This window comes from Rana temporaria, chromosome 7, assembly GCF_905171775.1.
Source record: "Rana temporaria chromosome 7, aRanTem1.1, whole genome shotgun sequence".
Taxonomy (NCBI): Eukaryota; Metazoa; Chordata; class Amphibia; order Anura; family Ranidae; genus Rana; species Rana temporaria.
Window position 1 is genome coordinate 190,087,909 of NC_053495.1, and position 234,601 is coordinate 190,322,509.

Here is a 234,601-nt window from a genome sequence, read left to right on the forward strand (position 1 = left end):
AGTTAAACAAATCGCGGCAAAATACGCTGCATACGCTGCGTTACAATGTGAATGCAGCCTGAAGGAGGACATGGAATGCATAGCTCCCAACTGTCCCTGATTTGGAACAATGTCCCTCTGTCCCTCGTTCCTCCTCATTTGTCCCTCATTTTGGTCTGATCTATATAGTTGTATATAAAATGCACTTTTTATCTATCAAAAAGTGTTTCCCAGAGCTAAACCTTTCATCTGATTTCTAAATTGCTGCATTTGTAAATTCCAAAAAAACAATATAAAGGAATAGTAGTGGTTAAACCCACAAGTGCTTTTTTTATTTTTATTAATCTTGTTTTTTTTTTTTTTGTACAATTCTCCTTTAAGGGGCGTGACAAGGGGTGTGTCCTATGCCTGCATACTTTTTCTGATAGGTGTCCCTCATTCCCATTTCAGAAAGTTGTGAGGTAGGTTACTGTATCCTTCTTTTAGTCTTACCTAAAGGTAGACCTGCCAAAAAAAAGAGTTTACTTTGACTTAAACTACTGGTCATGAAAGGGTTAAATTACCCACTTGCCGACCGCCGCACGACTATTTACGTCGTCAAAATGGCACGGGCAGGCGGATTGGCGTACAGGTACGCCCATTCACATCTGCCGCCCAGCGGGCACGCGATGTTCCCGGGGAGTCTTGCAATTTCGGTCGGCAAGGGCAGAACAGGGGAATGCCTTTGTAAACAAGGCATTACCCTATTCTGCCTAGTGACACTGGGCCAGATTCTCAAAAGAGTTACGCCGGTGTATCTACTGATACACCGGCGTAATTCGAAATTCCCGCCGGCGTATCATTGTTTTGTATTCATAAAACAAGATACGCCGGAAATTAGGCTAGGATCCGACTGGTGTAAGTCACTTACACCGTCGGATCCTAAATGCAATACAGCGCTGCCCGCTAGGTGGCGTTTACGTTCAGGTCTCATTTGAATATGCAAATGAGCCTGATACGCCGATTCCCGAACGAATTTGCGTCGCGTACTCGTTGCGTACGTCGTTTCCGTAAGCGTAAGGTTACCCCTGCTATATGAGGGGTAACCTTACGCCAGTCCGCCGTATGCCATGTTAAGTATAGCGTCGGGTCCGCGTCGGCTTTTTCCGTCGGTTACGTTGTTTTCCTACGTCGTTCTTGAATACGACTTTACGTCAATGACGCTCACGTCGGCGTCATTGACGTTTTCCGTCGTGAGCTGAAGCATGCGCACTGGGCTATTTTTCAGCCTGGCGCATGCGCAGTTCAATCGGCGCTGGGGCGCGCTTAATTTGAATACTAGCCGTCCCCCTTTGAATTACGCGGCCATACGACAGGCCATTTACACTACGCCGCCGCAAATTACGGAGCAAGTGTTTGGGGAATACGGCACTTGCTCCTGTAAGTTGTGGCGGCGTAGTGTAAATAGCTTACGCGATGCCGCCGCAGGATGTACGAGAATCTGGCCCACTGTCACTGATGACCGTTCCGTGTGACCCCATGCAAATGAATGCCCAAACGAACGGAGCATGCGCGCGCATGCTCAGAATCACGTCGCATATACTCCCTAGGATACGACGGCTCAATGCCTGCGACATGAACGTAACCTACGCCCAGCCCCATTCACGTACGACTTACGTCAACAATGTAAAATACGACTGCTGTTTCGTCGTCCATACCTTTGCATGGTTTGCGCCTCCTAAATGGTGTTTTAACTTTACGCCGGACGTACGCCTTACGTAAAAGGCGTATATTACTGCGACGGGCGCAAGTACGTTCGTGAATCGGTGTTTCTAAGTCAATTACATGTTCGACGCGTAAATCAATGGAAGCGCCCCTTGCGACCAGCGTAAATATGCGCCCAAGATACGACGGCGTAGGAGACTTACGTCGGTCGTATGAAGCCACAATTCAGGTGTATCTTGTTTGCAGAATAAGGCGCATAGATACGATGGCGCATTTGTGGACTTACGCGGCGTATCAGTTGGCGTAAGTCTTTCTGAATCCAGGCCAATAACTTTTGTGCAAACCAATCAATAAACGCTTTTTTTTTTATCTAAAAATATGTAGAAGAATACGTATCGGCCTAAACTGTGTAAAAAAAAAAAAAAAGATTTTTTTTTATATATTTTTTGGAGATATTTATTATAGCAAAAAGTAAAAAATATTGTTTTTTTTTCAAAATTGTTGCTCTATTTTTGTTTATAACACAAAAAATAAAAATCGCAGAGGTGGTCAAATACCACCAAAAGAAATCTCTCTTTGTGGGGGGAAAAAAATCTTGTTTGGGAGCCACGTCGCACGACCGCGCAATTGTCAGTTAAAGCGACACAAAATGGTCCGGGGCTGAAGCGGTTAAAGAGGAAGCAATAGAAAGACAAATATACCAATTTTTTTATTGCATGTTTATTAAAGTTTTACGGCTCTATGAACATCTGTTCCTTTTTCAACTTTTTCCATGCACTCTGATTAAACCAAGAGTCCTTTAGTGAAATCAATTGGCCAGAAGTGAAGCTCTAGTGATCCTCTCTTCCGTTCTCCGACACACTTTTTACCAAGAGATTCTAAGCCTGCCCACCACGGCAAGGTAGACTCTTCTAGGGCAGGACCTACACTAACTACACTAAGCTACCCTCGATGCTAGTCATCGTTTTTCTAATGTTGGGTGTATGTTTGTAGTACGGCCTCATCCTATAATCTGTGTGTGCGATCTACTCTCTCCTAATTTGGTTGTGTGTGTGTGTGGGCATCTATCTAACGTATGTACCAGTCAGTTTATGTACATCTGGACGTCCTCTGTTCGTATAGGTCAGTGCATGCCAGTCATTGTATGTTGAACAGTGTGTGTCAGTAAATAAATGTTAGTCCTGTTTGGGTTATTGTAGGGGGGGGGGGCGATCAGGGGCTTAACCACTTACGGACCGCCCGCCGCAGTTTTACGTTTACGTTTTTACGCGTGCATTCAATTTAATGTACACCATCACTTCTATCATCCCCCCACTTCTACTATTTCTTCCCTCACGGACTCACTCCCCATTCCCTCATCTCGCTTCTCTCCCTCACCTTTTTTTCCCCCCTCTTCCCGCCTAGCCCTCTCCTCCTCATGCCCTTTTTTTTGGTCCTCTTTTCCAATCTTCTGTCCTACCTTCTTCTTGCTTTCTCCTCTCTTTATCTTACCTCTGTATTTTACCCCCCTCTTTTTTCCCCTATGTCCTCCCCCTTCTTGCTTTCTCCTCTCTTTATCTGACCTCTTTATTTTACCCCCCCCCCAGGGCAGGACTTAGGGTGGTGGGGGCCCCTGGGCTTGAGTGTTGAAGGGGCCCCCTGGAGCCGAGAATTGGGGGGGATCGAAGTTGTTGAGCGGGGGGGGGGGGCGAATTGAAGTTGTTGAGCGGGGGGGGGGGCATTAAAGTTGTTGAGGGGGGGGGGGGATTTTGCAGTTGTTGAGGGGGGGAGTGCCTCTCACCTGTGCCAACAGCCGGGGCCACAGACTGTCATTAGCCCGGCTCTCGGCTATCTTCCCTTCAGCAGCCACAGTCCTCCACACACCACTCCGGTTCCTCCTGCTTCCGTGCTGCCTCCTCTTGCAGTGCGGGAAAATTAACCCTTTTGCGGGACTGCGGGAAGAAGCTGTCTGTGCGGGAAAGTCCCACAGAATCCGTGCGTGTTGGGAGGTATGCGCAGGGCCGCCATCAGGAATTTTGGGGCCCCTTGCACAGCTTAAGGCATGGGCCCCCTGAAGCAGAGAACCTAGGGGGGGTGGGGGTGCTGCCGCCTGAAATTGAGAAGCGTGGGGGCTGCCGCAAATTGAGAAGCGGGGGGGCCTTTACAAAAAAAAGAAGAAATAAAGAAGAAAACAAATATATATAAATATATGTAGCCATCCGGGGGCCCTGGGGACCTCTGGGCCTTTTAATAAAAATAAAAAATAAACCTCTGGGCCCTTTAATAAAAAAAAAAAAACATTTATAAAAAATACATAAAAAAAGGGAGGTTGCCAAACCCGGGGGCCCTGGGGACCTCTGGGCCCCTGGGAACCTCTGGGCCTTTTAATAAAAAAAAAAAAAATAAACATTTATAAAAAAATAAACATTTATAAAAAAAATAAAAAAGGGGGGGTTGCCACATGGGGCCCTGGGGACCTCGGAGCCCTTTAATAAAAAAAAAATATATATATATAAAAAAAATGTAATTTTTTTTATAAAAAAATAAAAAAGGTGGGTTGCCATCAGGGGGGCCCTGGAGACCCCTGGGCCCTTTAATAATAATAATAAAATATATATATATATATATATATATATATATATATATACATATATATATATATATATATATATATATATATACATATATATATATATATTATATATATAAAAATAAAAATATATAAAAAAAACATTTTTTTACAAAAAATAAATAAAAAAAAGGGGGGTTGCCATCCGGGGCCCTGGAGACCCCTGGGCCCTTTAATAATAATAATAAAAAATATATATATATATATATATATATATAATATTATATATATAAAAATAAAAAATATATAAAAAAAAAACATTTTTTTACAAAAAATAAATAAAAAAAAGGGGTGTTGCCGTCAGGGGCCCTGGGGGCCTCCGGGCCCCTGGGGACCTCCGGACCCCTAAAAAAAAAAAAAAAAAAAAAAAAAAAAAAAATTTTTTTTTTTTTTCTTTTAAAGGGGGCCCCCTATTGGGTGGGGCCCCTGGGCTTGAGCCCAGTCAAGGCCAATGGTAAGTCTGGCCCTGCCCCCCCCCTCTTTTTCCCCTGTGTCCTCCCCCTCTTGCTTTTATCCTACTTCCTTCTCCCCTTCCCCCCTCCTTTCTTTTTTCTCCCCCCCCCCCCCCCCCAGTTTAATGCACACCATCACTTCTATGGCCCCCCCCCCCCCACTTCTACCTATTTCTTCCCTCACGGACTCACTCCCCATTCCCTCATCTCGCTTCTCTCCCTCCCCTTTTTTTCCCCCTCTTCCCGCCTAGCCCTCTCCTCCTCATGCCCTTTTTTTGGTCCTCTTTTCCAATCTTCTGTCCTACCTTCTTCTTGCTTTCTCCTCTCTTTATCTTACCTCTTTATTTTACCCCCCCTCTTTTTCCCCTGTGTCCTCCCCCTTCTTGCTTTTCTCCTACTTCCTTCTTCCCTTCCCCCTCCTTTCTTTTTTCCCCCCCCCCCCCCCCCCCCAGTTTAATGCACACCATCACTTCTATCGCGCCCCCCCACTTCTACCTATTTCTTCCCTCACGGACTCACTCCCCATTCCCTCTTCTCACTCCCCCCCTCCCCCCCTCTTTCCTCCTAACCCTCTCCCCCTCCTGTCCTTTTTACCAATTTTTATGTAATACCCCCTTCTTGCTTTCTCCTCTCTTTATTTTCCCCCCCCCCCTCTTTTTCCCCTGTGTCCTCCCCCTTCTTGCTTTTTTCCTACTCCCTTTTTCCCTTCCTTCCCTCATTTATTTTTTTTCCCTCTTCTACCCCTCCCCACCCCAATTTAATGCACATTATCACTTCTATCACCCCCTACTTCTACCATTTCTTCCCCCACAGACTCACTCCCCATTCCCTCATCTCACTCCCCCCCCCTTTCCCCCTCTTCCCTCCTAACCCTCTCCCACTCCCCGTCTTTCTTTGGTCCTCCTCTTTTCCAATTTTCCCATCCTACCCCCTTCTTGCTTTCTCCTCTCTTTATCTTACCTCTTTATTTTCCCCCCCCCCTCTTTTTCCCCTGTGTCCTCCCCCTTCTTGCTTTCTCCTCTCTTTATCTTACCTCTTTATTTTACCCCCCCATCTTTTTCCCCTGTGTCCTCCCCCTTCTTGCTTTCTCCTCTCTTTATCTTACCTCTTTATTTTACCCCCCCCCCTCTTTTTCCCCTGTGTCCTCCCCCTTCTTGCTTTTTTCCTACTCCCTTCTTCCCTTCCTGCCCTCTTTTTTTTCTCCCCCCCCCCCCCAATTTAATGCACACCATCACTTTTATCGCCCCCCCCCCCCCACTTCTACCTATTTCTTCCCTCATGGACTCACTCCCCATTCCCTCATCTCACTTCCCCCCCCCCTTTTTTCCCCCATCTTTCCTCCTAACCCTCTCCCCCTCCCGTCCTTTTTCTGGTCCCCTTTGCCAATTTCTCATTCCTACCCCCTTCTTAATTTCTTCTCTCTTTATTTTACCTCTTTATTTTACCCCCCTCTTTTTTCCCCTGCGCAGGAAGCGTCTGTCATAAGTTCACTTGTCTATCATGTCACACTGCTACTCCCCGGCGGCCCCTCCTCTCTTCTTCTCGTCCATCCCCATTTGCTTGTGACATAATCTGAGATGGACGAGAAGAGAGGGGGGGGCGCCGGGGAGTAGCAGCGTGACATGAGAGACAAGTGAACTTATGACAGACACTTCCTGCGCTACTCTGCCTTTGAAGAAAACAACAAGTAAATGCTGACCTGTGCCCTGATGTGCTCTCATGTGCCCTGATGTGCCCTGATGTGCTCTCATGTGCCCTGATGTGATCCCATGTGCCCTGATGTGATCCCATGTGCCCTGATGTGATCCCATGTGCCCTGATGTGCCCTAATGTGCCCTGATGTGCTCCCATGTGCCCTGATTGTGCCCTCATGTGCCCTGGTGTGCCCTCATGTGCTCTCATGTGCCCTGATTGTGCCCCATGTACCCTCATGTGCCCCAATGTGCCATGTGCCCTCATGTGCCTCATGTACCCTTATGTGCTGGGCTCTGTACATCAGGGTACCCTGTGCCCTGATGTGCCATGTGCCCTGTCCTGATGTGCTGTGCCCCATGTGCCCTGATGTGCTCTCATGTGCCCCATGTTCCCTGATTATGCCCTGATGTGCCCCATGTGCCCTGATGTGCTGTACCCTGATGGTGAGTGGTCAGTGTGTAGTGTAGTGGTCAGTGTGCAGTGTAGTGGTCAGGGTTAATAATGCGTTCGCTGACACCAGTACTGTTTTTGAAGTTTGAAAGTTTGCATGCGGCCCCCCATGGGATATGGAAACTTGTCTTGTGGCCCACAGGTAATTTGAGTTTGAGACCCCCTGCTCTAACGTATGTACCAGTCAGTTTATGTACATCTGGACGTCCTCTGTTCGTATAGGTCAGTGCATGCCAGTCATTGTATGTTGAACAGTGTGTGTCAGTAAATAAATGTTAGTCCTGTTTGGGTTATTGTGGGGGGGGGGGGGCGATCAGGGGCTTATCACCCCCTACTTCTACCATTTCTTCCCACACTGACTCACTCCCCATTCCCTCATCTCGCTTCTCTCCCTCCCCTTTTTTCCCCCCTCTTCCCGCCTAGCCCTCTCCTCCTCATGCCCTTTTTTTTGGTCCTCTTTTCCAATCTTCTGTCCTACCTTCTTCTTGCTTTTTCCTCTCTTTATCTTACCTCTGTATTTTACCCCCCTCTTTTTCCCCTATGTCCTCCCCCTTCTTGCTTTACTCCTACTTCCTTCTTCCCTTCCCCCCTCCTTTTTTTCCCTCCCCTCCCCCCCAATTTAATGCACACCATGACTTCTATCGCCCCCCCCCCCCCACTTCTACCTATTTCTTCCCTCACAGACTCACTCCCCATTCCCTCTTCTCCCCCCCCCCCCCCCTCTTTCCTCCTAACCCTCTCCCCCTCCTGTCCTTTTTCTGGTCCTCTTTACCAATTTTTATGTCCTACCCCCTTCTTGCTTTCTCCTCTCTTTTTTTTACCTCTTTATTTTACCCCCCCCCTCTTTTTCCCCTGAGTCCTCCCCCTTCTTGCTTTTTTCCTACTCCCTTTTTCCCTTCCTTCCCTCATTTATTTTTTCTCCCCCTTCTACCCCCTCCCCACCCCAATTTAATGCACATTATCACTTCTATCACCCCCTACTTCTACCATTTCTTCCCCCACAGACTCACTCCCCATTCCCTCATCTCACCCCCCCTTTTTCCCCTCTTCCCTCCTAACCCTCTCCCCCTCCCCGTCTTTCTTTGGTCCTCCTCTTTTCCAATTTTCCCATCCTACCCCCTTCTTGCTTTCTCCTCACTTTATCTTACCTCTTTATTTTACCCCCCCCCTCTTTTTCCCTTGTGTCCTCCCCCTTCTTGCTTTTTTCCTACTCCCTTCTTCCCTTCCTGCCCTCTTCCCCCCCCCCCCAATTTAATGCACACCATCATTTTTACCCCCCCCCCCCCCCCACTTCTACCATTTCTTCCCTCACAGACTCACTCCCCATTCCCTCATCTCACTCCCCCCCTTCCCCCCCCCTCTTTCCTCCTAACCCTCTCACCCTCCCATCCTTTTTCTGGTCCCCTTTGCCAATTTATCTGTCCTACCCCCTTCTTAATTTCTTCTCTCTTTATTTTACCTCTTTATTCCCCCCCCCCCCTTTTTCCCCTGTGTCCTCCCCCTTCTTGCTTTTTTCCTACTCCCTTCTTCCCTTCCTGCCCTCATTTTTTTGTTCTCCCCCTTCTACCCCCCCCCCAATTTAATGCACACCATCACTTCTATCACCCCCCCCCCCCACTTCTACTATTTCTTCCCACACTGACTCACTCCCCATTCCCTCATCTCGCTTCTCTCCCTCCCCCTTTTTTCCCCCTCTTCCCGCCTAGCCCTCTCCTCCTCATGCCCTTTTTTTTGGTCCTCTTTTCCAATCTTCTGTCCTACCTTCTTCTTGCTTTCTCCTCTCTTTATCTTACCTCTGTATTTCTGTATTTTACCCCCCTCTTTTTCGCCTATGTCCTCCCCCTTCTTGCTTTACTCCTACTTCCTTCTTCCCTTCCCCCCTCCTTTTTTTTCCCTCCCCTCCCCCCCCAATTTAATGCACACCATCACTTCTATCCCCCCCCCCCCCCACTTCTACCTATTTCTTCCCTCATGGACTCACTCCCCATTCCCTCTTCTCACTCCCCTCCCCTCTTTCCTCCTAACCCTCTCCCCCTCCTGTCCTTTTTCTGGTCCTCTTTACCAATTTTTATGTCCTACCCCCTTCTTGCTTTCTCCTCTCTTTATTTTACCTCTTTATTTTACCCCCCCCCCCTCTTTTTCCCCTGTGTCCTCCCCCTTCTTGCTTTTTTCCTACTCCCTTTTTCCCTTCCTTCCCTCATTTATTTTTTCTCCCCCTTCTACCCCCTCCCCACCCCAATTTAATGCACATTATCACTTCTATCACCCCCTACTTCTACCATTTCTTCCCCCACAGACTCACTCCCCATTCCCTCATCTCACCCCCCCCTTTTCCCCCTCTTCCCTCCTAACCCTCTCCCCCTCCCCGTCTTTCTTTGGTCCTCCTCTTTTCCAATTTTCCCATCCTACCCCCTTCTTGCTTTCTCCTCACTTTATCTTACCTCTTTATTTTACCCCCCCCCCCTCTTTTTCCCCTGTGTCCTTCCCCTTCTTGCTTTTTTCCTACTCCCTTCTTCCCTTCCTGCCCTCTTTTTTTTCTCCCCCCCCCCCAATTCAATGCACACCATCATTTTTATCCCCCCCCCCCCCCACTTCTACCATTTCTTCCCTCAGACTCACTCCCCATTCCCTCATCTCACTCCCCCCCTTTCCCCCCCCTCTTTCCTCCTAACCCTCTCACCCTCCCGTCCTTTTTCTGGTCCCCTTTGCCAATTTATCTGTCCTACCCCCTTCTTAATTTCTTCTCTCTTTATTTTACCTCTTTCCCCCCCCCCCCTCTTTTTCCCCTGTGTCCTCCCCCTTCTTGCTTTTTTCCTACTCCCTTCTTCCCTTCCTGCCCTCATTTTTTTGTTCTCCCCCTTCTACCCCCCCCCCCCCAATTTAATGCACACCATCACTTCTATCACCCCCCCCCCCCACTTCTACCATTTCTTCCCTCACAGACTCAATCCCCATTACCTCATCTCGCTTCTCTCCCTCCCCTTTTTTTCCCCCTCTTCCCGCCTAGCCCTCTCCTCCTCATGCCCTTTTTTTTGGTCCTCTTTTCCAATCTTCTGTCCTACCTTCTTCTTGCTTTCTCCTCTCTTTATCTTACCTCTGTATTTTACCCCCCTCTTTTTCGCCTATGTCCTCCCCCTTCTTGCTTTACTCCTACTTCCTTCTTCCCTTCCCCCCTCCTTTTTTTTCCCTCCCCCCCCCCCCCCAATTTAATGCACACCATCACTTCTATCGCCCCCCCACTTCTACCTATTTCTTCCCTCACAGACTCACTCCCCATTCCCTCTTCTCACCCCCCCCCCTCTTTCCTCCTAACCCTCTCCCCCTCCTGTCCTTTTTCTGGCCTCTTTACCAATTTTTATGTCCTACCCCCTTCTTGCTTTCTCCTCTCTTTATTTTACCTCTTTATTTTCCCCCCCCCCCTCTTTTTCCCCTGTGTCCTCCCCCTTCTTGCTTTTTTCCTACTCCCTTTTTCCCTTCCTTTCCTCATTTATTTTTTCTCCCCCTTCTACCCCTCCCCACCCCAATTTAATGCACATTATCACTTCTATCACCCCCTACTTCTACCATTTCTTCCCCCACAGACTCACTCCCCATTCCCTCATCTCACCCCCCCCCCTTTTCCCCCTCTTCCCTCCTAACCCTCTCCCCCTCCCCGTCTTTCTTTGGTCCTCCTCTTTTCCAATTTTCCCATCCTACCCCCTTCTTGCTTTCTCCTCACTTTATCTTACCTCTTTATTTTACCCCCCCCCCCCTCTTTTTCCCCTGTGTCCTCCCCCTTCTTGCTTTTTTCCTACTCCCTTCTTCCCTTCCTGCCCTCTTTTTTTCTCCCCCCCCCCAATTTAATGCACACCATCACTTTTATCCCCCCCCCCCCACTTCTACCATTTCTTCCCTCACAGACTCACTCCCCATTCCCTCATCTCCCCCCCCCCTTTTCCCCCTCTTCCCTCCTAACCCTCTCCCCCTCCCCGTCTTTCTTTGGTCCTCCTCTTTTCCAATTTTCCCATCCTACCCCCTTCTTGCTTTCTCCTCACTTTATCTTACCTCTTTATTTTACCCCCCCCCCCTCTTTTTCCCCTGTGTCCTCCCCCTTCTTGCTTTTTTCCTACTCCCTTCTTCCCTTCCTGCCCTCTTTTTTTCTACCCCCCCCCCCCCAATTTAATGCACACCATCACTTTTATCACCCCCCCCACTTCTACCATTTCTTCCCTCACAGACTCACTCCCCATTCCCTCATCTCCCCCCCCCCCCCTTTTCCCCCCCTCTTTCCTCCTAACCCTCTCACCCTCCCGTCCTTTTTCTGGTCCCCTTTGCCAATTTTTCTGTCCTACCCCTTTCTTAATTTCTTCTCTCTTTATTTTACCTCTTTATTTTGCCCCCCTCTTTTTTCCCCTGTGTCCTCCCCCTTCTTGCTTTTTTCCTACTCCCTTCTTCCCTTCCTGCCCTCATTTTTTTGTTCTCCCCCTTCTACCCCCCCCCCCCAATTTAATGCACACCATCACTTCTATCACCCCCCCCCCCACTTCTACTATTTCTTCCCACACTGACTCACTCCCCATTCCCTCATCTCGCTTCTCTCCCTCCCCCTTTTTTCCCCCTCTTCCCGCCTAGCCCTCTCCTCCTCATGCCCTTTTTTTTGGTCCTCTTTTCCAATCTTCTGTCCTACCTTCTTCTTGCTTTCTCCTCTCTTTATCTTACCTCTGTATTTCTGTATTTTACCCCCCTCTTTTTCCCCTATGTCCTCCCCCTTCTTGCTTTACTCCTACTTCCTTCTTCCCTTCCCCCCTCCTTTTTTTTCCCTCCCCCCCCCCCCCAATTTAATGCACACCATCACTTCTACCCCCCCCCCCCCCCCACTTCTACCTATTTCTTCCCTCATGGACTCACTCCCCATTCCCTCTTCTCACTCCCCTCCCCTCTTTCCTCCTAACCCTCTCCCCCTCCTGTCCTTTTTCTGGTCCTCTTTACCAATTTTTATGTCCTACCCCCTTCTTGCTTTCTCCTCTCTTTATTTTACCTCTTTATTTTACCCCCCCCCCTCTTTTTCCCCTGTGTCCTCCCCCTTCTTGCTTTTTTCCTACTCCCTTTTTCCCTTCCTTCCCTCATTTATTTTTTCTCCCCCTTCTACCCCCTCCCCACCCCAATTTAATGCACATTATCACTTCCATCACCCCCTACTTCTACCATTTCTTCCCCCACAGACTCACTCCCCATTCCCTCATCTCACTCCCCCCCCCTTTTCCCCCCCTTCCCTCCTAACCCTCTCCCCCTCCCCGTCTTTCTTTGGTCCTCCTCTTTTCCAATTTTCCCATCCTACCCCCTTCTTGCTTTCTCCTCACTTTATCTTACCTCTTTATTTTACCCCCCCCTCTTTTTCCCCTGTGTCCTCCCCCTTCTTGCTTTTTTCCTACTCCCTTCTTCCCTTCCTGCCCTCTTTTTTTTCTCCCCCCCCCCCAATTCAATGCACACCATCATTTTTATCACCCCCCCCCCCACTTCTACCATTTCTTCCCTCAGACTCACTCCCCATTCCCTCATCTCACCCCCCCCCCCTTTTCCCCCCCTCTTTCCTCCTAACCCTCTCACCCTCCCGTCCTTTTTCTGGTCCCCTTTGCCAATTTTTCTGTCCTACCCCTTTCTTAATTTCTTCTCTCTTTATTTTACCTCTTTATTTTGCCCCCCCTCTTTTTTCCCCTGTGTCCTCCCCCTTCTTGCTTTTTTCCTACTCCCTTCTTCCCTTCCTGCCCTCATTTTTTTGTTCTCCCCCTTCTACCCCCCCCCCCCCCAATTTAATGCACACCATCACTTCTATCACCCCCCCCCCCCACTTCTACTATTTCTTCCCACACTGACTCACTCCCCATTCCCTCATCTCGCTTCTCTCCCTCCCCCTTTTTTCCCCCTCTTCCCGCCTAGCCCTCTCCTCCTCATGCCCTTTTTTTTGGTCCTCTTTTCCAATCTTCTGTCCTACCTTCTTCTTGCTTTCTCCTCTCTTTATCTTACCTCTGTATTTCTGTATTTTACCCCCCTCTTTTTCCCCTATGTCCTCCCCCTTCTTGCTTTACTCCTACTTCCTTCTTCCCTTCCCCCCTCCTTTTTTTTCCCTCCCCTCCCCCCCCAATTTAATGCACACCATCACTTCTATCGCCCCCCCCCCACTTCTACCTATTTCTTCCCTCATGGACTCACTCCCCATTCCCTCTTCTCACTCCCCTCCCCTCTTTCCTCCTAACCCTCTCCCCTCCTGTCCTTTTTCTGGTCCTCTTTACCAATTTTTATGTCCTACCCCCTTCTTGCTTTCTCCTCTCTTTATTTTACCTCTTTATTTTACCCCCCCCCCCTCTTTTTCCCCTGTGTCCTCCCCCTTCTTGCTTTTTTCCTACTCCCTTTTTCCCTTCCTTCCCTCATTTATTTTTTCTCCCCCTTCTACCCCCTCCCCACCCCAATTTAATGCACATTATCACTTCCATCACCCCCTACTTCTACCATTTCTTCCCCCACAGACTCACTCCCCATTCCCTCATCTCACTCCCCCCCCCTTTTCCCCCCCTTCCCTCCTAACCCTCTCCCCCTCCCCGTCTTTCTTTGGTCCTCCTCTTTTCCAATTTTCCCATCCTACCCCCTTCTTGCTTTCTCCTCACTTTATCTTACCTCTTTATTTTACCCCCCCCTCTTTTTCCCCTGTGTCCTCCCCCTTCTTGCTTTTTTCCTACTCCCTTCTTCCCTTCCTGCCCTCTTTTTTTTCTCCCCCCCCCCAATTCAATGCACACCATCATTTTTATCCCCCCCCCCCCCACTTCTACCATTTCTTCCCTCAGACTCACTCCCCATTCCCTCATCTCACTCCCCCCCCTTTTCCCCCCCTCTTTCCTCCTAACCCTCTCACCCTCCCGTCCTTTTTCTGGTCCCCTTTGCCAATTTATCTGTCCTACCCCCTTCTTAATTTCTTCTCTCTTTATTTTACCTCTTTATCCCCCCCCTCTTTTTCCCCTGTGTCCTCCCCCTTCTTGCTTTTTTCCTACTCCCTTCTTCCCTTCCTGCCCTCATTTTTTTGTTCTCCCCCTTCTACCCCCCCCCCCAATTTAATGCACACCATCACTTCTATCACCCCCCTCCCCCCCACTTCTACCATTTCTTCCCTCACAGACTCAATCCCCATTACCTCATCTAGCTTCTCTCCCTCCCCTTTTTTTCCCCCTCTTCCCGCCTAGCCCTCTCCTCCTCATGCCCTTTTTTTTGGTCCTCTTTTCCAATCTTCTGTCCTACCTTCTTCTTGCTTTCTCCTCTCTTTATCTTACCTCTGTATTTTACCCCCCTCTTTTTCGCCTATGTCCTCCCCCTTCTTGCTTTACTCCTACTTCCTTCTTCCCTTCCCCCCTCCTTTTTTTTCCCTCCCCTCCCCCCCCCAATTTAATGCACACCATCACTTCTATCGCCCCCCCACTTCTACCTATTTCTTCCCTCACAGACTCACTCCCCATTCCCTCTTCTCACTCCCCCCCCCCCCCTCTTTCCTCCTAACCCTCTCCCCCTCCTGTCCTTTTTCTGGCCTCTTTACCAATTTTTATGTCCTACCCCCTTCTTGCTTTCTCCTCTCTTTATTTTACCTCTTTATTTTACCCCCCCCCCCCCTCTTTTTCCCCTGTGTCCTCCCCCTTCTTGCTTTTTTCCTACTCCCTTTTTCCCTTCCTTCCCTCATTTATTTTTTCTCCCCCCTTCTACCCCTCCCCACCCCAATTTAATGCACATTATCACTTCTATCACCCCCTACTTCTACCATTTCTTCCCCCACAGACTCACTCCCCATTCCCTCATCTCCCCCCCCCCCCTTTTCCCCCTCTTCCCTCCTAACCCTCTCCCCCTCCCCGTCTTTCTTTGGTCCTCCTCTTTTCCAATTTTCCCATCCTACCCCCTTCTTGCTTTCTCCTCACTTTATCTTACCTCTTTATTTTACCCCCCCCCCTCTTTTTCCCCTGTGTCCTCCCCCTTCTTGCTTTTTTCCTACTCCCTTCTTCCCTTCCTGCCCTCTTTCCCCCCCCCCCCAATTTAATGCACACCATCACTTTTATCACCCCCCCCCCCACTTCTACCATTTCTTCCCTCAGACTCACTCCCCATTCCCTCATCTCACCCCCCCCTTTTCCCCCTCTTCCCTCCTAACCCTCTCCCCCTCCCCGTCTTTCTTTGGTCCTCCTCTTTTCCAATTTTCCCATCCTACCCCCTTCTTGCTTTCTCCTCACTTTATCTTACCTCTTTATTTTACTCCCCCCCCCCTCTTTTTCCCCTGTGTCCTCCCCCTTCTTGCTTTTTTCCTACTCCCTTCTTCCCTTCCTGCCCTCTTTTTTTCTACCCCCCCCCCAATTTAATGCACACCATCACTTTTATCACCCCCCCCCCACTTCTACCATTTCTTCCCTCACAGACTCACTCCCCATTCCCTCATCTCACCCCCCCCCCCTTTCCCCCCCCTCTTTCCTCCTAACCCTCTCACCCTCCCGTCCTTTTTCTGGTCCCCTTTGCCAATTTTTCTGTCCTACCCCTTTCTTAATTTCTTCTCTCTTTATTTTACCTCTTTATTTTACCCCCCTCTTTTTTCCCCTGTGTCCTCCCCCTTCTTGCTTTTTTCCTACTCCCTTCTTCCCTTCCTGCCCTCATTTTTTTGTTCTCCCCTTTCTACCCCCCCCCCAATTTAATGCACACCATTACTTCTATAACCCCCCCCCCCCCCCCACACTTCTACCATTTCTTCCCTCAGACTCAATCCCCATTACCTCATCCCCCCCCCCCCCCTTTTTCCCCCCTCTTCCCTCCTAACTCTCTCCCCCTCCCACTCTTTCTTTGGTCCTCCTCTTTTCCAATTTTCCCATCCTATCCCCCTTCTTGCTTTCTCCTCTCTTTATTTTATCTCTTTATTTTAATAATAATAGCAATTATAATAATAACAATAGTAATAACTACAATACTAATACCAGTAAGAATAAGAATAGTAATAATAACTAGGGTTGTCCCGATACCACTTTTTTAGGACTGAGTACAAGTACCGATACTTTTTTTTTAAGTACTCGCCGATACCGAAACTTTTTTTTAAATGTGTCCCCAAATGCAGCCATGTCCCCCCACAAATGCAGTCATGTCCCCCCACAGATGCAGCCATGTCCCCCCACAGATGCAGCCATGTCCCCCCACAGATGCAGCCATGTCCCCCCACAGATGCAGCCATGTCCCCCCACAGATGCAGCCATGTCCCCCCACAGATGCAGCCATGTCCCCCCCCATATGCAGCCATGTCCCCTCCATATGCAGCCATGTCCCCCCATAGATGCAGCCATGTCCCCCCATAGATGCAGCCATGTCCCCCCCACAGATGCAGCCATGTCCCCCCCACAGATGCAGCCATGTCCCCCCACAGATGCAGCCATGTCCCCCATATATGCAGCCATGTCCCCCATATATGCAGCCATGTCCCCCACAGATGCAGCCATGTCCCCCCACACATGCAGCCATGTCCCCCCACAGATGCAGCCATGTCCCCCATATATGCAGCCATGTCCCCCATATATGCAGCCATGTCCCCCCCATACATGCAGCCATGTCCCCCCCACACATGCAGCCATGTCCCCCCCACACATGCAGCCATGTCCCCCACACATGCAGCCATGTCCCCCATATATGCAGCCATGTCCCCCACACATGCAGCCATGTCCCCCATATATGCAGCCATGTCCCCACACATGCAGCCATGTCCCCCACATATCCAGCCATGTCCCCACACATGCAGCCATGTTCCCACACATACTAGTATCGGTATCGGGACAACCCTAATAATAACAATAGTAATAATAATAACAGTAATAACAATAGTAATACTAATAACAGTAATATTATCAATAACAATAGCAACAACAGCAATAATAATAATAATAATTAAAGGGGTTGTAAAGGTACAATTTTTCCCCCTAAATAGCTTCCTTTACCTTAGTGCAGTCCTCCTTCACTTACCTCATCTTTCCATTTTGCTTTTAAATGTCCTTATTTCTTCTGAGAAATCCTCACTTCCTGTTCTTCTGTCTAACTCCACACAGTAATGCAAGGCTTTCTCCCTGGTGTGGAGTGTCGTGCTCACCCCCTCCCTTGGACTACAGGAGAGTCAGGACGCTCTTTACATTGCAGATAGAGAAAGGAGCTGTGTGTTAATGGGCGTCCTGACTCTCCTGTAGTCCAAGGGAGGGGACGAGCATGACACTCCACACCAGGAAGAAAGCCTCGCATTACTGTGTGGAGTTACAGACAGAAGAACAGGAAGTGAGGATTTCTCAGAAGAAATAAGGACATTTAAAAGCAAAATGGAAGGATGAGGTAAGTGAAGGAGGACTGCACTAAGGTAAAGGAAGATATTTAGGAAAAAAAAATTGTACCTTTACAACCCCTTTAATTAATTTGATCATGTATGGCCGGCTGAAGGCTGTAGGCTATTCTGAAGATTAGCCAGCCCTGATAGCTGCGGTATAGAAACCAGCTCCAGCAGTTAATTGGAGTTGCAGATTGAAGATAGAAAATTCACGAGGAATGGTGGTTAGGGGTGAGGTTATAGGGCCTGCCCATTACTCATTCCACCACCACAACCTTAAATTCATATACAGTGCCTCTATATTCTAATGGTCCCGTTTCTCCATCCTGCCGAGGTTCATCCTGCACCAATCTTTCTTCTTTGATTTTTGACCCCATCCGTGTTTCGAATTTGTTCTTTCGACTGTAAAGATAAGAAAAAGTGTAAGAACGATATAAGCAGTGTCTACAAACTAACAGAAATTAGCAGCAATAATGGCTGACGCCACCTAAAATCTGCCCTCTCCGGGGGCCGTAACCAGTGTGCCACTTTGGTTAAAATTCTACGTTACTTCGCTCTGCCACTAGAATATTGGAAGAGCGAGTCTCTGGGCCATATTCTCGTATAATTCCGGCGGGCGGCGCGTAAGCCATTTACACTCCGCCGCCCCAACCTACAGGAGCAAGTGCTGTATTCCCCAAACACTTGCTCCATAGTTTGGGGCGGCGGAGTGTATTTGGCCCGGCGTATCCCCGCGTATCTCCAAGGGGGGCGGCTTCTATTTAAATTAAGCGCGCCCCCGATTCTAACGAACTGCGCATGCGCCGGGCTTAAAATAGCCCAGTGCGCATGCTCCAGTTCTCGGCGTAAAACGTCAATGACGCCGACGTGTGCGTCATTGACGTAAAGTCGTATTCAAGAACGACTTAGTAAAACGACGTACCCGACGGGAAAACACGACGCGGACCCGACGCCATACTTAACATGGCCTACGTGGGACTGGCGTAAGGTTACCCCTCATATAGCAGGGGTAACCTTACGCCTACGCAAACGACGTTAGCGACGGTTACGCGACGCAAATTTGTTCGGGAATCGGCGTATCAGGCTCATTTGCATAAACAAATGAGACCTGAACGTAAACGCCACCTAGCGGCCGGCGGAGTAATTACATTTAAGATCCGACAGTGTAAGTGACTTACACATGTCGGATCTACAGCGTATCAATGCGAAAATGATTCTAAGAATCAGTCGCATAAATACACGGGTCAAAAAAGAGAGATACGATGGAGTATCCTGAGATACTCCATCGTAACTTTACTCAGAATATGGCCCACTATAATTATAGAAAAAATAAAATCAACTTACTATATGTGCACTGCTCTTCCCAAGCAGTATATGCCGATGATTAAGAATAATACGGCGGAGATGACTATAGCAACATTGGTGACATATTTTCTCGGAAACTGGACAATGTACCACCATAAGATGACATACTGTAATATGTTATTCTCCCTTGATCTGATTGGTTCTTTATCAACAGTTGCTGTTTGTTCTTTGGCCACAGGCGTTTTCTGGATGGTGGTAGTCATTGGATGGTGAGCCACTGGCATACGCCTTGCGTCTAATTTCTTGCCAGTGGTCTGTCCATGGTTTTTTGGTTCTTTGTCAACCTTTGCTGTTTGTTCTTTGGCCACAGGCGTTTTCTGGATGGTGGTAGTCATTGGACGGTCAGCCACTGGCTTACGCCTTGCGTCTAATTTCTTGCCAGTGGTCTGTCCATGGTTTTTTGGTTCTTTGTCAACCTTTGCTGTTTGTTCTTCGGCCACAGGCGTTTTCTGGATAGTGGTAGTCATTGGACGGTCAGCCACTGGCTTACGCCTTGCGTCTAATTTCTTGCCAGTGGTCTGTCCATGGTTTTTTGGTTCTTTGTCAACCGTTGCTGTTTGTTCTTTGGCCACAGGCGTTTTCTGGATGGTGGTAGTCATTGGACGGTCAGCCACTGGCTTACGCCTTGCGTCTAATTTCTTGCCAGTGGTCTGTCCATGGTTTTTTGGTTCTTTGTCAACCGTTGCTGTTTGTTCTTTGGCCACAGGCGTTTTCTGGATGGTGGTAGTCATTGGACGGTCAGCCACTGGCTTACGCTTTGCGTCTAATTTCTTGCCAGTGGTCTGTCCATGGTTTTTTGGTTCTTTGTCAACCTTTGCTGTTTGTTCTTTGGCCACAGGCGTTTTATGGATAGTGGTAGTCATTGGACGGTCAGCCACTGGATTACGCCTTGCGTCTAATTTCTTGCCAGTGGTCTGTCCATGGTTCCTTGGTTCTTTGTCAACCGTTGCTGTTTGTTCTTTGGCCACAGGCGTTTTCTGGATGGTGGTAGTCATTGGACGGTCAGCCACTGGCTTACGCCTTGCGTCTAATTTCTTGCCAGTGTTCTGTCCATGGTTTTTTGGTTCTTTGTCAACCTTTGCTGTTTGTTCTTCAGCCGCGATGGCTGTCTGGATGGTGGCAGTGACTGGACCGTGAACCATGGGCTTACGCTTTGCGTTTAATTTCTTGCCCGTGGTCTGTCCTTCTACCACAGGCCTTGCTTGTCCTTCCTCCATACCCGCTGTTTGTTCTTCTTCTGCAGTCGTTATTGGTTCTAGAAACTGAACCATGGCCGTACGCCTTGCACTGAATTTTTTGCCAGCGGTCATGAGTGGAGAATCTGCATAAAACAAATGAAAAGAGAGGTCATACGAATGTATTGTGAAGCAGCAGACCAAACATTTTCTTGCTCAGGTGTGCATTCAGTGTGGGAGGATCAAAAACTTGTATTGCTCTTTTAGGTAGATTCAGGTAGGGGCGCGCAAATATAGGTCGGCGTAGCCTAGCGTGTTTACACTACGCCGCCTTAAGTAAGAGAGGCAAGTACTGTATTCTCAAAGTACTTGCCTCCTTACTTAGGCTGGCTTCACACTGAAGCGTCAGCCGCGGTGACGGTATAGCCGCGCTATTTGTAGCGCGGCTATACCATCGTGTTTACCGCGATATTCGGGCGCTAGCGGTGAGTTTTTAACCCCCGCTAGCGGCCGAAAAAGGGTTAATACCGCCCGCGTTGCGGCGGTATTACCGCGGTATTACAGCGGTATTACCGCGCTTTCCCATTGATTTCAATGGGAAGGCGCGGTATAGGAGCGGTGAACACACCGCTCCTATACCGCGGTAAAGATGCGGCTAGCAGGACTTTTGGAGCGTTCCTGCTAACGCATCGCTTCAATGTGAAAGCCTTCGGGCTTTCACATTGAAGAGTACAGGGCATGATTTTTCATGCGGTATAGCAGCGCTATTTTTAGCGCTGTACTGCATGAAAAACGTCCCAATGTGAAAAGGGCCTTAGGGCGGCGTAGTGTAAATGCGGCGGGCGTAAGGGCGCCTAATTCAAATGGGTTGGGGGGGGGGGGGCCGTGTTTAATGGTAATGAGGCTTGACCTCACGTTTTTGACGTTTTTTTTTACACTGCGCATGCGCCGAGCGACTACATTTCCCAGTGTGCATTGCGGTTACGTACGCCACGGCCTATTGATTTTGCCGTGGACGTAAATGACGTAAATCCCGATTCGCGGACGACTTACGCAAACGACGTTAAAAATTCGAATCTCGCGGCGGGAACGGCGGCCATACTTTAACATTGTTATTCCACCTAATAGGTGGAATAACTTTAGGCCTCCTAAGCCCTTACGGAAACGGCGTAAATCGACTGCGGCGGCCGGGCGTACGTTCGTGAATCGGCGTACAAACTCATTTACATAATCTACGCCGACCGCAATGGGAGCGCCACCTAGCGGACATCCGAAAAATTGCAATCTAAGATAGGACGGCGCAAGCCATCCTATCTTAGATATGTTTAAGCGTATCTCTGTTTAAGCATACGCTTAAACATACGTCGGCGTAGATTCTGAGTTAGGCCGGCTTATCTACTGATAAGCCGGCCTAACTCTACCTGAATCTACTGTAATAGTCAGGGTCCCGGTCACCATAAAAACGCAGGAAAAACGGACACAGAGTCTGCATGTCAGTGGACAGCAGAACTTCACGGCATAACTTTAAAACGGAGAAAACTGTTTTGGCAGCTTTCTCCGGGTTTTGCTAAGTTTGAATGGGGCTGTGTGGTTTGGAGATCCTGCAGAGACTTGGGCGGGATGGGATCTCCGGCCCTGTGTCCAGGTCTTGGGAATAGCCAGCAGGTTGGGTGCTCAGGTGAAAACAGCCAATATAATCAGGTACTGGTGATAAAAAGAGTGGAGAGGAAGGTGGAGTGTGTGCAGCTGTCTGTTGCTGCAAGGCAGACCTGTGTGTGGGGAGCTGTCTGTCTACCCTGCAAGACTACATCCCTTGTGTGGGGGGGACTTTGTGCCGATGGACTGAGAGGCTAGTAGACCTGGGGTGGCTAGTGAGTCCAAGAGGGGCTGAAGGAAGTCCTGAAGTCGGGGAGACAACAGACTGGAGAATCCTGTTGAGGCCAGGAGTGGGCCAAGGTTTAACAGGTACAGCCAGGCTGAAGTAAGCCTAGGAGCCAGCAAGCTTGGCATTTTGTGTTTGTGAACTGTATTGGAGAAGAACCCCTGCGTGGGAATCCTATGAATGGACTTTTTATTTTGTTTCCCTTTAATAAAAATGGGCTGCCATGCCCTTAAATCTTACAACTGGCTGCTGTGGACTCGCTAACAATCGCATTTACCACTTAAGCTAAACCCCCAATGTTTACAGTGGTGGATTCAGCGGGCATCTAGAACGGTTGAATCCGGGTCCCTGCTCCTGTGGTGAGTCGCATCGGGAACTGCTGCTAGCTTTGTGGGGCAGCCAGGCAAACAGCATTGCACAAAAATTGACGGACTGTGTTGCATGCAGGTTGTGTACCTGTGAAAAGAAAATTGCATTTTTTCTTTCCTCTCTCTGCGTGAACTGTGTTACTGGTTGCTGTGTGCAACACCGCAAGGATGGGGCGGTCAAAACAGAAAAAAAAGGCGATTCTTGCTGAAGCCAGAGATAGAGCTCTGTGGCTGGAGGGGTTGTTACCGCCTGATAGAACCCCATACATGCTTGAACAAATTTTTTCAAGGGAAAAGAGGGCTGCTGTTGTCCCTAACAACACTGCTGCAATGAGTGCATATGTGACTGCTAGTGTGGAGCATCCACCAGCGTTTGAATCTGCAGTGGATTGGTGCAAGCGGCACCTGGCAGGAATGGACCAAGCTAAAGTGGAAGGCAAGCCAACCTTCGCTACAAAGAGAGAGCTGCCGGATGTCCATACCTGGGAGAGAGGTGTTGTTGCCCCTGGCAACCCTGCTGCAGTTAAACCAGCAGCTGTTGCAAAAAGTGTGAAAGCGACACAGCTTAAGACAGGATCCAGCGGAGGGAAGCCTGTGTTCTGTGCCAGAAGAGAGGCTGACCAAAGGCCAGGATGGAGAGTGGTTGCCCATAGCAACACAGATGAGGGGCCAGTGGTGTATAAGACTGTGAATGAGTGGTCCAAGTGGAACCAGACTAAAGAGTCGGATGTGGTGCAAAGGGCTGAGATAGTGGCCTCTGATTACATGCAACCCATGCTACCTACAGAGGAGGTTGGAGACTTCCTAGAAAGATTTGAAAAAGTCGCTGTAAGGAGGAAATGGCCTAGAGATCAGTGGCCAAAGTTGCTGCAAACTTTATTACGGGTAGAGTACCGATCGGTTTACCATTTGATGGACGGTGACCAGGATGACTACTGCCAGTTTAAAGAGGAAATCCTTCTTAGAGGAGAGTTCCATCGCATCATGGGCCGCCAGCAATGCCCCAGCAAAGGGAGGTCATCACCCATAGCAACGAGAGAGGCGTCCCTGCGACAGCAAAGCACCAATCAAGTAATGGCTCAGGAGAGCATGAGTGGGCATCGGTGTAGCCAACCATCTTTGGAGTGCTGGTCTGCTGTTACCTTTAGCAACAGGGATCCTGTGTTACATGCAGGGGGTGTTGGTGGGTCTGAAAAGGCTGCAGTGTTTTTCCATGACCACATGAAAGATGCAGCCTATGGAGACACCGCAGATAAGAGACAGCGCACTCAAGTGAAGACTATGATGCCAGCCACTGAAAATGGTAAGACTGTTTCAGTTTATTATTCTGATCCCAGTGAAGTGGGAGTATGTCCAGTGGGGAGATCCGCAGTACAAATGGACATAGACTTGCTGCAGTGTGCTACCCAGAGCAGTGGTATGGCATATGGTGAAGCCCAGCTGACGGCAAGGTTAAAGACTCAAATGGACATGGGGACTGTGCATGCGCCTGCTATAATCCAGCAGAGTGCTGGGAAAGTTGAGCTAGGGGTGACCAAAAGTGTCTTTGTGCCATGTTCCCTAGTGACAGGTGCTGCAGAGTTGCCCAGGGAAACCTCCAATGAGCTTGCAGTGATGAAGCAGAGCGTTTCCCAGGTCAGCTATGGAGCTGCGCAAAGAGCAAAATATTCCCCTTTAAATATAGAGGGTTCTGTGAGGAGAGGCTCACAGGCTGTGGTGGGTAATGGACAATCCACAAAAGTAGAAATTATGTCTAAACGTAATGAAAATGCTGATGGTTATACTGACAAAAGTGTTAATGTTGGAAATGTGTTTGCTACCAATGATGGAAGTAGGATATCTCCCATGACAACCAGAAGCGCAGGATTGTCCAGGAAAGTCTCATGGGGTCTCCCTGTGTTGGAACTGGAGGTTGTCCAGGAACGCTCTGGTACTACTCTGGGGGAACAAGGAGGGACTGCACCACACAATGAGAGTGTGTGGGGGCAGACCACCCGCCTGGTGTGTGACCAATTTGGTGAAAAATGTATTCATACTGTAAAAGCTAGTAGTGTAAAGCAGGATGTGCTGGTAGCGCCACCAGAACAATATGGTCAAAATGGGGTATTGCACCCTGTGGTTTGCGACGAAGCATCGTCCCAATGTGACATAAGTGAAACTGTGCTTGTACAATGTGATGCGTATAGCGATGACAAATGTACTGTATTGGGTAATGAGACCCAGGTTCCTTTGGTGCCTCTTGGAACAGGGGGTGCAGCGCTGCAGAATGCCTGTCAGGGAAGTACCACTAACTGGGACAGCTGGGCTAAACAATTGCTAGCCATGCTGGATAAGGCTAGGTTGGGTAACACAGATGTGGACATAACACCTGCTATGCCCAACGGAGGGACTACAGGCTGGCCTGTGACCAAGGGCATGTTGGCCCCTGCAGAGATTGATCCCCTCCAGTCTGAAGGACCGGTTAAGGGCGCATGCATGGCAGTTGTGTTATCCGCAGCTCAACCGCTGGAAAATAGTGAGTGCAAAAATGGCAATATAACTTATGACCTGCAGCGGCTCCCTGATGCTGTGACAGAAGGGCTAAATGTTATATGTACGTCTGACGGCGCTCCAGTTGAGCACCAGGCTGTGAAGAGCGATACCGTCAGTGAGGTGGAGGTCGCTATAAATGTCTCTACCTTTCCAGCTTCAGTGGATGAGCCCCTCCACGTCATTGATAATGGAAAAGTCCCTAGAAAGGTCTTGTATGTAGACGTGGGTCGCATTAAGTTGACTAATGTATTGTTGAAAATGCTTGAAGTCCAAAAAGGCAATTTGCTGTACACTTGGGTGTCTCCACCGTGGTCGGACAAGGTGGTGCTGCGTAGTACCACTAGGTGGAGCCAAGTAGTACAGGCTATGTTTGATGTTATTCACAAGAGAAACTTGTTGGTACCATATTTGTTAGCAGTGTGGCAGATGGTCTCAAGGTTCTCTGAGAGGGTGCTTCCGGTTACCGGTTTGGATGGAAGGCGCTCAGAACGCTTGAAAACATCAGAAGTCTCTCCGCCTGATGCGGTGACTATGGAAATTTCTGCTGATGCAGTCCAAAGTGCGGCTGAGCGGTGGTTAGTAGAGGGCACGGACACTGCCTCACCCGCTAGACTTCACATGAAGGAAGGGACAGAAATGGACGTGGCAATAGCAGAGATTTTTCCTGTCAGTCGCACCAAGGTACAAATTCAAGTACCCGGAGACGCTGTGAGAGAAAGTACTAATGTTGGTTTCTGCAACAATGTAATGTGTACATCAGAAAGAAGTAGTTGTGTGGATCAGTGTCATTTGTTTGATCAGTTACCCATGGAGTGTCAGACAACAGGTAAGATGGAGCTGTGCTATGGACCCGTGGGTTGTAGTCACTTACCTGTGAGTGGTCCCTCCTCTGGTCTAGTTCTGCCAAGCACTAAGATGGATGGCACTGATTGTGTTAGACTGGCTGACATTGAAATGTCTGATCTGCTAATGAGTGGTGCTTTTAAAAGTGATGTGGTTGCCGTGGGTAACCAAAGAGGGGTTCTTGAACCTGAAAGTCCTGTGGTGAAAGGTAAAACTTACTTCCGTAAGCTGAAAGGTAGGATCAGAGAAGGCAGAGTTTCCCCAGGAGAGGAGAGTATGCCCAGGAACCCCAGAAGAGGGAGAAAGCGTAGGATAGAAAAAAGTGGGATCCCATGGAGAGTCAGGGTAGGACTTACCTGGAAGCGCACCCGGAAAAAGGGTTGGGCCTACGCGGCTGACAGCCAGCACAGAGGTGTCCCAACCCTAATGACGTGTGCTGGTGTTCCGCCCCCTTCGGGTTCGAAACAAAGGGGGGGGATATGTAATAGTCAGGGTCCCGGTCACCATAAAAACGCAGGAAAAACGGACACAGAGTCTGCATGTCAGTGGACAGCAGAACTTCACGGCATAACTTTAAAACGGAGAAAACTGTTTTGGCAGCTTTCTCCGGGTTTTGCTAAGTTTGAATGGGGCTGTGTGGTTTGGAGATCCTGCAGAGACTTGGGCGGGATGGGATCTCCGGCCCTGTGTCCAGGTCTTGGGAATAGCCAGCAGGTTGGGTGCTCAGGTGAAAACAGCCAATATAATCAGGTACTGGTGAGAACAGAGTGGAGAGGAAGGTGGAGTGTGTGCAGCTGTCTGTTGCTGCAAGGCAGACCTGTGTGTGGGGAGCTGTCTGTCTACCCTGCAAGACTACATCCCTGGTGTGGGGGGGACTTCGTGCCGATGGACTGAGAGGCTAGTAGACCTGGGGTGGCTAGTGAGTCCAAGAGGGGCTGAAGGAAGTCCTGAAGTCGGGGAGACAACAGACTGGAGAATCCTGTTGAGGCCAGGAGTGGGCCAAGGTTTAACAGGTACAGCCAGGCTGAAGTAAGCCTAGGAGCCAGCAAGCTTGGCATTTTGTGTTTGTGAACTGTATTGGAGAAGAACCCCTGCGTGGGAATCCTATGAATGGACTTTTTATTTTGTTTCCCTTTAATAAAAATGGGCTGCCATGCCCTTAAATCTTACAACTGGCTGCTGTGGACTCGCTAACAATCGCATTTACCACTTAAGCTAAACCCCCAATGTTTACACTACCTATTTGTGTCTTTTTTAGGCCTCATGTACACGGACACACAAAAAAAAGCCACTTTCCGTGGAATTTCGATTTTTTTTTTTTACACCTCTGAATGCATCTGCATGTTAGTCAATGTGCCCATGCAGGCATTGTAACACATTTTTATGTGCAATGTTCAGGGGTGGAAAGAAAAACATGTCAGTCATGCATTCGGGTTATTGAGTTTAGATCGGGGTGGATAAATTAATATGAAATGCGGAAGCCAGAATGGCCAATCCAAGATCCAGCAGGATTTCTTTTTAGGAGCCAACTTCATTGACAACAGCTATAGAAAACGTCAGAAGATCTGGCTACTTGGTCCCTGGGATTTGTCCAGGCCTGGTTTGCATATCATTTAACCACTTAAGGACCGCTTCCTGCACATATACATCGGCAGAATGGCACGGCTGGGCCACAAGCACGTACAGGTATGTCCTCTTTAAGTGCCCAGCCGCGGGCGCGCTCCCGCGACCCGGTCCGAAGCTCCGTGACCGTGGGACCCGCGGACGCGATCACCGCTGGAGTCCCGCGATCGGTCCCCGGAGCTAAAGAACGGGGAGAGCTGTGTGTAAACACAGCTTCCCCGTTCTTCACTGTGGCGCCGTCATCGATCGTGTGTTCTCTTATATAGGGAATCACAATCAATGACGTCACACCTACAGCCACACCCCCCTACAGTTAGAAACACAGATGAGGTCATACATAACCCCTTCAGCGCCCCCTTGTGGTTAACTCCCAAACTGCAATTGTCATTTTCACAGTAAGCAATGCATTTTAAATGTATTTTTTGCTGTGAAAAAGACAATGGTACCAAAAATGTGTCAAAATTGTCCGAAGTGTCCGCCATAATGTCGCAGTCTCGAAAAAAAAAATCGCTGATCATCGCCCTTAGTAGTAAAAACAATAAATTAATAAAAATGCAAGAAAACTATCCCCTATTTTGTAAACGCTATAAATTTTGCGCAAACCAACCGATAAACGCTTATTGCGATATTTTTTTACCAAAAATAGGTAGAAGAATACGTATCGGCCTAAACTGAGGAATGTTTTTTTTTTATATATTTTTGGGGGATATTTATTATAGCAAAAAGTAAAAAATATTGAATTTATTTTTAAATTGTCGCTCTATTTTTGTTTATAGCGCAAAAAAGAAATACCGCATAGGTGATCAAATACCACCAAAAGAAAGCTCTATTTGTGGAGAAAAAAAGGACGCCAATTTTGTTAAAGCGACGCAGTGCCGAATCGCACAAACTGGCCGGGTCCTTTAGCTGCCTAAAGGTCCGGGTCTTAAAGCGGGGGTTCACCCTATTAACCACTTAAGCCCCGGACCAATATGCAGCCTAAAGACCCAAGGTGTTTTTACAGTTCGGGACTGCGTCGCTTTAACAGACAATTGCGCGGTCGTGCGACGTGGCTCCCAAACAAAATTGGCGTCCTTTTTTCCCCACAAATAGAGCTTTCTTTTGGTGGTATTTGATCACATCTGCGGTTTTTAGTTTTTGCGCTATAAACAAAAATAGAGCGACAATTTTGAAAAAAAAGCAATATTTTTTACTTTTTGCTGTAATAAATATCCCCCAAAAACATATATAAAAACATTTTTTTTCCTCAGTTTAGGCCGATACGTATTCTTCTACCTATTTTTAGTAAAAAAAATCGCAATAAGCGTTTATCGGTTGGTTTGCGCAAAATTTATAGTGTTTACAAAATAGGGGATAGTTTTATTGCATTTTAATTTTTTATTTTTTTTTTACTACTAATGGCGGCGATCAGCAATTTTTTTCGTGACTGCGACATTATGGCGGACACTTCGGACAATTTTGACACATTTTTGGGACCATTGTCATTTTCACAGCAAAAAATGCATTTAAATTGCATTCTTTATTGTGAAAATGACAGTTGCAGTTTGGGAGTTAACCACAGGTGGCGCTGTAGGAGTTAGGGTGCACCTAGTATGTGTTTACAACTGTTTGGGGGTGTGGCTGTAGGAATGACGTCATCGATCGTGTCTTCCCTATAAAGGGAATGACGCGATCGATGCGCCGCCACAGTGAAGGACGGGGAAGCCGTGTTTACACACGGCTCTCCTCGTTCTTCAGCTCCGGGGAGCGATCGCGACGGAGCGGCTATAAACAAATAGCCGCGCCGTGGTCCCGGATCGCTCCCCGAGCGGACCCGACCGCCGCATGTAGCGGGGGGGGTCCCGATCGGACCCCCCACCCGCTAATAGGCGAGGACGTACCCATACGCCCATGTGCCTGTACGTGCCATATTGTGGACGTATATGTACATGGGCTGGTCCTTAAGTGGTTAAAAAAAAAAAAAAAATTTTTTTTTTTTTTTATTCTAGCATAAAATTCGGCATCGTAGCGCGAGCTACAGTATGCCGGTCTTACATTTTTTATCCCCGTACTCACTGTGCTATGGATCATTGAAGATTCCGGGGAATGGGCGATCCTATGGTGAGAGAAGGTGATTGACGGCCGGCCCTGGCACGTCACGCTTCTCCGGAAATAGCCGAAATAGGCTTGGCTCTTCACGGCGCCTGCGCATAGCCTGTGCGCAGGCGCCGTGAAGAGCCGAGGCCTACTCCGGCTGTCTTCGGGGAGAGTGACGTGCCAGGGCCGGCCGTCAATCATCCTCCCTCTCCATAGGCACGCCCATTCCCCGCGGGAGTCGGAATCTTCAATGTGCAATAGCACAGTGAGTACGGGGATAAAAAATGTAAAACCGGCATACTGTAACTCGCGCTACGATGCCGAATGTAATGCTAGACTGATGTTAAGGAGGGTGAACCACCGCTTTAAGTGGTTAAATCAAACATAAGGGCTCTAAAAATTTCATAGCCATTTGTTCAGCTATATTCATGTATATTCCTTCTGTGCAGAAAAAACTACCGTTCTTAAAGCGGGAGTTCACCCATTTAAAAAAAAAAAAAAAATCTCCCCTTAGCTTCCTGCTCGTTCGGTCTAGGGGAATCGGCTATTTATATTAAAATATGTGCAGTACTTACCCGTTTTCGAGCTGCATCTTCTTCCGTCGCTTCCGGGTATGGGTCTTCGGGAGCCGGCGTTCCTTCTTGAGTGACAGCCTTCCGAGAGGCTTCCGACGGTCGCATCCATCGCGTCACTCGTAGCCGAAAGAAGCCGAACGTCGGCGCGGCTCTATACTGCGCCTGCGCACCGACGTTCGGCTTCTTTCGGAAAATCGTGACGCGATGGATGCGACCGTCGGAAGCCTCTCGGAAACCTGTCAATCAAGAAGGAACGCCCATTCCCGAAGCCCATACCCGGAAGCGACGGAGAGGATGCGTCTCGTAAACGGGTAAGTACTGCACATATTTTAAAATAAATAGCCGATTCCCCTAGTAATAACGAGCAGGAATCTAAGGGGGAAAAGTGCCCTCTAAGGGTGAACCCCCGCTTTAAGGTTATTTCCTCTACTGAACGAATGTTCTTTTATTATGGGTAGTATTAAAATACTTCATTATGGCCACTAGATGTGTTGCGCCTACTACGCAGACTTATTCCATTTATCCCCAAAGAAGACGTAGCAGTCGTGGTGGGAACAATCGTGAATTCCAGACTGGACTATGCAAATGCCCTTTACCTCGGACTCCCAAAGTACCAAATCTCTCGTCTGCAAGTCGTACAGAATACGGCCGCCAGACTTGTGACTGGGAAAAAAAAATGGGAATCAATCTCACCTTCGTTGAGAACCCTTCACTGGCTGCCAGTAAAAGACAGAATTGCATTTAAAGCACTCTGCCTGACACATAAGTGCATCCATGGGAAGGCTCCGCAATATCTTTGCGACAAGATAGAACCTCACAATTCGAATCGCGTTCTGCGATCCACCGACCAAAATCTGGTCAGGGTACCAAAAACTAAATACAAATCCAAAGGAGAAAGAAGGTTTGCTTTTCAGGGTCCTAGACTATGGAACGCTTTACCAACCAGCATTCGGTTGGAGGAAAACCACCTGACTTTCAGAAGACGAATCAAAACTCTGCTCTTTTTATGACATGAGACACGAACAACTAGCGCCCAGAAGCGATTCAGTTCGCATGCGCCGCGCTTTATAAGTTTTTCATTCATTCATTCATTCATTCAGATGTAACTGAGAAGCATGACAGTTATACGTCTTTGTAACAAGAGATACAATTAATTAATTTAACAATTCTAGAGAACGCTAGATGGAATTAGCAAATGAATGTAACCAGTAAGTTACCTGCCCATAATGTTATTCTAGTCCTGGGCTATAGAAGATAACAATATAGATAACCAATGGACCTCCTGGATCCAACACTTACCTGTCACGTGAACTTTGGTTTTTCGAATCGGTCCTCTCTGTGCACTATTCACAATGACCTTGATCTCATATGTCCCACTGTCCTCCATGAGGATGGGATTGATGACCAGAGAGCAGTCCTCTTGGATGGGATGGGTGGGATATAGGTGCACTCCTAGTTCGGGGGGCACCTCAGGATGCAGCTTGACGTCACTCCGCCGCATGATGGTCCTGTATCTGTCGGATCCATCTGGTGTGAATCCCCATTCAAAATCGATCTTCTCATTGCCAGTCACTCCGTCGGTGGTGAGGTCACATGGAATGACCAATTTGGAGCCGGCTCTAACCTCCACATTTTCATATGGAAGGTTAGCATGAGGAAGTGCTGCAGAAAGAAGGAAAAATGCATTTAATAAAGAAACATTTTAAAAACTGGATATTATTACATCACAATACAATGAAAAAAAAAGTGTTGTGGCGATCTCAGGGGGACATGAAATTCTTCTTGGGTTTAGATATCCTTTAACAATTTTTGTGTTTTTTGCACACACTTAAAAATTATTTTAGACCTGAAGATTACTTAAAACCCCCAACTATATATTTTCACAAAGCAGACTCCCTATAGTATAAAATGGTGGTAATTCTAATAGACCCTCGATGTCTCATCTGCCCTCCATTGAAGATAATGGAGCGCGGATTGCACTGAAAGTAACACCCAAAACCTCCACCCAGCGACTATCCCCATACAGGTCCTGGGATCTCTAGTTGGACAGCGGAGCCCAGGAAGCATTGGGGGGGGGGGGCACTCACAGGGGCGGACTGACCATTGAGTCACTCGGGCACTGCCCGAGGGCCCCATGCCACTAGGGGGCCCCATCAGGGATGCCAGGCTCAGTAAAACCAGGGACAGTGGGCCAGATTCATCAATAGATACGCCGGCGGGTTTCTCCTAATCCGCCGTCGTATCTGTGAGACCCGACGGTCGGATCTGTGAGGCCCCACGGTCGGAGCTATGCGACTGATTCATAAGAATCAGATTCCGCATAGATCTCCCTTAGATCCGACTGGTGTAAGTGACTTACACCAGTCGAATCTTAGGCTGTAATCTCCCGCCGCCCGCTAGGTGTCGTCGCTTTTTTTTACACGTCGCATATGCAAATGAGGAGAACCGCCGATTCACGTCCGTACGCCCGCACGACGCTCTTTTTCAACGTCGCTTGCGTTCGGCTTTTTCCGGCGGATAGCTACCCCTGCTAATATGAGGGGTAGCTAATGTTAAGTATGGCCGACGTTCCCGCGCCGAGTTTTACATTTTTTACGTCGTTTGCGTAAGTCGATCGGGAATCCCGATGGCCGCAATTGACGTACCCGCCGCTAACAATGACGTCCTAGCGACGTCATTTGGAGCATGCGCACTGGGCTTTTTCGCCGGCGGCGCATGCGCAGTTAAATCGGCGCGGGAACTCGCCTGATTTAAATTGTACACTCCCCCTAGCCGCGGAATTTGCATTCCGCCGGGGGGAGTTACGATCCAACGGTGCTTTTTGCGAGGTGAGTGCTTTGTGAATCATGCACTAGCCTCGCTAAATTGCACCGGCGGATCGTAAACCAGGTAGATCTAGCGGATCTAAAGATCCGCTGAGCTACATGAATCCGGCCCTGTATGTAAAAATCGATGTTTTTTTTACATCTGTCCCTGATATGTCCGAAATCGACATGCTTTTGAGGTGAAAATCCCACGATTTTAGCTGCCCCGCCTCTGCACTGCCTCCTGGCGTGGTGGCCATCTGTAAGCCCAGGGGCCCCATAATCTTCTATTGCCCGGGGGCCCCATGAGATTTCAGTCTGCCCCTGGGCACTCATATATGGGTGGCAGTAAAAGGGTTAATAAGGCGCCAATGGATAGTAACGTTTATGTCGTTTGTCACTGTTGCACAGGTGTGCGCAAGAACTCAGCGCAACACAAAAAAAAAATGTGGGTTATGTATTGTCTTTTTTTGCATTATAACTAAAAAAAAAGTGTATTCCCCCCCCCCCCCCCCCCCAAAAAAAAATGCTGTGCAAATACTGTGTGACATAAAAATGTACAACACCCACCAATTTATTTTCCAGGGTTTCTGCTTAAAAAATATATATAATGTTCTAACTAATTTACTAACAAAAAAAAAACTGTAAACAAAATTCCTGATAACATTGAAGGAATAGGATCTCCCCCCCCCCCCCCCCCCCCTGGGCTCCCCACTACTACCAACCATTGCCAGCCGTTATTTACACTTATTTTTCTACCCAAAAAAAGGTGAAGAAAAAAAAAAAGTGTTTTGGTGTCACTATGGGCCAGATTCACAAAAGAGATACGACGGCGTTTTTCCTGATACGCCATCGTATCTCTGTTTCTATCTATGCCACTGATCCATAGAATCAGTTACGCATAGATAGCCAGAAGATCCGACAGGTGTAATTGTTTTACACTGTCGGATCTTAGGATGCAGTACCGCGGCCGCCGCTGGGGGGAGTTTGCGTCGTAAACCAGCGTCGGGTATGCAAATTAGGAGTTACGGCGGATCCACGACGGATTTTCTAGTCTAGTTTCCCGTCGCAAAGTTAGTATTTTTTTTTGGTGCCTTAACTTTAGTCAGCAAGCGTATTGCTGTCTAAAGTATGGCCGTCGTTCCCGCGTCGAAATTCAAAATTTAACGTCGTTTGCGTAAGCCGTCGGAAGTACGCTACGCGCGTCGCCGTTCGAAAAAATGACGTCACTTCGCGCAAAGCACGGCGGGAGTTAGGAAACGGAGCATGCGCAGTAGGTCCGGCGCGGGCGCGCGCCTAATTTAAATGTTAGCCGCCCATTCGATTTGGCCCGCCTTGCCCCGGACGCATTTACGATACACCGCCGCAAGTTTCCAGGTAAGTGCTTTGTGGATCGAGCACTAAACCTGAAAACTTACGGCGGTGTAACTTAAATGGCTTAAGTTTCCAAAGGCGCAATTGTACGTGAATCTGGCCCTTTGTGCTGTAAGGTGAGATCACAGAATGAACCCTCCAGGACATGGATGGCTGTTTTCAAACCAACTGCCGTTATGACAGTTAACTGCAGCTGTGTCCAGTGAGATTTGAAAAAAAAAGTGTTGTGTTTCTAAAAATAGAATCCCCCCTCCCCCCAGACAACAAAACAGATCCAAGCCAACATACAATTCAGACATTTCCCCAAATAAGAGCTGAGATTAGAAATGGAGAGATAAACTTACCAACTGCCACTTGCAGAAAGCACAGAGAGATGAGCACTCCTATGAAAAGGCTCATTTTACACTTAATCACAAAAAAATTAAAAATAATAAATACAGATAAATGAAATCGCTTTTATATCGCTTTGTCTGCACACAAAAATGCCAAATGTGACAAAGATAATAATCTAGAGATATGTAATCGCAGAGCAGATCACACAAGTACTGTACTGCTCGAGTCCAAAGCTGTACTGACACTCCTCTCCCAGACGGGGGCTCTTTTATAACATCTCCACTGTGACATCACCAGAATCCCTGATCACTGATTGGCTGACAAGAGTTCTATTGGCAGTGCTGCATTTTCAGTGCATTGAGAAGGATTCAGATCCCAACAATAGGGATAAATCTATGAGTTTAACCTTAAAAAACTCAGAAGGTTCAATTCTTAAAGATTTAGCAGAAGGATGAGGATCTTTTATTGATCCATGTGACTGTAATTTATAAATAGAAATCCACTCAAAGCTTCCACATCAGGACACAAGGCTCCCTGTTTCCAGAAGACTGGCAGTTATATCCCAAAAGGAGAAAAAAAAAACTTGTCTTAATTGTTTAAAAATTGTGTGGCTTTGAAACTGTATTAAATGGAAAATTTAATATATTGCAGCTTACCAATCATTAAAGTGGAAGTAAACCCATTGATTTAACAGTTTCAAAAAACAGTTACATTTCCGGCATGCTGGGAATGTAACTGTCGCATTGGTTGGGCTCCCAACCAAACTGTCAAACCATCCAAGGGCTGGTGTCGTAACTGATCACATGTGCAGCATCATGGCAGTTGAAGATTAAACAGATTACTGGTAGTTGGCTGAAAACAATAACAGCATTTACTTCTGCTTAAAGCGGGGGTTCACCCCTAGAGGGCACTTTTTCCCCTTAGCTTCCTGCTCGTTTTCTCTAGGGGAATCGGCTATTTGTATTAAAATATGTGCAGTACTTACCCGTTTTCGAGCTGCATCTTCTTCCGTCGCTTCCGGGTATGGGCTTCGGGAATGGGCGTTCCTTCTTGAGTGACAGTCTTCCGAGAGGCTTCCGACGGTCGCATCCATTGCGTCACGATTTTCCGAAAGAAGCCGAACGTCGGTGCGCAGGCGCAGTATAGAGCCGCACCGACGTTCGGCTTCTTTCGGCTACGAGTGACGCGATGGATGCGACCGTCGGAAGCCTCTCGGAAGACTGTCAATCAAGAAGGAACGCCCGCTCCCGAAGACCCATACCCGGGAGCGACGGAAGAAGATGCAGCTCGAAAACAGGTAAGTACGGCTCATATTTTAATACAAATAGCCGATTCCCCTAGACCGAACGAGCAGGAATCTAGGGGAAGAAAAAAATTTTTTTTAGAAATGGGTGAACTCCCGCTTTAACCCCTTTCCGACCGCCGCATGTATATGTACGTCCACAGTATGGCACGTACAGGCAAATGGGCGCACAGGTACGTCCTTGCCTTCTAGCGGGTGGGGGGTCCGATCGGGACCCCCCCCCCGCTACACGCGGCGGTCGGATTCCCGCGGGGAGTGATCCGGGACGACGGCGCGGCTATTCGTTTATAGCCGCTCCGTCGCGATCGCTCCCTGGAGCTGAAGAACGAGGAGAGCCGTATGTAAACACGGCTTCCCCGTGCTTCACTATGGCGCTGCATCGATCGAGTGATCCCTTTTATAAGGGAGACTCGATCGATGACGTCAGTCCTACAGCCACACCCCCTACAGTTGTAAACACACACTAGGTGAACCCTAACTCCTACTGCGCCCCCTGTGGTTAACTCCCAAACGGCAACTATCATTTTCACAATAAACAATGCAATTTAAATGCATTTTTTGCTGTGAAAATTACAATGGTCCCAAAAATGTGTCAAAATTGTCCGAAGTGTCCGCCATAATGTCGCAGTCACGAAAAAAATCGCTGATCGCCGCCATTAGTAGTAAAAAAAAAATAATTAATAAAAATGCAATAATACTATCCCCTATTTTGTAAACGCTATAAATTTTGCGCAAACCAATCGATAAACGCCTATTGCGATTTTTTTTACCAAAAATAGGTAGAAGAATACGTATCGGCCTAAACTGAGGAAAAAAAAAAATTATATATGTTTTTGGGGGATATTTATTATAGCAAAAAGTAAAAAATATTGCATTTTTTTCAAAATTGTCGCTCTATTTTTGTTTATAGCGCAAAAAATAAAAACCGCAGAGGTGATCAAATACCACCAAAAGAAAGCTCTATTTGTGGGGAAAAAAGGACGCCAATTTTGTTTGGGAGCCACGTCGCACGACCGCGCAATTGTCTGTTAAAGCGACGCAGTGCCGAATCGCAAAACCTGGCCTGGGCATTTAGCTGCCTAAAGGTCCGGGGCTTAAGTGGTTAAGGCTTCATTTCCATGGACGTTTTTACAGCCACTTTGTTTAGCCTTTTTTACAGCTTAAAAACGCATGTCCATGTTTTTATTTATTTATTATTTTTTTTGAGCTGGAGCTCAAAAAGGATGCGGTAGCGTTTTTTCAAGTTTTTTGAGCGTTTTTTAACGTTTTTGCGCGTTTTTGAGCGTTTTTTAACGTCTGTCGTTTTTATAGCTCTAAAGCTGGAGCTTCAGAACGCACTGGTCCTGGGTTTTTTTTGCAGCTTAAAAACGGCTCAGCCATCTACAGCTCAAAAACGTCATGGTGGGCATGAGGCCATAGACTAACATGGAGAGCCGTTTTTAAGCTGCAAAAAACGCTCAGAAAAGTGGCTGTAAAAACGTCCATGGAAATGAAGCCTTAAATGTGGTGGCTGCATTTGTTTTCTCTTTTTATTCACCTGGTCATCTGGCCAGTAACATACCTCCTGTATTAGAGTGCCCCACTCTGGGTGAAGGAGCACAGGGGGCACAGCAGACAGCAGCATTATCAGTCTGGGAGGGGGGGGGGGGGGCTAACACATTGAAGCAAAACTTCAGCTAGTATTTGATAATATTTCATAATACATATATATACATTTTATAAGCAGTTACAACAACGTTTTTTTTTTTCTTTTGGGGGAAAAAGGTTTTATATAAATAAATAAAAGCTGATCCTTGCAAGCACCCCTGTCAAGGGTAAATGGTTTGTCTCAACCCTGTAAATGCTACATCTGCAGCACGGCTTGTCTTGCTGAAAAACAACAGACTTACTAGTGAGATCACCAGGAGAATACAAAGGAAATAAAAAGGGGATTGGTGCTGGGAGTGGGGGATTTTGAGGAGGAGGGGGAGAGGATTTATATTCTGAGGAGAAATTTGAGGGGTAGAGGATTTATGCTAGGGGGGTGATTTGGGGAGGGGAAGGATTGATTTGAGATGAGAAGAGGGATTTGTACTGTAAGAGGGGAAATTTTTGTTTGGGGAGAATTTTGGCTTGCAAATGGAATATATGGGCTAGGAGTCCTGAATTTATTTAGGGAGGGGAATTTTGCTGGCACATAATGCTCTTACATTGGGGGGGGGGGGGGGGGGGGGGGGGGGGGATGTGGCGTTTGGCATCTGTCTTTGCCCTGGGCACTAGATGAACTTGCCCTGGCACTGACTTCCAGGTTCACATGAACTATGCAGAGGCAAGCGAGGCAGCAACTAGGAGTGGGATCCTAGCTGCAGAAAATGATTGAGCATAGACAATAAGGAGGAAGTGGGCACAGCTTGGCAACTCCACACTAGGCACTGGATGACCTTGTCCTGGCACTGAGCTTATGGGTCTTTTTTTTTTTTTTGCAAGGAATGGCATAGCTATGAAGTAGTCCCTGGAGGGATTTTTAGGTCTCAGTTCTTCCCTTATGGGGCATGAAGGTCATAGAGGACCCCTAATATTAATTGCTTTTATTATGATTTGAGGGGGTTTTGTTACCTGCAAGGAATGCTCCCCACCTGACCTCTATCCCTTTTGGAAATGCCCCCACCTACTCCATCTGTTGGATTTCTGTTATGGTCTTGTGGATTTCCTGTATATCAATAGTGGACAGAGCTCTTGTTCCACAGCTTCCAACTGTCCCTAAATTTCTGCATTTGTAAATTCCAAAAGCCAATATAAAGGAATAGTAGTGGTAAAAAAAGCACTTGCAGGTTTAAGCAATCTTGTTTTTTTGTACAATTCTCCTTTAAGGGGGCGTGGCACGGGTGTGTCCTATGCCTGCATACTTTTGCTGATAGGTGTCCCTCATTTCCACCTCAAAAAGTTGGGAGGTATGGTATAGTGTAGGTGCGATGGTCAGGTCTTCACATACTTTAGGCCGTATAGTGGTCACATACTTTAGGCTGTATAATACAGATATGAAAGTTGGGTTTTTACACTCTTTAGGCTGTATAGTGTAGGTGTGATGGTCCGGTCTTCACATACTTTAGGCTGTATAGTGTAGGTGTGATGGTCCAGTCTTCACATACTTTAGGCCGTATAGTGTAGGTGTGGTGGTCAGGTCTTCACATACTTTAGGCTGTATAGTGTAGGTGTGATGGTCCGGTCTTCACATACTTTAGGCTGTATAGTGTAGGTGTGGTGGTCAGGTCTTCACATACTTTAGGCTGTATAGTGTAGGTGTGATGGTCAGGTCTTCACATACTTTTGGCCGTATAGTGTAGGTGTGATGGTCCGGTCTTCACATACTTTTGGCTGTATAGTGTAGGTGTGATGGTCAGGTCTTCACATACTTTTGGCTGTATAGTGTAGGTGTGATGGTCCGGTCTTCACATACTTTTGGCTGTATAGTGTAGGTGTGATGGTCAGGTCTTCACATACTTTTGGCTGTATAGTGTAGGTGTGATGGTCCGGTCTTCACATACTTTTGGCTGTATAGTGTAGGTGTGATGGTCAGGTCTTCACATACTTTTGGCTGTATAGTGTAGGTGTGATGGTCAGGTCTTCACATACTTTTGGCCGTATAGTGTAGGTGTGATGGTCAGGTCTTCACATACTTTAGGCCGTATAGTGTAGATGTGATGGTCCGGTCTTCACATACTTTAGGCCGTATAGTTACGGTGTGATGGTCAGGTCTTTACATACTTTTGGCCGTATAGTGTAGATGTGATGGTCCGGTCTTCACATACTTTAGGCCGTATAGTGTAGGTGTGATGGTCAGGTCTTCACATACTTTAGGCCAGTGGTTCTCAACCTGGGGGTCGGGACCCCCTCGGGGGTCAAATGATGATTTGCCAGGGGTCACCAAATCCTGGGCTGCTCCTGAAGCCAGCACCGCTCTGCCCAGCTGTTCCTGGAGCCCACGGCCACCCACTCAGCCTCTTCGCAGCCACCCCGTTCAGTTCACTGCATGGCTAGGGGCAGAGACTAGAGGTCCGCTGACTAGTGAGGATTGTGAGTTGGGAGGGTCTGGAGGAGACCCTATCTCCTAATTTCAGCACTGTGTCACAAAGTCGGAGACACAGACCCAGATTCTCAAAGGAGATACAACGGCGTATCTCCAGATACGCCGTCGTATCTCTGAGTCTGAGCGGTCGTATCTATGCGCCTAATTCTTAGAATCAGTTACGCATAGATTTGTATTAGATCCGACCGGCGTAAGTCTCTTACGCCGCCGGATCTTAACTGCATATTTACGCTGGCCGCTAGGGGCGTGTGCGCTGATTTACGCCTAGAAATATGTAAATCAGCTAGATACGCAAATTCACGAACGTACGCCCGGCCGACGCAGTACAGATACGCCGTTTACGTTAGGCTTTTCCCGGGGTAAAGTTACCCCTGCTATATGAGGCGTACATGAGGCGTACCAATGTTAAGTATGGACGTCATTCCTGCGTCGAATTTTGAAATGTTTACGTCGTTTGCGTAAGTCGTTTGCGAATAAGGCGGGGCGTCATTTACGTTCACGTCGAAAGCATTGGCTTCTTGCGGGTTAATTTGGAGCATGCGCACTGGGATACTTTCACGGACGGCGCATGCGCCGTTCGTAAAAAGCGTAATTTACGTGGGGTCAAATTAAATTAACATAACACACGCCCACATCTACCACATTTGAATTAGGCGGGCCTACGCCGGCCTATTTACGTTACGCCGCTGCAACTTTCGTTTGAGAATACGGCACTTGCCTGTAAAAGTTGCGGAGGCGTAACGTAAATAGGATACGTTACGCCCGCACAAAGATACGCCGTTGTACGTGAATCTGGGCCACAGTGAGTAACCCTACCTGTGATTAGAGTTGCCATTAAAAGTCTCCACTACAGTTCTCAGATCAGCAGATGATCTTGATCAAGAGCACCCAAGGGTGATCAGAACACCAACCAGCATTGCCACTCATCCCATTCCCCCACCAAGGAGTAAGAGAAGGAATAAAAATAGAGAATGCATGGAAGGGAGAGAAAAAGAGGGGGAGGAAGAAAGAAAAAGGAAGAGAAAGAATAAGAGAAAAAAAAAAGAAAGATGGCTAGAGATGGGGGTGGGGAAAAAAAATTAGGATAGCGAGAGATAAAAGGGAAAGAAAGGAGAAGAGAAAGAATGGTACATCCTAAAATGTACCATATGAGGTTTTAATACTGTACGAGTGGAAGGGACTCAGGGAGAGCTTTCCGTGGGTTAGGGGCGCAAATTACTTGTTTTGCCTTGGGTGCTGACAACCCATGCTACAAAAATGATTTTACTGTTAGGGGTCCCCACAACTTGGCAAATTTTATCAAGGGGTCACGGCACTAAAGGGTTGAGAACCACTGCTTTAGGCTGTATAGTTTAGGTGTGATGGTCAGGTCTTCACATACTTTAGGCCGTATAGTGTAGGTGTGATGGTCAGGTCTTCACATACTTTAGGCCGTATAGTGTAGGTGTGATGGTCAGGTCTTCACATACTTTAGGCCATATAGTGTAGGTGTGATGGTCAGGTCTTCACATACTTTTGGCCGTATAGCGTAGGTATGGTGGTCAGGTCTTCACATACTTTTGGCTGTATAGTGTAGGTATGGTGGTCAGGTCTTCACATACTTTAGGCTGTATAGTGTAGGTGTGATGGTCTGGTCTTCACATACTTTAGGCTGTATAGTGTAGGTGTGATGGTCAGGTCTTCACATACTTTAGGCCGTATAGTGTAGATGTGATGGTCTGGTCTTCACATACTTTAGGCCGTATAGTGTAGGTGTGATGGTCAGGTCTTCGCATACTTTAGGCCGTATAGTGTAGGTGTGATGGTCAGGTCTTCACATACTTTAGGCTGTATAGTGTAGGTGTGATGGTCCGGTCTTCACATACTGTACTTTAGGCCGTATAGTGTGGGTGTGATGGTCAGGTCTTTACATACTTTTGGCCGTATAGTGTAGGTGTGATGGTCCGGTCTTCGCATACTTTAGGCCGTATAGTGTAGGTGTGATGGTCAGGTCTTCACATACTTTTGGCCGTATAGTGTAGATGTGAAGGTCTGGTCTTCACATACTTTAGGCTGTATAGTGTAGGTGTGATGGTCTGGTCTTCACATACTTTAGGCTGTATAGTGTAGGTGTGATGGTCCGGTCTTCACATACTTTAGGCCGTATAGTGTAGATGTGATGGTCAGGTCTTCACATACTTTAGGCCGTATAGTGTAGATGTGATGGTCTGGTCTTCACATACTTTAGGCCGTATAGTGTAGGTGTGATGGTCAGGTCTTCACATACTTTAGGCTGTATAGTGTAGGTGTGATGGTCAGGTCTTCACATACTTTTGGCCGTATAGTGTAGGTGTGATGGTCAGGTCTTCACATACTTTTGGCTGTATAGTGTAGGTGTGATGGTCAGGTCTTCATATACTTTAGGCCGTATAGTGTAGATGTGATGGTCAGGTCTTCACATACTTTTGGCCGTATAGTGTGGGTGTGATGGTCAGGTCTTCACATACTTTAGGCCGTTTAGTGTAGCTGTGGTGGTCAGGTCTTCACATACTTTTGGCCGTATAGTGTAGGTGTGATGGTCAGGTCTTCACATACTTTAGGCCGTATAGTGTAGATGTGATGGTCAGGTCTTCACATACTTTTGGCCGTATAGTGTAGGTGTGGTGGTCAGGTCTTCACATACTTTTGGCCGTATAGTGTAGGTGTGATGGTCAGGTCTTCACATACTTTAGGCCGTATAGTGTAGGTGTGATGGTCAGGTCTTCACATACTTTTGGCCGTATAGTGTAGGTGTGGTGGTCAGGTCTTCACATACTTTTTGCCGTATAGTGTAGGTGTGATGGTCAGGTCTTCACATACTTTTGGCCGTATAGTGTAGGTGTGATGGTCGGGTCTTCACGTACTTTTGGCCGTATAGTGTAGGTGTGATGGTCAGGTCTTCACATACTTTTGGCCGTATAGTGTAGGTGTGATGGTCAGGTCTTCACATACTTTTGGCCGTATAGTGTAGGTGTGATGGTCAGGTCTTCACATACTTTTGGCCGTATAGTGTAGGTGTGATGGTCAGGTCTTCACATACTTTAGGCCGTATAGTGTAGGTGTGATGGTCAGGTCTTCACATATTTTAGGCCGTATAGTGTGGGTGTGATGGTCAGGTCTTCACATACTTTAGGCCGTATAGTGTAGGTGTGATGGTCAGGTCTTCACATACTTTAGGCCGTATAGTGTAGGTGTGATGGTCAGGTCTTCACATACTTTTGGCTGTATAGTGTAGGTGTGATGGTCCGGTCTTCACATACTTTTGGCCGTATAGTGTAGATGTAATGGTCAGGTCTTCACATACTTTAGGCTGTATAGTGTAGGTGTGATGGTCAGGTCTTCACATACTTTAGGCTGTATAGTGTAGATGTAATGGTCAGGTCTTCACATACTTTTGGCCGTATAGTGTAGGTGTGATGGTCTGGTCTTCACATACTTTAGGCCGTATAGTGTAGGTGTGATGGTCAGCCATCTCCGTACTTTTCCCCATATATATTATGACTAGTCAGCGGTGACTGGCAGACACCTGTCAATCACAATCTTTTGATTTACTTAAAAGCCTCAGAAGCAGATCAAGTTGCTGATATGAGTATCCCCAGTCCAGCCAGCTCCGACCCCCGTCTCCTGACACCCGAGTCCCCCAGCCCTGCAGGTAATAGCAGAGCCAGACGGAGTGCAGCCTGTTAGCATTGCATTGTTGTGAGTGACTAAACAGCTCCTAGGGAACAGCATACATATATCAGTGACACAAGCAGTAGCAGCCTCTGTGCTGGGGGGGAGTGACTGCTGATTGAAGTGAGAGGCTGGATTTCACCGCCATTGGCTCCACAATTTCCTGCCTACCTTGTGCTAAAGCATCATTATCTGTCTCACCCTAGCAACCAGTGTGCCCTGAGTCCAGGGACAGGACGGGGAGACAGGACTGGCATACTGGGGGATCCTGGGAGTGGGATCACACCGGTGACAAAGCTGCTCTTCTCACATTTTATTATTTTTGTTGTCTTCTTTTTGCACACTGCAGCTTTCTGGTGCCTTTTCTCTTTGCATGCTTCAGCGTAAGACCAGAGGCCAGCCTCCAACATGAGTCACCCATACATCGGGTAAGTGGCTACCAAGTTGTGTAGGAAATTCTGCGTCCGCCAAAAGCCGCTCTCATCAATGCACGACGCCTCGTTTTAACCCTCTCGCTGCCTGTCCCTTTCCACTCCAGAGTACCCGGTACTTGTTGGAGGCAGTGGACTTTACATCCACCGGTTCAAAATTCAATCAGTGGGTTTAAAAGAAAAAAATAATAATTGCAATGCCAAGGTTGTCAAGGAGTATCGATCAATGCAATTATATCGGCGGCTGTAGATTTATGGTGACATTGTGCAAAATGTTGGCTGTAATTTGTAACTGATTGTAAGGGAGAGTTTTATATTTCCTGACAATTCTATTCCCTTTATTGAGGTGCAAACATAGAGTTATATAGAACTACTAGCTGAATACCCGGCGTTGCCCGGTCTTCCTATCTTAACCTTTTGGGGAGGAAAATCATAGTAATATAAATATACCCATCTTTTATATAAGGGTGTAGGTAAGGGTTAATTTAACTGTCATATATTTTTATTTGGCATATAAGTAATATGTGTACCAGGTATTATTGAAATATCTCCAGGCGTACAGAAGTTATGTGGGAACATACATTTCCCATTGATTTGCATGGGACTTTAAACAAAAACCCCGACCCTCACAAATGGGGGTAGTTAAGGGATAAATTAACTATCCTATAGTTTAAGTGGACATATAAGTAACATGTGACCAAGTGTTATCGAAATATCTACAGCCGTTTGGAAGTTATGCAGTAACATGTATTTCCCATAGAGTTGAATGGGACTTTAAAGGAAAACCCCGACCATGGCAAATGGGGGTGGGTAAGGGTTAAACCACCTATCCTATGTTTGTTGCTGACATATAAGTAACATGTGTGCCAAGTTTCATGTTAATATCTTTAGCCGTTTGGACGTGATGCTGGAACATACATACATACATACACACGTTGAGTTTTATATATATAGATTAGGGACAGTTCCCACCATAGAAACGCGGTCTAAATGCGTTCCAGATGCTTTTCTGCATGCGCGTTTATGACGCATTTTTGGTGCGTTTTTTGATGCTGTCCAGTGCATTTTTCCTCCCCTCTTTTCTCTTAATCTTAAATAAGGTCATGTGTGTTCCAGTGTGTTTTTGGTGTGTTTAGGTGCGTTCCAGTGCGTTTTTAATGCGTTTTACAGCAGTCCAGTGCAGGCAAAATGCAGCATGTTCTACTTTTTTCTCTGGAACTGAAAGCACTGGTGTGAACTATGCCATTGAAAACCATATAACCTACTTTCCATGCGTTTTTGATGCAGAAAAAAAAAACGCACTGGACTGCATGTGGTGTAAACTGGCCCTAAATAAGGTCATGTGTGTTCCAGTGCGTTTTTGGTGCATTTAAGTGCGTTCCAGAGCATTTTTGGTGCGTTTAACAGCGTTCCAGTGCAGGAAAAATGCAGCATGTTCTACTTTTTAACTGGAACTGGAACACACTGGAACAGCAAGTATTGGTGTGAACCATGCCATTGAAAACCACACAGTATAACCAACTTTCTATGCGTTTTTGATGCAGAAAAAAAACGCATACATATAACAGTATATACATTTTTATATATATATATATATATATATATATATATATATATATATATATATATATATATATATATATATATATATATATATATATATATATATATATATATATATATATATATAAATAGCTAGTAACACATAGAACAGTATATGAATCTAGATGATAACATATAGCCGTATATACATATAGCTCATATAGAAAAAAATATATATACACACACATAAAGCTTATAGTAATAATAACAGTATATACATATATAGATTAATACATAGCAGTATATACACACAGTATGGTTAATAAGACATAACAGTATATACTGTACATATAGGTAATAACGCATAGTATATACATTCATTGTATATTACATATAACAGTATATACATATAGATAATAGCACACAGTAGTGTATATACTAGTACATATATATCGTATAATACATATGGGAAGTAAGAGATAGTAGTATATTCATATACTATCTTAAAACACATACAACAATATATATATATATATATATATATATATATATATATATATATATATATATATATATATATATATATATATATATATACATACATATAGCTAGTAACACATAGTAGTATATATATATATATATATATTACATGGTTGTATGCTTAAAGTTGTAGTATGTTTAAATACATATCTATACACATATAGGGCCAGATTCTCAGAGCAAGTACGCCGGCGTATCTACTGATACACCGGCGTACTTTCAAATTTGCCGCGTCGTATCTTTAGTTTGAATCCTCAAACCAAGATACGACGGCTTCTGGCTTCGATCCGACAGGCGTACGGCTTCGTACGCCTTCGGATCGTAGGTGCAATACTTCGGCGCCCGCTGGGTGGAGTTTGCGTCGTTTTCCGCGTCGGGTATGCAAATTAGCTTTTTCCGCTGATCCACGAAGGTACGCGTGGCCGTCGCATTCTCTTACGTCGTCGCTAGTCTGCTTTTCCCGGCGTATAGTTAAAGCTGCTATTTTGTGGCGTATAGATAGACTTGCCATGTTAAAGTATGGCCGTCGTTCCCGCGTCTAATTAATTAATTTTTTTTTTTTGCGCAAGTCGTCCGTGAATAGGAAAGGACGTAACTCACGTCGAAGTTCAAAAAATGACGTTGGTGCGACGTCATTTCACGCAAAGCACGGCGGGAAATTTCAAAACGGAGCATGCGCAGTTCAATCGGCGCGGGGACGCGCTTCATTTAAATGAATCACGCCCCCTACCCGCCCAATTTGAAATACGCGCCGAGAGAAACACTACGCCGCCGTAACTTACGGCGTGAAATCTTCCTGGATTAAAAAATGCGCCAGGTAAGATACGGTGGCGTAGCGTATCTCTGATATGCTGCGCCAGGGCAATTCTATGTGAATCTGGCCCATAGATAGTAACACACAGTATGTTTTAGAAAACATATAACAGTATATAGATAATAATACATAGTAGTGTATACATATATCTTACAATACACATAACAGTATATACATAGATATAGTAGCATGTAGCAGTATATATATATATATATATATATATATATATATATATATATATATACTGCTACATGTTACTATCTCTATGTATATACTGTTATGTGTATTGTGTGCATCATGTAGCAGTATATACATATAACGTATAATACATAAAGCAGTATATATACAGTATATATAGCTAGTAACTTGTTCAGATGACTCAAACTCTTCCTGGGTTGAATTCACTGCCATTGCAAAGTGACCCCCCCCCCCCCCTTTAATTAGGAAGAAATTAAAGCTTGACTTTTTTCTATTAAGGGTCACTCCTCCACCCAACCTTTTTGGTAGAATTTGTTGAGTTGAAGCCATTGGCCCAGATTCAAGAAGCACTTGCGCCCGCGCAACCATAGGTTACGCAGCGCAAGTGCTTACTTGCTCCGGTGTAACGAGTGCTCCTGATTCAGGAACCTCGTTACACCGACTGCAGGCTAAAATCTGCGCGGCATAAGGCTCTTATGCCTCGCAGATTTTAGGCTGCATTCTTGCGGGGGCCGCTAGGGGGCGCTCCCATTGTGTATCAGCGTGTAGTATGCAAATTGCATACTACCACTGATTCACAAGCTTGCGCGGAAGCCAGCGCAAGGCTGCCCCTTCTAATAGTAGGGGCATCCAATGCTAAAGTATAGCCGGCCTTCCCGCGCCGTGAAATTTGAATTTCACGGCGTTTGCGTAAGTGAAACGTGAATGGCGCTGGACGCCATTCACGTTCACTTAGAAGCAAATGACGTCCTTGCGACATCATTTGCCGCAATGCACGTCGGGAAAGTTTCCCGACGGAGCATGCGCTGTACGTTCGGCGCGGGAGCGCGCCTAATTTAAATGATTCCCGCCCCCGGCAGGATCATTTAACTTGCGCGCGCTTACGCCGGGCAAATTTGCTGGCGCGTCCTCGCAATTCACGGAGCTACTGCTCCGTGAATCGAGGGCAGCGCAAAATATTTGCGGGGGTGCAGGACAAAATCGTTGCCCTGCTCCCCCGCAAATATCGCGTAATTCTACTTGAATCTGGGCCATTGTCTCTTTTATCCCAGGGACCCCACTGGTGAGCTACCTGCATGGAGTTTACTGGCTGTGACCATTATGAGGGGTTTCCACCATCCCTGCTGGATTTTGAAATGTATTTTACATTGTAGAGAATGGAACAGGCTGGGTTTACACTGCGGCATGGGGCGGCTCACAGCAGGAGTCCAGTGCGTCCCCGTTCATCGTTTCATGTCCGATATCGGCACCTATTTTGGGCTGAATTCGTACCTGAAAACGGAGCAGAAAACACACCGGACTCCTGTGCAGTTCACACCGGAACCGCTCCGGAAATATGTGAACCGGCTCCATAGAGAGCCGATCACAATCTCCTGACATGCGAATTGGATGCAGATTTAAAACTCGCACTGGTGTGAACCCGGCCTTATTCTGGATGTTACAGAAATCTGACCATCATCATTACCCAATCAAACACTTTTCTTCCATTAGAAGGGTCACTCGTCCCAAACATTATATTCTGGTTAGCAGAGCCTGGTTGAGCCAGTCCCTGTCTTCTTATACTGTATATCTCTGATTCTCTAAATCAGGGGTCTTCAAACTATGGCCCTCCAGTTTTTCAGGAACTACAATTCCCATCATGCCTAGTCATGTCTGTGAATGTCAGAGTTTTACAATGCCTCATGGGATGTGTAGTTTAAGGACCCCTGCTCTAAAGCCTCGTACACACGATCGGATTTCCATCGGACAAATCCGTGGAATTTTGTCCGAAGGGCGTTGGCCGTGAACTTGTTCTGCATACAGATGCCAAAACTTTGTCAGCAAACAAAACTATGGGGTTTTTCTGCTCTTTAGCGCCACCCTTTTGGCAACTTCTGTTAAACGAACATCAACACGTTTCATGGCTACTTCATCAGGAAAAGGTGTATGAAATATATAAAAAAATATGACAAAAACATTTTCAATGAGGATCCAAGGGGTTAAGGATATATACAGTATGCTCCGCCCTAAGGATCCACATTGAAAATGTTTTTGTCACATATTTTTTATGTATTTCATACACCTTTTCCCGATGAAGTAGCCACGAAACGTGTTGATGGTGTTTTAACTTGTTTTTGTCATATTTTTATGCATTTCATCCAGTGTACTGTACACCCTTTTGTAATGAATCGGCCACTAAAGAGCCATGACATGCATTGATGGTGTTTTAACTTGTTTTCATGATTAACTAATACCAACCTTCCCGAAGAATCCACTTGGAAGCACCTTTTTAATGAATGGGCGTCTGCTGACCACACACTGGTTCCATTTTGGGGCCTTATTCTATCTACCATTGTTCGCCCGATCTGATCGCAATCTAGCGTGGTGCAAGAATTTCCGTAAAACCCTGACGAACATCGAGTGTGACCGCCCACTCTCTGCGTGGAGACAGTCATATTCTCCACATGTGCTAAAACAGGTCGCTTGACCCTAAGGATGGGTATCCAGCAACCTTGGGAATGTGAGGATATGCCTACTACATATTTCGACTTACTTTTCCCATATTTTCAACTGAATGCTACCCTTTAAGGATCTCTCTCTTGGATTTTAACCCCCCTCCCTTTTTTTTTCTCTTCCTTTTTGTCTCTGCTCATCTGGAGCACCAATGATGTATCTAGATGGAGACTGTGCCCACCACACTCCCCCCTAGAACTGAAATTACATTTCTGGGTGGAGTGGTCCTTTAACCGCTTGCCGACCGAGCCACGGACATATACGTCGGCAGAATGGCACGGCTGCGCAAAGCAATGTATATATACATTGCTTTGAATTTCACGCAGCGCCCCTGCCGTAAGCCCAGTGCCCGCGGGACCCGCGGACTCGATGTCCGTCGGTGTCCCGCGATCGTGTCACGGAGTTCCAGAATGGGGAGAGGCAGTGTAAACAAGGCATCTCATCTTCCTGTTCTGCCTAGTGACATGACACTGATCGTCTGCTCCCTGTGATCGGGAACAGTGATCAGTGTCGTGTCACAGTAAGCCACGCCCCCACACAGTTAGAATCACTCCCTAAGATATACGAGGTCAGTGATTTGTCATTTGATAAATGCGGCAAAAAAATGCATTGCAATAAAATGGAAAGAGTCCGAAGTACCTCCAATCTCCATGTGGCTTAAAAAAGTTAGGAAAATAGGAATAATGGAGAAACTTCTGCCGAGGACGATAGACAAGAAAGAGCAGATTAAAATGATATGGGCACCCTGGGAATTATTCGTACAATCAGAGGAAGGTAAAAAGTTATTAGGGGAGTAAGAATAATAATTAGAGGTGGAGGAAAGAAAAGGAAAATAGGAAGGATGTCTGGATATCGTATTTTTTTCCTCTCTTCCGATCCGTAGTTTTGCACAGACGGAGGAGGTGAAGTAGTGGAGATGGGGGTCTTGTGGAGGGGATAAGGGGGAGGGAAAGAAATGGGGAAGGAAGGGGGACGGAGACAAAGAGGGAATTAGTTTAATCAAAAAAATAAAAAGAAAATAAAAATTATATATGGAATATGCAAATTGGGTAGTTACGCCGATTCAGAAACGTACGTTGTTTACGTTAGGCTTTTTCCGGCGTAAAGTTACCCCTGCTCTATGAGGCGTATCCTATGTTAAGTATGGACGTTGTTCCCACATCGAATTTTGAACATTTTACGTCGTTTGCGTAAGTCATTCGCGAATAGGGCTGTACGTAAGTTACATTCACGTCTAAAGCATTGACGATTTGCGGCATAATTTCGAGCATGCGCACTGGGATTCTTTCACGAACGGCGCATGCGCCGTTCGTAAAAACGTCAAATACGTGGGGTCACACTAAATTTAGATCAAACACGCCCACATCATCCACATTTGAATTAGGCGGGCTTACGCCGGACCACATACGTTACACAGCCACAACATAGGGCGCAAGTTCTTTCTGAATACGGAACTTGCGCCCTAATTTACTGTGGCGTAACGTTTCTGGCCTGGTCATTTGGCAGCCAAATCCTCCGGGGCTGAAGTGGTTAAATGGGGTATCTACACCTTTAGATGTATCCAATTTTTAAATCTCTTGCTGAATTAGGAACTTTTCTTTAGTGACATTTGAGAGATAAGCGAGGCTAATGACCTGGGTGATAGTGGAAAGCATATGGCTGCTGATAAGAGATGAAGACAATACGGTACAAGAGTCGCCGCTCTGAAATGAGCATGTTTCTTTCATCTGAGCCTCATATGTTCTTCTCTATGGCAGAGTCCCTATAAGAGGACTTTTCTAAAACGTTTTACTTTGGACAAGCACTGCACCCTCGGCCTGCACTTTACTTATTTTTTTGCGTGTTAGATAAGGTCCTTCCTTATATGAACAGATCTACTCACACCAGTCACGTTGGGTCTCAAGTATCTTGTAAATATTGATTGACTTTGTAACCGTGTCTTGTGTGATAGCTATTTAACCAGTTAATGACCGCCCTATAGCAGATGTACTACTACAAGTGATGTTCTGTGTAGTCACGTATATATACAGTGGGGATCGAAAGTTTGGGCACCCCAGGTAAAAATGTGTTTTAAAGCGGGAGTTCACCCATAAATACTGTTTTTGCTCTTTTACCCTTAGGCCTAGTACACACGAGAGGATCGATCCGCAGAAACGGTCCGGGGGACCGGATAAATCCTCTGGCGGATTTTGATCTCATGGTTGTACCCTGGTTGTACCCTAACCATGAGATCAAAATCCCCGCAGAATTCCCTCCGTGGTGACGTGTTGCGCCGTCGCCGCGATGATGACGCGGCGACGTGCGCGATGCTGTCATATAAGGAATTCCACGCATGCGTCGAATCATTACGACGCATGCGAGGGATGGATTCAGAAGGATTGATCCGGTGAGTCTGTACAGACCAGCGGATCAATCCGTTGGACTGGATTCCAGCTGATCGATTTCTTAGCATGTTAAGAGATTTTGATCCGCTGGAAATCCATCCCCGGGGGAAAAAATATCCGCTGGATTGTACACACCAGGGGATCTATCCGCTGAAACCGGTCCGCGGATCAATTCCAGCGGATCGATCCTCTCGTGTGTACGGGGCCTAAGATGTACCGTTGTAGAGGGCGATCTTCTCCGCCACTTCCGGGTATGGGTCTTCGGGAGTGGGCATTCCTTCTTGATTGACAGTCTTCCGACAGGCTTCCGACGGTCGCATCCATCGCGTCACGAGTAGCCGAAAGAAGCCGAACGTCGGTGCGGCTCTATACTGCGCCTGCGCACCGACGTTCGGCTACTTTCGGAAAATCGTGACTCGCGATGGATGCGACCGTCGGAAACCTTTCGGAAGCCTGTCGGAAGACTGTCAATCAAGAAGGAACGCCCAGTCCCGCAGCCCATACCCGGAAGTGGCGGAGAAGATCGCCCTCTACAACGGTAAGTAATGCTCGGATTTTAAAACAACTAGCCGATTCCCCTAGACTAAATGAGCATACATCTAAGGGTAAAAATAGCATTTCACCGGCGAACCTCCGCTTTAATGTGCATAACGAAGCCAAGGAAAGATGGAAAAATCTCCAAAAGGCATCAAATTACAGATTAGACATTCTTATAATATGTCAAAAAAAGTTAGATTTTATTTCCATCATTTACACTTTCAAAATGACAGAAAACTAAAAAATGGCGGCTGCAAGAGTTTGGGCACCCTGCAGAATTTATAGCATGCACTGCCCCCTTTGCAAAGCTGAGACCTGCCAGTGTCATGGATTGACATCACCTGGTCTTCCCAGACGATGATTGAGAACAATCTCAAAGGTTTTAAATGCCCAGACTCATCTGACCTTGCCCCAACAATCGGCACCATGGGTTCTTCTAATTGATTGACATGCTTCCGACCGGCGCATACATCGCGTCACGAGTTGCCGAAAGAAGCCGAACATCGGTGCGCAGGCGCCGTATAGAGCCGACTCGCAATCCGGCTTTTTTCGGCAACTCGTGACGCGCTGTATGCGCCGGTAAACAGCATTGTTTCTGCATAAGAAGTCCTTGTCAGGAAAGTAATATCAGCACTAGGCATACTGCACAATCCTCAAGAGCGATGAAGGGGAATCTGTAGTGATTTGTATATCGTTTCTTTCTTTGTTGTGGTAAGGAACTTTTCAAAAAATTTGTTTTTTTCCAGTTAGGAAAATATAATATATGTTGTATATAAAGATTTTGTATTCTCTTTTTACACTAGTAGATGGTGTTGTTGCCTCCTTTTCATGTGCAGCACTAAATGATTTCAGATAGGAATCGACATTAGATAGCTCTGGACCGAATCATGCAGGTGCACCAAATTCTGCCTGTTTTACAGTTGATGGTTCACATGAAGCCCACACTATAAGTGTTTTGGATGGATCTGAGTTGAGTGGTTCCAGGCCTGGTGCCTGGTCCTGAGTTGAGTGGTTCCAGGCCTGGTGCCTGGTCCTGAGTTGAGTGGTTCCAAGCCTGGTGCCTGGTCCTGAGTTGAGTGGTTCCAAGCCTGGTGCCTGGTCCTGAGTTGAGTGGTTCCAGGCCTGGTGCCTGGTCCTGAGTTGAGTGGTTCCAAGCCTGGTGCTGAGTTGAGTGGTTCCAAGCCTGGTGCCTGGTCCTGAGTTGAGTGGTTCCAAGCCTGGTTCCTGGTCCTCCATTGAGTGGTTCCAAGCCTGATGCCTGGTCCTGAGTTGAGTGGTTCCAGGCCTGGTGCCTGGTCCTGAGTTGAGTGGTTCCAAGCCTGGTGCCTGGTCCTCCATTGAGTGGTTCCAAGCCTGGTGCCTGGTCCTGAGATAAGTGGTTTCAGGCCTGGTCCCTGGTCCTGGGTTGGGTGGTTTCAGGCCTGGCCCTGAGCTGAGTGGTTCCAGACCTGGTGCCTGGTCCCTGGTCCTGAGCTGAGTGGTTCCAGGCCTGGTGCCTGGTCCTCCGTTGAGTTGTTCCAAGCCTGGTTCTGAGTTGAGTGGTTTCAGGCCAGGTGCCTGGTCCTGAGCTGAGTGGTTCCAGGCCTGGTCCTCCATTGAGTGGTTCCAAGCCTGGTGCCTGGATCTTGAGTTGAGTGGTTCCAGGCCTGGTGCCTGGTCCTCCGTTGAGTGGCTCCAAGTCTGGTGCCTGTTCCTGAGTTGAGTGGTTTCAGGCCTGGTGCTTGGCCCTGAGCTAAGTGGTTCCAGGCCTGGTGCCTGGTCCTGAGCTGAGTGGTTCCAGGCCTGGTGCCTGGTCCTCCATTGAGTGGTTCCAGGCCTGGTGCCTGGTCCTCCATTGAGTGGTTCCACGTCTGGTGCCTGGTCCTGAGTTGAGTGGTTCCAGGCCTGGTGCCTGGTCCTGAGCTGAGTGGTTCCAGGCCTGGTGCCTAGTCCTGAGCTGAGTGGTTCCAGGCCTGGTGCCTGGTTCATCCAATTTCTAAATTGCTGCATTTTTAAATAATAAAAAAAAAACTGTATAAAGGAATAGTAGTGGTAAAAAAAAGCACTTTTGGGGTTAACTGATCCTTTATTTGTATAATTCTTCTTTAACCACTTAAGGACCCGCTCACGTATATTTACGTCGGCATTTTAAAGATGGATATCTCGGTAACGGCAGCAGCTGCTGCCACAACCGAGATATCGATCTTTCCTGTGAGCGATCCTGTTAACGATAACGGTGGTCTCTGCGGCAGATTCGCCGCAAGATCACCATTATCGGTGGCGGGAGAGGCTAACTTTACTGTTGTCTTATTTTTTAATTAAAAAAAGTGTTTTTTTTTTCAAAAAAAGTGTGCTTGTAAGACCGCTGCGCAAATACGGTGTGACAAAAAGTATTGCAATGACCGCCATTTTATTCTCTAGGGTGTTAGAAAAAAATATATATAATGTTTGGGGGTTCTAAGTAATCTGTTTTAATCTTGTAAACACCAAGTCCGAAAAACAGGCAAGGTCCTTAAAGCGGTAGTTCACCCTCACTGACATGATTTTTCCATCGAGACAGGCATTGTAGCGCGAGCTACAGTATGCCTGTCCCGATTTTTTTACCCCCGTACTCACTGTGTACTCGTACATTAAAGATTTCGGCTCCCGCGGGGAATGGGCGTGCCTATGGAGAGGGAGGATGATTGACGGCCGGCCCTGGCACGTCACTCTCCCCGAAGACAGCCGGAGTAGGTCTCGGCTCTTCACGGCGCCTGCGCACAGGCTATGCGCAGGCGCCGTGAAGAGCCAAGCCTATTTCGGCTATTTCCGGAGAAGCGTGACGCGCCAGAGCCGGCCGTCAATCATCCTCCGTCTCCATAGGCAAGCCCATTCCCCGAGGGGAGTCGGTATCTTCGATGTACGAGTACAAGGTGAGTACGGGGATAAAAAAATCGGGACAGGCATACTGTAGCTCGCGCTACAATGCCTGATTTTACGGTAGAAGAATTTTTTTTTTTTTTTTTTTCGTTTATAGGGTGAACCCCCGCTTTAAGTGGTTAAGGGGGTGTGGCAGGGGGTGTGTCCTATGCCTATGTACGTTTGCTTATAGGTGTCCCTCATTCCCATCTCAAAAAGTTGGGAGGTACGCCACTGTGACAGCCAATCACAGTGGTCAAGTGATCGGTAAGTCTTAAAATGAAATGAAATGCATATAAGTGAGATGTTTTACACAGTTCTACCACATAGTACTACCCCATCTGACATAGCAGGAGACCTCATTTTTCCCTACTACAGTTCACTGACACTTACAGGTCTTGTCTCTCTCCCAGCCTGTGACTGGACAGTAAAAGGAAAAGCAGCACACTCACAAGCTCATCTCTCTGCCACCCCGCTCTCGCCTCCTATCAGCATGCCCCATACGCTGCAGCAAAACTGACTGCTTGTGCTGCTTTTGCCTCAGTCCCTCTGAGCTTTGATATATAAGGACAAGAGGATGATACCTGGCCAAATCAGATACTTACACAGCTTGCATTAAAAAATAAACTACATTTTTGGATGTATTTGTGAATACCGAGCTGCTTTTATTTGTGTCCTTTATATCTGTGCAAAGTTCAGTTGTAGGCCCCTTTCACATGGGGCGGAACCCGGCTGCAAATCGCTTGTTTGGATCTGTCCGCTGATCCCCCACTAAGCAGGCAGATAACATGGTCCAGACACAGACATGGCCCACTATCCTCTATGGGTAATCACCCAACTGCTTTCCGATCCGGTCAGGTGGAGGGGAACAGATCTCCCCTCTATTTGTTTTTGCCAGATCAGATTGGAGGTAGCCGGGCGTAAACAGACACAAATCTGTTTAAATCCATCTACCTAAAGAGGAGAATAGAGGGTCCGCCTGAAAGGCCTCTGTGAAAGGAACCTTAGAAAACAAACTGACCAAGTTCCATCATCTGAAGACCCATAGGTGTGCGCAGCCTTTTACATTAGGGTGTGCACCCCTAATACACACACACGCATACAGGCACACACACTCTTTAAAAAAAATATAAACACATATGTTTTTTTAATGAGAGGGGGTGAGAGAGACAGGGGGGTGAGAGAGAGAGGGGGTGAGAGAGATGGGGTGAGAGAAATATAGAGGAGGGGGGTGTGAAAGAAAGGGGGTGAGAGAAATATAGAGGAGGGAGGTGTGAAAGAAAGGGGGTGAGAGAAATATAGAGGAGGGAGGGGTGAGGGAGTAAGAGCAGGGCCGGATTAACAATGGGGCTGATGGAGCTGCAGCTCCAGGCCCCTTTCTCAAGATAGGCCCATTTGCCCCAAAAAAAAAAAAAAAAAATTTTTTTTTTTTTTAAGATTTTTTTTTTTTTTTAAGATCGAATTTGGGGGGTTGTAGCTCGATGACCAGAGGTCACAGAAACCCCACATTTGGGGGTAGGCATGGGAAGAGCTACCCAACAACTGGTTAAAATATGGGACGGCTATCATTTATGGTTTCCGGAGATACGGGCCTGCTTGCACAGCCTGTCAGAAGCTACATTCAGAGCGGCCAATATAAATACAAGCTGACACACTGCAGCAAACTGATAGGATCACACGGCTTATAATAATTATTTGTATATTACTTATGGTAATTAACCCCTTGCCACCCAGGCCAATTCTGACACTTCTCTACTACATGTAAAAATCATCATTTGTTTTTTGCTAGAAAATGACTCTATGGTGGTCTTTGCACTTTTTATGTTGCACGGTATAGAGCTGCACGATTCTGGCTAAAATGAGAATTGCAATTTTTTTGCTTAGAAGATAGATCACGATTCTCTCACGATTGTTGCGGCGTAACATCATCTTTCACATTAAAACAAAAAAAAAAAAAATGGGCTAACTTCACTGTTTTGTTTTTATGGTTTTTATTATTCATTGAAGTGGGCAAATGCAGTGTGACATAACATATTGCAGCAATTGCCATTGTATTCCCTGGAGTCTCTGCTAAAATATATATAATGTTTGGCATTTCCAAGTAATTTTCTAGCAAATAATATTGCTTTTTAACTTAAGAAACAAGTGTTGGACTTTAAGTGGTTAAATTTAGTTACAATGTTAGTTAGTTACAATGTTTCATTTTGTTTACAAACTTTGCAGACTGCCCAGATTTGTTCTTTACACACAGAAGTGTATCCCTTTAATCTAAGAAGGAAGTGTCAGTTACAATGTTTCCTGTTAAAAACTTGGCAGACTGCCCAGATATTTTCTTTTGATAGCTGAACGTCTCTCCACTTGTTATATGAAAGAATCAGCAAACTCTGCATTGAAGATCGTCAGGGGGGTTGAATCGAGATCACAATTTTTTTAACGATTAATTGTGCAGCTCTAGCACGGTATTTGCGCAGCAATTTTTCAAACATGTTTTTTTGGAAAAAAATGTTTCATTCATTAAAAAAACAGTTAGTTAGTTAAGTTAGCACAATTTTTTTTGGTATCCTAAGCGATGCTTTACATTTTTTTAGGTTACATGTTTAGAGTTACAGAGGAGGTCTAGTACTAGAATTATTGTTCTCGCTCTAACGATCGTGGCGTATGTAACCTGTGTGTATCTGGCTCTGATACTACCGGTGCCTACCCAGCCACTGACTAGTATCTCTCCCCAGCCTGTCCCCACACACCCTCTCACCTGCTGACCTGTGGATGGGGGAATCACTCCTGCAGTGTTATCATGTTCTGCCAGTGCGTACAATGATCAGTGTTGCTAACTTTAGCTGGCAGCACTGATTGTTTTAAGAAAAAAAAAAACAGGCTGGTTGTACTCAAGTTGATTAATAGATTGACTTGTGTAAAACCAGCTAGCTCATACATAGATTGACTATGGCTGGTCTCTGCATAATTGGCGTAATTTCAATCCATGTATGACCCGCTTAACCACTACTCAGTCCCTAAATATCCTTCCACTCCTGTACATAGTGCACACTGTCATACTCTCCACACTCCTCTCCTGTACATAGTGCCCACTGTCATACTCTCCACACTTCTCTCCTATACATAGTACCCACTGTCATACCCTACACACTCCTCTCCTGTACATAGTGCCCACTGTCATACCCTCCACACTCCTCTCCTATACATGGCGCCCACTGTCATACCCTTCACACTCCTCTCCTGTACATAGTGCCTGCTGTCATACACTTCTCTCCTGTACTTAGTGCCCACTGTCGCACCCTCCACACTCCTCTCCTGTACATACTGCTCACTGTCATACCCTCCACACTCCTCTCCTATACATAGTGTTCACTGTCATACCCTCCACACTCCTCTCCTATACATAGAGCCCACTATCATACCGTCTACATTCCTCTCCTGTACATACTGCCCACTGTCATACCCTCCACACTCCTCTCCTGTACATACTGCCCCATCATACCCTCCACACTTCTCTCTGGTACGTACTACCCTCTGTCATACCCCCTCACTCTTCCTGTACATACTGCCCATTGTCATACCCTTCACACTCCTCTCCTGTACATAGTGCTTTTTTCCGTACCCTTTGTACTCCTCTCCTGTACATAGTGCCCACTGTTAGACCCTCCACATTCCTCTCCCTCACCTGCACATACTTTCCACTTATATACCGTCCATACTCCTTCCCTATGTCGCTTACCCACAAAAACAGTTCTTTAAAATTATACTGAATATCCTCAATGTTACCAGCTCTAGAATGGACACACTTTTGTTAGTTCAACTAAAGGAAATATCAGTTCTCATATTTGTTCTGCCCCATTATTAGTACTCATTTAATTTTGTGATTACTACTATGATGTAGTAGATGAGGAACATCGGGGATCTCAGCTACTCTAAATATAGCACTTATATAAAAAAGTGGCCCTGAAAATATTTTTTAAATGTTGGCAATTGTGCACTTAGGCACTGCCCAAGGGCCACCGTCCACCGGGTCAGTAGGGGGCCCCATGAGAGGCTCCTGGGATCCTGTGATAATAAAGCGGTAGTAAACTTTCCTGACATTACTACTTTTTAGAGGCCCTGGGGTAGGTTATGCCACAACGTACAAGTATGCACAGCATATTAGCACATTAGGGTACACTTACATTTTCAGACAGCCCTCCAGTGCTGCGATGAATCAGGCGGGGCCCGGGCGCTTCCATCTTCACCCGGTCTGCCTTCTGGGTTCTGTGCCTTTGGTCACTTGCCTTGGCTGGGCTGCGTTCATGTCATTCCCACGCATTTATTTATTATTTATTACACCCCATTCACACCTCCGCGACAAAACTCCCGACGCCGGCCGCTCGTGCCGCTGGAGGGGAGAATTCCCATTGCTGTCTATGAGATGGTTCACATCTCATAGACGCCGTACACCTGCGGCATGAAAAAAAGTCCCGGACCCTTTTTTTCAGGCAGCATTGGCGTTCGGCCATACAAAGCAATAGGAAGGATTTGTAAAAAAAAAGTTACACTATTCGCGGCAAAATACGCCGCGTACGCGGCGTTACTTGTCGCGGAGGTGTGAATGCAGCCTAAAAGGCCCCACCAAAATCCTCAGAACCAGGCCCATGATGTTCTTAATCTGGCCCTGAGTAAGAGAGATCGAAAGAGGGAGAGAGAGGGCAAGAGAGAAGGGGCGAGAGAGTGAGGAGGGGTGAGAGGGGGGCATGAGAAAGATAGAAAGGTATTAGAGAGAGGGGGGTGAGAGGGTGCGTGTTAGAGAGAGAGGGGTGAAAGATAGGTGAGAGAGGGGGGTGAGGGGGGCATGAGAGCGATAGAAAGGGATGAGAGAGAGGGGGGGTAAGAGGGTGTGTGTGTGTGGGGGGAGGTGGGGTGAAAGAGAGGTGAGAGAGGGGGGTAGAGAGAAAGGGGGTGAGAGAGAAGGGGTAGTTCAGAATGCCTGCTACTTACAATCAGGGCCTCAGACTGGTCTCTCTGAGGCTTACACTTCTGTACACTGGTGCCCAGGGGGATTAGGCTGTGCCCAGGCACACCTGGCACACCCCATGCACACGCCTATGTGAAGACCAACATACCTCCCAACGTTTTGAGATGGGAATGAGGGACACCTATCAGCAAACGCCCCCTGTCACGCCCCCTTAAAGGAGAATAGTACACAAAAAACAAGATTGGTTAAACCCACAAGTGCTTTTTTACCACTACTATTCCTTTATATTGACTTTTGGTATTTTTACAAATGCAGCAATTTAGAAATCGGATGAAAGGTTTAGTGCTGGAAAACACTTTTGAGGGACAAATGAGGAGGAATGAGGGACAGAGGGACATTGCTCCAAATTAGGGACAGTCCCTCGAAATCAGGGACAGTTGGGAGCCATGGACCAATGTAGTGCTTGGTGAACCCTTTATATAGCTAGTAGTATATGATATATAGGCCAAGTCAGGCAAGTGGAAAAAAATTATAATGTGGAGCCACAAATCTTCATTTCTTTTGTGTTCTATTTCCGGATTTAGTTTTTAAAGTACGTAGTTGACATTTAGATCCAGATCTTGTTTACAGAAGATTATAATTTATAATGAGCAAATAACCTTTGTCTTTGGGGAGCGGACTAGATGACAATCTCGGTAGTTCTTCGAGTCCCCAATGAGGATTTGCATCCGTGGTGATACTTTGTTCTATCTGGAAAAGGTACATATTGCAATCATTATCGTTTTATATATAGAGTCAGCCCACACCCATGTAAGAGGATTATGGCTTGGTGAGGATCCAAGGTTGGTTGGGACAACAAAAGATGATACAATGGTGCTGGTCAAAGTTAAACACAATCTCAAATACACCGATGTTTACATTTTGTGAGGTGAGTAAACTTAAAGTAGATGTAAAGCCTTAAGTTGGCAAACAAGTCACTGGTAGGTCATGACCAAGGTAGATCAAGACCAAGGTAGATCATGACCAAGGTAGATCAAGACCAAGGTAGATCATGACCAAGGTAGATCATGACCAAGGTAGATCAAGACCAAGGTAGATCAAGGTAGATCATGACCAAGGTAGATCAAGGTAGATCATGACCAAGGTAGATCAAGGTAGATCAAGACCAAGGTAGATCAAGACCAAGGTAGATCAAGGTAGATCAGAAGTCACTTTCATTTTAATTCATATTTGAACACCATCCCAACTCCATCTTCTCAGAGCCCTCCAAAGAAGACACAATACTCTAAAGTGGAATTAAAGTGGTTCTAAAGGCCAAAGGTTTTTTACCTTAATGCATCAAATCTTAGAAACTTCTGAGTGCAGCCCCCACCCAGCCCCCCTTATACTTACCTTAAAGGGGTTGTAAAGGTAATTTTTGTCCCCTAAATAGCTTCCTTTACCTTAGTGCAGTCCACCTTCACTTACCTCATCCTTCGATTTTGCTTTTAAATGTCCTTATTTCTTCTGAGAAATCCTCACTTCCCGTTCTTCTGTCTGTAACTCAACACCGTAATGCAAGGCTTTCTTCCTGGTGTGGAGAAAGCCTCTTAAGGTGGGAGGGGGAGAGCAGAAGGGTCAGGACGCTATCTACTTTGCAGATAGAGAAAGGAGCTGTATGTTAGTGGGCGTCCTCACACTCCTGCTTGCCCCCTCCCCCTCAAGAGGCTTTCTTCACACCAGGGAGAAAGTGTCGCATTACTGTGTGTAGTTACAGACAGAAGAACAGGAAGTGAGGATTTCTCAGAAGAAATAAGGACATTTAAAAGCAAAATGGAAGGATGAGGTAAGTGAAGGAGGACTGCACTAAGGTAAAGGAAGCTATTTAGGATTTTTTTTTTTTACCTTTACAACCCCTTTAAAGAGGTGGAGATCTACCTGAACAACATGGGAGAAGTCAAAGATCTCGAGGTACAGTGTCGCCCGGTGTCACCTCCTCACACCCGATTTAAACCTCGAATTGCCGTACTTTCTTGTCCCAATCGCATGCATTGTACGACAATCATGTGTTTAAATCAGGTTTGATTAGGCAACATATCGCCAGCACTACAGAGGAGGCTTCGGTTTATGTGGCTCTTCCTCCCTTCTACAGCTCCAACTTTACAAGTAGTCCCTCTGCATTGCACTCTGATGCTCTAGGATGGTGGGTCAGCAAGCCCAGACTGCGATCTGCCAGTCACCTGGCCATGATCTACTGGTTGCTGACCTTCCGCACTAAAGTGATATATCAACATGTTTCAACCCTGCTCAGCCACATATTTTTTCAATTGTGACAGTTAGCGGTGAGTGAGAAGGTCCCCGCTATCTGTCTATTGTTGTAGATATAGGCTTCACGTAGAAGAGCGCATCTTTGTGCGGGCGTAACGTATCCTATTTACGTTACACCTCCGCAACTTTGACAGGCAAGTGCAGTATTCACAAACCAAAGTTGCGGCGGCGTTGCGTAAATAGGCCGGCGTAAGCCCGCCTAATTCAAATGTGGAAGATGTGGGCGTGTGTTATGTAAATTTATTGTGACCCCACGTAAATTACGCTTTTTACGAACGGCGCATGCGCCGTCCGTGAAAGTATCCCAGTGCGCATGCTCCATATTAACCCGCAAGAAGCCAATTCTTTTGATGTGAACGTAAATGACGCCCAGCCCTATTCGCGAACGACTTACGCAAACGACGTAAAACGTGAAAAGTTTGACGCTGGCCCGACGTCCATACCTAACATTGGTATGCCTCATATAGCAGGGGTAACTTTAGGCCGGAAAAAGCCTAACGTAAACGGCGTATCTGTAATGCGACAGCCGGGCGTACGATCGTGAATTGGCGTATCTAGCTGATTTACATATTTCTAGGCATAAATCAGCGTACACGCCCCTAGCGGCCAGCGTAAATATGCAGTTTAGATACGACGGCGTAGGAGACTTACGCTGGTCGTATCTTATACTAATTCTTGCGTATCTGATTCTTTGAATCAGGCGCCAAGATGCGACGCCTCAGACTCAGAGATACGACGTTGTATCTGGAGATACGCCGTCGTATCTCCTACGAGAATCTGGGCCATAGTTATTTTTTGCAGGGTTCCCTAAAACCACAAAGGTATTTCAAGGATTCCTCTTTGGCAGGCATGTCCAAAGTCCGGCCCGTGGGCCAGTTTTGAATGGCCCGCCTGGTTATCTACACATATATATCTTTTGTGGCCCCCAACGATCTCCCAGCGCCGGGGCCACAAAAGATATACCGTATTTATCGGCGTATAACACGCACTATTGTGCGTGTTATACACCGATCCATGCTGCTTTTAGGTGAAGAGGAGCGAGCGCCGCCGAAATAGCCCGAGCCGAGTGTACTGTGTACTCGGCTAGGCTCGGCTCCGCTCGCAGTCACGCCCAGTTCTGCCATTGGACATGTGTTATGTCCATCATAGAAGCTGGGCCAAGGGGTGGGACTGCGAGAGGAGCCGAGTACAGCCGAATACACAGGACATCCAGCTCTATCTCGGCGGCAAAATTTAAAACGAATAAAGCTTAATTTTTGGGGACGGCTGGCTGCAGATGGACACTTGGGCACGGCTGGCTGCAGATGGATACTTGGGCATGGCTGGCTGCAGATGGATACTTGGGCATGGCTGGCTGCAGATGGACACTTGGGCATGGCTTTGCTGCAGATGGACACTGTTTATTCCTGGCAATGGTGAGTGCATTCCTGGCAATGATAGGTGCACTGTTCATTCCTGGCAATGGTGAGTGCATTCCTGGCAATGATAGGTGCTGCATTCCTGGCAATGTTAGGTGCTGAATTCCTGGCAATGATAGGTGCTGAATTCCTGGCAATGATAGGTGCTGAATTCCTGGCAATGATAGGTGCTGAATTCCTGGCAATGGTAGGTGCTGAATTCCTGGCAATGGTGAGTGCATTTTTGGAAATGATAGGTGCTGAATTCCTGGCAATGGTGAGTGCATTCCTGGCAATGATAGCTGCTTGTCACGTACTTGATGGTTGTGAGCCCGAATTGCAGAGGACCGCCTCCCTTACGGCTCCCACTCGTGGCCCCCTGATAGGGTAACAGTAGTCACAGGAGTATGGAGTGGCACGGGTGCCTGGCAGGATCAACAAGAAGAGGAAGTGGATCAGTCTAGCAGAAGCTTCCTGGCAGGAACTGGAATACCGGAACTGGATCAGCTTAGCAGACTGGATCGGCTCAGCAGACTGGATCAGCTCAGCAGACTGGATCAGCTCAGCAGACTGGATCAGCTCAGCAAACTGGATTGGAACTAGGAACAGACTGGAATCGTTCAGCTAGACTGGAACTAGGAACAGACTGTAACCGTTCAGCTGGACTGGAACTAGGAACAGACTGGAGCAGACTGAATGGTCAGACAGGCCGGGTCGGTTATCGGGCGGACGGTGAGGTACAGAGATGCAGACAGAAGGGTAGTCAGAACAGGCCAAGGATCAGGTGCAGGCAGGTGGCTGGAATAGTCACAGGTAAGCCAGGGTCTTTCACAGGTTAAGTCTCAGATCAGGTTTCAGATACACAACGCTGTAGAGCAGACAGCGGGGATGGTATGTGAGAGGCCGGCTTAAATACCCTGCCTGGCTCCAACAGAGGTGTGCACACGTGCACGCACACGCATGCACGGTTGCAGCCGCGATCGGGAACCGCAAAGTCTGAGTCGCCTGTTTCTGGCAGGATCTTCATGACAGTGCTGCATTCCTGGAAATAATAGGTGCTGCATTCCTGGCAATGATGGGTGCTGCATTCCTGGTAATTATAGGTACTGCATTCCTGGTAATGATAGATGCTGCATTCCTGGCAATGGTGAGTGCATTCCTGGCAATGGTGAGTTTATTCCCAGCAATAATAGGTGCTGCATTCCTGGCAATGGTAAGTGCATTCCTGGCAATGGTGAGTGCATTCCTGGCAATGATAGGTGCTGCATTCCTGGCAATGGTGAGTTTATTCCTGGCAATAATAGGTGCTGCATTCCTGGCAATGGTGAGTGCATTCCTGGCAATGATAGGTGCTGCATTCCTGGCAATGCTGGGTGCTGCATTCCTGGCAATGGTGAGTGCTGCATTTCTGGCAATGGTGAGTGCTGCATTTCTGGAAATGGTGGGTGCTGCATTTCTGGAAATGGTGGGTGCTGCATTCCTGGTAATAGTGTGTGCTGCATTCCTAGCAATGATGTGTGCCACATTCCTGGCAATTGGGGGTCTGCAGATGGGCACTGACCTTTATTTTGCTTCACAGTTCTTTATTTAAAAATGTTATGTGTTTTCCTGAAAGTGAAGGTGTGTGTTATATGCCAATAAATACGGTATATCCAAATAATACGCCTGAGCTCATCTATTCACCACACACAGCCACGAAAGCAAGAGAATTCTTGTTGGGCAGTGTATTAGTTGCTCGAACGAACACACTTAGACCGAATTTTAATGGTTCAAAGAATGTCGGGCAAAATGGTCGGCTCTCGAGCATATTCACTTCATCAAATCTTTGAAAACATTTTGGACACCCCTGCTCTATGGTTTCCTGGGTCCGATTGAATGCTGTCCCCCCATGTGACTCTGGTGACCATCTTGGCCAACCATCTTCTCTACCCTGGTCTTTCGGCCACCACCAACACCTTCCAGAACTTCTAATAGAGAGTTGTCTTGGGGATTTCAATTTTGAGACTGTGCTTGTTTACCTCAATGATATTATCATCTTCTCCAAGATATTCGAGGAACACGTGAAGCATCTGGACCGGGTGTTAGTCAAAAACACCAAGCACATAGATGGGAGCAAGCTGGAGGCCAAGTGGGAGCACACCCTGTACCAGGTGGTGGGACAGCCTTTCCCACCAACCTCGGTCTATGACTCAGGGGCCAGACCCTGTGAAAAGGAGACTGCATTGGAACATGCTGAGATCTTGTGTGTTGGGGGGTGATTGCTCCAGAAGGCCCGCTGAATACTGGGGGGCGTTTGACCTTCTTACGGTGCATGAAGCTCCAACTGACTGGTCCCTACCACCCATCATGCTCGAGTCTCCAGCCTTCCAAGACTTACAACCTGACAGCCTGGAGGGCTCGTCTACCCCATCCAGTACCACAGACTGTACAGACTTATCCAAGTATTCCCTCAAAGGCTCAGGTGAAAACAAAGTAGAAGACACTCTGGTCCCTTGCCACCTGAGGCCCCTGAGTCACTAGTACTAACTAAGGATGGCCTTTTGCCAAATGACTCAGCTGAAAGCTAAAAGAATTTTCATCCTTTGCGGCCCAATTACAGGCAAATCTCTGCAAGATATTCTGATTAGGGAAACTGTTTATTGCTCTGCCTTAACTATAGTCAATTGTTTTTATATTGCTAGTATTATTGTTGTTTCCATGTTGTTGCGATACAGAGGACAGCATCTGTTAAAGAGGGGTGGTGGCAGGTGCAGTCTACTTTCTCCACTGCAGGTGGTGCTAGCCAGTTGGAGAGGAAGTGAGGAGGAACACACGTTCCTCCATAGATTCCTGGGTCACTGGGGAAGCAATCCAATAGGATGCTGCCACCCCATGTGACTCTGACGACCATCTTGGGCAGACAGAGCCTTTTTAAGGTTTGGCGGACGTTGGCAAGTTGGTAGAGTAGGGACAGGTAATCAGCCTGTAACGGACAGTACTAGCATCAGGGAAAGGTTCCTGATGATGAGGTAAAGCATAGGGTTGCATCTGTCTCTTCTGGACATCTTCACGATTGGGCTTAAGACAGCCAGGCCGCATTCTGCTCCTCTCAAAAGATGCTGTCATTCCGGCCGGAATCTGTTACATTATTTCAATACAAGTTTTTCATTGCACCCGACTGTGTTAAAGGGGTTGTAAAGGTTTATTTTTTATATAACAAACATACCATACTTACCTCCACTGTGGAGTTTGTTTTGCACAGAGTGGACCCGATCCTTGTCTTCTGGGGTCTCTCGCGGCTGTCTCGGTTCCTCCCCACAAGATCTAACCCCCCGCTGGGAAGCGCTCTCCCAAGGGGGTTAGCCTGCGGGCGCGCTCCCGAGTGATACACTCGTCCCAGCCCCCGGCACGGCACTTTATTGATTTGATTGACAGCAGCGGGAGGGGGAAAGCATTGCGGGATCGCACCCACGGAGATTCGGGGCTCATTACGTAAAAGGGGGGGGCTGGGGGGCCCGAGAGTGCAAGGAGTTTTTTCACCTTAATGCATAGGATGCATTAAATGGAAAAAAAACCACAAAGCTTTACAACCCCTTTAATTATGGTTGCAGGACAGGCTGCACCTCACCTACAAGTTCATTGGGTGCCATCCTTGTACAAACATCATCCAGAGTCATCATCTATTTCCTGGATTGATATGTCAGCTCAGAGGTGGCACAGTCATGTAAATCCGGGTGCCTGTACAGTTCTTGGTTGTGTTCATAATGACTGACACCGATGAGCCACAGCTACAGTGAGACCTTTTAAAGTTACAATATTAAAGTCTGATCACTGAAGGGGAATAGACTGAGTAAATGCTTCCTTCTGCCTGAAGCAGACTGATGACACTAGACTGGAGCTTATATGGGAGGCCTGCCCCCTGCCAATACCAAGTGCCAGTTACTCCAACCCTGGTCCTGCCCCTCTTCCAGAACAATCCACTGAAAGCAGGGGAGGCGCCCATACACTGAAGCACAGGCGGTCACACCACCTGCTACACTAACTACTTCCTGCCCCCAGATCAAAACAAGCAGGCCTAGTTTGAAGCATAGGCCTGCCTAAATTTTACCTGCGCTGGCAGCCTTCCTCACAAAAAAATCCTACCTAGCACCTACCTAGAGTAGAGGGTGCTACAATTCATAATGGTGTTGACCTAGTAATGTAAAAAACTATTCACTTAAATGTAAAGCACTTGCAACACCCAATCATTTGCAAGACATTTCGAAAAATGTAAAATAGGATTTTTTTTTTTAGTCCGCAGCTAGATGATTGAAGTGAGCACATTTAACCTTTTAGGTGAAAATATATTTAGAAAATCATCCTCAGTTAGCTAGATTCAAGTAGAGCGCCTTAACTTTGCGGCGGCGTAGTGTATCGTGTTTACACTACACCGCTGTAAGTTAGTGAGGCAAGTACATTATTCACAAAGTACTTGCCTGCTAAGTTACGGCAGCGTAAAACGGGCGGGCGTAAGGGCGCCTAATTCAAATTCGGCTGAGGGGGCGTGTTTTATGTTAATGGGGGCTGACCTGACGTGATTGACGTATTTTACGAACGGCGCATGCGCCGTCCGTGTACATATCCCAGTGTGCATTGCGGCAAAGTATGCCGCACGGTCCTATTGGTTTCGACGTGGACGTAAATGACGTAAATCCCTATTCACGGACGACTTACGCAAACAATGTAAAATTTTCAAATTTCGACGCAGGAACGACGGCCATACTTAACATTACTATTCCAGCTATTTGATGGAATAACTTTAGGCCTGAAAGTGCGTTACGTAAACGGCGTATCTTTACTGCGTCGGGCAAGCGTACGTTCGTGAATCGGCGTATCTACTCATTTACATATTCTAGGCCGACCGCAATGGAAGCGCCACCTAGCGGTCAGCCTAAAAAGTACACTTTAGGATACTTACGCCGCTCGTATCTGAGCCTAATTTAAGCGTATCTGGTTACCAGAATACGCTTAAATTAGCGTCGGCGCAGATTCAGACTTAGGCTGGCGTATCTACTTATACGCCAGCCTAAGTCTTTCTGAATCCACCTAAATGTGTACAGTATATAGTGTATAGGCCTTTTTCCTTCTGTGCAGACTAATCAGCGCTTCTGTCAAGCCGCAGCGCCCATCTTGCCAGTTTGCCAGCCCAGGCCTGGATGGAACCATGTACTTTAGTTATCTGCTGAAAATTCAGAATTTGGGGATTTTTTCACCTGTCATCTTGGAGCTTTTAATATTGATATGTTACCTGAGTCAAGTGACACCTCATTACTTTGTGTGCTTTGTAAATAAATTACTCTGGTGTCACTTACCTATGCAACAGGTTAAAACAGCGCACAAACAGTGGGATGATAGGATCAGAGATAGAGGCATGTTGCTGGCATCAATGTGGGGAGAGGTGTCGCAAGGACTAGTAAAGGGCCGCAAACGCCAGTTTGTGTGAGGAAAGATAGTCTTGGACAGTCTTTTTAGCTGATACAGAAACCATAAAGAATTCTTTGTACCTCAGATATGTTAAATGAAACCCATTACTGCAGTTTATCAATGCAGAAAAAAAGTTTGAGTGGATTTGGTGACTGACACATGCCCAGGGTCATTCGTGAACACGGTTGCGCTCTACAGTATTTCCAAATGTTGCACCAAAGTTAGTTCTCCTTGCCAGTGGTAAGGTAAGGGCCCCCTCATTGGTGATCAGTGCTCTTCATTGGTGATCAGTGTCCCTCACTGGTGACCAGTGGCCCTCAATGGTGACCAGTGGCCCTCAATGGTGGTCAGAGCTTTTTAGTAGTGGTCAGTGTCCCTCACTGGTGAACAGTGGCCCTCAATGGTGGTCAGAGCTTTTTAGTAGTGGTCAGTGGCCCTCAATGGTGACCAGTGGCCCTCAATGGTGGTCAGAGCTTTTTAGTAGTGGTCAGTGTCCCTCACTGGTGACCAGTGGCCCTCAATGGTGGTCAGAGCTTCTTAGTAGTGGTCAGTGCCCCTCAGTGGTGATCAGTGCCTCTCACTAGTGATTTGTGCCTCTCATTGGTAATCAGTGCCCTTCATTGGTGAGCAGTGCTTCTTAGTGGTTGCCAGTAACACTCAATGGGTAACCTTTATTGATGATCAGTGCTCTTCATTGGTAGTGAGTGCCCCTCATTGGTAATCAGTACCCTTCATTTGTGGTCAGAGCTTCTCAGTGGTTTTCAATTCCCCTCGCTGAATAAATGAATGAGTACCTTTATATAGCGCTACACATGTGAACTGAATCGCCTCTAGGTGCTTTTTGCAGCCAGTGTCTTCATGGCTGTTGTGGTCACTTACCCCGTAGGATCTTGACACGCCTGGGAGACACAGTCGTACACACATATATACATATATACTGGGCCAATTTGGACAGGATCTAATTAACCTACCAGCATGTCTTTGGCGTGATCAGTGCCCCTCAGTGGCAAGTGCCCTTCATTGGAGGTCAGTGCCCTTTATTGGTGATTGGTGCTATTCGTTAGTGGTTAGTCAGTGGTGGTCAATGTATCTCATTGGTGATCAGTATCCTTAAATGGTTATCAGTGCCCTTCATTGGAGGTCAGTGATCCTCATTGGTGATCAGTACCCTCCATTGGAGGTAAGCACTCCTCATTGGTAACCATTGCCCTTCACTGGTGATCAGTACCTTTTATGGAGGCCAGTGCCCCTCATTGCTGATCAGTGTCCTTCGTTAGTGGTCAGTGCTCCTCAGTGGGGGTCAGTTCCCCTCACTGGGGATCAGTGTCCCTAACTGGTAATCATTGCCCTTTATTGGTGGCGAATGACCCCCCCCTATTTATATTCAGAACCATTCATTGGAGGTCAGTTCCCCTCATAAGTGATCAGTGCCCTTCATTGGTGATCAGTGCCCCTCAGTGGTGATTTGCACCCTTCATTGGTGGTCAGTGTCCCTTGTTAGTGATTGGTGTCTTTCATAAGTGGTCAGTGCTTCTCAGTGGTGATAAGTGTCCCTTATTGGTGATCAGTATTCTTCATTGAGAATCATTGCCCTTTATTGGTAAATGCCCCTCACTGATATTCAGTACCCTTCATTGGTGATCAGTGCCCCTAACTTGTAATCATTGCCCTTTATTGGTGGTGAATGCCCCCCCCCCCCCATTGATATTCAGAACCCTTTATTGGTGATCAGTGCCCCTGAGTGGTAATTGGCACCCTTCATTGGAGGTCAGTGCCCCTTATTGGTGATCGGTGTCGTTCATTAGTGGTCAGTGCTTCTCAGTGGTGATCAGTGTCCCTTACTGGTGATCAGTATTCTTCATTGATAATCATTGCCCTTTATTGGTGGTAAATGCCCCTCATTGATATTCAGTACCCTTCATTGGTGATCAGTGCCCCTAACTGGTAATCATTGCCCTTTATTGGTGGTGAATGCCCCCCCCCGATTGATATTCAGAACCCTTTACTGGAGGTCAGTGCCCCTCATTGGTGTTCAGTGCCTCTCAGTGGTGATCAGCATCCATTATCGGAGGTCAGTGCCCTTAATTGGTGATCAGTGTCCTTCATTGATAATCATTGCCCTTTATTGGTGGTGAATGCCCCTCATTGATATTCAGTACCCTTCATTGGAGATCAGTGCCCCTAACTGGTAATCATTGCCCTTTATTGGTGGTGAATGCCTCCCCGATTGATATTCAGAACCCTTTATTGGAGGTCAGTGCCCCTCATTGGTGTTCAGTGCCTCTCAGTGGTGATCAACATCCATTATCGGAGGTCAGTGCCCTTCATTGGTGATCAGTGTCCTTCATTGATAATCATTGCCCTTTATTGGTGGTGAATGCCCCTCATTGATATTCAGTACCCTTCATTGGAGGTCAGTGCTCCTCACTGGTGATCAGTGCCCTTCATTGGTAATCATGTGCATTGCCCTCCCTTTGATTGCTAGTTAGTGGGAGTAGTTACCTGATAATCTCTGCAAAAGCCCTGCGCCGTTTCCTCTCGGCTCATGGGTCTCCGGAGAGCAATGACAGACCAGAACAATGGAGACAGCACCACGCTGGATATCCCTCCATCCATCACTAAGTGCAAAGAACAGAGCAGCTCACTTTAATAGTCAGGGTAATTTGCGCAGTTAGGTCTCGCTAGACCTGAAGAGCTGATGCCTATTGCACGTGCGCCCTTCAAAAGAAATTTGGATTTGGTAGCTCACATATATCAATCTCACGTATCATTTTAACAAACCAAATTTTTATTTTTAGCTAGTTACAGAAATACAATAGCTGAAATTTGTATGGTTGCTGAGAGCAACTCCTTTATTTCTTCTGTGTTGTGTTTTTTTTTTTTTTTGCGCATAAAGCTCCATTGTTTAAAAAATTATGCAGCCAAGAACATGACCACCAGGAAGACTAAGCTCGGCTGACAAGGGGCCATCTCCCAGGGACATTCAATTAGCCCATTTAAATAGAAAGGTGACACCAGCTCTGCCAGGACTTTAATTATACAATCTTTTCACAAACTGCTATTGGACACTTTCCAGGAGGCTCATTAAACCTGTAGCAGACTGAGCTATTGTTTCAGCAAGCGGGAATCTATAATGGGAATTTAAAATGTAAGTATTAGAAAACCATTTTTTTTTCCCTTTTGGAAAGAGTGAAGCGTTAAAACTCCTTATGAGGTTATTTTTTGCTGTCTGTGTACCAGTGGCAGGGCCGATCCTAGGCAGGGTGCACAGGGTGCATTGCACCCAGGCACCTGCAGAGGTGGGGGCGCCGAACATCTAACAGACTCTCTAACAGAAGCCCTCTCTGTGTCCATCAGAGAGGCCCCCCTTCAGGCCCCAATAAAGCACTCTGCTTCTCTTCCTGTATTTTGTGTATTGTTAAAGCGGGAGTTCACCCGAAAATGTTTTTTTAACAGTAGATTGGGCCTAATTACGGGAAGCAGAATCGGGTGTTTTGATTAAAATCAATGCAGTACTTACCTTTTTTGAGATAGATGTTCTCCGCCGCTTCCGGGTATGGTCTTCGGGACTGGGCGTTCCTATTTGATTGACAGCCTTCCGACGGTCGCATACATCGCGTCACGAGTTGCCGAGCGTCGGTGCGGCGCTATACGGCGCCTGCGCACCGACGTTCGGCTACTTTCGGAAACTGGTGACGCGCTGTATGCGACGGTCGGAAGGCTGTTGATCAAATAGGAACGCCCAGTCCCGCAGTCCATACCCGGAAGCGGGGGGAGAACATCTATCTCAAAAAAGGTAAGTACTGCATTGATTTTAATCAAAACACCCGATTCTGCTTCCCGTAATTAGGCCCAATCTAATGTTAAAAATAGATTTTTTGGGTGAACCTCCACTTTAAGAGATCATGTAAGGATCCCAGGGTAATGAAGACTTCGTGGGGGAGCATCTCTGTGGTTGAGTCATTGCCATAGAAACATTTGTAAAGGGGAGGAGTTGGTAAAACGATAACGCCCATGTGGGGGTGCCAGAAATATTTCTGCACCCAGGTGCCTGTGACCCTAGGATCGGCCCTGACCAGTGGAGAGATTTCCCTTCACCCCCCGTCTTGGAAATGCAGCAGGGGGTAAAAGGAAATCTCCCAAGGTCAAGGCAATGCCCCTCTTAGGCCTCGTACAGACGAGAGGATATCCGCTGGAAACGGTCCGCCGGACCGTTTCCAGCGGATAAATCCTCTGTCGGATTTGGATCTGATGGCTGTACACACCATCAGATCGAAATCCCCGCGGAATACATCCGCGGTGACGTGGCCGCGCCGTCGCCGCGACGATGATGTGGCGACGTGCACGACCCTGGAAGGTAAATACTTCCACGCATGCGTCGAATCATTACGACGCATGTGAGGGATGGGAGCGGACAAACTGATCCGGTGAGTCTGTACAGACGACCGGATCAGTCCGCTGGACTGGATTCCAGCGGATAGATTTCTTAGCATGCTAAGAAATTTTTATCCGCTGGGAATCCGTCGGCTGGATTTTTATCTGCCTGAAAATGTCCGCTAGGCCGTACACACGACCGGATCTATCTGCTGGAACTGATCCGCGGATCAATCCCAGCGGATAGATCCGGTCGTGTGTACGGGGCCTTAGACAGCTGTCCTCAGAACAGGTGTCCCCATTGGAAGCTTTACTCCTACCTCCTGTTCTGGGGACAGCTTTTGGGGACAAACCCTTTTCAGGTTTTTGTTTTGAGATTTACATGTGTAGATTTATCAAATTATCCCCAATTGACCCTAACAGGGCCGGTGCTACCACTAGGCAAACTAGGCAGCCGTCTAGGGCGCACTGCTGCCTAGGGCGCACGGCTACTGGTGTTCCTACTCTTGTCTCTCTGCAGCAAGCAACTAAGTCTCAGCATCAGCAGGCAGCCGCCACTCCCTTCATACATGTTGCTGGATTCAGAGAGACCGGCTTAATGTTTACAAAGCACTTGCCTCCTAAGTTACGGCGGCATATCGTAAATGGGCCGGCCTAAGCGCGCCTAATTCAAATGAGGAACAGGGGGGCGTGTTTTATGTAAATGATTAGTGACCTGACGTGATTGACGTTTTTTACGAACGCCGCATGCGCCATCTGTGGACATATCCCAGTGTGCATTGCTCCAAAGTACGCCGTTTCGACGTGAACGTAAATTACGTCCAGCCCTATTCGCGTACGACTTACGCAAACAACGTAAAAAGATAGGCCTGTTCTGACGTCCATACCTAGCATGGGCTGCGCCACCTAGGGAGCAGCTTTATCTTTACGCCGACGTATCTCTAACGTAAACGGCGTAACTAATTGCGACGGGCGCACGTACGTTTCTGAATCGGCGTATCTAGTCATTTGCATATTCTACGCCGAACTCAACGGAAGCGCCACCTAGCGGCCAGCGTAAATATACACCCTAAGATACGACGGCGTAGGAGACTTACGCCGCTCGTATCTTAGCCTAATTTAAGCGTGTCTGGTTTCCAGAATACGCTTAAATTTACGACGGCGTAGATTCAGAGTTACGACGGCATATCTACTGATACGCCGCCGTAACTCTCTGTGAATCTAGCTAATGGTGTCAGAAGCACAGCGGCGGCGGAGGACTGTGTCTGTGTCCCGACTCCCGAATGAATGGAAGCAAGCAAACATTCATTCATGGGCACTGATAGGCTGCATTGATGGGCGCTGCTGAGGCTGCATTTGATGGGCGCTGGAGGGGTGAATTTGATGAGTGCTTCATTAAAAAGATGGGGTATACATGGGCAGGGCAAATAGGGTGGAGTCAAGGGACGACCCAAGGGACGGGAAAATTAGGTTTCGCCTGGAGCAGTGATGGCGAACCTTGGCACCCCAGATGTTTTAGAACTACTATTCCCATGATGCTCCACTACACTGCAGAGTGCATGAGCATCATGGGAAATGTAGTTCCAAAACATCTGGGGTGCCAGGGTACCATCACTGGCCTAGGGTGTCAAAAATCCTTGCACCAGCCCTGCACCCTAAACAGCATGGATAGATGAATCTCCCACTGCTTGCTATTGTATTCTGACAGTGGAAGGTGATTGGCTAAAATCACTGTTCTGCCAACTTTTTTCTGCTCTGCTTCTTTTGATTTCCCAGATGAAGTTTGTCAAGCCAGGTGATATTGTTAGGGTCACCCATGGCTCAAATTTCGAGATGTGTCTGGCCAACCTTAGACAGTTATCATTGGCACAGATAGCGGGGGTAGAAAAATCAGCGGGTATGGAAAGAGTATATTGACACATTCTGAGCTGATCCCTAGGAGCCCCTAATGGAGCACAGCTGGTTAGAGGATGGCAATCCCCCCCCCCCAACCATTATTATAAAAACGCCACGCTAGCGGCGGAAAAGGGCAGCTAAAACTAGTGCCGCTTTACGGCTAACGTGGACATGCTGTCAGTGTGAAAGGGCTCTTAAATCAGTGGCCTGGATTCAAGAAGCAATTGCGCCTGTGTAACCATAAGTTACACAGCGCAATTGCTTACTTGCCCCGGCGTAACGAATGCTCCTGATTCAGGAACCTCGTTACGCCGACTGCAGCCTAAGAAATGCGCGGCATAAGGCTCTTATGCCCGCATATCTTAGGCTGCATTCTTGCGATGGCCGCTAGGTGGCGTTCCCGTTGTGCTCAGCGTATAGTATGCAAATTGCATACTAACGCCGATTCACAACGTTGCGTGAGCCCTGCGTACGCAGTTTCCGTACGGCGGTTTTCGCGTAAGGCTGCCCCTGCTATTAGCAGGCGCAGCCAATGTTACGTATACCCGTCGTTCCCGCGTCGCGAAATTTGAAATTTACGTACTTTGCGTAAGTGATTCGTGAATGGCGCTGGACGCCATTCACGTTCACTTTGAAGCAAATGACGACCTTGCGACGTCATTTGCCGCAATGCACGTTGGGAAAGTTTCCAGACAGAGCATGCGCTCTACGATCGGCGCGGGAACGCGCCTAATTTAAATGATTCCTACGGGATCATTTAAATTGCACGTGCTTACGCCGGGCATTTTGCCGGCGCGCCCGCGCAATTTACGGAGCTTCTGCTCCGTGAATCGAGGGCAGCGCAAAAAATTGCGGGGGCGCAGCGCAAAAACGTTGCCCTGCATCTCCGTAAAAAAAACGCAATTGTTACTGAATCCGGGCATCCAGTGTGTATATGCAGTAAAGCATGTTTGTTATGCTCACTGTGGAACCCAAGGGTTTAATCCCCTGCATTGTGTAAAAAGGCTGTTTGATCCTGTCTTCTCTGATCCTCCCATTCTTCCACTGTCCCCAATTCATCTCCTGATAGAACAGAGCCTTGGTGTCACTCTGCATATGCTCAGTTTGGTGCGTATTGCTAGATCGTTTTTCTTCTTGGGAGAGTGCATGTGATTAAGACAGGGCCTATCAGCACTGTCTAGACAGAGGGTCAGGGGTCCTGCAGACTCATAGGAAGAGAATGAAAACTCCTCCTACAAGCTTTAACCAGACACTGATAGAAGTCACAAGACTGCTATATACTGCTGATAAGAAAAAGTATTTAGCAGTTTATATTTACTAAAATAATTGCATTTCCATGTTCTGTGTACTTCACTTACCTCATCCTTCCATTTTGCTTTTAAATGTCCTTATTTCTTCTGAGAAATCCTCACTTCCTGTTCTTCTGTCTGTAACTCCACACAGTAATGCGAGGCTTTCTCCCTGGTGTGGAGTGTCGTGCTCACCCCCTCCCTTGGACTACAGGAGAGTCAGGACTCTCTCTACATTGCAGATAGAGAAAGGAGCTGTGTGTTAGTGGGCGTCCTGACTCTCCTGTAGTCCAAGGGATGCTTTGAGTGACAGGTTATTTACATATCTAGCTTGGACATGTTTATCATATGTTATGTTATGTTATGTTTATCATAATATGAGGTGATCCACAGTATAAAAAGTGAGAAATCCACCCCTCCCCCACATAACACGTCCTGGTAATATACAATAAACTGTGGATCACCTCATATTATGACAAACATAACATAACATATGATAAACATGCCCAAGCTAGATATGTAAATAACCTGTCACTCAAAGCAAGGAGAGAGGAATGGACTTTGTATTTACACAGGGTTTTATCTGGAAGTCTGTTAATTTTCACTGAACAATAAAAGAGGATTGCTCAGAGCTGGATTAACTCTGTGTGGCAAGACTGGGCACAGATTATAGGAAATCTTATACTCTACATTGTGACATCAAAAATAAATAAACATTTTGGGCCAGATCCACGTACAGCGGCGCATCTCTCCGCCGGGCGCAGCGTATCTAAGATACACTACGCCGCCGTAACTTATATATATTTTTTCGAATCCCCAAAGAATTTGCGCCGTAAGTTACGGCGGCGTAGTGTATCTTTGGCGGCGTAATGGCGCGGCATTCAAATCTCTGTGATGGGGGCGTGTTTTATGTAAATACGTCGTGACCCGACGTAAACAACGTTTTTTTTTTAACTGCGCATGCGCCGTCCGTGGGGGTATCCCAGTGCGCATGCTTGAAATTAACCCGGAACAAGCCAATGCTCACGACGGTGACGTCATTCTACGAAAATCCCTATTCGCGAACCACTTACGCAAACGACGTAAAAAATTCAAAATGCGAGGCGGGAACGACGGCCATACTTAACATTGAGTGCGCCACCATATAGTAGCTTTAAAGCGGATGTGCCATGGGAACAAAATATTAAAAGCCAGCAGATACAAATCCTGCAGCTGCTGACTTTTAATATTAGGACACTTACCTGTCCTGGAGTCCAGCGCCGATCGCAGCAGAGCACGAGCGATCGCTCGTCACTCTGCTGCTCCCCCCGCCATCCACGCTGAGGGAACCAGGAAGTGAAGCGCTGCGGCTTCACTGCCCGGTTCCCTACGGCGCATGCGCGAGTCGCGCTGCGCCCGCCGATTGGCTCACACGTTGTGTGCTGGGAGCCGAGTGTTCCCAGCACACAACGGGCGACAGACGGGATGTGACGGAATGCCCGTCTTTCGCCCGTAGCGTGTGGCCGGAAGTGGGTGCAAATACCTGTCTTTAGACAGGTGTCTGCACCCCCCTCCCCCCTGAAAGGTGTCAAATGTGACACCGGAGGGGGGGCGGGTTCCGATCAGCGGGACTCCACTTTAGGGTGGAGGACCGCTTTAACTATACGCCGGAAAAAGCCAAACGCAAACGACGTAAAAAAAATGCGCCGGCCGGACGTACGTTCGTGGATCGCCGTAACTAGATAATTTGCATACTTGACGCGGAATTCGACGGAAACGCCACCTAGCGGCCGCCGAAAAATTACATCTAAGATCCGACGGCGTACTAAGATGTACGCCTGTCGGATCGATCCGAGATGCCGTTGTATCTTGTTTTGTAGATACAAAACAAACATACGACGCGCAAAATTTGAAATTACGCCGCGTATCAAGAGATACGCCGGCGTAATTCTTTTGTGGATCTGCCCCTTTGGGTTTACATCCACTTCAAAAGCAAAATGGAAGGATGAGGTAAGTGAAGGAGGACTGCACTAAGGTAAAGGAAGCTATTTAGGGAAACAAATTGTACCTTTACAACCCCTTTAACCACTTGCTTACTGGGCACATATACCCCCCTCCTGCCCAGGTGAAATTTCAGCTTCCGGCACTGCGTCGGTTTAACTGACAATTGCGTGGTCGTGCGACGTGGCTCCCAAACAAAATTGACGTCCTTTTTTCCCCACAAGTAGAGCTTTCTTTCGGGGGTATTTGATCGCCTGTGCGGTCTTTATTTTTTGCGCTTTAAACAAAAAAGAGCGTCAATTTTGAAAAAAAAATACAATATTTTTTACTTGTTGCTATAATAAATAGGCCAATTAAAAAAAAAAAAAAAAAAATCTCAGTTTAGGCCGATACTTATTCTACATATCTTTGGTAAAAAAAAAAAAAAAAATCGCAATAAGCGACTGGTTTGCGCAAAAGTTATAGCGCCTATAAAATAGGGGACAGAATAGTTTTTATTTTTATTTTTATTTTTTTACTAGTAATGGCGGCGATCTGCGATTTTTATTGGGACGGCGACATTATGGCGGACACATCGGACACATTTTTGGCGCCATTCACATTTTTACTGCGATCAGTGCTATAAATATGCACTAATTACTGTATAAATGTGACTGGCAGGGAAGGGGTTAACACTAGGGGGTGAGGAAGGGGTTAAATATGTTCCCTGTACAGTGTTCTAACTGTAGGTGGGTGGGGGTGACTGGGGGGGGGGGGTGACCGATCTGTGTCCCTATGTACAAGGGACACAGATCGGTCTCCTCTCCAGAGACAGGACGCTGTCTCTGTGTGAGTCGGTGATCTGCCGTGCTGGTTCCAGGTGTCCTGGAAGTTCCAGCGCATGCGCAAACTGATGCGCTGAGCTGGTTCCAGCTATCGGGAAAGTTCCTTCAAGCACTGCGCAGGTGCAAACTTGATGACGGAAATCCCCAGACGGCGGCCGGCATCCAGGGCGACGTGGATTGTGAGGTAAGTGGCCAGTCGTCCTCGCTTCGCTCGCTCGGCCTCCTGGCTCTTTTTTTAACATCCTCCAATCCACGGGGATGTTAAAGAATGAGCCTGGATGCCGGGCGAGGTTCGGGGATTTCCGTCGGGAAGTTTGCGCCTGCGCAGTCAGTGAAGGAACTTCCCCCACAGTGGAACATTGAGGACAATACACCGGCAATGAGAGATGATCTCAAATGTTTACATTTGAGATCATCTCTCATTGGCCGCACAGATCGCATAGCAAACGGACACTCTGATTGGCCGTTCGCCGCGATCTGTGATTGGTTGTGTCCAAGGGACACGGCCGAAACAAAGAGTTTCCCCGCTGCGCGCTCGGGAGCGCGCGCCGGGAACGCCAAAAGGGGCGGACTTCAATTGACGTCCACTTGGATTTTCAGGTCCGCGCTGTAGCCGTCATTCGGCTATAGCGCGGGCCCCAGGCGGTTAAGGGAGGGGGCAGTAAGAACATGGCTTGACCACCTGGTTTTACTGCCCCCCCAAGTGTAGGTCTAAATGAGCCTTTAATGGGTATGACTACTAAGCATGAAGCTTTTACCTGCTCTCACAGGGACACAATCACTGACCATAGAAACAACACTTTTTTTTTTGCACGTTGACAGTATTTGCTGATCACATTCCTGTTCAGAACTCACTCTTTAGAAACTCTGGAGACTCCCCTAAGCAGGAAATTATTTGTGGGTTACAAAAGCCCCCACCCCCACCCAATACTATTAGTTACTGATAAAGCTCTCAGGACTTTTTCAAAGGAAGCTGAGCATGTTATTGATAGTGGCATAGAATACCTCAAGCCGTCTCCCAGATTTATAGGCGCTGCAGTGTAAACACATCGGTGCATTTCCTGGTAGCGTGCAAACAACAAGTGCCAAGGTAACATTAGACTGTTGCTATAGAGCCATTGTAATCCTACACAGTGCAGAGTAAACTTTGTATCATTAATAGGAGAAGGCTACAATCACTTGTACACTATGGCCCCTATCGGCTCCCCTCCCCCGGGCTTCTCTTAGGGCTCATTCTGACTTGCAGTTGAGGGGCATTTATCACCCCCTTCTAAAGTAGAACTAAAGGCAAAAATCTTTTTTCCCCCCAATTTGGATAGAGTCAGGCCCCATACACACAAGAGAATTTATCCGCGGATACGGTCCAGCGGACTGTTTCCACGGATAAATCCTCTCAAAGATTTCCGCAGATTTCTATGCGATGGAGTGTACACACCATCGCATTGAAATCCGCGCGGAAATCCTCTGGCGATGACGTGTCGCGCCGTCGCCGCGATTATGACGCGGCGACGGGCGCGACGCTGTCATATAAGGAATTCCACGCATGCGTCAAATCATTACGACGCGTGCGGGGAATCCCTTTGGACGGATGGATCCGGTGAGTCTGTACAGACGAGCGGATCCATCTGTTGGAATGGATTCCAGCAGATGGATTTGTTGTGCATGTCAGCAAATATCCGATCTGCTGGAATCCATCCCAGAGGAGATTTCTCCGCGGAAACAGATCCGCTGGCGTGTACACACCATAGGATCTATCCGCACAAACCCATTTGCTGGGATTTATCTGCGGATGGATTCTATCGTGTGTATGGGGCCTAAGAGAGGGTTATAACCCCTGTCAGTTTTTTTTATTTTTGCCTTCTGTGACCCATTGGAGATATTTCCCTTCACTTCCTGTCCCATAGCCACAACAGGAAGTGGGAGGAAATCCCTCCAAAGTGAGGGAATCTGGTTGTCACCAGAATTTGTGTCCTCATTGGAAGATTTCTCCTTTATTCCTGTTCTGGGGAGAACCCAAAATATGGGAGTTGCTTATTTTTTGACTCTTTGCAATAATGGTAAACAGGACGAATAGAGTGGGGAATTGGATTTTTTAAAAATTTATTCTGCACTGACTCTTTGAAATTGCCTTAGCCCCTGTACAAATCCAATCCGGGGACAAAACCGGGGAGAGACTTGGTCCGGGGACAGTGTCCTCAATCCGGGGACTGTCCCCAGAAACCGTCGATGTCTGGTCACTAGGGTGACCACATGTCCCGGATTGCCCTGGACAGTCCCGCATTCTGCAGGTCTGTCCCGGGCACCTTTACTCTGGGACAATACAGTGTCCCGGAATGAAACTGACATGAACCCCTCAGAGCTTAAGATGTGACAACCCCCCCAAACTAGTGAAGAACTACAGGTCCCAGCATAGATCTGTGAAATCTATGGGGTCACACCCTTAGATCTCACGGGTTCATGCTGGGAGTTTCAAATTTGGGGGGGGGGGGGGGGTCACATCTTTAGATATCACTCTTTGTGAATCTACCTACAGATACTCAATTCACTATTATCTTTGTTTGGTTCACTTTTTTTGATACGCAGCTTTTATCATTTGTTGTTTTTTGCTGGGTTTTTTCCTATTTTGGTTTTATTTGGTAGCGCATTAGTACCACTCTTTTTATACCTACAGATACGCTTAAATTAGGCTAAGATACGAGCGGCGTAAGTCTCCTACGCCGTCGTACCTTAAAGTGTAATTTTTAGGCTGGCCGCTAGGTGGCGCTTCCGTTGAGTTCAGCGTAGAATATGTAAATGACTAGATACGCCGATTCACGAACGTACGTGCGCCCGTCACAGTAGAGATACGCCGTTTCCGTAAGAGATACGCCGCGTAAAGATAAAGCTGCCCCCTAGGAGGCGTAGTCAATGTTAAGTATGGCCGTCGTTCCCGCGCCGAAATTTGAAAATTTTACATCGTTTGCGTAAGTCCTCTGTGAATAGGGCTGGACGTAATTTACGTTCACGTCGATACCAATATGTCCTTGCGGCGTACTTTGGCGCAATGCACACTGGGATATGTACACGGACGGCGCATGCGCCGTTCGTAAAAAACGTCAATCACGTCAGGTCACCCTCCATTAGCATAAAACACGCCCCCTCAGCCTAATTTGAATTAGGCGCGCTTACGCCGGACCCATTTACGCTACGCCGCCGTAAGTTAGGAGGCAAGTACTTTGTGAATACAGTACTTGCCTCTCTGACTTAAGGCGGCGTAGCGTGAAATACGATACGCTACGCCGCCTTAAAGTTGCGCGCATCTATCTGAATCCAGCTATATATGTTTTTTTGTGACCCCCATAGATTTCACTGGTTCATCCTGGGACTGTAGTTCTTCACTGGTTGGGGGGTCACATCTTCAGCTCTGAGGGGGTCATGGTGGGGCCTGTAATCCTTCACTTTTGGGGGTCACATCCCCCCAAAAGTGAAGGACTACAAGTCCCAGCATAAACTCCTAGGCCCAGATTCACGAAGCAGATACGACGGTGTATCTCAGATACACCATCGTATCTCGGATTTTTTCTGGTCCTATCTATGCACCTGATTCATAGAATCAGATACGCATAGATAGGGCTGAGATCCGACAGTGTCACACTGTGTTACACTGTCGGATCTTTTTTTTGAATTAAAAATGGCGCCGGGGGCGTTCCCGCTGATTTACACTGAATAATATGTAAATCAGCGAGATACGCGAAATTCACGACCGTACGCGGACCCGACGCGGTGTTCTTACGTCGTTTCCGTAGCGCGGTACCCGTCGTATACTTACCCCTGCTAAAAGCAGGGGTAAGTATTGTTAAGTATGGCCGTCGTTCCCGCGTCGATTTTGAAATTTCCTACGTCGTTTGCCTACGCCGATTCACGAACACGCGCGTCGCAAGTCTAGATCACGTCGCAACCACTGACGTCCTATTGACGTCAGTGGGAGCAATGCACGCCGGGAAATTCCCCGGACGACGCATGCGTATTTAAATCGGCGCGGGAGCGCGCCTGATTTAAATATGACACTCCCCTAGCCGCGGAATTTGAATTCCGCTGGGGGATTTAGGATCCGCCGTCGCAAGTTTGGAGGTAAGTGGTTTGTGAATTAGCCACTTGCCTCCTAAACTTGCGGGAGCGGATCTTAATTCACGTAGAACGAGCGGATCTATAGATCCGCTGATCTACGTGAATCTGGCCCCTAATATCTAAAGATGTGACCCCCCCCCCCCAAATTTTAAGGACTACAACACCCAGCATGAACCCCCTGAGATCTAAGGGTGTGATCCCATAGTATTCTCAGGTTTATGCTGTGACCTGTAGTTCTTCACTATTTGGGGGGGTCTCGCATCTTCAGCTTTGGGGGGTCATGCTGGGACCTGTAGTCCTTAACTTTAGGGAGGTCACACCCCCCCCCCCTCAAAGAAAAGGACTACCAGTCTCTGCAGATGAGCCGACCTAACTCTGAATCTACGCCGGCGTTTGTTTAAGTGTATTCTCAAACAGAGTTACACTTAAACAAAGCTAAGATAGGCCGGCTTGCGCCGTTCTATCTTAGCTTGCAATGTTTCTGGTGGCCGCTAGATGGCGCTTCCATTGCGGCCGGTGTAGATTATGTAAATGAGGGGATACGCCGATTCCTGGCGATTTACGAGCGTACACCGGGCCTACACCGTCGAGTTACGTTGTTTCCGTACGCGATAGGCCGCCTAAAGTTATTCCACCTATGAGGTGGAATAACAATGTTAAGTATGGCCGCCGTTCCCGCCGCGAGGTTCGAATTTTTTACGTCGTTTGCGCAAGTCGTCCGCGAATCGGGATTTACGTCGTTTACGTACGCGTCAAAATCAATAGGCCCGTACGGCCTACTTAGCCGCAATGCGCACTGGGAAATGTAGTCGCCCGGCGCATGCACAGTGTAAAAAACGTCAAAAAACGTGAGGTCAAGCCTCATTACCATACTACACGCCCCCCTCCCAGTCATTTGAATTAGGCGCGCTTACGCCCGCTCGTTTTAGGCTATGCCGCCGAAAATTTGAAGGTAAGTGGTTTGAGAATCACTAATAGCCTAAATAATTTACGGCGGTGTAGCCTAAAAAGACTAGGCTAGGCCGTCCTAAATTTAGGCAATTGTATGTAAATCTACCCACTGGTTTCCAGAATACGCTTAAATTAACGCCGGCGTAGATTCAGAGTTACGCCGGCGTATATACTGATACGCGGGCGTAACTCTCTATGAATCCGGCTAATAAAAATGGGGGGGGGGGTGTCCCTGAATGGCAGTTTGGAAATGTGGTCACCCTAACATAGATAACCTTGGCCCAGATTCAAGTAGAATTGCGCGATATTTGCGGGGGAGCAGGGCAACGATTTTGCCCTGCGCCCCCGCAAATATTTTGCGCTGCCCTCGATTCACGGAGCAGTAGCTCCGTGAATTGCGAGGGCACGCCGGCAAATTTTGCCCAGCGTAAGCGCGCGCAAGTTAAATGATCCCGCCGGGGGCGGGAATCATTTAAATTAGGCGCGCTCCCGCGCCGAGCGTACAGCGCATGCTCCGTCGGGAAACTTTCCCGACGTGCATTGCGGCAAATGACGTCGCAAGGACGTCATTTGCTTCTAAGTGAACGTGAATGGCGTCCAGCGCCATTCACGTTTCACTTACGCAAACGCCGTGAAATTCATACTTCACGGCGCGGGAAGGCCGGCTATACTTTAGCATTGGCTGCCCCTACTATTAGAAGGGGCAGCCTTGCGCTAAAAGTAGCCGTACGGAAACTCTGTACCTGGCTTGCGCGGGGCCCGCGCAAGCTTGTGAATCAGTGGTAGTATGCAATTTGCATACTACACGCTGATACACAATGGGAGCGCCCCCTAGCGGCCCCCGCAAGAATGCAGCCTAAAATCTGCGAGGCATAAGAGCCTTATGCCGCGCAGATTTTAGCCTGCAGTCGGTGTAACGAGGTTCCTGAATCAGGAGCACTCGTTACACCGGAGCAAGTAAGCACTTGCGCTGCGTAACCTATGGTCGCGCGGGCGCAAGTGCTTCTTAAATCTGGGCCCTTGTCCATGCCTCTTGGGAACCAGTTGTCCTCTCTCTCTATAACTCTCTATATATTAACCTTTTGCCGACCGCGCCATAGCAGAAATACTGCTACAGCGCGGTCGAGTTATTGTGACAGGACGTCCCTGGGACGTCCTCGTGCACTTCCGCGTTTGCGCGTCCCCTGGGGCGCGCTCGCGGAAGTGTCCGTGCTCGCCGGGTCTAGAAGACCCGGCGCATCACGGATCACAGTAAATTGCCGCGAATCGCGGCTGTTTACCACGTGATCGCTCCGTCAAATGACGGAGCGATCACTTGTAAACAAACCGGCGTCATTTGATGACGCCGGTTCCTCCCTCTCCTCTCTGTACCGTTCGGTACAGTGCGAGAGGAGGAGGGGGGGGAGCGCGGGGTGTCAGCAGTGCTGTGGCTGGATCTGTGACAACTGCAGTCACAGATCCAGCCATCCCTCCCAGCTCAGCAATACTCTGCAATACCCCCCCATACTCTGCCATACCCCCCCATACTCTGCCATACCCCCCCATACTCTGCCATACCCCCCCATACTCTGCCATACCCCCCCATACTCTGCCATACCCCCCCATACTCTGCCATACCCCCGCCATACCCCCCCATACTCTGCCATACCCCCGCCATACCCCGCCATACTCTGCATACCCCGCCATACCCCCCCATACTCTGCATACCCCCGCCATACCCCGCCATACCCCCCCATACTCTGCATACCCCCGCCATACCCCGCCATACCCCCCCATACTCTGCATACCCCCGCCATACCCCGCCATACCCCCCCATACTCTGCATACCCCCCCATACTCTGCATACCCCCCCATACTCTGCATACCCCCCCCCCATACCCCCATACCCCGCCATACCCCCATACCCCGCCATACCCCCATACCCCGCCATACCCCGCCATACCCCCATACCCCGCCATACCCCCATACCCCGCCATACCCCCATACCCCCATACTCCGCCATACCCCCATACTCCGCCATACCCCCATACTCCGCCATACCCCCATACTCTGCAAAACCCCCATACTCTGCAAAACCCCCATACTCTGCAATACCCTGCGCGATACTCTGCAATACCCAAATACTCTGCAATACTCCGCAATACCCCAATACTCTGCAATACCCCCAATACCCCAATACTCTGCAATACCCAAATACTCCGCAATACCCCAATACTCCGCATATATAATGTTTTGGGGTTCTATGTAGTTTTCTAGCAAATAAATTGTGATTTTTCCATGTAGGAGAGAAATGTCAGAATTGGCCTGGGTGCTCCAGAACGCCTGATGGCGCTCCCTGCATGTTGGGCCTCTCTATGTGGCCATGCCGTGTAAAAGTTGCACACATGGGGTATCGCCATACTCGGGAGGAATAGCAGAATGTGTTTTGGGGTGTCATTCGTGGTATGCATATGCTGTGTGTGAGAAATAACCTGCGAATATGACAGAAACAAGTTTGTTTGTTTTTTTTTTACAGAATTTTCGGTCGTTTTTCTTTTATAGCGCAAAAAATAAAAAACCCAGAGGTGATCTAATACCACCAAAAGAAAGCTCTATTTGTGTGAAAAAAAGGACAAAAATTTCAAATGGGTACAATGTTGTATGACGGAGTAATTGTCATTCAAATTGTGAGAGCACCGAAAGCTGAAAATTGGTCTGGTCAGGAAGGGGATTTAAGTGCCCAGTGGTCAAGAGGTTAATAGGTAAAATTGTCAGAACCTGATAATTTCCAGTAAAAAAATGATATCAGGTTTGAGCTATAGAATGAAGCCCCTCAGTTCTGTTCTAGAAGTCATGGCTGAGATTCTTAAATTCTTCTGACTGGCTGAAGAGCACTTTGTCCCCTTGCATGTCGTACATCTTCCCTGTAGGCGTAATTCCCGAATATAACCCTTAATGTGTCAATAACAGAGATAAAATGAGGCAGGTTACATCCCGCCCCCACATTCCCCTCCATTCACCGGCTCCTCCGCAAGACGTCACTCCAACCAAGAATTTCCATTATAATTGGAGGAACAATGACAGTTTGATGCACCATTGTGATGTGCGCCGTTCTTCTGATAATGCCGGCGTTCTCTGAATGTAAAACACACAGAAGTAGATGAGAATAAAGCTTCCAAAAAAATCCACTCCTATCTACTGCAGATCCGACTGCCTAAAGATTTACTAAAGATTTGCAACAGTTTTTGGATGTTCTTGCAACCCCTGTTCATGCAATCAGTGTTGGGACAAGGTGCATTAGCACCAGGGGCGTTGCTAGGTGGCAAAAAAAACAGGGGATTCAGCCCCAAGTCCTAAGCCGGAACCGGTGGGGGGGGGGGCTTGGGGCGTGGCGGCGGGTTTCAGGGTGGCGGAATTAGAAGTGTTGTATGTGGAGTAGCGTTTTTTTGGGGCTGGGCGGTGGGGTTGTGTGACTTACCAGTGCCCATCAATGCTGACCACTGACCTACCTGCACTGACCTACCTGCACTTACCTACCTGCACTGACCTACCTACATTGACCTACCTGCACTGACCTATCTGACCTACATACACTGACCAGTCACCTGCATGATCTAACACACACTGACCTGACAATGGCATATATACACACACACTGACTTACCTGAGCTCAGCCGTGGTGTCAGTCACTCGTCACTGTCAGAGGAGAGGAGCTGCCATGCCGAGGAGGAGGAGAGGAACTGCCGAGCCGAGGAACAGAGGGAGGAGAGCCACCAACCCGAGCAGGGATATTGTTCGGCGGCTGCATTTTGAAATTCCTGCCTTCTGGAGACTCTGCAGGCTATGATGGACACACCACGTCACACGTCCCATGGTCCTCCTGGATTGGCGCTGCAGGCTCCAGAAGGCAGGGCCGATGGCACTCGGCCCCAGCCGCACTCGGTCCCGGCCTCACTCGGCCCCGGCCTCACTCGGTCAAACTCGGCCGATCTCGGCCCCAGCCTCTCTCGGCCCCGGCCTCACTCGGTCGAACTCGGCCGAACTCGGCCCCAGCCGCACTCGGCCGAACTCGGCCCCAGCCGCACTCGGCCGAACTCGGCCCCAGCCGCACTCGGCCATCAGATCGGTCCTGGGCCCCGGCGCTCGGGGCCAACAATACAAATCATTGGTAAATAGATTCAGGGCTTTTCGAGGGCCCATTTGGGGCTCCAGCCCCCCAAGCCCGGGCCTAACGAAGCCGATAATTAGCACCCAAGGTAAAAAGGCCAAAGTGTTCCCTATGAGCTCTGAGCTGCTTTTGCAGGGTAGGTTGCAAGTCCTGCCCTTTTTGTACACCCCCCTGAAGAAGTGTCCAACCTCCTCTTCTGCCTACCCCCTGGCCCACCCCGCCATTCATAACAGTGGACTGTAATGCCGCGTACACACGATCGGATTTTCCCGATGAAAAAAGTCAGATGGACTTGTTTCATCAGAAATTCCGATCGTGTGTGGGCCCTATCTGACTTTTTTCCATCGGAGTAAAAAAATAGAACATGTTTTAAATACTTCTGATGGAAAAAAATCCGATGGGAAATTCCGATCGTCTGTGTGGAATTCCGTCTAAAAAAAATCCACGCATGCTCAGAATCAAGTCGACACATGCTCGGAAACATTGAACTTCATTTTTTTTGACTCGTCGTTGTGTATTACGTCATCACGTTTTGGACGGTTGGCATTTAGTCTGACAGTGTGTATGCGAGACAGCTTGAATGGAATTCCGATGAAAAAATCTATAATCTATACTCCGATCGTGTGTACACGGCATAAGAGTCAGTTCACATACCTCCCAACATTTTGAGATGGGAATGAGAGACACCTACTTGCAAACGTATGCAGCATAGGACACGCCTCTGAGTCCTGCCACACCCCCTTAAAGGAGAGTTAACCAAAAAAAAAAAGGTTAATTAAATCCACAAGGGCTTTTTTTACCACTACTATTCCTTTATATTGGCTTTTAAAATTTACAAATGTAGCAATTTAGAATTTGGATGAAAGTTTTAGTACTGGGAAACACTTTTTGAAAGATAAAAAGTGCATTTTATATACAACTATATAGATCAGACCAAAATGAGGGACACGTGAGGAGAAAAGAGGGACAGAGGGAAATTGCTCTAAATCAGGGACAGTCCCTCGAAATCAGGGACAGTTGGGAGCTATGCTGTTTACATGTGTGTTGGCCTGCACCACTGGGCGGCAACATTGCTTCAAAGCCCTACTCCACTTCACATTCAGGCCAGTAGAGGTGCTGCACAATCATTCATAGGTGTAAGGTATGTGATCACAATGCGGTGTAGATCTAGTTGTTTGTCTTGGATCGCAGATGCAGAGGCTTGTCAGGTCTAACCACCAGCTACTCTCTATGTATTCAGAAAGTTCGGGGTTAAATCATCATATCCTCAAACCGAAACCAACATGACCTATAGCTTATTAACTCATAAGCTAATGTGTGGAGATAATAATGAGAAGTCTCACAAACTATAAGGAACACTCATGTGAGAATAATAAATGATGATGATGAACAATTTGAGTACTATATGATTCCTCCTTTGGTAAATGGTAATCTATAATGTTACTTCACATTGATAGAGATAACTTAGATATAGACACAGTCCGATACAGTCTGATGGGACACAAAGTAACCAGAACCTACTGCAGCCAACAATGTAAGCAGTAAATATGTAGACAGATATTTAGTATCAGGTACAAAGATACTTGCGGTTCTGCTGGGGTTTGTGGTCCTTGTGGAGCGGGTTCCTGGTTGTAATGAGACTGTCTCTGGAAGAGGAGGCTGTAAGGGCCAGTACAAGTCAGGCACAGATGATCAGAGGTCTCTGTGGTCCAAGGGTTGGAAGCGGCAGGGATGAGGAGGTCTGTGGAAGATCCTGAGGTTCTGGGTGCAGGCAGGGTGTTCCCAGGTGACGGCAGGTATCCGACAAAATAACGGAACACCCTGCCGTCATCTCTGGGGTTTTAAATAGCTCCGATTTCGCGGGGAAATCGGAGAGGAGCGCTGGTCGCACTTCCGCGTTCCAGCGTGGAACGCAGACGCCCGCGCACAGGAAGTGACGCGGACGTCTTACAGAACGGAGCGCAGCTGGCTGGATGAGATACAGCGGCGCTCGTTCTGCATAACTAACATCAGAGATGTTACATACTCCCCTCCTCAAGGGGGCACCTCTAGTGCTCCCAGATAGAGAGGGTCGGTTAGGGTACCTTTGGTGAAATAATCTGATCAGGCGAGGGGCATGTATGTCTGAGGAATTTTCCCAAGAGTCATCGAGTTGGTCATAACCTTTCCATCGTACCAAGTATTGAAGGGTGGAAGCACGTCTCCTGGAATTTAAAATCTTTTCAACCTCGTATTCAGTCTGACCAAGCACTTCCACAGGTGGAGGCGGGCATGGTTTCCTGTTAGGGAATGGGTTAGGAATATAAGGTTTAATGAGAGATACATGGAATGATGAATGTATTTTCCAATCCGTTGGTAGAAGTAGTCTAACAGCATTAGGATTAATCAGATGGGAGATTTGGAAAGGTCCAGTGAATTGGGTGCCTAATTTTTTTGATGGTATCTTAAGGTGAAGATTTCGGGTGGATAGCCAAACCAAATCCCCGACCTTGTATGTAGGAGGTGCTGATCTGTGGGCATCATAATTTTTTTTTTGTCTTTGTTGAGCAATATTCAAGTTGGAACGTTGGAGTACTTAATGTATTTTTAAGAGTAGAAAGGTAATTATCAACTGCTGGAACACTATTTGGGGTGTAGGTAGTTGGCAGACTGTTAGGGTGGAAACCATAGTTGGCAAAGAATGGTGTGAATCTGGATGAAGAACTGGTAGAGTTGTTATAAGAAAATTCAGCTAGTGGAAGCAATTGAAACCAATCGTCTTGTAGATGAGTACAGTAACATCTTAAGTACTGTTCAAGGATCTGATTGATACGTTCTGTTTGACCGTTTGTCTGAGGGTGGTAAGCAGTGGACATTCGGTGGTCAATATGTAGACTTATACACAGGGACTTCCAAAATCTAGAAATAAATTGAGAACCACGATCCGAGATTATTTGAGAAGGAAGTCCATGTATTTTGAGAATATTGGAAATGAAGGCTTTCGCTGTCTCAAGGGAAGTTGGTAACTTCTTTAGAGGGATAAAGTGTGCCATCTTGGTGAGAAGATCAACCGTCATCATGATGGTATTGGCACCATTTGATCTAGGGAGATCAACTATAAAGTCCATTGACACAACATCCCATGGTCTGTTAGGTATTGGAATAGAGGCGAGTAGTCCAAAAGGGGGTTTCTTAGAATGTTTGTTGCGAGCACAGATTTCACATGACTTAACATATTCATGGATGGTCTTAGATAGATTGGGCCACCAATAGTCTCTTTTAACAAGAAGAGTAGTCTTGCTGATTCCGGGGTGGCCTGCTAATGGTGAATCATGAAGATGTTTAAGTAGTAGAAGTTGTAGATTGGGAGGAACATAGATCTTGTTGTTGTGGGTGTAAACACCATCTGATGATTTGGTAAGATCCTTTGGTAGAGGGGAGATATCTCTAGTGAGTGATTGAGAAATTAACTGCCTGAAAGAGGTGGAAACACCAATGAATCTATTAGATGGGATAATAGAGAGAGGCGGAATGTCAGTGTGTTGGTCCTCATGCATTCGTGAGAGGGAGTCAGCCTTGATGTTTTGTGAACCAGGCCTATAGGAGATGTAGAAATCAAACCTGTCGAAGAATAGACTCCACCTGACCTGGCGGGCTGAGAGTGTCTTACATGCTTTTAGATGTTGCAAATTACGGTGATCCGTGAGAGTGGTAATTGGGTGTGTAGAACCCTCCAGCAAATGTCTCCAATTCTCTAAGGCATCTTTGATTGCAAGAAGTTCTTTTTCTCCAATAGGATAATTCTTTTCTGCTGGTGATAGGGTTCTGGAGTAAAAAGCTACGGGATGTAATGGTTCAGAAAGGGTTGGGCGTTGTGAAAGTACGGCACCTAAGGCATAATGTGAAGCATCCACTTCTACAGTGAAATGATATTGAGGGTTAGGCAGTTGTAGAATGGGTGCTGTAGTGTAACACAGTTTAAGAGAGTCAAAGGATCTCTGGGCTTCCTTAGACCAGGAAAAAGGTGTCTTCGTGCTGGTGAGGGCACTCAATGGTTTGACAATAGCTGAGAAATTTTTAATAAATTTCCGGTAGTAGTTGGAGAAACCGAGGAAGCGTTGGAGAGCTTTCCTTGATTGGGGAATTGGCCAGGAAATAACACAATCCACCTTAGAGCGATCCATCTGGATACCATCAGGTGTAATTTGGTAGCCTAGGAAAGAAATGCTAGACTGGGTGAATACACATTTTTCAAGCTTGGCATATAAAGAATGTGTTCTGAGCCTAGCCAGAACCCAACGAACATGTTTAGTGTGTTCCTCAATTGTATAAGAATAAATCAATATGTCATCCAGGTATACTACCACACAGATGTCAAGCAAGTCTCGGAAAATGTCATTTATGAACCACTGGAATGTCGCGGGTGCATTGCATAACCCAAAAGGCATTACAGTGTATTCATAGAGTCCATAGCGAGTTTTAAAAGCGGTCTTCCACTCATCTCCTGGTCGAATTCTGATTAAGTTATAGGCTCCCCTGAGGTCTAATTTTGTGAAGACTTTTGAAGTTTGAAGACGTTCGATGAGTTCTGGAATGAGAGGCAGTGGGTAGCGGTTCTTTACGGTGATACTGTTTAAAGCTCGGTAATCAATGATAGGGCGTAGGGATCCATCCTTGTTTTTGACAAAAAACATGGCGGCACTTGCTGGAGATGTGGAAGGTCGGATAAAGCCTTTTTTCAAATTTTCATCTAGGTAGACCTTCAGATGTACAAGCTCTGGTTGTGAGAGCGGATAGATACGAGCAGTAGGGATTGGACTATCTGGAATTAAATCAATAGGGCAGTCGTATATACGATGAGGGGGAAGAATGTCAGCGTTAGTCTTACTGAAAACATCTAAGAAATCTTGTAAGTAAGTAGGTAGATCATTACAGTAAATTTCTGTGGAGAGGATCGTATGTATGGGATAACAAGTATTCTGGCAGAAGGTGGAATTTAAATTGAGAGAGTGGTTAGACCAAAGAAAAGTTGGTTGATGAAGTAGTAACCAGGGTAGCCCTAGGACAATCGGGAATATTGGAGATGGAATAACGTCAAAGACAAGAGTCTCTGTATGGTTATTCGCGCAAGTGACCAGTAGGGGTGAGGTTTGAGAGGAAATTGGGCCAGAAGAAGAACTAGAACCGTCAATAAAAGTGACAGAGAGAGGATTTTGTTTAACCACACACGGAATTTTATTTGCATTCACAATTTTTAAATCAATAAAGTTGCCACAGGCACCGGTGTCGACCATTGCGTCAATGGTAATTCTATCTTGGTCCCACTGTAAGGTAAGAGTGACATAAATGAAACGATTAGTGGTAGTACGAGGTGGAATAATCTTACATATGTTAGCTATGTTACCTTCAGAATTCCTCTTAAGGAGTGGACAGGTGGAGACAATGTGATCTGGAGCTGAACAATAAAGGCAGAGGTTATGAGCTCTGCGGCGTTGTTTCTCAGCTTGTGACAAGGGGCCTTTGACAGCACCAAGTTTCATGGGGACATCTTTTGGTGGTGACTTAGACCTTCTGAATTGTGGAGGAAGATAAGTGTTGACACGTTCGGCCTTCCTTTCTCTGAGGCGACGATCCATGGTGAGTGAAAGATGCATAAGATCTTCTAAAGTGGGAGGAAGTTCTACACGTGCAATCTCATCCTTCATTGGTTCAGATAAACCAAGTCTGAATTGGTTTCTCAAGGCAATATCAGTCCACTGGGTCTCCCGGCTCCAACATTTAAATTCTGATATGAAATCCTCTACTGGTCTTTTCCCTTGTTTAAGGCTTCTAATAGTATTTTCAGCAGTAAGCTGCTTATTAGGATCTTCATATAGAAGTGACATTTCATCCAAAAAAGTATCAAATGCACCAAGTAAATCACCATGTTCTTGTACATAAGCATCAGCCCAGACTCTAGGTTCTCCTTTTAAATAGGAAATAAGGGTGAGAATTTGAACCCTGTCTGAATAATAGGTGCGGGGGCGCAATTCAAACATGAGACGGCAAGAACTGATGAACTGACGAAAAATCTTTCGGTCTCCTGAAAAGGGTTCTGGGGGGCAAACCTTAGGTTCAGGTCTGTCCCTAGCTTGGACAAAATTTTGGTTGCGTAAAGCATCATTTTCTACACGAAGTTCGTTCATAGTAGTAGTGAGGTTGTCGACTCTTTGTGAGAGTCCAACAAGGTGGTTTGTAAGCTCTGCTGGATCCATTACAATTTCTTTTTAAGGGGTTCCGTTATTATGTAAGGTATGTGATCACAATGCGGTGTAGATCTAGTTGTTTGTCTTGGATCGCAGATGCAGAGGCTTGTCAGGTCTAACCACCAGCTACTCTCTATGTATTCAGAAAGTTCGGGGTTAAATCATCATATCCTCAAACCGAAACCAACATGACCTATAGCTTATTAACTCATAAGCTAATGTGTGGAGATAATAATGAGAAGTCTCACAAACTATAAGGAACACTCATGTGAGAATAATAAATGATGATGATGAACAATTTGAGTACTATATGATTCCTCCTTTGGTAAATGGTAATCTATAATGTTACTTCACATTGATAGAGATAACTTAGATATAGGCACAGTCCGATACAGTCTGATGGGACACAAAGTAACCAGAACCTACTGCAGCCAACAATGTAAGCAGTAAATATGTAGACAGATATTTAGTATCAGGTACAAAGATACTTGCGGTTCTGCTGGGGTTTGTGGTCCTTGTGGAGCGGGTTCCTGGTTGTAATGAGACTGTCTCTGGAAGAGGAGGCTGTAAGGGCCAGTACAAGTCAGGCACAGATGATCAGAGGTCTCTGTGGTCCAAGGGTTGGAAGCGGCAGGGATGAGGAGGTCTGTGGAAGATCCTGAGGTTCTGGGTGCAGGCAGGGTGTTCCCAGGTGACGGCAGGTATCCGACAAAATAACGGAACACCCTGCCGTCATCTCTGGGGCTTTAATTAGCTCCGATTTCGCGGGGAAATCGGAGAGGAGCGCTGGTCGCACTTCCGCGTTTCAGCGTGGAACGCAGACGCCCGCGCACAGGAAGTGACGCGGACGTCTTACAGAACGGAGCGCAGCTGGCTGGATGAGATACAGCGGCGCTCGTTCTGCATAACTAACATCAGAGATGTTACAATAGGTGAGAACGACTGTACAGTACCTCTGCTGGTATGATGGGGGTCTTGAGGTGCCTTCCCGATAGGTGTGGAAACTAAAAGAGCGCGGTAGGGTATAGATCAGGCAGAGAACCCCGGGTGTCTGTGCCCCCTGGGAGTGGTGCCCCAAGGGTGCTCTTAGTATCACTATGAGTTTGAGGATGAGGAAAGGGGTCTGCTAGGCCTTTTGGCTTTTGGCTGCCTTTTGACTAAGTTGAGTCTTGCTCCTGTCAGGAGCCTTGCAACCTGGGGGGTCAGGGTAAGGTCCTACTTCTTCAGGGGGGAAGACATGAGACACACCCTTAAAGGGGTTGTAAAAAATATAGAAAAAATGTTTTGCATATCCTCTATTCCACCAATAGTGCTTCCAATTAAATTATCTTAGCAACTCAGTACTGCTGCCCACATTCATGTCTTCACACAAGTATAGAGATTGGCACTTCTTGAAGTCTCTTTAGCCTCTCGAGGACTCTGTTGGTGAGATCTTTGTACTGGGGGCCCCCACCACCCCTGCTGAACTTAAATTGATTGCATTTCTCGGAGAACATCACACCAATGATGGGGCGCTATTCCTCCCACTGACACCAGTGATGGGGGATGAATCCTTTCACTGATACCAATGATGGGGCACTATTCTTCCCACTGGCACAAATGATGGGTCACTATTCCTCCCACTGACACCAATGATGGGGCATTATTACAGCACAGAGCTGTTTATCCGATGGACAAATGGTGAGTCTAAACAATACAGATGCCTCTGACTGATGCCTTTTTGGGCAACTTCCCTCCTGAGGTCCTTGTGTATGCAACTCTGTTTCCATCTGACACCCCTACCGGTTCGTTCACTGGGGGGGGGGGGGGGGTCCATATGTGTATTGCCTCCTCCAGCAGAGATCACTATATTTCACCCAGAAATGATGTGCACTATGTTCACTTGAATTATAAAAAATATTACCCATTTTGACAAAACCTCTGAAGAAGGACGTACAATAGTTCGAAACATGTCAGGTGTCTACGCAAGTGTGCATGGCAGCAAGCCCAACAGTTCTCTAAGGGTTGCCTCATGTTTGCCACACTCCTGTGTCATCAAGGGTATTCAGATGTTATGATTTTCAAATATTTGTATATCATGCATATTTTTGTACTTCCTTTTATGCTTTTTAAACTTTGATGTATAATAAAAACACGTTTTTACGGTATATACTGGTCTGTCTGAAAAGTCCATGAGGGGTTTACCATGCATTCATGCACTAGGTTTTCTTTCTTTATTTGGTGTCAGTAACGAGAATAGTTCCCCATTGTTGGTGTCAGTGGGAGGAATAGTGCCCCACCCATCATTGGAGCACAGGTGTGTGAGGAGGAAGGTGTGTCTGGAGCTGCTGTGTGAGAAGGGAGTTGCCTGGAAATCTCTCCCAGCTCTCCTGGCCCCTTTCTGGGGAAGCCATGGAGGGCAGCGGGGCCTCCCCTGCTGGAGGCTCTCAGCCATCTCCTGGGCCATCTGCTGGCATGTCTGCCCCTCTACAAGCCTCAGCTGGTGATCTCTCTGCCCCTGGTGTGGATGAAGGCTCGGAGGCCATTCGGGAGCGAGTGGTGGCCGGCATAAAAGTCCTAAACCGGGAGAGGGACAAGCTGTACAAGCTACGTGCGGAGCTGAAGCGCCTGCGAAGGCAACGTGAAGGCTTACATAGCCAGAAACGCGGATCCATGGATCCAGAGATCCAACTGGCCAAGGTCCGTGTGGACCACCAGGAGACCATCGTGGCCATAATGGAGGGAAGGGATGGTCCTTTCAAGGAAAAGTTCTCCAACGAAAGGAGGTTTGCAAAGGTGACAAAGATGGAGGTGGAGGAGGAGGAGACCCCCAGTTCTGACCCCCTGCCCCCCCAGGGAGAGGTAAGCACCCCAATGCCTTCCCAGGACTCAGGAGGCATGCTGAGGGTGATCCAGGTAATGGAGTCTCCTGTGCGGGGGGATCAGATGGTTTTCAATGAGGAAGAAATAACAGATGATGTGCCTGATAAAGTGAAGCCAGCTAAGCCCCATGTTGTGGATAAGACTGTGTATGTACCATCAATGACTGATAATGTGCCTAATAATAAGACTGCCAGTCCTGTATGCAGTGATAATGTGCCTGCTGAGGCTGCAATGCAGCAGGAGATCCGTTTAAAAAATGACATTCCTGTGAAGGAACTGCAAGTCCCAGCAGAACCCATTAACCCCACTGCTGCTGAGACCAGAGCTGATTGCCCCACTGCTGCTCAGGACTCCACAGTGCAGCATCAGGCGACGGCCGGTACTGCAACAGAAACTATAATTATACCTGATGGGAATGTGTGTGTGGCTGATAATAATCATCCCAGTTCAGGTGGCATGGACAATGGTCCCATTTCAGGTGGCATGGACAATGGTCCCATTTCAGGTGGGATGGACAATGGTCCCAGTTCAGGTGGGATGGACAATGGTCCCATTTCAGGTGGCATGGACAATACTAACTCTGTTCATGCAGATAAAGTGACTTCAGTGTGGGGTCTTGGCCCCAATAAACCCACTTTTGCTCAGGTGTTGCGCTCTGCCCCTGGTAGCTCCACCCCCAAGCAGGGTTTTCCTCTAAGAGCTACTACCTGGAGCCCCCCGGGATATGGTCTTGGGTCTCTGGCTTCTGCTGGGGGCCCAAGACGTAATGTTGTCATCTTGAAATGGGAAGGTGGTGCAATCCCCCCTGCAAGGCGTGCAGTGGTGGATTTAATTCTAGAAATGGGTTTTGGGGTTAACGATCTCTACGCTTTTATTCATGTGTCAGGGACGCGGGATTATACAGTCAGTTTCACCAAGCCAGAGGGTCTTGACCTGTTCTGGGAACGATATGAGGCCCGGTGCAGGTCAAGACCCGAATGGGAAAGTCTGGCCCCAGTTGCGATTTCGCAGCAGTCAACAGTAAAAAAGATCACTATCATCCTCACCAATGAGAGCGTCCCTGCCAGGGATCTGGAGGTCTGGTTGAGGAACTACGGGGAGGTTTTGACCAAACCCAGTAAAATATTAGATGAGCGTAACATCTGGACTGGGGGATGGTCGGTAACGGTCAGGCTGGCCAGGGATGGAAATGTTGTCCGTCACCTGCCCTCCTCGGCTTTCATAGGGAGGGATAGGATGACTGTGTTCTACCCTGGTCAGCCGAAGCTGTGCCACCGCTGTGGAGAGAGGGGGCACCTTAGCTCCTCCTGTTCGGCCTTGATATGCTCAGTGTGTCGGGGTCAGGGTCATATGGCCAAGGACTGCACCCAGAAGATCAGGTGCAACCTGTGCCTGCGACTTGGCCACCCTTATAGCAGATGCCCTGAGGCCTGGCACAATATGGAGAAGGAGGTAGTGGATGAGATGTCGAGGCTGGACAGGATGGAGGGGGAGGCCCCTGGTGTACCATCCTCCGCTGCGGTGACCGACCCCCCTGGTCCTGCTCAGGATCCCTCCCCAGTTTCCTCCCCAGTTCCCTCCCCAGTTCCTGTGACCACCCCTTCTGTGTCTGTAAGTACTCCTTCTGTATCTGTATCTGTGTCCCCCCAGCCTACTGTACACGCTCCTCTTGTGTCAGAACCTTCCAAGTCTGTGCCCCCTGAGTCAGTTACCCCCCAGAAGTCTATCCCTGTTAAGTCGGATTTACCCCCCCCACCAGGAGTGGTAGCGGGTACTAAAAAGGTCGCTTCAAAGAAAAAAACAAGGGATGAGGGCATCTCTGAGGCTGACCTCAAGTACCTGGAGGAGAGAAGGAAGGTTGGGCGGCGGAAGAAGCAGGCGGTGAGGACGGAACGGGGGCGGGAAGCTCTGGTGCCTGTCTCCACGCGTCGTAGGTCCACTAGGTGGGACATTTCCTCATCTGGAGCTTCTTCAGAGCTGAGCTCTGATTCAGAGATGGAGTTGGAGGCGGCCTCAAGAAAGAGGGAGGCTTCTGGTGATGAGCAGCAGAGGGGAGCTAAGAAGCAATCCACCCAATAACCCAAATGGCGGTTCCCCCTCTGTTAAAAGTGGCGACAATAAATGTCGCCAGCATTAAGTCAGTGAGAGCTCGTTCTATGGCCTTCTTTTTGTTCAGCCAATTAGATGCTGAAATTTTATTTTTGCAAGAGACTAGGCTCACCTCCTTGGCAGATATTCATATGGCCAAGAGAGAGTGGAGGTATGGTCCATCTTACTGGTCTCTTGCGGCCGAGCCTTACGGCGGTGTGGCGGTGTTGTTTAAAACCGGCATGGTAACTGTCCGGCGGGTTATTGAGGTGGAGATTGGGAGATGTATGGTCTTAGACGTCCTTGTGGGAGGGCAGGACCTGCGCCTAATTAATATCTATGGGCCGCACACAAAGTGGGACAGGAAATGCCTTTTTACAAGGATCAAGCCATTTCTTTTTACATCCCGGCAAGTGGTCTTTGGAGGTGACTTTAATACAGTAACTAGGCCCAAGGACAGGAAGGACTTCAAGGACAGGCTGGGATATGATAGCGTTTTTTTAAATAGTATGGTTAGGGATGCTGGTCTTGTGGATGTGCACATTGCGCACCTCCCGGATGACACCGGGTTCACCTTTCATCGTGGTAATAGTCAGAGTAGGATAGACAGGTTTTTTTTGAAGGAGGCCTCTGCTTTCTCACCCCCAGTGGTGCAGGCAGTAGAGTTCTCTGATCACTGTATGCTATCTGTGGCCCTGAATGCTTCAGACGCCCCTCAGAGGGGAAAGGGCATCTGGAGATTGAATTCGACTCTACTCAAGGAAGAACATGTTAGACAATCCTTTGAGGAATTCTTTCAGGCACAGGTGACCCTCCTGGACTTTTGTAGCAGCAAGGCTGAGTGGTGGGAGCTGACCAAAAAGAGGATCGCTGGATTCTTCAGGGGCCTAGCCAATAGAACACAGTTTAATAAATACATGACCTACCAACGTTTGCGGAGGAAGCTGGATATTCTTGTCTCGAGAGGAGGAGATCCTGGGGCAATCTCTGAAGTGAAACTCCTTCTCAGGAAGTGTCAATATGACCGGCATGCCTCTTTGGTTCTGGAGAGGGACTATGGGAAGTACCACTCGCCTGACCCTTACCAGAACTGCAAACAAGGTGTAGCTGTTAAAGCGGTCGTTGGCCTTAAGGACAGTACAGGTTCCGTGACAAAGTCCAGGTCAGGGATTCTGGAGGTCGTGAGGTCCTTTTATGCCGACCTTCTTGGAAGGAAAGAGCTTGACCGTGACAAGATGGAAAGCTTTTTGGACTCTACTCCAGGTCTAAATGGTGGAGATGTTCCATTGATGAATTTGACAGAGGAGATCACAGTTGAAGAGGTGATGAGGGCAATTGAACAGCTTGCCATCAAAAAGTCACCCGGACCGGATGGCTTGACGGCTGAGTTCTACAAAGCCTTTAAGTCTATTCTGGCCCCACATTTGGTAGAGGTTTTTAACAGTTGTCTTGCTGAGGGGGTGCTTTCCCCTTCCATGAGGCACTCGGCTGTGATTCTTCTGTCAAAGGGTAAAGATCCTTCGATGATTGAGAATTGGCGCCCCATCAGCCTTCTTAATGTCGAAAGAAAGATACTGGCGAAGATATTTTTCTGGCGCCTGTCGTCAGTAGCAGAGTCTTTGCTTTCTCGCCATCAGCACTGTTCGGTCCAGGGTAGGAGCACCTTCACAGCGGTGTTAGCTGTCCGGGAGGCCTTGGAGCGGTGCAGGGCTGCAGGCTGGGGAAAGTACTTGCTGACATTGGATCAGGCAAAGGCTTTTGATCGTGTTAACCATGAGTACCTGTGGTTGCTCCTTAGTAAGTACGGTCTGCCGGGTGGTTTTGTTGATTGGCTGAAAGTCTTGTATAAGGGGGCAGAAAGCTTCCCTCTTGTTAATGGTTGGGTTGGGCAGTCCTTTGAGGTTGGCTCCGGGGTGCGCCAGGGTTGTCCCCTGAGTCCCCTGCTCTATGTGTTTGCAATCGACCCCTTCATCAGGAGGCTAGAGAGCGGCATGTTGTGTGGGGTACCAGTGGGGCTCCCGGGTGAGCCGCCATTGAGGGTTGTTGCTTATGCGGACGACGTATCGGTGATTGTCACTGGGACGGATGAGGCGGAGGAGGTGGTCTCTCTGACATCACGGTATTCTGAAGCATCAGGCTCCAAGATCAATCAGGAAAAGAGTGAAGTTTTCTGGATGGGAAAGGAAGGTGAGGGGTTTGATCTCCCGGACACCTTTCCAGTGCCCCGAGAAAGAATTAAGATACTAGGCATTGAATTTGGTCCCGGCGATTATGGCCTCAAAAACTGGGAAGGCAGACTGGAAATTGCCAATGCTAAGGTGGTCAACTGGAAGAGATGGAAGTTATCTATGAGGGAAAGGGTTGATCTGATTAAGACCTACCTGATTCCGATCTTCTTGTATGTCAGCTTTGTCTGCATCTTGCCAGTGTCTCTCTATGCTAGGATCAGTAGTGTGTTCTTCCAGATGCTGTGGGGGAACAGACTGAACCCCATCAAGAGGAATGTCACCTACCTATCCAGGAGGGAGGGTGGCTTAGGTATGGTCAACCCAATTCTTTTCTTTTCACTGCTATTTCTCAAGTTTAACATTGGTAGTATGCTTGCAGTGGAACCTCCTGGATGGGCAGGCATATTTAGATCTTGGTTTAGGCCTTTTCTGCGACTTTGGGAAGAAGGTGGCCAAGTGAAGAATCGCAGGGGTCATCGTGGTCAGCTACCAGCCTATGTAGCTCCGTGCCTGAAGTTACTGCGGCAGTGGCGATTGTCGGCTGAAGATCTCAGATCGGTTCCGAGGAAAGACCTTATGAGTCGAGTCTTGAGCGAAGTCTTTCATGACCCACTGGCCTTAAGGGATTGCCCAGGCCCAGTTTTGAGGGCGGGGTTGAGACTGATTAATTTGGATAGAATACCTCCTAAATTTAGGGATCTGGCCTGGTTGTGCTTCCACGGGAGGCTCTATGTTCGGGGCAATTTGAAATTCCGCAGTGGGGTGGATCGTAGCTGTCCTCGGGAGGAGTGTGCAGGTGAGGAGGAGACTATGGACCATTTTCTGCTTCGTTGCCCTTTTAACATAGAAGTGTACAAACAGGTGGGGCGGGCGCTCGGTGTTCCTTTCCTCTCCAGGCTGGGTTATGCCGAGTGGGTGTACGGAGCATTCAGTACCGGTGGAGGTTTTTGTTTGGATACACTTTTTTTAGTTAGCCTAGTGGTCCGTTATTTCACCTGGAACGCACGGTGTCAGGTCAGCATTCGGCAAAAAATCCTTCCTGTTGAGGTGGTGGTGTATGACATTGTGCATGAGGTGGGGAAGATTCGGGGGCTTGAGAGAGACAAGCGGGGTCAGGGGGCTTGGCTGAAGGCGTGGAGGGGTTTCAAGCCTCCCTGACTGCCAGGAGTCTCTTTCCCGGGTGTGGCTGTCTGTCTCTTATCACCCTAGATTATTATTTTTCATACATTTTTGATAAATGGCTGCGTACATAGGTGACGGGTTGTGCCTCTTAGGCCCTTTCTGCTGCTTTGTGTAAATAGTTTTGTAGTAATGTTTTGGTAGTGGTGTATAGTGTATATATTGTATATATTCTGAACCTGGATGTGTATTCCTTGGATTTATGTTTGAAGTTTTGTACTATAGTTATGTTTTTTACTTTTGTATAAAATTGGTTGCTTGATTCTTTTCAATAAAAGATCAAAAGATCAATAGTGCCCCACCCATCATTGGAGCACAGGTGTGTGAGGAGGAAGGTGTGTCTGGAGCTGCTGTGTGAGAAGGGAGTTGCCTGGAAATCTCTCCCAGCTCTCCTGGCCCCTTTCTGGGGAAGCCATGGAGGGCAGCGGGGCCTCCCCTGCTGGAGGCTCTCAGCCATCTCCTGGGCCATCTGCTGGCATGTCTGCCCCTCTACAAGCCTCAGCTGGTGATCTCTCTGCCCCTGGTGTGGATGAAGGCTCGGAGGCCATTCGGGAGCGAGTGGTGGCCGGCATAAAAGTCCTAAACCGGGAGAGGGACAAGCTGTACAAGCTACGTGCGGAGCTGAAGCGCCTGCGAAGGCAACGTGAAGGCTTACATAGCCAGAAACGCGGATCCATGGATCCAGAGATCCAACTGGCCAAGGTCCGTGTGGACCACCAGGAGACCATCGTGGCCATAATGGAGGGAAGGGATGGTCCTTTCAAGGAAAAGTTCTCCAACGAAAGGAGGTTTGCAAAGGTGACAAAGATGGAGGTGGAGGAGGAGGAGACCCCCAGTTCTGACCCCCTGCCCCCCCAGGGAGAGGTAAGCACCCCAATGCCTTCCCAGGACTCAGGAGGCATGCTGAGGGTGATCCAGGTAATGGAGTCTCCTGTGCGGGGGGATCAGATGGTTTTCAATGAGGAAGAAATAACAGATGATGTGCCTGATAAAGTGAAGCCAGCTAAGCCCCATGTTGTGGATAAGACTGTGTATGTACCATCAATGACTGATAATGTGCCTAATAATAAGACTGCCAGTCCTGTATGCAGTGATAATGTGCCTGCTGAGGCTGCAATGCAGCAGGAGATCCGTTTAAAAAATGACATTCCTGTGAAGGAACTGCAAGTCCCAGCAGAACCCATTAACCCCACTGCTGCTGAGACCAGAGCTGATTGCCCCACTGCTGCTCAGGACTCCACAGTGCAGCATCAGGCGACGGCCGGTACTGCAACAGAAACTATAATTATACCTGATGGGAATGTGTGTGTGGCTGATAATAATCATCCCAGTTCAGGTGGCATGGACAATGGTCCCATTTCAGGTGGCATGGACAATGGTCCCATTTCAGGTGGGATGGACAATGGTCCCAGTTCAGGTGGGATGGACAATGGTCCCATTTCAGGTGGCATGGACAATACTAACTCTGTTCATGCAGATAAAGTGACTTCAGTGTGGGGTCTTGGCCCCAATAAACCCACTTTTGCTCAGGTGTTGCGCTCTGCCCCTGGTAGCTCCACCCCCAAGCAGGGTTTTCCTCTAAGAGCTACTACCTGGAGCCCCCCGGGATATGGTCTTGGGTCTCTGGCTTCTGCTGGGGGCCCAAGACGTAATGTTGTCATCTTGAAATGGGAAGGTGGTGCAATCCCCCCTGCAAGGCGTGCAGTGGTGGATTTAATTCTAGAAATGGGTTTTGGGGTTAACGATCTCTACGCTTTTATTCATGTGTCAGGGACGCGGGATTATACAGTCAGTTTCACCAAGCCAGAGGGTCTTGACCTGTTCTGGGAACGATATGAGGCCCGGTGCAGGTCAAGACCCGAATGGGAAAGTCTGGCCCCAGTTGCGATTTCGCAGCAGTCAACAGTAAAAAAGATCACTATCATCCTCACCAATGAGAGCGTCCCTGCCAGGGATCTGGAGGTCTGGTTGAGGAACTACGGGGAAGTTTTGACCAAACCCGTTAAAATATTAGATGAGCGTAACATCTGGACTGGGGGATGGTCGGTAACAGTCAGGCTGGCCAGGGATGGAAATGTTGTCCGTCACCTGCCCTCCTCGGCTTTCATAGGGAGGGATAGGATGACCGTGTTCTACCCTGGTCAGCCGAAGCTGTGCCACCGCTGTGGAGAGAGGGGGCACCTTAGCTCCTCCTGTTCGGCCTTGATATGCTCAGTGTGTCGGGGTCAGGGTCATATGGCCAAGGACTGCACCCAGAAGATCAGGTGCAACCTGTGCCTGCGACTTGGCCACCCTTATAGCAGATGCCCTGAGGCCTGGCACAATATGGAGAAGGAGGTAGTGGATGAGATGTCAAGGCTGGACAGGATGGAGGGGGAGGCCCCTGGTGTACCATCCTCCGCTGCGGTGACCGACCCCCCTGGTCCTGCTCAGGATCCCTCCCCAGTTTCCTCCCCAGTTCCTGTGACCACCCCTTCTGTGTCTGTAAGTACTCCTTCTGTATCTGTGTCCCCCCAGCCTACTGTACCCGCTCCTCTTGTGTCAGAACCTTCCAAGTCTGTGCCCCCTGAGTCAGTTACCCCCCAGAAGTCTATCCCTGTTAAGTCGGATTTACCCCCCCCATCAGGAGTGGTTGCGGGTACTAAAAAGGTTGCTTCAAAGAAAAAAACAAGGGATGAGGGCATCTCTGAGGCTGACCTCAAGTACCTGGAAGAGAGAAGGAAGGTTGGGCGGCGGAAGAAGCAGGCGGTGAGGACGGAACGGGGGCGGGAAGCTCTGGTGCCTGTCTCCACCCGTCGTAGGTCCGCTAGGTGGGACATTTCCTCATCTGGCGCTTCTTCAGAGCTGAGCTCTGATTCAGAGATGGAGTTGGAGGCGGCCTCAAGAAAGAGGGAGGCTTCTGGTGATGAGCAGCAGAGGGGAGCTAAGAAGCAATCCACCCAATAACCCAAATGGCGGTTCCCCCTCCGTTAAAAGTGGCGACAATAAATGTCGCCAGCATTAAGTCAGTGAGAGCTCGTTCTATGGCCTTCTTTTTGTTCAGCCAATTAGATGCTGAAATTTTATTTTTGCAAGAGACTAGGCTCACCTCCTTGGCAGATATTCATATGGCCAAGAGAGAGTGGAGGTATGGTCCATCTTACTGGTCTCTTGCGGCCGAGCCTTACGGCGGTGTGGCGGTGTTGTTTAAAACCGGCATGGTAACTGTCCGGCGGGTTATTGAGGTGGAGATTGGGAGATGTATGGTCTTAGACGTCCTTGTGGGAGGGCAGGACCTGCGCCTAATTAATATCTATGGGCCGCACACAAAGTGGGACAGGAAATGCCTTTTTACAAGGATCAAGCCATTTCTTTTTACATCCCGGCAAGTGGTCTTTGGAGGTGACTTTAATACAGTAACTAGGCCCAAGGACAGGAAGGACTTCAAGGACAGGCTGGGATATGATAGCGTTTTTTTAAATAGTATGGTTAGGGATGCTGGTCTTGTGGATGTGCACATTGCGCACCTCCCGGATGACACCGGGTTCACCTTTCATCGTGGTAATAGTCAGAGTAGGATAGACAGGTTTTTTTTGAAGGAGGCCTCTGCTTTCTCACCCCCAGTGGTGCAGGCAGTAGAGTTCTCTGATCACTGTATGCTATCTGTGGCCCTGAATGCTTCAGACGCCCCTCAGAGAGGAAAGGGCATCTGGAGATTGAATTCGACTCTACTCAAGGAAGAACATGTTAGACAATCCTTTGAGGAATTCTTTCAGGCACAGGTGACCCTCCTGGACTTTTGTAGCAGCAAGGCTGAGTGGTGGGAGCTGACCAAAAAGAGGATCGCTGGATTCTTCAGGGGCCTAGCCAATAGAACACAGTTTAATAAATACATGACCTACCAACGTTTGCGGAGGAAGCTGGATATTCTTGTCTCGAGAGGAGGAGATCCTGGGGCAATCTCTGAAGTGAAACTCCTTCTCAGGAAGTGTCAATATGACCGGCATGCCTCTTTGGTTCTGGAGAGGGACTATGGGAAGTACCACTCGCCTGACCCTTACCAGAACTGCAAACAAGGTGTAGCTGTTAAAGCGGTCGTTGGCCTTAAGGACAGTACAGGTTCCGTGACAAAGTCCAGGTCAGGGATTCTGGAGGTCGTGAGGTCCTTTTATGCCGACCTTCTTGGAAGGAAAGAGCTTGACCGTGACAAGATGGAAAGCTTTTTGGACTCTACTCCAGGTCTAAATGGTGGAGATGTTCCATTGATGAATTTGACAGAGGAGATCACAGTTGAAGAGGTGATGAGGGCAATTGAACAGCTTGCCATCAAAAAGTCACCCGGACCGGATGGCTTGACGGCTGAGTTCTACAAAGCCTTTAAGTCTATTCTGGCCCCACATTTGGTAGAGGTTTTTAACAGTTGTCTTGCTGAGGGGGTGCTATCCCCTTCCATGAGGCACTCGGCTGTGATTCTTCTGTCAAAGGGTAAAGATCCTTCGATGATTGAGAATTGGCGCCCCATCAGCCTTCTTAATGTCGATAGAAAGATACTGGCGAAGATATTTTTCTGGCGCCTGTCGTCAGTAGCAGAGTCTTTGCTTTCTCGCCATCAGCACTGTTCGGTCCAGGGTAGGAGCACCTTCACAGCGGTGTTAGCTGTCCGGGAGGCCTTGGAGCGGTGCAGGGCTGCAGGCTGGGGAAAGTACTTGCTGACATTGGATCAGGCAAAGGCTTTTGATCGTGTTAACCATGAGTACCTGTGGTTGCTCCTTAGTAAGTACGGTCTGCCGGGTGGTTTTGTTGATTGGCTGAAAGTCTTGTATAAGGGGGCAGAAAGCTTCCCTCTTGTTAATGGTTGGGTTGGGCAGTCCTTTGAGGTTGGCTCCGGGGTGCGCCAGGGTTGTCCCCTGAGTCCCCTGCTCTATGTGTTTGCAATCGACCCCTTCATCAGGAGGCTAGAGAGCGGCATGTTGTGTGGGGTACCAGTGGGTCTCCCGGGTGAGCCGCCATTGAGGGTTGTTGCTTATGCGGACGATGTATCGGTGATTGTCACTGGGACGGATGAGGCGGAGGAGGTGGTCTCTCTGACATCACGGTATTCTGAAGCATCAGGCTCCAAGATCAATCAGGAAAAGAGCGAAGTTTTCTGGATGGGAAAGGAAGGTGAGGGGTTTGATCTCCCGGACACCTTTCCAGTGCCCCGGGAAAGAATTAAGATACTAGGCATTGAATTTGGACCCGGCGATTATGGCCTCAAAAACTGGGAAGGCAGACTGGAAATTGCCAATGCTAAGGTGGTCAACTGGAAGAGATGGAAGTTATCTATGAGGGAAAGGGTTGATCTGATTAAGACCTACCTGATTCCGATCTTCTTGTATGTCAGCTTTGTCTGCATCTTGCCAGTGTCTCTCTATGCTAGGGTCAGTAGTGTGTTCTTCCAGATGCTGTGGGGGAACAGACTGAACCCCATCAAGAGGAATGTCACCTACCTATCCAGGAGGGAGGGTGGCTTAGGTATGGTCAACCCAGTTCTTTTCTTTTCACTGCTTTTTCTCAAGTTTAACATTGGTAGTATGCTTGCAGTGGAACCTCCTGGATGGGCAGGCATATTTAGATCTTGGTTTAGTCCTTTTCTGCGACTTTGGGAAGAAGGTGGCCAAGTGAAGAATCGCAGGGGTCATCGTGGTCAGCTACCAGCCTATGTAGCTCCGTGCCTGAAGTTACTGCGGCAGTGGCGATTGTCGGCTGAAGATCTCAGATCGGTTCCGAGGAAAGACCTTATGAGTCGAGTCTTGAGCGAAGTCTTTCATGACCCACTGGCCTTAAGGGATTGCCCAGGCCCAGTTTTGAGGGCGGGGTTGAGACTAATTAATTTGGATAGAATACCTCCTAAATTTAGGGATCTGGCCTGGTTGTGCTTCCATGGGAGGCTCTATGTTCGGGGCAATTTGAAATTCCGCAGTGGGGTGGATCGTAGCTGTCCTCGGGAGGAGTGTGCAGGTGAGGAGGAGACTATGGACCATTTTCTGCTTCGTTGCCCTTTTAACATAGAAGTGTACAAACAGGTGGGGCGGGCGCTCGGTGTTCCTTTCCTCTCCAGGCTGGGTTATGCCGAGTGGGTGTACGGAGCATTCAGTACCGGTGGAGGTTTTTGTTTGGATACACTTTTTTTAGTTAGCCTAGTGGTCCGTTATTTCACCTGGAACGCACGGTGTCAGGTCAGCATTCGGCAAAAAATCCTTCCTGTTGAGGTGGTGGTGTATGACATTGTGCATGAGGTGGGGAAGATTCGGGGGCTTGAGAGAGACAAGCGGGGTCAGGGGGCTTGGCTGAAGGCGTGGAGGGGTTTCAAGCCTCCCTGACTGCCAGGAGTCTCTTTCCCGGGTGTGGCTGTCTGTCTCTTATCACCCTAGATTATTATTTTTGATACATTTTTGATAAATGGCTGCGTACATAGGTGACGGGTTGTGCCTCTTAGGCCCTCTCTGCTGCTTTGTGTAAATAGTAGTAATGTTTTGGTAGTGGTGTATAGTGTATATATTGTATATATTCTGAACCTGGATGTGTATTCCTTGGATTTATGTTTGAAGTTTTGTACTATAGTTTTGTTTTTTACTTTTGTATAAAATTGGTTGCTTGATTCTTTTCAATAAAAGATCAATAGTGTCCCTTGTCAGTAAATAAAATTGTGTCCATTGTCAGTAAAAAAAATAGTGCCCCAAGGGCTGGATAAAGGCAAGCAAAGGGGGCCACCGTTCAGAGACCACGGCTCTACATCCATCTGATGCTGTTTATTCTGCAGGCTTCTGTACCAGTTTTAGACTGCTGCAACTGATCAGCAAATAATAAACTGTTATGCATTTTAGTAGCACCCAAAGATGAGTTATATAATATTTCTAACAAATTAGTAAAATATGTGGCTGAGTTGGACTTGGTGGAACTTTATGTCAGAAGAGGTTTGACAACTGTCACTAACAATCTTATGTTTGTCTTGCAGGCCACTGTCCGCCTACAACAGCCTCACCGACAAACACCTAACGGGCTACTTCAACAACACCCGGATCAAACGACATCTTCAGAGGGCCGGTCTGGTAGGATAACCTTGCCGTTTTATCCAGTTATTCTCAATAATTAGATCGTCGCTCTCTTGCAGATTCCTTTTGCTTCTCTAGAAAAATATGCATTGTTTGGGGGGTTTGCACTGTTTCCATGGGCTAATTGACTAACCTGTAAATTTGTATTAAAAAAAACGATCATTAGATCAAGAGATATAAGCACTAGAAGTTAAAATCATGGCCAACCTTGACTTTTACAGGAAAAGTCAAGCTTTGCTTTTAACATCCAAAGCATTCCTATTGGTCATTGAGACTGTGGATCACATTATATGGCCAGGAGGAAGGTAATGTGAGGCAGGAATGGTGGGGCCAGCTTGATTTTGCAAATCTTATGCCCAGTACACACAACTGGTTTTCCCATCGGAAAAAGTCAGATGAGAGCTTTTGGCCGTGAATCCCGACCGTGAATCCCGACCGTGTGTATGCTCCATCTGATTTTTTCCAACGGAAAAACTGCTGGAAAAAGATCGAGAGCAGGATCTCTTTTTTCCAGTCAGGATAAAAACTGATTGGAATCTCCGATCGTGAGTACAAATCCCAACGCGCAAAATTCCGATGCATGCTCAGAAGCATAGAACTTAATTTTCTCGGCTCTTCATAGTCACCGCGTTCTTGGCAGTCAAAAGTTCACTAACATTTTTAGTGACCGTGTGTATGCAAGGCAGGCTTGAGCGTAATTCCGTTGGACAAAACATAAGTTTTTTTTCCGACGGGAAAACCGCTCGTGTGTACGGGGCATTAGCTTTTCTTGCAAAAGTTGAGCCTGGCCCTCCCTACCTTTTGAGTCATTCTCTGGTTGATGAGGTGCTACCTTCAGATGTTTTCTAGCTTGCTCCAGGAGCGTACAATCCTAGATGTAGACACTCTTTTCCTGGGATTGTATGCTCATGCTTGAGTTTAAAGCGGGGGTTCACCCAAAACATTTTTTTTTACATCTAGCATACTAAGGGCATTTACTTTCGGCAGGTCATTTTTTTTTTCTCCGTACATACCTTTATATTCTGATTTTGTCCAGGGCTTCCGGGTTCCGATGACTGCGGGATTGGGCGTTCCTATCCTTCGGTTCGATGATTGACGGCTTGTGAAACAGGTCCCCTGTCGCACAACGCACGTCACCAGATTTCCGGAAATAGCCGAGCTGCGAGTCGGCACTATACGGCGCCTGCGCAGTCAGCTCTACACAGCGGGCGCAGGCGCCGTATAGTGCCGACTCGCAGCTCGGCTATTTCTGGAAATGTGGTGACGCGCGTTGTGCGACAGGGGACAAGCCGTTTCACAAGCCGTCAATCATCGAACCGAAGGATAGGAACGCCCAGTCCCGCAGTCATCGGAACCCTGAGGCAGGGATAGGAACGCCCAGTCCCGCAGTCATCAAAACGCGGAAGCCCTGGACCAAATCAGAATATAAAAGGTATGTACAGAGAAAAAAAAAAAATTGACCTGCCGAAAGTAAATGCCCTTAGTATGCTGGCTCTAATGTTAAAAATTTGTTTTTAGGGTGAACCCCCGCTTTAAGTAAGTGCCGGTATAAACCCTCATATAAAGTGCATCCAGAAAGTATTCACAGGGCTTCACTTTTTCAACATTATGTTATGTCACAGCCTTATTCTAAAATGGATTCAATTAATTATTTTCCTCTACAAACAATACCCCATAATGACAACGTGAAAGAAGGTTGTTTAAATTTTTTGTAAATTTATTAAAAATAAAAACCGAAAAAAAAGCTAGCTCTTGCATAAACCCATGCTTGTGCCTGGTGCACAACCCTGGATGCAGACTATTTACATCTAGGATTGAATACTCCTGCGCATGCTCATATTTAAGCAAGAGCTGGCATAATTACCCATCTAGCAGCTTACAGCCATTCATTGCAATGGGAGGCTGTACCCTGTACCTGTGGATGTCAAACAACGCCCATCAATGTGTCCTAGAAGTATTAGCTGGAGTTGGGCTTTAAGTCCATTTTAAACTACATGTCCATCCAAGATTATCTTAAGACATTTGGCTTCAGTGGGCGTACAGCGTACAGGGACTGTAAGGGAGCCAAAGGTGCAACATACAGCCCCCCATTTCAATGAATGGCTAAACGCTGCTATATGAGGGTTACGCCAATGCTTATGCTGCACAAACTCATGCAAGCACACAGGTGTACTACCCTGGATGCAGACCGTCTGCGTTTAGGATTGTACGCCCATGTGCATGCACTTGAGAATGTAGCATTGGGCTACAAAGCTCACTCCTAAGAGGTCCTATTTAAAGAACTAAACCACTCTGCTGTTAGAAACTATTAGGTGGATTCACAGAGAGTTAGGCCGGCGTATCAGTAGATACGCCGACCTAACTCGGAATCTGCACTGTCCTAAGTTTAAGTGTATTCTCAAACTGATATACACTTAAACCTATCTAAGATACGACGGCTTGCGCTGTCGTATCTTAGGGTGCAATATTTAGGCTGGCCGCTAGGTGGCGCTTCCATTGCGTTCGGCGTAGTATATGTAAATGCATAGATACGCCGATTCACGAACGTACGTCCGCCCGTCGCAGTAAAGATACGCCGTTTTCGTAAGAGATACGCCGCCTAAAGATAAACATGCCCCCTAGGTGGCGTAGCCAATGTTAAGTATGGCCGTCGTTCCCGCGTCGAAATTTGAAAATTTAACGTCGTTTGCGTAAGTCGTCCGTGAATAGGGCTGGACGTAATTTACGTCCACGTCGAAACCAATACGTCCTTGCGGCGTACTTTGCCGCAATGCACACTGGGAAATGTACACGGACGGCGCATGCGCCGTTCGTAAAAAACGTCAATCACGTCGGGTCACAGTTAATCTACAATCTACTCTACGGCGGCGTAGTGCAAATACAATACGCTACGCCGCCACAAAGATCTATTGAATCTAGCTATATATAACATTTCTGGTTAGGCTGGAGGGCTATAATAATCTCAATGGGTTATGTTTCAGGTCACAAGAAGTGGTCGGATCTTGACCGAAAAAGAATACAGAATAAATGCCATGAGACGGGACCATCAGAAGTACATCCGGGAATGTCTGGCTCAGGCCATATTTCACAAAGTCCTCGACATGGAGGTGAGCAATACAGCACGTTTGTCACAGCCAAAACTGGTTATGGGGCACTCATGGGTCTTGCACAGGAGGAAGATCAAAAACAGCATTGTTTTTATTGTCAACGTTTCAATGAAGCTCAGTCCATCTTTCTCAAGGCGAGTCTTTGAGAAAGATGGACTGAGCTTAATCGAAACGTTGACATAAAAATCAATGCTGTTTTTGATCTTCCTCCTGTGCAAGACCCATGAGTACCCCAAAACCAGTTTTGGATTTATATAGATTTCTTTGTAGGTGAGCACCTGGGCATTTACGCCAAGCATAGAGTGCCATGGCTACCCTTGGAACTACATATATATGTATTAATATGTGTGCTGGTCAGTTAAGCTCTGAGGAAGGGAGTACACTCTCGAAACACGTCACCCAGCCTTGTGGTATTGCAGGTCAAGTCACATGATTCCTCCCACTTGACTGTGCTCATGCATCTTCCACCTTGTGAGTATTCATTTTGTCATTATTTATGCTTTAATACAATAAATCTCCAGTAATACACCACGCATTTCTGCCCTCCGGTGTGTTTTCTTTATAGTTGTCTACTGGATTCCCTAATCTCAGGAAGGGCTTCATCAGCTGAGTATTTCTGACAGATGTCCGCCTGTTGCTACTTATGGCTTGTTGTATACTCAGGCCCAGATTCACAAACGAGATACGACGGCGTATCTCCAGATACGCCGTCCTATCTCTGAGTCTGACCCGTCGTATCTATGCGCCTGATTCTTAGAATCCGTTACGCATTGATTTATATTAGATCCGACCGGCGTAAGTCTCTTACGCCATCGGATCATAACTGCATATTTACACTGGCCGCTAGTTGCGTGTACGCTGATTTACGTGTCGAAATATGTAAATCAGCTAGATACATGAATTCACGAACGTACGCCCGGCCGACGCAGTACAGATACGCCGTTTACGTTAGGCTTTTCCCGGCGTAAAGTTACCCCTGCTATATATGGCGTACATGAGGCGTACCAATGTTAAGTATGGCTGTCGTTCCCACGTCGAAATTTGAAAATTTGACGTCGTTTGCGTAAGTCGTCTGTGAATGGGGCTGGACGTAATTTACGTTCACGTCGAAACCTTGCGGCGTATTTGGAGTAATGCACACTGGGATATGGCCACGGACGGCGCATGCGCCGTTCGTGAAAAACGTCAATCACGTCGGGTCACATAACATTTACATTAAACACGCCCCCCTGTTCCACATTTGAATTAGGCGGGCTTACGCCGGCCGATTTACGCTACACCGCCGCAACTTACGGAGCAAGTGCTTTGAGAATACTGCACTTGCCCGTCTAAGTTGCAGAGGCGTAATGTAAATCGGATACGTTACGCCCGCACAAAGATACGCCGCTGTACGAGAATCTGGCCCTAAGACTTTTTGGAAATACTTTAAGTGTTGGGAGTGATCGTGTGTTTTGTGCTTGTTGATCGAATTAGATAGGTGACTTTCCCTCACTGGTCCCTCACTGGCCACATTAATAAAGTATCGCTCTGTTATTGCTACCTTGCTGGATGCCGTTGACTCTGCAAAAATTTGGCCTGGTAATTAGGCCAGGTAGAGACTGAAGTTGAAGGAGAAGGTAAGGACTTTCTTTGGTGATCCTGTTGCTGGGAGTTGCCCATTCCATGCTCCCTTGGTGGTCAAATAAGCAAGGTGTCACTCCGTCACTGTACCATTACTGTTCAGATTAATCAAGTGTTACTCCATCATCGCTACCTTGCTGATGGATTGCATTTAATTCTTTGACATTTCGGCCAGAGAGGGAGTGAAGTTGAGGGAGCAGGTGCGACCTCTCTTTGGTGATCCTGTTGCTGGGGGTTGCCCATTACATGCTCCCTTCGTGGCCAAATTAGCAAGGTGTCACTTCATCACTGCTCCCTCGCTGTTGGAATTTGCGAGGTTTCGCTTTGTCACCACGTCCTTATTGGCCAAATTAGCAAGGTGTTGGACCCTCACTGCCAAAATGAATTAAGTGTTGCTTTGTCACTGTTATCTCAATGGCCAAATTAGAAAAGTGTTGCTCTGTCACTGTTCCCTTGATGGCCAAATTGTCAAGGTGTCACCCTATCACTGGCCCCTCGCTGGCCAAATTAGTGGCATGTTACGCTCTTTTATTTCCCAATGTACAATCTAGTGAGGGGGTCCCTCCCTTGCTTCCTCCTCCTTGGCCAAATAACAATGTTTTGTACAACACTATTCCCTTGCTAGAAAAATTAATTAGCAGGCTACTGCTCCCTTGCTGGCTGAATTAGCAAGACGTCACTCCTTTGCATGCACGCTAGTTGCAGTTCTCTGTTTGTGGCTGTGTGGTGAAGAGATGAGCTTGGGCGTGTTATTTGGATATATATATATATAGCTTGTGTGGCCCCAACGAATCTCAGAGCACCATTCAGGACTAAGGATGAGCTTTAAGGGTCACTAAAGGAATTTTTTTTTTTTTTTTGCTGAAATGACTGTTTATTGGGTATAGAGACATAAAAGTTAACTGATTCCTTTTAAAAATGATTAAAAATTGAATTTAATCTATCATATAATGTGCCTCTAGTTTCACTTTCGGCTTTAAAGGTACATACATGAAGTTCCGGGTGAGAGGTGAGTCGGGAAGACTCACAGAACAAAAACAAACTCATCCAGGGCAGTGTTTTGTTTTTAAAATGAATCTGATTGGTTCTGAGGAGTTTTAGACACACAGTAATGACAGCTTAGACCACCGTGAGAAAGCTCCCAGTATGATGGTTATAAGGAAACAGGCAACCAGGAAGTGTGGAGATCACAGCAGAATTACAGCTACTTCAAAGCAAAAACGAACAATGAGGACATGAAACCAGTACTGCAGTAAGGTAGAGAAAGCTATTTAGCTGAAATTTTTTTTTCCTTTAGTGACCCTTTAACAACCATGGTGCCGTGATGATTGAAGCGCCAACACCAGCCATTGCCCCAAAATGTTGCCCCCAAAAAACCTGAGTCTTGGCATAATATTCTTCCATGCAGCCGGTCCCTGGTGCCAAGGTTGGGGACGCTGTAGTACTTTGCTTTCTCTCTATTTCTCCAATAACAGGTCCACTTTATTGAATGCAGAAGTGTCCAGTACACAGTTGCTTTCTCTGTTATTCTCTAATGACAGGTCCTCCGTATTGAATACATAAAAGACTGGACCAGTACACAGTTGCTTTCTCTGTATTTCCCCGATGACAGGTCCTCTTTATTGGATACCGAAGTGTCTAGTACACAGTTGCCTGCTTATTAAATAAATGCCCTCTTGGCGCTTCTTCCCCGGGGATGTTGTATTTTAGGGGTCTGGTTCTCCGGAGACACGGCCTGATCACCTTCTGAATTCCCCCAGTGCCACCTTAGAGAAGACGCAGCCTGAGCCGTGGCACGGAACCCGGAGGTCCTCAGAACTGCCTTGTAACATTATTCCCGTGTGGGTGGCAGCACAGAATCACCGGACACTGACACGAGCCTGGCATTGTCCTTGTCTTCTTTCTTCTCACCGGTCCCCATTGTCCTGGCAGGCATGCGTTGTTGGGAGATGAATAATATATCAGCACAAAGCGGCGTAATGTTTGCGCCTTTATCCTACCACAGTGTCTCACCTGGTTCAATGGGGGGTTCTATTTTTTTTTTCATCTACACAGGAGGGTCACTGGCCGGGGATTGAGGTTTTCATGCTATCCGTCATGCTAAATGAGCCCTCTCCTCTCCCATATTCATTCTACCTGCTTACAGGCCAGGAGCTGATCATTGATATTAGAAAAAACTTTCTTTGCAACATACAGAGCTAATATGTGCTATTAGGGAAGTATGTTGCATATATAGATACCAGAGATATCAATGCTTCTAACTAGGGTTGCACCAATGCCACTTTTTTATCAATTCCTATCCGAATCGCATGGGATGTCCCCCACCGCACTTGTGTGTGTATAGAAAGGGACAAGCGCCATCTAGTGGGCAGTTTATGAAATATGTTAGAACTCACAGTACATATGTGGCCAAATGCAAAATCTTAAAGGAGTTGTAAAGTCAGGAGGTTTTTTATCTTAAAGGGGTTGTAAAGGTTCGTTTTTTTTTTTTTTTTTTCTAAATATTTTCCTTTAAGCTGGTGCATTGTTGGTTCATTTACCTTTTCCTTCAATTTCCCTTCTGTTTTTTTTTCTTTGTCTGAATTTCTGACTTCCTGTTTCTCCTCAGTAATCTTTCCCCCATCATCTGAGCCGTTCTGGCTGGGGGTTAGTTAGTTTTTATCTATCAAAAAGTGTTTCCCAGTGCTAAACCTTTCATCTGATTTCTAAATTGCTGCATTTGTAAATTCCAAAAGCCAATATAAAAGGAATAATAGAGGTAAATAAAAAGCACTTGTGGGTTTACCCAATCTTTTTGTACAATTCTTGTTTAACCACTTAAGGACCGCCTCCTGCACATTTACGTCAGCAGAATGGCACGGCTGGGCACATGCTCGTACAGGTACGTCCTGTGCTAGTACCCAGCTAGTGCTAGTACCCTCCCGTGACCGGAACCCGATCGCCGCTGGAGTCCCGCGTCTCTTACGCCGTCGTATCTTAGGGTGCATATTTACACAGCAGCAGCACCAGGGGCTGTCAATCAAAGTCAGTTAGCCAATCAGAAGAGAGATGGGGCAGGGCTGGGCTCCGTGTCTAAATGGACACACAAAGCTGTGACTAGGCTCGTGTGCCCCCATAGCAAGCTGCTTATTTTTTATTTGTATTTAATTTTATACCTTATTATTTTTCTCCCTTTGCCAGAGACGCCACCAAATCGACATCAAGAGAAAGCTGGAAACATTCGCAAGAAGGGAGCGGGTGCAAAGAATTAAGGTAAACAGGGGAACTGCGGTCTGCTCACATAATTTGTAATAAAAAACATCTTTGCCATTTCGGTACCAAAAGCAGTCATAAAAACATGTAGCTAAGTATGATACTGGTATAAAAATGTGTACAACGATACCACTGCTGAATCCAGATGAGGAGGGGTTAACATCAGTCTGTCGGTATGTAGATGTCCCATGAAGGGAACTATCACAACTCCCAGTGGATGGCTGTAGAATCCCAGGTTGACAGAGGGAAGTGTAAAGCCGCGTACACACGATCAGTCCATCCGATGAGAACGGTCTGAAGGACCGTTTTCATCGGTTAACCGATGAAGCTGACTGATGGTCCGTCGCGCCTACACACCATCAGTTAAAAAAACGATCGTGTCAGAACACGGTGACGTAAAACACAACGACGTGCTGAAAAAAAACGAAGTTCAATGCTTCCAAGCATGCGTCGACTTGATTCTGAGCATGCGTGGATTGTGCCTACTAATGATCGGCTTTGACCTATCGGTTAGGAATCCGTGACGTTACTGGATCTCCGACGGAACTCCCGGAAGCCAGCTGAGAGGTGAGTACCGATTAAAAGAATTTTGATCGATCAAAAAAATGTATGATTAATCGAGGAAATAATAGTTAAAGCGGGGGTTCACCCTATAAAAAATTTCTAACATTACATCCAGCCCAGTTCTGCAAATAAAATTACACTGACCTGTTTGTTTTTTTCCGCCGTAGATAGCGTTTATCGTTAGAATTCACCGCAGCTTCCGGGTAGGGAATCCCGCGGGAGTGGGCGTTCCCTATTGACATGCCAATTGATTGACATGCTAAACGACGGGGCGTACAGCGCGTCACGACTTCCCGAAAGAAGCTCGGGTCGGCTCGGCTCTATTCGGCGCCGGTGCGCACAGGCGCCGAATAGAGCCGACCCGAGCTTCTTTCGGGAAGTCGTGACGCGCTGTACGTGCCGTCGTTTAGCATGTCAATCATTTGGCATGTCAATAGGCATGTCAATAGGAACGCCCACTCCCGCGGGATTCCCTACCCGGAAGCCGCGGTGAATTCTAACGATAAACGCTATCTGCAGCGAAAAAAAAAAAAAGGTCAGTGTAATTTTATTTGCAGAACTGGGCTGGATGTAGTGTTAGAAATTTTTTATAGGGTGAACCCCCGCTTTAATTACTGCAGCCTTAAAAAAAATACGTTATAACTCTGTTGTGAAGTTTAAACCTCCAACAATGCCACTTACCAAAAGCTATATTGATTGCCATTGTTTGTTTGTGTGGTTCTACTTTTGGCTCAGATCAGTCTCCGACCTGCCAAGGGTGATCTGAAATATTTACCAAACCCTTAGGGCCAGGGCTGGACTGGGACAGAAATTTGGCCCTGGACTTCATCCAGACTGGCCCACTTTGACAGGTCTCTCCCACACGGCCGGACAAATCCTGAACCCCCCCCCCCCCCTTCACTAGCCACTAGCCGTTCTATTTTATTAGAGTAGAACGGCTGGTACTGGTACTCTTATAGACATTAGCTAGACATTATTTCACCCGGGGCAAAGAATCAGTTCGGTGCCCCCCTCTTATGGGACAAGATTAGGCAGAAGTGAGAAACTCCCGGGCCATAGCCGTTGAGTCAGCTGTCTGTCCCCTCCCCCTGCTCCTCTGGTCCTCCCCCTGCTCCTCTGGTCCTCCCCCTGCTTCTTTGTTCCCCCCAGGTGAGTGCTGCGAGGAGGGAGAGACAGAGGAGCGGAGGAGGGAGGGGTCTGCTGTCACTGAAGCCGGCCCACTGAGCCATCGGCCCACCGGGAAACTCCCTGTAGTCCCAATGGCCAGTCCATCCCTGCATAGGGCTGGGAAAGGCAAAAATCTAATATGGATGGTTAATCTCTGTGCTAAAAAAAAAAATCCAGATACATCTATTTTTTTGGGGGGGCTGATTCATGGCAGCAGTGGGGTAGATTCAGGAAGCTTTTACGGCGGCGTTTCTCCAGATACGCCGCCGTAATTTCAAATCTGCACCGGCCTATCGTTACGCCGATTCTCAAAGGCAGACACGCTAAAAAAATAGGCTTCCACCGCCGACGTAACTTGAATGCGGCGGCGTAGAATTGTGTGCAATATTACGTTGGCCGATAGGGGCGCTTCCATTGTTTTCAGCGTAGAATATGCAAATTACCTAGATACGCCGATTCACAAACGTATGACGTACGGCCGGCGCAATTTATTTACGTTGTTTGCGTTAGGCTTTTTCGTTGTAACGTTGCTCCTGCTATTAAGAGGCGCAGCCAATGTTAAGTATGGACGTCGTTCCCCCTTCGAAATACTATTTTTTTTACGTCGTTTGCGTAAGTCGTTCGCGAATAGGGCTGGACGTAATTTACGTTCACGTCGAAACCAATACGTCGTTGCGGCGTACTTGGGAGCAATGCACACTGGGATATGTACACAGACGGCGCATGTGCCGTTCGTAAAACACGTCAATCACGTCAGGTCATCACACATTAGCATAAAACACGCCCCTCCTTCCACATTTGAATTACGCGGGCTTACGCCGGCCCCATTTACGCTACGCCGCCGCAACTTACGGAGCAAGTGCTTTGTGAATACTGCACTTGCTCCTGTAATTTACGGCGGCGTAGCGTAAATACGATACGCTGCGCCGCCGTAAGAAGAAGCGCAGGTACATGAATCTAGCCCAATGTGTGCCTTACCTGAATTTTATTTACAGGTTTCTGGATGGTACATGAGCAGAAAACGTCCTTTAGGGGGCAGTGTTTACTCACCTATATCATTCTCTACACATTCTAGCTGCGTTTCTTACTATTTGCTGTAATTGTTGTGTTACTCTACTTCGATAAGCATGCACTTTATATTGTTACAAAGGAAAATGATTCCTTGTTCCGCTTGTGTGATGTATTTTTAGGTCGATCATTCCAACAGAGGCAGAGAAGAAACACTTCCAGCTTTTTCTCCTCGCCCCCCCACAGGACCTAAAAGTGGGGTGAACCCGCGTAGGCGAAACTACGAACATTCAGACTCATCTGAATCAGTGAGTGAATGAACAGTGCAAATTACATGGGCCTTTTCAAAGTGTGTATCAACCAATCAGATTTAATGTTTCACTGATCTGACCCTATAATTTACCATCTACAGCCCTGAAACCTGATTGTCTCTGTCCCGCATAGCCTGCTCTATGCTTTATCATCAGATGTACTAAAGTTATAACACAATGTCACTGTAAGCTGAGCACCCCAGTGTAGGGAGTATGGGTACAGTGCTGGTTAGAATGGAGGATTTTATGCTTTTATTCCTCTCTGTGGCTCCAATGGGGGAATTTTCCCTCCCTTCCTGTCTGCGCAATGCATACAAAAAATGTGGGAAGCATCGTCACCGGGACAGGGAGGCTCAGGCAGCCATAAAAACAGTGGGCTGGATTCAAGAAGCAAATTGCGCCTGTGTAACCATAGTTACGCAGGCGCAATTGCTTACTTGCCCCGGCGTAACTAATGCTCCTGATTCAGGAACCTCGTTACGCCGACTGCAGCCTAAGATATGCGCGGCATAAGGCTCTTATGCCCGCATATCTTAGGCTGCATTCTTACGATGGCCGCTAGGTGGCGTTCCCGTTGTGCTCAGCGTATAGTATGCAAATTGCATACTAACGCCGATTCACAACGTTACGCGAGCCCTGCGTACGCAGTTTACGTCGTTTCCATACGGCGGTTTTCGCGTAAGGCTGCCCCTGCTATTAGCAGGGGCAGCCAATGTTACGTATACCCGTCATTCCCGCGTCGCGAAATTTCAAATTTACGTAGTTTGCGTAAGTGATTCGTGAATGGCGCTGGACGCCATTCACGTTCACTTTGAAGCAAATGACGTCCTTGCGACGTCATTTGCCGCAATGCACGTCGGGAAAGTTTCCCGACGGAGCATGCGCTCTACGATCGGCGTGGGAACGCGCCTAATTTAAATGATTCCCGCCCCCTACGGGATCATTTAAATTGCGCGCGCTTACGCCGGGCATTTTGCCGGCGCGCCCATGCAATTTACGGAGCTACTGCTCCGTGAATCAAGGGCAGCGCAGTAAATTTGCGGGGGCGCAGGGCAAAAACGTTGCCCTGCGCCTCCGTAAAAAATGCGCAAATCTACCTGAATCCGGCCCATTGTCACAAGTTCTGATCTTTGCCCACTCTATTTAACCACGTCAATACCGGGCACTTCCTGTCCAGGATAATTTTTAGCTTTTAGCGCTTTCGCATTTAGAATGACAATTGCCCGGTCATGCAACACTGTACACAAACACATTTTTTGAAATTTTCTTCCCACAAATAGAGCTTTCTTTTGGTGGTATTTGATCACCTCTGCGGTTTTGAATTTTTGCACTATAAACGAAAAAAGACTGACATTATTGAAAAAAAAAATGATGGGCACTGATAGGTAACACTGATGGCACTGATAGGCGGCACTGATGGCACTGATAGGTGATACTAATGGGCACTGATAGGTGGTACTGGATGGGCAACACTGATGGGGAGCTACTGACAGGCATTACTGAGTAGCATTGATTGGCACTTTGATGAAGCACTGACAGGCATTACTGATGCGGCACTAATTGGTACTTTTTTGGGCACTGATTGGCACTGTTGTGGGCACTAATCTGCACTTTTATGGGCACTAACAGGTTTTATGGAGGGGGTTAGGATGGCAGGTGGTGGGCACTGATTGGCAGCTGATAGGCACCTTTTGATTGGGGGCTGTGCTGATAATCAATGTGCTGCGCAGACTACCCCTCTGACAGGGAGAGCCGCCAATTGGCTCTCCCTGTCAGCGTGAACCAAGGAAAGCCGTTTACTGGCACTTCTTGGTTCATGCGATGATCAGCTGTGATTGGTCACAGCTGATCACGTGGTAAGACGCCTCTGTCAGAGGCTTCATACCACGATCGGAGTTGCGGTGTGTCAGACTGATATACAGCACCTACGATCGCCGCGCTGCGCGCCCCCGCGGATGCGCGCCGGCTCTGTTATACTTATCACGTCATATGACGTCCCATCAGGATAACTAAACCACTTTGCCGCCGTCATTTTGCTATACGGCAGACGACAAGTAGTTAAAATGGGTTTTAGATTTTGTGTGTGCTTCCGTTGGGGAGAATTTCTTTTACTTCCAGTCTTTAAAGAGGTGAGAATGAATTTCCCAGTGTGAACACCGACAGCAATAACATTGCAAAGAAATTGGATAAGAAGAGCTGGAACTCGGAGGACTCTTTATACGTCTAGTTTATATCATTGTTGTCATCCAATATTACGGAAGCAGTGAAAATATAGAGAAACTCAGTATTGGTCTGACAGGTTCCACAGTACATAGTTAGTCTGGTTGAAAAAAGACACAAGTCCATCTAGTTTTATAAATAAAAGGGGGGGGGGGGGATCCTAAAAAAACAACTCTAGGGAGAGAAGGTGGGTATTGCAGTGAAAGCTGCATTTTTAAAACTGGGGAGGGGGAGAGAAGTGCAACAACCATAGTGTAAAATGTAAAGTGTAATTTTTAATAGAAAATGTATAAAAGCACTCACAAAGATAAAACAGAGCTCAGCATGACAGTCAGGTGGCCTCTGGGACAGAAATCAGACACGCAACCAGGATGCCTTGCCTTGGCCAAAGGCTACATTTTAAATGCTGTGAGTAGCCCATTTTTAGACCGGTTGAAGAAGAAGCAAGGTTGCTTTGAAACACGTTCCTGTTCCAGCTCCAGCATTTTTCTACTATACAAGGTGGCTTCATATCCTGGACCCTGTATTCCATGTATGGCTCTCCAGTGACATTGGTTCCCGGCTTCCATTCCATCTCAACTCCCTTGCTTGCGGCCAAGGCAAGGCATCTTCGTTGTGTGTCTGATCTCTGTCCACCTGACTGTCATGCTGAGCTATATTTTATCGTTGTGAGTGCTTTTTTACATTTTCTATTAAAATTACACTATGACTGTTGCGATTCTCTCCCATTCCCCAATTTTTGTCTCCTACAGCCACACAGTACAGCCATGCTGGAATGAAGAAGCACTTCCACAGTTAGATTAGTAGGGGCAGATTCAGAGAGAGAGTACGCCGGCGTATCTACTGATACGCCGGCGTTCTTTCAAATTACCCGCGTCGTATCTTTAGTTTGAATCCTCAAACCAAGATACGACGGCATCTGGGTTCGATCCGACAGGCGTACGGCTTCGTACGCCTTTGGATCGTAGATGCAATACTTTGGCGTCTGCGCGGCCATCGCATTCTCTTACGTCGTCTCTAGTCGGCTTTTTCCGGCGTATAGTTAAAGCTGCTATTTTGCGGCGTATAGATAGACTTGCCATGTTAAGTATGGCCGTCGTTCCCGCGTCAAAATTTGAATTTTTTATTTTTTGCGTAAGTCGTCCATGAATAGGGATGGACGTAAGTCACGTCTAAGTTTAAAAAATGACGTCGTTGCGACGTCATTTCGCGCAAAGCACAGCGGGAAATTTCGAAACGGAGCATGCGCAGTTCAATCGGCGCGGGGACGCGCTTCATTTAAATGAATCACGCCCCCTACCTGCCGATTTGAATTACGCGCCGAGAGATACACTACGGCGCCGTAACTTACGGCGCAAAATCTTCCTGGATTCGTCTTAAAGCCAGGTAAGATACGGCGGCGTAGCGTATCTCTGATACGCTGCGCCTTTCTAAATCTATGTGAATCTGCCCCGTAGTGTATTGTATAGCACTCTGGGATACCTACAGCATCTAGCTTACATAAGATTCATCCGTTAGGCCACGTACACACGATCGGTTAAACCGATGAGAACGGTCTGATGGACCGTTTTCATCGGTCAAAACCGATCGTGTGTGGGCGCTATCGGTTATTTATCCATAGGTTAAAAAAAAGCAATCTTGTTTTAAATTTAACTGATGGATACCTAACCGATAGAAACAAAAAACGATCGTTTGTAGGCAAATCCATCGGTTAAAAATCCACGCCTGCTCAGAATCAAGTCGACGCATGCTCGGAAGAATTGAACTTGTTTTTTTTCAACACGTCGTTGTGTTTTACGTCACCGCGTTCTGACACGATCGTTTTTTTAACTGATGGTGTGTAGGCACGACTGGCCATCAGTCAGCTTCATCGGTTAACCGATGGAAAAATCCATCAGATCGTTTTCATCGGATTGGACCGATCGTGTGTACAGGGCTTAATTTTGCTTCATATTGCATGATACAGTTTTATATTGCTGCACACTGTGAACTTACATCTAGCTCTTCAGGGCACGGAATTCTGACCGGCGCATCTGTATATGGGGGTGGTTTCAGTTCAAAGGGTTGGTGCGATGTGATTATTCTGGGTGTTCCCACCCTTGATCTCTTTTCTCTTGATGTATTTTTAAAACTGTTGGCCAATTTACTTGTTTATATTTTTTTTACATGGAGCTCTAATTTAAAGTGATACTAAAGATTCATTGTTCTTTTTTTTAAAATAACAAACACGTCATACTTACCTCCACTGTGCAGTTAGTTTTGCACAGAGTGGCCCCGAACATCCTCTTCTGGGGTCCCTTGGCGGCTCTCGCGGCTCCTCCCCGCATCAGATAACCCCCTAGAAGCAGAGCTCTCCCGAGGGGGGTTATCTTGCAGGCGCGCTCCCGTGTCCTGCAATCAGCGTCCATAGCCGCTGAATGCAGTACTTAGCCCGCCCCCGGCGCCCACGTCATTGGATTTGATTGAGAGCAGCAGGAGCCAATGGCTGTGCTGCTATCATTCTATCAATCAAGAGCCGAGGTGGAAAATCAGGAGAGTTTACAACAGGGGTCAAGTCCTGGGGAAAAAAGTGTGGGAACTCCCACCCAAGATCCACTCCCCCACCAAAAAAAAATGATACGCTCATATGCATAATTACTAAACCGCATGTTTTTTTTTCTCGATCCACTATACCTTAATAATCCTTTACCTTTAGTTCTTTCTAAATCCCGCGATAACTCGCGGCAGACCTCCGCAATGTCTCCTGGGAACAATGACAAAAGCTCCCAGGAGACATTGCGGCATCGAGGAAGTGACGGAATACCCGCACACTACCTGATGAATCCATATACAGGAAGCGACCAGTAACATAAAGGATTACTAAGGTTCACCTGCCCCTGATAGTGACTCGAGCTGGGCATCGCCGCTTAGTGAAGGATTGGCTCGGGTGGCTCGGCTGCTCTTGGCTACTCTAGTCCCGCAAAGTTCCTGCTGTGAAAAAAATGCAGGAACTCCGTTCCCACGCGTTCCCGCAGGACATGAGCCCTGGTTTACAACCCCTTTAAGCCGAGACGTGCAGTCAGGTGAGGCAGAGCCATAACAAATGAAAAAAAAAAAATCGAGGGTCGTAGCTCAGCGACCTGAGGTCACAGAGACCCCAACCTATGGTTCCGGAGATACGGGGCTCCTTGCGCAGCCTGCCAGAAGCTACATACAGAGCGGCCAGTTTAAATACAAGCTGGCACACTCTATTTGCAGCAGACTGAGAGGATGAGCTCACAGTGCCTTGTCAGTGGCACTGAGCTCAATGGACAGCTTGCAGCCTTGGACCAATAGTAAAGTACCATTAGCCCCAGCTGTCCAATAAAAATGCTTCACTGGAGGCTGTCCTCTCACTGCAGTGTCATAGAAGGGGGGATGTGTCTAAAAGACAAATGCTCCCTTCTAGCCCAGCCCTCTTAACTAGAAGGAAAAAACATGTGTTTATGTGTATAAGATTTGCCCACAATCTCGTGTTTTTCTCACACAGTTAAGAGGGAGAATGAGAATTTGCTGCTGTTGATAAGGTAGAAGCTAAATTAATACTTTGCTAAATGTTATAAGATAATCATTTATTATTTATTTATTTACTGTGAAAAATTGGTTGGAAGTTAGAACTTCAGTAATTTGTCTGTTAAGCCACCTGCTTGGGTACAGATTTAGAAAATATAGTAAACTACCTTAAAAACATCATATAATAATTATTAACCCCTTGCCACCCAGGCCGACTCTGACACTTCTCTCCTACATATGTTTTTTTGCTATCAAATTACTCAGAACCCTAAAACATTATGGCATAAAGCACTTGCGCCGATGTATCTCGAGATACGCCGCGTAAGTGCAAATATGCGCCGTCGTATCTGTGCGCCGTGCCCACAAAACTAAGATACGCCTGAAAATAGGCTTCATCCGACCGACGTAACTTGCCTATGCCGGCGTAGAGTGGGCGCATATTTACGCTGGACGTATTTGGCGCTCCCATTGATTTTCTATTCACATACGGTATGCAAATGAGGGAGATACACCGATTCACGAACGTAGTTGCGCCCGGCGCATAATATACGCGGTTTGCGTAAGTCGTACGTCCGGCGTAAAGTTATTCCCCTATATAGGAGGCGCAACTCATGCAAATGTATGGACCAGGGAACACAAGCTGTCGCATCTTTTGTCGTTTACGTAGTACGTGAATAGGGCTGGGCGTAGGTTACGTTCACGTCCTAGGCAGTGATCCGTCGTATCTTAGGGAGTAGTTCCGACGTGATTCTGCGCATGCGCACTGGGATGCGTCCACGGGACGGCGCATACGCCGTACGTTATTCGTGTCTTTATGACGCTCAATCCATCATTTGCATGGGGTCACGCCTAATTCGCATGGCTCACGCTCACTTCCACCTACGCTGGCTTACGCAGAGGAAACCCTGCATATCTTTAAAAGCGAGTGGGAGCGAGTGCTTTGTGAATCCAGTGCTTGCATCTGTGCGCTGCGTAGGCGTACCGTATATTAGATATGCTACGCCCGCATAAATATGCGCCGATGTATGTGAATCCGGGCCTATATATATATACAGGTGTATATATATATATATATATATATATATATATGTATATATATATGTATATATATATATTAGGGCTGGGGAAATTAAAGATTAATTCCTTGATTAATCTTTAATTTTTTTGATCGATCAAAATTCTTTTGATCGATCAAAATTCTTTACTGTACGTCACCGGACAGCCTGGACAGTGATACTTACCCTGCTGGATGCGAGCAAACTGCACCCATTGGATTGAGGTACCTTTGAATCTGTGGAGCAGGAGGATGCATCAGGCTCCATCAGGGGAAGGGGGCAAAAATAACCATCGTTTTCCTGTCCTAAGCAGTTTTGTGCAGACAATTCTTTGTGTATCGGCAACATCTGTTCCGTGCGAAAGACTGTTCAGTTCTTCAGGGTATATTGTCAATAAAATGCGATCATCTCTGGCTAAAGTGATGCCTACTTTCCTACTATAAAGTGACTGACAATCAATATACTAGATACGTTTTATAAATAAAGTTAAACTAACTTTCTACGTTTTTCTTAAAGTTTAATAAGAAATATATACTTACGTCAGTGCTACAGTTTGAATTTAAAACGTATTTGTGTGAACTGTGAAGTTAAGTCATGGATTGTGGAAACCAACTAGTTTTGGGTGATTGTACTGTATATAGTGTAATAGTGTATACCACATTTACCACTGACTAATGCAGAGTTGCAAGGAGATCAGCTAAAAGTAGTTGGATCTGTATGTGCGTTATAATTAATCGAAATTAGTCGATTAATCGATTAAAAAAAATCGATTAATCGAACAAGAAAATTGTAATCAGTAACAGCCCTAATATATATATATATTGTTTTAGCAGACACCCTAGGGAATAAAATGGTGGTCGTTGAAACTTTTTACATCACTCTGTATATGTGCAGCAATTTTTCAAAATATTTTTTTGGAAAAAAATGTTTCATGAATATATATATATATATATATATATATATATATATATATAAAGATTTTTTTTTATGATGTGAAAAATGATGTTACGCCAAGTAAATAGATACCTAACAACATGTCACGCTTTAAAACTGCGCACACTCGTGGAATGGTGCCAAACTTCAGTACTTAAAAATCTCCATAGGCGCTTTAATTTTTTTGACAGATTACGGGCCAGATTCACAGAAGAAATACGCCGGAGTATCTACTGGCGTATTTTCAAATTTGCCGCGTTGTATCTTAATTTGTGATTCACAAACAAGATACGACGGCATTTGGCTAAGATCCGACAGGCTTACGGCTTCGTACGCCTTTGGATCTTAGGCTGCAATACTTCGGCTGCCGCTGGGTGGAGTTCGCGTTGTTTTCCAGCGTCGGGTATGCAAATTAGCTTTTACGGCGATCCACGAAGGTACTCGCGTGCGTTACGTCGTCGCAAGTCGTTTTTTCCCGTCGCAAAGTTAAGCCTGCTTTTTAATGGCTTAAAACATTTTTTTTTGGGCGTAAGTACGTTACGCACGTGGCCATTCACAAACACGTCGGGGCACCGTAATTTCGCGCAAAGCACGGCGGGAAATTTCCAAACGGAGCATGCGCAGAACGTTCGGCGCGGGAACGCGCCTAATTTAAATGGTACACGCCCCATTTGAATTAGGCAGGCTTGCACCGGACGGCTTTACGCTACGCCGCCGAAAGTTTACACGCAAGTGCTTGGTGAATCAGGCACTTGCGCTGAAAACTTGCGGCGGTGTAATGTAAAGACGATACGTTACGCTGCCGCAAATGTACCTGAATCTGGCCCTACATGTTTACGAGTTACAGAGGAGGTCTAGTGCTAGAATTATTGCTCTCACTCTAAAGATCGCTGTAACCTGTGTGAATCTGGCTCTGTTACTAGCCACTGACCTCACCGCACGTCCCTTAAAGATGGAAAACGCCAATGATATAAAACCCTACACTAAACCCGGAAGGAATTTGTACATAAATAATTTCTGAAGTCAGAATGAACCAGTTTTTTATTTATTTATTTCATTTGCCAAATACCAAGCTCAGATTAACATTCCTACAAACAAGAAACAAAAAGTTTTGTGTACCAAGTGACAACTCCTTGACAACTTATTATTGATGTATATGACTTTCCTGGGCCCACAACACACATACCACAAACACCACAAATACAACATCGCTTGATTAAATATTTAACCTTGATCCACTCACAATACATGGAACGTAATGCTTCAACAACATCTAGGCTGGCGGCAGGGAAATTGCCCGCACTCCTGACTTCCTTGTCCATGTGCGGTGAACCGCGCTCAATGCGCGTCTACTATATAATGTTTAATGAAACGCTATTATGATAATTTCTCTGGATGGCACACAATAGAGGATCTGTGCCATGAAGGAATTCAAGCCGGGTTTCACAATGTACAAGTTCCAGGTTCTTGGGATCAGCGCGGAATTGGTTATATAATATTGTGACGGCTTCGGCGAAGCCATTCTCCTAATTCTCGGACAAGCTGGATGACATTTGCTGCAATAAACGTCTACCGGAGCCACTTGTGTAGTGAGTGGTTTCCCGTCACCGGCTGCGGAATCAGATTTGTCACCGAGGAAGTCAAGTGGCCATTGACACAAGATGGTGACTCAAAGGTCAGACTGATCAGAGCGTTAAATGATCCGGCTTTTCTAAGAAACGTTCGCATAAAGAGACTGATGAGTGTGATTTTTAAGGTGCCAATCACATAGAAAACCACGATATATAACATGAATTCTTTTATTCGTGTGAATATTAAAGTCATATAAAAGGGTTCAAATCTGATTTTGCATGACATTCAAATGAGGATCATTAGGGCCTGATCCACAAAAACCCGGCGTAACTTCATTTTTCCCGTTTAAGTTACACCGCCGCAAAAATCTCTACCTAAGTGCCCGATCCACAAAGCACTTACCGTATTTATCGCGGTATAACGCGCTCTGGCGTATACCGCGCACCCCCAAAGTGGCCCCCAATCCTGTGGGAAAAAAATATTTTTTGTTTTTTTGTACTTAGTTTTGGTGTCTTGCGCGGCGTTCATCTGCGGCCTCGTCGGGTCCGGCGTCCTTTTGCGGCTTCGGGTGTCCTCTTCGGCGGGTCGGGCGTCCATCTTCGGCGGGTCCGGTGTCCATCTTCGGCGGGTCCGGTGTCCATCTTCGGCGGGTCCGGCGTCCTTCTGCGGCGTCCTCCTGCTCGTTTCCCGCCACGACTTTGAATACTGCGCCCGCATATAGCGAGCGCAGTACACTCGTGAATCTTCGGGCAGGCTCGGGCGCCTCTCGCACTGACGTCCTGTACGCTCAGGACGTCAGGACGTCAGTACGAGAGGCGCCGAGACTGCCCGAAGATTCACGAGTGTACTGCGCTCGCTATATGCGGGCGCAGTATTCAAACTCGTGGCGGGAAAGCGGGTATCGGCGTATATCGCGCACCCACGATTTTGCCCTGATTTTCAGGGCAAAATAGTGCGCGGTATACGCCGATAAATACGGTACCTAGAAATTTTGAGCGGTGTAACTTAAATCCGTCCAGCGCAAGGCGTTCCTAATCTAATGGGGCGAGTCCCATTTAAATTAGGCGCGCTCCCGCGCCGGACGTACTGCGCATGCTCCCGACGTTATTTTCCCGACGTGCTTTTACGTTGCGCCGGGTTTTGAGAATCGCGACGGGCGTAAAAAAAAAAAAAAGAGTTGCGACGGGAAAAAAAAAAATGACAGCGACGCGGGATAGAAGGGTATACTTTTACAAGGTGTACTAACTTTACACCTTGTAAAAGCAGCCCTAATTTTGCGACGGCAAACTAATACTTACGGAGAAAAAACGAAGCGTAAAAGCTTTGTGGATCTCCGTAAGTGCTAATTTGCATACCCGACGCTGGATTTCGACGAGAAATGCCCCCAGCAGCGGCTGCGGTACTGCATCCTAAGATCCGACAGTGTAAGTCCCTTACACATGTCGGATCTTCTGCCTATCTATGAGAAACTGATTCTGTGGATCAGTTCCATAGATAGAAACAGGGATACGACGGCGTATCAGTAGATACGCCGGCGTATTCCCTTTTGTGGATCAGGCCCATTAGTATTAACTGGATATTGCCTATTTCTCAGCTACTTTTATAAAACCTTCAAACTTATATTTACACAAAAATATATACGGGGGTGTGGAAATTTAGGGCCAGATTCTCAGAAATGTGCGGCGGCGTAACGTATCGTCTTTACGTTACACCGCCGCAAGTTTTCAGCGCAAGTGCCTGACTCACCAAGCACTTGAGTGTAAACTTACGGCGGTGTAACGTAAAGCCGTCCGGCGCAAGCCCGCCTAATTCAAATGGGGCGTGTACCATTTAAATTAGGCGCGCTCCCGCGCCGAACGTTCTGCGCATGCTCCGTTAGGAATTTTCCTGCCGCGCTTTGCGCAAAATTACGGCGCCCCGACGTGTTTTTTGAACGGCGACGTGCGTAACGTAATTTCGTATTCCCGGACGTCTTACGCAAAAAGAAAAAAATAAATAAATTCTACGCGGGAACGACGGCTATACTTTAACATGGAGGAGTAATTTTACCCCATGTAAATAGCACTTAACTTTACGACGCGAAAAACCGACGTAAGAGAATGCGACGAACGCGCGTACCTTCGTGGATCGCCGTAATCAGATAATTTGCATACCCGACGCTGGAAAAAGACGCAAACTCCACCCAGCGGCCGCCGGAGAATTACACCTAAGATCCGAAGGCGTACGAAGCCGCACGCCTGTCGGATCTTAGCCAAAAGCCGTCGTATCTTTGTTTGTGAATGACAAATAAAGATATGTCGCGGCAAATTTGAAAGTACGCCGGAGTATCAGCAGATACTCCGGCGTACTTTTTCTGTGAATCTGGTCCTTAATTCCCGGTGACTTGTCGGTATGGTTCCCCTATCGAGATGGTTCCTGTAAGGACTGCGCAGGCGCAATCCTTGCCGACGGAAATCTCCGAACCTCGGCCGGCATCCAGGCTCATTCCTTAACATCCCCGTGGATTGGAGGATGTTATAGAAAGAGCCAGGAGGCCGAGCGAGCGTAGCGAGCCGTCCGAACAAAGCGAGGACGTGAGGCCGACTGGCCACTTACCTCAAATTCCACGTCGCCCTGGAGGTTCGGAGATTTCCGTCGGCAAGGATTGCACCTGCGCAGTCCTTACAGGAACCATCTCGATAGCCGGAACCATATCGTCAGATCACCGGAACTGACGGTAAAAAAAAAAAAAAACCTGTTTGCTTACCTATACACTAGCAGCTGTAGTCACCTACATAAAGGTCCCCTTGTGAAACAAACCACTTTTCTAGATGACTCCACTGCTGGAAACATTTGTGGAATTCATTCTGTGGAATGCTGCGCAGTATCTTTGTCGCGGTGCGCCGGATGTCCGGAATGTCATCAAATCTGTACTCTTTTAAGGCAGTTTTTAATTTTGAAAACAGCCAAAAGTCGCGGGGTGCTTAAGCAGGGGCGGACATACCGGGGGCGCAGGGGTTGCCAACCTGGCCCCCTGTACACCTGGAAAGGAGGATGGCGGGGGCATGTAGAGGAGCCGTTGAATGCCCACTTTTTCTTCTCTCCCTCCCACAGAATTTGGCTGCAGGAGGGAAATGGAGGGCATAGGTTCATCCATATGCTGCTCCCGCTACCTCCCTATCCCTGTCCTGCTGCCCTTGGTGTCCTTTCCTGACCCCCCTCGCAGCGCTGCTGGGTTTCCCCCTCCCACCTCCCGCTGGCTGCTGTGGAGGATCTCTCAGGATGGAGAGCAGAGAAGGAGCCAGTAGATTTGTCATTTGCTGGCCCCTTCCTTGTTTTAATGAATAGAGTCAGTAATCGGTTCCTCCACCCCAAACTCGCTCATCCATGTCTTTATGGACCTTGCTTTGTGCTCTGGTGCGCAGTCATGTTGGAACAAGAAGGGGTCATCCCCAAACTGTTCCCACAAAGTTGGGAGGATAAAATTCTCCAAAATGTCTCGGTATGCTGACGCCTTAAGTGTTCCCTTCACTGGAACTAAGGGGCCAACCCAACCCCTGAAAAACAACCCCCCACACCATAATCCCCCCTTCATCAAATAATTTGGACCAGTGCACAAAGCAAGGTCCATAAAGACATAGATGAATGAGTTCTGAGTGGAGGAACTTGACTGACCTGCACAGAGTCTTGACCTCAACCCGATAGAACACTTTTGGGATGAATTAGAGCGGAGACTGCGAGCCAGGCCTTCTCGTCCAACATCAGTGCCCGACCTCACAAATGCTGTTCAGGAAGAATGGTCAAACATTCTCATAGACACACTCCTTAACCAGCCTTCCCAGAAGAGTTGAAGCTGTTATAGCTGTAAAGGTTGGGCCAACTCAATATTGAACCCTATGGACTAAGACTGGGATGTCATTAAAGTTCATGTGCGTGTAAAGGCAGGCGTCCCAATACTTTTGACAATATTGTGTAACTTTAGTGCTTTGATCGCCCCCTAGTGCTACAATGTAACACTTCAGCACATAATATTCTAACCTGGGAAAAGGTATGCTTGTATTAACCTACTGTAAATTGTTTAAATGACACTCTGATAAGGTTCAAGAATTTATTTATTAAGGGGGAAACAATACATTTTAAAATTTTTCTCATCAAATTTTCTATTTAACTTCCATTTCATTTCCCCACAATTTATCAAGGTGTGAAAAGTTACTTGGATATTCATAGAAACAAAGAGAGCAGTAAAAGACTAATGTTGCGTACACACGATTGGAATTTCCGAGAACAAATGTTCGATGGGAGCTTGTTGTCGGAAATTAATTTTCTTTCGGAATTTCCGACAACAAAAATTGCTGCCACTGTGTCCATCAATTACCGCCGCTGTGTCAATCAAACGCAGACACTGTGCCCATCAAACGCAGCCACTGTGCCCATCAAACGCAGCCACTGTGCCATCAATTGCCGCCACTGTGCCCCCCGTACATATCATTAGTAAGACCTCATCTGGAATATGTGGTTCAGTTTTGGGCTCCAGTTCTCAAAAAGGATATCGGAGAGCTGGAGAAAGTGCAGAGAAGGGCAACCAAACTGATAAGAGGAATGGAGAAGCTCAGCTATGAGGAAAGATTAGAGGAACTGAATTTATTCACTCTTGAGAAGAGGAGAATAAGGGGGGATATGATCACCATGTACAAATTACTAAGTGGTCCATATAGAAAACTTGGTGTTGAGTTATTCACTTTAAAGTCCTCACAGATGACAAGGGGGCACCCTTTACGTCGGAAGGAAAAGAGATTTCATCTCCAAATTCGGAAAGGTGTCTTCAGAGTAAGAGCTGCGAAAATGTGGAACAGACTCCCTCCAGAGGTGGTTCTGGCCAGCTCAGTAGATTGGTTTTAAAAAAAGGCCTGGATACTTTCCTAAATGTACATAATATAACTGGATACTAACATTTTATAGGTAAAGTTGATCCAGGGAATATCCAATTGCCTCTCGGGGGATCAGGAAGGAATTGTTTCCCCTGCTGGATCATGCTTTGCTGATTTTTTTTTGCCTTCCTCTGGATCAACTGTGGGTATAGGATTGTATACATTTTTTTATTTAATTACATTTTTTCCCTTTTATTGGTTGATGGATTTGTGTCTTTTTGTAACTATGTATTTTTTTTTACCAGACTTTATTCAACGTGCTGCATAGTAAAATGTCTATATTTTGCATGTAATGTATACATCTGTATTGTCAGCTACAGGGTAAAGTTACCCTTTCCTTCTTTTAACTCCTGAAGGTCTCATCGCCACGACCAAACACTGCGCCGGGTCAGATGCAGCGACCAGCCCGGCTGCAGCCGCTACCAGCAAACACCTCGTTTGGAAACGGAACAAAGATGTTGTCCCACCACAAGCACGTTTCTGAAGATGACAATCATCGCTATCACAGCGGGGTAAGATACTGATATAATTATCTGCAAATATTTATTTATTAAGTAACAATTTCTTCTTTTTTTGATTAATTTATTAAAATATATGTAAAGCCAATAACTAAAACCTCTTATACGTTTTAGCATGTCGTTGTAGCTTTAAAAGTTAAGCTGAATTCCAGGTACTTTTTTGCATAGTTACTTGGGTCTATCTTGGACCAACGTAACTATGCATGTACCATACCTAGCCAATACCCATTGAAGCTGAGAATCAGTGTAGTAGGCACCCAGGGGCGGACTGACAACTCATGAGGCCCCCGGGCAATAGAAGATTATGGGGCCCCGGGGCTTACAGATGGCCACCACGCCAGGAGGCAGTGCAGAGGCGGGGCAGCTAAAATCTCAGGATTTTCACATCAAAAGCATGTCGGTTTCAAACATATCAGGGACAGATGTAAAATAAACACAGATTTTTACATATTGTCCCTGGTTTTATTGAGCCTGGCAACCCTGATGGGGCCCTCGGGCAGTGCCCGAGAGCCCCAATGGTCAGTCCGCCCCTGTAGGCACCGCTACTTCAGTGGTCCTCGCTGTCTTCAGCATCCTGTGCTCAGTGGCTTTCCAGGTGAATAGAGAACACAGGGGGGTTGACCACTCAGAAAATCTGTAAGGTGAACTTACACTGGATTCCCTCCCTAGTCCCCTCAGTCCCGTTGTACCATAGTCCCACGACCCCCCCTGTCAGCCATCAGGACGCCACTTCACTGGTCTGGGGATTTGAAATCCTCCTGGATTTCTCTCCTTGCAGCGCTCATAGGATGGGCTAGACAGATTCTAATTGGTCAGCGCCATAAATGTGACTTTTTTTGAGGTATGGATAGGCGATTAAGCCACAGGGATTTGGCAGTTGTCACTGACAGTGGGGGATCGCGGGACTCCAGTACAATGGGACTGGGGAGATGGGGAGGGGTCCAGTATAAGTTCACCTTACAGATTTTCTAGTTAGAAGTTTGGCAGTAGAGGTTATAAAAGCTTGAAGGTTTTTTACCTTAAAACCTTCTGTGTGCAGCAGCCCCCCCCCCAGCCCCCCTAATACGTACCTGGGCCCTATCGTGATCCAGCACGAGAGTCTCAGCTCTCCGGGGACTCTCCCTCCTCATTGGCTGAGACAGCATCGTTAGCCATTGGCTCCGGCTGCTGTCAATCACAGTGAGCCAATGAGAAGAGAGGGGGGCAGGGTCGAGCTGAATCTCCGAGTCTGAATGGACACGAACAACAGTGACTTGGGAGCAAGTCTGCTTAGGTGCCCCCACAGCAAGCACTTGAAAGAAGGGAGGGGCCAGGAGTGCCAGCAAGGATCCTAAAAAAGGAGAATCGGGGCTGCAAAACCACTGCACGAAACAGGTAAGTATAGCATATTATATAGCAAAATATATCTATATATATATATATATATATCTATATATATATATATAGCAAAAATTCTTCTTTGCAAAATAGCTCAAGCTCTATCAGATTGGATTTAGAGCGTCTGTGAACAGCAATTTTCAAGTCTTGCCACAGATTCTCAATTGGATTTAGGTCTGGACTTTGGCTGGGCCATTCATACACATTATTAGGTGCTTCTCTGCATAATGCTCTCTTTGCCCAGCCTGTCAATTTAGGTGGACTGCCATGTCTTGGTATGTTTGCAGTTGTGCCATACTCTTTCCATTTTCGGATGATGGATTGAACAGAGCTCCGTGAGATGTTCAAAGCTTGGGATATTTTTTTATGACCTAACCCTGCTTTATACTTCTCCACAACTTTATCCCTGACCTGTCTGGTGTGTTCCTTTGCCTTCATGGTGCTGTTTGTTCACTAAGGTTCTGTGAAAAACCTCTGAGGGCTTCAAAGAACAGCTGTACTGTATTTATACTGAGATTAAATTACACACAGGTGGACTCTATTTACTAATTAGGTGACTTCTAAAGGCAATTGGTTCCACTAGATTTTAGTTAGGGGTATCAGAGTAAAGGGGACTGAATACAAATGCACACCACACATTTTAGATATTTATTTCTTAAAAATGTTGAAATCTATTCATCATTTTCCTTCCACTTCACAATTATGTGCCACTTTGTGTTGGCCTATCACATAAAATCCCAATAAAATACATTTTGCGTTTTTGGTTATAACATGACAAAATGTGAAAAGTTTCAAGGGGTATGAATACTTTTTCAAGGCACTGTAGCTGCTGTTAGATCTGATGTTCAGCTTCAGATCGGTAATCGCTGAGAATCATATAACCAGCCAGCTGTTCCTCTGCCTTTCAGACTGAAAAGGATATTTTCAAGACAATGAATTCCACAGATCATTCAGTAGGCATCTCACCTTATCGCCTTCCTATCATTAACAACTTTGTGATGCCCGTGCCACCGCCACTCCAGAAACAACCAAAGAAGTCAGTGAGCACCATATCCAGAGGGAGACGGTACCGACCCACCACCGCGCCAAATGAGCTTGAGATTACCGCTAAGGTAGATATTGCCACTGTGTGCAAATTGCCATTTTGTATCTGTAGCATTTCTGTCAATGGGAATACCAATACAACTATCAGGGGTAAGAGAATGCATGCCATTCATTTGGGACATTCCCCACCCTGCAGTTTCCTTTACAGAAAGGGGTTGGGGTGCTCATGACATCAGTGGTCAATGTCATTGTGGCCCAGAGGCGATTCAGTTTGCATGTGCCGCGCTATATAAGTTTTTCATTCATTCATGTTGAGTCAATAATGTAATGCGCATACCCCCCCAAGTTCGAACCAAACTCAAGCTCATCACAAGTAGGGAAGAAGTAATCTACTGTTATGCCGCGTACACACGCTCGAAATTTCCGACAACAAATGTTCGATGGGAGCTTGTTGTCAAAATTTCCGACTGTGTGTAGGCCCCATCGGACATTTTCTGTTGGAATTTTCTACAACAATAACTTGCGAGCTGGTTCTCAAATTTTCGCGACAAAATCCGTTCTCGGAAATTTAGATTGTGTGTGGACAATTCTGATGCACAAAATTCCATGCATGCTCTGAATCAAGTACGAGACAGAAGCGATCGGTCTGGTAAAACTAGCATTCGTAATGGAGATAGCACATTCATCACGCTGTGAGGCCTCGTACACACGACCGAGTTTCTCGGCAAAAACCAGCAAGAAACTTGCTGGGAGATATTTTTTTGCCGAAGAAACCGGTCGTGTGTACATTTTCGTTGAGGAAACTGTCGAGAAACTCGACGAGCCAAAAAGAGAGCAAGTTCTCTATTTCCTTGACGGGAGTCCCAAATTGGCTCGTCGAGTTCCTGGTCGGGCTGGTTTCCGACGAGAAACTCGGACGTCTGTATGCTAAGAAACCCACGCTTGCTCAGAATGAAGTATGAGACGGGAGTAAAAGTAGCATTTGTAATGGAGATAACACATTTTTCAAGCTGTAACTGACTGAAAAGTGCAAATCGTCTCTTAACAAACTTTTACTTAACACGCAAACACATTAGCAAAACCAGCCCCAAGAGTTTAGCCAGTGGAATCGAACTTCCCCTGCCGTTGTATGTGTTGTATGTCACCGCGTTTGAGAACGAGGAGATTTTGTCTTGACAGTGTGTACGCAAAGCAAGCTTGTCGAGTTCCCCGACAAGCCTAACAAGGAACTCGACAAGGAAAACGATGTGTTTCGCCCGTCGAGTTCCTCGGTCGTGTGTACGAGGCCTCACAGACTGAAAAGCATGAGGCTGGAAAGCGCGAATCGTCTCTCACCAAACTTCTACTAAAACGACTGCTATTGAACTTCCTTTTAATAGTGCCGTCGTACGTCTTGTACGTCACCACGTTCTTGGCGTTCGGAATTTCCGATAACATTTGTGTGATCCTGTGTATGCAAGACAAGTTTGAGCCAACATCCGTCGGAAATGTAATCACGGTTTTGTTGTCCGAATGTGCGATTGTCTGTACGCGGCATTAGACTTTTATTGCCGTCTACAATAACTTCCCCAAATGTGAAAGATTACCCTTCAGCTCCGGGTAATCAGGTGTCCTCATTGGAAGATTTCCTCTCCTCTCCTGTTCCAGTGACAATTTTCCATCACTTGCTATGTCAATGACAGTGGTCACCAGGTCTAATAGATTGGGTGAATCCTGAGTTCAAATGTTAGCCTATACAAAGGTAATGTATAATTTATTCCTTTTAGCCCAGAGTTTGATATGTGGAGGGTTGTCCCTTTCCAGGATAATAAAGTTGTTTCTTTAGCAAAGAAATATAAAATGCGTAACAACCTTATAGAATGTTTAGGAATCACCAGATCACCAAATATTCTCAAAATATTTTTTTTGGGATGCAGAATATTAGAAAGGCCCAACACCAATGAAATAAAGGAACCAACATCTCTCCAAAATTTTCGGACTACAGGGCAAGAACAAAAACAGTGTAAGCAATCACCAGTGTGCCCACAGCATCTAACATGGATTAAAGCTTTAATGTACATATAGGCAGGTACAGTCTATTTTCTCCACTGTCGGTGGCGCTTGACTGCAGCGGCATTGCAGCTGGAGGGGAAGTCAAGAGGAACATGGTTCCTCTATGGTTTCCTAGGTCACTGGGGAAGCTATCCGATTGGATACTGCCCCCCTTATGAAACTTTGACTGCCATCTTGAGTCATGTAGAGCCTTTTTAAGGCCATGGTTCCCAGGCTAGGGAACCATGGCCTGGGAACATAAGGCGCACATATTGCGTGTGGGTAGTGTAGGGACAGGTCACCCATCTGACGGGACAGTGATTAGTGGCACTGAGAGGTTCCAGATACGTAGAGAAAGAACGGGGACACGCCATCCTTCTTGAAGACATCCCCATTTGGGCACGGTCTGGTCAGGCTGCATTCCGCCCCTCCAGATAGATGCTCTCAGCATGTCCGAGACCTGCTGTCCTACTCATCGCTGTTACATTCTGTGAATGTGCCTGGTCAGGTGCGTTCCCGCCAGGCTTGTTGTGAATTGCCAAACTTTAACTTTAATAAAAGCTTTGGGCCAGATTCACAAAGGAGATACGACGGAGTATCTCAGATACGACGGAGTATCTCAGATACTCCGTCGTATCTCTCAGAGTATCTATGCGACTGATTCACCGAATCAGTTACGCATAGATATCCCTAAGATCCGACAGGTGTAATTGTTTTACACTGTCGGATCTTAGGATGCAGTACCGCGGCCGCCGCTGGGGGGAGTTTGCGTCGTAAAACAGCGTCGGGTATGCAAATTAGAAGTTACGGCGATCCACAAAGGTTTTTCCCGTCGTTACGTCGTCGCAAGTTTTAGATTCCCATCGCAAAGATAGGGCTGCTATTAACATGGTGTAAAATTACTCCACCATGTTAAAGTATGCCCGTCTTTCCCGCTTCGCTTTTGAATTTTTTTGTTTTCCCGACGTAAGTACGTTACGCACGTCGCGATTCTCAACACGTCGGCGCGTCGTAATTTTGCGCAAAGCACGTCGGGAAAATTGCGACCGGAGCATGCGCAGTACGTCCGGCGCGGGAGCGCGCCTAATTTAAATGGTACCCGCCCCATTTGAATTGGGTCGCCTGGCGCCGGACGTGTTTACGATACACCGCCGCAAGTTTCCAGGTAAGTGCTTTGTGGATCGGGCACTTAGACTGAAGACTTGCGGCGGTGTAACGTAAACGGGTTACGTTACGCTGCGCCGTAGGTACGTGAATCTGGCCCTTTGTTTCTGCAACTGGACTGCCGCCTCACCACGCTGCACCACCCACATATGTAGTATATTTGGTAGTCACATTGTACATGTTTATAGAGGTTTACTTGTCAGACCAAAAAAAGAGGGACAACTGGAAAGAAAAAAGGGACAGAGGTTTCAGGTTCCAAAGAAGGGCCAGTTGGGAGCCATGCATATAACACATCCATACCCTGTTCAGGACTTTCATGGCGACAAGACATTTTGTTCAATGGAAGGAGAGGTGACCTTTAACTTTTTGAACAAGAAACAGCAGTTAAAGCATTATTAAGGAATATATTTCACCCTTGTGGTTTGTATCAGAAAATTTCCAATTTGAGGTTCCTTTAATGTCATGGACCGGTATATAATTCAGCCTCTGTCCTCACAAATCACCGGCATTGCATGTCAGGAGCAGCTCCGGATTATTAAAGTTCTTGGAAGCCGGTGATCTGAGACTGTCCTAGGACTGCTTTGTGACACCGATGTTTTATAGCAATAGCCAGCCTTGTGCTGATTTGCCGGCAGAGTGACGTGATTTATCTTTTTTTTTTTTTTTTTTTTCCAGGATACGGGAAAGTTTCATAAAACGTCCTTGCACAGTAATGTAAAAATGACCATGGTTTATCTAGGAAAAAACGTCCATCTATCACACGACGATGATGACTACAGAGACGAAATTAAGGTCTTTCAGCAGCACTGTGGCGGGGAGAACCTCTGCGTTTTTAAAGGGAGACTTCTGGAAGATGGTGAGGATTGGAAAATCAATCACTTTGAGTTGAGAAGGAGGGGATGGCGCACTACGCAATGTAGGAGTTTTGGCTGCCCCACCCCTATGGTTGATATAGGTACAGAGAAGGCACATAATTTGCTCTTTCTGTACTAATGTGACCCCATGAGGTACTATCTGCCTACCAATGGAACCCCCTTGAACAGCGACAGCGACAGGCAGGTGCACAGATATGACCAATTTTATTATCCCGCCTGTTACTGTAGGAGCATGATGGTTCTAGCTGGGCCTCCTACATATCTAATGGGCCCTAAGTTCCTTCCTAGGCTGTCTTGTGAATAATTCAACTCTGGCAAGTAAAATCAGTCAGTGTGCTGGTAAAGTAGATCTAAACCCCAAATTAGTGGTATTTAACCACTTGCCGACCCTATACCTTACATATATGGTGGCAATGCTGCGCCGGATCACATACCGAGAACGTGATCCGACATTTCCGGGTAGGGGGTACGCATATTCGCCGGCTGGGAGCTGATCTGTGGGTACCAGAGACTCGATCCCACTGGCACCCGCCGATCATCCAGCACAGAGGCAGAATGCTGGTCTTGCTATGCAAACAAGGCAGATCGCCGTTCTGACAACAAATGCCGCATCTAAACAAATGGAACATCACAAATTAAGAATAGTAAATAACATAATAATAATAAAAACATTTTATTATTCTTATTTATTATTAATTTGTTCCGTTCCATTTGTTTAGATGCGGCATTCGTTATTTTGGATAATTTGTAACTTTTGGATAAATTTGTATTTGTTACGTTCACTAACAGCCAAATTTGAAAGGAAATTTCAATATCTATAATTTAATAGTTAGTAATAGATAAATGAGTTGTAAAGGAAATTTTTTTTTTCACCTTAATGCAATCTATGCATTAAGGTGAAAAAACATCTGATGATGCAGGCCCCCCCCCAAGCCCCCGTTTTACTTACCTAACCCCTCAAAAGTCCCGCGCTCGGTCCCGAGATTCTCTTCGCCGCTCAGCCTGGCCGCTGATTGGCTAGAGCGGATGGATTGAGAGCAGCGCAGCCATTGACTGGCGCTGCTGTCAATCACATCCAGTGACTTGGCGTGCCGAGGGGTGGGGCCGAGTGATACAGCGAGCAGCTATGGTCGCTCGCTGTATCACGGGAGCGCGCCCGCAAGGACTCATCACCATGCGAGCTCTCTCACATGAAGGTGATGAGTTCTTGCGGAGAGGACCAGAGACAGCCGCCAAGGGACCCCAGAAGACGTGGATCGGGGACACTCTGTGCAAAACGAAGTGCACAGTGGAGGTAAGTACAATATGTTTGTTATTTTAAAGAAAAAAAAAAATTCCTTTAGTGACCCTTTAAGTTATTATTAGTTTGTTATTATTTCAGATTTTCGAATTTTCCAGTTTTCGAATTTATGAGTTTTCAAATTTACGAATTTTACATTAAGGCCTCATTCACACGACGGACCGTTCGGGTCCGCCTGTCAGTTTTGACGGCGGACCTGAACGGCCCCTCCATGCATCCCTATGGAGCGTCGGATGTCAGTGGAGACATGTCCGCTGACATCCGACCCTATCCTATCTGCTAAAAACAGGAACGGAGTCCGCCTCGTGTGAATGGGGCCTAAATGTAACCATATTGCTACATTTAGAGGGGCCTCTCTTCTCTTTTAGACCCCTTTCACACCGAAGTGTTTTTACAGAGTTTTAGCATTAAGCGCTATTAAAACGCTCATAAAACGCTCTTCATGCATCTCAATGGACCCTTTCACACTGAGTCCTACAAGCAGCATCTTTGGAGCAGCTTTTGGGCGCTGAAAAAAACGCTCCAAAAATGCCCCTCTCCATTGAAATGAATTGAAAGCGCTGTAAAAACGCCTTACCCTTTCACACTGAGGCACTGCAAAAACGCCCTCAAATGTTAGGGTCTTAGCAGTGCTTTACCAGCACATTGGGATTGCAGATGAGGCTTTGCTCGAATAATGCTTGAATAATGCTCGAAAAACGCTTGAAAAACGCTTGAATAACACTTGAATAACGCTCGAAAAACGCCCCAGTATGAAAGGGGCCTTATACTCAGTTGTGAGATGACGCTACTTGTATATCAAGACATAGCTTGTATATCAAGTCAAAATGTATTTACAAAGTTTGCTTGTCTTGCAAAACGCTCTCAAACCAAGGTTTTACTGTATATATAAATTAGCAATTTAAACACATTACAAAACACAAATTAAATTGACCCGAAGCCATTCATGTTTACTTTAATCAACAATCTGTGAACATGAACACAATTTCACCAATCTGAATTTTTAAAGATCAAATTGTCAGTAAAACAATGGAAAACATCCCACGGGTGATCATTATTTATTTTCTTAAGAAGTGAGCCTTAGACTATCTCATGAATCATTGTTTTATCTGCACCTGAATAGAAAGAATTTGGTCAAAAAGCACAGGAATAAAAAAGGCAAGGTAAAAATGTAAAAATAAAAAAATAAACGGAGCAAGGGATAAACAAGATACTGAATCGAAAGTCAATAAATGTGGAAATCCTCTTTATTGCATGAAATAGATTTTGCGTTTATGGTCATACCTTCGCGCCTTGTGACAAGTGTGTTTACGGTTTCAGAGCATTTCAGTTTGGTCTCCAGGCGTCACCGTGGCTTCCCGTTTAGCCTCACCTTCTACATTAATGGGATCCAGGTGGACCGTTTAAGCTCATGCTGTGAGTACAAGCACCGCAAAGGAGCGCGCCTCGGAGGCAAAAACGGGTATTTCGGATTCGTCAACGTCGAAGGAGCTTCTCCTTGTTACAGGTAACGCTTGACCCGAGGACGAGTCCTGAAAACAAAATGCTTCAATCTCAGTAAAAGCAATGGAATGGTAAAAAAATAAAATAAACATTTCTGTTAGTAACTCTCATGCTATGTTTTACTCTAAGTAAGCTGTTACTGATTAAATTGAATGTTTACCAGGTAAGGAGGCATCAGGCACTAAATGTAGGTGCCTAGAGGTCATACCCACCTATGAATTTCTTCAATAATGCCCCAGGAGGCCAGATACCCGACACACCTACATTAGAAGTTCAGGCAAACTGCTAAAGTCACAGCTTAAAGTAGAATTAAATGCAAATTGTTTTTCATTTTGGATAGCGTAGGGTTGGTTTATATCCCTAAAAAAAGAAAAAGAAAATTCAAAAACAATACATTTTATTAAGTATTACATAAAACCATAATAACTGCTGCCCTGCAGAAGCTTTGGGGATTCCATTCTATTATATGGTATTAATTTAGGCATTGTTGTTGTTTTGTGGTTTGATTGGTTGCCCGCTCTTGGACGTTAAAACCAATTGTGGCACAAGATGTTAATTTTAGTAGGGGGGGGGGGGGGGAATCATGGCGCCCCTTATTTTCCCTCTGTCTATTTGCTGTGTAGGTCTTCAGCTATCTTTGTTTTGTGCTGTCTATACTCATGTAGTTGACACTAGTGACCACCCACCTCTCCCTGAGGAAGATTCTTTAGGAATTGAAACACGTTGGACTCACATGTAACAGTCGGTCAAAATCCGATTGATTGTAAAATTGTGTTGATGTAATATGTGTTTAATTGGTGGTTTCAAAAACAATAGTGTAAAAAAAAAAAACTTTCTTACTAGCCTTGTTTTTATTATGGTTTTATGTATTACTTAATAAAATTGATTGTTTTATAATTGTATTTTTATTTTCTGATGCTTTCAAAAACTCAGATTTTTTTTTTTTTGAGTATTGTGTACACTTGGGATATTGCACCTTGGCTTACCTAAGACTTTTATGTGTGAGGCCTTGTACACACGGGCAAGAATCTCGTCAGAAAAAAAGCGTTGTTTTTCCCGACGAGATTCTTGGCAAGAATCTCTTGCCGCCCGAGTGTACACACTAACCTTTTCAAAGGAACCGCGGTTCTCTTGAAAGGCAAGAATGCGGTGACATCGCGTACAACGAGCATGCGCTCGTCACATTCGATGCCGTCACCGCCATCTTGCTTCACTCTACCTATGCCGTGGAAGCTACCGCGCATGTGTCAAAGTCATTTCGAGCATGCGTGGGTTTCCACGGCGACAGGTAAGTATACACACTCTCGGGTTTCTCGTCGGGAAACAGGCCGACAAGAATCTCGACGAGAAAATAGAGTGCAGGTTCTCTATTTTTCTCGTCGAGATTCTGGCCAGATTTTTTGACATGAAACCCGAAAGCCTCTTACACAAAAATGTTTTTCTCAGCAAGAAAGCTCTGCCAGCAGTTTTCTTGCTGGTTTTTGCCGAGAACAACGGTCGTGTGTACAAGGCCTAAGGGTTATAACCCCTGTCAGTTGTTTTTTTTGGCTATCTGTGTCCCATTGTGGATTTCTGTTCACTTCCTGTCCCATAGCCACAGCCTGCAGGAAGGAGATCCCACCAAAGTTCCCTGGTAGTCATTAGAATCATTAGTGTCACCATTGGTCTCGGTTTTGGGCGTATTGCAGCGCAGTCCCACCCCAAAATGAGGCAAAATGCCATGTCTCCTACCTGACCAGTCTACTCCACCACGTTGTAGCAGTATGCACTAAAATCAGTACAACATACAGGACTTTTCCCAGTACAGCACATTGCAAAGCTATCCACCATGTGGGAAACTATGGGAGCCTAGTATGAAGACAGAATGAGGTACTTTAAAAACATTTTTTTTATGTATTTGTACCCAAAATCTTTCATTTCGTTTTGGATAGAGTAGGGCAGGGGTCTCCAAACTGTGGCCCCTTGCTTGCCTTTATCTGGCCCTTGGGGCACTATTCCTCCCACTGATATGAGGCACTATTCCTCCCACTGACACCAACAATGGGGCACTGTTTCTTCCACTGATTCCAATGATGGGATACTATTCCTCCGACTGATAGGGACATTACTCCTCCTCCTACTTACCACCAACCCTAAAGCCAAATTTATTCTCACTGAAGCTGGGCCCAAGACATGTTCTGCCCCCACTGGCCACAATACGGCCCTCCTAAAGTCTGAAGGACAATAAACTGGCCCTTTATTTGAAAAGTTTGGAGACCCCTGGAGTAGGGAATAGATAAAATCTGTAAGGTTTTTATTGCTCTCTGTGTCTCCTTTGGGGAGATTCATCCATCGTCACCAGAGCAGAAAGATGGTAAATCCAAAGTCTTACATTTGTTATATGAATTGGGGAAGCTCATGCCCGTGACAACTTTTCGAGAGTTGCCCTCACTTTGGACAGATTCCCCCTTTTTGTGTAGTATTTCCGGGAATAGGAGATGACCTCAGCCCACGTTTCATTTACACATTGGTTTTATTGCAGATGTATCATTGCATTGGGCCTAGATAAGAAGCCATCTCCCCCAGCTCCAAAGAGCAAGACCATCCTAGACAAGAATGGGGAGGAGGAACAGAATGACAAACCAGAGATGGATAATGAGCCTACGGAAAGATGCTATGATGAAGTTGATGGTAAACAAGAACAGGAAATGTCTGTCCAAGTGGATGACGATCCAAAGGAACATAAGTCTAATATGGACTATCAAGAGGAAGAAGAAGAACATGGAGAGAATAAGAAGACGGACGAGTATTCAGCAGATGACGAAGCCCAGGATGGTAAGTTCAAAGAACATTTTTAAGAGGTATAATTTAAAGGAGTTGTAAAGGCAGAAGATTTTTTATCTTAACCTTCTGTGTGTAGCAATTTTGCCAAAAGCACTTAAAAAGCAAATGTCACACTTGTGGTGCCATTCATTGTTAATGGCATTCCAAACACGGCAAATAGAAGTGTATTTTTTTTGTGTAAAAAAACATGCAAAGCTTGAAGCTCAAAAAGGTGTATAAGCTACTTTGCCACGTTTGTTGCCTGTTGGACAGCCCACTGAAAAGAATGGACTGCCCTATATTTATAGCACAAAAAATGCACATATGCGTGATGCCCGGCGTGGTGTGTCACAGTGTGAATGGGACTCACTCAAAAGCTGCCTAAATACCTCTTCTTCTGCCCCCAGTGCCTGAAAACATGCAATGCTAAACAACAGATGTGTCAAGGGGGCGTGTCCTATGCCTACATACGTTTGTTAGTAGATGTCCCTCATTCCCATCTCAAAATGTTGGGAGGTATGCACTGGAGATCAGACTTTTTTAGTCTCCACTGTCTGCATGCTTGCACCAGCGGTGTCCCAGGAGGTGGCAAAACCAAGATTTAGATCACGACCCCTGAAAATGAACCTCTAAAAACAGTCCAGCAGGGGCAGCTCCCCCATTCTTATACTCACGGGTTCAAGTTAAGGTCTATTTGCAGTACCTGTTGCTATCTACAGATGGCAGTGTTATCATACTATTTCTTTTTTTCTTTTCTTTTCTTTTCTTCTTTCTTTTTTAGCTAAATAGGAAGTTGAAAAAATCACGTACAAATTTATATACATTGGTGAATATAGTCATTAAAGCTTCCCCGTGTGAGACTTTTTTTAGGGCATTCAAGCACTGCCCAATGGCAAACATTTATTAATTCTGTATATCTGGAGAGATAGATAGATATATGCAGATACACAGTTGTCTTTTTGATACCCTGAACACCACCATGAGTTCCAAACTCCCAGAGGGACCCTTGTGGAGCTGCACAGTCTGCACAAATGGTATGTCTGCCCCGGGAAATATATAGGTGCACTGTCAAAGAGTCTTCCTGGATATACCATGTTTTTGTTTTAGCCAATGGAAAGCACTAGAGCATGGGTGCTCAACCTGTTGCCCTCCAGCTGTTGCAGAACTACAAGTCCCATGATGCATTGCAAGCCACTGACAGTTACAAGCTTGACTCCCAAAGTCAGAGGCATGATGGGAATTGTCGTTCCCTAAAAGCTGGAGGGCCACAGGTTGAGCACCCATTCACTAGAGGAAAGTGACCAGTTCTTACAAGTAAAAAAAAAAGCCTGAAAAATGCTTAAAAAAATGCGATTTGATATGGCATTTTAATTAACTCCCAGGTCTGTGGGGCCAAAAATTCCTTTTTCTGCCTCCGAATTAGGCTTCATTCTGTTCATGTAACTTTTGGAGCATCGGCTGCCGAGCATCCATCGCTCATATGTGGACAGCCATCCTTGAAATACATTGAATATCATATTGGGTATAATAATGGGCATTCCAGCTACAAAACGCTCAGGTGTGGATGAGGTCCCAGTGAGTCCTTTTATTGGCTAACTCACTGAGCAATTTATTAGGAACATCTGGGCACCTGCTTATTTATGTATCTAGTCAGCCAATCATGTGGACGTGTGTGGATAAAATTATACAGATACAGGTCAGGAGATTTAGTGGATGTTCATGAAAAAAAAAACAGAACACAGAAAAAATTTGATCTCGTAGATTTTGACCGTGGCATGATTGTTGGCGGTGGATGGGCTGGTTTCGGTATTTCTGTAACTGCCCATCTCCTGGGATTTTAACATACAACAGTTGTTATGCCGCGTACACACGACCGTTTTTCATGATGAGAAAAATGCCATTTTTTAAATTGGTCATTAAAAATGATTGTGTGTGGGCTCCAGAGCATTTTTCTCGACGTGAAAAATGGGCATTAAAAATTTAGAACATGCTCTAATTTTTCTTGTCGTTTTTTTAACATCGTGAAAAACGGTCGTGTGTAGGCTTTAACGACAGGAAAAAGCGCATGCTCAGAAGCAAGTTATGAGACGGGAGCGCTCGTTCTGGTAAAACTAGCGTTTGTAATGGAGATAGCACATTTGTCACGCTGTAAAGCCTCGTACACACAATCGAGGAACTCGACGGGCGAAACACATCGTTTTCCTCGTCAAGTTCCTTGTTAGGCTGTCGAGGAACTCGACAAGGCAAGTTTCTCCATTCCCGTCGAGGAAATAGAGACCTTGCTCTCTTTTTGGCTCGTCGAGTTTCTCGACAGTTTCCTTGAGGAAAATGTACACACGACCGGTTTACTCGGCAAAAAAATATCTCCCAGCAAGTTTCTTGCTGTTTTTTGCCGAGAAACTCGGTCGTGTGTACGAGGCCTAACAGACTGAAAAGCGCGAATCGTCTCTCATCAAACTTTTACTAACACAAAATCAGCAAAAGCAGCCCCAAGGGTGGCGCCATCCGAATGGAACTTCCCCTTTATAGTGCCGTCGTACGTGTTGTACGTCACCGCGCTTTGCTCAAGCATTTTTTTTGCACGATCGTGTGTATGCAAGGCAGGCTTGTCAAGAATCACGTTGAGAAAAACGTCTTTTTTTTTTTCCATGACATTAAAAACGGTCGTGTGTACGTGGCATTAGAGTTTACAAAAAACATCTAATAAATGGAAGTTCTAAGGACAGAAAGGCCTTGTTGATGGTAGAAGTCAGAAGAATGGCCAGTTTGTTTGAGGTGACAGAGAGGCTACGGTGACCCAAACAAATATATTCTATACAACTGCTGAGCAAAAAAGTATCTCAGAATGTACAAAACCTTAAACTTTGAGTAGGATGGACTACACCAGAGGTGTCCAATCTTTTGACCTTCCTGGTCTACATTGGAAGAAGAAGAATTGTCTTGGGCCTCACATAAAATACACTAATGTACACACGCTCGGAATTTCCTACAACAAATGTTCGATGGGAGCTTGTTGTTGGAAATTCCGACCGTGTGTAGGCCCCATCGGACATTTGCTGTCGGAATTTGCGCCAACAAAAATTTGAGAGCTGGTTCTCAAATTTTCCGACAACAAAATCCGTTCTCATAAATTTCAAGCGTGTGCGGACAATTCCAACGCACAAAATTCCACACATGCTCTGAATCAAGTACGAGATGGAAGCGATTGGTCTGGTAAAACTAGCGTTTGTAATGGAGATAGCACATTCATCACGCTGCAAATTTTTTTATCTTTTAATGCTAGAATAATATCTTCTGCTCCTCCACACTACTAGACTGGTCTTCCCCACTAGACTGGTCTTTTCCAGTAGTCTAAGCAGTGCCGGGACAAGGTCACCCAGCATTTAGGGCAAAGATTCCAAACTGCGCCCCCCTCCCTGCTCATGATGTGCAAGATTAGGGGATCCTACACCCAGCAGTCACTTGCTTGTCAAAATCACTGCGGCTGTCACTACTCCTGTCAACCTTGCAACAGAAGGAAGGCGCCCCCAGTAAACCATTGCACCCAGGGCAGTCGTCCCTCCCACCCACCCCTTTATCCTAGTCCTGGGTCTAAGGCCCTGACATCATCAAGACCATGTCCCTGCATTGGATGTGAGAATGCCAAGAGACAGTTCACCACTGGAACCCAGGGGAGCGTCATTTGGCAGGGGGGCAGAGGATCAGGTAAATAAAAGCGCCTCATTTTGATATCCCTAGTCTAAACAAGCAGTTACCCCTTGCAGTGCAAACGCAGCTCCACCACAAGGGTGAATTTTCGGTGGGTTTCTAAAGTTGGGCTTTAACTAACTGGCTGGTTCTCTTTAAACACAGATTATGTTTAAATCCTGTAAAATAAGCATTTTTTTCCTTTTTGAGTGCATCTTGTGTCTTTTCTTTTCCCTCTCCCTTTGGCAGACTATGATGAAGATTTTGAAGCGGAAGAAGACAAACCTGACGATAAGAGTAATAAAGATCGACAGGCTGATGATCAAGTGGATGAAGAGTCAGAGCCATCTTCAGATGATGAAAAAGATGATTTAGACCAAGAGCCGGGAAGGAGCACACCATCAAAAGCGAAGCCCGAGGCCTCTGACAGCGACAGAGATGAAAGGGAAGGGAGCTGTGACAGCGACTCTGAAGAGCATAAACAAGGTTGGTTTCTGTATTTTTTACTATTTAAATCTATCATTACCGAAATGTATTCAAGACCTCTTCCTGGGTATGGAGTTTCATGAGGCCAAGTATGGCTTTGCCTGTAAATACACATCTCACTTCCAGAGGGAAGACTGGATGTTTTTCCGTTTCACGGATGGTGAATTTGTGCAGCATTTTATAAAGAGGCAAAATTATTGGTTTTAACTTTGCTGCACTTAGCCTGACTTCACTTAAAAAACGTTCCTAGCTTTCCTTGTTTTTCTAAAACTTTGATGCGGAAAGTTGTGATGTCAAAGTGCCATGTTATTAACCGCTAACCGACCAGCCGCCGCAGTTATTATGCAGCATCAGGTTGGCACGGCTGTGCAAAAAATTGATTTAGGTAAACTTCGGCTCTTTAAAGCGGGGGTTCACCCCAAAAAATTTTTTTAACATTACATTCAGCCGAGTTGTCAGAATGACAATCGGCTGTTTTTTTTATTTTATCCCCGCACATAACGTATTTTCACCGCCGCTTCCAAGTATGTCTTCTGCGGGACTGGGCGTTCCAAATTGATTGACAGACTTCTGACCGTCGCATACAGCGCGTCACGAGTTGCCGAAAGAAGCCGAACGTCGGTGCGCAGGCGCCGTATAGAGCCGACTCACAGTCCGGCTTCTTTCGGCAACTCTTGACGCGCGGTATGCGACGGTCGGAAGCCTGTCAATCAGTTAGGAACGCCCAGTCTCGCAGAAGACATACCCGTGAAAATACGGTATGTACGGGGATAAAATAAAAAAAAACAGCCGATTGTCATTCTGACAACTCGGCTGAATGTAATGTTAAAACATTTTTTTGGGGTGAACTCACGCTTTAAGACGCTATTGCCGGCGTGTCCCTGAAGATGATGCGCGATGTCCGCTGGGTACCCGCGATCGCTCAAGACAGAAGGAGAATGGGGATGTGTGTGTTTAAACACACAAATCCCAGTTCTGTAAGGGGAGAGGAGATGGATCGTGTGTTCCTACTAATTCCCAGGAACAATGATCTGTCTTCTCCTCCAGTCACTCCCACCCTCCACCCCACCCCACAGTTAGAACACACAGTGAGGGAACACAGTGACTGAAGATCTCGTTGTACCTGCTGGCTGGGTCCTGTGATGATCCATGTTTTGCAAGGGAAATAATGGAGTTGATTTACTAAAAGCAAATTGTAAGAGCATCTGCTCCAGAGCTTAGTAAATGATCGGGAGCTTTGATGACTTCCATCATCCAATCATATGCAGGCAAAAATGCATTTTTTTCCATGCATGTGATTGGGTATTTTTTTACAAAGTGAAGCTTAACCTCATTACTAAGCTCTGGAACAACTGCACTTGCAAAGTGCACAGTCTAGTTGTCGTTGGTAAATCAACCCTAGTGAGTCTCTGTCATCAATAAGAGTGGTCATTGGCACCTGGGGAGGAAAGGGGGGCAGGTTTGACAGCACCTGGGGGGGGGTTTCTCTGCTACAGGTAGTTGCATAAACAGAAGCACAATGGTACTTGTTGCTTTCTTGTTTAAACACTTCAGCCCCAGAAGGATTTGCCCCCTTCCTGACAAGGCCATTTTTTGCGATACAGCACAACGTAGTTTGACAATTGTGCGGTCGTGCGATGTTGTACCCAAACAAAATGTATGTCCTCTTTTCCCCACAAATAGAGCTTTCTTTTGGTGGTATTTGATCACCTCTGCAGTTTTTATTTTTTGCGCTATTAAAAAAAAAGAGCGACAAAAAACCCCCCAATATTTTGTACTTTTTGCTATAACAAATATCCCCCCAAAATATTCAAGAAATAAAATGTCTTCATCAGTTTAGGCCGATATGTATTCTTCTACATATGTTTGGAAAATAAAATAGTAAAAAATTGGATGAAATTCTTTGTTTATTCGCTTTCTATTTCTTAAATAGCTAAGGGGATGACGTTAGCAGGTGAACATGCCCCCTGTGATGTCATCGACCCACCCAGCATGCCCCGGTCGGTGACCTCACAAAGGGGGCGGAGTCACCCACTGACATCATCGGTGACTTTGCCTCTTAGCTAATTAAGAAATGTCAGGCGGAGGAGCAGGGAGAGTTTGGGGCTGGAGGTTGTTTTTCTTTTTTTTTCCCTTTTTTTTCGTGTTTAGCGGGTCGTGTGAGAGGAATCTATAGCAGGGACATTGTTTTTAATTTTTTAATAGAGGAATTGTCAAAAACTTGTGTACTGTCTTTATTCACTTTTTACACATTTTTTGTGAATGGGTAGGGGTACTATGTACCCCATACTCATTCACATGTGGAGGGGGGTGGGATCTGGGGGGCTTCCAATTTCAATAAGCCCCCGGCCGCAGACCACCACAACCACAGCCCAGGGTTGTGGGGAAGAGGCTCTTGTCCTCATCAACATGGGGACAAAGTGCTTTGGAGCGGGCCCCCCTGCCCCAAAGCACTACCCCATGTTGAGGGCATGTGGCCTGGTATAGTTCAGGATGTAAGAGGCGCTCACTCTCCCTCCCCCCTTTTCTGGCCTGCCGGGCTGCATGCTCGAATAAGGGTCTGTTTTCAAAAAAAAATTTGGCCTGGTGTGGATTTTTTTTGGGGGGGGGGGGGGTTTCTATTGCCGGCATTATTTTATTTACATTTTAGCTGTCAGTGAAGAAGCCTGCTGACAGCTGATAAGTCATTGGTTGTTAAGGACGCGACAGCCGGCTTCCCAGCCCGCTGCTTAACAAATCAGCTATTCTTCACACAGAATTTAAATTTGTCGATCATTTTTCGACCTGTCCGAAATGTTCTAACAATGTGGAATTAATTCGAAAATTACGAATATTATGAATATGACATAACGAATATATCCATAGTTTGCAGAGCATGCTGGGCTCTCTAATAAGAAAGCCCAGCACTAGCTTTGCACTTGTTGCCTTCACCTGCAGAAGAAAAGCCAAGTACACTGTCAAGAGAGAAGTGACTGATGCATGACACTAAGAACCAAAGAAATCTCATTGTATAATGTTACTTCCATCATTTGTTTAAGATGGAATATAACCCTCTTGATTTACTGATCCGCTTCCTATGGCACTGTGTACCATGACTCTGCTACAACTTTGTATTGTGCAATGCACTTCTGTACAATGAGTCTTCATAAATAAATAAGGTACACACTGGAGCAGCGACCTGGGTCTCCAGCGGTCCTACATGCCCCCTGCACAGTGCTCCAATCAACAGTGCTGCTTTAATACGCAGTATGAATATTCACCTGCCTAGATCCATGCACTTTTCTTGCCCTTTGACCTCTATTTTTCATAGAATATCAGTTTTCCCGGCTCGCTATGCATACATCTAATAATAAATGGTGCACACACTCTGACTTCAATAAATCATCTTCCCTTTGAACTCAGAAGCTGCCTTTGATATTGTCTTTTCCATGTTGAATAGGCAAACATAGCGTAGCTGACGAGGAAATGAATTCAGCTGCCATCAAAATCCAAACTCTTTATAGACAACAGAGAAGCCATCAACCAAAGGGCGGCAAGAAGAAACCAGGTTTGAAACAGATCGGTCACTGACCAAAAATTTATTTTTCTGGCTAATCGAGCCTCCGACTTGTAATTTTCTTAAATTTTCTTTCCCAAGTCGGCTAAATCTGCATGTTCCACAATCAGCACTTCTCCTGTGATTAAGCTTACTTTTTTTAATTATCTAGTTAATTGAATATCTATAATTATGGCTGGAAATAGAGTAAGGAAAATTGCATTGCAAATATATATTGCTATGATTTGTGCATGCTGAACTGCTTGGGTGAAAAATACAGTATTTTTTTTTACCTCGCTAGAATAAATGTATCCATAATTGAAGGTATCTTATAAGATTTTGAGATTTTCCTGTTATGGGTGGATGCATGGTGGCAACATTACGGCAAGCCCTGATGCCCACGTAGACAGGCGCTCACATCTTCTTCTGTAGTAAAGCCAATAACATATCCTAAAGGAAAATCCAAGAGTGTGTGATGCAGTTCTTGCGGAGCTTGAAACTCCGTTAAAGAGGGTCCCCAAGCAGTTAAAGGAGCCCATTAGTGATTTGTCCTGTTCCCATACACTGCAAAGAAAAATGATAGTTTTAGGTAGGATAATCCAGTACTTCTAAATCTTTTTTAGTAACAGCACCCTTTAAAAGTAGGCAAAATCTCGATGTAAATGTTATTTACCATCAATGGGGAACCTAAGCCTGGAACAAGGCACATAACTGTCTTCATGAAAATGGCATCACATCACAAGCCCCCCCTTTACATCAAAGGTCCCCCCTATCACTTTAGAGTCATCCCCCCCATCATCACGCCAACTCTCATCACATCAATAGTGTCCCCCCATGATAGAAAGCTCTCAACACATCAACGGCCTTCATATGCATCAGAAGCCTCCCTATACATAAGGGTCCCCCATACATAAGAGTCCCCCATCCCAGAGTCCCCTCTTCCCTTCAGAGCCTTTCCTTACTCCAGCAGCATGGCAGAAGGCAGGAGACTGGGGAGAGCAGGGCTGGGCGGAGGTGCACTTCGTATTCTCCTGCATGTTGCATGCCCTGCATTAGCCTCATGTATTGCTATGGTGCAGACAGGACACCGTGTGAGAGTATTACTAAAATTGGTGGCCTCAGAATCTGGTGCAGCTGTGCATAGTAAACTTCAGCTTGTTCAATTTAGCTTTGACAATAAAACCTGGAAGCTGATTGGTTTCTATGCAGAGGTGCACCAGATTCTGTGTGCACCAGTTTTTGTAAATCTCCCACTGTGTGTCCTGGCCTCAGGCCCCGTACACACGACCGAGTTTCTCGGCAGAATTCAGCCAGAAACTCGATGGGAGCCATATTCTGCCGAGGAAACCGGTCGTGTGTACACTTTTGGCCGAGGAAACCGACGAGGAACTCGTCGAGCCAAATAGAGAACATGTTCTCTATTTCCTCGTTAGTCAATGGGGAAACTTGGCTCGCCGAGATCCTCGGCGGCTTCACAAGGAACTCGACAAGCAAAACGATGTGTTTTGCTCGTCGAGTTTCTCGGACGTGTGTACGGGCCTTAGAGCTTCATTGGTAGTTATGGTTCTAGTGGCCAGCCTGCACCATGACAGAGCATGATGCTGATCCAAGGAAAACTGCATCCCGTGTTCACGGTACCCCAGGGCAGTGGTTCTTAACCCTGTCCTCAAGTACCCCCAACAGGCCATGTTTGCAGGTTATCCTTTATCTTGTACAGGCGCTTTAAATCAGAGTCAATGGCTTGGTATTTTTGACAGATATTTTATCTAAAAGAAATTCTCAAAACATGGCCTGTTCCGGGCACTTGAGGACAGGGTTGAGAACCACTGTCCCAGGGGATCCCAAATGGCACCCTGGTTGAGAAATGCTGAAATTACCCTTTAAAGCCACCTGTTGATTATATACTGAAGGATGAATTTTATTGGTTTCAAAGTGGCGAATGTTTTATATATCATTGGTTACTAGAGCATAATATAAGCAATGCTCATTGGATATTAAGCACCCATTTCCAGTTGTACAGTAATAATTCTATTCTCCACCAGGTATAGACAATACTTATCTACCTGCACTTTTATATCTAATTTCCCGGAAGCTGTGGTGTTAGTGTGTTAAAATGGTGTATATGTGCAGTGCTAATACAATTTTATATACATATAATCATATACATACTGTATGTGATTATCCCACTTTTACAAAAAATATATGCATACTCCATATAACACAATATCCAAGTTCTGTGCTTTACATAAGCAAGAACTGGTCAGTGGAGGTGTATGCATAGAAGTTACCACAGGTGGAGAGGAGCAATAATTGGATATTGCATAATATAATATAATATAATGTAATGTGATATAATTGGATAATATATTTTTGTTTTTTGTGGCACTGGGATAATCACATATGTATATGATTAATATCGAATTCAAAAAACAATTAACAATTAAAAAACAACATTTATAACTGCACCAGTGACTACCATTATAGTTCCATGGTGACTTGTCTTCTATAAAGGTTCTTTAAAAGTAAATTGGTCTCAAAACTGGTCACAAATAGACATAAGCAGAGGTTACATTTAATAAAAAATCTAATTTTCTAAATAACCAGTGGATACATAGACAGCCCAAGTTATGAGCAGATCCTGATGTTTCCTTTTAAAAATCAACCTGGTTCCACCTCCCAAATTTTTTTTGTTGGTCAATGTTGTCACCTTACTCATTAAAGGACCAACATAGAGGTTCGTAGGAAGCTCTTTTACTGGAAAAGTCACCATATAAAATGTGTAAATACTCAATTTATTTATGTAAAATGTTGACCACGGTCATCTTTCTCAAAACTAACCGATTCAACGCGGAGGACCAGTTTTGCCTTTGTCAAGCCAAGTAGGATTGAGTTATACGAAGTTTGATATGCGTGTCCATTCAAGTCATGTTAGTTGCCCTTAAAGTGAAACTACACTCAAAATTGGATCGGCACAAGCGTTATATTAACCAGAAGATACCTATATGTCTCCGAAATTTTAGTGGTGAGTGTTCCCTGAAGGGGTTAGAACTTCTGTTCTCTATTATTCAGCCTTAAAGCAAACCTACGATTTTCCCAATCAGAGCAAAGCAACAGATTTTCTTTATTCCCCCTCCCAAGCAGCAGATTCCTTTCCTTCACTGCCCTGTCACTATGTTCAGCAAAGAAAACAACGTGTGCTTATGGACCAGAAGGAGCATGTGACTCACTCTTCATAACATCAACACTGTTACCGTACATGGAGAACATCCCTAGTCCTGTGCAAGCTAGCAATTGAGCGACTCCTAGATTACACATGATGACTTTTACTGCTTCCAGCAGCTGGGTGGAGGAGTTGGGGAGCAAAGAAAATGAAAGTATGTGCTACTGGTGAGGGGGAATGAGTCTATTGCTTTGCATTGCGTAGGCAGTACACAAGCTTGCTTTAAAGAGCCTCTGGCAAGTCTCCAATCATATAAACAAGGGTACTTTCTCTGCAATATAACTTATAATATACTCAACTCTCCAGTGGCCTGTGTCTACAACCATCCCTCTGTTCAAGTGTTGCAGCCTTGGTCGGTGGTACTTCCAGAAATGTTGAATGTCTGGTTCCGTGGTGCTCACTGTGGTTCTTTCCTTTGTCCTCTTCACAGGAGTGACACATGGGTTAGAGAATGGAACTGAGGGGGACACGAGCATCCAACATTGCAAGAAATGTTGAATGCCTTAGAGCAGCCATTCTCAACCAGGGTTCCGTTGACTCCCAGGGTTCCTCCAGAGCAGCGTTTCTCAACTCCAGTCCTCAAGGTGCCCCAACAGGTCATTTTTTCAGGCTTCCCATTATTTTTGCACAGGTGATTTGATCAGTTTCACTGCCTTAGTAATTACCACAGCCATTTGATCTGAGGGAAATCCTAAAAACATGACCTGTTGGGGCGCCCTGAGGACTGGAGTTGAGAAACACTGCTCCAGAGGTTGCTAGAGGTTCCTTTAGCTGTGGTTGATTGGCCTCCCATTTGATGATGTCTGGTTAGTTCCAGGACCAAGGCCATTTGGTAACATCAGCAGCATGACACCAGTGATCATTTTAGCTATCTGTAAGGGGGACCTTCTGATTACAATGTAAGGGGTCACTCTTCCCACTGACCCCTGAATGATTGGTTTTAGCAGGGGCTACCCTAAAACCTGAAAATTATTTCAAAGGTTCCTCTAGGGTAAAAAGTTGGGGTTGCGTTAGAGAATGATGTAGGCTTTAGCACTGGTAGATGAAAGGAAATATTAGTTATTCTGGACGAACCATCCTTCTTTATAGGTCTACCAACAGCACCCTTTCAGATCTGGAGATACCTCAATAACTGAGACCCATGAAAGGCAGTTTGTGCGTTCGTAAGGTATCTGAGTTTACTGAAAAAGTCATACGGTATTTATTGGTTTACAGAACAATAGAGAGGGGAGGGACTTATTTATAATTACATGACTACAAAACAGGTTTTGTTCATCACTTAACAGAAGATGGATAACTGGTCATAAAGGTTGGTTGGTGTTAAAAAGCCGGATTCCTGGCATTGACCAACAACATAATGGGGGTTGTGTTGTTATACAAACATTCCTAAATACCATACAGATTCAATACAAAATTATCTGCTCAGAGAAAATATACAGTCCAAACAGGCAGATATTTGTGCTCTGAACAAAATGGAGTCCTGATAATTCATATATATTATTACAGTGATTTCAGTAGAGAGGGAAGGTAAGAGACACGGGCTGACAGAGTGGTGAGTATAATACTTTTTGAAGATAATGTTCCTGGTTTGCAGCTGTGTCCTCCAGATATTTAGCACACGTCATCAGGGCTGTCTTAATAGCATCATGGGCCCCTGGGCAATATAATGCACTGGGCCCCTACCAGCCTGTCCCAATGTACACACTTACTCTCATTAATTAGTTGGTAGAATTATATTTATTAGTACTTTCAATAAAATTGATTTTAAACACTATAAAAAGCATTTGATAAATCAAAGACAAATCAACACAAAGGGCACAGTGCAGGGTTGGAGAAAGAAGGGCATGGTGTGATGGGGGGGTCAAGAGGGCACAATACTGGGATCAGGATGGCACAGCACATGTTCCAGAATGCTGCTCAAGACATGGCCATCCTGGGACAGCTTAGTAAAACGCTTGACTGGTCTGGCAAATCCGGGACAGTTGCCATGTATGATGTAATGCAAGACTCTCATGGGGCCCCCTATGCACCTGGGGCCCCTGGGCAGTGCCCATGCATTAACACAGCCCTGCACATCATGAAGATAGAAACAACATCTTTGCTTTGTAACAGCTGTGGTAGTTCGGATCAACTGGGATTTCTGGTAGGGTATCTTGCTAGAATTTACAGAAAATAAGGAAATCATATGAGTCAACTTGACAGTTCTATTTAAACATTAGAGCTGGGTGTTACAGCAGATACATGGGGATAAGGATTTTCAGTGCTGCTTGAGTAGAGCAGTATATGGTCATGGATTTCACACCCCTTTTACAGGCATTGCAGATATGACCATATTTTCTTTATAAACTAAAGCTACATTACAATTTCACAATTTTGTCCCGTTGTAGATAGGAAACACACAGAGTCCTATTCATCCAACAGTTCTCTAGATAGTAGCTCAAGTGAACATGAGGCAGAGGATGAGGCAGAGGATGCTAAGAAGAAAAATGAAGTGCGAAGAGAATCAGAAGAAATTCCCGAGCCAGATGAACAAACAGCCGTAGCGAAGGAACCAGAGTTGGAGGATTTGATAGGCGAGAAGGAAGAGACAGCCATTGATGAAGATGATCCGAAAGTTCATGACAACATGGAAGGTGATGACAGTCAACAAGACTTGGAGAAAGCAGAAGATGACATTGAAACCAACTTTAGGAACCCCGCAGAGAATGAAGAAGGTGGAATTTTAGATCTTAAGGATGAAGACAAGCCCAAGGCAGAAAATGACCTGGGTAGTGAGAGTGAAGAGGAAGGTGGTGAGTATAGACTGTGATCTGAGATGTTCCTCTCAGCTTTACAGCATGCCTTCTTGGTTTTGGTGTGTTCAGACGCATGCAGTGACTTTTTCATTGTCCCAGATGTGATGCAGACTTGGACGCATGGACAGTGTTGCATTGTGGTGATTTATATATTTATATTCCTTTGAAATGCAAAAAATGAATAAAAAATACTATAATTCTGTATCCTTTAAAAATAATAATTTACAAACTTAGTATAAAAGAGTATTTCCAAAGTAGTCTAAAGTAATTTATAGTATATTTGTTGTCTAAAAATGGACTCTTAAAGTGTTTAAAACTAACTCTATTTCAGTTATGGTGGGCTGAAACACCTTTGGCCTTTCATATCTTGTGCAGTACACCTCCCTCTTATGTTATGGAGATGAAGGAAGACGTTTTCTAGTCCAACAGGGTGACCTCAGAAAGGGCTGGAAACACTTATTGAGATTTCAGTAGAGTTGAGATACTGGGTTGTCAGCTCACTACAGGAAGTTAGGAGCTTACTAGGTTTCTGCCGTGATCAAAGATACAAAACATGGGGCAATGTGCATGTATTGCAAAGATGCACCTCAATTGTTTTTGTTTCATTTTGCCCAGCGAAACCAATAACTTATACAGATTGGGGAAAATAATTTCACTTTCTTGATTTCACTGTCTCGAATGTCACTGGTTACCAATGAATTATTATGTTGGCCTCCCATTTAGTAATTTCTCTATTTTCCTAAATAAGAATTGTAAATGTTATAAAAGCAAAGGCTGGTCAGACCAGGGGGGGGGGGGGGGGGATACTAATTGGTGGAGATGGGATCCTCAAGTTTTAAGGACAGTACAACCAGACTTCCTGAGGAGTACAAAAAGCCAATGGGTGATCCAACCAACCCAAGACTAAAGCTGGCCAAACACGTGGCAATTGTCACTTCATTTCTACCACTTGCGAGAATTGGGAACCTCCAGAAACTAAGCAATCTACAGTACTTCCCATGAGTTGGATTGGCCACCAGAATGTGTTAGATTTTGAACTCATAACTGGGCAAAACATTGCAATCGAATGCAAACTACAGCAATTTTGCTAGACGAGATCAGAGTTTTCCATCTTTTATTCAATTAAAGGGTTTGTAAAGGTAAAAAATGTTTCCCTAAATAGCTTCCTTTACCTTAGTGCAGTCCTCATTCACTTACCTCATCCTTCCATTTTGCTTTTAAATGTCCTTATTTCCTCTGAGAAATCCTCACTTCCTGTTCTTTTGTCTATAACTACACACGGTAATGCAAGGCTTTCTCTCTGGTGTGAAGAAAGCCTCTTGAGGGGGCGAGCAGGAGGGTCAGGACGCTCTCTATTTTGCAGATAGTGAAAGGAGCTGTGTGTTAGTGGGCGTCCTGACACTCCTGCTCACCCCCTCCCCCCTCAAGAGGCTTTCTCCACACCAGGGAGAAAACCTTGCATTACTGTGTGGAGTTACAGACAGAAGAACAGGAAGTGAGGATTTCTCAGAGGAAATAAGGACATTTAAAAGCAAAATGGAAGGATGAGGTTAGTGAAGGCGGACTGCACCAAGGTAAAGGAAGTTATTTATTGAATTTTTTTTTTTTTACCTTTACAACCCCTTTAAGGCCTCGTACACACGACCGAACATGTCTGCTGAAACTGGTCCGTCTGACCAGTTTCCGCGGACATGTTCAGTCGTCTGTACGACTCACCGGACATGTCCGCTCGGCCGAAAGCCCTCGCATGCGTCGAAGTGATTTGACGCATGCGTGGAAGCATTGACCTTCCAGGGTCGCGCACGTCGCCGCGTCATCGTCGAGGCGACGGTGCGGCCACGTCACCGCGTTCACTGTCCGTGGGAAATTTGGTCTGATGGTGTGTACAGCCATCAGACCAAAATTCGCCAGCGGACATGTCAGATGAAAACGGTCCGCGGACTGTTTTCATTGGACATGTCCCGTCGTGTGTACGAGGCCTAAGACAATGATAGCATAATTTCCTAAAAACGCAATTTTATGTCTTCCATTGTTTTGCCATTTTTATCCAAAAAATCTAATTAATAGTTCGACCACTCCATTAAATTGCTGTGTGTATGGCCAGTGTAAGGTTTTTGGGGGGCAGCTTGTAATTTAAACAACTGTACAAAAAATGACATGTAATCATTGACCTTGTGGTGTTGCTACCATTGAATTGTAATAATGACTGTATTGTATTGCTGGTTTGTTTGCTGATTTGTGTTGTATTTGACCTATTTCAGCATGTTGGAAATAGCATTGCATGTGTGTAATAAATCATGGACTGAGCAGTTTATCCCTTCTCCTGTATATTCTTCTCTCCTGTTCCATCTTGTGTGTTCGGCTTTTCCTTTTGTTTTTTTTAGCAATGCAAAGATAATTTGTGAGCATTTCACGGGCAGAAACCTGATTGTTTTCAGGATTTATGAAGACAGATCTCCGGGAAAGCAACATAAAACTTTTAACATGACAGAAAAAAAAAAAATCCTCATCGTTCCCAAACGTTTAAGGATAAGATAAATCGCTAATTACCGTCATTCTGCCAGACCATATTCCTACTCGTTAAACTCAAAATCTTATCTGTATGATTGATTCCTCAGACTCCGTTTATGGCAGCACAGAATGAAAAGTAAAAGATGCAGAGAGTGCAGAAATGTTCTTTTGGTGCAATGTAAAATTGTTCTGGATTGGATATAAAAAGTAGAAATGTTCAGTGACCGGGGTAAATCTGCACAGATCAATGCACGTCAAGGCTAGGGCACATAGAAAACCAGAGGCGGCTCTTCAATTAGGCGGTCGCCTGAGGCCTCGCACTCACAGGGGCCGCATTATCCCAGTTTTGAGGGACAGGGGACCTTAACGCTGCTGTGCTCAGGCAGGGTTAAGAGCCCTGATTTAGGAGCGAGCCGCCAGCATCCCTAACAACCAGTGAATATCGGTGACACCGTCCCTTGTGATGTCATTGACCCAGCATGCCCTCAGTCAATGATGTCACAAGGGGGCGGGTTCACCAGGTGACATCACTGGGTGGCCCTGCCCCTTAGTTATTAAAGAGCAGGATCTGGGGGGCCGCCTTGTTAAAGGGGGCTTCCAGATTCCGATAAGCCCCCTGCCGGCAGACCTCCACAACCACTGGCCAGGGTTGTGGGGAAGAGGCTCTTGGCCTTGAACTATTTTTCCCATCATGGTCGAGAGTGGGGCCCCATGTCGAGTTTTGCCTAAGGCCTCACAAAGCCTAGAGCCGCCTCTGTAGAAAACATATACAGTGAAACCTCGCATTACGTGTAACGCGTAATCCGTTCGGAAATACTCCATTCCTGAGTTCAGCCGAGCTGTCCCTGAGCCTTTCTGAGTATTTCCAAGGCTCTCCGGTGCCCCCCTGGACACATGCAGTATTGCATACCATAGAAATCAATGCAGAACAAATAATTTTTGTTTCCATTGACTTCTATGGTGCAACTCGACTTTGATATGCGAGTGCTTTGGATTGCAATCATTCTCCTGGAACGGATTATGTTCGTAATCCAAGGTTTCACTGTATTTTCTATGTGCGCTGTTCACACAACAACTCCGCCCAGTGCGTTGCGGGAAAAATGCTACATGTTAAATGGACTGTAGTGTGTTTCTGTAAAACTGAAAACGTGCTTAAAAATGCATAGGTGTGAACCAGGCTTTAAAGTAAGCCTGCCACAAACTGAGCACACAATGAGTGAAGGAATAATCTGAGGTTATCTTCAGTGAAAAATGCATGTCAAACTAATCAGTAGATCAGGGGTAGGCAACCTCGGCCCTCCAACTGTGGTGAAACTACAAGTCCCATGAGACATTGCAAGACCAGACATCCCAACCTGCAAAAACTCATTTCAGGGAGGTGGCAAACTCACCACAGCTGGAGGGCCAAGGTTGCCTACCCCTGCAGTAGATCCAAAGGCAGCTGAAGATATAAGAAAATCTTGACTTTTCGTGTGAAGCTTTGACCCTCCTTATCTTGCTTAGCCTTCCTACTGGTCTTTAGAATTGGAAACCATCAAGCTTTTACAGTAAAAGTTGAGAGTTGCATATAACTTCCGCTGTCTGTATAATGGGCTCTACTGGTCATATTAACATGCCGTCTGTCCCGCGGTTGGATATTTTTTCATCATATGCGTAATTTGACTTGTCCAGGTTTGACTCACATTTTTTTTAATTTCAGTTTTTTTGTACTATCATGAATTTTGCATCAAATATGCATTTATAAGCTGCTTAGTCCGTGGTAATTACTTTAGGTGGGGTTCTTCCTCTCCTGTTTGCTTTAGTATTGAGTCATATTTATGTTAGGGCCTGATACATGTGGTCATGGTTTAATCTAATTTTGGTCTAAAGGGTGTCAGATTCGGCAAGTATATACAATACGTATACCAAGCTTTAATCAGTTCCTTAAAGTATCTTTTAGTTCCAGTGTTAGATACAACTGACTATATCTTTAAACAAATGTTTAGAAGACTTTAGCAAGCTATAATCAGGGTTTAGCTTCAAGCTTTGCAAATTTTTGCAGAAAAGGATCAATTTTTACTGAAATTTATAAGACTAGGACACACACAACATGCATTTTGATCAATATTACATTAATTGTTGGGTTCAGGACATGGTTGTACTAACTGGCATCTGGACAATGTTCTTACCTATTCATGAGTTCCATTGTTTAGTCAACAGCAGGCCAGCACCCACAAATTTGTGCTAACGCTTTTTTCCATTGGTCAGCCTTTCTCAACCATTTTATTCTAGAGCAGTGGTTTTCAAACTGTGGCCCACAGCCCGGATGTGGACCTTTTCTTTATCCGGCCCTTGAGGCACCATTCCTTCCACTGACACCAATAATCGGGCACTATTCCTTCCACTGACACCAATGATCGGGCACTATTCCTTCCACTGACACCAATGATCGGGCGCTATTCCTTCCACTGACACCAATGATCGGGCACTATTCCTTCCACTGACACCAATGATCAGGCACTATTCCTTCCACTGACACCAATGATCGGGCACTATTCCTTCCACTGACACCAATGATCGGGCGCTATTCCTTCCACTGACACCAATGATCGGGCACTATTCCTTCCACTGACACCAATGATGAGGCACTATTCCTTCCACTGACACCAATGATGAGGCACTATTCCTTCCACTGACACCAATGATGAGGCACTATTCCTTCCACTGACACCAATGATGAGGCACTATTCCTTCCACTGACACCAATGATCGGGCACTATTCCTTCCACTGACACCAATGATCGGGCACTATTCCTTCCACTGACACCAATGATCGGGCACTATTCCTTCCACTTACACCAATGGTCGGGCACTATTCCTTCTACTGACACCAGTGTTGGAGGCACAATTCATAAATAACAACAATAGGACACCATTCCTCCCACTGATTCCAATGATGGAGCACTATTCCTCCCACTGCTACCACCAACAGGGTACTATTTCTGGGCCTAAAACTAATGAAGGGCTACTATTCCCCACAAACACAAGGGTGTTTTCTAATCCCACTGGTCAGTCTGGCTCCCCTAAAGCCTGAATGACAGTTAACTGGCCCTTAACTTAGAGAATTTGGAGACCCCTGTCCTAGAGGAACCCTTGAAATGTGTTTCATCTTCCAGGGAACACTTGCTAAAAATAATATCTACGGTTCATAGTACATTAGTTCTATATGACAAAATGATTTTCAATAATAATTGATAAATGAAATATATATAATAATATTGATGACCAGAAAATTATCATAGATGTTGAAAATTGTATTTTTCCCTTTACAGCAGTGCCCATTTGCGAAATGCCCTCTTACGCTGGTGGTTGTGGAAAAGTTCCCCCATATACTACTGGCCACTTATTGTACATTACATGATGTGGGTGGAAAATTCCCTCTTACATTGACAGGGAAGTGAAGGTGCAAAAATAACATCCACCATTATTCACAGCTCAAGGAACCCCTAGGAACCTCTGGATGAGTCTTAAGCCCTGTACACACGATCGGATATCTGATGGAATCTAATCCGATGGATTTTTTTGTCGGATATCCGTTGAAGCTGACTTTCATCAGTCTTGCCTACACACACATCGGTCAAAAATCAGACCGTGTCCAACGCAGTGACGTAAAACACTACAACGTGCTGAGAAAAATGAAGTTCAATGCTTCCGAGCATGCGTCGACTTGATTCTGAACTTGCATGGATTTTTGACCGATGGACTTCCACACAGACGATCGTTTTTTTTCTATCGTTTTTTTTATCCACAGGAAAATTTTAAAACATGTTCTATTTTTTTTCACCGATGGAAAAATAAACGATGGGGCCCACACACGATCGGTTTGTCCGATGAAAACGGTCCATCGGTCTGTTTTCATCAGATAAACCGATCGTGTGTACAGGGCTTTAGGGTTCCATTGAGCCCTGGTTGACAAAATCTAGTCTAATTGAATAAAAATTGAGGGGCAGATCCTCAAAGAAATTATGCCGGCGTATCTGTTGATACGTCGCGTAATTTCAAATTTTGCGTGTCGTATCTTTGTTTTCGTATCCACCAAACAAGATACGACGGCATCTGTGTTAGATCCGACAGGCGTACGCCTTAGTACGCCGTCGGATCTAAGATGCAATTTTCCGGCGGCCGCTGGGTGGCGTTCACGTCGTAATCCGCGTCGAGTATGCAAATTAGCTTTTTCCGACGATCCACGAACGTACGAGCAGCCGTCGCATTCTTTTACGTCGTTTCCGTTCAGCTTTTTCCGGCGTATAGTTAAAGCTGCTATCTGGTGGCGTACTCAATGTTAAGTATGGCCGTCGTTCCCGCGTCTAATTTTGAAAATTTTACATTGTTTGCGTAAGTCGTCCGTGAATGGGGCTGGACTCCATTTACGTTCACGATGAAAACAATGACGTCCTTGCGACGTCATTTGGAGCAATGCACCCTGGGAGTTTTGACAGACGGGGCATGCGCAGTTCGTTCAACGCAGGGAACACGCTTCATTTAAATGAAACACGCCCCCTACTCGCCGCATTTGAATTCCACGCCCTTACGCCGCGAGAAATACACTACGCTGCCGTAACTTACGGCACAAATTCTTTCTGGATTCAAACCAAAGCCAGGTAAGTTACGGCGGCATAGCGTATATCAGATACTCTGCGCCGGTGCAGATCTTTGAGGATCTGCCCCTAAATTTATAGCCAAAAATATATAAAACATTGAAAAAAAATTGCATAAACATCACACACTGGTCCAATAATAAAGGTGTGTTAATATCTATGGGCCAAATCCTCAAAAGAGATACGACGGAGTAATTGCTGTTACTCCGTCGTATCCCTGGTCCTAACTATGGAACTGATCCACAGAATCAGTTTCCCATAGTTAGGACGAAGAAGATGCAGTACCGCATCCGCCGCTGGGGGCATTTTGCGTCGAAATGCCGCCTCGGGTATGCAAATTAGGACTTACGGAGATCCACGAAGCTTTTCAGCTTCGTTTTTTCTCCGTAAGTTATATTTTGCAAACGCAAAATTAGGGCTGCTTTTACAAGGTGTAAACTGTTTACACCTTGTAAAAACAGACCTTTCTTGCTCGCGACGCGATTTTTTTTAAATTTCAAATTTTTTTTTTGGCGCCGTATCTTTTTTTTTACCCGACGCAACTTTAATGTCCCGTCGCAATCCACAAAGCCCGACGTAACGTCATTTCGCGCTATGCACGTCGGGAAAATGACGTCACGAGCATGCGCAGTACGGCCGGCGCGGTAGCGCGCCTCATTTAAATGGTAATCGCCCCCTGGAGAAGAGGAACGCCTTGCGCCGGCGGAATTTAAGTTACACCGCTGCAAATTCCCAGGTAAGTGCTTTGTGGATCGGGCACTAACTTGGGAAATTTGCGGCGGTGTAACGTAAATGGAAAAAGTTAAGTTACGCCGCCTGGCTGAGGATTTGGCCCTATGTCCCTAATCACTGCAACATAATGGAGGTTTCGGTCACTGTTTTCCTGTCATAATTTCTCATTTGATGCCACCAATAGTTTATCAGGTCTATTATGTTTTCTAAATGATCTTATAATGCCAACATTAAAATCAGCCACTGTTTGTGAAATGGTTCCTTAGTAAGTCCTAATCCTAATACACATACTGTATATATAAAATGAGAGCTACTGAGCACAAACAATGAAAAGGATAAGCACACAACATAATTAATACTAGCCGCTGACAGGAGCTCTTCAAATTCATGAATAATAATGTTATGTATGACCACATGTGTAAGCAATCTATACAGTGCATTGCCCAGGTAAGTTTCCTGCATGTTTTTGTGCCGTGGATTGGCTTACGAATCATCTGCTTGAAGTTTGCCGCTACCCCGCTTGCTTTGCTGCCGCCTGTTTGCAATCATAAAAAAAAAAAAAAAAAAATTCTGATACCCCTTGCCCCTTCTTTTTATAATTTGTGATTTCCTAAAGATTGCAAATCAGTTCAGGAGAAAATAGCGGAGGCAATCGACAGCAAACAATTGGCAGATTCAGATCCAGAGCCCAGCGACTCAAGCACGGATGACGAGGACAACTTAGGAGGAATCGCCAACACACAGAAACGTAAGATGGCAATAAAGGCATTTTGCTGTGAAATTTAAAAGGAACATATTTATAGATTACAAAAATTGTACACCTATCCTGCCACACAGGTCATACTATATTTTTGGATAAAATACAACTTATTAATATCTAAAGTTTAATTTTTAATTTATCCAATAGTATTATGAACAATTCACTGACCCCTTGATTCATTTCAGTGATGTTGAAACTTTATCTAATTGTTCAAATGTAATTTTCTATGAGCTTTGAGGATATTTCTCTGCCTTCCTTCACAGCTTTAATTGTTTCCCTTATTAAAGCGTTACTAAAGCATTACTAAACCCTCAACAGTAAAATCAGTCTGTATATGCAGTAAAGCATGCTTGTTTTACTCACTGTGGAACCTACTCACAAAACCTGTGTATTGTTGAGTATAAAGCCCCGTACCTACGACCGGTTTTCATGCCAGAAAAACTGCGGGGAGAGCTTTTGGCCGGGAATCCCGGCCATGTGTATGCTTTCTCGCAGTTTTCCCGACAGGAAAACTGCTGGGAATCCCGGCGGGAAAATAGAGAACCTTTTAAACCCGGCAGTTTTCCTATGGAAAAATTTACCGAGCAAGTTCTCGGGTTTCCGGTCGGGATTCCCTGCGGACTTTATACCGCTGGGAATCCCGGTCGTGTGTACAGGGCTTTAGTGTCAGGAAGCTAGTTTAATTTGGACAGAGTATAACCCCCAATCCCCATTAAATTAGTGGGTACAATGCCAGGCGGGTGTGGAAATGCGACTCAGTGTACATCTTGAAGGCATGTATGCGTTCCTTGATTATCTGATCAAGGGCAAATACTGATGTGCAAAATGTAAGCACATTGTTTCCCTGGAAGCCCAGGTTCTGAATCTAGGGAAGCAACTCTCGACACTGAGAAGTTCCTCCATACTAAAGGAGAGTTGGGATTGTACCATGCAGGTGCCGGCAGGGGCCAGCACAGACGCGGGTGGAGACAAAGCAGTGCAAGCACTAAAGCAGAGTAGATGGGTGACAGTCAGAAAGGATAGAGGGGAAAGAGTCAGGGAGGCTGGTCCTGGGCTGGAACATTCTAATAAGTATGCCCCGTTGAGTGACATTTGGTGAAACCAGTCACGGACCAGCACTGCTGGAGCTGAGGGACTCCCCTAGCGGCCAGGGGAATAACTCCTCCAGTGAGGTTGGGAGTAAAGCCAAGGCAAAGGGGACTCAATTTTTAAAGGCAGAGGGAGATTAGGGAAGTAAACAAGTGGCTGAGGAGCTGGTGTAGAAAGGAGGGGTTTGGGTTCCTGGAGAACTGCGGCGACTTCTCAGTCAGTTACCAGCTCTATAGAAGGGACGGGCGGCACCTAAATGGGGAAGGTGCAGATCTGCTGGGAGTGAAGATGACTCAAAAGTTAGAGGGGCTTTTTAAACTAGGCAACGGGGGGAGGGGGGGTCCAGAGGTAGAGATAGTCAGCACGGAACATATTACAGAGGGTAGTATGGGAGGCATTAGTGGTAGGTTGACTAAAGCATCTAAACCCGAGGTAAGTATAGTAACAAATCCTATTTGCAATCCCAGAGCAACCAATAAGGAGATAGTATGCGACTGGTCTAAACTACATGGCATGTTCACCAATGCAAGGAGTCTGGCGGACAAAATGGGAGAACTAGAGATACTGTTGTACGAGAAGGATTTAGATTTTGTAGGGACAGAGACTTGGTTTGACAGCTCTCATTATTGGCTGGCAACCATTCAAGGGTATTCCCTATATCGCAGGGATAGAGAGTGTAAAAAAGGGGGAGGGGTATGCCTGTATATAAAAAATGATGTACAAGTGAATGTGAGAGATGACATCACTAAGGAAGCAAGGGAGTAGGTGGAATCCTTATGGGTAAAGCTACAAAGAGAGGAAACTAAGGGGAAAGTATACCTATGCTATAGGCCCCCTAACCAGAGGGAGGAGGCGGAGGCAGACGTCCTATTACAATTTGGATTAGCGGCAAGAATGGGAGGTGTCATTATAATGGGGAATTTTAATTATCCAGACATAGACTTGGTGGAAGGAATCGCGCATTCATCTAAGGCTCGCCAGTTCCTAAATGTCTTGCAGGACAATTTTATGGGTCAGATGGTAAATGGACCAACAAAGCGTTATTAGACCTACTGATTACCAACAATAGAGACCTGATCACAGATGTGGAAATATGGGGAAATTTAGGAGACAGCGATCACAGGTCAATTTATTTTAGTATAAATCACACAAATTAGAAACATAAGGGGAATACAAAGACACTGAATTTTAAAAGAGCCAACTTCCCTAAGCTACGATCCTCGTTAGATAATAATTGGGATAATATTTTAGGAACAAAGAACATGGAGGAAAATGAGTATGCTTTAGGAGCATATTAAATAAGGGCATTAGCCAGTGCATCCCAATGGGAAACAAATTTAAATTTCTTTTTTATAATGTAAAAATTCTTATAAAAGCAAAGGAGAAGGTCTTCAAAAAATACAAGGCTGAGGGGGTCATCATCAGCATTCCAACTTTACAAAGAATGCAACAAGAAATGTAAGGGCGCAATCAGGGTGGCTAAGATAGAACACGAAAGGGGCATAGCAGAGGAAAGTAGTAAAAAAAATCCCAAGAAATTCTTTAAAGCGGGGGTTCACCCTTAGAGGGCACTTTTCCCCCTTAGATTCCTGCTCGTTTTTACTAGGGGAATCGGCTATTTATTTTAAAATATGTGCAGTACTTACCCGTTTACGAGATGCATCCTCTCCGTCGCTTCCGGGTATGGGCTTCGGGAATGGGCGTTCCTTCTTGATTGACAGGCTTCCGAGAGGCTTCCGACGGTCGCATCCATCGCGTCACGATTTTCCGAAAGAAGCCGAACGTCGGTGCGCAGGCGCAGTATAGAGCCGCACCAACGTTTGGCTTCTTTCGGCTACGAGTGACGCAATGGATGCGACCGTCGGAAGCCTCTCGGAAGGCTGTCAATCAAGAAGGAACGCCCGCTCCCGAAGACCCATACCCGGAAGCGACGGAAGAAGACGCAGCTCGAAAACGGGTAAGTACTGCTCATATTTTAATACAAATAGCCGATTCCCCTAGACCGAACGAGCAGGAAGCTAAGGGGAGAAATTTTTTTTTTTTTACAAATGGGTGAACTCCCGCTTTAAGTACATAAATAGTAAGAAAGGGAGGTCAGGTCATATTGGTCCCATAAAGAATGATGAAGGGAATCTGGTTACTAAGGATGGAGAGATGGCGAAGGTATTGAATTTATTCTTCTCCTCAGTCTTCACAAGGGAATCGTGGGGCTTCAGTAACCAAAACTGCAATGTTTATCCTTATGAGATGTCACAGGAAGCACCCTCATGGCTAACAGAGGACAGAATTAGAATTAGACTTGAAAAACTTAACATTTATAAGTCACCGGGACCAGATGGCTTGCACCCGAGGGTTATTAAGGAACTCAGTCAAGTAATTGCCAGATCATTGTTCCTAATTTTAAGAACAGTCTACTGACTGGAATGGTACCAGCTGATTGGAGAAAAGCCAATGTGGCACCAATATTTAAAAAAGGGCAAGTTACATCCCTGGGAATTACAGACCAGTTAGCCTAACATCAATTGTATGCAAGCTCTTGGAGGGAATGATAAGGAACTATATACAAGATTTTAGTAATGACCGGTATTATTATAAGTAATCAGCATGGATTCATGAAGAATCATTCTTGCCAAACCAATCTATTAACCTTCTATGATAAAGGAAGGCCTGTAGACGTGGTATATCTGGATTTTGCAAAAGCATTTGATACAGTTCCCCATAAAAGTTTACTGTACAAAGTAAGGTCAGTTGGCATGGACCATAGGATGAGTACATGGATTGAAAACTGGCCACAGGGGCGAATTCAGAGGGTAGTGATAAATGGGGAGTACTCGGAATGGTCCGGGGAGGTAGTGGGGTCCCCCAGGGTTCTGTCTTGGGACCCATCCTAGTCAATTCATTAATAAACTACCTGGAGGATGGGATAAACAGCTCAATCTCTGTATTTGTGATCAAAGCTCAGCTAAGTAGGGCAATAACTTCTCTGCAGGATGTGGAAACCTTGCAAGAAGATCTGAACAAATTAATGGTGTGGGCAACTACATGGCAAATGAGGTTTAATGTAGAAAAATGTAAAATAATGCATTTGGGTGGCAAAAATATGAATGCAATCTACTCACTAGGGGGAGAACCTCTGGGGGACTCTAGGATGGAAGAGGATCTGGTTGTCCTATTTGATGATAGGCTCAGCAATGGCATGCAATGCCAAGCTGCTGCAAGCAAAGCAAACAGAATATTGGCATTCATTAAAAAGGGGATTAACTCCAGAGATAAAACAATAACTCTCCCGCTTTTCAAGACTCTGGTCCGGCCGCACCTGGAGTATGCCATTCAGTTCTGGACACCAGTCCTCAAGAGGGATGTGTTGAAACTGGAGAGAGTCCAGAGAAGGGCAACACAACTAATACAGGGACTGGGGGACCTTAGTTATGAGGAAAGGTTACGAACTTGTTCTCTCTGGAGAGGAGACACTTGAGAGGGGATATGATTTCAATGTACAAATACCGTACTGGTGACCCCACAATAGGGAGATAACGTTTCTGCAAAAGTGAATTTAATAAGACGCGACGATTCACTAAAACTAGAAGAAAATCGGTTTAACCTTAACCACTTGCTGACGGCCGTACGACTTTGTACGGCCTCAGCGCGGCTCCCAATCTCTAACAGGCCGTCTTTTTACGGCCGCCCCTTTGCACGTTCCCCGCGCACGCTCCCGAGCGCGCAGCGGGGAACTGCTGTGCTGGCCGTGTCCCTTGGACACAGCCAGTCACAGATCGCCGTGAACGGCCAATCGGAGCGGCAGTTTCCTAGCCGATCTGTGCGGCCAATGAGAGATGATCTCATATGTTTACATATGAGATCATCTCTCATTCCCGGCTCTCGCAGACAGCGGTGCTGTCAGGGGAGAGAGGAGACGGATCTGTGTCTCTTGTACATAGAGACACAGATCGGTCACCCCCCCCAGTCACCCCCCTTCCCCCACAGTTAGAACACTAATTAGGGTACACATTTAACCCCTTCCTCACCCCCTAGTGTTAACCCCTTCCCTGCCAGTCACATTTATACAGTAATTAGTGCATATTTATAGCACTGATTGCAGTATAAATGTGAATGGCGCCAAAAATGTGTCAAAAGTGTCCGATGTGTCCGCCATAACGTCGCAGTCCCAATAAAAATCGCAGATCGCCGCCATTACTAGTAAAAAAAAAAAATAATAATAATAATTCTGTCCCTTATTTTGTAGGCGCTATAACTTTTGCGCAAACCAGTCGCTTATTGCGATTTTTTTTTTTTTTACTAAAAATATGTAGAATACGTATCGGCCTAGACTGAGGATAAAAAAAAAAACGTAAAAAAAAAATTGAGCTATTTATTATAGCAACAAGTAAAAAAATGTTTTTTTTTTTCAAAATTTACGCTCTATTTTTGTTTATAGCGCAAAAAATAAAAACCGCAGAGGTGATCAAATACCACCAAAAGAAAGCTCTATTTGTGGGGAAAAAAGGACGTTAATTTTGTTTGGGAGCCACGTCGCACGACCGCGCAATTGTCAGTTAAAGCGACGCAGTGCCGAATCGCAAAAAGTCCTCTGGTCAGGAAGGGGTTTAAGTGCCCAGTAAGGAAGTGGTTAAACTACGTAGAGCAGGGGTCTCCAAACATTCTAAACAAAGGGCCGGTTTATTGTTCTTCAGACTCTTGGAGGGCCGGACTTTAGCCAGTGGGCGTCAAAATATTCCTGGCATCAGTGGGAGTAAACATCTGGTATTAGGGGGAGGAATAGTGCCCCATTGCTGGTATCATAGGGAGGAATAGTGCCCCATTGCTGGTATCATACGGAGGAATAGTGCCCCATTGCTGGTATCATACGGAGGAATAGTGCCCCATTAGTGGTGTCAGTGGGAGAAATGGTGCTCCATTGTCGGTGTCAGATGGCAGAATAGTGTCTTGTATCATTGGGAGGGATAGTGCTTCAAGGGCCGAAAAAAGGCAAGCAAAGGGCCGCATCCGGCCCTCGGGCCACAGTTTGGAGACCACTGACGTAGAGGGTTCTTTACTGGAAGAGCGGTTAGGATGTGGAATTCTCTTCCACAGGCGGTGGTCTCATCGGGGGCATCGATAATTTAAAAAAACTATTAGATAAGCACCTGAACGACTACAACCTACAGGGATATACAATGTAATACTGACATAAAATCACACACAGAGGTTGGACTTGATGGACTTGTGTCTTTTCAACCTCTCCTACTATGTAACTATGTAATCCTCTGCACTGTGTAAAAAGGCTGTTTGATCCTCCCCTTCTTTCACTGTCCCCAATCCATCTGCACATGCTCAGTTTGGTGTGTATTGCTAGAGAGGTTTTTTATTTTTTGATTGGGTGCATGTGATCAGCACAGGACCAATCGGCACTGTTCAGACAGATAGTACGAGGTCCTGCAGCCTCATAGGGCAGTCAGAGGACAATGAAAACCCCTCCTACAAGCTTTAACTAGTGTTTGCTGGACACTGATAGAAGTTACAAGACTGCTGATGAGAAAAGGTATTTAGCAGTTTATATTTACTAAAATAATTGCATTTCCATTAGGGGTGCAACGGATCACAATTGATCCGTGATCCGAACTGGTCACCCCCTTCGGATCGGAACACACTGTGATCCGCGGATTGCCACGGCTCCGGAGCTAGGCCGAAGTCGCAGCCTTTCCTAATGTTACGGCGGTGACTCCGGAGCTAGGCCGCAGCCTTTCCTAATGTTATGGCCGCGGCTTCGGCCTACCTCCGGAGCCGCGACCATAACGCTAGGAAAGGCCGCAGCTTCGGCCTAGCTCCGGAGCCGCCGCCGTAACATTAGGAAAGGCCGCAGCTTCGGCCTAGCTCCGGAGCCGCCGCCGTAACATTAGGAAAGGCCGCAGCTTCGGCCTAGCTCCGGAGCCGCCGCCGTAACATTAGGAAAGGCCGCGGCTTCGGCCTAGCTCCGGAGCCGCGGCCATCTTGATACACCCGGCGGCGGCCCTCCTCTGTTTACACCCACAGAGGAGGAGCCCGCACTCGTGGGACACAGCGCTCGGGGAGTGTCTGTCGGTACTAGCTGGGGGGGGGGGTCACTGTCCTGAGAGAAGGGAAGTCACTGTCCTGAGAGAAGGGGGGTCACTGTCCTGAGAGAAGGGGGGTCACTGTCCTGAGAGAAGGGGGGTCTCTGTACTGAGAAAAGGGGGGTCACTGTCCTGAGAGAAGGGGGGTCACTGTCCTGAGAGAAGGGGGGTCACTGTACTGAGAGCAGGGGGGTCACTGTCCTGAGAGAAGGGGGGTCACTGTCCTGAGAGAAGGGGGGTCACTGTCCTGAGAGAAGGGGGTCACTGTCCTGAGAGAAGGGGGATCACTGTCTTGAGAGAAGGGGGTCACTGTCCTGAGAGAAGGGGGGTCACTGTACTGAGAGAAGGGGGGTCACTGTCCTGAGAGAAGGGGGGTCACTGTCCTGAGAGAAGGGGGTCACTGTCCTGAGAGAAGGGGGGTCACTGTACTGAGAGAAGGGGGGTCACTGTACTGAGAGAAGGGGGGTCACTGTACTGAGAGAAGGGGGGTCACTGTCCTGAGAGAAGGGGGGTCACTGTACTGAGAGCAGGGGGTCACTGTACTGAGAGAAGGGGGGGTCACTGTACTGAGAGAAGGGGGGGTCACTGTACTGAGAGGAGGGGGGGGGGTCACTGTACTGAGAGGAGGGGGGGGGTCACTGTACTGAGAGAAGGGGGGGTCACTGTACTGAGAGAAGGGGGGTCACTGTACTGAGAGGAGGGGGGGGTCACTGTACTGAGAGGAGGGGGGGTGTATGCACCAAGGGGGTACTATAGTTGGTGGGGGGGGGGGGACATGTGGATATTACAGTGGGGGAGATTTTTTTTTTTGCCGATCCGAAAAATGATCCGATCCGTGACTCCTGATCCGAGGAACGATCCGAACCGTGAGTTTTTTGATCCGTTGCACCCCTAATTTCCATGTTCTGTGTACTGTGGGAGATCAGATATAGTGAATGCAGGGTCCTGGGTTTAGTTAAGCCCTGCACACACGATCGGTACATCCGATGAGAACGGTCTGATGGACCGTTTTCATCGGTTAACCGATGAAGCTGACTGATGGTCAGTCGTGCCTACACACCATCGGTTAAAAAACCGATCGTGTCAGAACGCGGTGACGTAAAACACAACGACGTGCTGAAAAAAATGAAGTTCAATGCTTCCAAGCATGCGTCGACTTGATTCTGAGCATGCGTGGATTTTTAACCGATGGACGTGCCTACAAACGATTAAATGTCGTTCATTAGGTCTACCCATACATTTAAAGGTGGCATGGTAGTAGATTTCCAGAACCTTGAAATAAGCTGTCTTGCAGCTTAAAGGAAAAATCTGAGAAGGCTGTATTTCTGAGATTTAACGGAGCGTGGTAAGATGGACAAAAGCGCACACTTAGGAAAAGAGATGAGAAGAGATGAGAGACTTATCATAAATCTTATTATATACCTGAAATATTTGTTTCCAAAATGGGTGGATACGATCACATTCCCACCATACGTGTAGGTAAGTTCCTCTCACTCCATGACAGCGCCAGCATGTGACCGAGTACTCAGGGAATATCCACTTAATGGATGCCGGAACCCGATACCACCTAGGTAGCGAGAGACTGAAGATTTATGCATGAATGCAAATGCGTTGTACCAATCCTTGGGGGATATCCCAATCTCCAAGCCCCTTGACCACCAATTCTTGTAAATAGGGAGTGTGCAATGGGTATGGGATCTTTTTATATCAAGGATAATGTACGGTGAGAAATCTTTAAGAGAAGACGCGGTCTACCAAAGGCCGTTAAGGGTCTATGGATCTGCCCAGATAGGTGTAATGATTTACATTATTTCGTCTGGCGTAAATTTGTCAGCCAGACGAAATTAGAAGCTGAAGGAACATCTGCTTGAGGTTTAAACGAACGGGCTATGGGCCAGGATAATTGGTAATATAATATAATGATATAGGGCCAGATTCTCAAAAGAGTTACGACGGTGTATCTCAGAAAACACCGTCGTATCTCTGTTTTTGGCCCCGGGTATCTATGCGAGTGATTCCTAGAATCATTTTCGCATAGATACGGCCAAGATCCGACAGGTGTAAGTCACTTACGTCGTCGGATCTTAGATGTAATGCGACGCCGGCCGCTAGGTGGCGTTTACGTTCAGTTCTTATTTGACTATGCAAATGAGCCTGATACGCCGATTTTCGAACGAATTTGGGTCGCGTAGTCGTCGCGTACGTCGTTTCCGTAAGCATAAGGTTACCCCTGCTATATGAGGGGTAACCTTACGCCAGTCTGCCGAATGCCATGTTAAGTTTGGCGTCGGGTCCACGTCGGCTTTTTCCGTCGGTTACGTCGTTTTACTAAGTCGTTCTTGAATACGACTTTACGTCAATGACGCTCACGTCGGCATCATTGACGTTTTCCGTCGTGAGCTGGAGAATGCGCACTGGGCTATTTTTCCGCCCGGCGCATGCGCAGTTCGATCGTCGCGGGGGCGCGCTTAATTTGAATACAAGCCGCCCCCTTTGAATTACGCGGCCATACGCCGGGCCATTTACACTACGCCGCCGCAAATTACGGAGCAAGTGCTTGGAGAATACGGCACTTGCTCCAGTAAGTTGAGGTGGCATAGTGTAAATGGCTTACACTACGTCAACGCCGATTCTATGAGAATCTGGCCCAATATAAATAACAGAGTTAGGGCCCTTTCAAGCCTCGTACAGACGACCCAACATGTCCGATGACAACTGTCCGCGGACCGTTTTCATCGGACATGTCCGCTGGGATCATTTGGTCTGATGGCTGTACACACCATCAGACCAAATTTCCCACGGACAGACGACGCGGTTACGACGCGGTGAAGTGGCGGCAACGATGACGCGGCGACGTGCGCGAACCCGGAAGTTCAATGCTTCCACGCATGCGTCGAATCACTTCGACATCATGCACGGGTTCTCGGGCCAGCGGACATGTCCGATGAGTCATACTGACCATCGGACATGTCCGGCGTTTTTTACAAGTCCGTAAACGGACTTGTAATGCTTCCCTATGGGATTGCAGACGTTAGCGGATGATGTATCCGCTAACGTCCGCAAACATCCTTATCCGCAAATATTTCGGATGGAAGAAAATCCTATTTTTCTTCCATCTGGCGGAACGGATCGGGTGAATACGAACACACGGTCCGTATTCAACTGATTCCCCATTGGGGAGAGCGGAGGAAAGACAGGGCGGTCTCTGCACAGTGTGCGGGGACCACCCTGTCCGCCGACAGCTCAGCAGGGATTTACAGGTGAGCCGACGGACACACACGGGGCGGATCAATACGGATCCGCTCCGTGTGAAAGGGCCCTAAGTGAGCTTGGCTCAGTGGAAAGGGAATAGGGCCCTTTATTTATAAAGAAAGTTTATTGAACAAAAAAAAATAGTAGCATATATTGTACATACTGAGATAGGTACAGCAAAACCAGTCCAGAGTCACTACATCATAGGAGTGAACAGAGCTGGAATACATCTTAGCCTGACCATCCATGGGGGACCAGGAAAACCGGGTACTGAGAGGCTGGATGTTGGTCGCCTATCAGTCGGTAACCTAACCAAAACTACCTGAAGGAAATCCGGGTGTTGAATCTAATAGAGAGGATTCCAGACCACTTTGTTTCTTCAACCATTGGGGAGGGTCTGTGGCAGAGACTTAGCCCCAAGTTCCGAGTGACATTCTGGCTGCCGGGCTTGTGAGAGAGGCCTGTCCAGGTGCGCTAAACCCATTTGCGGCGGGAGTGGCAAAGTAAAGTATCGCTGGAAGCAGGAATGTTTCCCATCTACATACACCTGAATCTGTTGTTCACCATTTCTGCTGTCTATTCACCCTTCACCTTCCTACTGTTTAACTGTTTTTACCCGGCTGGGTAATAAAAGCACAGAAAAGACACCTGTTGAGTGGACAATTCCATTTACTACAACTCTCATCAAGTACCCTAGATGGCGGAGATACAGAGGTAACATGCCACCCAAAACAAACCAGCAGCTCCTTCGGGGGTAGTGCTACATACCGTATTTATCGGCGTATATCAGGGCAAAACCGTGGGTGCGCGATATACGCCGATACCCACTTTCCCGTGCCGAGTTTGAATACTGCGCCGGCATATACCGAGTGCAGTACACTCGTGTATAGTCGGGCAGGCTCGACTCCTCTCGCGCTCACGTCCTGTACGTACAGGAGGTGAGCGCGAGAGTAGCCGAGCCTGCCCGACTATACACGAGTGTACTGCGCTCGGTATATGCCGGCGCAGTATTCAAACTCAGTGCGGGAAAGCGGGGATCGAGCGGGAAGGACGCCGCAGAAGAACGCCGGACCCGACAAAGAGGACACCCGAAGCCGCAGACGGACGCCGGACCCAACGAGGCCGCCGATGGACGCCACGCAAGACACCAAAACTGTAAGTACAAAAATCTTTTTTCCACAGGAATGCGGGTCCACTTTAGGGGTGCGCGCTATACGCCGGAGCGTGCAATACCCCGATAAATACGGTATATAAAAAGCCTTCTGTGCGCAACAACCCCCCTCAGCCCTTTCATACTTACCCGAGGTCCCTCTAGATTCGGTGATGTTGCAGGAGTATCTTGGCTGCCCAGAACTCTCCTTCCTCATTGGCTGAGATAGCAGCATAATGCCATTGGCTCTCGCTGCTGTCAATCAAAGTCTGTAAGTCAATGAAGAGAGAGAGAGGGGGTAAGATGGGGGCCAGGCCACGGTTCCGTGTCTGAATGGACACAGGGAGCAGCGGCTAGACTCGAGTGCAAGCTGCTTGCTGTGGGGGCAACAGGAGGGAGGGGCCAGGAGCACCAAAGAGGGACCCGAGAAGAGGAGGATCTGGGCAGCTCTGTGCAAAACCAACTGCACAGAGTAGGTAAGTATAACATGTTTGTTATTTTTTATTGGAAAAAAAAAATCGAGACTTTACAATCATTTTAAGGAGTTGTCCTGGTTACCATTATCATTGAAAGTGAAGGTAAAAGAAAATCCTGAATTTTCGGTTGGCCCCAGAAAAGGGAAAATTTTCCAATGGGGGTCACTAGTTCTGGTGTCCTGGGGGGCCCCAGGGAATTCCCTTAATTTGCAGGGAGTTCTTCTCACTTCCTGTTTGGCTATGGGACAGAAAGTGAAGGTAAATCTCCAAAATGGGACACAGATGGCGAAAAAAAATCTGACAGGGATTATAACCCTCCCTTCCTCTATCCAAAATGAAAAAAAAAGCTTTGCTTATAGTTCTACTTTAACCACACAAGCAGTAGACATTAAGGGCCAGATTCTGGTAGAAGTGGGGCGGCGTAACGTATCATAGATACGTTACACCGCCGCAAGTTTTCATCGCAAGTGCCTGATTCACAAAGCACTTGCGATGAAAACTACGCCGGCGGCCTCCGGCGTAAGCCCGCGTAATTTAAATTAGGCACGCTACCGCGCCGGACCTACTGCGCATGCTCCGTTTCGTAACTCCCGCCGTGCTTTGCGCGGCGTGACGTAATTTTTTCGAACGGCGACGCGCGTAGCGTAAATCCGTATTCCCGGACGGCTTACGCAAACGATGTTATTTTTTAAATTTCGACGCGGGAACGACGGCCATACTTTATACAGCAATACGTTTGGGCAACAAAAACAACGACTAACTTTGCGACGGGAAACTAGACTAGCGGCGACGTAGCGAACGCGAAAATCCGTTGTGAATCGCTGTAACTCCTAATTTGCATACCCGACACTGGTTTACGACGCAAACTCCTCCCAGCGGCGGCCGCGGTACTGCATCCTAAGATCCGACAGTGTAAAACAATTACACCTGTCGGATCTTAGGGATATCTATGCGTAATCTGATTCTATGAATCAGTCGCATAGATACTCTGAGAGATACGACAGAGTATCTGAGATACTCCGTCGTATCTCCGCTATGAATCTGGCCCATGGTGTAGAGTAGGGGGGCCCTAACAGAGTAAATAGAGAAGAGGTCGGCAGAGTTATAAAGCGTACCATAATTTGGTAAACAGCAATGAGCAACACAATGCAGAAAAGATTCTATCCATAATAAGGTTAATGGGTGATAGACCCGGCACAGCTAGCCACTCCTCCATAACTTGTCAAATTTACCAGGGTAACTTCTATGCTGGTAAATAAGCTTTTCTAGGCAGAGTGTGTCCCATGTGTGATTAATACATTCTCTATTGGTTGGGACCAGGGCTCAAGTCCTGCGGGAATGCGTGGGAACGGAGTTCCTGCACTTTTTTCACAGCAGGAACGCAGTTCCCTTTGCAGGACTAGAGCCGCCCGAGCCAATCCTTCACTAAGCGGCGATGCCCAGCTCGAGTCACTGTCAGGGGCAGGCGAACCTTAGTAATCCTTTATGTTACTGGCCGATTCCTGTATATGGATTCATCGGGTAGTGTGCGGGTATTCCGTCACTTCCTCGATGCCGCAATGTCTCCTGGGAGCTTTTATCATTTTTCCCAGGAGACATTGCGGAGGTCTGCCGCGAGTTATCGCGATAACTCGCGGCAGACATAAAGGATTACTAAGGTACAGTGGATCAAAAAAAAAACATGCGGTTTAGTAATTATGCATATGAGCGTATACTTTTTTTTTTTTTTCGGTGGGTGAGTGGATCTTGGGTGGGAGTTTTTCCCCAGGACTTGACCCCTGGTTGGGACCTGATCAGATTTCCAGTACTGCAAGATAAGCTTTCTGGCCTGAAATGGGGCTCTATCATAGGCGTGCGCACAGGGTGTGCCAGTAGGGTGACCACATTTCCAAACTGCCATTGAGGGACACACCCCCTTCTCTCACCTTCCCCAAAAAAAATATGAGGGGGTAATGTAGTCTCGGGGTTGATGGGGAATTTGTTTGGAGGTGAGTTATTTGTCAGGTGAATGTGCCACCAAATGCAGTAACGCTTGCCACACATAGCCTGCCATCAGATGCCGTGCTGCTGTCACTCCCTCTGCATGAGCCAAGTGCGTAGAAGGAATGGAGTGGCGTCACTATCTGGAGAGTGAAGATCACACCAGTCCCTGCTCCTTGCCGCTGGGTGCCAGAAAAGGAGGAGGTGCCAAGGTGGGTGGGGACAGCAGTGCTGCACTAGGCGCAGGCCTCGCTTCCGGTCTCACTGTCTGAAAGTAAATTGTTACTGGTTGCAAAATGCCAGCCAGCGCTGGCCCTAGCAACCAGTTCCGGAAATGTAGTTATTAGTTAGTAGGGGGTGTCTGTGTCCTCTATTTCATTCCGGGACATTGTATTGTCAGGACAGACATGTCAATTGCGGACAGTCCCGGGCAATCCGGGATACGTGGGCACCCTATGTGCCAGGTGTGCCTGGGCCCACCCTAATCATGCTGTGCTTCACAGATTCCCTCTGCTGCTTGGCTGCAAAAGAAGGGACTGGAGAAGGGGCCTGTTTAGACCTCTGATATCTCACCAAAGCCCCGCAGTGGAGCTCCTAAAAAAAACTGTATAATAATAATAATAATATAATATTAACCACTTCCATACCAGGCACTTACGTACCTTCCTGCCCAAGCCAATTTTCAGCTTTCAGCACTGTCGCACTTTGAATGACAATTGCGCGGTCATGCTACATTGTACCCAAACAAAATTGGCGTCCTTTTTTACCCACAAATAGAGCTTTCTTTTGGTGGTATTTGATCACCTCTGCGATTTTTTTTTTTGCGCAACAACTAAAAAAAGACCGAAAATTTTGAAAAAAATTAAGTTTTTATTTTTTTCTGTAATTTTTTTGTAAATAAGTAAGTTTTCTCTTTCAATTATGGGCACTGATATGGTGGCACTGATAGGCACAGATGAGATGGCACTGATGGACATCGACGAGGTAGTACTGACGGGCACAGATGAGGTGGCACTGATTGGCGGCGCTGGTATGCGGCACTGATGGGCACACATAGGCGGCACTCATGGGCACACATAGTTGGCACTGATGGGCACTCATGGGCGGCACTGATGGGCACTCATGGGCGGCACTGATGGGCACTCATGGGCAGCACTGGGCACTCATAGGCGGCACAGATGGGCACTCATGGGCGGCACAGATGGGCACTGTGGGGTGGCACAGATGGGCACTGTGGGGTGGTACTGATGGGCACTGTGGGGTGGCACTGATGGACACTGTGGGGTGGCACTGATGGACACTGTGGGGCGGCACTGATGGACACTGTGGGGCGGCACTGATGGACACTGTGGGGCGGCACTGATTTACTTGTTGCCAGTCAGTGCCCATTTGTGGGCACTGATTGGCTTCTTTTTTTTTTGCATCCTTTTTTTTTTTCCCAGACTTTTTTATTTTCAGACTTTTTTTTTTTTTTTTTTTACTTTTTTTTTCTCGATTTTTTTTAGTTTTGCCCTTCCCTGGTGGGCATCCCTGGTGGTCCATGTGGCGATCCGAGGGGGGGCTGCGCTGATAAACAATCAGCGCGAACCCCCCCTGTCAGGAGAGCCGCCGATCTGCTCTCCTCTACTCGCGTCTGTCAGACGCGAGTGAGGAAGAGCCATCGACGGCTCTTCCTGTTTACACCGTGATCAGCCTTGGTTGGACACGGCTGATCACGTGGTAAAGAGTCTCCGTGAGAGACTCTTTACCGAGATCGGTGTTGCGGGGTGTCAGACTGACACCCCGCAACAACGATCGCCGCGATGCGCGCCCCCGGGGGCGTGCAGCGGCTAACAATCCTGAGGACGTCATATGACGTCCGGTCAGGATTCTACAACCACTTTGCCGCCGTCAATCTGTCATTGGCGGGCGGCAAGTGGTTAAATTAAATTGTAAAAAAATATAAAAATTTAAAAAAAGTTATGATTAAAAAAATAAATAAACTACTGACATCAATCTTTTCCCTACTGACCCTGTCCACTGCTCTACTGATATAAAAAAAAAAAATATATATATATATACACATATATATATATATATATATATATATATATATATATATATATCAGGGCTCAAAATTTCAAGTCCTGAGCTACTAGCCAGGCCTCAAGAGTTACTCGCCACCAGTTGCCCCACCTAATTCATACACTGCCCTGCGCCTAATTGCACCCGTAAACACGCCCTCGTAGATTATCTCATGGAATGTTTTATGCAGAAATTATACAAAATTAAATATTACCAACAAGAACTTTAACAAAATGGGACAGGGCACTGGGGGCAGACCAGAGGGACAGGGCACTGGGGGCAGACCAGAGGGACAGGGCACTGGGGGCAGACCAGAGGGACAGGGCACTAGAACTGGGTCTCTTCCCCATTCTCTTGCTGTCTTCTCTGGAACTCCCATCCATCCTCTCTCTCTCTCTCCCATTCATCTTATCATCAGGAGCCTGTGTGTGCGGCTCCACGCTTGCATGTCCCCACTTCCCCCTTTTATTCAGGCTGGCAGAGAGGAGAGGAGCTGCAGCACAGCGGGAGGAAGTACAATCCAGCGCTGAGATACACACAACTGCACAGCCATTGACACCATAGCACAGCGCACACTGACAGCGCACAGCACACATTGAGACCAGTCTGCTCACATTGCTCAGGCTAAACTGTTGGACACTTACATAGAGCACAAGGAGAAGAAAACTGCACAAACTAGAAGGCTGCCGCTCTCATGTCAGGGCAACTTTCAGTGAGCGCTGCACCGGAGTGGTCATTTTTGCAATCCTCCACCTCACTCATTACTTTCTGCTCTCCAGCTACATTGGTCTGGACCCGGGGGAGGGGGGCAGGCACAGAGAGGTCATACTGTTAGGTCCCATGGCTTAATGAGAATTGTAAGGAGAGCACCTGTGTACTGCTCTGCCTGTGCGCGGCTCACCAGACTACTTTTCACGAGCATGCACCTTTCCTCTTCGGCCGCCAATCTCATCGGGACTCTAAGTGTAGGCACAGATTGGAGGGAGATTGGTCATGCAGCCCTGTCATCACTCGCCCCCAGCTTAAATCCACTCGCCAAATGCTAGTAGGCTAGGGTGCCCACGTGTCCCGGATCGCCCGGGACTGTCCCGCAATTGACATGTCTGTCCCGGGTCCCAGGCACCTTCATTCCGGGACAATACAATGTCCCAGAATGAAATAGAGGACACAGCCACCCCCTACTAACTAATATCTACATTTCCGGAAATGGTTGCTAGGGCCGGCTCTGCCTGGCATCTTGCAACCAGTGACAATTTACTCTCAGACAGTGAGACCGGGAGCGAGGCCTGCGCCTAGTGCAGCGCTGCTGTCCCCACCCCCCAGGGCACCTCCTCCTTCGCAGCAGGGACCGGTATGATCTTCACTCTCCAGATAGTGACGCCACTCCATTCCTTCTACGCACGTGGCTCATGCAGAGGGAGTGACAGCAGCACTGTATCTCGTGGCAGGCTATGGGTGGCAAGCGACACTGCATCTGGTGGCAAGTGGCACATTCACCTGACAAAAAACTTGCCGCCAAATTCTCCATCAACCCCGAGACTACATTACCCCCCCCCCCCCCCCCCCATTATCTTTTTTTGGGGGAAGGTGAGAGAGGGGGTGTGTCCCTGAATGGCAGTTTGGAAATGTGGTCACCCTATAGTAGGCGAGTGGAAATTTTGAGGGCTGTATATATATATATATATATATATATATATATAGCTTTGGGTGCACAACCTTCTGCCATGGTCTGCACACACCTATGGGCTCTATGCAGGGCTTTTTTTCTCAGAGATTAGGTGCAGGAACTCCCCCCTACTGAGACACTCCTTGACTCCGCCCCCCTACCCACCCCTGAGCACTGTCCCTAGGTTTCATCCCCTACCCACCTCCCAGTACCGGCCCTTTTAGAGAATACAGAACCAAGTATTATTTTGTGGTGCCAAGTAATTTGTATGTTTGCTAATAGCAAGAAAAGCAGTAAATGAGATCCTCCGCAGCCAGCAACACTAGACCCACCTCAGCAACACTAGACCCACCCCAGAAACACTAGACCCACCCCAGAAACATTAGACCCACCCCTAGCAACAATAGATCCCCTAGCAATAATAAACACCCCAGCAACACTAGACACACCACAGCAACAATAGATCCCCCAGCAACAATAGATCCCCCAGCAACAATAGACCTCACCACAGAAACAATGAATTCCCCCAGCAACAATAGATCCCCCAGCAATAATAAATACCTCCAGCAATACTAGAAGCACCCCAGCAACAATAGATCCCGACACAACAATAGAAAGCCCATTACAAAATACCACCCCGATGACAATAGACCCCCCCAGAAACAACAGCAAGCTTCCCAGCAGACAGCATCAATAGACCCTCCAGCAGCCAGCAACCATAGACCTCTCCTTCAACAATTACCCTCCCCCAGCAACAATAGATCACCACACAAAAATAGATTTCTGCCAGCATACCCCAGTACCCATTGCCATTACATACATTCAGTGCTAGAGGTGCCGGAACTGCGTTCCCCCGCGTTCCCGCTGAAAAAAAGCCCTGGCACTATTGGGTAGATTCACATAGGTTGGCGTAAATTTAGGACAGCCTAGTCTTTTTAGGCTACACCGCCGAAAATTATTTAGGCTATTAGTGATTCTCAAACCACTTACCTTCAAATTTTCGGCGGCGTAGCCTAAAACGAGCGGGCGTAAGCGCGCCTAATTCAAATGACTGGGAGGGGGGCGTGTAGTATGGAAATGAGGCTTGACCTCACATTTCCCAGTGCGCATTGCGGCTAAGTAGGCCGTACGGGCCTATTGATTTCGACGCGTAACGTAAACGACGTAAATCCCGATTCGCGGACGACTTGCGCAAACGACGCAAAAAATTCGAACCTCGCGGCGGGAACGGCGGCCATACTTAACATTGTTATTCCACCTCATAGGTGGAATAACTTTAGGCGGCCTATCGCGTACGGAAACAACGTAACTCGACGGTGTAGGCCCGGCGTACGCTCGTAAATCGTCGGGAATCGGCGTATCCCCTCATTTACATAATCTAGGCCGGCCGCAATGGAAGCGCCATCTAGCGGCCAAAAGAAACATTGCAACCTAAGATAGAATGGCGCAAGCCAGCCTATCTTAGGCATGTTTAAGTGTATCTCTGTTTGAGAATACACTTAAAGTGGAGTTCCACCCATTTTTTTTATGTTTGTCTGTGCTGTATGCTCTAATCTCATAGTGTTCAGAATGGACAATTTTTATTTAATTTGTTGCTTGTAAATACCTTTATTTTGTAGTCCTTCATTATTTCCTCCTACTTATTTGCCTAGGCTATTTGCAAGGGTTTCTGGGATAGGCATCATGTTTCCCAGTAGTCCTTGCAAACCTGACTGAAACCTATTAAATTGCTTGTGCACTGAGCATGTGCGAGATATGCAAAGCTGAAATCCAGGAAGTCATACAGTCTGGCTTCATGATGCCCACACTTAAGATGGCCACGGTCTATTTCTAGATTATAAACTATCTAAATGCTGTAACAACCTAACAAAACGGACCTTAGTTTACAGACTAACTTTACTAGAATACATTAAGCTTGTGTATTACAGGGGTATTTATATTTAAAAAGTGAAATTGTGGGTGGAACTCCCCTTTAAACATAGGCCGGCTTAGATTCAGAGTTAGGTCGGCTTATCTGTAGATAAGCCGGCCTAACTCTTTGTGAATCTACCTATATGTATGGCTGCCTGTTGATATTTATTTATTTGGAGTTCTGCTTTCATCATTATAGTAATCTTACAGTATACTATATTTCCTGGAATTAATCAGTGTTCTACAGTTGTCAGTAATTATTCACACAAACACATATGTATTTTTTTCAATATTTAATTATTTTCACAGTTTTGACGGAAAGCACCATTCAAGATACAGTAGATGAGGCTTCAGAAAAAGAAGAAGAATCTGGACAAGAGCGAGATGAAATAGAAGCCAAAGATAGTGTGGATTCAAAACATGAAGAGGTTGAGAAGGATTTCAAAGCTGACACAGAAGATGAAATAAAAGAGGCAGCAGGAGATTTAGATCAAGAAATGTCTGAGGAAAAAGTTGAAATACCAACTGAATATCCTTCAGAAGAATCCATACCCTTCGATTTAAAAGCAGAAGATGCAGAATTAAATAACATCAATGAAGATAAAGTTTTGGAAGAGAACATTGGTGAAGAGGAAGCAGAGGGGCTTGAATGTGAAATAAAAACAGATCCAGAAGGTGATAAAATAGAAGAAACGCTATCAAGTTCTTCAGTAGAACAAGTAGGAGCCCCAATGTCTGAAGAGGTTGGGGTCAAATCTGATAATGGCAACAACGAGAACGAAGAGGCATCTGGTGACCTCAGTGTCGAGGGTCAAGATACATGTGCTGAAGAGAATGTGGAGGATCAAGAAGCACCTGCGGAAGAGGTGCCTCCTAACATAAATGCTGAAAATGAAGAAGAAGCATCTGTTACTGCCAATGAAAATGACATTGAAGAACCTGCTGCCTCGGAGGCAAAGCATGATGAAGAAAGTGCTGATGTCAAAGTGGAGAACGAAGAAGCACCTGCTGATGAGAATGTGGAGCGTGTTGAAGAAAGCCCCAATGCCAATGTGGAGAATGAAGAAGCACCAGCTGATGTAGATGTGGAAAACAACAAAGAAAGTGCTGATGCCAAAGCAGAGAAGGGTGACACAACTACTGATGAGACTGTAGAGAATGATAAACCACCTGAAAATGTGGAAAATGAGAAAGTTGAAATGGAGGAAGCACCCGGTGATGAAAATGTTGAAAAGGAGGAAGAACCCGGTGATGAAAATGTTGAAAAGGAGGAAGCACCCGGTGAGGAAAATGTTGAAAAGGAGGAAGCACCTGGTGATGAAGATGTTGGAAAGGAGGAAGCACCTGGTGATGAAAATGTTGAAAAGGAGGAAGCACCTGGTGAGGAAAATGTTGAAAAGGAGGAAGCACCTGGTGAGGAAAATGTTGAAAAGGAGGAAGCACCTGGCGAGGAAAATGTTGAAAAGGAGGAAGCACCCGGTGATGAAAATGTTGAAAAGGAGGAAGCACCCGGTGATGAAAATGTTGAAAAGGAGGAAGCACCTGGTGATGAAAATGTTGAAAAGGAGGAAGCACCCGGTGATGAAAATGTTGAAAAGGAGGAAGCAACTGGTGAGGAAAATGTTGAAAAGGAGGAAGCAACTGGTGATGAAAATGTTGGAAAGGAGGAAGCACCTGGTGATGACAATGAGGAAGCACCTGGTAATGAAAATGTTGAAAAGGAGGAAGCACCTGGTGAGGAAAATGTTGAAAAGGAGGAAGCACCTGGTGAGGAAAATGTTGAAAAGGAGGAAGCACCTGGTGAGGAAAATGTTGAAAATGAGGAAGCACCTGGTGAGGAAAATGTTGGAAAGGAGGAAGAATCTGGTGAGGAAAACGTTAAAAATGAGGAAGCACCTGGTGATGACAATGAGGAAGCACCTGGTGATGAAAATGTTGAAACACTTCCTGATGTGAATGTGGAAAATGAAGAGGAGCCTGCTGCAGAAAATACAGAAAATGATAAAGTACCTGAAGAGCTAAACACTGACAATGAGGTGAATGTGGAAGATGAAGAAGCACCTGCTAACATGAATTCAGAGAATGAAGAAATGCCCAATGAGGTAAATGTGGAGAATGAAGAAGCGCCCGCTGATATGAATGCTGAGTCTGGAGAAGAACCTGAGGAAGTAAAGGTAGAGAATGAGGAAGTTCCTACATCCGGTGATCAGAAAATGGAGGATGAAACTTCAGCTATAGACGTGAACACTGAAAATGAAGAAACGCATGATGACGGGAATGAAGAGAATGCAAACGTCGAGATGAGGGATGAGAATAAGGAAACATCTAGTGAGGTATTTGTTGAAAATGGACAAGAATCTGTTGAGGCGATTGGTGAAAATGAAGAAACAGCTGTAGGTGATAGTAATGTTGAAAATGAAGATGCGCCTAGTAATGTGAATGCCAAGATAGCAGAAACATCTGATGATGTAACTGTTGGCATTGAAGAGGCACCCTCTGATGCAAATGCAGAAAATGAAGAGGTACCTGCTGGTGCAAATGCTGAGAATGAAGAAGCACCTAGTGATGTAAACGTGGAGAATGAAGAAGCAGTTGCTGAGGAAAAAGTGGAAAAAGAAGAAGCACCTGCTGAGGAGAATGGAGAAGCACCTGCTAAAGAGAGTGCAGAGAATGAAGAAGCACCTGCTGAGGAGACTGCAGAGAATGATAAAGCACCCGCTGAAGAGAACGCAGAGAAGGAAGAAACACCGGCTGAAGAGAATGCAGAAGCACCTGCTGAGAATGACGAGAATGACAAAGCACCTGCCGAGGGGAATGTGGAAAATGAAGTAGCACCTGCTGAAGAAAATGTGGAGAATGAAAAGGCACCTGCTGAGGGGAATGTGGAGAATGAAAAAGAGCCTGCTGAAGAGAACGCAGAGAATGAAGAAACACCCGCAGAGAAGAATTTGGAGAATGAAGAAGCACCTGCTGAGGAGAATGTGGACAATGGAGAAGCACCTGCAAACATGAATATGGAGAATGAGGAAGCACCAGTTGATATGAATGTGGAGAATGAAGTTGCACCCGCTGATGGGAATGTGGAAATTCAGGCAGCAGCTAATGACGTGGATGAGCAGAATGATGACATACCTGGTGAAGTAAAAAAGGAGAATGAAGCATCACCCAGTGTGGTGGATGTGGAAGATGAAGACATACCTGGTGAGGTGAATGTGGAGAATCAAGAAGCACCTGTTGATGAAAGTGTGGTGAATGAAGAAGCATCTGGTGAGGTGAATGAGGAAAATGAAGAAGCTCCCAGAGCTATGAGTGCTGCCGATGCACCAGGAGCCGAAGCTACAGATAACAAAGCTGAAGGCTCCACTGATGAAGTCATGGAAATCAATGAACATCCCGGTGATGATACGAATGGTGATGCCCCTGATGGTGGAAATGAAGATGCAACTGCACCCAGGACTAGTGAAGAAATGCAGGAATCTGAGACTAACGAAAACACTGAACTCAATGATGACAATCAAAACGCCGAGGGCAGAGAAGGTGAACATTCGGTCACTCGAGTGGAGCCTATAGAGATCAATGATGAAACATCGGAAACAAAGCAACAAGCTGGTGATTCGAATGTTGATGATGAACCAAAGACAGAGGAAGTCGGCCAGGAACAGGAACAGGAGGAAAGAGCCCAGGAAGAGGATGAGGTCACTCAAGTAGTCAATATGGAAGAAGAGAAGAAAGAAACACATACTGACCAGCATGGCGAGGCAGAATCATCAAGCGTTCATGACATTGAAATGACGGATGTCCAGTCTACCCATGGAGACACAACTACCCAAACAGAAGACTGAGAATGTGTGAAGTCCAAGACCAGCTGGGCATTTAGACTTTCCAAGTGAGTATCTCTATTCTAAGTCATATTAAATCATTAAAGGGGAGGTTCACCCTAAAAACCACTTTCTCTAATTACACTGGCCCCCCACATTACAATACGATTATGCCTGTTATGTTTTTTTTGATGCTATTCACCTGTGGCTTCGGGGTTGCGAGTCCCGCGGGAGTGGGCGTTCCTCACATGCTGGTGATTGACGTTTTGACAAAAAAGCAGCTCCCCCCCGTCGCGTAAGCCGCGTCACGATTGGCGAAAGGAGCCAAACGGCGAGTCGGCGCTATACTGCGCCTGCGCATCGCCGTTCGGCTCCTTTCGCCAATCGTGACGCGGCTTACGCGACGGGGGGAGCTGTTTTTTTGTCTGCGGGTGTTTCTTCATGTGAGGAACGCCCACTCCCGCGGGACTCGCAACCCCGAAGCCACGGGTGAATAGCTGTATGAAGGTATGTACAGCATCAAAAAAAACATAACAGGCATAATCGTATTGTAATGTGGGGGGCCAGTGTAATTAGAGAAAGTGGCTTTTAGGGTGAACCTCCCCTTTAAATCATCTATACTGAAGTACGATGGCGGGTGGCTTTCTGGAAATACATAGGCCCGGATTCACATACATCGGCGCATATATATGCTGCCGTAGCGTATCTCTTTTACGATACGCCGACGCAACGCAGAGAGGCAAGCATGGAATTCACAAAGCAAATGCTCCCAACGTTGCGCCGGCGTAACGTAAATTGGTAGGCGTAAGCCAGCCTAATTCAAAGTAGGTGGAAGTGGGCGTGATCCATTTAAATGAAGCGTGACCCCATGCAAATGATGGGCCGAACGAACGGCGCATGCGCCGTCCCGTGGACGTATCCCAGTGCGCATGCGCAGAATCACGTCGAAACTACGCCCTAAGATACGATGGATCAATGCCTACGACGTGAACGTAACCTACGCCCAGCCCTATCTACGTAAACGACGTAAAATACGACGGCTGTTCCCTGGTCCATACCTTTGCATGAGTTGCGCCTCATAGATGGGGAATAACTTTACGCCGGACGTAAGCCTTACGTAAACCGCGTATATTAATGCGCCGGGCGCAAGTACGTTCGTGAATCGGCGTATCTCACTCATTTGCATATTCGAATCGTAAATCAATGGGAGCGCCCCTTGCGGCCAGCGTAAATATGCGCCCACGATACGACGGCGTAGGAAACTTACGTCGGTCGGATGGAGCCTATTTACAGGCGTATCTTGCTTTCAAAGTCAGGTGCATAGATACGACGGCGCATATGTGCACTTACGCGGCGTATCTCGAGATACGTCGGCGTAAGTGCTACGTGAATCCGGGCCATAGACTTTCCAAAAGAAGATATACTGCGTTTTAAAAAAAATCACAAGGTTTTTCTGATCCCTAGCACCCACTTTAGACATTATTACCCCACTAAAGTGACTGCTATTGGGTCTTCACAGTCTAGAAGTGAACTATTGTCAGCTTGGGTGGATGTCCACACAAGCCTACCATATAAAATTGGCATTTATTTGTAGTAGCTAATAATGATAGGCAGTTATACTGGCAAATTAGATTTTGCCCCAAAATGACAGAGTTCATCAGTTCCTTATCCAACGTTACTTTGTATTGTAGAAACAAGGGAGGAGGGAATAGGGATTATAGCGGTGCCTAACGACCCATACACAATTCTATTAAAACATAGTGGGCTAGATTCAGGTAGGGGCTCGCAATCTAACGGCGGCGCAGCGTATCGTATTTACGCTACGCCGCCGCAACTTACAGGAGCAAGTGCAGTATTCACAAAGCACTTGCTCCGTAAGTTGCGGCGGCGTAGCGTAAATGGGGCCGGCGTAAGCGCACGTAATTCAAATGTGTAAGAGGGGGGCGTGTTTTATGTTAATGTGTGTTGACCTGACGTGATTGACGTTTTGTACGAACGGCGCATGCGCCGTCCGTGTACATATCCCAGTGTGCATTGTTCCAAATGACGTCGCAAGGTTTCGACTTGAACGTAAATTACGTCCATCCCTATTCGCGAACGACTTGCGCAAACGACGGAAAAAAATCAAAAATCGAAGCGGGAACGACGTCCATACTCAACATTGAGTGCGCCTCATAGAAGTAGGCACAACGTTACGCCGAAAAAGCCTTACGCAAACGACGTAAAAAAAACTAACGCCAGGCGCACGTATGTTTGTGAATCAGCGTATCTAGGTAATTTGCATACTCTCTGCCAAAAAAATGACGGGAGCGCCACCTAGCGGCCAGCGTGAGAATGCACCCTAAGATACGACGGCGTAAGAGACTTATGCCAGTCGTATCTTAGGCTAATGTCGGCGTATCTAGCTTTCTGAATACAGAAAGTAGATACGCCGGCGCAGCTTAGAATTTACGCGGCGTATCTATGGATACGCCGGCGTATTTCTTTGCTGAATCTAGCCCATAATATTTTATTACATTAATGTTACAGACATACACTAACAAACCAAGCCAAACAAACCAGTAGACACATTGGAGCATATAATATTCACTACTGGCCTGAATATGGATGGCCTGCTAGAATTAGGGGTCAGCTCTTCCCTACATGTTTTGCCAAAACATTGGCTTCTTCAGGGGTATAAAACGTGACCAATGATGTAAATATAACTCTAAAAAAAGAATGAAAATAGAAAATGAAAAATATTAACACAATAACAAGGAGTCACATTCTTAAGGCATGATGTACAGTACTGGGCAAGCGAGATATCAACATTGGGTCTCCCCCCCAGAAAGAAAAAGAACACCACAGCCCCCCATAAACAGTTCTCCATCACCTACCCCGCAATCTCCAGATGGCCGTGTCAGCACAAGGACCACCCGAAGGCAGCAACCCAATACCACCACAGTGTGGCTGCAGGGGGCTGACAATGAATCGGTTCTCCTGGCCTTCAGATAATTTCAGCGCCCCAGCATTTGAACCTAGTTTATAATAAGGATTGGTAGGTATTGAGGCTATGTTAGTACCCCACATCGGAAGCATATTGTTCTATAAAAGTTCTATAATTCTATAATTTCTCTTTTGTTTTCCCTTTTAATCTTAGTATAAATCCGGTCCATTGTGGGCCCCCTGCAGCCACACTGTGGTGGTATTGGGTTGCTGCCTTCGGGTGGTCCTTGTGCTGACATGGCCATCTGGAGATTGTGGGGTAGGTGGTGGAAAACGGTTTATGGGGGGCTATTTTCATTCTCTTTTAGAGTTATATTTACTACATTGGTCACGTTTTGTTCCCCTGAAGAAGTCAATGTTTTGGCGAAACATGTAGGAAGGAACTGACCCCTAATTCTAGCAGGCCATATTCTGGCCAGTAGTGAATATTATATGCTCCAATGTGTCTATTGGTTTTATTCAATTTTTGAATGTAGTGTATGTCTATAACATTGATGTAATAAAATATTATGGGCCAGATCCACAGAGCAAGTACGCCGGCGTATCTACTGATACGCCGGTGTACTTTCAAATTTCCCGCGTCGTATCTTTAGTTTGAATCCTCAAACCAAGATATGACGGCTTTTGGGTAAGATCCGACAGGTGTACGTCTTCGTACGCCTTCGGATCTTAGATGCAATACTTCGGCGCCCGCTGGGTGGAGTTTGCGTCGTTTTCCGCGTCGGGTATGCAAATTAGCGATTTACGACGATCCGCGAACGTACGCGCGGCCGTAGCATTTTCTAACGTCGTCTGTAGTCGGCTTTTTCCGGCGTATAGTTAAAGCTGGTATTTTGCGGGGTATAGATAGACTTGGTCGTCGTTCCCGCGTCGAAATTTGAAATTTTTTTTTGCGCAAGTCGTCCGTGAATAGGGATGGACGTAACTCACGTCTAAGTTCAAAAAATGACGTCGTTGCAACGTCATTTCGCGCAAAGCACGGCGGAAATTTTCTGGACGACGCATGCGCAGTTCATTCGGCGCGGGGACGCGCTTCATTTAAATGAAACCCGCCCCTGATCGCCAATTTGAATTCCGCCGCCAGAAATACACTACGCCGCCGTAACTTACGGCGCGAAATCGTTGAAGATTCGAAATTCCGCCAGGTAAGGTACGACAAGGTAGCGTATCTCTGATACGCTGCACGGATCCAATTCTCTCTGGATCTGGAACTATATGTTTTAATTAAATTGTGTATGGGTCGTTAGGCACCGCTATACTCCCTATTCCCTTCTTCCTTGTCTCTACATATTATTGGGATGAGATGCCATATCTAATAAGGACACATCAGCCACATTCTTCTCTTGTTTTCTTTGTATTGAATTTTTGGGGCGTCAAGAATTTCCCAGCAGGCCAAAAATATTTTATGTGTAGCTGCCTAGAATGGAAAGTGGGTATAATGACCTTCAAAGGTGAACTAAAAAAAAAAATACCCCAGCATCCAACACTTCCAGGATGTCACCAACTCACCACTGCCTCCTGGGATGCCTGGGCACTTAAAAAGCTCCTTTGCAATGACCTAGAGTGCATTCCCATGGGATTTTGAGTGTCCTGCTATCACAGGAGACAGCAGTGAGGCCAGGGCTGTCTTAATAACATCAAGGGCCCCTGGGCAAAGGTAATGCACTGGGCCCCTACCAGCCCGCCCCAATTTACGAACTTACACTCAATAATTAATTGATAGAATTATATTTATTAGTACTTTCAAAAGAATTGATTTTAAACACTATAAAAAAACTATAACAATTTGATAATCCAAAAACAAATCAACACAAAGGGCACAGTACATGGTTGGAGACAGAAGGGCATGGTGTGATGGGGGGGTCAAGAGGGCACAATACTGGGATCAGGAAGGCACAGCACATGTTCCAGAATGCTGCTCAAGACATGGCCATCCTGGGACAGCTTAGTAAAACGCTTGACTGGTCTTGCAAATCCGGGACAGTTGGCATGCATGATGTAATGCAAGACTATCATGGGGCCCCCCTATGCACCTGGGGCCCCTGGGCAGTGCCCAGGGGTGCCCATGCATTAAGACAGCCTTGAGTGAGGCGTGTTGACACCATAGAAGCCTTGGAAGTGTAAGTATTTTTCTTCCTTATTTCCTAGTCATAAATACAGTAACGTGTGCAAAAAATTACACACAAAAAATAAATTCTCCAGCAGCAAAAGGGTTACAAATACATTTTTGGGTAAACAGATTTTTATAAGGGTCCCCAAAGTGGATTTTGTAAAATTTTTAAATGACGTTAATTTCTTGTTGATGGTTGACCAAAATTTCACTGATCACTTTTCAGCTTCATCGGCAATCCATTCAGAAGAAGAAATCTGTGAATGGAGGCCTTGTGATTTTTATAAAGACATTATGTGACTTTAAAAAACAAAAAATAGTAATAATATATTATACAGTTCCATATGAAAACACATATGAAGAAGATATCTATTTTTGAAACTATAATATATATTTATATAAGTATTTGAATTGTGTAACTGTTTACCTCTGTCATAAGTTGAATACACATTCCTATCTAAAGACTTTTAATTAGAACCAAACCAACCAGAGTTTTGGATAGAGTGGGGAAGTATTATGGACCCAGACAGGTATTACTGCTGTCTGTACCCCCACTGGGGGGATCTGCTCTCAGTGGTGAACAGGACTGCATTGAAATCAGGTTAGAACCTCTGTGAGGTTTTTAATTTGGTCTGTGCCCCATCTGGAGAGTTTTTGTTCTACGTCTTGTAGTATCACTGAGATCATTGGCATACAGGGGCGGACAGACAGCTCTTGGGACCCCCTGGGCCAAACAAGATCATGGGGCCCCCTGTGTCCCTGCCCACACTCAAGCCACACCCACACAAAGCTCCACCTACATATTGCAGCTCAGCTGCATAGAGGGGGGGACATTTAAATATCTATAGCAGCATAGCCTGCATGGAAGTTCTCGGCTTCTTTCTGTAGAAGTTGCTGGGCACGTTCAGGTTTAAAGATGACTGCCAAGCAACATCTATATTTATTACGCAATCAGGGGCATTTTATTAAAGTAAGACCTGTGTGCAAGATCATAATTTGGCCCCTTATTTCCAGAGAGGGAAGTGCGGAGCGCTGTGCGTGCCGCGACAAATATTGGCTGTGGTTTTCGGGGGCTGTAGGTAGTGCCTGCTGGTTACATAGTACAGTAAAGATGCCCAATGATTGGGGGGGTTATGAATGGCTATTTGGCTCCCACACAGCTCCTTCCTAACAGGATTGCCAACCCCCCATGACATAAACTTATATTACTAAGAGGGGGTGGAGAGATAGAGGCAGAAGAGAGGAGGTGAAGTAAGAGGAGGGATAAGAACAGGATGGAGAGAAATGGTGGAGATGGAAAAGTAGGAGAAAAATGGAGGAAGGAGAGAGAGCAAAAGGGTTGAGTGAGAAAGAGAGTGGGTGAAAGAGAAAGAGAGAGGGGTAAGAAAGGGGGGTGAAAGTTGAGAGAGGGGGTGAGGGGGAAAGAGAGAGAGAGAGGGGTAAAAGAGGGGGGTTAGAGAAAGAGAGAGAGGGGGTGAGAGAAATATGGGGTGAGAGGGGCAGATGTGAGGGGTGAGGGAGAGAGAAGGGTGAGAGAAGGGTAAGAGAGATGTGGATGAGAGAGGGGGAAGGTGATAGTGAAGGGGTAAGAGAGAGGGCGTAAAGGAGAGGGGGTGAGAGAGAGAGGGGGGTGAGAGAGGGTGGAATGTGATAGTGAGGAGTGAGAGAGAGGGGGTAAAGGAGAAGGGGTGAGAGGGGGGAAGGTGATAGTGAAGGGGTGAGAGAGGGGGTGAGAGGGGGGAGGTAAGAGAGAGAGAGGGCGGTAAAAGAGAGAGGGGGATGAGAGAAAGAGGGGGTGAGGGGGAGAATTTTCTGGGTGAGAGGGGGGTGAGAGCTGTTGAGGCAATTTAAACATAGAACATCTGTGTAAGATAACACTTACCTATCACAGTATTATTAAGGATTACAGAGGTTGGTGCTGACACCGTCCATGGCACTGGATCCCCCGGCCTGCAGCTCATTAGTCTGGAACTGACAGCTATCTTCTGGGTTCTGTCAAAAATTAAGTTGAGTCTGAACTGTAGCCGAACCCAAGCTTATCGCTAATGACAGATTCCCATTTGAAAACCCGCATCAATGTAAAAGCAGCCTTATAGGGGGCTCAGGACAATAAGGGCTCATTTACATTTGGTGGGCGGTTAAGGCCAGCTCATTGTGGCCTGCAACCGGTTACCATATCACTTAAGAGGATCAGTGTGGAAGCAACCTAATAACCATTGAAAAACTATATTCATTGCTTATTGCAAAACGATGGCAATAATATGCCTGTTGCCAACCTGTGCTATTTAATAAGCTGACCTTTTATCCTTCTCTTTCTGCTGGCATCACTTGCTGTTGGAAAGGTTTCTGTCCCTGGCAGTATAGAGGAAGCACCAGTGTTTGTGGCGCCTGCTCCCTCCGCAGCCGCTTGCTTCTTCTGGCGCTGTCTCCAACCACTCTGACGTTCTAGGCAACCCATGATTTGGGCTTGATGACCCGCCATCCTAGAGCAGGAAGTCACAGGCCCCATCAGAGGGCTCCGGGCCACCGGTTGAGCACCCCTGTCTTAGGGATTCTGGTCATCCTGTCCAGCACTGAAATTAACTCAGTCTCCTTCAGGCTGTAAAAATTCCCCTCAGCTAAAATCTGGCTCCATTTATCAATGACTTATGGTTGAAGAAGAGCAATCCAAATTAAATTGGATGCAAGGTTTCCAGCAAGGCTGCTCTTAGCCAGGGCTCAAGTCCTGCGGGAACGCGTGGGAACGGACTTCCTGCACTTTTTTCACAGCAGGAACTCAGTTCCCTTTGCAGGACTAGAGCAGTCGAGAGCAGCTGAGCCGAGCCGCCCGAGCCAAACCTTCACTAATTTTACTTTTTGCTATAATAAATATCCCCCAAAAATATATAAAAAAAAGTATTTTTTCCTCAGTTTAGGCTGATACGTATTCTTCTACCTTATTTTTGGTAAAAAAAAAAATCACAATAAGCGTTTAGCGATTGGTGATAATGAATAGTTTTATTGCATTTTTCAAAATTTTTTTTTTTTACTACTAATGGCGGCGATTAGCGATTTTTTTCGTGACTGCGACATTATGGCAGACACTTCGGTTTCGCTTTAGTTAAAAATGCATTGTTTACTCTGAAAGTGACAATTGCAGTTTGGGAGTTAACCACAAGGGGGCGCTGAAGGGGTTAAGTGTGACCTCATTTGTGTTTCTAACTGTAGGGGGGTGTGGCTGTAGGTGTGACGTCATTGATTGTGTTTCCCTATAAAAGGGAACACACGATCAATGACGGCGCCACAGTGAAGAACGGGGAAGCTGTATTTACACACAGCTCTCCCCGTTCTTCAGCTCCGGGGACCGATTGCGGGACTCCAGCGGCGATCGGGTCCGCGGGTCCCGTGGTCACGGTCACGGAGCTTCGTGCCCCCGAACCCACGGCTGGGCACTTAAAGAGGACGTACCTGTACGGGCCATTCTGCCCACGTATATGTGCAGGAGGTGGTCCTTAACCACTTTCCGACCGCCGCATGTAGATATACGTCGGCAGAATGGCACGGACAGGCACATCAATGTACCTGTACGTGCCTGCCTAGACGTGGGTCGGGGGTCCGATCGGGACCCCCCCCCGCTACATGCGGCGGTCGGATCCCCTCGGGGAGCGATCCAGGACGACGGCGCGGCTATTCGTTTATAGCCGCTCCGTCGCGATCGCTCCCCGGAGCTGAAGAACGGGGAGAGCCGTATGTAAACACGGCTTCCCCGTGCTTCACTGTGGCGGCGCATTGATCATGTCATCCCCTTTATAGGGGAGACACAATCAATGACGTCAGTCCTACAGCCACACCCACCTACTGTTGTAAACACACACTAGGTGAAGCCTAGCACGTTCAGCGCCCCCTTGTGGTTAACTCCCAAACTGCAACTGTAATTTTCACAATAAAGAATGCAATTTAAATGCATTTTTTGCTGTGAAAATAACAATGGTCCCAAAAATGTGTCAAAATTGTCCGAAGTGTCCGCCATAATGTCGCAGTCACGAAAAAAATCGCTGATCGCCGCCATTAGTAGTAAAAAAAATAATTAATAAAAATGCAATAAAACTATCCCCTATTTTGTAAACGCTATAAATTTTGCGCAAACCAATCGATAAACGCTTATTGCGATTTTTTTTACCAAAAATATGTAGAAGAATACGTATCGGCCTAAACTGAGGAAAAAAAAAATATTTAGATATGTTTTTGGGGGATATTTATTATAGCAAAAAGTAAAAAATATTGAATTTTTTTAAAAATTTTCGCTCTATTTTTGTTTATAGAGCAAACAATAAAAACCGCAGAGGTGATCAAATACCACCAAAAGAAAGCTCTATTTGTGGGGAAAAAAGGACGCCAATTTTGTTTGGGAGCCACGTCGCACGACCGCGCAATTGTCTGTTAAAGCGACGCAGTGCCGAATTGTAAAAACCCCTTGGGTCATTTAGCTGCATATTGGTCCGGTCCTTAAGTGGTTAAGCGGTTAATATCGATATTTTTAATGCTAAAACGCTGTAAAAACGCTTCAGTGTGAAAGGGGTCTAAAGCTTTATTATTGCTGTTCTTTCACAACAAAAAAAATATAAAACAGCCAACGTGTTTCGAATATTATACATAGTGAGGAGCACTCAAAAATGACATTGTCCCCATCCCATCCCTTATTATTTGGAAATAAATGAAAAACAAAAGGACCCAGGAACAAATTAGGAGCAGCACCTGCTGGGGTGAAGGTAAATCTTCCCTAGGCAACAGGAAATAAAAACAGCAAATAAATAAATAATAATAATTTAAAAATTCACGGTGGATTAATAATTCCCTACTCTATTCAAAAAAGCAAAAATGCCTATAGATACGTTATGGAATGGCACAATCGTATCTAAAAATGGAGTGTGTGATCCTTTACATCTATTTTTGCAGACTCTCAAATTACAAATTGTATTTCTTGTGGTTTACATTCAAGGAAAAAAAAGCACTTTTGAACGATAATTTATTTTTGTTTGTGAATTATTTTGGTTTTATATTCCTAAAAATGTTTTGTATCAGTTAAAGGAGACTTCCAGGAATAATGGAAAACTTCTGAGCTCCTCTGAGTTCTAAAACAAGGGTGTCCCCACCTTATATAGGCTTCTACCTTGTATAAAAGAGCGGGGCCCACGTCCTGCTGTTGTTTTCAGTGACACAGTGCTTTGAAAAAGTATTCATACCCCTTGAAATCTCCCACATTTTGTCATGTTACAACCGAAAACGTAAATTTATTTTATTGGGGTTTTATGTGATAGACCAACACAAAGTAGCACATAATTGTGAAGTGGGAAGAAAATATTAAATGGTTTTCCAATGTTTTACAAATAAATATGTGAAAAGTGTGGGGGGGCATTTGTATTCAGCCCCCCCTAAGTCAATACTTTGTAGAACCTCCTTTCTCTGCAATTACAGCTGCAAGTCTTTTTGGGGATGTCTCTACCAGCTTTGTACATCTAGAGAGGGACATTTTTGCCCATTCTTCTTTGCAAAATACCTCAAGCTCTGTCAGATTGGATGGAGAGCGTCTGTGAACAGCAATTTTCAAGTCTTGCCACAGAATCTCAATTGGATTTAGGTCTGGACTTTGACTGGGCCATTTTAACACATGAATATGCTTTGATCTAAACCATTCCATTGTAGCTCTGGCTGTATGTTTAGGGTCGTTGTCCTGCTGGAAGGTGAACCTCCACCCCAGTCTCAAGTCTTTTGCAGACTCTAAGGCCGCGTACACACGGTCGAACATGTCCGCTGAAACTGGTCCGCGGACCAGTTTCCGCGGACATGTCCGACCGTGTGTACGGCCTAGCGGACAGGTTTCCAGCGGACAAAAGTTTCTTAGCAAGCTAAGAAACTTGTCCGCTGGAAACATGTCCGTCGGACATGTCCGATGGTTAGTACACCTAATCGGACATGTCCACTGGTTATGACGTGTAACCAGCGTCCGAAATCCCGCGAATGCGCCGAATTGATTCAACGCATGCGTGGAAGCATTGCACTTCCGTGTTTGAGAACGTCGGTGTCTTCTACGTCACCGCGTTCTCTGTCCGCGGGGATTTTGACCCAAAAGCTCCCAGGAGACCGCGGACCGTTTTCATCGGACATGTCTCCTCGTGTGTGTACGGGGCCTAAAAGGTTTTCTTCTAAGATTGCCCTGTATTTGGCTCCATCCATCTTCCCATCAACTCTGACCAGCTCCCCTGTGTATGCTTCCCACAACATGACGCTGCCACCACCATGTTTCACAGTGGGGATGGTGTGCTCAGGGTGATGTGCAGTGTTAGTTTTCCGCCACACATAGCGTTTTGCTTTTAGGCCAAAAAGTTCAAGTTTGGTCTCATCTGACCAGAGCACCTTCTTCCACATGTTTGCTGTGTCCCCCACATGGCTTCTCACAAACTGCAAACAGGATTTTTATTATTATTATTATTATTATTATTATACAGGATTTATATAGCGCCAACAGTTTGTGCAGCTTTCTTTCAACAATGACTTTCTTCTTGCCACTCTTCCATAAAGGGCAGATTTGTGGAGAGCACCACTAATAGTTGTCCTGTGGACAGATTCTCCCCCCTGAGATGTGGATCTCTGCAGCTCCTCCAGAGTTACCATGGGCCTCTTGGCTGCTTCTCTGATGAATGCTCTCCTTGCCCAGCCGGTCAGTTTAGGTGGACGGCCATGTCTTGGTAGGTTTGCAGTTGTGCCATACTCTTTCCATTTTCGGATGATGGATTGAACAGAGCTCCGTGAGATGTTCAAAGCTTGGGATATTTTTTTTTATAACCTAACCCTGCTTTAACTCCATTCCTGTATCCCTGACCTGTCAGGTGTGTTTCTTGGCATTCGTGATGCTGTTTGTTCACTAAGGTTCTCTAACAAACCTCAGAGGGCTTCACAGAACAGTTGTATTTGTACTGAGATTAAATTACACACAGGTGGACTCTATTTACTAATTAGGTGACTTCTGAAGGCAATTGGTTCCACTAGATATTAGTTAGGGGTATCAGAGTAACGGGGGCTGAATACAAATGCACCCCCACACTTTTCACATATTTATTTGTAAAACATTTTGAAAACCATTTATTATTTTCCTTCCACTTCACAATTATGTGCCACTTTGTGTTGGTCTCATAAAATACCAATAAAATACATTTAAGTTTTTGGTTGTAAGAAGACAAAATGTGGGAAATTTCAATTACTTATTTTTCAAGGTACTGTAGGTTGACGGGTCATGTCAGCTTGTTCAGGTGAATCCGCGGTAACAGATACTAATCAGCCAGATACTGTATAACCTTTCTCAATAGAGGAGGCGGGTACCCTAAGCTACTTTTTTTCACAGCAGCTTAGCTCCAAGCTATTATTAATATCCCCCCACCCCCCCCCCGTCAACAACTTTAAATATTGCTTAACTATTTTAAATGTTGGGAGGTATGATAGTGACTGTTGGACCCTTCTGAGGAATCCTTGATGTGCCGATGACATTTCTCCATTGTCTGCGGTTTCCAGCAGGTAGTCACTACAGCACCCAGCACAATTACAGCTGTAGCAAGGTCCCAGGCCTCCTTTGGTCTAATGAGAATCTCCAGGGCCTGAGATAGTTGACAACCGTGGGCTGGATTCAGGTAGATTTCCGCTTTTTTTACAGAGGCGCAGGGCAACGTTTACTGCGCTGCCCTTGATTCACAGAGCAGTAGCTCCGTAAATTGCGTGGGCGCGCCGGCAAAATGGCCGGCGTAAGAGCGCGCAATTTAAATGATCCCGTAGGGGGCGGGAATCATTTAAATTAGGCGCGTTCCCGCGCCGATCGTAGAGCGCATGCTCCGTCGGGAAACTTTCCCGACGTGCATTGCGGCAAATGACGTCGCAAGGACGTCATTTGCTTCAAAGTGAACGTGAATGGCGTCCAGCGCCATTCACAAATCACTTACGCAAACTACGTCAATTTGAAATTTCGCGACGCGGGAACGACGGGTATACGTAACATTGGCTGCCCCTGCTAATAGCAGGGGCAGCCTTACGCGAAAACCGCCGTACGCAAACGACGTAAACTGCGTACGCAGGGCTCGCGTAACGTTGTGAATCGGCGTTAGTATGCAATTTGCATACTATACGCTGACCACTACGGGAACGCCACCTAGCGGCCATCGCAAGAATGCAGCCTAAGATATGCGGGCATAAGAGCCTTATGCCGTGCATATCTTAGGCTGCAGTCGGCGTAACGAGGTTCCTGAATCAGGAGCATTCGTTACGCCGGGGCAAGTAAGCAATTGCGCTGTGTAACTATGGTTACACAGGCGCAATTTGCTTCTTGAATCCAGCCCCTTCTGTATATAGTGGGTTGCAAGGCATAGTGGGTGTAATATAAGGTATATTAATTGGGCGCCAGACACTTCTTGAATGCAAAATAGATTTTATTTCTCTTAACAGAACTTTGGGAGAGAGGGTTAGGGCCAGGACACCCATAGGTAGTTGCAAGATTAATTGGCAGACTCCGAGACTTCAACAGGAGGACTGCCATGCAGGGAAAGGCATCCAACAAGACGCCACATCTGCACATGCAGGAATGCTGTCTCCTATGGCAACAGTCTTTAACAGTATCTAACACGGTGTACCGGTTCCTTCACTTCCACTACAATCACTTTTTGTAGTTCTTCAGCCCACTGAGCTCCCAGTCTCTCTCACTAGACTAGTTGATTCACTGCCACTGAATCCCTTGAGCTCCTCCAATCTTCAAGGTGGTATATTCCTCAAGCGTCACCCCCGCCTCTCTGCTGGGTCTCTAGCTTGGCACTCAAGATACTTCTCAAGCTTCACCCCACTGGCCTGCTCAGTCCCTGGCTTGACACACAAGGCTGCTCTGCAAGCGTCACCTTCGCTGACTGAGTCCCTGGCTTGATACTCGCTGAAGTTTCCCGATTCCTTACCATCCCCGGTTGGTGAGAATGCTGCTCCGGGACTTGCTTCAGCTACTCACTGTGGTCTCTGGTAATAATAAGGTGGATGCTCCCTTAGTGGTGACAGCTTCCCCTCTACCTCTGCCCATGTCAGGTTCTCCGGCTGGCAGAACCGTCACTTCTAGTTTGTCTGCAAGTCGCAATCCCAACCCTATGCTGCTCTCTTGTTTCTGGATAGGCCCCCAGACAGCCTAGCAGCCAGATGTGCCTGTGATAGGCCCAATCTCCGGCCTAGCAGCCCGGGAAATACAACACACATCCACCCAGACATCCATCCCGGTGGCACAGAGCCCTGTTTACCTGACTCCACCCAAATATATAAGCCAAGGGATCCAAGAAAACCTCTGCCCATTGGCTGAGAGACCCCATATACCCATAATCTGACCTTGCATTGCCATACCTCCCAACTTTTCAACTTCAGAATGAGGGACAAATGAGCATACCCCCCATCCGTTGTTGAGCGGGGGGGTCCACGGATCAAAGTTGTTGAGCGGGGTCCACGGATCAGAGTTGTTGCGCGGATTAAAGTTGTTGAGCGGGGGGGTCCACGGATCAAAGTTGTTGAGCGGGGTCCACGGATCAGAGTTGTTGCGCGGATTAAAGTTGTTGAGCGGGGGGGGGGGGTCCACGGATCAGAGTTGTTGAGCGGGGGGGGCCGCGGATCAAAGTTATTGAGCGGGGGGGAGTCCGCAGATCAAAGTTGTTGAGCGCGGGGGGGGGTCCGCGGATCAAAGTTGTTGAGTGGGGGGGGTCCACGCATCATAGTTGTTGAGCGGGGGGGGGTTTACCGCGAATTGCGGGATTTGACGCGAATGGCAGTAATCGCGGGGGGACAATAGCCCTGCTCGCGGGATTGATCGCGAATAGTGGGACATTACTGCGAAATCCGGGACGGTTGGGAGGTATGCGATTGCCCTTCTCGTATCTAAGGCCACCGGGTACCCGACCACCTAGCGCCAGAAGAGAAAAGTGCAGCAAAGCCAGACTTAGGGAGAAATCAATTGATCCCTAAAAATTAGCCAAGGTAGCTACTCCTGGCAGGTAAATTTAGGAGCAACCCTGCCTAAACTCCAGGGTGCTACACAGCCATTTCCATGAATTTGTGCGTGGGGGATATTGCGTTTGGACTTGCAGCCACTGGGTCCTGATTGACATGAATGGGACTTCCTACACAGGGAGAAATGTAAACCTGTGCATCACGTACAGGCAAACACAGCCCTTCACGCGGGTATACACTTAATACACCTGGTATACGAATCCCAAAGGTACAAAATTGAAATTAAGCTTGAATTCAAGGTATGCATCTCAATAGGGGAGATTTACTAAAACTGGAACACTCAGAATCTGGTGCAGCTGTGCATGGTAACCAATCAGCTTCTAATTTCAGCTTGCTCAATTAAGCTTTGACAATAAATCCTGGAAGCTGATCTCTATGCAGAGCTGCACCAGATTTTGCATGTTCCAGTTCAGTTTTAGTACCCCCCAATACTTCATCTACAATGACTGAAGTGCACTTTTAATGTTATGGTGCTGTCATAGACTGCAATTATATTTGGTGGCTGAAATACCAGATTTAATCATCAGGTGGTGCTGCAGGTAAAACCCTTAATCACAGCTTCTGGTCTTAAAGTATAACTAAAGGCAACTTTTTTTTGTTTTGGATAGAGGGGAGAGGGATTAGAACACCTGTCAGTTTTTAATGCTGTCTGTGTCCCCATTTAGGCCGCATTCACACCTGAGCATAGCGTTTTCGGTTGTTTTTTTCGGCGTTTTGCTGCACGTTTTGTCCTGCGTATTCACGCGTTTGCATACAGCGTTGTCCGACGTTTTTGAACTTCGTCGTTTTTTATTTTAGCCAATAGGAAAAATGATCATCTCTTTCATCACTTGTTGCTATGTTTGTAGATTTGTTTTATCTTCTTCCTGGGTGAATGTTCTAATTCACGGAACAGATTAAAGCGACAAAACGCCCGTAGAAACGCTCGTTGTCGCGCTAGATGCTTATATCGAGTGTTTCCATTAGTTTCTATGGGAATACAAATGTTCAAAAACGCCCAAATCCGCCCGATTCGCGCGTTTGAGCTTCAGGCGTTTGGCTTCAGGAGTTTTGGAGTGGAGATGTGAACCATCTCCATAGAGAATAATGTATTTTTTTCCCTTTATAGCTTCAGGCTACAGGCTACAAAACGCTCAGGTGTGAATGCAGCCTAAGGAATTTCACTCTTTCTATTTGTCCTGTTAAACATTATTATTGAAATTGAAAGTAAAAGAAAGTCCCAAATTTTGGGTTGTCCCCAGAAAAGTAACGGAGGGGGAATCTTCCAATGTGGACACTAGTTCTGGTGAGCTGGGGGTCCCCAAGGAATTACCTTACTTTTCAGGGATTTCTTCTCACTTCCTGTTTGGCAATGGGACAGGAAGTGAAGGTAAATCTCAATAATTGGACACAGATGGTGGAAAAAAATAAGACAGGGGTTATAGTCTTCCCTTACTCTAGCCAAACTGGCAAAGTTTTGCCTATAGTTCAACTTTAACCACTTGCTTACTGCTATACCCCCCTCCTGCCCAGGTGAAATTTCAGCTTCCGGCACTGCGTCGCTTTAACTGACAATTGCGCGGTCGTGCGACGTGGCTCCCAAACAACGTTGACATCCTTTTTTCCCCACAAGTAGAGCTTTCTTTTGGTGGTATTTAATCACCTCTGCGTTTTTTATTTTTTGCGCTATAAACAAAAAAAGCGTAAATTTTGAAAACAAATTCAACATTTTTTGAAAATTCTCAGTCTAGGCCGATACGTATTCTTCTACATATTTCTGGTAAAAAAATAAATAAATCGCAATAAGCGAATGGTTTGCGCAAAAGTTATGGCGCCTACAAAATAGGGGACAGAATTATTATTTTTTATTATTATTTTTTTTACTAGTAATGGCGGCGATCTGCGATTTTTATCGGCACTGCGACATTATGGCGGACACATCGGACACTTTTGACACATTTTTGGCACCATTCACATTTATACTGCGATCAGTGCTATAAATAGGCACTGATTACTGTATAAATGTGACTGGCATTATAATGGTTAACACTAGGGGGTGAGGAAGGGGTTAAATGTGTACCCTGCATAGTGTTTCTAACTGTGGGGGAAGGGGACTGACTGGGGGAGGTGACCGATCTGTGTCTCTATGTACAAGGGACACAGATCGGTCTCCTCTCTCCCTGACAGGACGTGGATCTCTATGTTTACACACACAGATCCACGTCCTTGTCTCTGTAACCGCCGATCGCGGGTGCCTGGCGGAGTTCGCGGCTGCCAGGCACGCGCATCGGCATCTCAGTGATGCAGGGGGCACGCGCGCGCCCCCCAGTGGCTGGAGGCCGTATATAGAATTAAGATCCACACTGCAGCCATATAAAGTCGTGTGGCTGTCAGGAAGTGGTTAAAACTGCTTTGGAAAGGGGAGCCATCCAAGCTACAATAGTCAGGGGTCACAAATGAATAGAGAACATCATTTAAAAACAGTGGACCTCATTTTTGAAAATGGAGGAAACAATGGACTTCAGTAGTCTATTGAGTGAGGACTCCCCAAGAAATGGAGTTGACTTATGTAACTAATTTCCTGATAAAAACTCTCACATCCATTGTTTTCTCAGCAGACAGATAGAATTAATATGCAGATCATCATCTTCTCATCTAGAACACTTTCAGATATTATTTTTTATAAATCACCATGGATTCAATTTGCTCTTCGTGAGAAGATTTTTAGAAGACGTGTTTGGTGCCTTAGGAGTTTTCAAGCATTGACCCCATTTGACCTCACTCAAGTGCAACCGCGAAAAAAAGAAAAAAAAAAGAAAGAGAATTTGAAACACTTACGGATTATTTCCTAATGATATTAAACAAGCATTTGGTTGAATAGATTTAGTACAGCTAAATATACAATAATATAAAATTATTTTCTTCCTTGGCATATTCATTACCATCTGTCCTTGTTCTGCTCTTTGGGTTAGGGCCAAGTCTGTTACTTTGTATGAAGCTCAGAAGACACATGGGAACTTTTTGGATTGCAAATGCGCCAGTTTGTAAATAAGTCATATATTTAACTTAATATAACTAAATATAACACAAATATAACACAAAGGAAGCGCAGTTGGCTGCTTTAAAGGGGTACAGAGAAAAGCGTTAAACCCTTTCAACATACTCGCAGACGGGACCTCTTTAGCGACTGTCAGTCTGTTTGTTCACAGTTGGGTGCAGACTTCTTACCGTTCTCTGTTCTCCCATGGAACTTAGTGAGTTGAGGCTCTGATGTCAGCCAGACAGTATCGGTGGCAGTGGCTAGACTAACAACCTGTGTTGCCAACAGTCAGTATTTTTACTGGCAGCCAGTAAAAAATGGTCACTTTTCTCCTGCCAGTAAATGCCAGTAAGAGGAAAAGGTTGCCAGTAAAAAATATGGCTTTGACGCTCGGCTTTGAACTGCGCATGCGCAGCTTGGGGCTTGAGCCGGCCGAGATCATCCAAGTGCCTGCTAGTCAATTTCACATGTGCATCACCCATTCTAATGTATTGCCACCCTGAGTCCGGTCCCTGAGCTACTTACTATATCGAAAATAAAATAAGAAATATGCTTTTTGCCTTAAAGGGGTTTGTTTTTTTATTTTCGAAATAGGTTCCTTTAGGCTAGTGCATTGTTGGTTCACTTACCTTTTCCTTCGATTTCCTTTCTAAATGTTTTTTTTTCTTTGTTTTCTTTGTCTGAATTTCTCACTTCCTGTTCCTCCTCAGTAAGCTGTTCTGACTGACTTTCCACCGCTCGGATGATGGTGGAAAGCTTCCTGAGGAGAAACAGGAAGTGAGAAATTCAGACAAAGAAAAAAACATTTAGGGGCAGATCCACGTACCTCTGCGCCGGGCGCAGCGTATCTAAGATACACTACGCCGCTGTAACTTTGTTCTTTTTTTTTAATCCTAAAAGAATTTGCACCGTAAGTTTCGGCGGCGTAGTGTATCTTTGGCGGCGTAATGGCGCCCCATTCCAATCACTGTGATGGGGGCGTGTTTTATGTTAATACGTTGTGACCCGACGTAAACAATGTTTTTTTTTAACTGCGCATGCGCCGTCCGTGGGGGTATCCCAGTGCGTATGCTCAAAATTAACCCGGAACAAGCCAATGCTCACGACGGTGACGTCATTCTACGAAAATCCCTATTCGCGAACGACTTACGCAAACGACGTAAAAAAATCAAAATTGTACGCGGGAACGGCGGCCATACTTAACATTGAGTACGCTTCATAACAGCAGCTTTAACTATACGCCAGAAAAAGCCGAACGCAAACGACGTAAAAAAATGCGCCGGCCGGTCGTACGTTCGTGGATCGCCGTAACTAGCTAATTTGCATACTCGACGCGGAATTCGACGGAAACGCCACCTAGCGGCCGCCGAAAAATTGCAGCTTAGATCCGATGGCGTACTAAGACGTACGCCTGTCGGATCTAGCAGAGATGCCGTCGTATCTTTGTTTTGAGGATACAAAACAAAGATACGACGCCCAAAATTTGAAATTACGCGGCGTATCAAGAGATAGGCCGGCGTAATACCTTTGTGGATCTGCCCCCCTAGAACTTCCTTCCTGTGCCGCAGTGCCAGGAGAGGAAGTGGGAGATGGATGCCTCCAAAAAAAGGGTATCCGCGACCCCCCCCCCCAAAACCATCACTTAAACTGTAAGCTCCATTTTTGGGTGAAACTAGACTTTAATACATTTTTTAAGAATCTATGGCAGTGCCTATCCTAACAACCTCGTATAACAAATTTGAAGGATTTTTGACAACCTTTCATTGTCATGTATAAGCTAATGAGCTGCTAGTTGGAATCTGGCTGCAATATTAACCAGATTACCTATTTTATTAGGCTTTATGAGTATCTATGACAACCTCATATAACATCTCAGTTAAGACTTTGTACATTTAGTTGTCATAGTTAAGTTAATGAGCTGAGTGCTAGTCCAAATCTGGCTGCGATATCAACCAGGCAACCTACTTTATTAAGTTTTATGAGTATCCTTTTTTTTTTTTTGGAGCTGAAAGATAGGTGAAGTCTGCATTCAATATTAACAAATGAGCTGCTTTATTAAGTTTTATGAGTATGTATGGCAGTGTCTACCCTAACAAACCTTTTGCATAGCTCCCAACTGTCCCTGATTTCGAGGGACTGTCCCTGATTTGCAGCAATGTCCCTCTGTCCTTCATTCCTCCTCATTTGTCCCTCATTTTGGTCTGATCTATATAGTTGTATATAAAATTCACTTTTTTTCTTTCAAAAAGTGTTTCCCAGCGCTAAACCTTTCATCCAATTTCTAAATTGCTGCATTTGCAAATTTAAAAAGCCAATATAAAGGAATAGTAGTTGTAAAAAAAAAAAAAAAAAAAATTTTTTGGGTTAATTCTCCTTTAAGGGGGTGTGGCAGGGGGCGTGTCCTATGTCTACATACATTTGGTAGTAGGTGTCCCTCCTTCCCATCTCAAAATGCTGGGAGGTATGCTTTTGTAACAACCTTGTTGATTTGAAGAACTGCACACAACTTTTAGTTGTCTCATATAGGTTAATGAGCTGAGAGATAGGTGAAGCCTGACTGCAATAGCCAACAGAAGTTTTAAAAATGTCTATAGCGGTGCCTACCCTAGGAACCCTTCTAGAACAAAACGATTTAAAAGACTTCAGACAACCTTTAGTTGTCTTGTATAAAGTAATGAGCTGAGGCCTAGGGAAATGCGGCTGCAATACCCACCAAAGAGCCTATCTATGGCAATGCCTACCTTAACCACCTCTCTGTAACAGAGATGGGAAAGCATTATCACCTGCCCATTCCATTTCCCAGAAGGACGAGACATACAGCTCTGTCTCTGGTCAAACGAATGAATGCTTTAATGGTAACTCAGCCTTGTTATATAAAGTTACAAGCATGCTACAGTAATCACAGGGACAATGAAACTCTCCACCCAAAACATCACACAATGGGTGCTTAATGAGTTCCCCCTTCAATCCACATCCCAGACAGACATTCTGGCACAGCATCTGGAGGAGTTAATTACTACAGCTGACAAGTCACATTCCACATCTATTATCAATAGTATATTCACACAAAACAGTGTCATTAGCATACACAATTAAAGATCTTAGGAGCAGACGTAATTAGCACAACAGAATGCAATCACAGCAAGCCCCCATCACCCCAGCCAGGTGGACTTAATTAGCATCTCAACAGTCTATGTTACAACTTGAATGAGACTCTATTGACCTGTTGTGGTCAGAATAAACCACTTGTAATGTCCAAAATCACCTTGTAGTGTAACGAATCACAGCACAGTGATTGGACACAAGGAGGTGGGATTTATGATTTCTCCAATTACCAGCAGGGGGCAGGATTGTGCTCCTCCAGGCATTCCCGGCCAGGACAAGTACTGTCACTGAGTAAAGCGGTGAAGGGGCAGCCTTTTTTGGGGGCATCAGATTGGCCCGGGGGTGGCTGTGTCAGTTTCATTTTGGGACACTGTATTGTCCTCAAAAGAAGGTGCCCTGGGACAGACCTGCAAAATGCGGGACTGTCCCGGGCAATCCGGGGAAACGTGGTCACCCTATACAAGGCACTTCAAACAGCCCTATCTTCATAAATGAGGCCCACGGTGGCTAAAGGGTCAGTCCACCCAAAAAAAAAAAAGATATTAACATTTTTTTTTAGATGCTGGAGACTTAAACCGGCCCTGACAGTTTCTTCAACGTCCCGGAGACTCTGTTGGTGAGATCTCTGCACTGATTTCTTGGGTCTGCACATATGCTGTGCCCGTTTTGAGCTCCCACCATTACTGTTGTAATTTTATTTATTTTATGCAGAACATAACAGGAGGAGCTGGGACACACAAAGGAGGGCGGGAACACCCCAAACTCCTAGGTTGACAGTTGAGAATTATGGCATGATATATAAAAGGCCAGAGGATGACTTAGCCATCCAGGCAGGGCCTGGACAGGGGGGGTGGGAGGGGCAAGATATTGTAGGGATGGGGTGCGGCAAGCTCCTTTTACTTTAAGGCTGACAGGAGTAGTGACAGTGGAGTCACTACTCTTGCCAGCCCAGTGCAAGGAGAAGAGTAGAGAGCCAGGAGGAGGTGCGGGCTGTGCTCTCTCCCCACTGGGGGCTTGCGTCGTTGCATTCTTGCCCTGGGCACTGGATGATCTTGTCCCGGCACTGCCTCCAGGTACCACCATTAACTCGCAAATCACTTTTGGGTGGGCTGACTCTCTAAAGTAGTATTGAACTCAAAAGCAATTATTTATTATTGCAAAGTAAAAATTCACTTTGGACTGCAGGCAATGAAGCACCTTGTAAGGAGACGGCAGCACTCCAAATTACTGATATTCTGCAGGACTTATGATTGCTATCTATTGTGAACATTACTGTATATCCCAATAGGGGGCACCACCGTTATTGACACATAGGTGAAAATATGCTACTGTCTCTTTTGGGGTTTTAATTGATTTTATGATTTTAAATGTGCATTATTAAAAAAAAAAAAGTTTTATTAACATGAGTGTTGTGTGCCCACAAATTCCATGAGCTGAGGTCCAAAATTATTATTGTTTGTTCCATACCAATAGGACGTGACACTTGCACGTTTTAAATTAACGAGGATCTACAGTCCCACCCCAAGTGATCTCTCATTGTTTACAATTTTTTATTATATTGCAGCTTACAAATTCTGAGATGTGATTTCTGCATTAGGTTTCTTTTTTAGGCTTTTATTTATTTATTTATTTTCACCTGGTGATCCAGACAATAAGTCTTGATTTTCAACAGAACAAGCTCTCCTGCAAAGTAGTGTTTTCAATAAACCATTTACCACTGACAGGGGTGCTTACAATGATCCACTTTTTTTATTCATGTAAAACCTTTATCCCAAAAGTAAAATAAAAGCTGGTGTGACTGCTTACATTTTTTTAGCTAGAGTTTGGCTTTAATTTGTTATTATATATAAATCTGCTAGTACATTTAACACTCCCTTCCTCCAGACTGACAATGCGACTGTCCAAAGGTTCCCACTGTCCTCCTTCATCCAGAATGGGGGCACTCTGTAATGGTCAGGGGTTAACACTGTTTACGATATTCCCATTCCACCAACCACGACAGCTTATCCGACAATCCACAATCCAGCAGACAGGACCCATTCCATTCCCCAGAAGGACAAGACACACAGCTCTGTCTCTGGTCAAACGAATGAATGCTTTAATGGTAACTCAGCCTTGTTATATACAGTTAAAAGCATGCTACAGTAATCACAGGGACAATGAAACTCTCCACCCAAAACATCACACAATGGGTGCTTAACGAATTCCCCCCCTCAATCCACATCCCAGACAGACATTCTGGCACCGCATCTAGAGGAGTTAATTACTACAGCTGACAAGTCACATTCCACATCTATTATCAATAGTATATTCACACAAAACAGTGTCATTAGCATACACAATGAAAGATCTTAGGAGCAGACGTAATTAGCACAACAGAATGCAATCACAGCAAGCCCCCATCACCCCAGTCAGGTGGACTTAATTAGCATCTCAACAGTCTGTTACACATTGAATGAGACTCTATGACCTGTTGTGGTCAGAATAAACCACTTGTAATGTCCAAGATCTCCTGCAATACATGAAGTATCATTAATGTCCCATCTCATGTAATCCGAGATATCAGTTCTCAGTCATCCTATGCCCAAAAGGGACTCCCGTTACACACTCTAATACAGGAGGTGTATTACTGGCCAGATCACCAGGTGAAAACAGAAGGGGGGGAATCTAATGATTAGTAAGCTGCAATATTTTACTTTTTGGGTTTAATAACGCTTTAAAATATTTGCACTTTCAAAGCCAAAATGATTTTGGTAACAAAATGTCAATGTGTTTTTTTTTATCTTTTTTTGTTTGCTCTGTGTGTTGAAAAAGGAAGTATAAAAAAATAAAATAACGTATGTTAACTACAACATCCAATTTATGTTTGATAGAAGATTATTATAGTAGATTATCATAATTAAATTATTAAAGAAAATTTTCTATTTTTCATGTTAACTTTTGTGTTATTTTTACTGTCATGCCCCAAATAATAAAACCATGTTTAATAAATCCACAGTGAGAGTTTTCATTATTTGGGTAAAATTTCCTGTTTGGGGAAATTTCATTTTGTGGTTTACAATGATAACCTGTGTCTTTGTGTAACTATAAAGGCAGGCTTAAATAGAAGCAAAAAGGTATGGACAGCCGCACTCCAATAAATGTAAAAAACAATAAAAGCCTTTAATCCAGTAAAAAAAACACTGCACAAACAGAGAAACAGCAAACGGTGGGATGATATAGCTGACGCGTTTCACATTGTTATACAATGCTTAGTCATAGCTATGACTAAGCATTGTATAACAATGTGAAACGCGTCAGCTATATCATCCCACCGTTTGCTTTTATTGTTTTTTACATTTATCGGAGTGCGGCTGTCCATACCTTTTTGCTTCTATTTATGCTTCGTGCATTACCTGCACCCACTGGATTTTTCTGACTCCATACTTACCACCGAGGTGCACTCATCTGGAGCGGCGGTCTCTTTCCCCTACTATAAAGGCTTCATCCACCTGCTGGCTTGTGTTTAGTTTTTGGGCAATTTTTAGGCATTTTGCCAAGGCACCCTTGAAGAAACCTGAAGGCACCCCAGTTTGATAAAGGCTGGGATAGAGTAGTGAAAGGTTAATACCTGTGTTTGTTTGCTATCTATGTCCCCGCTGGGGTGATTCACCCTTTCTATTTGTCCTGGAGACCCCTGAACAGAAACAGAGGAGAAATCTTCCAATGAGAACTGTTTAAAGCGGAGTTCCACCCTGAATTTTTTTTTTCCTCCAAAAAATAAATAAAACAAAAATGAAAAAAAAAAAAAAATTTACTTACCCTAAATAGCTGTTGCTATGCGGAAGTCTTGAATCTGCCTCTTCATCCTCCGCGGTGGATTCTCTTCCTCCTCCTACACTCGGTTTCTTCTTGTGAATGGGGCGCGCTGCATTCTGGGAACTGTGTGTATCCCAGAAAGCAGCCGGCCCATTCACAAAGCGCCGCGCTGCTCGCGCATGCGCAGTAGGAAACGGGCAGTGAAGCCGCACGGCTTCACCGCCTGTTTCCCTTACTGTGGATGGCGGCGCTTGGAGCTGCCAGGATCAAGGATCGGCCTCGGCGGGGGTCGACATCGCTGGCGACAAGGACAGGTGAGGTAAGTGTCCTTATTAAAAGTCAGCAGCTACAGTGTTAGCAGCTGCTGATTTTTTTTTTTTTTACCGGACCTCCGCTTTAAGAGAGGGTTTCCCATCATTTTGGATAGACTTCCTTTGACTTCCTGTTGTATCTACAAGACAGGAACTGAAAGTGTCAGTGAACCCATCTACATCCCTCCTGCCATATAGGTTAGGAAGACTAATGCCCTGTACACACGATCGGTTCGTCTGACCGTTTTCATCGGACGAACCGATCGTGTGCGGGCCCCATCGTTTTTTTTCCCATCGGTGAAAAAAAATAGAACCTGTTTTAAAATGTTCTAATAGTTAAAAAAACAATAGAAAAAAACGATCGTCTGTGGGGAAATCCATCGGTCAAAAATCCACGCATGCTCAGAATCAAGCCCACGCATGCTCGGAAGCATTGAACTTCATTTTTCTCTGCACGTCGTTGTGTTTTTACGTCACCGCGTTGGACACGATCGGATTTTTAACTGATGGTGTGTAGGCGCGACTGATGAAAGTCGGCTTCATCGGATATCTGATGAAAAAATCCATCGGTCCGTTTTCATCGGATGAACCGATCGTGTGTACGTTGCATAACACAAAATAATCCATCGCTAAATCCCACTATTCCCATGATTAGGATAAATAATTTTTTTATTAATTTTGAGCTGGTCATCTGACTTTTATCATTTTTTCTGCACTGCAAACGGCAAAACTGGAGCATTTACAGGCGGGTGGCAACACTGCAGAGAGAAGATAAGCCTGTAGAGCAATCCAACACTTTGGGCACCATATAGAAAGCAGAGGGGAAGCAGGGTGCTGGACGTAGAACGCTCTCTGTGTTCTAGTACCTGGCACTAAAAGAGAAACAGTGTTATCTCCGCCCGCAGTACAAGTAAAGTGCCAGCCTGGGGAGAGAGCGGCGTGGGAGCATGTGGTAAGGTAAAAAGGGGATAGGGGTTATATTTTCACTGTCATGGCAAACAATAAAGCAGGGGGAGTGATTGGGGGGTGGGGGGGTTAACTGCACATGACCTGCAATAGTGGGTTTAACTACAACTGCCACTGACCACCAATGCAGGTAGAGTGTGTGTGGCACTGGGGGCCAAATTTCACTGGCAGTAACCACCAATGTGGGGGGGTTAACTTTCATTGCCATGATCACCAATGCAGGGAAGGGTTGGCAAGTTAACTTTCACTGTCACTGACCACCAATGCAGGGGGTGGGTTAAATGTCACTGCCAGTGACCACAATGCAGGGGGGATTAACTTTTTTTTCTACCACTGTAGGGGGGGGGGGGGTTACATTTTACTGCTGTAACCACCAATGCAGGGTGTACAGGTGGATTAATGCTCACTGCCACTGACCACCAATGGCAATGGCATCAATCATCTCTGCAGTGGGAGGGATAGGAGTTAAATATCACCACCAATGACTACCATTGGGGGGGGGGTTAATAGTACAACAGTGTTGGGGGGCTATTATTGTGTTTACTGACACCAATGTTGGTGCTTAGCACTGCGTTCACTGACACCAATGTTGGGGGTTAGTATTGCGTTCACTGACACCAATGTTGGGGGTTAGTATTGCGTTCACTGACACCAATGTTGGGGGTTAGTATTGCGTTCACTGACACCAATGTTGGGGGTTAGTATTGCGTTCACTGACACCAATGTTGGGGGTTAGTATTGCGTTCACTGACACCAATGTTGGGGGTTAGTATTGCGTTCACTGACACCAACGTTGGATGTTTTTATTATGTTCACCGGCACCAATGTTAGGGTATAATATTGTGTCCACTGAGACTAATGTTAAGGGGTTTATAATGCGTTCACTGACACCAATGTGAGTTATTATTGCATTCACTGCCACTAACAATGGGGCTATTATTGCATTTACTGACACCAACGCTGAGGGTTATTATACTCCAAGTTCTTCAGTGTGCATTGCATTACCCTTCAAAAAGTGCAGCAGAAATGTAATTTTTGGGTTTTCAGGTACAAAAATGTGATGCAAATTTTACAGCCCTATGAAAGTGTTGGGGGCAGCACTTGAGGTCCTCCATAATCTTTAGGTTGACCACCACTGACCTAAGTGACAACTTCCTTCACTATGTCTATGGGACTGGATGTGAAATCTCCCCAAAAAGACAAAAAGCAAACTTGACAAGAGCTACAGTAAACCCTTCTCTTCTCTATCCAAAACTATATGGCCCGGATTCACATACCTTGGCGCATAGTTATGCCGGCGTAGCGTTTCGAATATACGCTACGCCGACGTAGCGCAGAGCGGTGAGCACAGTATTCACAAAGCACTTGCTCCATAATCTACACTGGGTTCCCTCGGGCGTAACTCGTCGTAAGTGGAAGTGGGCGTGAGCCATGCTAATGAGGCGTGACCCCATGTAAATGATGGGCCGAGTGCCATCAAGATACGAATAACGAATGGCGCATGCCCCGGCCAATGGACGCTTCCCAGTGCGCATGCTCAGATTCACGTCGAAACAACTGCCTAAGTTACATCGAATCACTGCCTACAACTTGAACGTAACCTACGACTAGCCCTATTCACGTACTACGTAAACGACTCGTCGTAAGTGGCAGTGGGCGTGAGCCATGCTAATGAGGCGTGACGCCATCCATGTAAATGATGGGCCGAGCGCCATCAAGATACGAATAACGAACGGCGCATGCGCCGTCCCATGGACGCTTCCCAGTGCGCATGCTCAGAATCACGTTGAAACAACTGCCTAATTACATCGATTCACTGCCTACGACTTGAACGTAACCTACGACTAGCCCTATTCACGTACAACGTAAACGACGTAAAAACTACGGCTATGTTCCCTGGTGCAGCCATTTGCATTGATGCTGCTGACTTACACCTGCTTTATGAGGCTTAACTTTACGCCGGACGTACGACTTACGTAAACTGCGTATATTGATGCCCCGGGCGCAAGTACGTTCGTGAATCGGCGTATCTCACTAATTTGCATATTCGAATCATCCGCGGATATATTTCGGGCCGACCGATTTCCAGCGGATAAAAATTTCTTAGCATGCTAAGAAATCTATCCGCTGGAATCGGCTCCAGCGGATCGATCCGGTGGTCTGTACAGACTCACCGGATCGATCCGTCCGAACCCATCCCTCGCATGCGTCGTAATGATTCGACGCATGCGTGGATATCCTCATATGACAGCGTCGCGCACGTCGCCGCGTCATAATCGCGGCGACGGCGCGACACGTCACCGCGGACGGAATTCCGCGGGGATTTTGATCTCCTGGTTAGTACAACCAGGAGATCAAAATCCGCCAGAGGATTTATCCGCGGATACGGTCCGAGGACCGTTTCCGTGGATAAATCCTCTCGTGTGTACCCGGCATAAGTTTTGATATGGCTTTACAAGCCAAACTCCCATGTAGTAAAGAGCTTGGGTGTGGTGTGAACCCAAGGCAGTTGCCTCTTCTGGCCCAATCAGCTGTGGTCAGGACATTCCTCAACCTGCAACTACACATACACAAAGGGGCAAGGAACATAATTAATCCCTTCCCCGCCCCCTAGTGTTAACCCTCTTCCCTGCCAGTGGCATTTTTACAGTAATCAATGCATTTTTGTAGCACTGATCGCTATAAAAATGCTAATTGTCCCAAAAATGTGTCACAATTGTCCGAAGTGTCCGCAATAATGTCACAGTACCGATAAAAATCGCTGATCGCCACCATTACTAGTAAAAAAAAAAATATTAATAAAAATGCCATAAAACTATCCCCTATTTTGTAGACGCTATAATTTTTGCGCAAACCAATCAATAAACGCTTATTGCGATTTTTTTAATGAAAAATATGTAGAAAAATACGTATCGGCCTAAACTGAAGAAAAAAATTGTCGCTCTATTTTTGTTTATAGCGCAAAAAATCTAAACCACAGAGGTGATCAAATACCACCAAAAGAAAGCTCTATTTGTGGGGAAAAAAGGACGGCAATGTTGTTTGGGAGCCACGTCGCACGACCGCGCAATTGTCAGTTAAAGCGACGCAGTGCCGAATTGCAAAAAGTGGCCCGGTCATTGACCAGCAAAATGGTCCGGGGCTGAAGTGGTTAAAACAGCTCTGAGTACAGATGGGTAATATTTCAGAAGACAAATAAAAGCGAATGTCTATATTTAGGATGTTGTGGTGCCGTATATGAAGAGAATCTGATTAATCTGAATACAGACTCAGCATCTGGCTGTAGGATGTTGTGTAGGAGGACATATTGCAGCGTTCAGTACAAATGTCGAGCACTCGCGTCTGTTTTTGGAAATTGCCTCGTCATTCACATTCACAAAGATCACTTCAACAATAACAGAAATAATTGAATTATTAGAACAGAGTGGGAAACGATCACATTGTGTTCATAATGCGAGCATCATTAGACCTGACCACCTTGTTTTTAGCAGTAGTAGAATGTTGTACCATAATAGCCATCAATTAATGCACAAAGTTTGGAGTTTTGGTATGGACGCCGTATACAGGACTTGGGAGCGTGCCCGCAAAGGTAACCCCCTTGGGAGAGTGCTTCCCAGAGGAGGTTATCTATTGCGGGGAGGAGCCGAGACAGCCGCCAAGGGACCCCAGAACAAGAGGATCGGGGTCACTCTGTGCAAAACTAACTGCACAGTGGAGGTAAGTATAACGGGCCAAATTCAGATAGATCAGCGGATCTTTAGATCCGCGTAATCTATCTGATTTAAGATTCGCCGCCGCAAGTTTTAGAGGCAAGTGGGTAATTCACAAAACAATTCCGCGGCTAGGGGGAGTATACTTTTCAAATCAGGCGCGTCCCCGCGCCGATCGAATAGCGCATGCGCCGTCCGGAAATGTTCCCAGCGTGCATTGCTCCAAATGACGTCGCAACGACGTCATTGGTTTCGACGCTTACGTAAATGACGTCCATCCGTATTCGCGAACGACTTACGTAAACAACGTAAAAAATTCAAATTTCGTCGCGGGAACGACGGCCATACTTAACATTGGCTGCGCCTCATAGAAGCAGGGGTAACTATGCGCCGGGATAACCCTTACGTAAACGTCGTAAAAACACTGCGTCGGGCCCGCGTACGTTTGTGAATTGGCGTATCTCGCTGATTTCATTATTCACTGCGTAAATCAGCGAGAACGCCCCCAGCGGCCATTTTTAAATTGCAGTTAAGATCAGACGGTGTAACACAGTCCCTGTCGGATCTTAGGCATATCTATGCGTAACTGATTCTATGAATCAGTCGCATAGATACGACCGGCCTAACTCAGAGATACGACGGCGTATCAGGAGATACAACGTCGTATCTTTTTGAGAATCTGGCCCAACATGTTTGTTATTAAAAAAAAATATTCGAACCTTAACAACCCCTTTAATTCATAAAAAAGACCAACTATCTTTGTGCTTTGATAGCCAGGTGAATAGTCCAAGTGCAGGCAGGTATAGGCTGCAGCATATCCAGCAACCTGAAGGTGGCACTGTGCCAGTATTTCAGGCTGGTAGGAGTCCCATGAAGACTAATTGGGGTTGATTCATTAAAGGCAAATAAACTCTGCACTTTGCAAAGTGCAGTTGCACTATGCAAGTGCTGTTACTCCAGAGCTTAGTAAATAAGCAGAAGCCTTGGTGACTTCCATCATCCAATCATATGCAAACAAAAATGCATTTTTCTTTTCCTTTTACGTGATTGGGTACTCTTTTGAAGCTTTACCTTATTTACTAAGCCCTGGAGCAACTGCTCTTTGCAAAGTGCAAAGTATATTTACCTTTAGTAAATCAAGCACTTTGTCTCCTGCTATGGGCTCCAGGCAGCCATCCTGGTTGAAGCACCTTTGGCACCAATTACAGCTTCAAGTCTTTCTGAGTATGATGCTACAAGCTTGGCACACCTATTTTTGGGCATTTTCTCCCATTCTTCTTTGCAGGACCTCTCAAGCTCCATCCAGTTGGATGGGGAGCGTTGGTGGACATCCATTTCCAGATCTCTTTAGAGATGTTCAATCAGGTTCAAGTCTGAGCTCTGGCTGGACCACTCAAAGACATTCACAGAGTTGTCCCGTAGCCACTATTTTGTTATCTTGGCTGTGTGCTTAGGGTCGTTGTTTTGTTGGAAGATGAACCTTTGCCCCAGTCTGAAGTCCAGAGTGCTCTGGAGAAGGTTTTCATCAAGGATGTCTCTGCATTCATCTTTCTCTATATCCTGACTAGTCTCCCAGTTCCTGACACTAAAAAACATCCCCACAGCATGATGCTGCCACCACCATGCTTCACTGTAGGGATGGTATTGGCCAGGTGATGAGTGGTGCCTGGTTTCCTCCAGACATGAGACTTGCTATTCAGGCCAAAGAGTTCAATCTTGTTTCATCAGACCAGATAATATTCTTTCTCTTGGCCTTATGCCCAGTACACACCATCACTTTATGTGATGAAAAAAAACGACATTTTCTGTGAAGTAAAAAACGACGTTTTTGAAACTTCAATTTTCAAAGACGAAGTTGCCTACACACCATCGTTTTCTCACAATGATCTTGCAAAGTGAGGTTACGTTCCACCACGTTTTACCATTGAAGCTCGCTTCATAAGTAGCTTCTGGGCATGCGTGGATGAAAAAACGTCTTAGAAAACGACGTTTTTTGCTACACACTGTCAATTTCTGTGAAGTAAAAAGTGCACTTTTGAAAAACGACATAAAATTGAAGCCTGCTTCAATTTTTTTTGGTCGTTTTTTACAAGACATAAAACAACGTTTTCCCACACACACAGTCAATTAAAGTGACGTTTTTAAAAACGTCATTTTTTTTCATCACATAAAGTGATGGTGTGTACGCGGCATTAGAGTCCTTCAGGAGCCTTTTGGCAAACTCCAGGCGGGTTGTCATGTACCTTTTACAGAGGAATGGCTTCCGTCTGGTCACTCTACTATACAGGCTTGATTGGTGGAGTGCTGCAGAGATGGTTGTTCTTCTGGAAAGTTCTTCTCTCTCCACAGAGAAACGCTGGAGCTCTGTCAGAGTGACTATCGTGTTTTTGGTCACCTCCCTGACTAAGTCCCTTCTCCCCTGATCGTTCAATTTGGCCAGGCGGCCCGCTCTAGGAAGAGTCCTGGTGGTTCCAAACGTCTTCCATTTACGGATGATGGAGGTCTCTGTGCTCATTGGGACCTTCAATACTGCAGAAATGTTTCTGTACCCTTCCCCAGATCTGTGCCTCCATACAATCCTGTCTCCGAGGTCTACAGACAACTCCTTGGACTTCGTGGCTTGGTTTGTGCTCTGACATGCACTGTTAACTGTGGGACATTATATAGACAGGTGTGTGTCTTTCCAAATCATGTCCAATCAACTGAATTTACCACAGGTGGACTCCAATCAAGTTGTAAAAGCATCTCAAGGATGATCAGTGGAAACAGGATGCACCTGAGCTCAATTTTGAGTGATATGCCAAAGGCTGTGAATACTTCATGTACATGGGATTTTTTTTATTTTTAATAAATTTGAAAAGATTTCAAACAAGCTTCTTTCATATTGTCATTATGGGGCATTGTTTGTAAAATTTTGAGGAAAATAATGAATTTACTGTATATACTCGAGTATAAGCCGACCCGAATATAAGCCGAGGCACCTTATTTTACCACCAAAAAATTGGGAAAACGTATTGACTCGAGAATAAGCCTAGGGTGTCCATGTGCATGCTTCACTGTGCCTCACTTTGCCTCAGTGTGTCCATGTGCATGCCTCACTGTGTCCATGTGCATGCCTCACTGTGTCCACGTGCATGCCTCACTGTGCCCATGCCTCACTGTGTCCATGACTAGACTGACGTTTCAGGCCCCGTACACACGGGCGGATAATCCGCTGAAAACGGTCCGCCGGACCATTTTTAGCAGACATGTCCGCCTGGAGATTTCTGTCTGATGGTTGTACACACCATCAGACAGAAATCCGCGCGTAAACAATACGCGGGGCGTGGCCGCGCCGTCGCCGTGACGATGACGCGGCGACGTGGGCGGCCCTGGAAGTTCAAAGCTTCCACGCATGCGTCGAATCAGTAATCGGTCGGACGTGTCCGGTGAGTCTGTACAGACGACCGAACACGTCCGACGGACAGGTTTCCAGCGGATAGATTTCTTAGCATGCTAAGAAATTTTGATGCGCTTGAAAAACGGTCGGCTGGACAAATGTCCGCTGAAAAATGTCCGCTAGGCCGTACACACGACCGGATTTGTCTGCTGGAACTGATCCGCGGATAAATCCCAGCGGACAGATCCGGTCGTGTGTACGGGGCATCAGATGGGAGTCTATGGAAGGGGTGCCCGGGTTTGAAAAATCGGTGCTCCCCAGCTGTAGGTCCCCCAGACAACAAACTTTACACACCTGTAGAGGAGAAATGGGGCTACGTGTGTGCCAAGTTCCGGGTCCAGGGGACCTACGACCGTCCGGTACCGGGTTCCCAAAGTTACCAGAGAAATTACCATTTAACATGGTAGTCTATGGAAGGGGTGCCCGGGTTTGAAAAATCGGTTCTCCCCGGGTGTAGGTTCCCCGGACAACAAACTTTGCACACTTGTAGAGGAAGAAAGGGGCTACATGTGTGCCAAGTTTGGGTGTAGGGGACCTACAGCCGGCCGGTACCGGGTCCCCAAAATCCGGGAGATCAGGCGCAAAAAGGTGACTCGTGTATAAGCCAATGGGGGCATTTTCAGCACAAAAAAATGTTCCGAAGAACTTGGCTTATACTCGAGTATATACGGTACACCATTTTGGAATAAGACCATAACATAAAATGTGAAGCGCTGTGAATACTTTCTGGATACACTGTAGAAGGATATGCTTTGTTCATTTTTAATTTAAGGTCTAGACAAGGAGGTAGGTATTTATTCGATCACCGTAACTTTAGAAACCTTTCCTAACTACAAGACCTGAGATAAATGGAAAAATCCTGGTTTTCTGGGTCAAATCCTAAATGTTCCCAGGTATGTCCACAACGCAGCCCGTGAATTATCCTACGTTTCGTAATTACCCACAATTCACTCGGCAAGAAGTGGAACGGCTCTATAGGCGAGCCAGGCGCAGCTTACAATAAAAACGTGATTTCTGTTTATTCCAGGCAGCTTGTGTTTTTTATTCTCTTTAGTAATCGAGGACAGAAAATGACTTAAGTACGCAGTCATCTGCAGTGTTTTCCTCGGGTTCGGAACAAAGCCACCGTCTCCTTTTACAGTAAAATCAATATAATGCGTGTATAACAATTTGATCTCAAGGAAAATTCTAGGAGGGATATTACTCATTGTGTAGGAGAGCCTGGTGGTGGTTTACACAAACTATTATCTATACAACTCCCCGCTGGCTTCTAAAAGTGTCTGCGAAGATCTTAAATTTAACATATTTGTGCGAGGCCCATACATTATTACCGCTTTTACTGCTATCTCTGCATTGGAACTCGGTATATAAAACGGTTTGTCATTGTAAATTGTAGACAAAAAGTGCAGGGTCAACAAAAAGCGGGAAAAAAAAGGGGAAATAATAAACACCAACAAGCACGATAAAAAACAAACAAAGTTTAAGGTAGATGTAAACCTTACCTGAATGACATTTCGTTTTCTAAAGCACTGGGTATCATAAACAAATGCCATTTATAAAAAAAAAAAGGATGGACCATTCCATTTTACAACAAGGAACAGGGCCGTCTTTAATGTTGATTGGACCCTGGGCAAAAAAAAATTCTTGGGCCCCCCCATGCAATTTTACTCTCCCCTGCTCTGAGACATACAATAAATATCAGCTAGACTTAAAATCAGTTTACTGTATCAGATCAGGCAGTGATTGCGATTGGTTGCCAGAGGTTACAGCATATCATTACCACTTACTGAGTGGTTGCTAGAGGTTACAGCACACATTGCAGCTCACTGATTACCGTATTTATCGCGGTATAACGCGCTCCCGCGTATACCGCGCACCTCTAAAGTTGCCCCGAATCCTGTGGAAAAAAAGTTTTTTTTTACTTACAGTTTTAGTGTCTTGCGCGGCGTCCATCGGCGGCCTCGGCGGGTCCGGCGTCCGTCTGCGGCTTCGGGTGTCCTCTTCGTCGGGTCCGGCGTCCGTCTGCGGCTTCGGGTGTCCTCTTCGTCGGGTCCGGCGTCCTTCTGCGGCGTCCTCGCGTCCTCCCCGCTTGTTTCCCCGCGCCGAGTTTGAATACTGCGCCGACATATACCGAGCGCAGTACACTTGTGTATCGTCGGGCAGGCTCGGCAACTCTCGCGCTGACGTCCTGTACACTCAGGACGTCAGCGCGAGAGGTGCCGAGACTGCCCAAAGATACACGAGTGTACTGCGCTCGGTATATGCCGGCGCAGTATTCAAACTCGTGGCGGGAAAGCGGGTATCGGCGTATACCGCGCACCCACGATTTTGCCCTGATTTTCAGGGAAAAATAGTGCGCGGTATACGCCGATAAATACGTAGTTGCTAGAGGTTACAGCACATGAATTCTTCTTGTTAAATGGTTGCTAGAGATTACTGTACAGTAATACCATACCTCCCAACCAGCACGGATTCTGCGGGAACTTCCCGCACAGGCTGCATCTTCCCGCAGTCCCGCGAATGGGTTAATTTTCCCGCACAGGAAGCTGTGCAAGAAGAAGGAGCACGGGGTCTGAGGGGAGACATGCACAGCTGTGCACAGGTGAGAGACAACTGATCAGTGGCACCCGATCCGATCCGCGGCTCCCCCCTGCTCAACAACTTAATATCCTGTCTGAGGGGAGACCTGCACAGCTGTGCACAGGTGAGAGACAACTTTGACCAGCGGCACTCGATTCGCGCGGCAGCCCCCCCCTCAACAACTTTGTTCCGACCGGCACCCCCCCTCCCCCCTCAACAACTTCAATGACAAATTTTAATAAAGAATGTCCCGCAGTGAATTGTTTAAATGTTGGGAGGTATGTAATACTTCTCACTGATTGGTTGCTAGAGGTTACAGCACATCATCTCCTCACTGCAGAGGGGCATGATATACATATAAATGCCGCCTTTATTTACATATGAATGCCGCCGACCTCAGCTATTTACATATGAATGCTCCTGTTATTTTCATACGAATGACAGTTATTTACATGTAAACACAGGGTCTGCAGGTGAGTCATCTGTACACAACAATAGGGCAGAGCTGGGCAGCATTAGTAGCAGCACTTCACACTGAGATATCAGGACACAGCACAGGACTAAAACTTCAAGGGACAGGGGAATTTTAACTGGGATAGTTGGCAAGTATAAGGCAGCTGCTTGGGCCCCACAACAATGACAGGGCCCCTTTTGCCCTGACTTAAAGATGGCCCTGACAAGGAGGTTCTACTAGCAGACTGGTCATTCCTATCTGCTTCTCTGTAGTAATCATAGAACACCATAAGGTGCCTACTCAGATCTTATTCCAGCGCCACTGAAGCACAATCTTACCTGACTGCTGTTGCAAACCAATAAGACATCCCTGCTGTTTATGGAATTTAATTAGTTTATCCAACATAAGTGTTCCACCGCTCCAGGCCGGTCCGCTTCCACTTGCCCCTGTAACCTCTCCGAGACCCTAGTAGAGAAGGATGGATGACCGCACTCTAACCAGATTATGATTAGGCGCTCTTTAGTTTGAAACGCGTTAATGTCTGTGCCTGTGTTTGTGAAGCTGTGATCAGGTTTTTATGATGGATTTTTACCATAACGTTTTTGGACCTTTTTATGGTAGAGTGCCGTCATCCATCCTTCTCTGCTAGTTAATTGAATTTTCACTCGGGTAATACACAATGCATGAAGAGAAAGAGTAAAGAAAGTAAAGAAAAAATATACTGCAATTTCATATAACCTTCCAGCGGGTACTATGGCTGTGTATATATATATATATACACACACAATATTACCAAAAGTATTGGGACACCTGCCGTTATACGCACTTGAACTTTAATGGCCTCCCAGTCTTAAACCTCATACACACGACCGGATTTTCCGACGGGAATTGTGTGATGGCAGGATGTTGTCAGATAATCCGACCATTTGTATGCTCCATCAGACAATTGTTGTCAGAATTTCCGACAACAAATGTGGGATCGCATGCTTTAAAATTTTCCAACAACAAATGTGTGCTTTCCGATTATCCGATCATGTGTACAAAAGTCCATCTAGAAAAAATCCAAAGTACAAACACGCATGCTCAGAAGCAATGCTCACAACATTAGAAGAAGTTGCCCAAAGGGTGGTGCTAAAGGGCTGAAAAAAACATGTAGTTTCGTGGTTGTTGGCCAACAATTTGTTGCCGTTTGTATGCAATACAAGTTCATGGCCAATGCCCTTCGGACAAAAGTCCTACGCTTTGTCCGATGGAAATCCGATCGTGTGTACGAAGCTTTAGTCCGTAGGGTTCAATATTGAGTTGGCCCACCCTTTGCAGCTAGAACAGCTTCAACTCTTCTGGGAAGGCTGTCCACAAGGTTTAGGAGTGTGTATGGGAATGTTTGACCATTCTTCCAAAGGGCATTTGTGAGGTCAGGCACTGATGTTGAACGAGAAGGCCTGAAATGGAAGTTGTTAGTACAAAGTCTGTTAGACTACATATCTATTATCCATTTCTGTGACTTCAGTTTGGCTGTTAAAGGGTCACTAAAGGAAAAAAAATTTTTAGCTGAAATGACTGTTTACAGGGCATAGAGACATAAAAGTTAACTGATTCCTTTTAAAAATTATTAAAAATAGATAAAAAACAATCATATATTGTGCCTGCAGTGTAGTTTCGTTTTTGCTGTTGTTTGCTGGTTCTCTGATGTACAGAGAGCCACTAGAGGGCAGTCAGCCAATAGAGAGCAGTGATACTTTGTCTAAAACTCCTCAGCACCAATCCAGTTTCGTTTTACACACAGTAATCACATTAGTGACCACCGTGAGAAATCTCCCAGTACTGTGGTTATCAGGAAACAGGCAACCAGGAAGTGTCCAGAACAGAGAGGATTTACAGCAACATGAAAGCAAAAACGAACAATGAGGACATGAAACCAGGACTGCAGTGAGGTAAAGGAAGCTATTTAGCTAAAAAAAAAAATTCCTTTAGTGACCCTTTAAATTATTTAAAAAAATAAATACTAGCCGCCCTAAAAAGGACAGATCAATTCTGACATATATGAATAATAGGGATGAACTCAGGTGCGTTTGGCTACTAGTCTGAACCCCTCTGAGCTATTGCCCAGGAATCTCACATTGGGGACTGCCAGACACGACAGATGCATTCCCCGCCAGCTGCATGTATACAAGGGGCATGTATATGTATATGCATATGGGCTTCCGCTGCTTATGATTGGCGGTCCTCAGCGGCAGCTTCCTGGATAGCTCAGGTGTGTTCAGACTAGTATCCAACTATGCCTGAGCAGGGCCGTCTTAATAGCATCATGGGCCCCTGGGCAAAGTAATACACTGAGGCCCCTACTAGCCTGCCCCAATTTACGCACTTACTCTCAAGAATTAAAGTACATATAGTTGATATAATTAAACATATATTTATTAGTTCTTCCCGTTAAATTCATTTTAATCAATAAGAAAACATGGTGGAAATCAGAGACTAATCACTACAAAGGGCACAGTACAGGGAAGGTCAGGAGGGCACAATACAGGGAAGGTCAGGAGGGCACAATACAGGGAAGGTCAGGAGGGCATAGTATCAGTTCTGGGATGCTGCCCGGGACTGCCTGTAACGGTCAGGGGTTAACACCGTTTACGATATTCCATTCCTGAACCCAAGACAGCTTATCCGACACTCCAACAATCCAGCAGACACGATCCATTGGATTCCCCCCCCCCCAGAATAACGAGACACAAGGTCTGTTCTCTGGTTCCGAATAAATGAACACTTTAATGGTAAACTCTCAGGTTTTTATACAGTTAGAAGCCAAATATGGACAATGACTCAACTCCACCCACAACATGACACAAGGAACTTCAATACACATTCCGTTAGATAATGACATTCAGATGAGCTAATTACTAATCATTACCCCATTGATAACATCAACCTATGACGAAACGCGTCTGGGACGTGCACTCAGTGACGCTACCGCGCTCATTTTGAATGAGGAAGGGTTCTTATTGCCGGCCGGCACATATTTTAAATGCTTTACGATTCTGCTTAAATTGTAAGTACAATCTTTTTTACTAAAATAAATACCCCCAAACTGTATCACGCTATGGTCTGTTTCTGTTCTGGTGACCTACGGGACTTCTGAAGGGCAGCTACTTCTTCTGTGGAGGATTGGAGGATTTCCTGGGCAGCTGGTAACATTATTAGGACATTCTTTTGGACTGTTTCATTTTGATCAATGTATTGATTTTTTCCGGTATCACAGCTGGCTTATTGAGTTGGCACAGTTTTTCTTTTCTTATGATAAGCTACTCCCACCTGCTACATAATACACATTCCTTTAGTAAACATAATTGACATGCTAATCCACTACACCTGAAAGGTCAGACATCTGACCTTTCAGACTGCCAACACATATCTATCATCAATAGAACTTTCACACAATACAGTGTCATTAGCATCACACAATGAGAGGTCCTTCAGAAGCCAGACTTAATTAGCACCTCAACAGTCTATGTACCACATTGAAGGAGACACTCTCCTATTGACCTGTTGTAATTAGTTCTTCTAGGCATTAAGGAATATATTGTGGATTACTGTCCCATGCGAAAACAATCCAACATATGTCCCTTATTTCCTGACTCAATCTGTGCCCAAAGGTGACACCTGTAAGGCCTCATACACACGGCCAGACATGTCCGATGAAAACGGTCCGCGGACCGTTTTCATCGGACATGTCTGCTGGGATGTTTTGGTCTGATGTGTGTACACACCATCAGACCAAAATCCCGCGGACAGAGAACGCGATGACGTATACGACACCGACGTTCTCTGACGCGGAAGTTCAATGCTTCCACGCATGCGTCGAATCAATTCGACGCATGCGCGGGATTTCGGGCCGCTGGTTATACGTCATAACCAGCGGACATGTCCGATGAGTCATACTGACCATCGGACATGGTTCCAGCAGAC

At 46.3% G+C, this 234,601-nt stretch overlaps 2 protein-coding genes across 4 annotated transcripts; one reads left to right on the top strand and one right to left on the bottom strand.

Annotated features, from left to right (window-relative positions):
- Positions 1-17,320: 17,320 nt before the first annotated feature.
- Positions 17,321-34,252, bottom strand: LOC120946241. Its single transcript, XM_040361071.1, has 4 exons — positions 34,198-34,252; positions 30,975-31,337; positions 18,581-19,922; positions 17,321-17,638 (listed from the first exon to the last, which is right to left on the bottom strand). The coding sequence occupies exons 1-4, from the start codon at positions 34,250-34,252 to the stop codon at positions 17,494-17,496; spliced, it is 1,905 nt and encodes a 634-aa protein (XP_040217005.1). The 3' UTR covers positions 17,321-17,493.
- Positions 34,253-43,416: 9,164 nt separating this feature from the next.
- Positions 43,417-200,509, top strand: ERICH3 (glutamate rich 3). 3 transcript variants are annotated; one of them, XM_040360693.1, is made up of 16 exons: positions 43,417-43,673; positions 110,293-110,386; positions 113,371-113,496; positions 118,297-118,368; positions 121,290-121,415; positions 135,993-136,148; positions 138,440-138,643; positions 142,446-142,626; positions 145,266-145,452; positions 147,970-148,262; positions 152,187-152,423; positions 155,863-155,970; positions 161,566-161,970; positions 170,470-170,601; positions 190,600-194,176; positions 199,430-200,507. In XM_040360693.1, exons 1-15 carry the CDS (start codon positions 43,654-43,656, stop codon positions 194,130-194,132), a joined length of 5,874 nt encoding a protein of 1,957 aa, XP_040216627.1. In that variant the 5' UTR covers positions 43,417-43,653; the 3' UTR covers positions 194,133-194,176; positions 199,430-200,507. The 3 variants fall into 3 exon arrangements, with proteins under 3 accessions (XP_040216627.1, XP_040216629.1, XP_040216628.1); XM_040360695.1 differs by lacking the exon at positions 161,566-161,970 and having other exon boundaries at positions 199,430-200,509; XM_040360694.1 differs by lacking the exon at positions 155,863-155,970.
- The last annotated feature ends 34,092 nt before the right edge of the window (positions 200,510-234,601 follow it).

Bases quoted from the DNA above. Each gene is read 5' to 3' on its own strand.
- ERICH3 (XM_040360693.1), top strand. From the start codon at position 43,654: ATGAGTCACCCATACATCGG. The intron at 43,674-110,292 runs GTAAGTGGCTAC...TTTGTCTTGCAG, and splicing joins ATGAGTCACCCATACATCGG to GCCACTGTCCGCCTACAACA. The intron at 138,644-142,445 runs GTAGATATTGCC...TTTTTTTTCCAG, and splicing joins AGCTTGAGATTACCGCTAAG to GATACGGGAAAGTTTCATAA.
- LOC120946241 (XM_040361071.1), bottom strand. From the start codon at position 34,252: ATGAGCCTTTTCATAGGAGTGCTCATCTCTCTGTGCTTTCTGCAAGTG. The intron at 31,338-34,197 runs GTAAGTTTATCT...TTCTTTCTGCAG, and splicing joins CTTTCTGCAAGTGGCAGTTG to CACTTCCTCATGCTAACCTT. The intron at 19,923-30,974 runs GTAAGTGTTGGA...TGTTTTATGCAG, and splicing joins AACCAAAGTTCACGTGACAG to ATTCTCCACTCATGACCGCT.